The 267,663-nt window shown below is 43.1% G+C and overlaps 10 protein-coding genes and 22 non-coding genes across 36 annotated transcripts; 13 read left to right on the top strand and 19 right to left on the bottom strand.

Annotated features, from left to right (window-relative positions):
- Positions 1 to 18,564: 18,564 nt before the first annotated feature.
- LOC139328591 (inter-alpha-trypsin inhibitor heavy chain H3-like) lies at positions 18,565 to 30,199 on the bottom strand. Its single transcript, XM_070958407.1, has 23 exons — positions 30,055 to 30,199; positions 27,316 to 27,351; positions 27,197 to 27,226; positions 26,409 to 26,563; positions 26,218 to 26,322; positions 25,966 to 26,128; positions 25,616 to 25,726; positions 25,374 to 25,502; positions 25,034 to 25,150; positions 24,770 to 24,938; positions 24,139 to 24,264; positions 23,838 to 24,019; positions 23,523 to 23,708; positions 22,241 to 22,380; positions 21,879 to 22,039; positions 21,658 to 21,687; positions 21,280 to 21,309; positions 21,135 to 21,176; positions 19,760 to 19,873; positions 19,465 to 19,666; positions 19,127 to 19,302; positions 18,909 to 19,020; positions 18,565 to 18,807 (listed from the first exon to the last, which is right to left on the bottom strand). Exons 1-23 carry the CDS (start codon positions 30,193 to 30,195, stop codon positions 18,666 to 18,668), a joined length of 2,799 nt encoding a protein of 932 aa, XP_070814508.1. The 5' UTR covers positions 30,196 to 30,199; the 3' UTR covers positions 18,565 to 18,665.
- Positions 30,200 to 30,733: 534 nt separating this feature from the next.
- LOC139328590 (inter-alpha-trypsin inhibitor heavy chain H3-like) lies at positions 30,734 to 40,047 on the bottom strand. The gene is made up of 22 exons (XM_070958406.1): positions 39,918 to 40,047; positions 39,585 to 39,614; positions 38,798 to 38,821; positions 37,764 to 37,918; positions 37,495 to 37,599; positions 37,219 to 37,381; positions 36,954 to 37,064; positions 36,662 to 36,790; positions 36,372 to 36,488; positions 36,121 to 36,289; positions 35,887 to 36,012; positions 35,599 to 35,780; positions 35,312 to 35,497; positions 35,063 to 35,202; positions 34,693 to 34,853; positions 34,485 to 34,511; positions 34,319 to 34,378; positions 33,587 to 33,700; positions 33,204 to 33,405; positions 32,912 to 33,084; positions 31,509 to 31,620; positions 30,734 to 31,405 (listed from the first exon to the last, which is right to left on the bottom strand). Exons 1-22 carry the CDS (start codon positions 40,029 to 40,031, stop codon positions 31,267 to 31,269), a joined length of 2,739 nt encoding a protein of 912 aa, XP_070814507.1. The 5' UTR covers positions 40,032 to 40,047; the 3' UTR covers positions 30,734 to 31,266.
- A 2,491-nt stretch (positions 40,048 to 42,538) lies between these two features.
- On the bottom strand, positions 42,539 to 62,367 carry LOC139329547 (store-operated calcium entry regulator STIMATE-like). 2 transcript variants are annotated; one of them, XM_070959929.1, is made up of 10 exons: positions 61,308 to 62,367; positions 59,406 to 59,454; positions 59,208 to 59,303; positions 58,945 to 59,066; positions 58,520 to 58,632; positions 55,570 to 55,647; positions 55,223 to 55,366; positions 49,055 to 49,162; positions 44,984 to 45,107; positions 42,539 to 42,723 (listed from the first exon to the last, which is right to left on the bottom strand). In XM_070959929.1, exons 1-10 carry the CDS (start codon positions 61,531 to 61,533, stop codon positions 42,608 to 42,610), a joined length of 1,176 nt encoding a protein of 391 aa, XP_070816030.1. In that variant the 5' UTR covers positions 61,534 to 62,367; the 3' UTR covers positions 42,539 to 42,607. The 2 variants fall into 2 exon arrangements, with proteins under 2 accessions (XP_070816030.1, XP_070816029.1); XM_070959928.1 differs by lacking the exons at positions 49,055 to 49,162; positions 55,223 to 55,366; positions 55,570 to 55,647; ... (3 more) ...; positions 59,406 to 59,454; positions 61,308 to 62,367 and adding an exon at positions 45,266 to 45,356.
- Positions 44,138 to 44,209, top strand: trnae-cuc (transfer RNA glutamic acid (anticodon CUC)). The gene has a single exon. It is a non-coding gene; the product is annotated as a tRNA-Glu (tRNA).
- Positions 47,026 to 47,097, top strand: trnae-cuc (transfer RNA glutamic acid (anticodon CUC)). Its single transcript has one exon. It is a non-coding gene; the product is annotated as a tRNA-Glu (tRNA).
- trnar-acg (transfer RNA arginine (anticodon ACG)) lies at positions 50,499 to 50,571 on the bottom strand. Its single transcript has one exon. It is a non-coding gene; the product is annotated as a tRNA-Arg (tRNA).
- On the bottom strand, positions 51,086 to 51,158 carry trnar-acg (transfer RNA arginine (anticodon ACG)). The gene has a single exon. It is a non-coding gene; the product is annotated as a tRNA-Arg (tRNA).
- Positions 51,822 to 51,894, bottom strand: trnar-acg (transfer RNA arginine (anticodon ACG)). Its single transcript has one exon. It is a non-coding gene; the product is annotated as a tRNA-Arg (tRNA).
- On the top strand, positions 53,368 to 53,439 carry trnae-cuc (transfer RNA glutamic acid (anticodon CUC)). Its single transcript has one exon. It is a non-coding gene; the product is annotated as a tRNA-Glu (tRNA).
- Positions 56,141 to 56,212, top strand: trnae-cuc (transfer RNA glutamic acid (anticodon CUC)). The gene has a single exon. It is a non-coding gene; the product is annotated as a tRNA-Glu (tRNA).
- trnae-cuc (transfer RNA glutamic acid (anticodon CUC)) lies at positions 57,025 to 57,096 on the top strand. Its single transcript has one exon. It is a non-coding gene; the product is annotated as a tRNA-Glu (tRNA).
- Positions 62,368 to 62,420: 53 nt separating the features above from the next.
- Positions 62,421 to 80,621, bottom strand: sfmbt1 (Scm like with four mbt domains 1). Its single transcript, XM_070959959.1, has 21 exons — positions 80,530 to 80,621; positions 76,640 to 76,697; positions 76,452 to 76,546; positions 75,637 to 75,880; positions 74,665 to 74,753; positions 73,708 to 73,960; positions 72,375 to 72,472; positions 72,108 to 72,209; positions 71,654 to 71,813; positions 71,403 to 71,485; positions 70,360 to 70,486; positions 69,278 to 69,391; positions 69,054 to 69,096; positions 68,906 to 68,973; positions 68,652 to 68,791; positions 67,649 to 67,758; positions 67,077 to 67,252; positions 66,206 to 66,384; positions 65,862 to 66,086; positions 65,087 to 65,215; positions 62,421 to 64,359 (listed from the first exon to the last, which is right to left on the bottom strand). Exons 2-21 carry the CDS (start codon positions 76,662 to 76,664, stop codon positions 64,219 to 64,221), a joined length of 2,601 nt encoding a protein of 866 aa, XP_070816060.1. The 5' UTR covers positions 76,665 to 76,697; positions 80,530 to 80,621; the 3' UTR covers positions 62,421 to 64,218.
- A 1,989-nt stretch (positions 80,622 to 82,610) lies between these two features.
- LOC139329569 (protein kinase C delta type-like) lies at positions 82,611 to 104,595 on the bottom strand. The gene is made up of 17 exons (XM_070959960.1): positions 104,407 to 104,595; positions 92,585 to 92,715; positions 92,073 to 92,345; positions 89,636 to 89,804; positions 88,506 to 88,537; positions 88,322 to 88,407; positions 87,797 to 87,926; positions 87,572 to 87,672; positions 87,341 to 87,425; positions 86,966 to 87,093; positions 85,838 to 86,011; positions 85,556 to 85,647; positions 85,389 to 85,451; positions 85,062 to 85,200; positions 84,551 to 84,739; positions 84,234 to 84,362; positions 82,611 to 84,088 (listed from the first exon to the last, which is right to left on the bottom strand). The coding sequence occupies exons 2-17, from the start codon at positions 92,691 to 92,693 to the stop codon at positions 83,930 to 83,932; spliced, it is 2,058 nt and encodes a 685-aa protein (XP_070816061.1). The 5' UTR covers positions 92,694 to 92,715; positions 104,407 to 104,595; the 3' UTR covers positions 82,611 to 83,929.
- Positions 91,660 to 91,731, top strand: trnae-cuc (transfer RNA glutamic acid (anticodon CUC)). Its single transcript has one exon. It is a non-coding gene; the product is annotated as a tRNA-Glu (tRNA).
- A 6,659-nt stretch (positions 104,596 to 111,254) lies between the features above and the next one.
- On the bottom strand, positions 111,255 to 142,517 carry fgd5a (FYVE, RhoGEF and PH domain containing 5a). Of its 2 annotated transcripts, none has more exons than XM_070959957.1 (21): positions 142,242 to 142,517; positions 137,641 to 140,359; positions 131,114 to 131,231; positions 130,051 to 130,109; positions 129,638 to 129,668; positions 126,647 to 126,792; positions 125,605 to 125,761; positions 121,440 to 121,530; positions 120,893 to 120,943; positions 120,625 to 120,683; positions 119,849 to 119,920; positions 119,579 to 119,647; positions 117,013 to 117,096; positions 116,794 to 116,873; positions 116,577 to 116,673; positions 116,346 to 116,483; positions 115,876 to 115,978; positions 115,611 to 115,747; positions 115,006 to 115,134; positions 114,494 to 114,648; positions 111,255 to 112,936 (listed from the first exon to the last, which is right to left on the bottom strand). In XM_070959957.1, the coding sequence occupies exons 1-21, from the start codon at positions 142,249 to 142,251 to the stop codon at positions 112,900 to 112,902; spliced, it is 4,542 nt and encodes a 1,513-aa protein (XP_070816058.1). In that variant the 5' UTR covers positions 142,252 to 142,517; the 3' UTR covers positions 111,255 to 112,899. The 2 variants fall into 2 exon arrangements, with proteins under 2 accessions (XP_070816058.1, XP_070816059.1); XM_070959958.1 differs by having other exon boundaries at positions 111,259 to 112,936; positions 115,033 to 115,134.
- On the top strand, positions 114,374 to 114,445 carry trnae-cuc (transfer RNA glutamic acid (anticodon CUC)). Its single transcript has one exon. It is a non-coding gene; the product is annotated as a tRNA-Glu (tRNA).
- Positions 142,518 to 162,986: 20,469 nt separating the features above from the next.
- uba3 (ubiquitin-like modifier activating enzyme 3) lies at positions 162,987 to 167,998 on the top strand. Of its 3 annotated transcripts, none has more exons than XM_070959716.1 (17): positions 162,987 to 163,026; positions 163,857 to 163,977; positions 164,077 to 164,157; positions 164,261 to 164,343; positions 164,454 to 164,534; positions 164,657 to 164,700; positions 165,103 to 165,167; positions 165,359 to 165,514; positions 165,627 to 165,729; positions 165,850 to 165,963; positions 166,300 to 166,353; positions 166,526 to 166,562; positions 166,656 to 166,737; positions 166,847 to 166,947; positions 167,085 to 167,148; positions 167,274 to 167,328; positions 167,446 to 167,998. In XM_070959716.1, exons 1-17 carry the CDS (start codon positions 163,007 to 163,009, stop codon positions 167,532 to 167,534), a joined length of 1,350 nt encoding a protein of 449 aa, XP_070815817.1. In that variant the 5' UTR covers positions 162,987 to 163,006; the 3' UTR covers positions 167,535 to 167,998. The 3 variants fall into 3 exon arrangements, with proteins under 3 accessions (XP_070815817.1, XP_070815816.1, XP_070815818.1); XM_070959715.1 differs by having other exon boundaries at positions 163,006 to 163,183; XM_070959717.1 differs by lacking the exon at positions 162,987 to 163,026 and adding an exon at positions 163,693 to 163,711.
- Positions 167,999 to 168,334: 336 nt separating this feature from the next.
- tmf1 (TATA element modulatory factor 1) lies at positions 168,335 to 178,228 on the top strand. The gene is made up of 17 exons (XM_070959060.1): positions 168,335 to 168,967; positions 169,065 to 170,446; positions 171,111 to 171,214; positions 171,585 to 171,711; positions 171,861 to 171,966; positions 172,256 to 172,398; positions 173,290 to 173,456; positions 173,792 to 173,948; positions 174,530 to 174,622; positions 174,747 to 174,903; positions 175,021 to 175,213; positions 176,173 to 176,242; positions 176,318 to 176,410; positions 176,545 to 176,667; positions 176,774 to 176,932; positions 177,266 to 177,391; positions 177,514 to 178,228. Exons 1-17 carry the CDS (start codon positions 168,832 to 168,834, stop codon positions 177,652 to 177,654), a joined length of 3,477 nt encoding a protein of 1,158 aa, XP_070815161.1. The 5' UTR covers positions 168,335 to 168,831; the 3' UTR covers positions 177,655 to 178,228.
- Positions 175,787 to 175,859, top strand: trnar-acg (transfer RNA arginine (anticodon ACG)). The gene has a single exon. It is a non-coding gene; the product is annotated as a tRNA-Arg (tRNA).
- A 390-nt stretch (positions 178,229 to 178,618) lies between the features above and the next one.
- eogt (EGF domain-specific O-linked N-acetylglucosamine (GlcNAc) transferase) lies at positions 178,619 to 197,128 on the top strand. Its single transcript, XM_070958982.1, has 16 exons — positions 178,619 to 178,700; positions 179,931 to 180,183; positions 180,984 to 181,084; positions 181,351 to 181,459; positions 181,695 to 181,789; positions 181,883 to 181,987; positions 185,860 to 185,966; positions 186,167 to 186,270; positions 187,233 to 187,325; positions 187,640 to 187,711; positions 188,459 to 188,545; positions 194,240 to 194,308; positions 194,639 to 194,700; positions 194,841 to 194,960; positions 195,364 to 195,466; positions 195,715 to 197,128. The coding sequence occupies exons 2-16, from the start codon at positions 179,980 to 179,982 to the stop codon at positions 195,859 to 195,861; spliced, it is 1,578 nt and encodes a 525-aa protein (XP_070815083.1). The 5' UTR covers positions 178,619 to 178,700; positions 179,931 to 179,979; the 3' UTR covers positions 195,862 to 197,128.
- Positions 182,114 to 182,185, bottom strand: trnae-cuc (transfer RNA glutamic acid (anticodon CUC)). The gene has a single exon. It is a non-coding gene; the product is annotated as a tRNA-Glu (tRNA).
- trnae-cuc (transfer RNA glutamic acid (anticodon CUC)) lies at positions 182,726 to 182,797 on the bottom strand. Its single transcript has one exon. It is a non-coding gene; the product is annotated as a tRNA-Glu (tRNA).
- Positions 183,787 to 183,858, bottom strand: trnae-cuc (transfer RNA glutamic acid (anticodon CUC)). The gene has a single exon. It is a non-coding gene; the product is annotated as a tRNA-Glu (tRNA).
- trnae-cuc (transfer RNA glutamic acid (anticodon CUC)) lies at positions 184,367 to 184,438 on the bottom strand. The gene has a single exon. It is a non-coding gene; the product is annotated as a tRNA-Glu (tRNA).
- On the top strand, positions 185,135 to 185,207 carry trnar-acg (transfer RNA arginine (anticodon ACG)). Its single transcript has one exon. It is a non-coding gene; the product is annotated as a tRNA-Arg (tRNA).
- On the bottom strand, positions 188,791 to 188,862 carry trnae-cuc (transfer RNA glutamic acid (anticodon CUC)). Its single transcript has one exon. It is a non-coding gene; the product is annotated as a tRNA-Glu (tRNA).
- trnae-cuc (transfer RNA glutamic acid (anticodon CUC)) lies at positions 189,082 to 189,153 on the bottom strand. Its single transcript has one exon. It is a non-coding gene; the product is annotated as a tRNA-Glu (tRNA).
- Positions 189,449 to 189,520, bottom strand: trnae-cuc (transfer RNA glutamic acid (anticodon CUC)). Its single transcript has one exon. It is a non-coding gene; the product is annotated as a tRNA-Glu (tRNA).
- On the bottom strand, positions 191,199 to 191,270 carry trnae-cuc (transfer RNA glutamic acid (anticodon CUC)). The gene has a single exon. It is a non-coding gene; the product is annotated as a tRNA-Glu (tRNA).
- Positions 191,569 to 191,640, bottom strand: trnae-cuc (transfer RNA glutamic acid (anticodon CUC)). The gene has a single exon. It is a non-coding gene; the product is annotated as a tRNA-Glu (tRNA).
- Positions 192,127 to 192,198, bottom strand: trnae-cuc (transfer RNA glutamic acid (anticodon CUC)). Its single transcript has one exon. It is a non-coding gene; the product is annotated as a tRNA-Glu (tRNA).
- Positions 197,129 to 200,886: 3,758 nt separating the features above from the next.
- Positions 200,887 to 239,543, top strand: tafa4b (TAFA chemokine like family member 4b). The gene is made up of 6 exons (XM_070959961.1): positions 200,887 to 201,389; positions 216,535 to 216,695; positions 217,481 to 217,596; positions 225,976 to 226,131; positions 236,173 to 236,297; positions 238,486 to 239,543. The coding sequence occupies exons 3-6, from the start codon at positions 217,482 to 217,484 to the stop codon at positions 238,495 to 238,497; spliced, it is 408 nt and encodes a 135-aa protein (XP_070816062.1). The 5' UTR covers positions 200,887 to 201,389; positions 216,535 to 216,695; position 217,481; the 3' UTR covers positions 238,498 to 239,543.
- Positions 239,544 to 267,663: the final 28,120 nt, after the last annotated feature.

Below are 267,663 nucleotides of genomic sequence, written 5' to 3' on the forward strand. Positions count from 1 at the left end.
ATGGTATTAAAGAACACAGTCCGACAGAATTTGCCTTTGCCATGAGACGGGGAGCAATGAAAGAGAGGTAAAAGAAAGAGCACAGAGCGCTATCTCATCCCCAGATGAAAAGGAGAGTCTACAAACACTCTGTGCACGTGCGCGCTGCTTATTCTGTCCCACAGCTAAAGGGAAATTTACATGTGTTTGACTTAGGGTGACTGGATCAAACATAAAACAGCAATAGGCCTAAATCAGCTGTCTTTATTTAAGCCAAGAAAGGCAAAACAATAACGGTATTTTGCCAAATGATTTAGGGTATCAGAAAATGAAATAGCACAAAAGTAAAATGTCGCTGTAAAATCCAATCTCATTTCCATCAATGGATTTAGCAGCTATTGAAAAAAAAATCTTGACAGCATAATTCAGTGACATGAATTTAATGCTTAGCGGCATGGTTATATGATGTTCAGAGCTGTGCTGCCAAGCCCGAACAATGACATTTAGCGGCTCCAAAAAACAGCTTTGTTCATGAGCCAGACGTAATTAATGTGTTGATCCTCTTCTATGTGAAATTAGCAAACCACTCAAATCCGGTATTTCTGGAAAAAAAAAAGGCAGATTTTCTTCTTCACCATCCCTCCTTTCTCATATCAACAGTGTGTCGGCAAACATACGTAATCACACCAGCATGCCGGAGATGTGTGTGGGGAGAGAATGGGCACAAAAGGCTAAATAAACGGGACATATGATTCCCATACTGCTAAGATTTCTCCGTGGAGGAGATTATGGTTCCATTCTAACAAACACGACAAATCTCCATTTTCCCAACCTTTTACAGCAGATAAAGGGCCTTGGATCCCTTTTCCACACTAAATCCCAGATCAACTTCTCCTTAGCTATTCAAACCACCCAGCAGGTTGTTTCTAAAAGGCTTGAAAGTGAGCCTAGAGATAGCCAGCGCTGGCATCTCAAATGAGCTCTCTGCGCCGCCGTGATGTACGCTCCACTCGCTAATTCTCCCCCTTTCTTACTTCTTCAGAAACTTTTAACATCATGACCCCGAGAAACATTTGCAAACTATAACAATAAAATTAACTTGTAATGAGCAAAATAATTGCACATCAAACGCTGCTCGATGGTGGAGTGCAAGCTTGGAAGAAAGGGCCCAATTTACAGATTACATGGCTCATGACTAGCGAAGTTCAAAACACAGAGAAATTGGTTGTGAAGTGAGAAAAAAGGGCCCTTCCAAAACGACTCCGAAGCATTCTTTAAACTTGTGTAATGGATACGCTGCGGGCAACTGGGCAAATTTACCATGCAAAGAATCTCCATTCTGCACGCAGCACTTCAAAGGCGCAAGGAACTGAGTTTCAGGGAGCCAGTGGGCACGGGGAGAGGGGGGAATGAACTCGAGATGCACATTTGTCTCCCGGAGTGACAGAAATTGGCGGGGGGTGTTCAAAATGAGAGATTTAGCTGATCTAGGGCAAAGTAGTAGCTCAGTCAACACCGCAGTGCTTCCTCAATCTTCAAAAACACAGGAAAATCAGAATACAGGGAGAAGAAATGCTGAGAAAGTTAAAATGAAGGCAAGACGCACATCAGAACTCAGAGGACGGGAGACATTCTTCTCTCCAACAGAAAGAAAGGGAGATAGAAGATAGAGAGATAGAGGGCTCGAGCGACCGGGCCAAGTTGTGCTGTTATATTTTGCTCTATCGGGCAGCGGTCTTTTATGTGGCGTTGGTAGAGGAAGGAGCGCGGAGCAGATTACATTAGCAATGATAAAGTGACCAATGCCATGCCGTGTCTTACAATCAGATACACGCACACACACACACACAACACAGCGGATTACACCGAAAAACACCAAAAACCCAGATACACTCTGGACTGCGGTGGACAGCTGATATCACCTCCACGAGTCCGCACTGAAAGGTTGGTGGTCTGATTTTAACAAAATAAAAACCTAGTGTGAAGAGCTAAAGCTACATGGTTTTTTTTTCTCCGCAGAGCGACCACATTGTGTTAATTAATTCTTTGAAAACTTTGGATTTTGGAAAGTAGTTGCTGAAGTAGATATCAGTTGTTGCCAAAATGCAGAAACAAGGACACAGAAATTGTCAACGGTCAAATAAAAAGCCAAAAAAGTTCCTCCTTCCTATTTATTTAGCTGCCTGAAATTGTTCAAAAGAGACGTTTTGTCGCGACGATGTTTGGAGCTCATTTCTCTCGCTGCCTCCGCTTTCACCCCTCACTCATTCTGCGTCTCCTCCAGCCTGCTCTCCCTCACAATGCAGTCTCCTTCTCCTGTTCTGGAGCCTTATCTGATGGGAGCCCCGCCACTGTTTGCATAAAACACTGTTTATAAGGGGTTGCATATGTTAAAACATTAAAACACACATTAGAGTGCGTGCACACACACACCAATGCTGCACACAAATGTGCAAACACTGACAAGTTGAGCTGTTCTGACCTTGGTAAAAAGCTGTGCAACTGACGTGCAGTAGGTTTGTTTAAATAAGGATTTTCCTTTCATGATATCGAGAAAAAGGAAAAAAAGAGCGCACCACACACGCACGCACGCACGCACGCACGCACGCACGCACGCACGCACGCACGCACGCACGCACGCACGCACACACACACACACACACTTGAACATTTTAACATTTAAGTTGTTTAGCTACAGCTTAATAACACGACACAGACATTTATAACATGATTTATTAAGCTTTCATCCGAACAATTTAATGGTTTCAAACTAGCCGGTTTGCTCATTTATTCTACAAAGAATAACAATTTCACTACCGTTATAATGTAGGTATGACATAAAGTCCTCTCAATGACAAAATAAAAGAGCAAATTAAGTGTTATTAGCTGAATAATAATGAGGATTTATGTGTTACTTCTGTGTTTAACAGTCTAGTGAGGATTGCAAAACAAAAAAGATCCAAACATACTGTTTTGTGCAAAGACAAAAAACATGTTTGTAAGTCCCACAGTGATGTTTTCACGTTTCCTTTGTGTTGATAAAGTTAGCCTGACCTACAGTATGTGATGAATTGGTTTTGAGAACAGCTCTGGACTAATCTCGTCTTGTTTGACTGACTGATGAATCATCTCGGTGAAATCATGATTACATACATTCCAAAAAACGTATGCCATTTAACTCCTCCATGGCAAAGAACAGAGACAGTCTGTAGGTGAAGACAGCCCGTCGTTACTCATTCTGCATTTTATTTACTATATCACTCTATTTTTAGACACTTAACCGAGATGACACAACATCCCTGCACTCTTCCTTATGATCTCAGGGCCATTTGACGGAGTTCGCTGTGCCCTCTTGGACAAAGCAGAGGGCAGTGATAATTGCTGTGCCAGCAGCCTACACAAACCATTAGTCTTTACATCAGTCTCGCTTCATTTCCCTCACTCCGCCTGGTGAGTTGACCGCTCAGTGCTCAGTTAAAATTCCGCCATTTGTTTTCTCAGAAAATTAGGTTACTTCTGCAAATTTACACTAATTTACTTAACTTACGCAAACCTCGGGCTCCAGCCATTCAAAAGGCCGAGTTGTTTGTTTAACATGCAACTTGAACTCTGTGACTTTTACGTCAACCCTCCCTCCACCCCGTCTCCATCCCTCTCTATTCTTAGACCCTCAGACATTGATCAGTGGTCCACGTGGTTCAAGACAGGGACACCTTTCCCTGTCTGGGATTAAAGCTGTAAACCACGAGGGGTTTGACCACTGAGATACATCAAGATGTGGTTTCGATTAGAGCGCCACAGCACTTCCTGGGGGAAGTTTTCCTCTCAGCTCACGCCCCTAGAAAATGCCTCCTTGATATTCTAACTGCCAACAATGGCTCCCTATGCTTTGGTCAGTCACGTCAACATGTCTTTTCCTGTGTGGACAGAGCCCTTTACACCGAGCAGCCGGGGAGTTTGGTTCCCAGGAGGTTGAGGAGTGAGAGTTGTGTATAGATTGGAAAGGGTGCTGTCAACAGAGACGAGCCTTCTGCCCTGACACATGACCTCACTACTTCCGGGTCATGTCGTGATAGCCTTCCTGAAGGTTATTCAGAGTGCCAGCAGGGTTTCACATGACCTCCAACAGATCACATTCCTCAGCCCTAATATCACGAAGCTCTTTTCCTTTCTCTCTCTCCGTCTCCCCGCACACACTTGCCGACTCAGGGCCGCTGATGTCACATGCAATCGTGTCAGTCTGACCACATAGACGGAGAGCGTCCATCGTGGCCCTCTGATGTGCGAACGTTACACTGGGGTGGGGTCAGTGTCAATAGCTGAGTCATGGGGGTTAATGGAGACGGTGGCGAGTGCAGGGGTCTTAAACGCAACGTGCCCTTTTTGTGGCCACGCGTGACTGAAGATCATCATCATTAGAGCTGTGGGTATGCAGTGATGAGCTCATCCCAAAGAGATGATGGTGCTCATCTGTCATGTCTATGAGGGGGAATAACTCATCAACTCCAGAGAAGAGTCCGAAAGGTTGTGAAATACACAACCTTTCAGACACATTCATAGGCAGCACTGTTTTCTTTGGCTTCTTAAGATGATCAGTTTCTTGTGTACGCTAAGAAATCTGGTAGTTTACTGTCAAAAGATGAAGGGATGGACAATACAGATTAAATCTTCTACTTTGGTACATTACATTTTGTATTCCACAGAGTGTGATATACAGCTGTAACTTGTGATTGATCAATTAGTCAACCTACAGAAGATGAATTAGCAACTATTCTGATAATCGATCAATTCTTCAGTCATTGTTCAGACAAACATGCTCTGCCTGCAGCTTCTGCAACGGAGGATTTGTTCTGTTTCACATTATTATAAACTGATTATCTTTGGACAGTTGTTCAGACAAAACAAGACATTTCAATAAGTCGTGTGGCTCCTGGAAATTATAATGGACATTTTTATTTGTGGCAGTGCACCTATTAAGTTATTTGGAAACAAGTTGCCAAAGTGCTTAACAGAAAAACATAGATCAGGGCAGAAAAAATACATAGCAGGGATAAAATGAAATTAATAAGTCAAGCTAAAGTAATTTAAGAATAAGTGACCTGACCTAGAGAACAATTTAACAGAAGACAGTTCTGATCTTTCTTACCGCAAATGTATTTAATACATTTTTCTACTGCACTGCTAGAAATGACACTATTCAGTTACATTACATTACATCATTGTTATATTGTATTTTACCACTTAAACGCACAGTATACATCTAAAGTATACGACTAAACCTGGAAGCCGGTGACTGCATACATCAAAGTGCCATATTTCTTCCAGATTCGTTCATTTTGAGCCGCGGTCTGTTTCCAGACTCACACAGAGCCTTTAAACCTCCGCGTGAACCCCAGCTCAGTGCTCAACTCACAGCCGTTACACAGGGAGCATGTGTCTCGGCGCAGTAGGGCAGCCTGGGAGTATTCAAAGGGTGCACTGAGACCACGTGATGGGTTCCCACAGCTCAGAAACTCTGCTTCCCTTAAGCTACGACAGGAAGCAAGTTTAGGGACAGACTAATGGACAATCATTATGCTTTCTGGCTCCGTTCACTCTCATTTGTTCTAGTAGTGTGAGAACATAGAGCCTCGAGCCCCCCGGGCGCAGAAAGACAGTGATATCTGCACTTTGTTCATTATGCTGCACAAGTGATAGCCCATTTTCCCATTTCTTGGCTTTTATTCATTTTAATTCATCCTCTAGTTGAGCCATTTCCCCAGCCGTCCTGCTCTGTTCAGTCTCCAGGTCTCTATCTCTTAATTCCCCTCTGATTGGTGGAACTGAATGAAACACTGAAGAAATAAATACTGCATCTGCAAAGTTTCCTCTGCACCCAAGCGTCACTAAATTTCACTGTCCAAACTCCTAATTCATCCTGCGTTGTTACTTCTCTTCCCTGTGTTTAACATGTGAACATGTGGAGAAGTGGCAGCTCATCAGAGCACATTCATCCTCAAACACAAGACAACCTCGACTTCCACTGTTCTCTTCCAAAGTTAGATAACCCAATACGGTTTGTTACAATTGCTGACAGCGTTCTGTCTTCCTGTCTCAGCACCTGTCCAGTGTGACTCAAATGGGCCAGAATGGACAGAAGAAAGGATGGGGCGCAGGCAGTATGGCTGCAATTGTTAAAGTGTGCTTGAGAGACAGCCAAAAGAGACAGACCCACCAAACTGGGCCAAAAGAGAGCTCACTGAATGGTGTGTGCATGATGTGTGTGTATTTAGGGGGCAGTGAGGATGGGAGATGTCAACATTTCTTCTTCAGAGTGCCCATCTCCATTTGCATAATTTCCATTTCCCCATGAACAACAAAGAAAGGAAGGAGATGCTCATACAAAAACCAAATTGACGGAGGAACAATGGTGGCCTGAAGGGTCATTTTCAGGGGGCTACAATTTCCTAAATCATACTTTAAAACTTTGTCAGGCTAGTTTGGGAAAATGCTATTTTGCCAAAGCTCAGTCAGACCCCCGCTTTGTGCGATTTGACGAGCAAAATACATCAAACCTGAATAGTTCTCACATAATCTGAGGAGAAATGAAAAGAAAACAATGGCTTTCATTTCACTTGTCAGTATTCTTTGACTTTGCTGCGAGCCAAAAATGAGCAGCAACAGATAAGGGCACAGAGGATGGTGGACACATCAGTGATTAATGCTCATCCTTTCAAAGTTGAGCTTGAGATGCATAATTCACCAAAGACCACAACCCCCCCCCCCCCCCGGGCTCATGAAGAGTGGACAAACAGCGGACGCTCTCAGGAGCTACAGCTCGGGTGGACAGTTGCGCCAGAAGCAATTACGCTCACCAGAGGTTCAAGTTAACAGGAAATGTTTACAAACTAGGTCGATTTCTAAAGAGTTTTCTAATGAAAACCAGAAGTCGTGGCTGCTGTATTGAAAGTTTTGTGAGAGCCGTCATGGGTACAGGCGCACACACAGCTGGCAGAGCGGCAGGTGTAGGGAGTGAGAGGCCTGAAGTGAGGGCAAATGAGCGGGCGAGCAGGCGAAGATGGATGATGGATGGTGTTGATACAGGAGGCAGCAGCCCTGCTTTATCTAAGCAGCACAAGCCAGACCTGCCGGGGTGATGGGTTGGCTGTCAGCCCTTTGTTTATGGACCACCACCCATCTCCCATCTCCTATATTCCCCAAAAGCCTAGATCATTCAAAAACAGCCACTTCCTCACCGCTCTTTGTCTCTCCATCTCTGACTCTCTTCCTTTTTCATTTTCTTCGCTAACAAACGGCATTTTGTCTCCCCGAGTTTGTTTCAGATGTACAGTGGAAAGAGGAAGAACCTCATGAAAGCAGCCATTTAATTTCTCTCCACTGGTTGCCAAAAATAAATATTATGTTAACTGTAGTAATTTGAACTGTTGATAATGAATTGCGTCTTGCAGACGTTTAAGTCCATGGAGGAGGACGGAGAAGAAAGACAGCAGGGGAGGAAGAGACGGAGAGCAAAGGGAAGAAGTGAACCTAATCCAACTGTATCCCCACGAGTTGCACGCTTCCAATTAACGACTGGTTGGTTTATCAGTCTCCGAGGGTGATTGCTGTTTTTAATCATTTTCTTTCTCTACACGATTTCTTCCTCTCTATCAGTTCTTCCCACTCTTATCATCTAACCCCCTCCTTGCGCTGTCTCGCTTCCCACCCCATCTCTGTTCAGCGCTCCCCCGTTTCATCCTGTTTCTCATGGAGTCGCATTCTCATGCTGTGTCCAGCGTCAGAGCCTGGCCTGTACGTTAAATACACACTTTGATGTGCGAGGCTTCGTTCTGCCAATGGCCCTTCTTTGACCACTGACGCAGCACCTTCCGCAGCTGCGAGCGCCAATCTGAATTAAAACTCCAAACCAACCGTGCCATCGAGCAACAACACTAGTCGGAATAACAGAGGATAAATAAATCAAGTCAAATAACGGGAAAGAGATCGACGCACTGACCCACAGTACTGAAAGTCAGATGAAGTTTGAGTGTTTGGGGTACGTTTCGGCCTTTTCTCCTGACTCATCCAGAAACAGCAGTCCTCAAAAAAAAAAAAAAAAAAAAAAATCAACAACCACCTCCTTTTTCACCTGCCTTTGTTAGTGTGATTGATTTGGAAGCCTGAAATGTGCCTGTCACATTGATCGATCTGTCCACTTGACGGGGGGGGGGGTTTATCCCTCCCGCCGTTGGCATGGTAATAAATGGGGGATGACGGGCAGTTGACGGAGCAGCAGTTATGGCTTCTTTAATTTACCTGACGCCTCACACTGACAGAGACTCATAACAAGGTGACACGGTGCTGTAATGGTTACGCTCAGTCACCTCTTTGTTGGGCGGGGGGGGGTGGAGGCGAGGCGTATGATGTGTGTGGATTTTTAGGTTTGTGTGGCACCGGGCTCGAGTGCGTGCAGAGGCTGAATGATTCGATGCTGCCTCTCCTCCCTCTGGTCAAGGTGTTATTGAGAGCGGGGCTGTTATCTCTGTCCACGAGGTCGCCCGCTGCCTCACTAACAGCAGCGCACCATCCCTACCAATCCCAGCCAGCTGAGCAGCGTGTCCGGGTGGGTCGTTGCTAGCCACGTCCTCCTGGGTGGGCTATAACTCATCTCCAGACGGGGATAGGGCCTTATCTCGGTCCCCCTCCACAGGCCTGCCCGTCGCCTGCTCTGTCTTAGTGAAAAGATTTTCTGGTGCCCCGGTGTGTGAGTTATAGTCGGGGTTAAGGTGACTGAATAGGCCTGTCTGTTTGGCTTGTCTTGGTGAATTTATGCCTGTGTGGGCAGAGGAATCTGAAGGTGCATGCATGTGCACTCATACACTATTATTTACCATGTAAACAAGCTGTGTGTCTGCTCATCTTAATGTATCCTATCCCATAATTTCAAACACTATTGTCACAAGTTATTTAATCATGTGAAGGGCATTGTTACAGTTGCATCCGAGGCTCGCCCCCGCCCCGTCTCTTCCGTACGCACATGCACGCTCCCCTCCACCCACCTACCCCAACCACGCCGCCTCTCTCTGTCATCTCGGTCTATCAATCAAAAATGTATTAAGTCCAGAGTCGGGGCCGATCAAAGGCAGAATTCCTGGGAGGAGAGCAGATAAGGCCTATCTCATTAATAAGTGCTTTACCATCGTAGGGGCCCGCGCGCCTCGCCACACCCTGCCTGCCTCCCTTTGATATCTAATTATCCATCCATTTCATTCTGTCAGAGAGGGAGGAGAGGGACGACTCGTGGTGTCATCACGACCAAATACTGTTGCGAGTGTGTGTATCAGGATCTGGGCAAGGGGCTGCACCGAAACATCATGACATGCGGCAAATCCAGACGTGCGGTGAGTGGCACATGTAAACAAATGCAAATAAGATGTTCTTGCAAAGGCAACCGGGCTCATGTTTGTATGGCACCCCTCCCAAAAAGCTGTCATGCATGTAGTGTGAGCCTGAGATGGAGAGAGGGATCTGGGAGAGCAACGCTAACAGCCAACTGCTGCTGAGACTCCGCGGCGGCTTCCAAATCTACCTTTTAGCAATCTGTAGGAGCAATGAGCTCTAAGAGTGCCCCAAAGACGGATAAGATAGAAGCGGGCGAGGATAGAAACAAGATATTAAAACATCAAGGTAAGATATTGAGGGAAGGGGACAAAGGAAGGAGTGCAAGGGTTAAGAGGATTTTTAAGAAACGGCGGGTAAAGACTGATGGACAAAGAAGAAGAAGAAATGAAGAAGGAAGGGAGAGGCAGACAGGAGAAATGAGAGAATGGGAAATGGGAGGGAGAGAAAGAGCAGGGCATTCTTTTCCCTTCTCTCCTTGGTTTTCTGTAAGAGTAGCTCAGGAAGATAAGGCTAAAAGGTCCGTCAGTCTGTTGTGGAACAATCCATTCTGTGTCTCTCCCCTTTTTCTCTCTCTCCCTCACTCTCAAGATACTGCCTTTCTCTCTGTCTAATGGCACAACTCAGATTTCTAGCGATGCCTCTCGTGATATGGCTCATCTCTGGTGGCATGGTTTACTGACATCACTTGTCCAATACAATACACTCTCATCCCATAAAGAGCAAACCAGCCCCAACTCTAATGCAACAGTAACATTCTGCAAACACTTTGGGCTATTTCTCTTTCAAGAATAAACCTTCAATATAGCTATTATTCTAGCCAGTGTCATTTATTGATATAAAGAGAGACTATTCAAAGCTACAATAAAGGGCTGAAATTATGTCTTCATTTAACCGAGCTGTTCAAACTCGCTGCCTAATCGCTCAAAGCAGAGCTCGGAGACAAACAAACCGAAGAGGATTTAGAAGAACAAAACCCGACACAAAACACAGGCCCACGTGCCTAACAAAGACTCCAAAGTCTGCCTCCCCATCCCATGTCCCTCTTTTAAAAAGAGACCTTCATCTCTCGGCGCTCCTGTTATGAAGAGACTTTCTTCAAGAGGAGAAAGGAGGTGTGTCAAAGACATGGGTCACAGTGTTTACGAAGACTACTTTTAATCCAATCACAGCATCCCCCTGCTTTTATTTCCTGTTTTATGGGATTAAAATTAAATGAAACATAATATAAAAAAACAAAACAAAATTAATTTATGGCTGAATAACAGTTTTCTGTTTTAAAACGATGGGTTTAAAGACTGAGAGGGAATCTACAAAGGCAATAATTAAAGTCAAAGAAGCCAATTAGTTTCTGAGACTTTAAATTTTATTTTGTATTTATGTATTTCTAAAGGAAATTTTGATGTAAATCCGGCAAACAATGCCCAACATTCATTGAATATTATTTTAAAAAGACTTCACAAACTCTTCTATTCTATTCAAAAGAAAAAGTCCCGTTAATCAGTGAATTATCAGCTGAGAATCCATTTCTCTCTCTCTCTCTCTCTCTCTCTCTCTCTCTCTCTCTCTCTCTCTCTCTCTCTCTCTCTCTGACCTGTTGTGAAGCTGCCTGAGGGTTTGAATAACTGTCTGGTGCCAGGCTGCCTCACCCCAAGGCCTTGTGGGAGATGAAGAAGAGGTCAGCAGAGGTGGGGGGAGGTGCGTGCGCCTGTGTGTCTGTGTGTGTACATGTGAAGGTGTGTGCCCTTGCCTTGCCATCGAGCCTGGACAGACAGATGCACGGAAAGGCAGAGAAATGGGAAAAGTGTGTCAACGGAAAGACACGGGAATAGGTGGAAAGAGAGACGAGCGTATTGCAGTCATGAGACCCAGAAGACTACAGCGCAGCACGAACAGTCGCACAAGAATCATGTGGAAAGGGCACCACATCGGCGACAGGATAAATTTATATTCAAGCCAGTGACAGATTCCCATTCACAGAATCAAACTTGGACTCCATCCAAAGTGCCCCCCCCCCCCCCCCCCCCAAATATAAAGCTAAGTAAATTTAATGTCATGTTTTTAACACACACAAAGACTGCAGCAGCAGCAGCAGCAGCAGCCACCCTCTTTGCTGAGCTAATACGTTGCCCTTGCGGCAGTGCTACATGTGACAGAACACCTCAGAGCAGATGAAAGAGAGGTCAACCCGCTGCGGTGAACTTCTTCTAAAGCTGACCAGGTCTGCCTGGGTGGCACTGCCTACACCCCCAGATGAACAGGTCTGGTTGTGATTTGGTTCTGTGGCCGTAAAGACACAGCAGAGTCTTCCTTGGTTTTCTTTTTTGTTCCCAGGATGCCTTGGCTAACGGGGGTTAGGAAGGGGTGACAGAGAGGTCAGCGGGGCTCCAGTAGACTGTGCCCTGAGGGTGAATCCTGGGGAGGGATAGCAGAGTGGTGGCTGAGAGAGAGAACGGGGGTGGGAGGGTATCCCTCAGGAGTCTTGCCCCTCCCAAACAAACAGAGTGGTCCTCTGATCTAATCTGGCTGGACTAAAGCCCTCTAAACAGACTGCCTGGAGCTGCTACTGCACTGCACTGCCACTCGTCCGCTCCCTTACAGCAATTTAGAAGTACTGTAACTGCAATAACTTCGTTTTATAGGATCTCTCCATCGTGAGCGAACAGGAAAACATGGAACGAAACTCGTTTACATTGATGCACTGAACGCTTGGAGGGTTAGCCGCAATATTCTCTGCTTTGAAACGGACACAAGAGCTGACGTCTAAAGACCGGAGACACAGAGCATGTTCAGCGCATTTACAGATGTTACAGCTATTACTGTAAGCACTGTGCGGCACACATGAGTTTATATTCACTGACATCCAGTTGTGCTTGTGCGCACACTTTGAGGGAACAGCGTTTCATTGGCTGCGGCCTGGGAAAGCCAACATGTTTGGCTCGTTCGGCTCTCACCCTAAACATTCCTTCTGTTTCTGTGTTTTGAAGCTTTGCTATGGTTTAGACAGTAGACTAAACTTCTCACTGGCTAACTGTTACCCCAACACAATGCTAAACAAATTCCTCTTCCTCGGTGGCGCGCCCGCCAATTGCAGAGCAGCGTTCTGTCAGCTGACCAGCGAGAGAAGATGAGGGCGAGATTAGCCCAATCAGGGGTCAGGCCGAGGTTATCACAACCACGCGAAAACTAAAACAGATGGAGAACAGAGTGCGGCACGACTCAACATCTACTGTCGGACTCATATCTTTGGGCCGTGTATTCTCCTGCTCCGCTGGACTGGAAGAATGTCAGACTTAGTTTTGAATTCTGGGTCATGTTGCTTTAACCAAATACAGTGTGGATCAGCAAGTCAGAGGCATATGATACAACACATGATAAGACACATAAATTTTACGCAGCGAGCTCTCTGTCCCTCACAGGGACGAATGCGGCACAAAAACAAGAGAAGAGTCTAAATAAAGGCCACACACAGACAGCGCTCAAACGCCTCTCTCTGTGCATTCATGATAATTGTACTGAAGAGAATAAGAATATTATCACAAACAAGCTGACTCACCCCCTCGGCCTAAAAGCATAAAACGATACACACAACACCAAGTTTTATCAGGAGAAAAAACATTTTCTAAGTAATCATTGTGGTTATGAGGGCTTGTGATTACTGGAGATAATCCTTTTATGTATCAGTCGAATACAAAGCTTTACTCTTATACTCTCTTGCTCTGTGGCGACAGACAGACCTGTCCTGAATCAGCTGCTTGGGAGTGCAAATAAAAACTTGTCCAGTTTGTCCCAAACATCATTCCTGTCGTCTGTCAGTCTGCTCTCGCTTTTTTCCCCACTTTGTCTATTTTTGCGTAATTGTTTGCTTGTTTTCTTCATTATCTCTCCATCTGGAATTCAACTCCCTGCAGTGATAAACATACGGCCCCTCTCAGTCTCTTTCTCCTTCTCTCTCTCTCTCTCTCCAACTCCTTGCACCTAGATGAGATGTAATTGTGATTAACAGCGCCGTGACAAGAGGACACAAGACTTTAGTCATGATGGAAAAACAAACAAACAAAACGGACGAGATAAAATGATGGAAACATGTACGACATCTTATCACAGATGCTAATTGTTTCCGTGTGGGAGGGGAGCGTGGCCGTGGAGGGGAGCGGTGCACGTGAGGGGAGGGAAAGAGGAACTTGAGAATATCCTCCCTGTGCGTTTGGCCTGTGCCTGACTTCGGAGCTAAGCCCTCTCTCAAGAGAAGGTCAACACCAGGTTCAACTTTTCACCTCGGCAGCCTGAGAGAACACACTAAATACCAAGGATTACACCACAGTGTGCCGCAATATCGCCTGGCCTTCGCTGCATTTCAGCGCAGATCTACACAGCACGTTCCCAAACCACAATTCAATAATGCATTTTTAATATAAAATAAATGCCACAACAAAATGTCTGTTGCAGGATAAGACACGCTGGAAGAGCAATAATATGAATCTGCAGCAGATATGCAACAGATGTAGTTCAATTCGAGTTAAATCAATCAGGTTACATTCTTTTGATCAGGCAAACATTTTGATTTGATTTTGGTGACATCCTTTCACTCAGAAAGTCAGCAGAACATCAAAGGCGACACTGAAGCTCCAGGTTAACCTCCTGTACTGAAGGGACGAGCAGGCAGACGACAGCAGCTGAGAGCTGATGACCCTTAGTTTGACTTTTGGGCACCATGTGTAGTAGAGCCATGTATATGAGAGTGTGTGTGTGCATGTTTCTCTGTGTGTGTGTGTGTGTGTGTGTGTGTGTGTGTGTGTGGGTATGGCGATGTCAGCGGCAGTCAGGTGTAACTGAACAGACAGACAGACAGACAGGCAGGCGGCCGGCTGGCGTCAGCGGCCACACGCCTGTCACGACACACCACACGCCGGGCAGCCACATACCGCAGCACCCACACTGCGTACACACAATGAGCGCTCAGTCCCCCGCATCACGCACCAGCGGCAGCAGCAATGTGAAATATTCACATAGGGACAAAAGGTAGAGAGACTGGCGGGGGAGGGCGGGAGACCTGGGAGGTGAGGACGGAGGAAAGGGTTCAAGGAGGGGAGTTGAAATGGCAGAAGTGATATGAAATAATAACTTGTGACAAACTTGAGCGATCAGGCAAATCTGTCATTGAGAGAGCGGCCATTTTTACACTTTGAAGTCCTGCATACAACAAAAAAGAAGTTGTGAGACAGCTGTTTCAAAGTGCAACATTACTTTTGAGACTTTCTACAAAGAAATCTGTCAAAATATTCTGTAGTGAGGATGATGACACTGATTTTAAAACTGCTTTTCTTTCATCTGTTGTACTGCAAAAATCATAACTAGAGTTTAAACAATTAATCTGCTTTGCAATCACACAATCAACAGATATATTTCAGAAATCGAGTGATCACTTAAGTCATATATAAAGGAAAATTTCTAGCTTCTCAGACATGAAGATTTGCTGCTCTTCTCTCTTTTGCATGATTGTACATTAATTGTCTTTGGTTGTTGACCAAATAAAAATCAGTTCCACAATGTCACTTAGGGCTCTGAGAACTCATGAAGGATGTTTTAAACTATTTTCTGACACTTTGTGCATTAAATAATATATAGAGTATTTCAAAAAATTAAGAGATTAATCAACACTGGAAATAACCTGTAGCTGCAGCACTAATCACAACTTTGATTCAGTCACTGCCTTAAAATACTGCAGTTGTTTCTGTGTAGAACTTTCCAAGTAAACTATTCATCTTTAAAATGAACACAGTAACAACACAAAAACACAATGTTCCTGCGCTTTATATGAGCTGAAAAAGGGCTGCGATCCTTGGAAAAAAGGATTAAGCCAAAGCAGTCAAAGCTGACTATAGGACCTGAGTTTAGAGTTTAGGGACACTACAGATGTTTCACAGCTCTCTCCCGCCCTCTGGTGGAGCAACAGGAGACCTACACCGACTCGCTGCCTTTGCTTCACCTCCTTATTAAAACTTCCTTCAGCTCAGTCTGACCTGTTGTTTCTAACCTTGTGGGGATCTGGGGGATGAACAGCAAAGATATTAATGTCAGCCATGTGTGAAGAAGTCGTTTGAGCATTTTGTGCAACCAGGGCTAAATGGAGTACAGTGGGGCCCTCTCAAGCTATTGCCGACACCCTGAGCCCTGCACATCTGGTGTTAATCAGCACAGCTTACACAAACACACATATACACACACATACAAAGAGACAGGCACACATAGGCAAACACTTCTGCAAAGACCCCTTAAGAAAATCCCTCTCAACTCCTGAACTTCCGACATGACTGGGGTCAACACACTTGCCCTGGATCTATTAGTGCACACACCACAGCCATGTAATAAGAGCTGGTGAGTTGTTACAGTACAAGAAGTTCTCACTCTCCCCTCTCTCTCTCTCTCTCTCTCTCTCACACACACACACACACACACACACACACACACACACACACACACACACACACACACACACACACACACTTTTGACTCACTGCATGGGGGCAAGTATAGCACACAACTAACCATGCATGCAAAAACACACACATTCAAATGAGGAGTGTTAACGGGAGGCAGAGACAGAGAAAATGTGTGTTCTGAGACGTTGATATAAAGTTGAAGACACACCAGTCTCTTCTCCACCATCAGTGTGAATATAGTACAGAATGAACATGATGACTCAGGAGGAGAGGAGAGTTCCTAAATTTCCTGAAATTTTGTCCCATACTGAAAATGAATCCACGAAATGATGAAGTTTTGCACTATGAAAAAAACTACATAAACTAATGGCATTCATGGATTTCAAACGAAATAAAGACAAACACAGTGAAAGCTATCATAAAATTTCAACAATTACAGTAAAGCTGCATCGTTTGATGGAGTTAATGATTGCATTATCAATTAATTTAGTCTGGCTGATTAGAAGTATGCAGAGAATTACAGATAGATAGATAGATAGATAGATAGATAGATAGATAGATAGATAGATAGATAGATAGATAGATAGATAGATATTACACGGTATTACAGTAAACTGTGCTGTACAGGTTAATGAGCTCCTGGTGAACACTGGACCACTTTCGCTCGTAGAAAGTGGTCATTGAATGGTTTGTGTGTCAGTTTCATGTCACCTGTTTCTGGTCTTATCTTCATGTGAGGAGCAGCTGCCGGTCAGTCAACGATAACCTGCCAAGTAATCAGTTCACAGACCATTAAGAGGCGGATGTAGGACTGCACACACACCGAGTATGAGGTCCCAATTATAGTGAGTCAAACAAACTCAATTTATGGTTATCTTATTTTAAATTTCGGGAGCGCCTTGTTGTATAAGTTAAAACGTTAGCCATCTTAACGTTAGCTTGTACGGATACCTTTCAGTCATGTTCGCGGCTTTGCGCTGTTCTTCATCGCAGGTGACGAGGTTTACCTGGCGGACATGTGCCAGACTCATCGGTTAGTATCCTTGTAGTGTCCTCGTTTGTTAAAAAAAATATAATTAAACTGTTTGAAAATATGTCTAATAAGCCACAAATCTCAACTTTGTGTCGCTTCTTTTATTCTGTTTGGGAGTACATCTTCTTTGCGTACAGTTGGCGAAGCATACGCTATAATGCGCTCACTGCTGCCCCCCTGTGGCCACAAACCATGAAAACGTTCCTCTACACCTGTCTTCCCAATAATTAATCAAATGGTAAAAGTAAACATACCCAGCAAAATAAATATATTTTGATTACAGGTAAAGCACTGCATTTAAAATATTTCAAAGTAAATGTACATACACTAAACATAAGCTCCATTCCTTGCCCTCAAAGTACAGGCACTCACTGTGCTCTTGTTAATGGTGATGATGATGTTGAGGAAATGAAGTGCCACCTGTATTTGTATCATTCCAACATCCCCGCAGTGACAATGACGTCCCCACTGGCTGTTTTCCACAGTGGAGCAGCTCCAAACCCAGCCTCGCCATCGCTCAGTGCCTCTGCTACTCCTCAGCTCCAAGAAGAGACATGTGGCAACTTCCATGATGTCTGAGAGAGACTGGTATCCATCAAGAGAAGCAAGACTGTGTGTTTGGGCTCTGTGCCTCCCGCTCTCAAGACTGCTTCAGTGGGTCACGAGCCACTGAGCCTCAAGCAAGCCAACACACTATGCTTAATGAAGCACCACTCTGACTTCAACCACAGTCACACAGTCCATATACGCCAGCTAGTTATTGTCCACCAGTATTTTTATGAATCAAGGTGCAGATCACAAAGCACAGTTCACAGTGTGAGGCAAAACACATGTTATTGTTCTTTCCTGGGTAATGTTCACACCCATGTTACCTTGAAGTGAACCAGTGCAGAGCCTTAAGACTGATTACAATATTCTTTCAAATTTGTTACATTATTAGAGAGCCGTTGAATCAGGACACGCATGCAGAACAGGCCAAAGACATTAAACACACTTTGTATTGAGACATTACTAGTTACATCTAGGCCTTTCCTGCTAAGACAAGTTAAAACATCTGCAAAAATACAATCACATGCACAGAGAAGAAGACCAAGGACAATCATATACATCCTGTGTGAAGTTGCTTTTATATGATTAAAGGATATCTTATGAAGTGCAAAACATGAATATGAGACGGTTGATGTTTGTCATATTAATCGGACAAAAAAAACCCCCACAGTTCTTGACACAATTAATGAGCAAATCTACAGATAATTTGTTTCTCTGTTAAGTTAGTGACTGCAAAAGCAGTTAGGATTTTCTATTGCCAATATATGTTGTGCTGTGAAGCACATTAAGCATAGGTCCAACTGAACATTCACAGCAAGCACAGCTCTGATTTCCAGCACAGTGGCATGCTGCGCCATGACACACCACCAGGTTTAGCGCTTAAAGTTCATCCAGTGTCATTCCTGCACTAACAGGAAGCAAATAAGTATGTAGATTTAAGTAATGCTGTGACAGCCCAGTACCGGAAAGCTTTACTCACCACATTATTTAAGTCGTCTATAAACACACACACTTTACCTCGTATTCTACTTCTGACTTTCACAAGAAGCGCGCAGTTAGCTAAAAATAACACGTGGCAGCCAGTTGGAATCAAAAACCTCTGCTTTGTATTGCCATTATATTAAAATGTTACTACCCTGGTTCTTATGATGTTTGTTCCTGTGTGTGGTTAATTTTTGAATGAAGACACACTATGACTTATTATAATCTGCCATCTCTCGCCACATAACGCTCTCACGTAATGATGTAGCCCCAGTGCAATTGAGATTTTAAATTTTCACGGTTCAAAAAGTGGTCTTAAAAAGCCCTGACACAATGTAGTCTGAAGCTCTCCCATCGATCAGGCCCGTTCCATCGTTGTTAACAAACCAGCAGGGAATACTTTCCCCATTCTTCACATGGCTGCTGAAGTCCTTCTGCCAGTGTCTGTGGAAAAGTTCAAGAAGAATCGATAATGATGTGTGTATGCATAAAGACTTGCTCTTTGCACCTTGCATACATTATGTGTGTTTAAACTTTATGAGCACCTGGTCACGTTGAGCATTTGTCCCTTCACATACATGGTTGCGTGCAAGCTCTCCTGGACCTCTCCTGCATGCAGGTCTGCCACCTCAAACTGAACCCCACGGTAGAACTGACCTGGAGGAAAACAGCTTACTTCATATCTTTTGATTTATTCTGTATTACTAATTGGCAAACACAAAATAGCTTCAGAATCAATGCATGATGACATGGAGCTCTCTACCTAGCAGACCGTGAACTGAAGCAGACATGTGGTGACTGTCCAGGGTGTAGAAACCCAGGTAGTCTTGATGGTCCCGGCGTCTCTTCCAAACCTTTGTGTGCCTAATGACTGTAAATTTAACAGAGTGCCTCAGTGTCACTGTCAGGCTGCAGTTCTTAGTCAGGCTGAGGTCCATACTGGAGGAGAGGCAAAAATAAGTTGTGACCAATGGCTGACAGCAAGTGAAGATTTTTAGTCTAACTAAAAAATGTCTTTACATTCATTTTTAAAAGCATCTTTAACCTGATCAAAATACCTATTTCAATTTTAGATAAAATGTTCTAAGCAGCATTACTCACTTGGTTTCCTTGATAGAAGCTGCATCAGACCACAGCAGCTTCACCTGTTTCCCATCATGGATGACTGAGATGTCCTCAGTGCTCACCTCCAGCTTCACCCCCAGCTTCTGATGGATGATACCAAGACGGCCAAAGTAAGTGTTGGGGTGACCATCCGGAACAACTTTCTTCTTGCCAATAATCTGGCCATTCACCACAAAACCTAAAAATAATGACATGTTTCAGTTTGCTGTCCCTTCTCATATATCAGACGAAGAAAGAGACACGTGTTCTCTGAGTATGACTGAGGCCTGACCTGATTTTGGGTCTCTGACCAGGTTGAGAATGGTTCCCGGTTTGTCATTGATGTTGAAGCACAGAGCATCGTCTCTCTCCGGCAGCTCTATCATGAAATGAGGATCTCCATCCGCTGCACAAGGATCATTACATATAAAAAAATCAAACTCCAGCAAAACAGGCACATTGTTACAGTATGTTGTTTAATCCCAATCTGCAGTGACAGCAGCACAGTTTGGCCACATACAGCAGTGCAGAGACTACCCTGATCTCTTCAGTGTTAAATGCAAGATACAGGAGGTGTCGCAGCACAGACACTGGGGGAGGGTGGCATGCACGCAGCCACATTTGGGCGCCTCGCAACAACCCTCCGTGCTACACTGCGACAAAGGAAGGAGGGGGGTGGGAGCCACGAAGGTGTTGAGTTGGAGGGGGTGTGCGTGTTATATGTGTCTTCGTGTGTGTCTTCGTGTGTGTGTGTGTGTGTGTGTGTGTGTGTGTGTGTGTGTGTGTGTGTGTGTGTGTATGTGTATGTGTTAGCCCGTGTACTTCATCTCCACCCAGTCCCAACCCATTGTCTCTTCCTTCTGATGACTGATGACAAAGACACAGCTGTAGCGACGACCTCGGAGAGTTCTGATCCAGACACATAGTTCACAGGAGTAGGGGGTGTTGGGGGGGGGTAGGGCCGGAGCATCTTGTCTGCATAACATCCAGGAGAGTGGACAGATACCGACCTTGCAAAGGCCGGTTATCTCGGGGAGCCAATGAAGATAACAATTGTTTGCGTTAGGCCAACACTGCAATTTTCGTCTACCTTTGAGTCTCTCTGAGTCTCCCGGTGGCTGTGCTTTAAATATATCCAAATTCGGTGGCCAGTTTCAACCGAGCCGAGCTGACAACTTCTCCAAGTTGGTATCCACCCTGCGAAGGAGTTCAGGAATCGCATCCAGCCTGAGATTTTGATCAAGAATCGCATCCTGCTTGCGACCGAGCTCACGTGTCGCTAGAGTCTGAGTGTTGACAGCCCTGCACATTCCCTCAGTCATGACGGACAGCTTCTCGATTGCCAAAAGTGCTGCCAACATCTTCTGAACTTTGCGATAAATCAGGAAGCTGCTAACTCCAAACAGCAGAATGCCTGTTATCATAATTCCAATTATGCAGATGTATTCAACATCCTCAATGGAAAGGACCGACAAGCACACGATCCTCCACAGGAGTCCATCGTGTATCCAGCTGCAAACGTTCCATCAGGGCAGACGGGCTCTCCTTGACCCAGTTTCTTTAATAATTTCACTTTAACATTTAAGTAAAAGTTACAGGAACAGTGAAAGCATAAATATGATCAAATTTATGCAGTGGTTGAGCTAATGCTGGATGGCAAAGCTTACCATTTGATTGGCTGCGGGAAGCGGGCACTCTGATCCAGGAACCTGATATCAGAAATAATAAAAGCATACATTGGTAAAGCTGTTCAAGCTCAAAACGAGATGAATAAAATATGTCATATAATGAAGTAAAAAGAGACTGTCGTACCTTTGTGTCCGTGTGCTTTGTGTCGCTGCTCTGTGAAACAGAACAACAGTTATTCAGACGTCTTTGACACGTTATGGTGGTTACCAGTCAGTTTAAAGGATCACTTTTTTGTATTGTTCTAAATAATACAAAAGAAATAAGCTGCTAACTAATTAAACATGACCGGATGCATGTTTATAAAATGATATCATAGTTAAACGAATGCTGGATGAAAAAGCTCACGAGTTGGTTGGCGATGGGATCCAGAAGCACCGCTCCGGGAACCTGTTATCAAAGACAATAAAAGCGTGCATCTGTAAAGGGGTTCAGCTCAAGATGTTCAGCCTAAGCCTAATTATAAAGTACATCATATAATTAATTAAAGCGAGGTTGTCCTACCACCATGTCTCTCGGCTTCCTGTCGCTGGTCTGTAAAACAGAGCATCATTTTGTTGCATGTCATTAGCATGTTCTACTCACACATACTGATTCAGCAGCTTTCTAATAATGTAACAATGACACACAATGTTGAAAAGAACAAATATTGTTGTTTTTCTTGTCAGTTAAGCAGATCGTTAACTGTAATCCTATTCAAACATGGCCGGTTGCATTTCCCTCACCCTCAGTCAGTTTATCTGCGATGAGAGAGCCGCCTGGTCTGTCCTCAGTTTCAGGCTTGGTGACCACCATGGAGGTGACAGGAGTGACAAAACTGTATCTCAAGGACATTTCCAGGGCCTTGGCTGTCTTACTGTCTTTCTCCTGCTGAGTACCAACATCACTGGCAGATGGAAAAAGAAAGAGGAGTCAGTTGGCTGCTTCTCTGATAATGATATATGACGCATGATGTGCAATGAAATAAAAAGGCATCATCAATAATTTGAGTTTCTTTGAGTAAACTGTCCCAGTTCACGAAGAAAGCTGCTGGAAATCCTGCTGCAGTTTGAGATAGAGCTGACAGACACAGTTCAGATGATTGAACCTGTTCTCCAGTAGCTGCTGGATGGTGAGGTAGGCCCACAGGCGCTCTGAGAAATCCCCAAAGATGTACTCCTGTTCTGTGTAGATCACATCTAAGTCTACCACACGGGCCTTTCCCTGCACCAAGAAGTCCTGTTCAGGCTAGAGAAAGAGATGAAATGATAGGACATTACTAACAGAGGAAATTAAAATTATAATTTTTATAATAGAGTCTACAGCCAGGCCAGCACCTCTGGGAGGCTGGTGCTTTGAGCTAAATGCTAGTAGGTGTACACCTCCAACAGCTACCTCAGGACTGGCAGTTGTGTACCTGTTAGCAGTCCCAAGCCTAATTCCAGATGACCAACAGTGTGGATAAACACACAGTTTTGCCAGTTTGTGGTACCTAAACAGACCCTGGCTGAAGCACACTGCATACTGTTTCCCTTGTAGACAGTTCATCCATCCATCCATTTTCTATGCCGCCTATCCCTTTCGGGGTCGCGGGGGGGCCCTATCTCGGCTGTCGACGGGCGGGAGGCGTGGTACACCCTGGACCGGTTGCCAGCCGATCGCAGGGCGCAAACACACAACCATTCACACTCACACTCACACCTAGGGGCAATTTAGAGTCACCAATCAACCTAATGAGCATGTTTTTGGTCTGTGGGAGGAATCTGGAGTACCCAGGGAGAACCCACACATGCACAGGAAGAACATGCAAACTTCACACAGAAAGGCCCGACCCGGGAATTGAACCGGGCTGTGAGGCATGCGCACTACCTGCTGCACCACCGTGCAGCCCTGTAGACAGTTCAGGTGGTTAAAATATGTCTTTTTCAGTGTATGACTGCCAATACTAAGTAGTAGATATGTGAGAGAGTGCAACATCCTCTCAGCTGCACACTTGCAGTCTTACTAATCTGATCTGTTGTGCAGCCCATGGTGCTGGTGCCACTGTCACGATGTCGCTGTTTTAGTGACCTTATTTTGCACTAATAACTGACTTATGTACAAAATTTCATGCCAAGCCAATCAAATAGCTGTTTAGATTTTTATTTCTGGTCCAAAGTGGTGGACCAACCATCCTCAAAGAAAAATGAAGAGTAAAATAGGAGCATCATGATGTTAGTGATTTGATAACGAGGCAGAGAATACAGAGTTCAATTCAGTCATTATATCACTCTTAGAATTAAATATTCAATCACAAGAAATGTTTCATATGAGAGCAAGCATAGAATTGTCTTTTCTCCAGCATAGTGTCTTATTCGTGTTTTAATTGACATATCACTGTCTATTCTCACCCCCTTGGCGAAGACTTCCACCAAGAAGTTATCAGGGTCATTGTTGGTCAGCTGTCCGGACACCACGATCTCTGAGCCGTTAAACAACTGGCTGTAGCTGTTTTTTGTCAGGAAGGCCACTGCGTTGACAGGGTAACGCAGATCCACTTCTAAGAGCAGAGGACTGGACACCTCCTCATAGAAACCCTGCAACAAAGACACTTCAAATTATGCAGTATCTGTTTCCCAAATGTCCTTGGAGGTGCAAACAAATATCAAATGCCAAACCTCCATGGACTGTATCTCTGCTTGAATATATTTTTTTTTTTACTCCACCTGAAGCTGAAGCGTTGCATCTGAACCCTGAAAGATTCTGCGGGCCAGTCCTTTGTTTTGTCTGCACATCACATCCAGGAAGGAGTAATCCACATCATTCCCAAATCCAAGACAGAACATAGACATCTTCCCGCCGATGGCAGACTGCACATTCTTCTGGATGTTGGAGAGGTTAGACTCTCCTTCAAACGCACATACACACACATGTATTTTAAAAAACAAATCAAGTGTAGGAATTGCTGTACATGGTCTAGAGAGTAACCTCTGACCTATTACATTCTTCCAAATGAAGGCAGCTCACCATGGTTTGGCATCCCATCAGTCAGTAAAATAATCATATCTGCACTCCTCTCTGGAAGGTTATGAGATTCTCTCTCATTCACCAGCATGCTCACCGCCCTCAGCACAGCATCGTTAATATTGGTGGCTGAAAGGCAACGACACAAAGAGCAGATAAACACGAGCATTTCTTGAGACAGCATTATCACAGAGAAAATCAAGTAACAATTCTTCAATATGTTCTTTAGAGCAACGGGTCAGCGATTTGGGGAAAACACTTTCTTTGTGAGGAGACTCCTACCACTCTCATTTCAGTCCACTAAAGAAGATACAGCCAGTGGGCGGTTACCTGCTTTCAAAGACTGAAAGCAGGGGGGAAATTCTTGACTCTGTCCAAAAGTAAAAAATCCACTTTTTTTCTTGTGGGGTTATGAGTGTGGTCATCTCCGGACTTCCTGGAGTCACTGTGTGCTTCCTAACAAGCTCACACTGATGACAAGACATCTTTAAGCTAAACTAAGTCGTCTGATTCTCTCGACTCTAGTTGGACAAATTCTAAAATGCATATATATAAACTGGATTTCTCAGCGTCTGAATAAGAAAGGGTACAAAACTTTTGCCACTAAAGTTGGGATAACTTGTTTTCCTCTCACCTCCTCTGTCTGTTAGTTTCCTGATATAGACAATGGCGTCAGACACATTCTCCTCTGTAGCTTTGGTAAGAGAGTCCTTCCAGGTGGCGATGTCACTATCAAACAGGATGAGAGCAAAGTGGTCCTCCTTGTGGAGGTCTCTCAGAATGGCTTCCAATGCATCCCGAGTCTGCAAAAGTTCCCAAATTCAAAAATGTAAATGCACATACAGTGGTGCACACAGTATGCGGCTTACCTGCGCACAAAGTTAGCTGTTCTGTTTACCTGTTCAATCTTTCTTCCACTCATTGATCCGCTCCTGTCAATCACAAACACCACATTCTTCGGGACCCTGGGCAGGTCAGGTGGAGCAAAGAAGTGCACAAAGTATCCGTTCACGATCTGAAGGGAAACACAGCACTTGATTAAGGGCACAGCTATGCAGACCCTCAAACAGCTAAGATCAGAAGTATTCAACAGGACTGTATTTCAAAGATCCTGTTTAAGTTTATTCCATTAAAGCAGGAGTTCATGTGAAAAGAGTAGTGCAGTGCTCATAATACTGTGCTTCAGTTAATCGAACTGAGCCTTATGTACTAGTACAAAGTCTTTACTGCCCACTGACCTGAACGTCCCCCAGGCTGTCTTCTCGCTTCACATCATACTTGATGATGAAATCTCCGTCAATTATGGTGCCTTCACAACTCTGACATTTCCTCTGCTGCTCCAGTGTTGGTGAGAAAGAGATGTGTGCCTGAGACAAACACATTCATATCAAGTCACATTAGTGGACACAGCATTTATGCTGGAAAAAAATCATCGTAATGTTCTAATGGGTCTTTGAACAGAATGATAGAAATCTTTTACCTTTGTGTTTGAGACGGTTTTCTCCACCAGGGAGAGCAGGTCATTGGTCAGGAATGTTGCACTGGCATCAACAAAAGAAATGCCTTGGGGCTCGTAGATGTTTGCCACAATCTGTCTCCACACGCACGCACGCACGCACGCACGCACGCACGCACACACACACACACACACACACACAGACATAATCACTGAGGCAGATCAACAGTGGAAACATTGCAACATAAAGTCTCATTAATGTTGACACAAATTCCTCACAATTTGTACTCCTCACACTGGAGAATCGAGCTGTATTTCTGCTCCTGACCAGTATGTCATTATTAAGAAAAATAAAAGAGGAGAGTGTGCTCAACCTTAAACTCCTGCACCGGCTGCTTGGGTTTCACTCGGATCAGAATCTCATACTGGCCCAGTTTCCTCTGAAGCAGCTCCTCGTAGGTCAGAATGAAAGTCACGCTGCTTTTGGCTGCGATGTTGACAGACACTGAAAACTTCTCCATCTTTCTCCCAGAAGCCCTGACATGATGGACATGTATTACTTTAATCTGATGTGCACACCACCACCACACATTCAAACCAACACTGCATCCCTCAGTCCAACGTACTTGACCAGTCCAGCAGTCTGTCCGGAGGAAACAGCCTTCTCATACTCTTTCTTGGCTTTCTCTTTCTCCTTCACCTTCCCAGCATACACCTGACCATCAATTTCCCTGTGAGGCACAAGGACATTCGTCAAGCGTGGAGTAAGAGAAGGTCTATGCACTCACACTGTCACAAGTACTCAGTTTTGACTGACATGCTGAAGTTGCTGATGAAGGCGGTCTTGGGCAGCTCCATTTCAAAGAAGATTTCCTGGGAGGTGTTTGCTTTGTTCAGAGCCTTGGAGGTCATGACGGTGTGGGCGAAGCGAGACGTCACAGTGCAATCCACTGTCACGCTGTACACCTCCACCTGAGACACAAAGGATGGACAGGGACGAATTTGTTGAGCTTGTGGAGTAAAAGGCTTTCTTTAGGGCTTCAACATCAATAAATCATGCACGCAAATTCTAAAACACTGTGTCATATTACAGCAAACAAGCAAGACCGGTGGCAGGGGGGACCCGCTGCCTGTGGCTGAAATCTGGATCAGATGTCATGAAGAATGTCCCTAAATGATTCATGTCACAAAACACAGAGGTCACTGTTCTGTAAACACAATGTAAGATTAGACTTTTTGCGGCTGTCATTCTGGCAAACGCAGAAAGGAATGAAACATAGATGGACAAATCACTTCCTGTCTCCACTTCCTGTTTACTGTACAGCAAAGAGAAAATAAATACATGCCTGTGGACACCAGGAAGGGAAGAGTGAAGTGAGTGCCATCTGGAAGCAATGAGGTTTTAAAGAAAATGTGGACTTCATTGTGCAACAAAAACAATGCCACTACTGTGAGCTAGACGCAACCAGTCCTCTTGACCAATGGTGTCAGTGTATTGAGTTATCACATCCAGGTTTCACTGTTAGTTTGCCAATGACACATTGATGCAAAAAGACTTCGTTGCTGGGAAAGGTCATGAGATCAGAATTTTATATCAAGATCAACACTTACGCTCCCAGAGTTTGTGCTTCTTTTCTGCAAAAGAAAAAGACAAAAATATGCATTTATTTTTGTAGAGGGTGAAGCCAAAAATTATTATTTTAAAAGTATTTTGAACCAAGTACCTTTATTGACCTGGTGCCCATAGCTTCTTTGGTCTCCTGCAAGACACCATAGTAAGATTGCACTGTTATTACGGTAGGAAAGAGACTTGCCATCACTAAACTTGAGGTTTCCCTCAGTTGTTACAGCCTTGCATGAAAACCCCAGATTTTCAAACAATTTTGTACCATTTTTTGTACATATTTCGCTTCTTTCATTTTCGATTCTGTTGATACTCATTTTGATTTCAATTTGTTTTCCAAAATGTCTTTCAGAGCAAGTCTTTCAAGAACATCAAGGAGGCATTGCAGCGACACGTCCTGAAAGCGAGGTGTGACCCAGAACCAGACAGAGGACTTCAGACAGGCATGGGAAACGAGGCTCGGATGTAACGGTCACAGAACAAACAAGGTGGCAGGAACAAAAAGCAGCAGGAGGCAGACAGGATAGGCAAGATAGACAATCCGGCAACAAAATGGAGATGGGGGCAACAGGAGGGGTGAGTCATACCAAGGTCTGAAATGACAGACCACAGGTAAACAAACTGATGAGTGGGTGGAACAGAGACTGCAAGAGGACAGGAGGAACAGGCAGAGGCAAGCGGGTGTCTCTGACTTACGACTTTCTGTTTCTGAGACACACAGAGCTGGAGACTTGAGACTTGGACTTGTGTCAGGCCTAAAGGCCTGAAGCCATTCTGGCCTATCCAAGACAAAATTCCAGTCTTAAGTCGTCAACCAAGAATGGTGGTATGAGATCTCATCGTGAAACGCCTCCAGCAACAAATGATTTTGAGCTTTGTCGACCTAAAACAGTCCTGTGACAGCGCCACCAGTTAAAAAAAAAAAAAATGAAAAAAATTTTAATGACACAATAAAAATGGCACAAATGGATGAATGGAGATAATGATGTGCTTCTTTTGATGCATTTTTTTTTTTTTGCGCTACTTTGAGGAATTCATTGCACACAAAGATCAATGGCTTACAGTCTGACAGAGGTTAAGATTTCATGAGACTTTTCTTGTACAATGTGAGAAATGAGGTTTAAGAGTTGACTGAGACTTACACGCTGGGAGGCACCTATCTTACTGGGCACTGAAAGTCTTTTTATTGTTTCTTATAAAAACTAGTCAACAAAAGTCCATCCATCCACCCATTTTCTATACAGCCTATCCCTTTCGGGGTTGCAGGGGGGGGCTGGAGCCTATCATAGTTGTCAAACAACCATTCACGCTCACACTCACACCTAAGGGCAATTTTAACCTAATGTTTTAACCTAAGTCACCATTTAACCTAATGAGCATGTTTTTGGTCTGTGGGAGGAAGCCAGAGTGCCCGGAGAGAACCCACGCATGCACGGGAAGAACATGCAAACCCCACCCAGGGATCAAACCGGTGACCTTCTTGCTTTGAGGCATGCACACCACCTGCTGCGCCACTGTGCCGCCCTCAACAAGTCAATAAATTTAAAAAGGTTCAGTGAAGAAATGGGAGGCAGCTGCACACCTTGAATTATCAGGACTTGCTCTGAGCCATGTTAAGATCACTGACACTCCTCTGAAAGTAAAAGGTTTGAAGGCCTTTTTAATGGTCAGCATGCTGAGACATAAAAGACTTGAATTTTGACTGGAGACTTGCCTGGACTTTGGAGGCCTGCATCAACAGACTTGCGGTTTCACGTGCAACAACTGACTTAAAACAGCTCTCATCCTAACATACACCTGATGCTTTAATCTGCAGAGAATCTTTCTCTATGAAACCCAATGCGCCTAAAAGTATCTTTTTAACCAGTTATTTCTAATAAAAATCACACTAGACTCCCAAACAACAAGATTGGATGAAAAATGCAAGCCATGGAACTATTTAGCTGTTTTTTAAACAGTTTTAAAAGATATTCCCTCTCAGCTTTGGTGTTCCTGGACCAGGTCACCACCGCTTTGCCATTTCATTTTCTATGGAGCTTTTCTGTTTTTCTGCACAGCTTTGGCATTTACCCCTCAAAACAGATCTTCTTTTATTCCCTTTTCAGGGAAAAATACTGTTGCTGCTTACAGACATGCAAACCACATCACATCCTGCGTGCCTGGAGATTTTTTTCATGGGAAAGTTCACCTCTTAAAACTTACGCCAATCTTTATAAACTGTTGACTTTGATAGAAAATAACAAAACAGACATTTGTTTACATGCAAATGCTGCACATCTAGCATATTTGATGGGCCTGATTGCAAATAATAATGAAAAGGTCTACATAGAGGAACAACAACAACCGATTGTTTCACCTCAGATGCTTAAGGAAATTGCAGGTACCCCTAAATTAGTGAGGAATTTTTACACCTGCGCCATCGAGAGCGTCCTGACAAGGAAGACTGGAGGACTCAAGGCCTTGCAAAAAGTGATTCATATGGTAGGCAGTGCTCTACCCTGCCCGAAGGATATTTACACCAGATGCTGCAAGAATAAGGCTAGGAATCATTAAGGATCCCAACCACCGGGATAATAGCCTCTTCTCCCTGCTGTGATCTGGAAGAGTCTACCAGATACTCAAGCCAGCACTGAGGGGCTCAGGAGGAGCGTCTTCCCTCAGGTCAGCTGGATTCTAAATGAGGTCACTCATTTACATTTATTTATCACTTTTCCTACTCTATTTAAATTCTTTATAATGCACAAATTGAAGCAACTGGTCAGATGACATTTCACTGTGATTGCACCTTGAGTGATTACATATGACAAATAAACTTAATTGATTGATTGGTTCTAAATACCTGTGTCAGAACATCTCTGCGGGAAACCACCAGAGCTCCCCGGGCCTGAGCTGGAAGCCAGATGCAGACACACACCCACAGCAGCATGATTCTCCTCACCGCTGGCATGCCTGGGAAACAGAAGAGTTTCTCCTCTAGCATGGCTGAAAACAAGTGTGGAGGGAATTTGAGGCATGTGGGGATCAAGTCTTCCCATCAGAGTTACACTCCGCCCACACTGTGTGCTGCAGGAGGAGGGAACCTCTGTAATTCTTGTGCGATGTTTTTGTGCGAGTCAGTATGCGTGGTTTCCCGTAAAGTGGTATGTGTGTGCAGAGGGGCGGGGGATTAAGAGTGTATAGAAGATTTGATCAAGTTATATTCATCTAGTCCTGACTTGCCTATCTAGGGCTTGATTTCAGGGTGTAGTTGGACGTGTGTTTACTGGATGCAGTTGTGAGTGCAGGTATTAAGGATATATAGATCGTGGGATTTTCCCTTCCATGAATGCATTTATTTCCTCTCCACATGCAGAGATGTGAACGGGGTTGATTATATCCTCACAAACTGTAAACCACCAATTAAAGCAACATTAATTACTGTTAAGTGTTGATATTTCCTGTGGTAAAACAATAATCAAAGATCTCAGGGGACTTTTCCTTTGGGACTATTTGACCATGAAAAAGAGTTTCACCAAGTGTCACCGCCCTTTAACATTTATTTGTTGTCATGCGGTTCAGGAGTCCCACAGTAGGTTCCACATGAACTGTAACAGACCTTTTCATCAGAGTAGCTCCTAGTGACAATAGAAAACACTTTGACTAGCATGGCGTATCAGTGTCATCATGCAAAGGTTAGCGAGCTAGTCGACATTCTCAACATCAACTTTAGAGAAAAAGGAGGAGCAGTCAAAGCAAAGACCTGGAAATCATTAAGCAAACTAAATCAGTAAATCCAGCTCGAGTCAATCTTTCCGAATTGTACCCCATTTATTTCCAAACAACTGATTGCTGGGGCTGTCTTCCAGCACTTCTTACTATTCTGGGATGTTTCATTCCTATAATTCCAGCAATACACTGAGAAAAACTGTAAAATTGTCCATACAATGCTGTGAATGAAGCCTGTTTGGTACAAGGTGTTAGAATATTCATGGTGTAAGTACAGGCAGAATTGATTTTTTATTGAATGACTTTGATTTGATTTCTGTAGTAGACAGTGATGCATAATGTGTTTTTAAGCAGTTTTAAAAAGGCCCGACACAACATAGTCTGCTGCATCTCCATCGAGGAGGCCTGTTCCATTGTTGTGAATAAACCAGCAGGGAACATTTTCTCCGTTCTTCACATCCCTCCTGAAGTCTCTCTGCCAGCCTCTGTGGACAGAGACAGACATTACCAAATCATATTTCAAGTGCTGATATTCATTTACAGTCACATTACATGCACACTCTTATCCGAGCCGTGTCGTGCAGCTACCTGGTCACATTGAGCTCCTGTCCTTTCACAAACATGGTGGCGTCCGGTTTCTCCGGCACCTCACCCGGACGCAGGTCTGTCACCTCGTATTCAATCCCGTGGTAGAACTGACCTGGAGGGTGATCCAAGTTTGAAGTTAACGTTATTTAAAATATAATCATTCTGCACTCATGACGATTGCGAAATGCAATAAATTCAATTGAGTTTTATTAAATCTATTTTACGGTCGCGTTACGTCTGTTTTGTTTTGATTTACTTGCTGCTTGTGTCTGTTTCCCGCCTTTGTGACTGTGGATTACTTTCACCTGTCCCTCATTAATCTTCCCTCTCTTGTGTATTTAGTCAGTGTGTTTTTCCTGTTTCAGCTGTCAAGTTGTCTGTGTTTGTCCTCTTGTTCGACCGGATTGCTATTCGTTTGGTAATTTATGTTTCTTCTTTGTGTTATGGGATTTCTCCACTGTGGGACTAATAAAGGTATATCTTATCTTATCTTATCTTATCTTATCTTATCTTATCTTATCTTATCTTATCTTATCTTATATTACTATGGACCTTAAGCTGAGGGCCACAACCTCTATGGAAAGAACTGTCAACCCTGGTCCTGGGTTTTCAGAGTTGAAAGCATGGCAGAACAGTTAAATGGGACTGATAATGTGAAGAAGACTTCAGACTTCAGTAGCTCCCATGCTGGCCTTAGCACAGAGGCTGTTCGGCACCTGTCTGCCCCAATTTCTCATCCAGCCAAGCCATCCTGTTTCCATCCTGTCCTGAGCACCAGCCTCCCTGGCCATCAGCTCTCCTACACGTATCCACATCGGCTCTTTAGCTGCTAAATACTCCGTGTTCATTACTAGCTAGTCGTTAACTCTGTCTGCCTGCACTGAAAACAGCTGCCTGCTACATCTGAAAACTGTACTATGAAAACGGTGAGTGAACCATAACAGTACAGTTGTGGGCCAGACAGCTAAACTAAGTCCTTAAACTCAGTATAAAAACTCTATAAAGCTCATAATTTTTCAGTAGGTTCAACACGATGAGCGACCCTTTTTATGTTGTCATGTAATTCATTATTATAAAAAATATTGATTATAGCTGCTTTGAGGTCTTTCACTGATTTCATCTGGCAATACTTTTTCCTGAGTGTTTGCAGGATGAAATGATATTCTGGCTGGCAATATGCAACCTTTAACTTTTAATGATTATCATTTGCCTTGTGTATGATATCAAATTGGACCAGTTCTCCTTTAGGCAAATATTGATCTGTGGACTGATTAACTTGTTAGGAATTTTTTATTTTATCATTTTCTTCTCCAAAGAAGATTCTGAAATGAAGATCCTTTCTTTTGACCTGCTATTACACCTCAAACCATGCTATCTACTCTTTGACATGTGTCATGTTGTACCTAGCAAGCCGTGAACAGATGGGGACAGGAGGTGGCTGTCCAGGGTGTAGAAACCCAAGTAGTCCCGGTGGTACGGGTGCTTCTTCCACACTTTGTGTAGCAGGATGACAAACTTGACTGAATCTTTTAGAGTGACTGTTAGACTGCGATCCTTGGTCAGGAGGAGATCCAGACTGGAGGAAAAGATGCTAGTTATTCATCCTGAGCTGGATTTTATGTTTCATAGTACTCGTGTAGAGAAAGAGCCCACTTTCACCGAAGATGATATCAATATTATGGTGCAGCCACTCACTTGGGTCCTTTGAGGGAAGCTGTATCAGACCACAGCAGCTTGACCCATTTGCCGTCCTGGAACACTGAGATGACCTCAGTGCTCACCTCCAACCTCACCCCCAGAGTCTGGTGGACGATGCCAAAACGGCAGAAGTAGGTGTTAATCTTACCATCAGGGGGAATCTCCTTGTCACCAATGACCTGGCCGTTGACCAAAATACCTGAGGAACCAATTTGGGATTCAATCACTCACTTGCAGGGTATGATTTACAAGCAGTGTCAAAATTCTTGGTCTACAAGGAATATACACGTGAAGTAAAAAAAAAAAAAAAAGTTAAAAGGGCGCTGCATTTTATACAAAGGTTAAGAAAATCATGCTGATAATCAGGACTCTGGGCTGACCTGGTACTGGATCTCTGACCAGGTTGAAAATGGTTCCTGGTTTGTCATTGATGTTGAAGCACAGAGCGTCGTCTCTGTCTGGAAGCTCGATCATGAAATGAGGATCTCCGTCCACTGCAGGTGACCCAAAAGTATGATGACAGTAATAAATAAAATGGATGATACTAGCTCAACATGCTGATGGCAACATTCAAACAACACTGAGAGTCTACAGCCATGAGAGCGGCTCTGTGAGGCACAGGCGTGCTTTGAGCTAAACACTAATGTCAGCATGCTAACATGCTCACCATGACAATGTTAATCTACTAATGTTTAGCAGGTGAAATGTGTATCCCATTCAATGATTTATTTTAGCATGTTAGCATGCACAGTCAATGCTAAAGACCAAGTGCGCTATAGCTGACATTTATGGGAATTTGCCTCGATGATGGCGTTAGATGAAAAGTTAAGGATTACAATTCATCCTGAGGAGGACATCAATGTGTTGTAGGAACATTTCACTCAAAAACAAGATGCCATTATGAAAAGATGCCATATTGTTACAATAGATCTTGAAATATTCCACTGCATAGGTAAAGATCTTGAGCTACTGGCGGCCATCCCCTGAGGATCATGACTGTCTGTACAAAAATTCTGAGCAATTTATACAATAGCTGTGTTGACTGACTGAAAAACAAACTGACAGACAGAGTGACATTGCCATGCAGCTAGCATTGCTAAAAATGTACTTACCAAAATATGTGGGTGATTGCGCATAGGAATGCGTGTGTACTGGAGGTGCATATCGATATGCTACATACGGGATCAATAAAATTCATGTTAAAATCAATGGAGTGAATTGACTTAATCCCAAAAGTTTATATGTTTTTATTTAAAAAAAAAAAAAAAACACTCTTACCCATTCTTTCTGCTTGTTGTCTTTGCTCTGTCAAAAACAGATGGACAAAACAATTTCAGAAATTCCATAGTTCAGACTGAAGCTCCAGTCTGCTGCTTGTAAATGTATTACTGTAAGCTTTTATTTTGCAGGAAACAAGCTTGACTGCAGCCACATTCAGAAAACGCTACCCAGTGTCACCTTTTAAATCCTTTCTTTGCTCCCTTACCCTCGGTTAGCTTGTCAGCAATGAGCGGGCTGTCTGGACCATCCTCAGTTTCAGGCTTGGTGACCACCATGGAGGTGAGGGGGGTGACAAAACTGTACTGCAGGGACATGTCCAGTGCCTTAGCTGTGGCGTTTGCTTTCTCGTCTGTGCCACCACTCTTGCTGCAAGAAAGAAAATGTACTGACCATATATGACACTGCGATTCAGAAAACCGCCATGGAACCAATAAATTAATATTCCAAGATTCATCATGGGCTCTCAGACCATGAACAAAAAGTTTCATTAACAAAGACTTTTGTGAGACCAGTCTCCGAGATTTCCAAGGTAAAACCATTCAGGTCTCAGCTCGAGTGAAATTCCTTAAACTGACCTCTTCTCCAGGAGCTGCTGGATAGTGAGATAGGCCCACAGACGTTCTGTGAAATCCCCAAAGATGTATTCCTCATCTGGATAAATCACATCCCACTCTATAGCGGTGGCCTGGCCCTGCACATTGAAGTCGTCCTCAAACTAGGGGGGAGGAAAAATTCGAGGAAATTATGTCTAAAAACCAGTAAGAAACATGTCTTCTCTCCACCTCAGCACTGTTTCTACATTTCTGCCATTTCCTTCTCCTCACCCCCTGCCCGAACACTTCCACCATGAAGTTATCCAGGTCATTGTCCATCAGCCGACCGGCCACTACGATCTCTGAGCCGTTAAACAACTGGTCGAAGTGGTTGGTGGTCAGGAAGTCCACTGCATTGTCAGGGTAACGCAGGTCCACCTCTGAAAGCAGAGGACTGGACACCTCCTCATAGAAACCCTGGAATAAATGCATACACACATTGTGTTACGCGTATTTGTACAAAATACTAATGACATCGCTTTGAACAAAAATCAAAATGCAAAGCTTAGAGCCTCCACCTGAAGCTGAAGTGATGCATCTGAACCCTCAAAGATTCTGCGGGCCAGTCCTTTGTTTTGTCTGCTCATCACGTCCAGGAAGGAGTAATCCACATCATTCCCAAATCCAAGACAGAACAAAGACATGTTTCCTCCAATAGCAGACTGCACATTTCTCTGGATGTTCGGGAGGCGAGACTCTCCTTCAAACGCACACATAGAATATGCAGAAATTAAATGCTCAATATAAAGCACACGATCAAATGTGTACAGTACGGCCCACAGTCTGTGCACACAATGCATGCTCACCAGAATTTGGCATTCCATCGGTCAGTAAAATGATCATATCGATGCTCCTCTCTGGGAGCCTCTTCTCCTGCCTGTCTCTGACCAGCATCTCCACGCCTTTCAACACTGCATCATTTATATTGGTTCCTGGAAGGAAAACACACAACAAATTGTAAAGTTGATGAGTATGAGAGTGTATTTCTATCATCTAAGAAGTGAAGATGACATTTAGGATTAAAGCTAATGTCTGTTAACCTCCATCATCTCTTATATTTTTGACGTAAGCCATGGCCTGGGCCACATTTTCCTGGGTTGCTTTGGTGAGTGAGTCCTTCCAGGAAAGGATTGTGTTATCGAACTGAATGACGGCAAAGTGGTCGTCCTCATGGAGGTCTTTGAGGATGGCCAGCATTGCCTCTCGTGTCTACAAAGAGTTACAAGGTCAGAGGTGAAAACGTGGCCATCATTATATCAGAACCAGATGGACGATCTGAACAGCCTCTCACCTGTTGCATCTTTCTTCCACTCATTGATCCGCTCCTGTCGATCACAAACACCACATTCTTTGGCACTCTGGGCAGGTCAGGTGGAGCAAAGAAGTGCACAAAATATCCGTTCACAATCTGAAGGGCAGAGAATCATAAAGAACAGTAAAAATGACAAAGGAAAATGACAGAATTTTCTCTGAAATATGGCTGATCATTTTCATCTATAGAGCTCAGCATTAAAGTAAATCTTGCACGTGACTTAAATGAACATTGAGCAGATACTGAGTGAGGATTTGTTCAGAGTTGACCTGAATGTCTCCGAGGCTCTTTGCTCGGTTCACATCATAGTTGATGATAAAATCTCCGTCAATGAGACTTCCATCACAACCTGGACATTTCCTCTGCTGCTCCATAGTTGGTGAGAAAGAGATGTGTGCCTGACAGTGGGATACAATAAAATCAGTTTTGGTTTCTCTTAATTCTTTGGTCAGTAATTTTATTGAATGTGCAACAAAAGGTCATATTGAACGGCGAAAAAGAGTTGAGATTCAGGAACTGTATGAGTGGTAAACTGGTGAGCAGGCTTGTTGCATCGTGTACCTTTTTGTCTGTGACAGTTTTCTCCACCAGAGGGAGCAGTTCATTGGAGAGGAAGGTTGCATGGGCATCAGCAAAAGAAATGCCTTGAGGCTCATAGATGTTTGCCACAATCTGTCTCCACACACACACACACACACACACACACACACACACACACACACACACACACACACACACAGATAATTTGTGAGGTAAACAACTCATTCAGAATATGTGAAATCTCCCAGGAACATAAACCTGAACCTGAACATAAACCTGGGTTCACCTTAAACTCCTGCACCGGCTGTTTGGGTTTAACTCGGGTCAGAATCTCATACTGGCCCAGTTTCCTCTGAAGCAGCTCCTCGTAGGTCAGAATGAAAGTCACGTTACTTTTGGCTGCGATGTTGACAGACACTGAAAACTTCTCCATCTTTCTCCCAGAAGCCCTGACATAAAACAAAGATGTAACTGACAGCCTCTAATGGGAGCATATGGAAATACAGATGCTGTATGTTTCTTTGAATGTGTGTTTATGAACTTCTTATCTTGACTGACTCACTTGACCAGTCCAGCAGTCTGTCCAGAGGAAACAGCCTTCTCATACTGCTTCTTGGCTTTCTCTTTCTCCTTCACCTCCCCAACATAGACCTGACCCTCAATTTCCCTGTGAGGTACAAAGATGGAGAATGACATAGTGCAGCTTAAGGAAACTGGATTATTATTTAGAAAAATCAGTTTTAGAGCATGGATAAATGCTGCTACACACAAATGGTCATAATGCATGTAGGAACGTGGACAAAGTGGAAATCAGAGTGTGGACAGACTGACATGCTGAAGTTGCTGATGAAGGCGGTCTTGGGCAGCTCCATTTCAAAGAAGATTTCCTTGGAGGTGTTTGCTTTGTTCAGAGCCTTGGAGGTCATGACGGTGTGGGCGAAGCGAGACGTCACAGTGCAATCCACTGTCACACTGTACACCTCCACCTGAGACACAAAGGTGGAAGATTTCCACAGTAATGGATATGGTCATAAGTACATACAGTGAATGACCGTAAGATCTGCTATTTTTCTGCCTTTTCATGCAGAATCGTTTTTTTGTGGCTGGGTCAGGTCCAGCATGCTGCCCCGGCCGGTGCCAAAGAAAATTGTAACAGCTTGAGAAAATGTTTAAAAGACATAATGTCACTGATTCCACTTTGGGCGTGCTGTGATGAGACAGACTGGGTGAGTCAACCCGGGTGCTGCACGCTCTGAGCGGGGACAGTGTGTGACTGTTGAAAACTAAACTCTTGCTGAGTCAGTTCAGTTTTTCTCAATCAATTCTTTGAATCAATCTTTTGTTGGAAGTCTGTTGATGTTGTCGTGTTTTTGTTGGTCGGTGAAAGACAGCCTGAACATTGTTGTTGAAATCTGCTCAAAGATCACTGAAGTCAAACAGTGGCATTAGAGTTCTGCTTGTGAGCAGCAGCAAATCATCAGGAAATCAATGCGCATATTGAAGCTAACATCCGTTCATTCCCTCTGCTGTCTGTCTTCTCCATGCTCTACATATACTTTTGAGCAGCCTTCATAGTTTCTAAGTTATTTTCTCAGAGATTTGCATGTATTTACCCAAGCGTTAATTACCATTTCCAAACTTAACTGCTTTAACTGTTAAAGCTTCAAGCTTTCTTATTTATTTGGTTATTAATAATGTTTTTTTGTGTGTGTCTTCTTCTGTCCATGGTGTGTATGTGTTGATCTGGGTGGTGTGCTCATGTATATGGATGCCCTTGCAGGAAAAATAAAGCTTGTATTGAGTTGAACTGAATATATATCTTCATCATTGTCATCAATAGAGGAAGAAAATGATTATTTTCTTACCATGGCGTCATTTGTACTTCTTTTCTGAAACAAGAACATAGAAAAGGGAGAAGATATTGTTTGAACATGTGGAAATGAAAGATTGAGCAAAGCTGGCAATTTCACTGCCACTTAATGGTGTGAATTAAACAACCCTGACTGCAAAGAATTTGGGACGCTGTGTAAAATGTGAATAAAAGCAGAATGCAGTCATTGACAAACACAAAGTTTTGTTTTACGAAGTGTTCCTGAGCCCATGTAGCGTTCTCCTTCATCCAATCATGTGCTCACAAAGTGTCGAACCTCTCTCCATCCTCGCTTGTGAACGACTGATCAATCATGACACTTTGACCTGTTACCAATGAGCCTGTTTACCTGTGGAATGTTCCAAACAGCTGTTTTTGGAGCGTTCCATAAATTTCCCAGCCTTTTGTTGCTCCTGTCCCAACTTGCTTAAAATATGTTCAGAGTAAACTAAACTATATTTACAAAAATCAATCATGCTGATGAAGGGAAACATCAAATACATTGTGTTTGTACTGTTTTCAGTTGCATGAAAGGGTGAGCTAATTATCACATTCTGTCTGATTTATGTTTCACACAACCTCAAAACTTTTTGGGAATCAGGGCTGCATTTATCTCTTTTAAAATACCCAGATTTATTTCATTTTAAGGATTAAGTTTTGTAATCATTATTCATGAGGTCATTTATCAACAAGTACTTGGTGAATAATGTACAAGCAGGAAGATACAACTTATTCTAAACAATATTTCACCAGAATATGACTGATTAGTTTCTGCCAAATACCTGCAGTGATCTGGCAGCTCCACTTGTCTCCTGAAATTCAAATACAGCAGGGTGAGCCAACATGGTGCCAAGATATTAGAAGAAAAAAAACAAAACAAAAAACACTGGCATAACGTGAACCAGGCCGAAAGAAAAACTTGACTTTCTGTGTCACACCTATGCATACAGAGAGGAGAAGGAGGATTAAAGCAGCACTGAAGGAACAGAGATTATTCATAAGAAGACAGAATAATGGCTAAATCAGGAACCGCCACATAAAATGACCGCTGTCGAAATGAAACTTCACCTACCGTATAAAACGATGAGTACAAAAAGGTCAGTGTGTGAAGTTACCTGGAGAGCTTCATAGGCCCCGGAGATGACCAGAGCCCCCCGGGCCTGGCCAGGCAGCCAGAGGCAGGCGCTGCCCCACAGCAGCAGCAGGCGAACACCCTGCAGTCCAGACATGACCAAACTTCCACTGAACAGTGACTGATTTCACTGCTGAGAAACAAGCTCTCTGCCCAGGAGGAGGGGCAAAAAGAGTGTGTGTGTGTGTGTGTGTGTGTGTGTGTGTGTGTGTGTGTGTGTGTGTGTGTGTTGTCCTGGAGTATTGACCAACAGACCTGAGCTCAATGTGCAGGAGGCCCTGAGGTACAAAATGTTGGTGCTTGTAAAGCTCAAAGAAAATATCTGTGCTCAGGCTGGATGTGTGTGTATGTTGGTAGGACTGAGACTGAAGTTACACTTAACCAGATGTTTGGCAACATGACAAGCTTTACACCCAGAATGTCGGTCCAGTGCAAAATATCTCAAAAGCACCAATTAGTGATGGCAAAAATGCTATTTAGTGCAGGAGAAATTTGCCCATACAAACATGGTACATTATGTCACAGCCGTTGGTTCATAATGCAGCTGGATGTGTGTGCTGCTCCTCATCATCTGCACTAAAATAAACCTGTCAGTTAATGAAGTGCATGCACGTATCAGAACGCCTTTTGCTGTCTGAATAATCACCAGATATGAAAATAAAACTGCTAACTTGTTTATTTATTTGTTTGCTTCACTTAGTGCTTTTCTCCTCTTTTGCTGGACTTCCCCACTCAGCAGCCTGCACTGCTTTACCTGATGTGTGTTTATGTCATTTCCCACTGGCTGACAAGCAAACAGTAGAGCACTGTAAGAAAATTAGAAAGACTCTTTTTGACTGTTTTTTTTTTAAGTTAAATTATTAAAAAAAAAAAAAAACTGATTAGTGGCCTGCAGGCATAGTGTATGTACATGAATCAGACCTTTCTGATGTGATACTGAGGCAAATAAACTTTTGGCAGCAGATTGCAGTTCTGCCACTCTGAACCTTGTGAACAAACAATATTATTTTCCTACTTGGAAAAGACTGTAATCTGCTTCCATCTTCATCATGTGGCGCTGTGTTTGGCACACCAGGTCGAACGGGTAATGAGACAAGTGCTGGACAACGATGACCCACACATTCTGTACCTAAGTTTTTAACTTGGATGGATGTCAGGACATAGTCTTAGTGATAGATTCAGGGACTATATTCAGCAGAGGTTATTTGGGGATTTGTTTTTAAACAGGTTGCTTTCATAGAAAAAGCAAAGCAAATTTTCACCTTGCATCTTTTGCATGAATATGGCCGCTGGACCATTTATGTTCACTCACCCCAAACAAGCAGCGATGCAACACCCACATCTGAAGAACGGTGCTTGTGTGTTTGTGATCATCTTAGCCTCTGAGTGAACTCACAACTCAGTTAGTAAGTTATTTCCCTCCAGTCTTTCCTTTTCCCTCTCATCTCCTTGTGTTTATGATTTACGATTCATTAAAAAAAGCAGCAATCTCCAGGGCCAAAAAACAAAGCCAATGCCTGAAATTGCCAAAAAACTGCAGTTCCTCCAATGGCCACTTGAGGCTGGCTCCAAAATCAATTCGATTCCCATAGACCCATATATTGAAATGTTCAATTAATTATGTGCATGGCATCCTTGAGTGGCAGCTAGCCTTTAGGTTCCAGTGAGAAGGCTTCATTCAGCTGCACCCACGCTCCACCTCTTTGCCCATTTATGGACGAGCTGGCACTTCATCTAAATACTACGTTAGGTTCATTCTGCTTGTTGTCAGCTTTTTCTGTCAGCTGTTTGGTGCTCAGAGTCCAGTGATCATTTTCTGTGGGTTTGTCACTATCAGTAACCCTTTTCACATAAACATAGTCATGTGATCCATTGCTGGTATAAAAGTATTGATTATAGCAGCTTTAAAGCAGCTTTTTTTCCCCAACACTTCCTCCTTGGCAAAGCATCCAAAACCTCACCAAAATGTAAATAATTTAGAGGTGCTGACTTTGTCCATACACAGCAGTTTAAACACTGAAATTAAAATGTAGCTACATTAATAATAAAACGAATCATCACACGGCTGCTATTTATATTCACCTTCACTCAACCCATTCGCATGCATGTGTATATCAGTGCTGACGTATTGGGTTTGCAAGCATTACTTAGCACTTTATGTTAGGTCATTAACATTGTGATGTTGAAGTAGAGGTCTTAAATATTACTTGATGAGATTAAATGGCACAATTACAGTTTCCCTGCTTTTCAAGTCTGAAATATATGACATAGAAATTTACCCTCTTTTGTGATTCACTGCCTACAAATACTAGAAAATGAAGAAATTCAATACAGGGGAAAATAGTTTATTTAGGAAAAAGGTAAGTTAAAAAATGAACAAAACAGTCTTTGTCAGCACTGATAAATAACTTATTTACAGCGTATCAGCCACATGAATCCAAACCTAAGCCAAGTCTGATGCACTCTGCAAACTGCAAAGTGCAATAACTGCTTACATAGCAGTGATGTCAACACACAGCTGGCACACAGTTAGTCCATTTATCTTTCTTCAATTCAGCTTCATTTAAAAATTATTATTTTTTGCACTCCATATTAGGCAGGATCACCATTGACTCAGAAACAGAGAGACATCAGTGTGTTGTCTCTCTGCTATTGCTTTGCCCTGAATGATGTCTACTTGCTGAACACACTGGCTCCAGGAGCCTTGGTGGCAGCAGGCTTGTCCATGGCCGTCTCTGTCCCCGTCCTCACAGCGCTGAACACAGATGGAGCAACTTTGCCCATACGTTCTAAACACAGAGACACACAAGGTCAGGAAAACACAGGTGACTGCTCATCCTCAGCAGGTAACAACAACTCCACTCAGGTGTCTTTGAAGGAAGCATGTGAGAACAGAAACGTCTGCAGCAATCCCCTCTGTTTCATCGCATCTTCCTGCCGGCCTCGTGTTTGGGATGCAGCACTCTTGCCAGCTGGTTCTTGTCTGATTCCCAGTTGAAGAATTGGGATTTTCATGTATTTACAGTAAACACTGCCTCTCCATCCCAGCTCACATGATGCCTTGGAATCATCCAAGTGATATTTCTAAATCATGTGAATTATCTGTAAAATTGGAAAAAGCATACACACGCAAACATGTAAAATAAAGTTCTCTCGAGTGGTATTCGGAGAGCACTTTTGATTTACTGAGCTGCAGATAATGAACGTCATTTTGTTTTGACTCGTCCCACACACACACAAATATAGACTTAAGATAAGTGAGACAACATTAGTGTGGGTGGGAGAAGCTGAAAGGGTACAAAGCAAACCTGAGGCCAGACTGTTTCTGCTGTCAAACAGCGGGTGGGAGTTATGCAAGTGCAGCAGGTGGATGGTGTTGGCAAGAGCACAGTTTTAAAGGCATCTGCAGATTACTCAGCATTTGAGCAGCGAGCAAGAAGTTAATTAAAAAATGATGAAATATTATAATACAGGCAAGAATGAACTTGAAGTCTGCTCCTGAATGGTATTTGGACTGTGTTGGGAATTAGCTGCAAAAATTCTTGCTGTGTTTCCAGCTGAATTTGTCTTAATTCAGCAAAACCCACCGCAGGCATTAGAGCATTAACACAGCAGCATTAAATCCCACCTGGTATAATAATCATAAAATAAGAGGCTGATAGATATCTAATCGGCCTTAAAAGCAGAAAGTGGAATATGTACTGTGAGTACAAATACAAGTAAGCTGTATACAATGCTGTACTGTACATTGTACTTGACTTGGTCATGTAGTAGTAACATTATTATACCTGACAGAATGGTTTTAATTTCATTTCAACTATTTCATGTACCAATATGTAATAAAAGTAATAAGATGGCCCTGATTGTAGCCCATAACTGTACTGAAATAGAGTGTTTACATTAGTAAAAGTAAGCTTTTACCGTCGCAGCTGAACGTGATACCGAACGCGTGACGTCTCAGGTGACTGACGTTAAATTCCACGTGTATAACATTAGCTAGCCAGCAGTGCTGTGAGGCTGTGAGGCTCTGTGCTATGGCAAGCCATCCTGCAGCTCTATACACAGGAAAACGAGGCTACCAGTGCGCGAATCTGAAAAACAATCAGGATATTTCACTTCCACAGACTCCATTAACCCAATTTAATGGCCAAAAGTCGAACTATGTACCTTCTTGAAAAATTATGACTCTTCAATACGCATCAGTCCCTGGTGGTCTAGTGGTTAGGATTCGGCGCTCTCACCGCCGCGGCCCGGGTTCGATTCCCGGTCAGGGAACATTTATTTATAACTGTGGTATAATATAATGCGTACATCTTAAACGAACATGTGTTAGTGCATAAATTAATGGTGAAAACCGCCTTTAAGTAAAAAAGCAGACCAGGTGTGCTTCAGCAGGCGGACAAATTCAAAAATAAATCAACAGATATTGAATAATTAAACATCATTACACATAAAAATATACATTTGATATGATTAAATATCAAAAATGTATAGAAATAAATATCACAATGGATACAATAATGGACTGGGACATAAGTGTAATGAATTTATTTATACATTTAATTTCTGTCTTTCCACAGTTCTGCTTTTGTAAACATTATTGTATCATGTATTTATTTTGGTTTCAATTTATTTATTTCCATTTCATTTGTTAATTCAAATATCTGTTAATTTGTAAGTTAATTTCATCTGTAAAATGTTTTATTCATTTATGTGTGTTCATTTATCTATTGATGAATGTGGAATTTTTGACCCTCTGTGAAAGAGACCAAAGACCACAGCACTGTGTGAAATAGCAAAATATCCATCGTATCACATTGCCCAGCATTACTTAAAGCCTCTTCTATTGAAATTGCTAAGTTGGACAGTTAAGTTACCGTACACCAAACTGCCAGGAGGCATGATATTTAATTCACAGTGGAGAAAGATCCCAGTTGTAAGGATAGAAAGGCAAAATGTCTTTAGAATGAGATCTTTAACATCTGATGTGACCTCATGTCTTGTGTTTCAGTGTAAAAGGAAACAACATTAATAAAAGGCTTTACTCACCGCACTCAACCATGACCTCATAGGTCTTACTCTTCACCTCGCCCTTCAGTCCCAGTTTACTGCGGGCTCCTTTCAGGTCCTCCTCCTTCATCGGGGGACGCTTCTTCTTCTTCACCTCGCCTGACTGGAGTATAGTACAGAGAGAAGGGGAGATTATGAATGTCCAGGGTGAAAAGAAGGAAAGTAAAGGGTGTTAACGCTCTGCTCTCACATCTAAAGAACTACTATACGTCCAATTTCTGGAAATAATCAATACAGCATATTTGACTTGTAATGACTTACTTGTGACATGGTGATTGAAGTCGGTGTAGAGTCCACAAACACCTCGTTCCAGTGTGATCAATTTGCTTGTTGTTTTTCTTGTGTGTGTCTCTGTCCCCCGGCAAGCCTGACAATATATATAGTCCTGGTCCAGACCCAGTGAGTCAGTCAGACCCCCTTCCTTCTGTCCCACTCTGCCTGTTGTCAGTGTGTATAATTAGGTGTGACGTGAGGGATGGTACAGCTGGAATGGGTCCCCCATCTTTTACGATAAGCTTACAGGCCAACAGCTGATAATTCTGGACACAACACAAGAGGCTGCCTGCCCCCTCCTCCCCTGCAGACCCTGGCAGGGTACCCTCTTTTTCAAATGCTGGTGTGGGACTTGGGACTAAAAAAGGTATAAAGTGTTCACTACCCAGCAACATCTCACTGCTGCTCCACTTTGGCCTGGCCATTGCTACAACTTGATTTAAGCCCGAGGGAATGTCTTCTTGGGTCTTGTATAAATGCATTTCCAGACTGTTACCACATGAGGCAACAAAATGAGGGCTGAACTTTTAAATTACAGTGAAGCCATTGATGCTTTTCTGATGTGAGTCACAGGCATCAAGCATTCAAGAGGGGCCAAATGTGGTCCCACACATTATCAACCCCAACAGATCCTCTGTCATTGGTACAATGATTAGTTGCTGGACACAAATAATATGCTACTTATGCTCTGAAATCCATCCTAAATTTCAGAACTGGCAACTTATCTAGTGTGTTTAATTTAATTTTGATTACTGTATAATATCATATCATTTTCTACACATATAATGCACATGAGACCCCATTTCAGATCTTCTTTTGCTCACTTTTGTTTCATTTATTGGATTCTCTTGATGATGAAGACATAGTTTAGGCTGTAAGAAGTCAGCAACCAGTCAAGGCAATAGTAGTCACAGGACTTGGCATCATAATTTGAAATAGAGGACGTGATGATGGACAAAGTGACTCACTGTTTTAAAATGACAAACTCAGTGATGCAGAGAGAATCTGAAGGTTGGTTTCACTCATTCAGTCACAACACAGTGGCATGATAATCTTACAGTGTGAGACAGCATCTGTTCTGATTTTAAGAGTTATAAACTGAGAGGTGTGGAAAAGCCAAGGACACAGTCTCACTGCTCATGTGTAGGCTGTGCAATGTTGAATCCTGTCAAAACTTCTACATTAGGCATCTACTTAAGATAATAAACATGTTTGTGCTGGTGCTTATTAGGTCTTTCCAAGAACAACACTGAAAGTAATGAGCATCTCTGTGCATGTGTATGTGGTGTTCTGACCAGTTAAATATCTCTGTCAACCTCCTCTAACAACTCAGACCAGGCCTATGGTATTACAACCTGTACTTGGAGCTCCACAACTGGCCTTTAAAATCATGATACATGGTGTTACTGTGGCTGGAGGAGAAAAACAACAAGCATAAGAAATTATATTCCAGTAAAGAAGAAATTATATGTTAGTTTCAGGGAGGGGTGAAATCACGGCATGCAGTCAAAGCAATACGCGGGAAATTGACGTTTGTGTTAACTGAGGCTGATGAGCTGTATATTACTTTTCTTAAGCGCTTGTGAAGGATGGTCACGACCCGTGACGCTAAACGAGGGTCGTTGCTTAAGTATTTGTGGTGCCGTATCTATTTTTGTACACACAATCACGAACGGCAACCGCGCCTCTCCCCAGAGCTGCGGTGTTCATTATGTTCATGTTTTAAACTTCCGCACTTACTATCACCTTCCCTGGTGGTCTAGTGGTTAGGATTCGGCGCTCTCACCGCCGCGGCCCGGGTTCGATTCCCGGTCAGGGAACGTTGATTTTTCTTTCTTCCATACATCTTACCGAAATTATAATACAAATTCAGCACAAAAAGAACCAGCAATCGAAAAAGTGTATCACATCCTTTATTGGAAAAGCATTTCTAACGATAAATTACCTCCATCAGTGCCTTTGTAATCATCTAGTAGTTTCACTTTGCAAAATACTCAAAGCCCTCTTTATCCTGTTCAGCTGAGAGTTACCGTAGCTGCTGCGAGATGCTGTACTTTCCTCCTTTAAAATGTTCAGTAATTTATTCCTTGCCACCATGCCAAAAACATCATAATGAAATCATCACCATTACCGTAATCACCAGTCACAGTTTACAGTGTCACTCTCCATTTACTTTAGAGGACCAGCAGTCATGCACACTCGAACACACACACACACACACACACACACACACACACACACACACACACACACACACACACACACACACACACACACACACACACACACACACACACACACACACACACACACACACACACACACATTTTCTCTTGACTCGACTGTCTGGTCCACAGTCACTTAACAGTTTAGAGGTCTTAGCATGTCACATTCTTAACATCAGAGCCTGCTGAATGCTGCTTCATGCCTGAAGATCTGGAGCTCTGGATAAAACAGTCCAAAAAAATTAAATCAATCAAACAAAAAACAAACAAAACACCTGCTGGTAATTTCACTCAGGCACATTATTGTTAAAAAAAAAAAAAAAAAAATCAAATCACACAAACAGAAAAGGTATTAAAGTAGTGATAAATGGGAAATTGTGCAAGAAATGGTTCCCATATCTAGTCTCCACACTGGAGTGAAGGAATAAAGAACACTTTTGGAACAAGCATAGTCACCTTTTTGGCCCGAATATAACACACAAAACTTACATTAAAAAACCCACAACGTAAAGTTAGACAAAAGACATTCAAAGACAAACCAAACGCAGTCAGACCACAGCAGCTAACCATCACAAACAGTCTTGTGTCCACAGACAGACAACACTGACTGAGCTGAGGGATGTTGCAGTGTGGTGCTTGTAGTCCTGCAGGTGTAACAGTTGAAAGGACTCTGTCAGAAGATTAAAATGGAAGGTTGCTGCAAGCATTTATGTGCTCCTTTTGACACGAGTAACATTACACAGAAGATATGCAGTAGTAAAGTGTGTCACTGTGCTGGAAAGTGTTAGAAGTTGCATCAATACAGTGATTCAAACACTCTGATGCAATCCTCCTCTAGGTTTGAGGTGTGTCCAACTGTACACACCCTCCCCCTCACACACACACACCCACACCCACACACACATCACACCACAGGCCATGGTGGTACGGCTACATGAGAAGACAAAAGACAAAGTTTACATGGAATCTACATCAGTAATACAATCACTTAAGAGGACTTCTTGTTAGACTATTAAATTAAACCAACTCATTGAACAGTTCTGTTTGCATGACGTTTGGTTCTGTTGTGGCTGTTTAGATTCGCCCAACCAGTGATCCTGGATAACTGCACCCACACACACTGTCGCTGACGTCCAAGCATTATTACACCACTGTTAATGTCTTCCTGTTAGACGTGCATAAAGGATTTAACATCACGTTTGTTTATGGTGAGATTATTTTTTCCTAAACAGTGTCTTAAAACACAAGGCTCACCCCAGGAGTGCCATGTCGAAATGTAACAGTGTTTGGAAGTACCTGGTACATGCTGAAATATCTCCCAGTGTGTTACATCAAATCCCAGGTTAGACACAATTTATGCAGAAGTCCTCCAGGAGTCAAGAGTACAAGGAAGTCTATTACAGTATATTCTTCTGTCATTGAAGGGCGTCCTATGTTTGAAAGGATTGTGTCAGCTCCTAAAGCTGATACAGATTCTGAGGAGGTATTGGCCTGTGAGGCGAACGGCTTCCAGAAGAAATCGGAGCAGTTTAGCTAGGCACGCAGGTCACACAGGGATCCCCATGCGAAGCTTCTTCTTCTTCACCGTCTTCAGGCCGGTGAGGCGACGAATGTCATCCTCGTCCGACTCATCCATTTCATCGTCTGCTGAGAAAAGGATCTAAACAACAGGAATGAGAGAGAGAGTCGGCAGTGATGAAAAGGGCGAATCTGAAGAGTCACTACAGTTTGAAACATGTGAAACTGGATGAGCTGCGAGGACAGATGCACTTGAATAAAATGAATGCTCTCTGTTCCAGTGTTATGCAGACAAGTTTTACTGTGAGCGGGATAATAGCAAAGAAGCTGAAACCTCATTCAGAAGGAGAATTTGTGAAGGAGTGCCTTGTTAGCACTGAAAAAGTAAAACAGTTTCAAAGTGTCTGTTTGTCAGAAATAATTCAAAAATGAAAGAAAGCCTGATGTGGAAACTCAGAGTCAGCATGTGTCTGTGTGATTTGGCCTTCGTGGTGGACATTAACCAAGAACCTCTCAGAGCTCCAGCTCAAGCTCCAAATGCTGTGCTTTTTCCTACTCTGCCAGAACAAAAGCCTGCTATGACATCTGAACATGCTGCTGAGTGTAAAAACGCCTTCAGGCGTTAGCTGAGAGGTTTAATTTGTTACAACGTTTAATGATGAATCAGCTGATGACCTGACAACCCACAACATGAAATCACTGAGCAGCAGAGAAACAGGTTGAGTTGCAGTTGCTCCAACAGTAATAAAAATAGGAAATAAGAGTGTCTAAGAGAACGTAAAAAATAAAGAAGAAAAATACACTATACAACAATATAAATCACACTTAAATGGTAAACAATATGTAACTATGTGCAATATGCACCAATAAATATCAGCGGCTATGTAGAAATATAACTGTTATGCAACAGTCTGCATCAAGTACCAAGATTAAGAATAAAAGAATAACAGAATACTACTACTGCTACTGCTGCTGCTGAGTATCTTCCTCCCCTGCAAATGCATACAAAGCCTCTCAGGTGACGATCACTTCTGGTAGCACCGCCGACTACAGCCCTCAAAGAATGCAATAAAGGTCCAAACGGCACGTGAAAGGAAAAATGTTCCCCACCCCTGAACTATAGGAACCACAGGATCCACAACAAAACTGTGACATTTCTCAAAAATCTAAGTTTACCTGTAAAGCTAATCTTTACAAGTAAATTAAAGTGCAGTGGAGAACAATCCTTGCATGTACAAACCTTTGATAACCATGTATTAATCTAACCAGTGAGGATGAACTAGTGACATACAAATTCCTTTGGCACTTTAGCTTCAGATACTCAATAATAATTCAGTAATATTCTATTACAAATGCTAAATGCAAAATCAAATGCTGTTTCCTCTCAGAAAAACCTGACATGTTATTTTATTTTGATATCTGCTGATGTTGCACCTGAGCCTAAAGCCTACAAACAGTACACCACGAAAAAATAAACACGAGCCAGCCAGGAGTCGAACCTAGAATCTTCTGATCCGTAGTCAGACGCGTTATCCATTGCGCCACTGGCCCGCTGAGTACTTTATTGCAACCCGAGTGAATACATGTGCCTCAGCACGGCTCACCCCTCCCCCACAGCTCAGCACTGTGCTGAAAGCATGCTCTGTGATGCCAGCTGCAGCACACAATCACGACGTGAAACAAACCAAGACGCTGGCTTTTGTCCTCACTGCTTGGCCCATTCAAAGGTTAAAATGACTTGAAAAGTAGTATGATGTTTCTTTTGGTGATCTAAAACCTTCCAAACATGTGGCCCAATGACAGAATGAAGCAGTCATGTTTCTTGTTGTCTACTAGCAAGGGTGTAACTTTGGGGAAAACTTTTGGGGCTGTTGAGATTTCATCCCATCAAAGAAAGTCCAGGGGTGGAGTTAAAAAAGGCATTTAAATTTCTATTTTACACGAGGCGGAGAGACACACCTAAACAACATATGTATCCTAAGTAGTGGAGAGGAGGAGGAGAGGAGTCCTTCAACATTAGCTACTGCTAAGCCAGTAAAAAATGGTAAGCCAAGAAAAAAGCAGACGAGCCAGCCAGGAGTCGAACCTAGAATCTTCTGATCCGTAGTCAGACGCGTTATCCATTGCGCCACTGGCCCACTGAATATTTTCTATGCAGCGGGCCAACACATGTGGCTCAGCACAGCTCACCCCTCCCCCACAGCTCAGCACTGTGCTGAAAGCGTGCTCTGTGACGCCAGCTGCAGCACACGAGCACGACGTGAAACAAACCAAGACGCTGGCTTTTGTCCTCACTGCGCACACAATACACAATATTTCTGCATTAAGAGAAATGCAAACAAAACATTTCCTTTTGTGCAGCTTGATATGAAAAGCATTTCACTGGCAAAACACAAGTTGACTTGTATTTTGAAGTAGGCACAGGAAATGCAATGTCTTATTAGTGAGCTTTGCACTTACTGCTATTGTTTATCAAAAATTAGTCTACAAACAAGACAACTGCTATTTTTGAGAGCATATCAGTTTGAAACATTGCAGGGTGTAATGAAAGAAGAAGAACCAGAAAAAAAAAAGTACAGCGTGAGAATACAGTCTACATTAAATTTGTAAATATGTATGTTAATGTCCACAGTATCTCTTGTTCTGTGTCTTTGCATATGATGTCCCTTTAGTAATTAAGATAACACAACAAGCTACCTTCCTTAGACTGTTAGACTGTTTCCTCTTACCAAAACCTGACAGAGCACGAGCTGATGCTGCATTTGAGCCTACAGAAAACAGTTCACCAAGAAAAAGAGAGCCGAGCCAGCCAGGAGTCGAACCTAGAATCTTCTGATCCGTAGTCAGACGCGTTATCCATTGCGCCACTGGCCCGCTGAGTACTGCTACTGCAACCCAAGTGAATAAATGTGCCTCAGCACGGCTCACCCCTCCCCCACAGCTCAGCACTGTGCTGAAAGCGTGCTCTGTGACGCCAGCTGCAGCACACGAGCACCACGTGAAACAAACCGAGGCGCTGGCTTTTGTCCTCACTGCTTGGCCCATTCAAAGGTTAAAATGACTTGAAAAGTAGTATGATGTTTCTTTTGGTGATCTAAAACCTTCCAAACATGTGGCCCAATGACAGAATGAAGCAGTTATGCTTTTTGTTGTCTCTGAGCAAAATGAAACTTGGGTTTCCACTAGAGGTTGACTGAAGCTGGATTGTTAAAGACTGATATGATAAGGACAGTTTGGAGCAGGAAAAAGCCATTGTGCATGACATGATGCACCATGTCGGTAATGTAATCAAACCAAGGAGCTTCTAATTCATGGTTATCCATTGTGCCACTGGCCCACTGTGTTGTACCATCCTCACAGAACAGAGATCAGCAACTAAGACCCAAACCTGCATACCTGATTACTTCCTCTTGACTTCTGCTTGACCTATACTTCTCATCTCTGCCTCATTATTTGACCACAGGAAGAACAATATCACATGTTGAACAGCTTGTTCAACAGCAGTTAAAAGGGAAGTGAAGCATGCTTCAGTTATAAATCAACATCACATTTAACAAATGAGGAGACAATTCATTATCAGCTGCTACCAGATGTAACCAGTAGGTGATGTCTGTCTCTTTATGTATCCATATTTTTTTTAACCTTTTTATTAACTAAGCAAGTGAATAAGTTAGGATATCACATTTTGGGGATTTTCCCCCTTGGTTTGATCTTCAATAAGAGGGACTTTTAAGCCATTCAAATTTAATTTTTGTAGTCATTTATCTTATCTCCTCTTCTCCTGAATGCATACAGTTTTCACTTCAATCACTCAATAAAAGCATGAGAATACAGTATACATGAAGTTAAATGAGCCCTCCTGAGAGTTGAGAGTTGGCAGCCTGAGCTTTGATTTCATTAAAGCTGCCAGCTCTTCTTACAGACATAAATAAGCTAAAACTGATATGAGAAAAGGCCTGGCTGAAGCTAATTGTCTGATTAGGAATCCAGGAATCAATTTTCACAGATTTGGTGAAGCAGTGTAACAGTAAAACTACTCAGTGTGTTGCTTAGACACATTAGACTGCTCAACTGTTATTAATTAATTATAAGTGTGCTTGAAATTTAAGTCAGTGTTTCACATATAGCCTTGAATCTCACCTTCTCAAATTAAAATTAAATAAGGGCACATTATCCATTTCATCTGGTTGAGTTTCTAAGTTGTATATTTGCTTAGTTGCTGGCTGTAACGACTGAATTTCCCCAGTGTTCATCAAGAAGTCTTATCTTTTACACCAATCTGAATCAGCTGGGGCACATGCTATAACAACTGCCTCCACGTACTTAGAGAAAATGTCATCACACATGTCCCTGGTGGTCTAGTGGTTAGGATTCGGCGCTCTCACCACCGCGGCCCGGGTTCGATTCCCGGTCAGGGAAAATATACTTTATATTTGTGCTTAGTATTTAATATGACATTACATTTTCTCACTTCACTTGTACTACAATACAAATGAAACTGTTACTGTGTGAAATCAATGGCTTCCTTCATTGCAATGATAAGAAAGCATACTAAACATTTATAGTGAGTTTCTTGTGTAAAACACAATTATTTCCTTGAATAATGCATGAGGAAAAAATGAATTAACTGCAGGAACTCAATATGGTCAGAACTAAAACTATTCAACTAACAAGCACTAGAGCACAGTGCTACAAACCTAGGAGGCTACATAACATTTGACTTGGAGCCTCTGACTCAACATCACCAATTTGACTGACTTGTCTGCCTTCATGACATGAAACAGCTGTTCCTTGGGTGAAAAAATGCTTGATACAATGAGCACTGCTAGGGGGGGTCAAACATTTAGCCAATCAGACCCTCGGATGGGACTAACTTCATTGCGGAGCATTGTCAAGCTGTACGCCAGAACAAAGGAGGAGTAACAACACCAATGTGGAAGATGTAAGATAAGATAGACGTTGCCATGGGGGTTTGATCTAAATCGATTAAAAGCACCAATTACTTGATGTCCAAACAGCACTCTGCTTTGAGGGCAATGATTGCCTGATATCAGACAGAACTGTCAACTCAGTGGAGTGAGCAGATTCAAAGATCTGGACCCAGGCAAGGTGGATTTGTTGGTCTCTAGTGATTAGTTAGGGTTAGTTGTGAACTGGGAACCTAGTGTCACAGACATGTCTGATGGTCACCTGTTTAAGATTTGTGACCTAGGTTCAATTCCCGGTCAGGGAGCAGGGTCTGAAAAGGTGAAATTTACATCAGTGTGATGGTGTCCTACCACCTTTGCCTCTGGTCGTTGAATCAAACAGAAAGCATTTCTACAGTAGAAGTGCCTTGTAGGTGCTGCACTCCTCCTGCTGTCAAGTTCTTAATGACAACTGTGATATCACAGTTTCAGAGAACACTGAAAGTGCTTCTGTGCACCACCACCACCACCTCTAGAGACCGTATATTGAAGCTCAACCACTGTTAAGGATTTAGAGTCCCGACTACATGCCTTGACAGCACAGGCTGAAGTCCCTGGTGGTCTAGTAGTTAGGATTTTGTGCTCTCACTGCTGTGCCCAGGGTTTGGATCCCAGTGAGGAAATACTTTTTTTATGTGTCAAGAATACTGAATTAGAAACAGTGTGGTAGCTTTTCACACTGCATTTATACATGTAAACAAGAGACCAGATTATTGAGAGAAATCAAGGGCCTGACCCTTGATGTGAGTTTGCTCTTGAAAATGTGCTTATTCCAGACTGTTGCTATGACTTCATGCATTATGGGTGTGGGTGAACACTGTATGGAGCAGAGCTCTGCGTTGGGCTCATCTACTTTACAAGCTTATAAAACAACTGGGAACCATGATCCAGACAACCATAACAGGTCTCGGGCACGTTCCTCTTCACACTGAGGGTGTGCTGAATTAGTACCAAGTACTTTTGTCCACACCAGGTTGGCAGTCAGTGCTGGAGACCAGGAAAAGCTGACAGGCAAAAGAGTATGTCATGCTGAGACAGGGGTTCAGAAGCTCAGAAGAGGGCTTTTGGAGGAAAGCAGGAGAGGTGTGCAGCTTCAGTGCCAATGGGCATTCACTCAGTCTCCCTCAAAGACTTGTAAGTCTTAACTCAACCTCAACTACATATATGTTGTATTCGCTCGTGAGATGTCTTTTCTGTGGTGTGCGCTACAGCTGTACTGCTGCAGTGAGACTCACCTCTGACTCCGAGTCATCATGGGACAGAGCTCGTCTGTAGCGCACCTTGCTGTTCCCCCGTGAGTCCTCCTCTCTCTCTTCTAACTTTGCTTTTGTCCTGTGTTTCTTCATTAGGAAATTATCTACCACCCAAAACATGAGGGCCTAAAGGAACACAAAAAAATAAGTGATTTTTTTGTTATTCAACAAAATCGAGAAGAGTTTTTTTTACATTCATACACACACAAGACAATGGCCCTGGTATGAAAAAACAGGCATGATTCAGGTAACCAATGACAGAATCTCACTGCACAGTTGTAGGACTGGTGTTGTATACAAAGAAAAACATGGGGTAACATTAGACTTACGTTGATGAAGAACGGAACGATGAGCATGACGATGGCCAGTTCCAGGTCAGGATTCTCTATGGGATTGAGGAGAGCCAGCTGCGACATGTGCACAATCATATACGACGCACACGCAAGCACAGACATAAGCGCACACACAGCAACACAGACAGTAGACCTTGTGTTAGACATCAGAAGTAGAAGCAGTAAGATCAGTTGGGGCAATGATGGTCTGGATCTATTTAAATGGAAGAGGGAACACACACAACTGTTTTAGCACATGTGATAACATGCTGAAAAGACAGTGTAAACAATTCTTTTGACTCTGATGAACATAAACAAGCTATTAAATCATTAGAGAAAAGCTGCGTGACAAAAGGTGAAAATGTCTCTGTGGGAGAATGTCTTACCTCTACATAACATTGGACTTGGAGCCCTTTGCCTTTCCTTGTTATTCATGTTAAGTGGCAGGACTTACTATCAAGGTCAGCATAACTACTGTGATATCACATTTATAATATAATGTTCCTCCTAGTGGTCTACAGACCACTATCACATGCACTCTGTGAACAGAGAACCTGCATCAGAGACATCCCTGGTGGTCTAGTGGTTAGGATTCGGCGCTCTCACCGCCGCGGCCCGGGTTCGATTCCCGGTCAGGGAACGAGTTCTTATGCTATACAGTACAATATACTCTATACACATTCCTGGCAATGATTTCACACTGGTTTACCAGTTAAGGCAACTCACTAATGCAGTGAAGAAGACTGCCAGCAAGTCATGGATGTAACAATACAGGACTCAAATGCACAAAATGTTGCATGATGACAGAAATGCATTCAACACTTTGTTAGAACTCAAGATCATGCGTTTCTGTGGGTAACACTGAATGTAAATATAACTATAACTTAAAAGATTCAGAGGGCACCTTTACAGAGACACATTTGTACTTGTGCACAGTGATTTCTGATGACTATCAGCAATCAAGGGCATGTGTTATGAAGGTGGATAAGTGGATTTGCTGGGTAGTTTTGTCCTTAATCCTGGCTTTCAGGTCCCACAAAGAAAGATGTTTTTGTAACTAGAGATCCACCACACTGGGTTTTTTTTAAATTATTATTCAGGTTGTGGATTAAAGCATAATAAAGAACCACCTCATCTTTTGTACGTGAGCAAAAATTCAGTTTACTATTCCTGCAGGATCCCAGTATTGACAAAACTTGGTGAGGTGGAAGTAACAGCAAAGTACAGCAAAGCCTCCAGAGAGCATGCCTCCCTGACACTAACAGACATCACCGGTGGTCTAACGGTTAGGATTTGGCACTCTCATTGCTGCGGCCCTGACTCAATCCCCTGTCACTTGATGTGCATGTTTAGTATATGATGTGGAAGATTAGACTTGACGTCTTCACTGCTACATGCACACGTGAACAGCTGCAGGCTGCCTGTGAACAGGGAACCTGTCTGTCACAGATGTCCCTGGTGGTCTAGTGGTTAGGATTCGGCGCTCTCACCGCCGCGGCCCGGGTTCGATTCCCGGTCAGGGAACATTCTTTTATAACTCTTAGGTATTATGTCATGTAGACTGACATACATATCTTTGACTTCAAGGAGCATGTCTAAATGCATCCATGAACCCAGCTTACTGTGTAAAGCAGGGGTGGGCAAATTCATTCCACAAAGGCCGTGTGGCTGCAGGTTTTTGTTCCAACCAACCAAGAGCACACAGTTTGACCAATGAGCTGTCTGAAGACTGAGATCAGTTGATTAAATGAGTCAAGTCTGGTGTGCCGCTGCAGGTTAGCCACACGGCCCTTTGTGGAGTGAATTTGCCCACCCCTGGTGTAAAGCTTTAAAACATTTTGATGTGATCATCAAGTGTTTGAGTAAGCAGTCATTGTACAGTGTGTTATTCGTGTACAGATATACAATCAGAATTTTCAGAAATTGATCACTTGTGTACACTTAAATGTATGTCCTTTTCGATCAAAAAATCCCTCCCTCCTACTTCAACCACATTTGGTTCAGCCCTTTGTTACCCCTCTTGAAGTCAGCTTGAACTCCTCCACTTTCAGTTTCAGGTATGCGTCTCTGAGGCCAGAATGGAAGAATGGAAGTGGAGAGATGGACTTGTGTGTCACAGTTGCGTTAAATGTAATCTACCATTTTAGCAATGTTCAAACGTAAGATTAATCTGCGGGGTGGCAGATACACACAGGCCTCCCGATATAGCTGAGGATGGTAAAACTCTCAAACTCAAATAAAAGATTAATCTACAGTACATGCTGGCAAAATGTATGTAATGTTACATATAGATCTGGATACTGCAAGTTGAGTGTGTGTTTTTACATTAGTGCACAGACCGGCCATGTAACTTAACCACCACCAGGATGATGCTGCTCTGATAACGTAAACACACTCTCTACATGCAGAGCTACCAGTTTGCTCTGTGCTCTGGTGAAGGGTTGTCAGGTTATCGTAGGCCACCAGTGGGGCCTGCTTTGGTTGTTCGATAAATCCATGAAAGCATGCTTTAGCAGAGCACATTGGGAACTCATCAAGCTCCATGTGTCCAAGAACCATTAAACTGGCTAAATTATGTGATATCAGACTTTTCTTTTAAATTTGTCATGGATAATGAGAACCTTGTGAAGCAGCAAAAAATGTTGCAGCGTCACGTGTTTTAGTTAATCTGTCTTACTTGACATGGTGCCTCCTGCACTGTGAATATCGCACATGTGCACATCATAATTTCAAGTTGAAACGTTATATTGTGCAGCCCTAGGCCCTGTATTTATGAGATCACTCCCACCATTTCTCCTCATCATCTCAATGAGCATGCATAAGATGAAGGTTGTGTTATTATTTCATCAAAAAATGTTAATAATGGCCCTGAAGAGTGCCGCTACACTATCTTGGATTAAAAAGATGATTATGGCATTAATGGGAACTGATAATGATCTTTACTGACCTTTTTCCACTGGGGGATGAGGAGGACCAGCATGATGAGGACTTTCTCAAACATCATGATGAGGATGTAGAGGATACACTGGCCCAACCACGCTGTGCACTGCACTGGCTCACCTACACACACGCACGCACGCACGCACGCACGCAGCACGCACGCACGCACACACACACACAGGGAAGGAGAGACAGATCACTGTGAAAAAAATCTGCTTAGGTATTCAGATATGTAGCACAGATCATTATTAGATTTCACCGCTTCAGAGTCACACAAACTGTTCTGGGAACAAAAGAAGACACTGGGAAATGTAAGAAATGACATTGCAGTACTGCAGCACGGAGGGTAGCTACTGCCCTCCATTGGGCATTACAGGCATTTAAGGAATGTGCTGGAGCTCCCACTATACCACTCACACACAGGGTCCTCACCGTATTCTCCAAAACGCAGAGAATCCCACTGCCTCCACTCTACAATGGCACTGACGACTCTCACCCCAGCATAGATGAGCAACATGCCCAGAGAGGCATCCAACAGGAAGTTAATGAGGTATCTGGCAGAGATAGAGGAGTGAATGTAACTTAAAACTGCAGTTGGAGCTTTATTCATTTTAACGCAGTTTCTTGAAAATCTATCAGTAACATGCAGAATCAGGGAGCTCAGAGGAGGACAGCCAAACACAGAACTGACTCACAGTGAGCAGGGATCCTCTTCTGTGAGGTCTGACAAGTACACATTGGCAAAGTGGATAAACAGCATCCCAATAGCCTGTTTTGAGGTGTCCAGGAACCTGCAGGGAGACAGGACAGTTGATATGTTTCCCAGGCACTCCAGAGGGTTGCATTTGATGCCTTTGCAGAGAAATTAATTTAAGCTGGCTCAGCTGCCTTACCAGATTTTCCAGGGTCTCCTCTCATGTTTTGGCTCCCTGAAGCGCTTCACTGTGAAAGAAAGTGTGCCACAAAGATAGCGGGACTTTACTGCATTTCACTCATGGAAACACAGAAAAAAAAAACGCAGTTTCAATCAAACAGAATCTTTTTTCTTTTCATTTAGCCGCGTTACAATCCTCCTGCGAGCAGTCAAAGTTCCAACGAGCATTTTAATGGTTTTATAGGTTGTGTGTTTAACTGAAAAGCTTGCATTGACACATTTATCGTTTGGAAGTGAGAGCTGACTTTCCATTTTTGCTCTGGGGTGTCTAAGTAATGGGCTTTTTTAGAAGTCCTCGCTGTAAATATTCTCCCTGTGGAAAAGAGTCATTGGGTTTTTATGAAAGACGGCTCATTGCTGAAAGCAGTGACATGTTCAACACACATAAAGCTCTTGCTGTTCTTCACAATAGTGACTTGTTTTCCATGACACTCCCATTACACTCTTCTTTAAAGTCCTATGAGCTGCAGGAGGGGGCAGCCTTAGCACATTATGATATCGCTTATTTACTTTCATACCATCAGACACAGACCCTAGATGCTTTGCACAAAGCTGTGATACCTCAGCTGAACTATTAACTTGTACACAAGCCCATTGGCCTCACAGAGAACACATTAACCAATCTCACTTGTCAAAGCTTGCACTAAATATTGTAATATCACCCAAACATCGAACTCAAGGCTTTTAGTATTTTCGTGCGGGGAAGTTACAGTGCGAGCTGCGACCTCAGTTTCTGCTCCAAGCAAATGGTGACTTCAGACTAAACACACCCTGTGTGCAGCTGGGTGTGATGTGAACACAGGCGGAGGCCTACTCCTTCTGCCTCGAGCAAAGAAAAGCAGTAAAATGCTGATCATTCCTCAGTGCTTTGACGCTGCTGGGACACACAGAAGTGAGACTTCTCTTATTAGGTCATGCAGCTGTCAGCGCTGTGCCAGACGCTGACCGAATGGAACCATTACTTAACCCTCAGTGAGATTTTTCAATGCCAATGTTTCCCTGTCTATCTAAATAGAAAGTTCTACTGTCCAATAAAAAGCCACCTTAGCTAGAGGTGGAGCAAACTGTGCTGATGAGTCACAGAGAATTTTTAAAAGAATAGCAGCTGTGAAAAATCAGTCTGTGCTATTAAGTATGATTTTGAAATGTACAAGTTTCTACAAAACACTCTCAGTGAAGAGAAATGATTATGACCATTACTATGAAGCAGCTGTAGAGTACACAGAGTTCTTTAAGGTGATGAACCTTATTGAGGACAACTTTTTCTACATACATTGGGACCATTTTTGTCTGCAAATCAGCGACACAAAAGAACTGGAGCTGCAGGCGCTCACTGCAGTTTGAGGGAACCTTCAACACACATAATCAAGGCATGTAACAGCTTATTCCCCTGTCACTGCTGCCTTAACTTCATGTTTTATCATTATTATTTTACAAGGTCTGAATGCCATCTGCAAAATAATAACCTTTTCTGAAAACCACACCGGTTTCCAATTTGGAGTTTTCATGACTAAGTCTTAACCTGAGAGGGGGAAGCCGATATTTTGTGGCAGGGAGGATCAAACATGTGACAGGAAGTCTAAAGAGTTCGCAGTCTTTACTACGACGACAGCGACAACTTCAACAAAACAAGAAGTCACCAGCTGTGGTATTATTGAACTGAAATGCCTGCATTTATCTTCACAAGAGCCAGAAAGCCATGCTATCTTACTATTGTTGTTTCCCTGTTGTAGTCTAAGGCATTCCAGCTGAAATCAATATCGCATTTGATTAACCGAGTGATGCTATTGGATAATTGTCCAGTTCCATCAGCAGCTGGAGTCACATATCAGACACACAGCCGAGCTCTGGTCATACTCACACATCAGCGTGCTGAAAGCCACCACGGCGAGAAGTCCTTGCAGAAAAATCCCAAACGAGTCCATCAAAGCGCCATTCTCACAACCCCGGTTATCAGTAGCCGGCGTCGGGCTGGAGGACACCGACGTATTGGTAAAGGACACAGCGGGCAGCCCTGCTCCACCTGGACCTGCCAGTGCCACGTCTCCGAGCTGGGACAGCATGTTGACACCACTAACAGCATCCATGGGACAGAGGCGCTGCACGAGAATAATTAAAGTCGAGAGCAGTGGCTTTTCACACACACTGCTTGCTTCCCGGTCCTCTCCAGCAGTTGTTGGTCAGCTAATCGATATGTTCTGCTGGACAGGCTTCGGCGAAAGATGCTGGCATCCTCTACCCTCCAGGCGCACACTCATTCTCCCTCAGGCATCCATAGAGCCATAGCTGCTTTTTGTCATATGAGAAGTAAAGCCGTCGATCAGAAAGGTCACTACAAGTTGCAGTTAGGTACAACGTAGCTGGGGCTGACTCGTCCACACACTTTAAAAACAGAGGTGCAGCATTAAATATCAATAGCTGGTTTAGAAGGTCTGTGCAGCAGTGCAAACCTCTCCTGCCTCGACCTGGAATCTTCGCCCGAATATGCGAGCTAACATTAATAACAGACACCACCAGCAGGTATTTAATGAAACGGACAATGCCGCTGTTAATAACGTATTGTAAATGTGCTGTAAAGCGCAGGTCAACCACTGGCAAGTATAATTTTGCCGACAGTCAAACGTCCAGAGTAAAAAGGAGATGCAGCAGCCAAGATGCTACCATTACCTACCTTGCTAGCCCTCAAGCTAACTACTCCGCTCCATTAAGCTAACGCTATGCTAGCAAACTTAAATTTTCTCTCAGGCGCTGAAAACGGCGCGTGCACCGGTTCCTCGTGACTTTCACGCCCGTAAAAACAGCAGGTATGTATGGAAAAAAAATTAAGAATTATTGCAGGTCACGGCTTGCGTTCATCCAGCTGCTTCCCTGCCCAGCAGTGCCCACTCATGTTGACAGACGTTGTATCACGTGACCTGCATGGCAGGGAATGCATGCTGGGAAATGTATGAGAAACGTCAGTAACCGTCGAAAATTCGTTGTTTACCGTTTTAATTGTCGTCGTCTCATTAAATAGCAGTTAACAATCTTCAAACATGAAATAAAAAGCTGTTCCATTGCTTCGAGTACAGTGAAAAGTACAAGAAAATGAGTAAACAAAGAACACACAGAGGTTTTACTCACAAAATGAAGCACGTTACAGGAAATCACACTACAGGAGCTGGTAAAAAGAGGAAAAACTGATTTACAAAAGCCTTTTTGAGAATATCTTCTTGCTTTAAAACTGCCCATTTTATCATTGAGTTAGTTGTTAAAAATAACGACTATTCAGGGATATGAAATGGCTCAAACTATCACCTGTAGCTGAATTTGTTTTGACCATATATCCCATATGAGAAAGTTTAGGCCTATTTTGTGCAAATATACTGTATATTTAGGGCTTTACACATTGCTTATGCAGAAAGTTAGTGGATCAATAGATTTTTTTTCACCCTGTTGCACTAGAAGATATCTGATTATATACACTATATACAAACATGCACTGTCATATTTGCATACCACTGCACAGTACATGGTTTTGCTTGTGCTTCCATAACAGAATCCTTGCACTGTAAACTGCTCTTACATACTGTAGAAGCTCAAAGAAGAAAGTAATTTGATCTTTTGAAAAGAAGGCCCTCTTACATCTGTTGCTGAGCAGATCGGATCTTAATTCAGCTGGATAACATTTGCAAATTGTGTTAGCACAGTGTGCATGTCTGGTGTTCACACTCAAATTTAATTCCTCGTCTTGCGACGGCTCACTATGACTTTCAACTCTACTATTATCAGTATATCTACTTCAACATGACTGCTTGCTTTCAAGTTTTCTCTGTGTGCCAACAACTATGTGTCATTGCTTCATCAGCGGGCCAAATGATCTCCTTGAGAATATTTAGTGTGTCTCCAACAAACAAAGCATAATTCAAAAGCTCCCAATCTGCTGATACACCAGGATACATCTTCAAGCTTTTGCAGTGAGATGATTATGTGAAAAAACAATGTTTTAAGTGCTGCAATGTAAGCGGGCAGTCATATATAATGCATACCCTCATCGGCACTGAAAATACTTGAGTGAAATTAGACTTCAGTGTAAAAAATCACTGGATTAGGAGGTTCTGCCACCTCATGTCTGACTTCAGCAGATGACAAATGCTGACAAAGAGATACCAAATATTGTAGACTTGGTATGACAAGTAAAAGCTGCGATTCAGTCGTGGTCCCTTTTAGAGACAGCAGGGCAAGCTTTGAATCATGAATGGACACAAAGGACCAATGGTATTATAGAACTGGGACTCGGTCACTCTTCCTCTTAAAGGTGAGAGGAAATAAAAGAAGAATCCAAGGCACTCTGAAGACAGACACAAGTTTCGAAGCCTTTATTAAAACATAACTAGAACTCAAACCTGTTTGAACTTGAAAGCAAGTCCTTCATAATGGCTTGCTTTTTTTTTTTTTTTTTTCCCAAAACATGCTGGAATAAAGGCTATTGCACTTATTTATGACATTAAAGTGCCTTGAATTCTTGTCTTTCACTCCTCACCTGTGCCTTCCTAAAGAGCACCTGAACTGTCTTAGACCTTACGTAGCTCTTCTTCTTTGTTCTTTTTATAGTGATTGGAAAGTGTGGCTTTTGTCGATCTCATGTCCGTGTTTGTCTGACACCATGAGGTCTATGCAGGATTCTAAAGGATGTCCAGTGTTAGAAAAGTCAAAATGGGGAAATACAGTGTTTTTCACAGGATTAATACACAGAACAGGATGTAGTCATGTCCATGTTCATTCCCCGTCAGCTACGTGGCAAACTGTTGATAAAATGCCAACTTGACCCTCTCAATGTGGTGGCACAGCTTGATGGCTGGTCCCAGTTTCAGGTCCATACACTCTTGCACTGTTGGGAGGTTCAGCAGCAGCAGCGCCTGTCCGTCAATCTCCTGTAAAAGCATGAATTCATATGAGATGTTTTTCTAAAATTAGTTATGTCTCAACCTTCTAGTAAAGTGTTATTCTGTATTTGTGACTGTGAATACAAAACAAGAGTATAAAGTACTTATTGCTGTTTTAGTATTGCTAAACTGACTTGTTACTTTATAGGTGCTTAAAGGCCCATGGGAGAGGGAACTATCTGTCACAATCACAACAACAAGACATTGTTCTGTATTCTTACTTCTGCTGTGAAGAAGAACACTGTATTGCAGTGGATTCATGAAAAAGTACCAACAGTTAAAGGCTGGCCGAGAGTGCCGTTTGACTTTGTGTAACTATATTTTTGATTTAAAAACAGACCAACGGGCACAACCCTACTGTATTCGTGCCTGTTTTATTATTATTATTATTATTATTATTATTATTATTGTAATTTTCTGGTGCATCAGCTGCAATAGGAGTAAACTGCAATAAGCTAAAAACATGAAACTTGGACCCATAACAGGAAATACTCTGTAAGTGCTTCCTGAGAAATATGAGGCCAGTTGGATGGTGGTGCTGTAATTAAGGCCAAAAACACAATGAGTTTGATTCAAAGTCAATGAAGGGAGGACAAATGACAGAACTTCAAGTGTGCAGTTATTTAAACGGTGTAGACCTTGTTAAAGTGAAACCGAATAAATATCCTGTCAAAAAAAACAAATAAATGAACAAAAAGTTTGAGTATTTTCTTACCTGATCCAGGAAAATCCGTGCAAGAGGTGCACAGTCAGTTGTCCTAATGAAACGAACCACATCGGTAACGCTCCACTCCAGCGGGCTGGTGTCCAAACACAACTTCTGAGGAGTCTCAGTCTTTGAGGTCTATAAACACAGACAGGGTGAGTCAGCATGAGACTCAGAGGGATTTCCCAGCTGAGGTGGAAAGGCTCACAGCTCATTTTAACCCTTATAACTGATGCTGAGAAGAAAGGGTATCAGACCTGAACATTTCACAGAACAAACTCTGGATGTTTCAATCTTGCCGATTTCCCCGTGAGCTGTTCAGAGCAAGTTCAGGTCACGGTGAAAACATCTTTCAAAATGTTTTTGAAATGGGTTAGCTAGGCAGAGGAAAGCAGTTGTGTGGGGCAGAGGAATGGACTGTGCAGAGAGAACTTTTATTTTACACTAAGTGGTACTAAACCTGCCTAAACCTTTTCCCATGCACGGACGAAAGCAAACACCGACTGCGCTGTATCGTTAAAACGCACAGTGGTACTCTCAAGTTCCTTTAATTGACTGACTTCCTGTGTCATGTGTCACTCTGCCTGCTGTGCTCAAATTCTGAAAATCTTTTTTTCCCAGTAGAAACATCTGCTGGACCAACTTTGACCTGCAGGCCCCTCTTTGGGCAGCCCTGCAATACAGTATTCATAAAAGATACACTGTCTTGAAGGTAAACTTGATATGAAAATTCCAGATGATAAATATTTTCAAACTATTTCAAACTCCTTGTGGCTTTCACTACCTTTGGTGAGGGAGGGCGGTTCTCATCGTCAGAGAAGGAGGGTGAACGGGGTTTCCGGCGCCGGCGCGTGGGCCTGGGTGTTGCCGGTGGGGAGGGGGACGGTGTGGTTGGCTGAGACTTCCCAAATGATTGTTCAGAATCATCCTGCAGGTCGTCCTGTAGCTCAGAGCCAGAGTCTTCACTCAGGGAGTCATCTTCATCCAGATCTTCTTCCTCTCCACTGCCCTGTGAGCCAAAGACGTTAGATTCAAGTGTGAGGAGGAACAGAAGTGAACAGTGTTGGTTTGACAGTGAGACAACTGATGCATCCTTTCATATAATGCTTAATGAAGAAAACCTGTTACCTGTGGAGACCCAGCAGGTGTGTTGTCTACCGAGGCTGAGGAGCGTCTCTTCTTATGGACAAAGAGCTGCTTCCTCCTCTTCCTCCTCCTCCCTCTTCTCTTCACGCCTCCCTCCAGGTTGGAGTGGCCCCCGGGTGGACGGCCAACACGTTTACTCTTCTTCTTTCCGTAGTAGTATGCTGATGACGAGACAGCAGGCTGATTGTGTAATGTTGCATTTGACACATCTTAATCTATTTATGGAAATGAACTGATCTAAGAGATTTTAATACATGTATCCTCTACAGGAAAAGCATGTCTGTGGAGGATATGCGCTGTCTGAAGTGAGATGAAAACGTAAGAGACAAATGAGAAAGCAACAGACGAATGATCGCATTATCACCGCAAAGCAGCAGCAAGTAAACATATCAACAAATGTGTGATCTTCGGTTCATTCATGAAAGAGGCCAATTCTGACGCATTTTCAGCAAACTGTACCTGCACATTCATTGCCTCTGGAAGGTTATTGCAGTTTCTAAATCCCAAACTGCATCCCTCTGCTCCACAAAATGTCTGTATTCATTAAGGGAGCATTTATGTAGCCATTGATGATTTCTATTCAAGAGCAACGCAAATGAAAAGAAGTGAGGGTTTCTGGGAAAGGAGGAATGAATGAGCTTTGTGTTAAATGAGAGCACGTTTGAATGGTGTTCAGAATTAAGGTCACAACTGACAAGCAAGCTTGCAAATTTCTGAGCCATTACAAATTTAATCACAGCAATTGGAGGCCATGTTCATCATCTCCTTTGATGAGAAAGAGCCACCCCAGATCACTCGACAAATCATCTGAAGTCTCGACAATCACTGTTCTCTAGTTCTGAAAAACACCTACTGTACTTGGTCTTGGTGAGGACAGAGCAGTTCTCAGAGCAGCGGTCCAGAACCATGCGAGGTCCGAACAGGTTTGGGCAGCACTCAAGCTTGATGCAGGTTTTCCTGCAGAAGTCTGCCACGCGGTCTGCAGTGCGGACGATTTCCACAGTGGCACGGTAACTCTTCCCCTTGTACCTGTAGGGAAAAGCAAGGTTGAACGGTAAATGAATAGTGATAAATCTCTCATATTTCCACACAGTATTAGGTTGAAAAAACAAAGGGCAAAATGCATCTGACTCTTCTCGCTCACTACAGCTCCTGTTATGTTCATGTTTGATCTCACACAGTTGCTACAGCCGCATGTTCTCTCTTAAGAAAGTGACTGAAATGCTGTCGGCTAGATCACTGAAGTATCAGGAGCATGTGCAGGGTTCCGGTGCGCAGATATTTATTTCCACTCGTGCATTCAAGTACATGTTTAATCCAGCACGCGTCCTAAAATAGGCCAGCTGTGAACACTCCTGCTATTCCTGCAGGTTTTCCACAGAGCAGAGGATTTCGAGCTGAGGATTTAATGGTGTTTCTCCTCACTTGGCTTTGAGTGTCTCTCCATGGCCTTGCCAGCGGCTCTCCTGGTCCAGCTGCAGCTCTCTCAGCACACGGCTGGGCTTGTATGCAGAGTTGATCAGCAGAGTCAATACCTGGATACAAGACAAGCAGAGAATTGCAACATCCACAGGTTATCTGCTGGTTGAAGGTTATGTCTTTTATTTTATTTACGGCGCTCTGTGTAGCATTTTAACATCACATAGCGTCGTCATTTTGTGACGTTCATTACTGCGTGACAGTTGGTAGGTGGTAGATTAGCAGCCTATACCAACCACTACGTTGTGTGCCACTGGTTATCAAGTAGTTAGACTGCTATATGGTAGAAATGTCAGTGCTTTACCACACAGAGTAGAAGGAGGGGCCTCCTCTTTCAGTGTGAATGAAACTAAATCTGTGTTTCTTGATATGTCACATGGTAGAATGAGCAAAAGACAGGCAGCGGATCACTTCACTGAGAAGAGGGGAAGGAGCAAGGAGGACGAGGAGCAGGAGGAGCAAGTAGTCTTCCTCTTCCTGCCGATGCAGTGAGGCTTATGGGAAATGTAGTCTCCACACCATGGTGTGAGATAGTGGCTATCAGGCATCTCCAAAATGACTCAAGTATATATAAAAGGAATGAAAAACTAATTGAACAATTACAAGACAAAGAGTCTACAGCCATGTAAGCAGCTGTCTGACTTTGGCACACCAGTGCTTTGAGCTAAATGCTAACTTTAGCATGCTAACATGCTTAGCAGCTCTCGCCCATTGTAGCTGGGATAGGCTCTAGCCCCCCGCAACCCCGAAAGGGATAGGCGGTATAGATAATAGATGGATGTATGGACATGCTTAGCAGCATTAGTTGTGCAGCTATTTGTTCGGAAACTAAAACTGGACAAATGAAACTTTTGACTTTGAACCTTCCTGCCTGTGTTTCGGGACTGAGAGATGACATCTGTCTTTTGGTGGTATTCATACAGTTTACAGCTGGACTAGCCCTTCTCACCTCTTTGAGCACGAGGACACAGTTTCCAGGGCCGATGAACTGAGGCAGCTCTGCAATGCGTCCCTTGTTAAGGTAAGGCCCAGAGAAACAGCGGTGGTTGAAGTAGATCTTGGGACAGCAGTATTTCCCGTTCCCCTGTCCTGCACGTGGACACAAATTGAGATACAAACGATCAAACAGGCACAGAGAGAGTCAGAGGAGAGCACACATCACACTGCGGACTCATTCAGTGAGACCTCAGACATACCGCTCACCTGTCTCTGACTGGTTGGCCATCTGCTGCTTGACAGCATCAGGTGACGCTGACTTAGGTGGAGTTCGGCTGTAAAGTGATGAAGATTTAGTCAGATGTTGAAAGGTGATTGGATTCAGTCAACGCCCTGCCCTTCCTGTTATACTCACTGTTTCTCAGGCTGCACCACAGCAATCTTCCTCTCTTTTTCAACTGGAAAACAAAGCACAGACTATTGCGAGTCCAGTCACACTACGACATTATGCCATTCATTTGGAGATCAGGGTAAGAAAAAACAATAGATTACATTATGTTGTCAAGGCGTCAGTAACAGTCTTGTTAAGGCAGACATGCAAAGAGCATGAGAGTCCACATGATGACTTGTGATGTATACCTGAGGGTTTGATGGGGTAGACGAGTGAATAGCCATTTGTCTCACACCAGCTGACAGGGAAGATGTCGAGGGAGTCCACATGAACTATCACCTCTGGCATGGGCTGTTTCAGTCCTGCGCACACACGCACACACACACACACACACACACACACACACACACACACACACACACACACACACACACACACACACACACACACACACACACACACACACACACACACACACACACACACACACACACACACACACACACACACACACACACACACACACACACACACACATTAGAAAATCACAACAGTGATTGTGGATGTGAAACTCAGTGACACACATCACTCCTTCTACCTTAATATTATGTAATGTTTCAGCTACAATTCTAATCAAACAAATGTCACGCAACAGTAAACCTTTTAGGTTCTTCATCTCTTGTTCACATGAATCCAAGTTTACACACACACACACACACACACACACACACACACACACACACACACACACACACACACACACACACACACACACACACACACACACACACACACACACACACACACACACACACACACACACACGTCAACGATATAATAAATGACAGTGTTGTGTTGGCAGTGTGCAGACATCAAAATGAACAGACATCAACCTTAAAAAGCCCCGAAAGCTTCTGCTCTTAATCATCTTCTTACTGTAGGAGATAGGTGTAGCAGGGAGACACCACCATCAATCAAATCTGATCAGGTGTCGGAGGGCGACTCTTACTACCTCTTTTAAAGAGCTTCAGGTGCTCGAAAACAGCTGAATTTTAAGATGCTGTCTGAACTGTGCAACCCTGCAACAATTTCTGCCTCTCTAGGAGACGGTATAATCTCTAAGGCTGCGATCTTGTGTACAAACTGATGTGACATAAACATTCTGGTGTTCTCCATAGAAAATAAAAAGGCAGCTACTCAACCAGGGAGCCAGGAAACTGAGATCAGCTCCACATGCTTCACATGACATGGCCGTTCATGTGGTGCAGGACTGCGCAGAGATTAGACGTGTTCATTTTGTTGTAAGCTCACTTTAAGTACCCCGTCTCACCTTCCAGGCTGAGCCAAACGTACTGCCCTTTCACCCTGGTCACAGTTGCCACGTGAATGTTCTCAGGTGACAGCGGGTTGACGGCCTCCAGTTTCATGGCCTCTTTGAAGCTGTGGTCGCACTGCTCCTGGCAAGTAAACAGAGAGGGGAAAAAACTCATGTGAGTGCTATTTCACAGCAAAGGATAGTTGTGCCCATCATGAAAACCCATATAGAAATACAAATATTTGCCACACGGTCACAGTGAGTCTGCTGTTAACAGCTCATCACACCGTGGACACATGGCATCATCACATTTGATTAAAATGTCAGTCAAATGGGTTAAATCTCATTTCCTACATTCTGTCACATGACCAGAAGATGTTACGACAGTCAACTATAAAATCTATCAAAAAATAATGGCAACAAGGCTGCAAACAGAGCGGAATTTGCTTACATGCCTGCTGCAGAGATGATAAGAGGTGGCCATGACATACAGAAGGTGTCACACTTTACAGGATGCTACAGTATATTCCTTTCAGAGGAAAACTGTCAGTCTCTCTTTCTTAAAATAAATCTGGACCTAATCCTATTGATGGCGTTAAATCACACACAAACTAAACCTGAATACAGTAAAACGTTCATTTTATTTCAGTAAAAAAGATCTCAGCAGTCTGATCTGCTGCTTGAATAATGCAAGCCAAGTAATAGGAAGGAGGCTTTGGCTCTGACAGCTTGCTAATGGTTGAATAAATTCTTATTCATTCATGCAGGCACACTGCATCACAGCACAGACCTCATGCAGCCTTCTTACGACAGTAATATAATAATATTAATCTAAAACAAATGTCATATTTAATTGTCATTTCGACAATGACCGAGGGACAGCACACGCTGGGAGCTGGTTCATCGCTCATCTCATATTTGGCTCTCTAAGTGACCTTTGTTGAAAGTGTGGGTCTGACCGGCCCTTGGTGGTGGATTTTTCACGTGTCGTGGACGTTAGACAGTCGTTTACACAGCGGCCTGACCGGTGTGAACTGGTAAAATGGAGGTTAACTTACAGCTGAGAAGCAATGCTGTGGAGCTGCCTCGGCCTCACACTGTTTCAGGTAATCTGCCCAGTCAAAGTCTGGACCCTGGTATCCTGCACATGATCAAATAAAGACAGAATGGACAGAAAGAGAGAGGCAAATGAAATCAGGGACAGAGGGAAAGAAAGCATCAGTGATCTAATCACCGCTATTCCTTAAGTCTTGACATCACTAACAGCTGATAAAACAACATGCTAGGGACAACATTTGGCAGAGCTGACCTGGTGGGGGACTGAGAGGGAGTCCATTTTTGAGGCTCCACTGAGCAGGGAAGATGCCTGGACTGTCTCTGTGACACAGAAAGGACCTCCCGGCACCCTCTGACTCCTCAATCCCACAAAGGTCGTCCATCGTCACGAGGAAGTACTGTTCGCTGAACACCTGAGGCGGAGAGGAGGTCATTTTGGGACATTCTTAATTGACAGCTGTAAAGTTTTAACCAACCGCTTTCCCCTCACTGAGTCACACTAAAGTAAAGTAAAGAACTACGTCTGCAACACTGTCATTGAACAGCAACATCTTGGGTTGAAAAAGACATTTCAGATCATTTTTAGCTACAGAATTAACAAAATACACTGTGTGGTGATGAACACAACCAACTAAGTCCAATAAACTGCAAACAGGAGAGAGGCATTGCAGCATAGGAGAGACAGATTTGATAGGAAAGTCTGTTACCTTGGTGACAGAGGCAGGCCTGATGGAAATAGGAGCGGTGGGGTCAACAGCCTCCAGTTTCATTCCTTCCTTGAAACAATGAGCAGCGATGGCAGGCTGATCCTGAGACACACAACACACACACGTGCGCGTTCAGTCATTTCCAAAAGCTCAGCTCTTCACACCCAGTTTGGAGGGAAATTTTGCAACTCTTTGCTTATGGCATAATGATCAGATCTTGACTAGCAGACAAACAGCAAGAACAAATAAGAGCGCGGCTGGCAGTACCTTACTGAACTCTGCAGTCAGAGCTTCATCCTGAGGCAGGTCGCTGATCCTCTGCCTCACCTCCTCCCACTCCTTCTCTGTCCGCAGGGCCAACAGGTCTGAAACAAATCCATGCAAATCAGCTGCTGAAGAGCTAAATGTGACGCCCTGATGACTGCTGTATAGTCTGATTATCAAAGAAATGTTTCATGAAAAGGTAGGATGCACATCTGACTTTAACCAACGTACTCCTTTCTGGGAATAATGACACCTAGATGGCTGAACTGGACTAACACAAAGTGTGTGTATTGTTCTAAACCTCCAATATAACAAGTTGATGAGGTAAAACATCAAATATATTGTGTTTGTACTGTTTTTAATTGAGTAAATGTCAAAAAGGATTAGCAAATTATCACAATCCTGTTTATGTTTTATAGCGTCCCATCTTTTGGAATGGGGCTGTCGGTCACCACAATTAATGAAACAAGCAAACAAAACAACAACACATTAACTTCTGAGGGGTGCCATGTTCCAGGAGGCCTTATAAACAAGATGATGTGCGGAATTAATAAGGCTGAACTTCAGCTGATAGCTTTCATTGCACATAGAAAAGCATTGCTTCTTCCTTTTTCTTTCATGAAACTAAAATACAAGCAATACAAAAGGCTGTAATTATGATCAGTTTAATGCACCACCACCGCTCACTACATTCTGTTATTAACTTGCAAAAACAAGGTGCGCGAGCACACACACACACACACACACACACACACATAAGATTTTAGCAATAAAAGCCTGGCATTAAATATCAATAAGCCTTTAGCAGTGGTGGTACCAGAAGGTAGATCAGCTGTGTCAGGAGAGAGATATCGCCTGCGGTGCTTCATACATCTTGCATATTAACAAACTTTATTCACTTGAAGGGCATTAGCAGATCGTGGCCCTGAAAACAATGATCTATCTAAACCTGCACGGAAAATCAATTTCAAGGTCTGCTGGGACACCATCACATTCTGAATACTGGTTGCTTGCATTCCACCAGCATGCACCAAGTATTGGAAAATGTAAATATAACTCACATAACGTGACAAATGAGGAGTAATGGCCGATCTGATTGAGCGGGTAGGAATAAACATGAGATGTGATTTCTCTAGTAACCAGTAAGAAAACATCAGATACATAATCAGGCATGCATCCGGTCCAAGACTGCCTTGTGAATTCTTCACGTGTTTTTCCATCCGAGAATATCAGTCATGTCTGCTTTGGCTGTAAACCTTGAGATCTAGAAATCATTTTCCCTTTCTTTCTTATGTTTCTAAATATAAAAATCCGACCTGAGGTCAGCAGCACTGACCTGAGGGAGGCCTGAGGGTGCAGCCGTGCTCTTTGGCCCAGCCGGGTGGGTGGAGGCGTGGGTGGAGGTAAAAGAGCCAGAGGGTTGCGGGTGTGTCTGGGAGGCCCTCTGTGCCTACCAGGCGCAGCTTTAGCCTTCCTCCGACGTTCTCCTCTACCTCGGCAGCCCAGGCCAGCCCCAGGTCAACGCTGTCCTGCAGCTCCACGTAGCAGCCTGCACACAGGAGCTCCACTGGGTCTCTTCCACGCTGGGGCTGCAGGGGGGGGGGGGGGGTGTGGATGAGGGATGGTAAATGAGAAGCTGATAGCACACACACGAACACCAACAAACGAACACACGCCTAGGCAAGGAGAGGAATTTGTACTGGGAGAGAATGCGCTGCATGACTAAGTGGCAGAACTGAAGCACAGTCACTGAAAGCTAACTAATGGCTCCAAAGAATTTCACAGGCTGTTCCTACAGCAAATTTGTTTTCAGCAGCACAGCCTCGGTGCCGTAAACACAAGCTCACAGCCTTTTAAGGCATTTTAAGTGCGAACTGCCTTTTTGCCATTTCAAAATGGGCGTAACAAACACAGAGCACTTGGAGATTTAAATCCACTCTAAGACAATAAATACAAGCAGCAAACATGTTTGCGTGCGTGCGTGAGAGCGAACACTGCAGAGTCACTGTTGACAATTCTGATCACCTGAGGGTATAAACTGTCGACTTGCTGTTTTTCTAATGTCAGTTGTATTTAGCCAACTTGCCTCGCCACTTGAACAATAACGGGGCAGGTCCAACTTCATGATGACAACCTCAACAGTTTTTCTAACCGCATTAAATGTTTTAAAGTGGTCAAATGAATCAAATCAGTGCTGATAGAGGAGATTGTTCTTGGCACCAACGGACACGAGCGCCCCGCCCTGGGTGTGAGGAGTTTGTAAGAAGACAGCTGCTCCGTTCTCCTGCCTTACCAATTCCAGCAGGCTGGCAGGCGCGCTGCACTCCTCTGCCAAGGCCTTTTCCAGCAGAGCCTCCCAGTCTTGGTGCTTCTCACGCACACCTGAGTTGGATCATACACACAGTGTTGATTTTAGTAACCAAACCACCAACCGGGCTCAAGATCACACACGCACTCCTCAGCCTGCTCTCCCCTTGTCACCCTGAATCCCTGCATAAGCCACAAAAATAAGAATTACTACTGCAGTTAACTGAAAGATGAATACATCTAATCAGACTTTTTTGTAACGCTGTCAACAACTTCCATCTGTGTCAACTGTATCATGCAGCAACTGCATCCTGAACAGCCCAATCAAGTATTTTTCTTGTATTTTGTTTCCTAATATTTCTTTGTTTTAACAAGCTGACATGTCTAGGTGTCAAGGGCTAATTATATTGCATTAATTAAAAAAAAAAAAGATAAACTGCAAAGTTCTTGGCCATTTTCCAGGCAAAAGTATTTCTCACGAAACTAGAAGAGACCACAGTGGCAGCAGTGTACCGAGAGAACACTGTTCATTATTCCTTGCTATGCTGATGAAAAGTGCAATTACTTAGTTGAGCTCCACCATTAAATAGCATTTTGGGAACAGATACATGGTACAAGAAACCGAGCGCACTCTCCACTGCAGAGCGTGTTCATCCACAGCTCGCCTGTCCCTGAAGCACTCACACAAAAAGAAAAAAAAATCTTAAAGTGGAAGCGCTATATTTGCACTACATTTAAAACACACTACATCTGCAATTCATCGTTAAGATAACTGTGAGTTAACCGTGGATTTCATTTACAAAATAAAATGATTTATGTTTGGCACCGGGCCGACTTTTCATGGCTTGTGTTCGTGACCCTCCGCACGTCAGCCATGTTTTATACGATCAGCGTGCAGGAAAAACAGACGCCTGCAACTTTTCCGGCATCCACCATGCCAACAGCAGCCACGCCTCACCCTCAGGGGCCCTCATGGTCTTTCCGTGCTGGCGGCTCCAGCCCAGCGGGTGGAGGTCTGCCGTCAAGATGTCACACCAGAAGTCGGCACGCCGGTCGTCCTGGTAGCCCTCGTAGCGCAGCAGCAGCAGCTGGCCGCATGTGGTGATGATGTTGGCCACCCAGTACGGACTGTCGGCCTCCGAGCGCACACACACCTCCAGCTTCATGCCTGGGGTCAGTCCGGTCTGCAGGCCCTGGTCCACCTGCAGAATGGAGATGCCTGGAATCACTGACCTGCTCACACACTACATTTTGATTTAAGTTCTGCAGCTTGTTAGACAAAAAAAAACTTACAAAAGTGCACAAAGAAAAGACGACTTATATGTTTTCTACCTCATTTGTTTAATGTTTTCTCTGTTTTCCTGGAAAGCATGTGGAGTTCACCTCTGTGTGAAGTGTGCTATTCAAATACAACTGACCTGACTGTTATTTTATGCCGTTATTGGCTCTTACTCCAGTTACACCAAGCTGCTAGTTTGCAGCTACTCATCATGTGTTGTCTCGTGGTTATCTAAAGAAGCCTTGTCACAGCTGGTGACGTTACAGTGACTTCTGTGTTTCCCCTTTATGACTGGGTGCTTTTCTAGCTGTTCACCTAACTAACGGCTTTACTAGCTGACTCATTCCATACATTTGAGTCATGCTTTCAGACTTAATACATAGTTTGAAACCAACCAGCAGTTACCTGAAACTTAATAAGGACTTTACACAGATGTTTAGTAACAGATTATGAATAGCTGCTGTGTGTTAGCTGTGAAGGCTGTCAGCACCCACATGTTTGAAGGCGTGATGGGGCACAGACACGGCTCCGGTCTCCTCCAGGTAGTCATCCCAGCTGAAGTCACACACATCCTGAGCTGAGTCTCCATCTGGAACACGCAACACATTTCTCTTTCCAAACCTGCTTTCCAAAACATATTATCTCGCTGATTTCACGCAGCTGTTCACAGAGTAGTTCTTACCAGACTCCAGTGACTCCTGACTCATGCTGGTGCCCCCTCAAGGCCAAGACTAGGAGCTCTGAGGAGGAACAGAGGAGGTGGATCATTATCCAACGAGAGTAAATGAATGAGCGCTGGTCCAAAACATAGACAAGCAAGCGCCTAACCGAGCCGCCTTCCTCGTAGTGATCCGCAGCACAATACGGTGTGCCTGCGCTGAATCAAATCACCCTCAGTAGATCTCAACGTTATTCAATAATCTCTGAACTCGATACTGTTTTCAACAAGATTAATGAGACAGGTGATACCGCTGGCTTGTAACAGCCCACTCAGCAGTTCACAGGCCAAACCGAATCACCAGGAAGTTACACAAAGAAGAAATGAAGATCAGGAGTTGCTCCACCAGCTAGGACAGATGACATCTACCAGCCCGCAGCCGCAGAGAATAAAAATATTATCAGTCAACAGTCAAACACATTAACGCACCGGCAACTGTGGCACTAATTAGCCGGCAAAGCAGCCTCCAACTTTAGAGTCAAGCTGCAGACTCAAGAAAGACATAAATTGAACAGCCTTCATTTATAAGCCCTGCTTCAGGGCCAACATTAAATGAATTTGCATTTGTTTGGATTTTCCTCCAGCCACTCTGAAATCAAGGACTCCTCGGCCTTGACAATAGAGTTGTTCAGATACCAAATCCACTGTTACGCTCAATCAGAACGAAACACGAGAAGTGGCGAACAAAACCACAAACTACATGCTGCATATTTGCCATTCATTGGAGGTGGCACAGGCTACCACCTACGTATCACACCAGATGGTACGTGATCGGCGGGCAAAACATTAAACTATGCTAATCTCATCCAGCTCCACCTCTGCTTGTGAAACTCATTCGGGCTCATCTCTCGACAAAGGCGCGATCGTATGCCTTTTCCTGCCCCGGTGTGAACATTTCAAACAGCGCCCTGACGTGAATGTGGACACGCACATCAAGCTCTGACACATCAAACTGACCTGCAGTATTGTGACAAGCAGATGAAATAAGTTAATGCAACAAGAGAGATGGCATGAATGAGAAAGAAGGGAGCGCGGGGCGTGACGGCAGCGGGGAGAGCGGTGTATGGGACACCGAGGATAGCTGCTCCGTCACGGCAGCTCCATTCAGCCGGCCTGTCAGGCCCGTCTTTGTCACGTCTGACGTCTCAATTAAAACCAGGGCCACCACCAGAAACCACCCCCTCCCAGCGACCGGACTGCCACTGCGACCCCCGTGCTCCGCTGGGATCAGCGCCACCTTTCACCCGCGACCTTGCCCCAGACTCCCTCTGCCTCCCCCCCCGACATACACACACACCAGAGGGCCTTATTGTCTCTGGGGTCATGCTCCAAACATAAGAGTGGAAAAAAAAAGAGCAGTGGAGACAGGAGTGGAAACACAGCCCTAAAGTTAAGAAGCTGTATTCTCACACCTGATGCTGAGCTCAGATATTTGATCTTTTATGAATTCGTGGCGGGATTTTAAGTATTTACCTACAAACTCACAATCAATTTCAGGACTTTTTGTTTTTGATGCAATTTCAACAAGACAAAACTGAATCATTCTCAAAAAAATAACGCAGTGCCTATATTCCACCTCTAAGAGGTACATTGATTGCACCACTTCTGAGAAGTATCATCTGAAATTTCTAAAGACAAGCTTTCAACATTTGCTCCCTGCTGGTTTCTACAACGCTTAACTTGGCGGAGCGGCACGGCCTCTGCCTGCACGGGCAGACAGGAAGAAATGCAACTTCCCCTGTCTCATACGCGGTAAGTGGTCTGTGTGGACCACAGCTAGCAGCAATGTGCCTGAATCTCTCTGCACCACCCGAGACTCTGACTGACTGAACCTGAAAGAGAAAGGGAGTGCACACACCCACACAAACACACACATACAAACAGGCACTCGCAGACAACTGAGATCCATACTACATCCTCTTTACAAGCACTTACTGAATCATATTCTCATCAGCACTTAGCATGCAATTGAGTATTTCTATGCACACTTTCCTGAACCTCTGAGGTCCCTGGGCGGGAAATGCAATCTGACAAAATGCACATTCGCACACAGTACGGCTTCTCCTGGAAATAAAATCATACTCCACTTTCAATGAAATTAAATTAGCTTCTGAAACATTTCCCCAAACACTATTTAACGGCATCTGCTGATCACCAGTAGATGACATTACATTATAAGCAGTAATGTAGTGGAAAATAAGGCAATTAGTATGTCCTCCTGTTCGCGTCCACACTGGAGCATAAATAATCCTGATTTGCTGTTTTTCATATTATTTGCAATGGTTTTATCTCACTGTGTGTTACAAATCTGCTTCGTTAAAAAACTGTAGGTCTAGTTCAATCAAGTTTAGTTTAGTTTTGGGTTCATGGTGGCAGGTTTCTGACATATCAGTACTGAAATCCAGCAGCTGTGTGCAAAGTCCACCAAACTCCCATTGACCAACACTCACTGTGGACAGTTTTCATCACAACTACATCTTCAGCAGTGCCAATGAAACCTGACCACAGAGATGTCTGTGGATTCGCTTGCATCGGGGCGGCTGCAAAAATTTCACTGACTGATGCCTGAAGACTTGGCACCGTAAAACCCAAACCATCTGGCTGATGAGTCAATAGCACTGTACAGTAGGTTAGTGAGAAAATATGGGGGGTTTTCTTTCTTTTATTCTGGAATTTAATGACCTCTTTAAAAAGGCTAACAAAGTGGAGGTAGGTTGACATTTCATGGCATTCCTCATAATACTTCTAATAATCTTGACAAACCAATGACTGTGCCGCCCAGTGGAGGGTCCCATCAGGTTCCTGGGATGACTTCCACCTGCCAAGGCGATCTAAATAACTTTAACTCCCCCAAACGTCATTAATATGGACATTACGGTTGCCAACAAAGGGCTGCACTGAAGCCCAGCCATGGGAGTCGGCCTGCTGCTTCAGAGGATCCTCGGGCTCCGTCAAACTAGTTCTGTCAACTGGTCGACCTGCTCTAACTTCAGCCCAAACGGGGAGCTGAAAACGCAAATCCACATTTCCTCCGCACAAATAACGCCGCCGTTTCATCCACCGGCGTTAATGCTGCTCGCTGCCATCGCATAGCAGCGCTGCCAGGCGATCACTCAAGTTGCACAATGGGGAAGTTAAGAGGCAGGAGAAAAATCGGTTGCAATAAGTCAACGCGGAATGTGACAACCTACAGGGCATCATCCCGTCCATCGGGTACAGGCAGACCACAGCGAGCCGCGTCCATAAGCCGATGAGTTGATTTAGCTGTTTGTTCGGAGCTACACAGAAACACACATCGACTGAGGTCGTGCAACCTTCATTATGTAAGTCTTCGACATTAGAAATATACGTAGTTACTCAAGGCCAAATCGCTGGAAATTTCCACACAATGCCCGAACTGAAACTAGCTTAAGGTTGCACTGCTTGTATACGGACGAACCGCAGCATTCAGAGATGGGCCATTAACGCAACGGCTTTGCAGAGAGAGAGAGAGACTACAGCGCCGACGGTCTAACTTTCACTCCGAGGAGAACATGACAAATACCGATCGAGAAGATGAACAAATCGCTGGCTAATAAATACACATGCCGGCCTCAATGCAGAACGACCGTGTGGGACTCGGTAGACACATGGTAAAATCGCCTGTGTCCGAGTCAAGTTACTGAACGTCACAGCTTGAGCAATAAGAGCAGGCTGACGAGCAATAAGGGCGCTTACACTCGACCGAACCCGACTCATCTTTTTGAGAGACGGGAAAAAAGACGAACGCGCCACCACAATGCAAAACACCGTTAGGGATTTGTAACAAACAACACAGAGTATGTGAATATTTAGTCGCAAAATTCGCCCCTTACCGCTAAGTAGTTTTTCCAAGTCGGTTTTTAGATGCCGTTCCTCTCCGCCTGCTCGCTCGCAGCAACGTCAAGCTCACGTGAAGGAGGCGCGGTACCCCGGTCGACCGTTTCAAAATAAAGGGCTCAGCGAGGCGGGAGTCGCAACCGTCGCTCGAGCAACAGCGAGACTTTCCGCGTTGAGGGTTAAATCGCGAGACTTCCGGCGTCGCTCGAGCAGCGTCCCGCTAGCTTGACGCAGTTCTCGTTCACGACCTCATTCCAATATGGCACAAATGGCCACTGCGCATGTTCTGCCGCCTATATGCCTCTGAGCCCGGCTACATCACACTGACTTCCATCTTCACACACACAATAAAATATCACACAACCAGAATCTAGACCAAAATCTATATTACGCACAAAAGAAAAGAAAAAAAGCAGAACGGCTTTCATTAGCATTCATGCTTATACGAACGCGATGGTTCACGTGAACAGTCGTTCAAGGGTTTTATCCCCAGCGGAATCAACACTTAGTTACTGGTTGAGCTGGAATTAATTGCACATGTAATCGACCCACTTTCGATAAGTGCCGTGTTTTTTGCTCCAAAAAATAATACCATTTATAATGAAGTAGCCTATAGATTGTGTTATTGAAGATGACCTCGAGTTGCTTAATTTCCTCTCAATATGATATTTGTTAACTAAACAAAAATGCGCAATTAAAGGCTGAATGAGCAGTTACTTTTTAAAATAAACCACAATAACGCCCTGTCGTGATGGCTGCATAAAACTGTACATGTCACTCCTGGTACGGTACTTCTGCTGCACGAGGATCTCAAGTCGGGTTTTTTTGAGGAGAGGGAGGGAGAAACTGCTGGAAATATGCCTTGACACTGTGAGTGCAATGCTCAAAGTCCATCTATTCCCCACTACAAATGTGCTTTCTTTATTAAATGAGCGTATTAGTCGTTTCGGAAGGCGTTTCTGGGAGCCTTCAAACCTAATCTGTAGCCCGAAACAGGTTTTGCCGCTCATTTGGACCACATATAGGATACTGGCTCAGATCATCCTCCATAATAGACCAACCCATCGGATGTCTATTATAACAAAAGAAAAAAATATCCGCGTTTTGCAGGCGTTGAGGTGGAAACAGTACAATAAATGCGGGCTACAGAGAAGCAGTCGGATCTTGCCTGAACAGTCGAAACAATCGGAGAGCCATGAATAAATCAAAAGGGGGCAGGCATTTACTCCCAAATTCGTTCAGTCATTTTATTAAAGTGCAGAGCTGCTCTCTCTGTAAGCTTTCAAACAGAGCACCAGGCAACTAATATAAGGAAATTGGGGTTATTAAATAAACACATAGAGGCAAAAAATTGATTTCGTTACTTCGCTTTTTGGATTATGCGTTTTAATCTGACAATTGTGAGTGCTCGTTTTATTTTCAAAGGTGTACAACTTTAATGCTGCGTTGGTTTGGCTGTTTACATAAAGGCAAATTTCTCAACTACTTGGAGCAGGTTTACTGCTCACTGCATGTCGCCGCATTTCTTTATTTATTTCTTTATTTTTGCTTCATGTCTGGTGTTTGCTCCATGTCCACATCCTGCAGCAGGCAGCGGATTACTGCTGGGGACAGAGGACGAGGACAGGTCATGAGCCGTGCGCACTGCAGGAATGTCTCATCGTCTCTCGTTCACACGTTACACGAGGAGGTGCAATTATAGCACCTGACCGCTAGATGGCAGTCGACCCCGATAGGTTTTTCTAAAAATCCCTGCGGTACCTGGACATGTTTTGGTGCCCTCCAACAGGATCTCACGTTGTCTGAGGTGGGGTACTGCAGATGTCACACGGACCAATGTAGGCATATAGGCAATATAGGCCTAAAATATAGCAAACAATCACTGGGAGCCAGCAGTGACCAGAGGACCACACCATAGCAGCAGGAATGCAGTGATTAGTGCTGGAATTTCTAAGGTGTGTGAATCTTTACAAAAGGATTTCTGTTTTTGTAAGAGCTTCTGCATATGAAGCCTTGAGACATACAAGTTTACAACACATGTTAATGCATTTAAGAAAGAATCCAAACAACAGTGGCTGGCAGGGATTTAGAGTTAACAATGTATTTATTTATAATCAGATGTAAAAGATGAGGAGTATAAAAAGTACACCCGTTACTCACAGACAGCTCATAATAATATACATATTCATTTTCCATATACAGCACTATTATTTTCACATTCAAATTCCTACATTCAAGTAATATAACACATATAAGACCCTATGCTTACAGTGAAAAGCCCATCCCTCCCACACAAAATGACACATCCTTCAATACATCTAGATGTGCCATTACTGCAACTTTCCAGTAAGTCTGATGACAGCCCAGAAAATTAATATTTTGTATGGAATGATTGTTTGCACTCTGCTCCAGTTTCACGTTCAAGAGGTTGGACACCAATGGCACAAAAAGACTAGAAGCCTCCCATGCAAAAATCCTTTGCTAAACTTAAAAACAACAACAACGACAACAACAAAAAAACAGATTACTTCTTGTGAGGGTATGTGAGCCTCTGGGGTGTGCTTAGAGCACCTCCAGTTTCTCAAGACATACGCAGTCAGTGAGGGAGGGAACTATTCGCTTCTGCAATAACATTATTTCAATTCAGAGGAATTCAACTTCCCCCGACTTTGTAGCACAAGTCTTTTTATGATGCCCATATATCTGCCAGACATCGGCATCACAGAATCAGGGGATCATTCAACAGCAGACAATGTTACCGACTACAGTGCCAGCAACTGTACCTTAAAAAGAAAAACATACCCACACACTTGTGTGCATGTTGTAACACACAATTATACACAGGTGGAGTGTAATAGGTGGCATACAATAGGCAAAGCATACAGGGCGAGTACCACTGAACTCTCTTAACTTGCACATGCAATGCTGGAAGTATATATTTCTAAAAACTCAATAAGGGTGTCAGGCATGTGCCTGTGAATAAAATACTTTCAAATACAGTACATGAGATGATTCGTACAGATTCAAAGTGGGATCACAAGGAAAAATGACAGAAAAGTAAGAAAAGACAGAACACTTCATTGACTATTCCCCCTGCATTGATTACTGTAGCACTGGTTTCTTCAAAATCTCCCTTAATTTCATAGAGCTTTATACTGTTTTATACACCTATACAGTTTGACAGCTGAGACAGGATTATTGCTTTACATGTCAGCAAACATCCTTGTTTCATTTTTATTTCATTTCTCATAAAAGTATAGTTGAGCCCAAATTCTTTGAATTCCTTGTTATTCATCCAGTTGAACTTAGACCATATGAAGATAAAGGGAATAGGACAAGAATCTATTTCGAAGTGCAGGGCCAAGAACGTGCCCACAGGGGAGCCATTTTGGTTTTTCATTTGCTTATCATGTGTTCCAGTCTGGGGTTGACAAAGGAAAAGCCAGCAAATGCTCGCTGGTCCATGGAGTCGATGAGGTTCTTGTCTGCATGGGAGAGCCGTGGCTTCTCGCTCAGGAACTCTCGGTCAAAGTTGCTGCAGTCGCTGGGGGATTTCTGTGGGTGGAAGGTCAGTGATTTCAGTCAGGTTAATGCAACAAAGCATCACGTAATCAGTAACCTGAATGCATTGAGTCATATTTACACAAATGCATTTTAGGAAAGATATAGTTTGTTCAGACACAAAATCATCGGCTCATACCACTTTGGGCTTAAAAGGAGGCTCCACTCCTCTCTTCTCCAGTGCTGGCCAGTTGACGGTCTTGAAGAATGGGTGTAAACGGATGTCTCCTACCACCCCCAACCTGCGACTGGGATCTCTCTCAAACAACTGGAATGATGATGGAGGGAAAGAGAACGGGCATTTTGATTACAGAAACAACACAAAAAAGTCCATGTGCTACCATGTTGATATAATGTATTCACTGAACCCCATTCATGTGTATGGTGTGAACACAGTGCTTGCCTATGTGGAGCAAAGCGTCCCTAATAACACTGTATAGCTGTCCTAATAGTTACCAGCTCAAGCAGGCTCTTGGCCTCCTTGGTGATCCAGCGAGGGTAGTGAGGTGTGTCCGACCTGATGGACTCAAACAGCTCATCCTCATCGTCGCCTTGGAAAGGTGACTGGCCAATCAGCATCTCGTACACCAGCACACCGAAAGACCACCAGTCTACTGAGAAGGTGTACTTCTGTCCCAGTAGTATCTGAGATGAAAGACAGATTCACAAAACATCAGAAGTTAGTCAACAAGGACACACACTGCCTGGATGGAAGCACTCTGCTGTTGTTCACCAGTACTGCAGCAGCAAAGTGAATGTCTCTTGTTTAGGGACATGTGCAGACACTGCCATGCCTCCTAATGACCCATAGGGGGCACACAGACTGTGAATGGACAAGGGGAGGCATGACACTGAGAATGGGTGTTCAATGGGTGTCAAAAAAAAAAAAAAAATCCTAAATTGCAGAATAAGTATGTTTGATAGAAAAGTAGTGGTAGAAAATGTGTCAGCCAGCCCTGAAGCTAACCTCTGGAGCGATATAGTCCGGTGTCCCACAAAATGTGGTGGCTCTGGCCTCTCCAAACACATTCTCCTTGCACATGCCGAAGTCTGCTATCTTTATGTGTCCGTCCCTGTCCAGCATCACATTGTCCAGCTTCAGATCTCTGAGGAAAGACACAGAAATAGATATAAAACAAAGTACAACCAGTTATGCTACAATATATTCTGTTTGAAGTGCTGCAGTCAGAAATCCAGAAAGAGATTCAGTTCCAGCCTACTCCTGTAGGAGTAGCAGTAACAGGCTGAATGTAAAGACTGTAGATACCAGTGTGTAGTAGCTGTAGGGTCTTACCTGTAGATAATTCCTTTTGAGTGGAGGAACTGCAGTCCCACAATAATCTCAGCACCATAGAACCTGAAGGTTGAAATGTGCAAAACAACCATTAAACATGGTTTTGTGAGAGCTCAAGTTATGTTAGCTCTTAACAGTTGCTGTATACAGTATCCCAGTGTACTTACGTGGCTCTGTTGAGATCGAAGCGACCTTTGTCTTGGATGTGGAACATCAAGTCGCCTCCATTCAGGTACTCCATTACAAAGAAGAGGTGCTCCTGTGCAAACAACACATTACTGTCAGCTCACTGTCGCAGACAAATGAGACATGAAGAGTCCGTGAGAGAGAAGGGATTCAGATAAGAGGGGCTAGAGTACAGGTCTTTATCGCTCTTACCGCCCTGGTTGATTACCTATCAGGGAACATGCTTTTTCACTAGTTGAGATGTTCAGTGTGTGTGTGCTTACTTTAGACTGGAATGTGGAGTAGAGATGTGTGAGGAAGGGGTTCTCCCAGGCGAGGGCCAGGACTCTCTTCTCAACCATGGTACACTCAACATCATCATCCATGAGGACAACGTCCTTCTTCAGAACCTTCACAGCAAAGTACTGCCCCTGCCCCTTCAGCTCCGCCAGCAGCACCTGAGGTGTCACAGCCACTTAGAGTAAGTACTACATCAGTGTGATCACACCAGTTTCATAAAGTACAATCACAGCAAATGACAATTACACGAGGAGGTTATTTATACATCCTCCTCTTTTTGGTGTACTTGCATGCTCAATCTCAATGTACCTGAATGAGGACACTGGATGTTTGATGCACTGCCACTGCACTACACTGGGCCTGGATATAAGTGAACCTTCTTCCCTCTGCTTCTCTGTTTTCCTCAAATAGGTCAACCTTCAGAGGCTGGATGTTTCTGTCAAACGTCACCTGGCATCTATAGTGATGGATGGTAACTAAGCTCTTTTGTTATCGAAACACAGTCTCCCACTCCAACCTCAGTGTCATTTAACAGCCAGTGGGGAGCTTTATTGCTCTAGAAAACCTAGTCAAACAAAAATTAGGTCAACTACATCTAAGGTGGTAATTAGTTAATAAATTAATTATTCATAAATTATAAATTAAATAAAAAAATAAAAGAAGCCTTGAGGAAGGACAGTGAAAAGAGACAGAATACACAAAGACACAGTAACATGATAAGAGTCTGTCTCTTGTAGATGTGTGCCCTTCAGTTTGTATTAGAATTCACCTTTGTTTCATCATTTCAAACATCTTCACATATTTCTTTTTCTCAACAATGCCACTTTTGCTGACTCCAAACTACATGAAACATAAAGATATGGACTATTTCTCTTCTCTCTTTTACTGCCATTTTCATGGTAACATTTGTTTTGGTAGTTTTCATCTACAAAGCAACAAACTTTTCATGTGGAACATTCACATACTTTCTGGATGAATGGGTTTTATTTTACCATACAGCATGTGTAACACCATGGGCATAACAAGTTAACAGTGTCTTCCAATCTTGTGTCACACAATGATTTCATGTTAAATTCAGGAAAGGATTTACAGATGGGGACTGTGGGGCCTACCTTGCCAAAGCTGCCTTTTCCCAGCACCTTGTGGAATGTCAGGTGGTTCATGGTGAGGCGTACCCGGGGAACGGTAGGTGTGGCGGGAGCTGGGCTCAAGCCCTCATGGGCCTTGCCATTGCCATCTGCTGTAAATACACATTTGCAAGCACAGAGTAAATACGTATGCAAACCTGAATGCAAAAATGCATGCAGACTTATTAACAAGGTTTTGAGAATGTAAATTAAGTTAAACAGACTATCACCGACTACTACGACTACTTGTCACTGTCAGTGACAATATCACACTAAAATAGGTCTAATATTGTCACTGATAGTCTTTAAAGATTTAAATCAAGCAACTTTGTGCTGTGCACTACAATGAACATATCTTACCACTAGGGTCTGCTGTTGCATTACGGATGTCTTGGTAGACCCCAATGTCTGCTGCATTGGAGTCGTCAGACTTCTTCATAGATTTCTAGGGATGAGAAATGTTTGCTGAAACATTTTTGACATTGTGCACTGACATCAATCCTTTGTTCTTATTTTTGTTTAACACTGGCCGGCATAAAATAAACACATAGGCCACACAAACTGAAATAAACAGTCTGTTACTGTGCAAACCTGAGAGACTTGAGACAGAGCCTCTGCCAGTAGTTTCTGGTTGATTCCACACAGATTGGCGACTTTCTTCTGACAGTAACTATGTACGTTCATGCCACAGTCTGGTCAGCCAATAAGAGAAAGGAAATACAATAAAAGAGAAACATGTCAAAATTAGAAGGCAAACATAACATCTGAGACAAAGTAAAAGAAAAACAAAAGAAAAAATGAGCACATTAGACTCACCTTCACATTTAAGGCCCTGCCTGTAGAGACCCCACAGCAGACTGCCACAGTGGTCGCAGAATGTGGGGCTCTTGTAGTTATAGTACTTGAAGCGATGCGGCAAATCAATCTTGAAGCGCTCTTTCTGAAACTACGAGCACACAGAAATTCATTGAACCCACTGAAAGCTAATATCTGATCATTAAAGTAGACAAGTGGGACTATATGTGTTGCCAGTTAAGTTGCTTTTGAGTGGCAAGTAAAAGTCAAAGTGAAATTCCACAGCCAATCCTTGAACACGTCTCCAATGATTTACATATTCACTCTAATATAGTTACTGTTTGTAAAATTTGGTTGTACTGAAGAATTTGATCCTTGACTCAGTGATGAATGAACTAAAGTCATACAATAAAGCTGGAGAGAATATAAAGTCAGTATCGAATCAGTAATAAAAGCTAATAGTGCAAAACAACATGCAGTTGATTGTCAGTGTCAGATCTGACGTGAGGCTGTGCATTAATGTCTGAGAACATTAACTTTGCTCACCACCGTGTCACGACTGTTGGCTGCTGTTCCGGTGCACCTGCCGATGATTATTTCGGTGCATTTCTTGTGGATTGCTGCGTTGCATTCTGAGTGAAATAAGTGAAACAAAAATTGCATTAACTGTGAAGAATTCAAAAGGATAAAATATGATAAGAAGGCAGACTGCTGTTCATGCAACACTCACGTCTGCACTTGTAACCTTGCTTGTTGAGCCCCCTGTATGGGAGAAAAGGAATATGATTAAACTCTTGCAGTGGGTGACATGAAGCAAAAAAAAAGAAAAAGATTTTCCTTTGCCCTAATTGAGAAAAAATATGGCAGCTGATACTACAGTAATATAACCAGGATGGTTTTCATTTCTGGGATTGTGGTTATGACAGTGATGTGCTGTAGCTAGCATGCAGATAAGTAGAAGCCTTAATGAACAACTTTAATATCTCCTTTATGCAACAGCTACCAAACTCCATCTGTACTGTCTGCAAACCTTTCTCCAAAATATTATGCAAATACAAAGAAAACATGGGAAAAGCAACTTGCTACTAAAGTTGACACAACAATGACTCATTTGCTACATACCAGAAGATACTGTTTCTTTCACATCATGAGATTGAAACAATGTATAAAAATACAAATATGCTCAGATGATAAGTAGCCACAGTGTCACGCACATAGTAAAGCAAGCATTAGATTTCTTCAAGTCTGTCCCTGAAGGGGATAAATAATACTCTAGTTTAGCAGATATGGGAAGAGCTTGGCTCACAGGTTAATGCTGCTGACATCGTTGGAAAACAACATGACAGCCATGTGGGATTTCCCAAGACAGAGACTCATGCTCACAATAGCAGTCCTGCTGTTGTTCCTTCCACTACTAACCCCCCAGCCCCCAAGGACTGCCCCATTTAAGAAACTAGAAATGCTACTAATTGGTCTTTTGAGAAACACCCTTGGGGGGGCTGGACTTTTCTTATTGGACAACTTATTTTGTCTCATTTGTTACCCAGAAAACATAGTCAGTGACAGCACAAATGGTCTGGAATTATCAAAGTTGTGCCAGTGGTATTTTGACAAAAACACAACACTGATTGTAATAATAATGCAGAGAAAAACAAGAGGCAAAGTTAGCTGCTTCTGCATAAGTCCTGCACAGACAGAGCAGCATAGGAAATAAATACCCTAATAAGTACCTCTCCCTGGAATTCAGATGATACTCAAGACGTAGTGAGGGTCAAAGTCAAAGAAGTATCTGATATGCAGGCTCAAGTACTCAAACATAATAGTGACATAATGTAACAAAGGCAGGACTTGGCATCTCACCACAAGAACTCTCTGCAGACAGAGCAGAAGGTGGGCTGGCCGAAGAAGGTGGCTGTAAACTCGTGGTTCTTGATCATGTGAACCTTGGGCTGCTTGAAAGCTCCTCTCCTCCTGTTGAGGGTTGTGACTCCATCCTCAGGAGCAACATTAATTGATGGCTGACTAGCCACTGTGGAGAGAGATCAATTTACAAATCAAAGTGCTGTATTTATTGTCTATTCAAAACAGATGTCGTTGCTGTATAGTGAGTCATTGTCCAAATACACTTCATTGATTTGCAAAGACAATTAAACATGATATCAAGGATGCAGTGAGTTAACAGTCATGTTAATTATTTATCTAATAACCAATTTTTTTTTAAACATTCAAGCTGATAACATTGATTGATGTTCCCTAAATGACGTCACATTGGACATTATCGTAAATTATTAAATATAACCACCTTGGGGTATTTAGTCAAAAAGCCCTATTAGCTAAAGAAGGAAGCCACAGTCACTGCTGCTAAACAGAGGGTAAACACAGAAAAATGCCATCTTGGATAAGTGGCTCCTGCTGACGCAAGTCAATGGGGTGGGGTCAAAAGCCACCCAGAGAAGACAGTGACAGCAGCGTGAGAGAAGTAAACAAAGAAGGCAGAAACTTGGGAAGAGATGGGGAGGGTGGGTGGGTGGATGGATGGATGGGAGAAAGGGACGCATGATTCAAAAAAGGAGTAGCGCCTAAAGAGACAATTGATAGACAGGGAAAAATGGGAAGAGTGATGAGGTGAGGGAGATAAACTAATTTCCTCTGCCATTCTAGTGACAGATGTTTATGTTTGAACAGCGCTTCAGTGAGCTGAGCCAAGAAAGTGGGAGTGAGAGAAAGGGCAAGAGAAATAAGACAGACAGAGGAGGCAGACAGCATTGAGGGCTGTTCACACATGCCTAAAAATACCCCAGGCTGCTTTTCAGGAAACCTGTGGAGTGTGTAGGAGGGAGCTGATGGAGTATAGAGCTCTTTCATAACAGTAGACACACTCCCCTCCCATGACCCTCTCCAACCCTGAACAGCGAACCCCCGACTGTGCTCCTCCCACACAGAAACTCCCTCTAAATGGAACTGGTTTATAAGTCTCACTCGATTGCAGTGACGACCACAAACTGGGTTCCCTGTCTGGGGTGGTGAGCTGGCAGATAAATACAACACTCTCAGCCGCAACTGCTTTCCTTCACTTCTGCTTCTAACAGCTGAAGTGAAACTAAAATAGGTTTTTGATAGCAGATAATGATCATAATATGATTTTGAACTCAAACTGCCAATGGTGGAACATTTGTGCTGCTATTCAATATGTTTAAGTGGCTGAATTATACCAAAATATCCCAATGATTCAATATTTTCCTTTCATTCTTGACAGGATAGACCATAGTGATATAAAACTCTTGATGAAAAACGTAATACAAATGCTTAAAATTTAAAAAAATCAAAAAAAAAAAAATACCAATGTAGGCCTTATATACTGCAGTGTGTTTGTTAAACCATATCCCTACATTAGTACACTGTATCAAGAAGAATAGGCATTAACACTTCTCATTATGTATGAGAAGCCATACAGTATACATATACACTGTTACTGTGGTCAGTATCTTGGCTATTTATTCAAAGCACAGCCAAGCCTGAGGCCAAATTCCTACATGACCTTGAAGGACTGTTACTGGCTACATGGCCACACCTGTAGTCAGCTGACAAGCTCAGTGAGACATGTCACCTGCATGCAGATTAAACCCTGACAGCTTGAGGTAGACAATTTATGGCGGGGCAGTTGGCCCAGAGCAATGAGGACTCCACACTATAACAACCTAACATGTTAAGCTGTGGTTGTGAGTGGGAAGTGCAGGGAATGAACATTCTTTCTGCCTGTAGAGGGCATTTATGTATCAACACTGACAGAGAAAGATTTTTTGTGGGTCTATTTGAGAGTAGTGGCCAAGTGGACGGGTAAGAGGAAGGGGACAGGGGATTTTCCCCAAATACCATAGCCAACCTCCCTGGTGGTCTAGTGGTTAGGATTCGGCGCTCTCACCGCCGCGGCCCGGGTTCGATTCCCAGTCAGGGAATGATGTTTTAAAGGCAGTGTGAAACATATTTTCTAAATTATCAGGTCCTACAGGAACAACATAATTGCCAAAGTTGGAATACTTTTGGTTATTTGATATGAAAGATTCCTGTCTAAACTGTTCATTTGAACTAAGTTTGGCCGGGTTAGAAAAAGGCAATGTGATGTCACATATTTGAGGCTGCTTGATAGACTACTGGCAGATCTAAAATAATATCTAGGAATGTGTTTTTCTCTTGAACTTTAACTTGTTGATATTTAGTCCTGCACATCAAATGTTACAGAAAAACACTGAAGGTTTGAAACCAGGTTTCCAGGGGCTTTAAGATGTAGTAGTTCTACCTGTATCAGTGTCCTCCAGGAAGAACTGTAGAGCTATCTGGACCTTCCCTGAAGGATGAAGGTCCACCCAGAACTCAACACGGCCGTTGGTCTTGGACTTCTTACAGCGTTCTGCTAACACATTCATGCCCATCGTGGCCTTGGCCAATGGCTCCTCATTGCTCTGCATGAGGACCACTTCTAGGACTCGCCCTTCATAGATATGAGCATCAAAAGTGGACTTCCAGGCTGGATACATGGTGGGCTTCCTCTGGACCAAGGTCTTTCCTCGCTCTGTGAAAGAAGATTGGAATCATCATTGGGAACAAAATGTTTGTCTTACTTTTCCTGTTTGTGACAGCATGATGTCCCTGGAGTGAGTATAGAGTCAGTTTGCTTATGGATTTTTGAGGTCAGCAGACGGTGGCTGTTAAGGCAATTAAGTTCAGGATGTCTGGTCTCTACATTCACTGTGCCACTCCACTGTCTAGATAAAATGACAACTGCATACTTGTGTGTCCATCTGCACATACCTGTGTTGACAGACTCCTTCATCTTGACGGCACAGATGGGAGGTTGAGCTGGAGGAGGCAGTGCGCCCACGTCATAAGCATTGAAGGCAATGCGCAGGAAGGGTGCCATGGTGACTGCTCACCTAAGCCTCCTGGAACAAATATGGTCTCACAGTTAGAACATCTCACATACACACCCACACGCACACACACACACACACACACACACACACACACACACACACACACACACACACACACACACACACACACACACACACACACACACACACGCGCGCACACACACACACACACACACACACACACACACACACACACACACATATATATCTTGTACTTGGATTGCTTAAGTTCTGCACTTAAAACAAGAAGGAACAGAGCTGGTGGTTAACAGTGTCCTCAGATGGGAACTATAGAGGAAGTAGAAGTTTCCAACTCAAGACACAACTTTGGAAACTACCTGTTAGTAATGAGGAAAGAAACAAGAGTAGTAATCCCAAACTGTGCACATGATGTGCACAGATGAGGGAATGAGAGATAGAAACAGAAAATCAATAGGATTACATTTCCAAGACAAATAGAGACACCCAGTGTTTGGGGTGGGGGTGGGGACAAAGTTAAAAGTTAAGCTGTGAAGTCCAAGTCCCCTTTTCTACTTTCCTGTTTTCACATTGATTTTGTGGGATTTTTTTACAGCACATTTTATGGTCTGTAATTCTGGTTCGCTGCATTTGCGGCCATTCTTTTAGGGATTTGTGGAGCACTACATCATAGAGAATTGTTACACTAGCACCGGTCTTGCTGATTTTCTATATAAGTCAATCTAAACTAGCATCAAGCATCTAAAGCAGAGATCTGAAAACTGGAATGTTAGATCTATTATGCAGACAAAGAAAAAAACAAACACTTAAAGTCACTTGTAAAGATAAAGTAGAAAACTGAAACAGAAAATACAACTTCCTTAAGTATTACCTGCTTGCTTCATTCAAGCTGAATTACACCACTGACTGATGTGTTAATCGCTACTTTGCATGTGTTTCGTACACTTCCTCTTAAAATGTTTCTTGTCGAGTTTGAATGCAGTCTTTCAGGAGTCATTCTTTATCTTGGTCCGTTCAATAAATCATTACATAATAACTATAGGCCAAGTTATCAGAAGTTTTATATACTGTGTGTGTGTGTGTGTGTGTGTGTGTGTGTGTGTGTGTGTGTATTTAATGATCCTGCAATATCAGTAAATATCAGTATGACACCACAGAGCTAATCATAAGGTGACACTTGTCCAGTGTTTTCGGTTGTAGGATACAGTGTTCAGGAAATCAGTGTTCTTTAATACTAAACTGTCTCAACTTGAAAACAATAACTGAAACTAGAATTGCTTCCCCTCAAGGGGCCTTGTTTTAATAGAATCCAAAGGGTGAAATTTTCTAAACTTGGGGGCCAGCCAGTCAAGCCTCATGTTGTGTAAGGAAACTGTGCTAACAGATACTTTCATGTTATCAAAGCTGCTATGCTATGTCACACTCTCACAGGACCTGGAGGGTATATTTGCCCACATCCTAATTCCCAAAGCGGCAATAAAGTCCCACCAAATTCCTCCACACAACACTTTCTGTGAGCTTCTAAGTTCCTTAACTTGAACTCATGTAGCTTTAGTCTCTTGCTCCATTAACATAATCTTGGCTTAATAGTCATTTCAGAGACATGAAACACCTGTGATTTGAGGCAAACACCATCTTACTCTAACCACACAAGGATGTATAGCTGCTTATTTAAATAATAATTCTGTACAGTGATTTCTAAACGCACAATTCATAGAGATACATCCTTCAGTGAGTGAGCATGAACAAGGAAATTAAACTCCTGCACAGGAACGCACTGTAGCTCTCCCTATTTCTGCTTAAATAATGAAACATTCATAAGGAGACAAGCTTTGTTTATGTTCATGTTGCTTTTCACGTGGCTTTTGAGCTCTGGAGTTTTAGAGAAAAGAGGTCTTTAGGTTCTTAACAATTCTCTTACTGCAGCTGATTTCGTGGAACGAGGAAACCCTGTCTCTAATTCTCTGCTGCTTTCTCTAATCGCTATGTGGAGCTGCTTAGCAGTACAAGATGTTACTGTGTCTGCACTGAACAGGTCTCAGATGTAAACCTGTGCAATGCTATTAATGCGTGTAGGTGAACATGATTCTTGATACATTGCCTCCCTCAGGATCTGTAGGGTTTAGGAGGCAGCGGGACCTACAGAGGCAGTCTTGTGTTCTGGAGGTTGTTGGTTTGACATTCCAACAGTCTGGATGGGGAAGTGAATGATTAACACTGGCATCTCAGTAGCCATCACGAAGGTGCCCTTTGAATACACTTTTTACGCCCCAAGCCCTCCAAATGTCAAAAGTTAAACAGCACATGGGTGAAGGTCTAATTTAAAATGGCACATGAACAAAGTCTTTGACTGGGAATGACTGACAGTGACTGACAGTGACTGAGTGACTGCTGGCTGTGGCTAAGAAACACAGCATGCATTTTCAAATGTAGGTTAGTAAATCAAAGCCAATTTCAGAGTGAGAAAATCTAATAATAATCACCCTACAAATGCCATAGAGTTAGATGTATTGCATATGTTCTACTAGATGATCCAATTTCTATCGCAACAAGAGCCGCAATGAATATTAATTGTCAACTATTTTGATAATCAATTAATAGTTTCACTCATTTTTCAAGCAAAAATGTTAAACATTTGCTGGTTCCAGCTTCTTAAGTGAAGGGATTTGCTGCCTAAACAATGATGAAAATAATTGTTAGTTGCAGCCCTAATCCTCATTTTTCCTTTGCAGAGTTGCACTCTAGACAGGTCACCAGTGCATCACAAGGCTGACATACAGACAGACAGACAGACAGACAGACAGACAGACAGACAGACAGACAGACAGACAGACAGACAGACAGACAGACAAGCAATTTCCAAATTTAATAAGTTTGGAGGAAACTGAAGCACCTGGAGGAAACCCTCACAGTCCATGCTCTGACATGTCCACACAAAAAGCAGTCAGCCAGTCAAACCATAGCTCTGAAGTCACAAATCCCTGTCCAGGTTTAAATGCGTCAAGATGGAAGGGCACCGAGGAGGACCATGTTACCATTAAGCTGAAGCAAGGACATGTTATCACATGAAAAGAGTCTAAAAAACAAAGCAATACAACAAATAAAATAACAGAAATGTCAGAAGATGACAAATATATGCACAATAAATGTGTATATTGATAATTTATATGTGAAATGATACACAGACATGAATTTACAACATATAGAGTTCAAAATGTTGATGTGTTGCATTGGGAAAAAGCTACAGTAATACACTGTGTTAGCTACATGTTTAAATCTTTAGCAAATTCTATTTAAATTGTGCATTGTGCCGTCCTCCTCAGCTGTATCTCCACTGGGCTGAGAATGACACATCTCTGTTGTTGCTGCTGAAGGCTCTGACTGACCCTGTAAGACTGCTTGGGGATCTAGAAACTCTTAAACAAGCGACTGTTTCTGAGTGAGGTCAGGAGGGTTGAGAAACTGTTAAAGCTCTCATGGTACTGCCCACGCATGCATACATACGGACAGACACACACAGAAAAAGTAATAATCAAAGTTATGGAGTTTGTGAGAAGTAAAATACACACAAAGACATAGTTTTTCAGTTTCAGTTTTGTCTCCACTTTATACACACACACACACACACACACACACACACACACACACACACACACGCACGCACGCACACACGCACGCACACACACACACACACACACACACACACACACACACACACACACACACACACACACACTATGTACATACACAGAGGCATTGGTACATAGAAAAGAAAGCCTTGTTTCCCCAGAGAGAGTGGAAAAAATGAGTGCATGCAATTGGGGAAGGGGTGGGTAGAGGAGAAGAGCAAGAGAGAGGGAAAGAAAAAAGGCTGAGAACAAACTGGAAGGCAGGCCAGTGGACATACATTACAGAGAAATCAGACTCAATGATAGTACCAGATCTGTCTTCACTGGATCCAGCCACAATGAGGTTAACTTAGGAGATGGATATTGTCCATGTGCGTGTGTGTGTGGCCTCAAGTAGCTATTTAGTTACCCTGAAGTAAGTCATTAGCTTTTGTCCTAAACTGAAATGACTGGCAAGTGCCAGTAACTGTAAAACTGCACTACCTGCCCGTGTTAACTCTGTACAACAGAAAAGAATTAATAAATTATACACTTGCTGGAAAGATGGCCCAGTATGCGGAAAACATGACAACAGCAAGATGTAAGTAACTAGAACATGTCATTAAATGAGACTTGACTTGACATGAAAATTGCTGTTGTCCATCTTATCAGCTTGGAGGAAGTTTAAGTGCTCCTTTTCCCATAACTACAGTGCAGTATATGCTTTGAGCACAATTCAGCAACTATATAAAAACAGATTCATGAAGCAGTTAATCCTGCGATGAACAGGACAACAGAACCCGCAAGTAGCTAATATTTAGGTTAGTATACGGCAATGAAAATGTCCTTTAGTTTGAATGATGTGTAACCAATCTCTCCAACAATATAAAGAGATCACAATAATGAGGCCAGAGGTGCGTGTTTGTCTACGATAGGTTATCATCAAAGTCATACTCCACCACAAACAAGTCAGAGGTTTGGTATGTACTGAATTAATGGACCTTTCATTTAGGGGATGGAGTGATCAAACAGGTCTGACAGGCTGGGGAGCTTCTGTCTGTCAACCTTTCATTGGCAGGTCTGAACAAAGACAGGTGCAATTAGACAGACAGCAACAACAACGGAGTTTCCTTCACATATTAAACAAGAATCGTTGTGTAACATGAACTTTTTGTGCCATTAAGGACAGCAACTTGAATTGTGCTACTAGCAGAGTTAAACTATGATCAGAGATGATCAGATTATAGATTATTAATCCCTTTAGGAAAATTCTTCTTATTTGTCAGCCATAGAGCAGCCTGCAGAACATCTCAAAGGGATTCAGTCTTGATCAAAGATATATTGATTCTAAATTGTGAATGTAGAATCAACTTGTCGAGGCAGATGGCCACCCACCCAGAGCCTGGTTCTGCCTGAGGTTTCTGCCTGTTGAAAAGAAGTTTTTCTTTGCCTCTGTTGCCAAGTGCTCGCTCGTGAGGGAACTGTTGGGCCTCTGTAGATAAAACAGCTTGGCCTGTACCAGCTCTATATGGAAAGTGTCCTGAGACAACTTTTGTGGTGATTTGGTGCTATACAAATAAAACTGAACTGAAAATTGAATTGAATTGAATGTTTGACAGCACAGCATTCCTGAACAGTTAAGCCTTACTTGAACAAGGCCACCCTTTTGCTACACAAATGCAAGGAAGGTTTGTTTATTTACAGGAGTATGGGTGTTTACATCCTACAGAGTAGAACTTGAAGACTTTTTGCGCAATACATTACCCCTCAATTTTAGGACAGTTCAGCAGGATAGCAATCTCAAGGCAACCAATTATTTCTTCATGGGCAGACAGTGGAATGTTCTTGTCCTCTGAACAGTGAAGTCAGTTACCTGACCTCAGTCCAGCTAAGTATGTGTTTCACTTGCCAGACTCAAGGCATAAATCCCCTGAAAAAAGCAGGAAGTGAATATGGCTACAGGCCTGTTAGAGCATCACCAGCAAAGACACAAAGTGCTTGCTGGTGTCTATGGGTTGTAGACATCAGACTGTCACATACTGCAAAGGGAGGCAAATATCAAACATGATGACTTTACATTAAGCTTAAGTTGGGAGTCTATGCATTAGAAGGGCTACAGATCCTGCATTGTTCATGTGATGTGAATGTAAACACCCTCAAATTATGGCTGAGGGTGCACTTTGGCCAGACAGTCTTTGTTTGATTTCAAATTCAGCGAGCTGGAGTACAAGGCAAACACAACCAGGATGTGTGTGTCATTCGTTTAAAACGAAAACATGGATAACAGATCTTTTTCGTAGCAGACATTTTGAGTTGTCATAGCGGGAAACTAATAGCAATAAGGATGGCTCAGTTACACGACCTTGAAACTGTCTCACCTAAATGGAATGCAGCAATTATTACTGTTGTTAATTACACCTGTGCTTTTCCTATTGTGATATGTCAACATGTCTGCAGTGGAAAAGGGTCGATTTAAAGTTGATTTAAATGCTCGGGTTGTAATTCTGCTGTTTCTAAACCAACAGGGCTTTCTCATGGACGATATCTGACCATGACAAAACAAGAAAAAAAAGAATGATGGCTGAATTCCATTCAGCTTCCTCAGTTTCAGGGTCCTGGTAAAGTCAAAATGTCTGCTGTGAAAAAGGCATTTCAGTAGAACTGACAAAATCTATGTTGACTCAGCATGTTGATATCTTTTGACCTGACTGATTATCCTCACAGATGTTTTCAATACAAATATGTTAGCTGGTGTTTGTCTATTAAGAGAGGGAGCAATGGGGCCGTCAGAGGGCTTTGAAAAAGCTGGAAATTATGACTGCCTCAGTGACAGAAGAAAACCTTCAGCGATGAAAACCGGCCTTACAGGATGCTAAAAGCAGCTCGAAGATGATAAGTAGGACACAGGTAACAGATCAACCTGTTCTGAAAATTTCCATCGAGCAAAGCTTGTCACAGCAAAATCAAAGTTACCTAACATGACTAAAATAGAGCTGTCAGTTCATATCATACAAACCACTGTGAGCAAGTCAGGTTAGGTGCTTTCTGACTCACTGGATGGTGACCTGTTGGTGCTGTCAACCAAAGCTAGAAATTGTTTAACACATTGGTATACTATATAGTGTGATGTATTTGGTACTCAGAAATATAGAGAGAAATGTGACAGAGGATAATGAAGAAACATGATCAAAACACCTTTCATTAAACGGTTAGACAAACTCTGGAGTCTCTGTTCTCCCACTTTCTGCTCCTTTCCCAGTTACTTCAGGAGACTGTGCTGTCTACACAAAATGACAGAGCAAAAGAGGGAGAGAGCGAGGCGGAGTGAAAGACACAAAGGTCTACAACAGACCCACAACAGCCTGGCTGGATGACGGTGAGCCGGTGGGTGGACTGGCAAATTAGAGCTGAACAAACATGCGCCACATGATTATAATGAACCTGAGCGAGCGTGGTCACACTCAGCCAGGCAACACTCACGCCTCAACCTAATAAGCTGTGTTGTTGTGTGTGTAAACATCTATTGCATTGTGAAACCGCTCTTTATGATAGCACAAGAACAAAAAAAAAAAAAAAAAAAAAAAAAATCCATCCTCACTGGAAGTTAAATAGTGATCACTGAAAGCGGCTGTTTCTAACCGTGACAGCACTGCTGATCGTAGGCATCTGCTGGGATATTGTTTTCCTAGCTTCACATACACAAACTAGAAAGCACTCAAGAGAGTACATACTGTACCTCTGGCAATCCTCTACATTTACCATTTGAATCATTTTCACAGTTATCTGTCTTTATCTGGATCTGCACTCAGATACACATGGTGAAAAGAAATCATCATCAATCGCCAAGATTTTTGGAGAATACCCAAATCCTGTGACTATCAGGGCTTTGCACAGATGGACTGTGTAAAAAATGAGTCACAATAAAGACCACTGAGTTTTGATGACATTTGGACATGTTGCACACAAGCCTTCAAGAATTATGGCAATTCAAACCCCTGATTCCCAAAAAGTTGGGACGCTGTGTAAAACATAAACAGAATGTGATCACTTGCCAATCCTTTTTGACCAATACTCGACTGAAACAGTACAAAAATAATGTATTTAATGTTTGACCTCATCAGCTTAATATATGCTGTAAATATCTGCTTATTCTGAATTTGATACCAACAACACATTGTTGGGACAGGAGCACCTAGAGACCATAAGAAGTTGTGGAATGCTGAAAAAACACCTGTTTGGCAAATTCCACAGGTAAACATGTTAACTGCTAAAAGGCCATAGCACCATTATTGGGTATGAAAGGAGCATCCTGGAAAGGACAGGAGTGTGTGCTGGGAAGCACTTTGTAAAGTGTTGTCAGTAAACATAGTTCATTTGCAAATGATCATTTTCAGTTTTTATTTATGTTTTACACAGCATCCAAACTTTCTGAAATCAGAACTGTATGTTAAATTGTTCATGCCTCCAAGAATTTGGCTTACCAGTTACAGAAAAATGGTATGGAATATTAAAAAAAAACTATTGAAGAACTCTCTCTGAGGTTAAAACTAGCTAAAACTTGTAGGAGAACTGGTTAACCGGAGTTTTGCTGAGTTTCAAATGGCTGAAAATTTGTGATGGTGTGAATGGGAGTGGTTTGTAAATGTAAATGTAAAGTGACACACTGAGTACAACCAAAAACAAAATCTCCTTGGTGGAGGTAATAACATGAATGATAGGTAACTTTTGAGACCAATCAATCATTTGATTTTCTTTTTCATGCCCAGTTTTGACACAAATTCATGCACAAAACCTAGTTCTTACAAAACTTTTCCACAAGTCTTTCACTGAGGCAAGGTGGCATTTATTATTCTTGCATTAACACCGCCTCAAAAGCACATAACTGCACTTGTGCATGCACACTAATAACCTTGAACAAAGCAGCCTTTAATGAATTTCAGCGGAGACTGGCTTGAAGGAATCAAAGCCTTCCTTTCTTTCAGTAACCAAGGTTAATGTCTAACACACCGCTTCATAAGCACCCCCCTCCTCCTCAAACACACACACACACACACACACACACACACACACACACACACACACACACACACACACACACACACACACACACACACACACACACACACACACAGGTTTTGTTAACAGACTATATGTTACAGATGTTTTCTGGGGAGACACCAACACCTGCAGGTACGAAATAAATTTTACTGCCCTTCTGTGATGTTAAATTCTCAGTCTGCCCGTCTTTCTCTGACACACTATCGCATACATGCACGCACACACGCAAACAGCAATCAGCTCAAAGAAGGACAGAAAAGAGAAGTGGGTGAAATTTGAAAACGAATGAGACCTGAGCAGAAGTTGCTGGTTCAAGGTCAGAGCCAGATGAATGGCTGTTGTTGTGATGACATTTATTCCAGTGTTACTGAGTGCTATAATTTCAGGATGTGCCTTGAATGACGCAAGGCCAAATCAATGCAAGTTGTTAATAACTGATGTTCAGACTGACAGTACATTGTCACTCTTGTGGAGTGCTAACCTTTTTCTGATTTTCTCTCCCTCCCCCTGAGTATCACTGAACTGTTTGGCTCGGTGTCAAACCTGCCATACCAGCACGGAATGAATCCTGCCATTGTGTGTGTACGTGTGTGTGTGTGTGTGTGTGTGTGTGTGTGTGTGTGTGTGTGTGTGTGTGTGTGCACGTCTTCTCTCCACATGCATTAAGTGCGGTGTCCATTTCTGCCACGCTCACAGTTCACAAAGCCTTGGTTAACACAGACAAAATAGCATCTGAGCATGAAGTGCCAAGCAGGTGCAGGTGTGTGAGTGTAGGGGAGAGTGAGAGAGAAAGGGACAGACAGACACAGACAGAGACAGAGAGAGAGAGGTAGTGACAAGAAGCCAAGGCGGGTAAAGGGCTTATCATCACCCAGTGCTGATTTAGAAAATCCATGCCAAACGCCTGTTTGTGTGTTCTTCTACCTGTGTGTGTGGAATTATTTATAAGATAGATACTGTACTTTTATAATATCTGCATCTAAAACAAAGCGTGTGTGTGTGTGTGTGTGTGTGTGTGTGTGTGATACTTTTTTGTCAATGCCACAATTAGCTCATTACAAACACACTCAAGTAAACACTTTTTTACTTAATGAAATAAATCAAATTTCTGAACTGCATTGGTGTTTAATATTGTCTCATGACAAACAGCAGTACACCTTTGCCTGATTAAGTACAAAATTAATAAAAATCATTATGTAAATCTGTAAATATCCCTTTAAAATCATAAAGTAGACTAATTACTGATGTGATGGTTTTTGACTTTTCATTTGCTGTACCTACTGAGGCTGACTCGACTCTGCCATCCTGTCTCAAATTAAATGATCAATTATTCATACACACAAATCTTTCTAATATCAGTCCAAACACCGTTTGAAACATACGAGTCAGTAATGTGTTTATTTGTGTGCTGTACTATCAAGAGATCAGAGCTGCATGGGCAACTCCTCACTGAGCAGAGTCAACTGTGTCCTCCAAGCAGCACATGGAGTCACAGGCCAATATTGACACATCCCTAACTGCAGGCAGATAGTATTACCTGCGATCACAATGCTGCATTGCCTCCAGAAGATAGCAACGGGATAGTGTCTGGCCACAAACGCAGAGCTGTGTTGTAGTGTGTGACACAAGACTTTCATAAGCAATGGAGGGAATATTTCATAACAGGATAATGTGTTTGGTGTACCTAGGGAGCTGACAAGCCGTGTCAGAGGGCTGAGTTGTTCACAACCACGAGAAGGCAGAGTAATCTTCACACATGAATTTTGTCATCCTACTGACAGATATAACTTTTTTCTTTGACACAAAAACTGACTGGCTGACCAGAAAAGACTATGATGGGTGGGAGGGAGTTATATGGTGGTAATTCCACTTGCTAAACCTGAGTGCAAAAGAACCTTTGACATCTAAGGCTCATGGACTTTAGTCTCAGCTGAACAATGCAAACCGGCTCCAGTACAAGTTAGACCGCAATGTGCTAAGTGCTGTTGTTCATCATCTGTTTTGTCTTTGTAATGACCATGACACATACCAGAAACCAAAGGATGAAACCTGGGATTTAATGCAAGTAAGGTAAATTAGAACTCCATTTATCTACATTTGTACTTCAAGAAATTCGGCTCATATACACATTTTGCGACTGCATGTACGGTGAATAATCACGATGTGAATTACATGTAAAACTCAGTAGTTACACATTGTTACAGTCTTTGGGAGTCAACAGAGAGATACTATTGTCAGTGCTCCATTTGTGTCCATCTGTAGGATCACTAAGAGGACCCCTTACTTGCATACGTTCAAACACCCTGGATTAAGTTACTGTGAAGGATGAATTTGAGCATCCATGAGCAAAAATGTAGTATGTTTGTCAGCTTGCCCACATGAATTATTAAGGGGTTTGACCACTATATTTGAACCACCCCAGTCAAGGACATTTGACGTTTGACATTAAGGTGTTTGAACGGGTATGCTATCAAAGGAAAGAGTTAGCTCAAGTTAAAGGGTCACATTTCTTTTTTGAGTTCATCGTGGTGGTCGTCAGCATGATGAACACCACCCTTTACCCCACATTAATTTTCCATTAACATTAGCTAGCTAGCTACATCATTGAAACAGACTCCTCTGTTGCCATTGGATACAACACTTAGCTAGAGCACTTTATGAAGCAGAAAAACCGCCTTCCTGGTGATGAAGGTTGTCCCCCAGAGTTTGTTTTGTTCATTAACCGGACCTGCAAGCACTGAAACATGGCTTAAGTTACGTAACGTCAACTGTGACACAACAAGAGAGGGAGACATTCCGCGACAGTAAGTCGTCTCATTCCCAGAGAAGTCTGACCACAACTACTACTGATGTCAGCCGAGGTTTGCTGTCGAGCTTCGCCTCCCTGAGAGACACAACACCAACCGAAACCGACTCAGAGCAAAGACGGGAGACTCTTGACACCCAGTAAGCTACAACAAGCCGGCAAAAAGGCGCTGTAGTCCCAACTGTCTAACAACACCGAGCTCAAGTTTTTCCAACAAGTTTAACCGCTTCACGTCGAGCTGTGACTTACCGCTTCCGCCGAACTGGAAAGTGTGTTGTTGGTCGCGAGTTTATGCCGGGTTTGGTCTCTGAACCAAGGCTTTCTCCAAGGGTCGAGAAAAAAATTCAGCGGTGTTTAAAAGGAAGCGTTGAAGTCGGCTGCTGTTAAGTGGAGCTCGCTCTCTGTGTGCCTGTGCCTGGCGCTGTGCTGCGGCTCTGTGGCAGCGCGCGGTGCAGAGGAGTTAAAGTGTGACGTCAACCAGGTGAATTCCCAAAGTCGCGCGCGCGCGCACACACACCAACACACGCAGAAGTGAGACTCCGTAGTTATTCAGTTCACACACAAGCCATAAAGTCATAATACTGTGGTGGGATGGAACTAGGTAGTCTACATTTACTCGTGTACCTGTGTCTTTTTAATGTCACTTTACACTTCTGCTCCACTACATTTCAGAGGCAAATATTGGGCTTTTTACCTCACTGCAATTATCTGGCAGCCTCAGGTACTTTACAAATGAACATTTTGCTCATATGAATATATGAATATCTACAAATGCAGCTGAAATGAACAGTCAAATAATATTGTCATAAGTCCTTTTTCATGCAAAAACATTTCATGGTTACTGCTTCACAAATGTGAGGATTTTCTTCTTATTTTAATCATTTTAATGTATTTTTGATCATTTTGAGCAAAAAAAATTGTGAATGTGTAATTATGATGGAATTTCTCACCACTTTAAAATAGTTTACAAAGCGTACTGTTGAGAAAATAGTCAGCAGATGAATCTTTAATGAAAATGATCATCAGTTGCAGTCCCATACAACATAGTTCAAGTAAAATCCTGCTTTTACAATCATGTATGAGTAATAATAATCTAATAACATAATATATAGTATTATAAGTCACATCAACTGTTTTTCTTTTCATACTTTTAAACAACTTTTAATTCTTTAAAGTGCATTTTCCTGACTATACTAGCATTTTTTTTTACTGAAGTCACATTTTTAATGCAGGACTTTTACTTGTAACGGAGTATGTTTACAGTGGCATTAGGATCTGAATATTTCCTCCACCGCTGCCTTAGAATAGAGGATTATTGTTTAAGACTCTGCATTGACTTAATTGTTTTTCCTACACTGGCAGGACTGGACTGACAACACTGGAAACCTGATATTTGGAAGCTGGCCTCTCTTAGCCACAGTATCATGAGTAATGCTCAGTAACACTGTCTTCCTTGATCTGTTTTATCTTACTGCATCTTGCTCTGAACCTCACACAGTTTCAGACATAATATGGTTTTGAAAAGCAAACCAAGAATGTGAATGTGAAGCTCTGTGCTTGCACACTGAGCATTAATGTCCCCCAACCATTTTTCCCTCCAGTAAAAAATGTGAATTTGGCAGGGGAACCAGGAAATCAGTGTATTTGTTCTAATACTCAACTTGTCTAGTTACACAAACACAGGTTTACAGTGAATACAGTTTGTGGGCTGATCCAAACAAAGCCATGCATTTCCATGTTGGCCCTGCCCACAGCACCTCCGCATTCCCACTCCTGCACAAAGCACAGAAGTCCACATGGTGCTGAGTCATCAGCCCCCACCCACCAAAACTGCATGACTATAAGACAGAAGGGACCGGTAAATTTAGACTGCCAGTGTCTGTTCCTAAAGGGCTATTTATAGCTCTAAAAAGGGCATAACAATGACATATGGAATAGGTGACCAGGGTTGAATGCTGGTAGAGGTTACTGAGTAAGACTTTGGAGTTACTCATCACCTCATCACCACCACAAACATTTGGAGCATGGGACAGCAATTCAACAGGACAAAAGATTTTAACACAAAAATCTGTCCACCACACAGAAAACTTTGCCAACTGGACACAACTTTGTAGTCAAGCATATATTTCAATGTGATCATTTCAGGATCGCTCAAAACTACAGATTCGTATGTGGTTGGAACAAAGAGTTGTATTACAACCCCACTATTTCCAAAGATTCACCCTGTCAGCCAGGTGTGCAGTATTTAACACACTGACCAACAAGCATAAAAAGCTTACAAAGTCCCATGACAGGAAAGTGTGACTTTTTCCATCACTTTCACTTCCTGGAAAATGTCTTAACCAGTGACCTCATGCTGCACCAGTAGCTGTAAATAAAATTCCACCCAGTAAAGTTATCACAGACTTTTGATTTGTCATCACTGCCTGCCCCTCCCATCACAATAAACCCTCTTCTGGTTTGCCAAGTGATAGCCAGTGGATTTGCACTTGATTGACCCCTTCCTGTGTTTTGTCCCGCCCAAGCATTCTGGCTCAACAGGAACCACATCGAATTGGAGAAGCAAGATTTTCTCCTCAACACAAGCAGAGCAAACAAGATTTTCTCATCATCACCACCCGCTGAGGGAAGAAAAGTAGGACGGAGGGGGGCATAGTTTTCTGATTTCACAAGTTATGCGATGCTAATATGGTTCATTTCTCGTGAAGACCTGTGACTGCAGGAGGAAAAAATGACCCCTTGCAGCTTTAAAGTTTAAATGAGAGGCATCGTTATCTGCTGAAAGAAGTCAGTTCACTTTGAAAGGAATAAAGCTGCCTGTTGTTGAGTCTCTGTAGGTTACTACACATTCATTGTGAGAACACCAGCACTACTGTATGACATGACAGCATATAACGTATGAAACTACTGGTTTCATATTTTTCTGTGTGAATTAGATTTGGATCTGGGCAGGCGACCGAGATGGTCCCTGTTGTGATGGCCATTTCTGCCATCCCGGCAGTGCCAGGGCAAACATCAGAGTGAGTAATGAGAGGAGCAGACAGACGGAGGGAGGGAGCGAGGGATGAAAAAACAATCCCTAAATAAGGAGAGAAACGGTCCTTTCATCAAGAGACACGCCACAGACTAAATCTGCCTTTCTCTATCTGTCCTCGTTTCCGTCTCCCCTCTCTTTAGCTTTTTTCAGTCCTTTGCGTTTCACAATCTCTCGTCCCCTCAGCCTTCCTCTGCGCCTTTTTCATGTCTCAAGGCTGAGAACTGCATGTTTGTAGGCAAAGAGACATTCAACAGGTTCTTTCAAGTGGCCATGAGGTAAACCAGACCAGTTTTTAAGACAGACGTTTAGCCCATACATGGCAACATGTTGCTGGTAAAGCATTGGGCCAGGGTGTGGGTTATCTGTAAAAGCAGCATAACCTCACATTCCTCTTTTAGATACTGTCAACGTGAATTTCCTCTCAAGCGGTGATAAAAATGGCAAACACACATCCAAGTGTTTGTGTTGTCTCTGGTTTGAAATGTTGTGCCAGCCAGCACAGCAGACGACACAAACGACAGGAATGTCAGCAGGAAAATTGTACTCAGCTGCTAATTTTACGCTGTCATTCATACTTATCCTCTATTGTGCTACGTAGTGTATGTTAATGCTCTTGTGAATAGGAGCATTAGACAAGAACAAAAATCAGAAGGAACACTTCCTCTTCAAAAAACCCATGCATACCAGCTGTACTGGTGTTGGAAAAGGATTCTGAGAATGTCAGCATGTAAGCACGCTATGACTGGTGTCTTGTAGGCTCCCCAGTCAGGGAAGACATAAGAATAAAGTCCATGTGAACATTTTAATACCGGAACGATAACAGTCACATACCAGTGTGTTACTCCGCTAGCAAATATAATGCATTCGACTGATGATGATGCTATGTTCTGCAGAGGGTACACCAAATGTCACCATAGAGGCATTTGAACCTATTGCTTTGTTGCAGATATATGAGTGCATTTCAAATGAAGTCCAGAAGTTGTTTAATGAGTTGCATGACCAGGACTTATGACCCACCGTTGCTGGCGACTGGTGACACCAAGGACAGCCGGCATCAGAGGCTGAGAACATTTTTGACGGCAAAGCTCGAGTAAAGTACAGATGATGAGTGAATCTGACCTGATGAGCAACTTTGAGTGAATATGACTAATAACAATATTGGGAAGAGTCACCTTTAGGTCTGGTTGTTGGTCAGTGTTGTGTTAAACTGCATCATAGACTCTTGGAATACGACCTTTAAGCTTTGTGTCAGGCCTAAAGCAGCTCTCTAAAAGGCAGGAAATGTTATCTAATTTTTAATGGCATAGCATTGAGCTGATAAGTATCTAAAAAAATTATACAGAGAAATGTTGTAATTTTTAAGGCATCAAATGCATGAAATAAATGAGCTATTTACAAAGAGGTCTTTATAAAAATGATTCTGAACCACACTTTAAATGCTGGGTCTATTTGGGCCTGGTGGAAACAGGGTTTGATGCAGCACTGAAGCCAGATTCTCATAGTATTCTGAACCCAGGGTTGTTTAAGATAACGCTCTATCAAATGTCTGACTTATTATTGGCCTCCTGGATGTGGATTTGAATCTTTTTGAATGTGTACAGGGTGAAGCTGTCCTTTTTCTATTTTTAGAGTTTCTTTTCTTACCACTTGCTGAGACTGCAGAAATTGAAGGTTATTGATTCGAACATGCAGCTCTGGTTCCATGGCGGCTAAGTAAAAGGGTTTGTGAATGCGTTTGCATTAGAGCCCATGGCACTGAGATCATGCTATAGGCAGAACAAGGTGTCTTTAACTTTCAGATGCTTGAAGGAAAAGAACAACTTTCCCATGCTTCCAATGTCTTTCTCACTCTCTCTCTTGTTACTTCAACTAAGTATTGGGTCATTGACGCTCCTGGGATCATGTATCTAGAGCAACCCCAATCTTCCTATTTTCTGTTCTGCCTACTTTCTGAATGACATGCAATCGCTCCATCTTCACTTGTCTAATTGGAAATGATCTTCTGGTCTTGACCTCTGTATCCAGTAACAGTGTCCTCAGCAAACACTCTCCTCTGTTCCCTTCCTTATTATCTGTATAGATGGGCTTGCAAAATTATTAATGAGCAAGTCAAATGCCAGTTTGAATGATCAAAGCATCTGTACTTGCTGATAAATTAAAGCCACATCCTTTTCCCCTCCTTTAGTAAGCTCTCATATTGGGTCTGATTAACTTAGAATCATTAATATTGCAGATGTTGAAAAATAAATAGGCCAAAATGTTTTGTGCTGTTTCTTTGTCTTTAAATATTCATGCTAGCCACTGCTTTCTTGGTTGCGGTCAACCGCTGTCTGACTTGGTTGTTTTAGCTGTGTGGAACTCTTTGGTATAACTAATTAACTTATGTGAGACGGCTCGCATTACCCAGCAGTCTGCCTGTGGCTGGGAAGTAAAAAGCCTGGAGAGAAGGAGGGCTGATTACGGTCTCTCCTGGCTGTGGATGGAAATGTGTGTTTTTTAATTTGGCCAAATTACATCTGCAAAAACACTTCAGTTAACAGTAATGATGTGTAATCCCCCTGGCTTAATTTGACCTAAAATTAGAGCCCCTCTCTTGGGTCAATCAGTGTAGTGAAAATGGATGGAATGCAGTACAGTTAAATTCTGATCTAGCATCACCCACATACGTTAAATGGTTTGACAAACAGGACAGCAGTGAAGAGTCTTAATTAACAGCTTACACAAAGGGCAAGAGGCTGTTAATGGACATAACACTGACTGTTGCAGGATGTAAATCAGGACTGTCTTATTGTATGTATCTGTCATGTTCTCTTACCTGGCTTTTCCATCATATACCACACCAATACACACACACAATCACAGTCAAGACACTCAGTGCACCTGCAGCTTCATAATCTGCAGTCTTCACTTTACATTTACTCGTTCCTTCTCTCACTCTCCCGTTCTTGTCTCCTGCCTAACACAGTACATGTTATTGATACAAGACCGATACATCAAGTTTCTATTAATAATTGAAAAAGAACTGCTTGAACTTTAAGTGCAAGGCATGCTGCAGTATATTTGCTCTGCAAGGGAAGATTAAATGTCTATAATTGTATATTATTAATCTTTAAACTCTGTCAACTCAAACACCCCCACACTAAGTAGAAACTGCTGGACAAAAAGACCTGTGCAGGAGGAACCCTGAAGTCTTCAGTGATCAGTAGGTCTCAAATGATGTGTAGTTGGAATGATGCACTGCTGCCCCCTGCTGGATGAAACAGATGTTTAACTAAACTGTCTTTGCCAGTGCCACAAACAGTGGAGCCACACACACGACATACCTATCACAGGATCATCACTTACAGGGCAAAAGCACAACATCAACACTGTGCAGACACGTTAAAAGCATAACAAAAACACCTTAATATCCTTAATATACCTTCAGTATTGTTAGGAATGTGTGATAGTTGATTTAACTATTGAATATGACCATTTTCAGTGTGCAGTCTTTTTGAGCTAAATTCTATAATATTCTAATGTATCAAGACCATTCTGTCTCCTCATATGTAGATATAGGCGGGTTTAGTAGAAAGACAAAATATGACATGTTAAATGCATTTATGTACATACCTATATATATATACATACACACACACACACACACACACACACACACACACACACACACACACACACACACACACACACACACACACACATATATCTATACACACACACACACACACACACACACACACACACACACACACACACACACACACACACATATCTATACATTTTTTCTTTCTACTAAACCCCCCTATATCTACATATGAGGAGACAGAATGATCGATGATATATTGATGATATATATATATATATATATATATATATATATATATATATATATATATATATATATATATATATATATATATATATATATATATATATATATATATATATATATATATATATATATATATATATATATATATATATATGATGATCGATGATATATATATATATGTGTGTGTGTGTAAGAACAACACAGCGCTGCATTGTGAAAAGACATTAAGCAAACTTTTTAAAGGAGTTTATTTTTATATGTATCTATATACATAAACATTTACAATGCACTATATGCAAGAGGTACAATCCATAATAACACTATAGTTATGGCACATAGGAAACAGGTAGAAAAGCTGAACAGTACTTGTCTGATGAACAAATGTGTGCTTTAGAATGAATGTAGTTTGACCTGGTGAAAGATAACAAGTAGTACAGCTGCGCTGTGAATGGAGCAGACAATGCATTTAGGCAGGTTTTATTTTAGAAACTATGCATGTGTGATTATGTAAGAAGAGCAAAGGTCCAGTGTCCTCCCTACTGCTGAAGACATGAGCAGCTCAGATGACTCTAACACTGACAGTTTAAAGGTAGTATGACAATGACTTTTGTTCAGCACTTTCCATTAAGTCCAAGCGGGTTAAGTGTGATTTTATCCAGCAGTGTATATACAGCATGAAAAATCCATTAATAAAAGTGGCACAATATTATATTCTTATGTTACTGGATTGTAACTGAAAATACGAGAAGATTAAAGTATATAAGAGTAGATAAAAAGCAAATGTTATCAAGGTCTCTTCTGGAGGCATGACAGTAGTACAGTACTGTGATAACAAAAGACGAACAAAGAGTACAATTTCATTTCAGGCACATTCATCATCACTTACAAATTGCACTGCATTCAACTGGAAGAAATCAATTGGCACTTCAGAACTGTATGACAGATTTGTCAAAAACCTACGGACTCAAATACAAAGTGTCTTTGAAAGTGTTCATCCTTCTAGAAATTCTGTTGAGTGGCTGTCATGCTGAGGGTCATTCCATAGTTTTGTAGACTCAATACAAGTGTAACACTCCACAAGAAATATAATGTACACACAACATGATGGTTAAAATGACCTCTTACTCAGAACATGTAACACCATTTCTATACAAACAAGTCATGTAATTCACTTCACTATCTGCAGTGTATACTTCACATATATAGTCAGAATACCAAATATCTCTCTTAAACGGTTACCAATATTTTCCCTTCTACTAGCGAATACTACTGTGGAGGAAAGTTTGTTTTCGATGTTTTTGCAACGTGATTGCAGAACACAGGCTGTATAAAATGTATAAAAAGGTAAGTGACGTTCTGCAGAACCAAAAGAGTGGTTTAATAATCCAGTGGAACTTCAGAAAAAAAGACACCAAAGTACAGCACAGTTAGAAAAGTTGGCTTGGACATCAGTCTTTTGTAGGATGGTTCTCGTGAAAAGGGGAAACATAGGGAGTAAAATGTTCTGTTAGATGAAACATTTGATGTAGCCAAGCTGCTCCTAAAAACTGAGGACTCCCATGAACCCGGCTGGATCTGCACATTGGGAACCTTCATGCTTTGGAAAATACTCCGACAAGAGTTTTCCACTTCTCTTTCCAACATAGTAGCAACCCTCTGACTGCCCTGCTTTTACCTCCCTACCATTGGGTGGCAGCCTTGTTTCAGATTCCCCCTGCTGATTAAACTGTCACATGATATTCCACAACAGGTCAGACGTGATGAATGCTGACTGATGGAGTGAGCTCAGATGCGGCAGGTAGCTATGTTGTGTTCCACAGAGGAGGTGTAGCAGTCACGGACAGTTGGGCACGTTTATTTAACTGGGCAGGTGCTATAAAACAGTAGCCTCCTCCATGGCATTGACCCATCTGAAAGACAAGAAAGAGGAACATGAGACCTTTGAACACAGTGGTTCATGAAACTCTTAAAGGGGAACTCCTCTGATTTTACATGAAAAAGACACTTTGCTAGTCACGGAAAGGACTCTATGGCCAAAGAAAACAGTTGCATAATGTCCTCTTTGTCCAGCATTGGCGTGAACACTACACACTTTCAGCAAGGGGTGGGAGAAAGAGGTGGGCTTTTACCGTGTCTCACAGACAGATACTATTGGTTTCATTATGGGAAATGAAGGATCCAGTGTTTTTGGGGATTGGCAGTGGTGGAATGTACATTTACTGTACATGGAGTTGTTTTTGCTTTTCTTTTTTTGCACCAACAAATCATTACATTTTTCATGATGTTTCTTTTATTTCCTTTTTTGCTCTTTTATTGCTCCTCTACAGTATTTACAGTAAATTATAGCCCGACTGATACTGGATTCTGAGCCCAGTACTGATATCAATATATGGGAGTTAAAAAAATTAAAATTATATGTCAAGTGATTGTAAGCAGTCTTGATATGGATGAATTAAGACTTTTCTTAAAAAACAAAACAAAACAAAAAACAATTATGACCAAGATACATGCTGTCTGACAGCTGAAAAAAATCTAGTTTTCAGTGCTCTCTGGTGGACAAATTATGTAATGAAGAATGTTTCTGCACTTCATCAAACCCAGTCTTTCTTGTCAAGCTCTCCTGTAAATAACACTCTTTTGCCACTGTGCACATGTTTAAGAACGTGCACTGAAACTCTTTAGTACCCCTTTTACAAAGAAAGTCCTAAGATAATGAACCTCACAGTGAGTAACAAGTTGATCCAAAGAAAATGTCCACAAGCATTATGATAATTGATGCCTTTTATACAGGTCAGATTAAGTTAAACAAAGCTGTATGCATTCTGTGTTCTGTCTGTATTTTTAATTGCTACTGCACAAAATAATTTCCCAAATTGGGATCAATAAAGAAGCAGTTTAAGTCTAAGTCTAATGCCCTTTGATAAACATGTTCTGTCACCTTGCTTAGTTACCAGTAGTGTAAGAATATCCACATATTCATTAAAAGAGTGCAGTGCCTAAACCTCTCACACAAATACCAACTTTAATGCTGTCAGATCATTACCAAAACATTTCGGCATTAAAAGTCACGTACGGATATCCCAGTAAAACATAATACAAAAGCAGATATGAGAATGTTAATTACTAATTTTGAAACATTTCTAAAATTAGAGATAAAAATAGTATTTCAGTCCTGAAAAAAGGCTCACGCTAGACAATAAACTAAAGGTATAAATAACCCATATGGACAGCAGTCCTGCATGAGACATACAGGTCATGCTGGAATGTAGAGGCAGTTTATCCCGCCTGCCTGCTGTCACACATTCCACACATGTCCACACACACACCCACACAAACACACACACAGCTCCCTGGTGGTCTAGTGGTTAGGATTCGGCGCTCTCACCGCCGCGGCCCGGGTTCGATTCCCGGTCAGGGAACATGCTTTTGAAACTTGAGTTCCAATGCAGAAACCTGTCACTTCTGACCTGCGTGCAGTGTGATGGTCATCAGCCCTGAAGGTGTAGTACAGGGTTTTCTTGTGGTACAGATGGAACACGTTGCTGCTCTCCTCTCCCTCTGGCCTCTCTGTCAGCTTGACGGTGAAGCCCTGCAGAGGTAGACTCTCTGAAGCCACTTTATCCTGAAGAAACCAGACGGAAGACATCAAATACAGGCATACAAGTTACGAACTGCAATCTTACTGTCAGCAGCGATATGCGCATTGCAAGAATTTCATGCTTCAAGAAGAACAAAGCGGTGCAACGCTCAGATGCATGCTTGTCAAAAAGGAACAGAGAGAGCACAGAGAATCCCTTCATTAGTCACATCGAGTGTTGTGCTCAGGAGGAAAGGCTGAACAGAGGAAATGTGAGTTATACATTATTAGCCAGACGTGAAGAAGAAAATGTATAGACAAAGGCTGTGGGAAAATGCCTCTATGGTCATGAAAGTGTGTGAGAGTTTTGGGGCTGGTGTGGGAGACTCTGTGCCCCCTCACCTCACGGGCTGTGAAGGTGTAGAGCACCTTGTCTTTGAGGAGGAACCACAGCCGCTTCCACTTCCGCTTGCTTTTCTTCCGGCGCTGCAGGCTGCCGCTTATGGTGGAGCCCTCCACGGCAAGTGCTACCTGGTAGACACATTAGATGAACATAAATCTACATTAACAGATGGAGGGACTGGACAATAAAACTGGAACTGTTCGCAACAATATAACCCAGCACAACCAAAACATATGACCAGCGTTACATTTCTGTTATTCTGTCCAACCCGTGAAGACAGGAAGACCATTCGAAATGTACATAGTGAAACCTACTGGCAGCTGTTTTGCACTACACACAAATAATAGACTTTTGATTTTCAGCCGATTACATACAGTATACAGTAGGCAATTATGTGCTAAAAATGAGCATGTTTTCATTTAAACAAAAGACTAATTTCTATCAAATCAAACGTCTCTAACCTTTATGACCATATTTACAATGACAAGCTGAAATTGAATCAGTGAGATTAGGTGTGATGCATTGTGATGAAAACTGAGCCTGTAGGAGATGTTTGTTTGAGATGAAACAGTGGCACAGATGACAAATGGGAAGCCTAGTCCACCTGGTTGAGAGGGGAGGTGCTCTTCCTGCTCTTCCACAAACTCGGGGGCTGCAGGCTCTGGAAGACCGCAGAGAGGGGACGGCTGGCCCTGTGAGTCCGAGGGCTGGAGTTACCACAGGCCCCCGACACGCTGCCTCCTACAGACACACACGTACACACACATAAGTAATACCATATCAAAGAGGTAGAGGCACAGCAAGATATTTTCCTTTCCACTGCATTCCCTCAGCAGTGAGGCACTAGTACATAGAAAGCTGAGATTCACCTCTTTTCCTGAGCTCAGCATAGCAGTGGTCACACACTTTGGCCACCCTGTCTTTGAGGTACTTCAGTGGGTATCTGTTCCTGGAACAAGCTCGGCACACCACCTGCTCAGAGCCACAGAATGCAAAGAAATGTACGAGCCACAGATAGACAGCATCTGGTTTCAGGGGGCTATCTCTGACTTTCAGACATTTGAGCCAAAAGGAGAAACAACAAATAAATACTCTGAAAAATCAAGCAGGAGCACCACATTAAAGGTCTATTTAAAGCACATTGCTTGTTTGGTGACAGACACTGTAACTCTTTAATTCAATAGATGAAACGATTAACCCACAATAATGAATTTCTTTGATACATGGCACTTCTCTCTTCCATTAGTACTTCATAGGTCAGCAATCAAAAACCTGCATCCTGTACAGTGAAACCAAACTGGAGGCAAGGCTAATCACAAACGAGGTCTGTGTGTCTGACCTTGCCACAGGCGTTGCAGTGGTGTCGTCTCAGCGTGAGGCTGAAGTCGGAGGTACAGTTCATGCACATCATCACATGAGAAACTGGCACCAGCACAGGAGCCGCCTCACCCAGAGCCATCCATAACTTCTCACGGGCCTGTGGACACACACAGCACATCGGACAAGGTGAGATGGATGCTGGCAGAATTAAAGAAGTATTATTATCATCGCTTCTTTTAACCTTTCTTACCTCACTGCAGGGTCCACCAAACGTACAGAGTCCTGCAGCATGGTCTGCTATGGCTCGACTCAGCGTGTGGAACCAGTCCTCCCTCTCTCCAACTGAACTGAAGAAGGAAACAGGCAATCACACCCGACACTCCTCAAAGACTAACAGGTCTAACAGGAGAAAGGGAGTCTTGTGCCTGCACACTGTTCATTTCAAGATGTAGTGGTCAGACGCTCACCTGGCCGACAGAGTAATAGTGATGTCAGACACCTCGATCCTAAGGCAGTTCAGCACGTTGTCGAGGCCAGGTTTGCTCACCTGTGTGTGTGTGTGTGTGTGTGTGTGTGAGAGGAGCAAAAACACATCTGAGTTCAGCCAAGAGATCAAGTTGGATATGAGCTCAAATTTGAAAATTGAATTGAAAATCTAAAAAAGGAGAAGGGAAAAGTTCACGTACCTTCATCCCAGACAGAGACAGTGTGTTCTTTAGCCTGTATTTTCCATCCTGCTGAGGGTAGGTGTACAGCATTATATCGTTCATCTGGTAAACAACAGGAAAAGAGACATTGTGTTGGATTAAATTGTTTTTTTTTTTTAATCATGCTCTTCAAAAGAATGAAAGAGTAGATAAATGAGACTCTTTGTTTTGGGTTGCCAAAGCTTCCATTCCCAGTTTTTCAGAATATAATACCCTCTGATTACCACAAGGTGGCGATGTAACATTGAGGGAAATATTTAAATTGCTGCACACACCTCTCTTTATTCTTTCTTTCTTGAAAGCAACTTTATGGGCTCAGTTACTTAGACTATGTTTCCTCTCACAGCATTCACACATGTCTGTGCAACCGCCCAGCACAAACTTCCCATGTATGCACACAACAAAATAAGGCATTAAAAGTGTTTATTTGCTTGTCAGACCAAAAGTATTGTGATCCCCGAACACGCTGAGAGTCCATTGTGTTATGAGAGGTATTTCATTTTTTCCCAGACAAAAGAGATGACATCATTGGTCACACCTAATGTGTGCTCTAAACATCCGCTGGGGCCGTAAAGGCAGCATCCAGGAATTCTCCACCCTGCTCTGGGCTCCAGGCCTCTCCTCACCCTCCCAGCCTTCTCAGGCTACGCTGAGAACCAGGACTGGGTGGAACCGGCCACCTTCACCACAACAACAACAACACAAACAGTCGCAGTTACGGGTTCACTGGCTGGAGACAAAACAGTGCATGATAGCCAAGCCCGAGCCCTGCCTGCGACCTCTGGGCTGCAGCCACCGCAGTTCGTCTGCTCCACCCTGCGCCGCTCGCTTACCCAAAGATTCCTTCCACAGTAATCCAAGCAAGTTTCAAGTTAATGACTTTCCCAGATGAGACACAGCATGCACCTTCTTGACCCCTTGGCACCTAAGACATTTACTTTCAACAGTGGCATTTCATCTCATCCACTGACCTCCTTCACCTGCCTCTTTCACTCACACTCTCCTCCCTCTGGCAGCTTTCTGCACCTCCATCCTCCCTCTAATTCCTTCCCTCACTCGTTCATTCAGCCTCTCTTTCTTCTTTAGAGCCCAGCTTTGTGACATGGCTGTAGCTTCTCCGTGTTGCTGAGGTGAGTGATGGCTTTCATCTTCACTGTTGTTTGGATTCTCTTTCTTTAAAAGCCCATAAATAACAGCTGACCCACTGAAGCTGTCCACTTCAAGGGAGAGAATGGCTATATATCCCTAATAGCCTACAAGCATCAACCACCGACCCCTTTCAGCTATCGCTCAACTGCAATTCTGTTCGGGCGGACTGGGAGAATGATGGAATAGAGAAAAAAATAAATAAATAAATAAAATCCATATCTTCATGTTATACTACACTACACTATTCAGATCAAACAGTGTAAGCCAAAATCAGAAATGCTGCTCCTGCGGATATGTAGCTCAAGCATAACTCACAACATGAGACAGCACTGATTGCACATGGAACAATAGAGCGGGCTTCACTATTTCACGTTATGTGTTTGTGTAGCACCGCCACCCTCCTCCACCACCACCTCCCCCTCCCTGCATTCTACAGGGTGTCTGGCCTTCACTTTGCTGTCAGTCCCCTCCCAGTACACAGGAAGCCAGCATCCACTGACCCACACCAAACATCCTGTAAGGAAGTGGGGCCCTGGAAAACAAGCACTGAGAGGGGAGGAGAGGAGAAGAGCGGAGAGGGAGGCCCTTTCTTGATGGGTGTGGTGCCAAGTGGAGGTCTCACAGCCTTGGCCTCGTGCCTCCTCCCCCTCCTCTTAACCTCACCTACCTTGCAGACCGACCGCCGCCCAACATTCCCCCATGTTTCCGCAGACCACGCTAGCTTTGTTTTTGCTACCGCTTCAATCATATCGCAGGTGTTTTCTCCTGCTGAAGACAGGGGGTGACAAATCTCTGTGGAGCTCTATCCAAAAGATGGAAATACACCGAATGGCACCTCTGAAGCTACCTCATTAACATGTTATATCTTGTTTGATTAATCCATGCAAAAACAACATCATGCGACATTGCTGGAAAACCACAGAAGTCACTGAGCCCAGCTAAGAAACTGCCTGACACACAGGAACCTCGTAAAACCACAAATTGTCTTTTTTTTTTAACACGTGATATATAAGGTGTTAATTAGTGACCTTTAGAAGTTCTGGTGGGGGATTTATATATATATTTGGCATTTTTGCGTTATTATGATAGTGACAGCTGGAGAAAGGTGGGTACGTGGTACAAACTCTACCAGGAGAGGTTACTGAGAGTCATGCTCTGCATCTTTCTGCACAATATATGGTCACCTGTTGGCTGTCATTAGCAGACAGATATGGGAGTTGTATGGATCATCTCATCTAACTCTCAGCAAGAACGCTAATAAGCATATTACCCGAAACTTTGTATTATTACTCTGAAACTACAGAAGGGAACAAAAAGCAGTGTTTTAAAGGCTCAAATAGTAGCTCCACACGTAGAGTTACATGGAAGCAATGTATAATAAACAATAAAATATTACCAGAAACAGGTGTCGGGGCTGCCTGCTTTTCTTCGAGACTTTCATGAGTGTGCCCTCTTTCACAAACATCTGTCAAAAGAAACAACACACACACAGAAAAAGCATAAGAAAGGCATTTTAGGCTGTCAAATTACTGCTTACATCAACTGTGTTTTAGACCGTGTGAAAGCCTTCAAATACTTTTCTTCAGATGTCATTGCAGAACAATGTGTTGCTGTGTTTTCATAGTGAAATAGTAACACTAGCCAGAAGCAGCTACGTGGTGCTCACCCTTCCGGGTTTCAGGAGGTCCCTCTTGCTCTTCACGCTGTACTCTATGTGGACCAGGCGCAGCAGGTTCTCCTGAGGGAGCAAAGGGAGCGTGGAGATGGAGGGAGATTATCCAGTGATGGACAGAAGAGAAGACTGAGAATGAAACTGTCCCTGTTTGTTCGTGAATGAAAGGGAGGGAGGCGGAAAAGGATGTGATACTGAACACTGAATGGGGGGGGGCAGAGATAGAAGGAGCCTGTGTTTCCACTGTCTGTCAGCCTGTGTGTGTGTGTGTCAGTGCATGTGCATAGAAGAGGGAAGAAAGCAAGTGTGATAAACAGAGGAGGCAAGCCAAAGCGAGGCACAGGGGATCTGGACAGAGGCAAGAAGCCAGTGGGGGGAGGGTGAATTATCTCCATACACTGCTCATGTTTGAGGGGGAGTGATGTCCACCCTTACACTGCTCCCTTTGTAATGATACACCTGGGACTTTCTGATGACATCAGCTTTCCTTGCAACTTGCGTTCATCAACGGGCTGCGGAGGCCAGAGCCAAAGAGGGATAGACCTCTCCTTCACTCATTTCATTTAGAAGAGGGATTCATACACAGAAAAACCTCAGCTGTCTAACTTCTTCACGCCTCATCTCCATCCCAAAATTGCTCTTTCACTGCCAGGCGGAATATAAAGATGTGTCTCAATGACAGCATGCTGGGCTATGAATATGTCAAACTCAATAGGAGCTAAACAGTCTGATTGTTATAAACACATGGAGTGCACCCGCAGTAAACTCACCCCCTGTTTCAGATTGTCATTGGCCTGGTCTGCCACCTCGGACACGATCACCAAGGCAGCTGCAACACAAACAGAGAGAGAAAGAGAGAGATTTATGCGCAACGGCATTCAATAAAGACACACTCAGTGACTGTGACTCAACAACTAGGGCCTGATACATGTCCAGCAGCTGCACTGTCTGTGTGTCAGTATGTCTGTGAGTCCTGAAAAGACACCACTGTTATGGTTCTGGTTATGCATATCACAGAGCTCCATTCTGTAGGTTTACCTTGCGTGTCTTCGTATTCTTTAGAATCGGGAGAGAGGTTGTTCAGGTAATCTGCAGAAAACGCAGAAAAGGAACATTTGTGACATTTTTTTAAGTGTGAAGTGCAGCTTGCTCAATGCATGCTAATCCATGACATTATGCTAATACTCAACTAATACTAATACTAATACTGATACTAATGTCTTAAACAGTGTGAATTTAAAAGCAAGAGTAAGTTACTTCTAAAAGGAGACATAACACATTCATACAAGTGATAAAACACATCCTTGCTCACTTATATACACTTGCTATGACATCCTTAGTTGGTAGCCTTCAGTAAGCTGTATGAACACTGGCTAACGGTGGCTACTGCTAATGTTAACAAACCTTAGATATTGCGGTATAATTCATATAACAAGGTCAGTTTGCTGACTCCTCTCTGTTTGCTACTATTACGCTTATTATCAACTCATAATTGCTACTAATGGCCACAATGGCCTCTATTCAGCAAAAAATGCACCAGGCTTGCTTTAAAGATTACTATGCACATGTGTGTTTGTGTGTTTACCTGTGAGTAGCATTCGATATTGAAGTACTCTCACTATAACCTGCAGCAGCTGGTGTTTCAGTGGGACTTCAGCTTCTTCTGGGCTTCTTGTCTGCAAACACAAAGACACACAGACACCAATTAGACAATTAAAGCTATATGCAGATATCACAGCTTTACAGGGGTTACTGACACCAGATCATTTCTGCTGAATATTATTATTATTAATTAATTAATTAATTAATTATTATCTTCATCAATGTGCGTTGCCAACAATGGACCCCTGAGCTTCCTTGAACTGCACCCACAAAACCACAACTCTGTCTTCTAAATGAGGGCAACCTCCATAATACGATGCTGCAAGTCAAGGTCACAGGTGACCAAAGGAACACTGTCGGACTGGCTGACCTTCACACGTCTTTGCAGCGCACAAAAAACCTGAACAAGTGCCATTCTTCTTCTCAGAGTAGTCATTTGTAGGTGAAAGGGGACAGAAATTGGCACAATCAAAGAAAGCTTTAGAAAATCAATCAGGATCTAATTGTCTCTGACAGGTATTTATGCCCTGAGAGGTAGAGGAGCAACGGGGGACTGGGTGCGCGCGCACGCACACACACACACACACACACACACACACACACACACACACACACACACACACACACACACACACACACACACACACACACACACACACTCTTTTCTAATCTAATGAAGTCCTATCCTCCATTAGAGAGGCACAGATAGCACCCTGCGGGAAACGGCATCTTCATCTTATTTACACTGCACACTCTCACACACAAACACACACACACACACACTGCACACACAAACGGGAACCCACGCAGACACACACGGAACTCATATCAGACTCATTCACAAACACATATGATATATTATTAATGCAACCCTCTACACACAAGCAGACACAAACACACACATCGACACTGGGCTGGTGATGAGATAACACTGATTAGGCCTGTAAAGAGGAGGGATGAGATGCATGTTAAACACACCACTCTTTGTCTTCATTATCACAATCTGGAGTGCAGGAGTCAAAAAGTAAAACAGAGCTGATGCCTCCTTTAATGAGCAGGCCTTTACAAGCGCTCACTTTCTCTTTTTGTTTCCATTTCTCTTTCTTCTCCTCAACTTTGGTCCTCCACAACAACCCTCCCCCCACCTCCTCTCTCCTGATCCTGATGCACTGAGTACAATAATAACCAGCCCTCCATTATTCAGCCCGCTCAGCTTCAGAACATCCGCTCTCCTCAAGTGTCGCTTGCAAATTGTCATCCAATTGACACTTGTTCGGAAGAAGTGGCTTTCCAGAGATGGTAATTAGCGTGTGGTTTGTTTGGGTGAGGGAGCCAAATGGAGGAGAGAGGAGGGAGTGTGTGTGATGCCGTGCTGGGAGACAAACACATAGACACACATACACGGACAAACAAACACACCTTTCAGACTCTGTCACGGCCAGCTGATTTGCTGCCTGCACACACACACACACACACACACACACACACACACACACACACACACACACACACACACACACACACACACACTGATCTAATTGGGAGTTGTAAAGGAGGCTGCTTCTCTAATTAGCTTCTGTCTGCCTCATTGCCCAGCTGCCTTTACAAGGAATTCACTCCATCGCTCTCTCCCTCTATCGCTCTCTGTCCACCTGCTGTACAGCCTCCTCCTCTTCTCCTGGGCTTCTGGCACAAGAGAAAACACCCGGGCTTTACACAAACGCAGGCTATGACATGAATATAAATCCAAGCTGGAGCACTTTGGAAAAAGATTTCATAAAAACCAGTTTCGCATGATCCACTCAATTTGTGTACGGACATGCCCCTGCAAAACAATCAGACACAAACACACAGAGGCGCAAAGACTCTCACAAAGATGGGGGGGGGGGGGGGGGGGGCACAAACATGCACACACACACTCACACCCCACTGTGTCAGCCAATGTTTATAGATGGTGTGGTAAACAAGAAAGTGGCTGTGGAGAGGAGGCTTTAATCCTGTAAGGGTCTAGCTCTGATCTGATCAGGGTCTGTGGCTACTTCATCACTGTCATCACCACATCCACAATGAAATTACTACCACTTATACTGCTGGACTTTGGCTTGTAGCCATAAAGATGGAGGAGCAGGAGGGTGGGAAAAAAGAAATGCGTTGAGGGAGGTAAGGGTTTAAGTGTCGACATGGAGAAAGAAAATAAAAAAGCAGCTGTTGAGTCAGCAGCTTTTTCGAAATTGGCAAAAATGGGAGTAAATGAAACATTCAAATCGGCATCTCCGTTCCTTTGAAGTGTAATGACTTGTGAAGTGTCACACAGACAACAGATAAATGACCGCCGTCCCTCTCGGTAGTAGGTATAGTGTATCCCGTGACCCGTACCCTCCTCGCTGCTCTCCCTCGGCCCTGCTTCCCCCTCATTACAGTGGGGTCACACACATCCTGCAATTCCCATGGCAGTGCTCTGATTCAACACAGCATCCATCATATACACACAATGCCCTGCTGTGGGAGGGTGGGAGGACAGCCCCCATATTACAGGCTTACATGTAATATGGGAAACGTAAATACAATATGCTGTGTGTATATGCGGTGCAGGTGTGGTGAGTCTGCCTGTGGATATGCCTCTGGGAGTTCATTTTAGAGGTGTAAGATGAAGCAAAGCTTTCACATGGACACAAGCGAGGAGTAGGAAAAAACCTTTATTCTGACCAACCTTTGTATGGAGAAAAATGTGCTTGTGACCTTTGATCAGATGATATTCTTTCTCACATTTATCCTTCTTTGCCAATCAGTCATTAATGGGCACTCCAGAAAGCTATTAGCAGTTTATGATGTGAGAAAGGGGACTGATATCAACTTCATGGGGCTAAAATGAGGTGGCACATTGTTGACTTTGATCAAGGTTATCAAGGGCTAAATTACTGTGTGGCATAAACCAAGTGTGAAAACACGCTGTAACATAGTAGAGGTCATTGTTCGCGGTCTTCATCTCTCACCTCCACTCCCTTCTATTAACATTAACTCCACTAAAGTCTGGCAGAGCCAAAGTTTTTCTGGGAAGGGGCAGCTGCTGCTGAATATTCATGAGCAGAGACAGTTGGTGCCTTGTCTGTTCGCTTTTCTTATCAAACTGGAAACGCCTGGAACCACTCACAGTGAACCAGAGCACAGCATGGAACTGGTAATGCGTATATTTGGGGAGAGAGGTGCTGAGTTGAGTAGGTATCTATCTAAACTTCAACATAAACAGAAGCCCGGGAAATAGTTTTTTATGGATGTCTGACACAAATTGAAGCACTAAAACTGGACACAAACTCTTTCTAATTACTAAACAACAGCTGAGTGATAAGAAATCCTTTTCATTTCTCTGTCCTCTTATTCAGGGAGCCCTGCGTGCTGAAACACAGTGGTTTTAACTCTGTAAACTGTGAATCAATTTTATGGACCAGGACACGGCTGCATGGAAATGAGTAATCTATTGCTGTATCTCTGTGGGCTGAACTATAGGCTCTCTTAATACCCTGTCTTTTAGTTAAAAACAGTCAGTTGTACTGTTACCAGCTGGGACTAAACCCACTCCTATTCAACATCAGGATAAAGCATTGATTAAGTAGACCAGGCACACAATCTGTGATGGTTTAAGAGTGTTTTGTTTTTTTTTTTCTTTCAGAATTTGATCCCGTCACCCAAATCCCACTTCCCCGCTCTCCAGGGAGGATCAGGGATGAAGAGATCCATGCCAGACAAAAAATGAATATTTGGTGTTGAGTGGATGTAGAATATGCGAGCATGACAGTGGAAAGGTCAGTCCCGTGAAGAGCGGCGGAACAGTGAGAGTTTAGAAAGGCCATTTTCTCCCCGTGGAAGCTGGGTGACAAAATCTAAGTTGAGAGTGGTGAATGGGTGCCAGGGGAAATACCAGGTTTGATCTCTGCTCCTTGGAAAAACCCACAAGGCTTCACTTTCACTTTATAAACATGGAAACTGAACTCGAAATCTGAATACGTGACAGTCAAAACACCTGTTTGCTTTTGCAGAGGATCCTTTGGGATGGGAATGGGAATAGAGAAGAAGACTAACTGTTGGCAGGAGACACAATTAAAAGCCAATTTTATCTGTTCAGGTTCTAGTCTGTCTGCTCAGTGGTTTACCTCAAACTTCTTGACGATGCTGGCGAAGGCCAGGTTGTTCCTGCAGCTCTCCTCCAGTAAGGACATGCTGCGATCATACTCTGAGATGTAGGTGTCAAACACCCCAAAGTCCTGCCGACGTGACAGGATCACATCTACTACCCTTTGGCTCTCCTCCCTGCACAGAAAGGAAGAGAGAGATTAAGCACATTCTCTGTCATCATTTCAGTTACAGCGAAGGTTTATATTTTAGACAAAAATCCAAATTTTATGACGTGGGCATTTCAAGAGTCTTCAAGAGTTTATATGTTATTGTAATTTATTTATTTTTTGTTGCAACCACTTTTCCTCAAGCCTGCTGGTCCTCCAGTTACTGAATTCCTACATTTTCCATAATAATGTTTGACAACCTTATACAAACAATGATGTAAACATTTTGCTTACAATTGTTAGGTTGTGCAAGAAGTTAACCCAAAAAGCATTACCAAGCATGCTTCAGAAGTGCTGGTAGGCAGACTTTTTACCTTTGATCAGAGCCAGGCTTGCAGTTCCTCCTGCTTCCATTTTATGCTAAGCTAAGCTAAGCTAAATTAAGCTACGCTAAGCTATTCAACTGCCTGATATCTAATGTACAGATGCGAGAGTGCTCAAGTTCCAAAACGTCTATCCCTTAAAAAAAAATACAAAAACAAGTAGCACCAAATTAACCCCGAGAAAAGTCCCTCACAAATGCTTTAGGGTGGATTTTTCAAGGACAAAGCTGAATATTAAAGAACATTAAAAAGTGGTGAAAAAGCACTTCAGTTTGGTGGCGCTTGTTGCCATGCAAGGCCTCTTGGTTGAAGAATGACCTCTCAAATTATCATATGAATTTTAAATCAGGGTTAGAATCGAGTACAGTAATTATTGTGACCTCAGCGGAGAATGAATTATGACTATAGTGGAAGTCTCTTTACTCTACATCCACACTGCAGAAGTCTGTTGATGAAAACAGAGATTTAACTGCAGTGTACAACAACAGCCACAGCACAAGCAAACGGAAACATCCACAGTGTTTTTTTACCACTGGTTGATGCGCTGCTCCAGCTCGGTAAGGATGCTGCTGTGGAGGGTGTAGACCTGTGGGAGCACTCCCAGGATCTCTCCTAACCTCTGCTCCTCCAGCACGGGCTCCCCTTCCTCACCCTCTGCCACTGCTGACCTGAAGTCCTGCACGAGAGAGGAGAAAACAGGCTTAGCAAAGATTTTCAATGCGTGGCAGAAAAGGAGCGTAAAAGAGAGAGGAATGAAGGAAATGGTAATTCGGATGAAAGGAGGAAGGGAGGGAGAGCAGGAGAACTGGAAGGTATAGAGGAATGAGGAATGAAGTGGGGGAGAAAAATGGAAGGAAGGAAGGTCAGATCCTCCTAAACATCCTTCCTGCTACCCTCCCTTCAAATCACCTCAGCGCCTTCCCGCCACTTTGGGCTCTGTCCAGGCATTCAGGAAAGGCGGCGCTGCTTGCACAAGAGTTACACACCAGGTGTTGTTGCATAATGACCTTGGCACTCAATGACACAATGCTTTTTTGTATATAGTCCCCACTTTTCATGTCTTGGTCGACAAGAACCTAAAAATTCCCTGATATACAATGAACTGGGGTGCATTGAAGTCCATTCAGCACACATAAAACATAAGCAACAGGCATTAATAGCTGCAGTGTCAGTGACTAAGAGGACTAATATAAGGAGTTATGGCACATGGGAGTGAAAAAGCAGGGGAGAGGTTATTTATCTACTCAGCAAATGAAGACAAAAAATAGATGAAAGTAGGGGAAACATTAGGAGGTGTCAACATGCTTTAAAAAACCTCAGTTTTCTCTGTGGGCAAAGCTGTCTGGCAAACTAACGTCATACAGTACATAAAGCCTCTGCGTGTCTGTAAGGGATAAGTGTCTGGAGCCCATCTATTCCAGTTCTGAGTAAAGCGCAGACATAAAACAAATAGAGTTGTCCCAGTTGGCGTGAGATAATGTGGTGACACCGGGCGCTTCAGAGCACGCCGTTCATCATGCACAATCGATCGCGTATGAGTTAACATTCATCACGTCTGCTGGGGAGAAGAACGGCTACTTTAACGGCTCTGGTTGACTTAGTCTCCCAGGTTACACACACACGCACACACACACACACACACACACACACACACACACACACACACACACACACACACACACACACACACACACACTCAGCTCCGTGAATGAGAGCTTTACTCTCCGTTTTCCCAGTCCACTCTCCACCTTATCCCTATTTTCCTCATGTTAGGCAGGTCAAGAAGCAGCGTTAAGCAGTAGGTTGAGTGACCAGTCATGCTCGGTCATAACTCAACACAGAAAATCTGCTCAGAGGTCACGCAAGAAAAGAATAAGTCTGAGCCTGACATGTCGAAGCTGTTATAGGGAAAGTCCTTCAGAAGAGGAGCACGGCCCCCCTTCCTTTGTGGAGACAGGGTCTGGAAATTCTTTGTATTCTTGTTATTCCTTATCAAACAATGGAACAATAGCTCATGTGTGCCTCTCACTTAACGCTGCTCCTGTTTTTTTCCCCCCCAAACTGTGTGTTTGTGCATGTTGTGCTGCTGGAGTGTTTCCCAGTTGAATCACTCATTTTCGTGCTAATTGCATCAGTCTGCATCAAGCAGTGACTAATATCTCGGCATATTGCAGTTTGAAGTTTGAAGAATAACAAGGCCCTATAACACGACCTATGCATTATGCAACAGCACAATGAAAAAGGCCTCAATGTCACCTCTGAAAGGTGTCAGAACGATTCAATTAAGGGGTTTGCCTAGGGCAACTCCAAGGAGGAGCACAAGCTAGGTTACTCTCTGTCTTTTCAATAGAGAATTTGTAAAGAAATCATTCATAAACAGATTTAATAGTTCATCACTGTCACAGTGCCACTTCTGAGGCATTCATGCCCATATTGAAATGCAGCATATGTTTCTGTCTGTTCCGTGGCATGCAGCTAATCAGTATGACTGAGTGTCATGATGACACTGCAGATGCATCGTTATTAGAGGGTCCATTGTATAATATTTGCATTCGTTGCTGTTTGATGGCATCAAACACATTACACAACTGTGCTGCTTTTGTACTCACAGCAGGCTTTCATAAGTCGTGGTGAGGGGGCATATATAAGAAATTCAGGTTATGACCTTATTCAAGGTTATAAGGTACAGGCTGACTGATGGCCCTCTCTGGGTTCAATGACTCTACCTGTCACATCTGTACTGGCAACCATCACCTTAATAGCAACTCTCCTGCACCATTCTTTAAAAGGTATGACCTCTCCTTCATGACTTTCCTTTCTGATTAAAATGAAATAACTGTTTTAGCTGTCTGAGTGTCATTTATGTGTTATTTTTGGTAAACATTCTTCTTTGCTCCTAACTGCGGGGTTGTGGTCTTGTTTTGACAGACAGTGGATGAGAAATGATGGAAATGGAAGACAACAGTTAGCTGTGATGCATGGCCGACCTCGAGAGGCTTACCACAGCTCACCTTTAAATCCCCTGTCCTGCATTAACGACAACCTTTCGTTCACTGAGAAGAAAATTCTCCATTTCATGGCCAACCTCGTCATAAGGAGCTAACACTGTGCATCCAGTATGACCAGTATAAAATACCAGCAAGAGCCTTTGTGTGACCTTTAGGTGGCAGATTGCCGGCTGAGCTCTTTGAGTATCAGAGTACACATATCAGTTGAGTACGGATACAAGCACAGCATCAGTAAGAGTGCCTGGTGGACGCATGCTGCGTCATCTTACAACTGACCACGCCAGAGGACAACATGTCAACTTTGTCAAGACCAGGAAGTAGATCTTGCTGCAACAACACTGATAAACCTGAGCAGAGCCTTACAGCAAGGGGGAGGAGAAGAGGGAGACAGAGACTGGGGAGCAGACACACAGGATATGATGTTATCAGTAGGTTTTCAAAAAAGACCTTGAAGCAGGAGACATTCAACGCTGATGTGACATGCTAATGGCGTGGCAGCGAAGGTTTTCTTACCTCTTGAAGGTACTTAAGGGTGCTGACATGTCTGAAAAACAAGGAGAGAGAAACATAAGATTGAATTAAACTGTGGAATTTACAACTTTACTCCCAACTATGTTACTTTTTCTACAAGACTTCTTCAATTATATTATTATGCATGATGGGAGAAGTACATTAGTGGAATGTTTAATTGTGTAGCAAGGCAATGGCAAGGCCAGTGTGTTTAATATGTTACACAAGACACTCGTGTAATTGGCTGTCAGTTTCTCTGCATGCAGCTCGATGAATTGGCGAAGGAGCAGGAGTGATGCAGTTGGAAGGAATAGGAGAGGGCCACAAAAACAAGCAATTTGGATGCAGCGTGTTTGTGTGTGATGACATGTGGGATAAGAGTGCAAACGGGGAAATCCACGAGGGCAGATGCTCACTGTCTCTCTGAGTCGACGAGCTCTTTGGCGACGTAGAAGGCTCGGGATCTTCCATCAATCTGGGTGACAGGCAGGGAGAACAGTGGGAGATGAATGAACACAGCTAATGGCCGCTTATTCCACTCAGGCATTAATAAGAACAGGAGCCAGGGAGAGTGGGGAAAAAGCAAATTCACTTTTTTCCCCCCTTTTTGGTTAGATTTCTGCTGTCAAAATAAGACAGATTATTTCATTACAGTGCAGCATAGACATGAAAGCCTTCTCAAATACGGGACTTTTAAATTCGGATGCATTATGTATGAGAGGCTGCGTGTGTGGTGACAACAACGCTGCCCATTGATTTAGAGGCTAATCACAGGGTCTCAAAACATCCCAGCCAAAACATAACATTGAAGCCATTTAGGGGTTTACCGGCATAGCTCCTGTGCTTTATCAGTGTTATTTTTTCCTATGTGGGGCATTTCACAAATACTGCATTAAAGGCATAACTGATCCTCATTTCCTCGAAATAAAACCAAAACACACTCCCATTAGTTGAAGCTGTTCCTGGGGCCAACTCAAGTGTCTCAGGTCCACTTCCTCTCTGTTTTTCCTTCAATTTATTGTATTTCTTTTCTTTGAAGAAGAAAACAAGGAAATGTGTGCAACACGATGGGAGCAGTGGTCTCATATTATTGTGGTAGCAGCAGGAAGGGTGGGATCCATCTCTGATACTACTGTAAAATGGCTGCTTTTTACTGTACAGAAGTCTGGGAAGTTTGAGGTGATACATTTCAACTAGTACAGCGGTGAATCTGTAACATCTATACATTAAGTCCCAGATGGATTACTCTGGTCCCACAGAACATTTGATTCGGCCCTATTATTTCATGGTATGATGTCATTTTTATTCAAATGTGCCAGGTGCATGTCTAAAAAGGCCTATTAATACAATAAACCATTCTGTGGGACCCTTGCAGCATCATCTGCTCATCATGTTGATTTGCTGGACCAGTTGGTAGCTGAGAGGAATGAATGAACCATCTTCCACCACGCCTCCACTCGTCTCTGGATCCCATCTCACCTGCCGGTCATAACTTTGCTCCGCCACCCCCTCTTCCTCCTCTGAGGTACGCCCGTGGTCCTCATCTGCTGACAGCCCACCAGAGACAGGGTTCATTGGGAAAGGCTCTGTGTAGGCGCTGCCAAAGGAAAAACAAGACAGAATGAATACAGCAAAACTGCACTGGGAGTGAAATATGAATAATTAATATAACCAGTATCAATACTACAGCATGAGTTCAATAGAAATAAAGACACTAAATATTTTCAATAGGAAATGCAAGGACACATTAAGGACACATATCCCAGACAGCACATCTACAGTAAAAATCTTTGCAGCAACATATTCTCAAAACACAGAGCAATACTCTAAGTCCCCTGTAAATGTATGTCTTTCCTTTTCCTGTGTGAGTCTCTGAACATTTCCACTCCTCACATTAAGTCCTCCAGTGGCACACTCTAATCCCTTTCATGATTCGCTCTCCTCACAGATGGCACGGCTGTGTCCGCACACTGGTAATCCTTTTGTGTGCTGCTGTGCCTGAGGGGGGCACACTTTAGGTCACTTCACATGTAATCCTTTTAAATGCTACCTGTGGTAATTATTAATGTCCACTGGCCCATTAAGACCCATATAGTGTGTTTGACCAAATTCACATTGCCAGGGTGATAACTGGATAACAAGAATTCTCAAAGCAGCTATATGACGGCTGTAGGACAGCTTGTCCTATAGCCGTCATATAAGAAAGCTCGTTATCCACTGAGACTGTTGGCAGGTTTCAAAAATAATGGGCAGCTTCATGGCATACCTGATATATATAAAGTTCATCCTTGTTTTGATATAAAAGCTGAATCTTTATGCAGAATGTCACATAACATGGGACATAAACAGGACAGACTAACAATGAGATGTGAAGTGTAGAACAGAAATGAACAGGACACTTCCAGTAACCATTAAGTTCTGCTATAGTAAGTATTGAGAGTGTTTCTTTAGTGGAAGCCATTGACTTCCTTTCTATGACAAAGATCTACCCAATCTGTGCAAGGTCATTCATGTTAGAACAATTCTTCCTCTTTGATTCTGAGGGACTGATTGATATATTCCATAAAAACAAAACAAAACAAAGAAAACAAAACAAAACAAAACACACACACAAAAAAAAAACAAAACAAAACAACAACAACAACAACAACAACAACAACAACAACAACAACAACAACAACAACAAAACAACAGGATTATGAAGAAAACAGCAAAACTGCATCAAAAATGCACTAAAAAGTATTTTGTCTTGAAGTGTGATGTTGAACAACGTTACAGATGTTCCTATCCGATTAATTGATTAATTGATTAATTGATTAATTGATCAACATTATAATAATCGGGAACTATCCACAAGCATCTGAAGATGTCACACTGGGCTTTAGGAACTTGTAATTTTTATCTATTTTTCCATCATTTCACAGAAATAATGAATGTTGGCCCTAATGTCTTAAACAGTCCCCTGTGTGTGCAGAGAGTAGATGGCTGTTAGAAGACCAAAGGTTAACAGAGTTACCCGCAGGACTTCATCTCCATTCAGACATACTCATGCTTCATGAGGTTCATATGAAACCACACACACACATGCATTAGCCCTGTTGGGTGGGCTGAAGAAAGCACCCACAGGCCATTACTCATGGTTGACCTCAGAGTAGACGGGTCAGGCTGCTGTGGGCACCTGGGTGATGTTCTGATGGAAAGGGACTGTAGGGATGGATCTTCTTTAAACTCATTCTTGAGCTCTGATTTATTCTGGTGAGAGTGAGGGGAATTCTTCCACATGTCCTTCATAAGAGAAACACACTCTGCATTCTCACCTTCACCTTTTCACCCTCCACCATCAACAGCACATCGTCTGTGCTGTAATGGAATGTTTATAATGACAGAAAAATCCTATAAAATTACTATAATTACTTACACTTGAACAACTTCTTCTTTAAATTGCATCTCATGTTTTTTGGGACAGAAAACATTTGCATGCTCTTTCTTCATGTTCTAATTTTTTCTGTACCAATGTAGCCAATGCTAAATTAGCTCCAATTAGCTTCTTATATGATCCTATATTTAAACCTGCACATTTGTGGTATTATAATATGGTAACACATGAAGATCTGTAACAAGACCATTAAGCCAATGCTATTATGTCAGCTCAACGCAATGTCTTTTATAACACGGCAAGGCAAAATCAGAGGAGGACACAATGAGTCTCTGTGAAAGGACGTGTATTCCACCAATCACCTGTGAATTTGATGATGCTTGTAATATATAATTCAATTGAGCCAAACACAGAGTATTAAAATATATATTAGATGCAATCCGCAAGGGCCTTTTCCATTTGTAATGGCGCTATTATAGGAAATAGCAGCAGCTGAATAGGTTCATTAGCCAGCTAACTATAGAAGATGTTGATACTGATGGGGGAGATTAAGAGGAGGGAGCAGTTTTAGCTCATGTGCTGCTTTTAGTGATGATGATTACATGTTGCCTGTGGCTGTTGTGCTCCTGCTGTTGTGACAGTGTGTGACGAAGTGATGTGTGAAGACTCTGGCACTCTGTCTGCTGCTGTGTCACCTGTGATGAGATGAACGATGGCTTTGGATGATATTAATCCTACATCACGTGACAGGCTGTGATTCAGGGTCACAGATGCAGTGCTGTTATAACCTCTGCTCACTTGTTTTCACTTGATTTATCCACAAAAGCACTTCGGGATGTATGCAGTGGGAGGCTGGAGGCATTCCTGACAAACTGGAGCAACAATAACAGCAGACCTGGCATTCCTGATGGGACCACACCTCATCTTGTTGTTCAAGGGAGAGTCTGGGAACCTCCACCCCACCACGGTGACCCCCTTCTCCTCCCGTCATCCTATCTGTCCTCTCCTGTCTCCATCTCCCCGCCTCCTGCCAGAGAACCGCCCTCGTCCTGCATTTCCTGTAAACAGGCTGGTGGGAAGCTCCTAGGCTGGACACTTCCTCCCCGGGGATGACCTGGCAATGACCTCAGAGCGCCTGGCACCAGACCTGGCGAGCCAAATGACACACCCTGTCCACCACCTCGCCACACAGCACACAGCCACCACCCAGTACAACAATGTAGTTAAGATGGCTCCCTCATCACTACTAACAGTAACATAACAGTGGGTGGAGGAGCTGTTTTAGAGGGCACGGCAGGGCTATGTCATCACTCTGAAGAGCTTCATTTTGAACTGTTTGAAGTGAAAATAATGCCAAAGGGTATGCTAGAGATGTACAGTTTTGCATACATTGGCAGTATCTTACAGAACATACCACTATAGCTCTGTTTACTGTGTGCATAGGGACAGCACATCTGAATTAGTGTCGTGCTGTAAGTCAACCTGGAACTATTTAAAGCTGACATAAAGAAGACTTAATGGGCGTTAAGTTGAGCACAATCACAGATCCTGGGCATTTTTTTTTTTTGCTAAAACGCCTTTTTCAACACTCATTTGTTGCTACACCGCAACTTGGCACGGACATTTCTGCTGACACTGCATTCTCAGCAGGAGCCTCATGTTTGATAAAGCAGCGCTGAGTTGTAACTTAGTGTGCATGCACATATATGTACACACACACAAACACACCTTGGTTAGGTTTGCAATGAATCATTAGTGTGCCTTTTCTTTTTCCATTGTACACTACGGTAGCTTGCTAATGAACACGTCTCTTAGCTTAGCCTGACTGCTTGTGCTGAAGTAGTGTTTGACCAGTGCTATACATTAATCACACAAGTGGAAACAAGCCAAGCCTGAGGCACAGCAGCTTTGTGAGTACTCCTTAAAATGCGTGTCTGCTACTGTAGACACAGTCCTTTTGTATACACTGCTTTGGGGCCATTCTGTCATTTACCTCACCACAAAAATCCACTTTTTCCTCTGTGGGTCCAAAACAACGTCGACTGTTGAATGTGTCTCAATAAATCACTGCCATCATCAGCTAGGCAGCCATGGGACGGCTACAATGTCACGCTTTGAACAGAGTTTAATGTAAGATGTACACACAAAGGAAGGGACAAACACCTACACTGGCTGCACATAGCATAAACTGTGGGCATGCACTTACACACATATATGTACACACACTCAAATAAACATAAACCAGTTCTGTATAGACACACCAAAGAGTGGCCCTGGCAACAGAGCGATCACCAGGGGGAATGCAGCAAAGGCGAGGTGACAGGAGAGATAGGTTATTTGCATCATTGAGAGTGGTGTGAGACCTCCACCACACAATGAGCCACATCGATAACATCATTGGGACAGAAAGAGCCCTCACTGAGGGACCACTGTCTGGGAAATGGACTGGTTTCAAATGTTGAGATACTATGTACAGAGTTTAAAGTGCACTGGAAATATAATGTCTACTGCTGCACAGATTGTCTGGAGGAGAGGTTACTATGAGCTTTATGTCTGTGAAAAGGTATAAATAAGACAAACTGCGTATTGGACCCTTTTCTACATCTGCACAATAGTTACGGAAGACAGTAACTGCACATGAATTATAAAACAAAGGGCGCAGCAAGAAGCATTTTGCCCTGAGATTATCTTAAGCCTTTTAAGAAGCTCTTGGTAATGGCCTGTCTCTTAGACCACACACAGGTCATCAAACACAACTATTTTATTAAGACTGGGGAAAGACTGTGGCCCGCAGTGGCTGAAGCTGTGGCACAGGCCGGTGTAATTTGGTACAGTTTGACCACAGTGATTCCTCACTGTGTCACACGCTGCAGTAAATCCTGTTGCCCCTCAAGGGTCCAATGAAAGAGAAACACTTGGGAGAGAGCTACTTTAATAAAAGCCCTCCTAAACTTAACCATAAGTGTCAGGTACAGGAGAGCAATTACACCAGAACTGCTCTTGCTCCCTTTCTCCTGTTCTCACTTGCCCCTCCCCCTCCTTTATATCACTTTATCTCTACACTCTTTGTTTTCCTGCTCTTCTGCGCCTTCTATTAACACATCCCTCCCCTCGTTCTCTCATCTTTTCCTTCATCCTTCTCAACTTCCTCGTGTGAAAGAAACTCCCCCACACTTTTCCCACTTTTAATTGCAGCCCATGATGACTTTCTCTAATGAGAAGAAGCTGCACTCAGTGAGCTCTACAATTGCCATTACCTGTTCTATAACATCAGACTTGCAGAGGAAGCAGCGGCACCAGATGTGACCTCTAAATCCACCAAATGAAAAAACAGGAGTAAGCTCTCCCACAAGCATTGTCCATCTTTCCAAAGCCAGCGATGCCTGAAAAAGCAGGCTGCTCATCTCTCACTGAACACTTTCCTACAAGAGGGAGATCCGATTCTACTCAGCCAGGTGCCCTCTGCTCATCTGAGATACAGTGTAGGAGTATTTGTCAGCTGTTCAGGGGTCAAGATTGCCCCTCTGTGCAGATCAGTCCAGGCCTAACAATTCAGCTGACCATTTCAAGAGTCCAGAGATAAACACTGACTCCTGTTCCATAGACTACAAAGCGAACATGCAGGATACGCTTAGTTTCTACACTTTAACACTGACATGTTTGAGAGGATGAGCAATAACTTGTCATCATAAATAAATAATCGTTTAGGCTTATTATGTTGAAGACATCTAATCTAATGCTGCAGCTAATGACTGTTTTCATTATTGATTTATCTGCTGATCATTCTACTGATGTTGTTCAGTCTATGGAATGGCAGAAAATGTGTGTGTGGGGGAAAAAAACTGCAAAATTGTTAACCTGATTTCCCAGAGTCCAAAGTGATGTCTTCAAATAGCTGTTTTTTTTCTGCCCAATAGTCCAACGCTATATGTTTCATTTGCCATCACAGATAACTGAGAAAACCAGCAAATATTCACATTTGAGGAATTGGAACCAGTGAAAGTTTGACTGGAAAAATGTAAATGATTAATCAATTAACAAAATAGTTCCAATTGATTTCCTGTCAGTCACCTAATCTATCATTTGACTAACTGTGTAAAATGTAATTATAGTTGTGGATGTTGTTGATGAATAATACATACATTAAAGAGTCAGTACACCCAAATGTTTGGTGTCTAGAAAATGTAAAGAAGTTTGGTTTTATTTGCCTAGATTTTGAGATATCAGCCTTGAAAATTTCTGTTTCACCCCCAATACAATGGAGGTGAATAGAATTTCATTTTGGATGTTCATAGCACTGATAAAATGATCAGCAGCAACACCGTCAACAGTTTTCACTGGGACTATTTCTTTGGTAGAAAATTGTAGAGTGAATATGTTTCAATTCACTGGAACTTCAATTCACCTCCATTGTTTTAGGTATAGGTCTATGAAGGTCTTTTCTCAGAGAGCGATCTCCGACCTGGGAAAGTACAAAAGCACCTGTACGGCTAGATATCAGTAAAGGCAGGGTTAAACAAGTAAAGGTAAAGTAAGGTAACATGTTTTTTGTAAGTTGGGTGAAAAAGCCCTTTCAGGTTGGCTTGAGATGATACAAAACCATTTTCACTTTATTAAGCTTTTACTATACCTTTCAGCGTCTGCTTTTGATGTCTGGAGTGTGCTGTCAATCCCTGGGAAACTGTTCATATCCACATAGCCATCATTCTCATTGCAGAGAACCGTACTGCGGTTTGGGTCCTCAAAAAACTCAGTCACAGTGTGGGATCTGGTGGGTCTGCCTGGGATCTGGATGTTCTCATAGTCTGAGCTCATGGCTGGGATATTTTCATAGTCTGAGGTGTCCGCACTGGGGAATGAGATGGAGCGGGGTTTGGTTAAAGGCAGAGGCATGATGGAGCGCCGAGAACGCTCCTCGAAGGACTCTACTCTGGAGACGCCCCTGCCGTAAGACTTTCTTCTCTGGTGGTGGACAAAGGAGGACGGCAGGTCTAAAGGACGGTGATGGGAGTTCACCAGGTGGGACTGAAGCTGAGGAGAGCTACTGGTACTTCTGCGATCAAGCTCTATGACTCTTACTGGGCCGTGGTGGCTAGACTCGGAGGAAGAACGTGAAGAGCGGACGCTACCATCACTGAAACCCTTTGAATCTGTTTTCTTCTTGAACTTAAGAGCCAGAAAGCGCTTGAAGGAGGATTTCTTCTTCTTAGGTATGTCACTGGGTTCATGCTGAATCAGGACGGATGGGGAACTCTTGGTGACTGGTCTTTTAGTGATGTATGCCAGTTCAAATGGTGGTGGGATGTCAACTAGAGAGGTTGGTGTGGAAACACCACTGGATGATTGATGGCTACGCTGAGAGAAGCTTCCAGAAGAGGTTATGACACAGGGGAGTGAAAGAGTATCATCTTTCCTCTTCATTCTGATCTCATCCTTCAGAGACTGACTGATTTCTGTGGGAGTAGTCAAGGACAATTCTGGACCTTCTGCAGACCGGGAATATAACAGGAAGCGGCGAGACTTCATAGACGGGATCAAACAGTTGGTCCCGGGCTGCTGTGAATGGCCAAGTGGTTCAGTGGTCTTATCTATGGCCACTGTACAGTAGTCATGAGTCTGGTACTCTGTCCCTGTCTCCTCTGGTACAGTTTCTGGGACATAACCTGGAACTTTCCCAGAATAAGAGCGTGATCGTGTGACAATAGTCTTCCTATCAAGTGTCACAAAGTTCTCTCCTTCTGAGTCAAACCCTGCCTCTTCGTATATATGTTCTTCACTGTCCGAGTCTGTGTCCTCATAGTAAGGCACAATATGGCAGTCCAGCTCTTCAATGTCTTCTTCAAAGGCCTCAGTGGTGTGGGCAAACACCACCCTGTTGGTGAGCTCTGGGGTGCGGCCCAGGTCGAGGTCAGCTGGTACTGTGATGTTGCACAACCTGAGGCGAGGCTGGCAGCTTGCTCGCTGGCTGAGGAAAGCCTGCTCTCGTTTTGCAGTTCTCTCTTTCGCACTTTTCCCTTTGATATGTTTCTTTTCCGTTTCTTCCTCTTCGTCATCATCGCCTATCTCGACATAATCCTCCGATGAGACACACTGTTCAAAGTCATCTGCTTTAGTGCAGAGTGAGTCGTCAATGTCTGCGTACTCATCTGCCGACTCATTGCCCTGTACTTTTTCTTTGTGCTGATTTGACTCCTCAGTGCCCTCCTCAATCTCACCCAGTCCTGAGGGGGACTGCTTATCCTCCAGCTTGTCCACATCATCTGATGACACATAGTAAGGTTCCTGGTTAGGAGCACCTGCGGTTTGTGTTTCATTTGAAGGTTTGTCATCAGTGTCATCCTGACTCCACTCTGGGTCAGCAGTGTCAGCGATATCTGACGGAACGGCTTCGATGACTGAATAAGGCCCAAACACATCCTCAGTGCTGGACGTGAATCGAAAACAGCCAGAGAGGTCTTTGGTGGCCCGTTCCGGTTGCCATACCTCTGTTTCAGCTGGGTCACATGACTCACATGTATCACTAGCATCATCTGTGGGGCCAATCACATCGTAGGGATACTCCTCAGTTACTGTTGGAAGCACGCTGAATCCAAATGCAAATCCTCCATCTTCCAGCTCGGTCTCCTCTGGACAGTGAACGCAGTCCTCACTATGTCCACTGTCCAATTCATTAAGTTCAGTCTGACTGAGTGATTGCGTTTGATCACAGTTTTCTTCCTCTGCATGTCCTGTAGAGGCAAGTATTTCAGTCTTTTCACTGCAACTCTGTTCCTCCTTTTCTGCCTCCTCTCCTGTCTCATCCTTCATGTCAGCAGGAAGAAGTGAGAGTGCTGATGTATTCTCATCATCAGTGTGATCGCCACCCTCAGGCTGGTTCAAGTCATTGTCAGTGTTTTCGTCTTCAGTAGTGTCAGCAGTCTCACCATCATCTGCTTTGACTGTGTCCTCAGAGCCAATGCTGTCACTGTCATTATCCAATACGTCTACTTCTTTTTCTATTTCCTTCTTAATTTCTAGTACTGTGTCCTCTTTGTTATGGTGTCCTATGCCATTGTCATTGAACTTGTCCTCTGCCTCACTTTTCTCCTCTTTGTCCTGAGTCTCCTCAGCCATTTCATGGAGATCTTCCGTCTCTCCATCAGAGTGAGCCAGGTCCCCGTTACTCAGGCTCTGTGGTGGGCAGGTCCCACCGTGTGTGTGAGGACCATACAGGGGTCTGGGCTTGGGGGCGACAGGAGGTTTTGGACCATGGACAGGGGGACACGGCCTGGACATCAGTTTGGACTGCACTTTGATGGTCAGATGACTGCGGACCTTTGGTTGAGGGACTTGCATTGGATTTTGAAAATCTGTGCAAAGAGAGCAAAAGTTAATTCAAAAAAGGTTACATAAGGGTATGTATGTGGGTCTTGTTTTGGTATAGAATGCTAAAAGGAAGTCAAGTCCTATACAATAGTCAGTGACATGCAGAATACTGCAGGGGACATTATCAGCAGGAAAAACAACAGAGCCACAGGGTACTTAGAGAAGGAACAATAACATCTCCCTGTCTGGGAAGTGACACATTGCGGGTTGGACGCTTGTAGCAGATTTTTCATATCAACTTTAACAAATAATTGGTTTTCAGATGATTTTATTACTCCAAAACATCTGTATCTGTATGACAATGGCAGCATGGAGGATGATTAGGCAGCTTTAATCTGTAATCAGCATTCTAATTATGACTTGCTTTGTCTTGCATTCAAATTCAGATGCTACCAAGTAAAGCAGTTAAGTGTGAAAAATTGTAAAGTCATTCACGAGCACTGCTTATGAAATTTAGAACTGTCATGAAACACACCCGTATTCAACAAAGTGTGTACACCCCTAGTCTCTTCCTGTTATTTTGTACCTGCCCTGACGCACATCCTATTAAACCTTGTGTGCACCCTGGCTCTGAGTGTATCTCTGAGTGTTTTCTCTTTCTCTCTCTCTGTCATTGTGTCTGATTTATATTTTTTCTCTGTCCTTCATTGCCATGCATCGCCTTCTGCTCACATTTATACATATTTTTTCTCTATAAATGTCATCACGCTCTGTCTTTTAAGACTCCAGGTTCATTAGGTTTTAGGTGCAGAGCACCCTTGAAGGGCTCCACACAGGATGTCCACAGGGGGAAGGACATTAACAGCATGGCCCCCATCTCTCCACCATGAACCTCTCTAGGAGCACAGATTTTCACAACACAAATGGATTTCCTTCTCATCATTCTTCCTGGATTTTCACAATAGTTACTCACACTGCCTCACAGAAACACACGCACACACCACCACACACATATAGGCACACACTTTCTTTTTTTGCTGAAAAGGTCCTTTGAGTGCGTCAAAGAACAATAAAGATGGAAGAGAAAACAAGGGACCCAGTCTGACAAAGCACCCAACTGCAAACAACAGGATATGAATTATGCAACAAGAATTCAATTACAACAAATGTTTGAAAAACAAAGGAAGAGATAGACACTGGGACCTTGGCTGTGCCAAACTCACAGGATATGATTTCAGACTGTGTCCTCATCACGAAATGTCACCCACCAAGTCTCAACAACCTGCCTAAACTCCAATGTGACAAGGCTACAGAACAGAATGGGATATTATTACTTAAGATTTCCTTTGAAAGTTATACAGAAATCACATGCAAGATAACAATTTGGAACTTTTTTTTATTCAATAAATTCACAGGGCACTGCACTTGCAAAACAGGTGATCTTCTGTATAGAACAAAGGCTTTGCCTCCTTTCACAATCATGGATTGTAATCCCATAATCTAATCCTAGAACAGAACATTTCTACGGTGGAGAGTTCCCCCCAAAACAACTTCATCCAGCGCTACGGATCTAAACTGAATGTAGAATTCATCCCATCCGGATTTTTTGGAGTTGTATGATTAAGCTATAGCCCTGATATTTTTAATATTCATTATTATTCCTTTAATTTGACCAATGCCTACCTCACTTTATGCACTACAACAGGCTGCATCGAGTTGTAGTGTGTATCAATTTGTTTGCACTATAAAAGGAGAGGTGAAATATGTTTTCCTACAGAATGAACCAAGTGCACTGATTAACACAACATCCTTCACACACAAACACACAAGTAAACGCACAGTCACGCCGCCGCACATCACTTCTCTTGCTGTAAGACATTTAAAGTTTGGTTCCTGGACTCTCGACCGAAAGCACGAGCGACCCACCTGCGTTCATTGTGGGACACCATCATCCTCGGGAACCGACAGTTATCCCCATGTCTCCCCACAGCGACCGTGCCCCTCGAAACCACTTGGAAACTTAATCCAAACGCAAACACATCGCGGGGAACTCAAGAGGCAGGGGGAGAGCTGCAGAACACGTTGTCTTGGTTTTCTGCAGGTGAAATCGAGGAAGATGTCTGTTTTGGCAGAGTCGCAGCTGAGCTTTCAACCGGCGTGCATCTCCACTGCTGATGCTACAGTACACTGGTGCGCTCTTGTGTGGAAACGGGAGGTGCTGCCTGGCGCTTCCTGAGGCTGGACTCCACAGCACAGCGCGGACACGCAGCGCGAACCAAACCCACTCTTACATGTTTCATTTCTGCAATGCACGTCAGTATGTCTCACTTACTTTAGTTTACTTTTTGCACATTGAGCATCAGTGGGCAATTATATTGACATCTGGTCATGTTTTGTTTCTGCTCCACAGATGTGTGAAGCGGTGCCATAGCCCAGAGGCAGCAGGGCAGACTAGACTTAGGTAAGACCAAATCCAATCAGTATGAGAGATTCAGACCACAAATGTTCATCTCCAATGTTTCATTGTGCCGACGAAGAGCTTTAAATTACATCTGCCCATGTTTTGGTGCAATGTGCATGCCCCTTGACTGATATACAGACTACAGTTGGAAAGTTAACACCCTCGTGGTTACATGAGCTGCTCACATATGACATACTTTTCATGCTTGGAATGACTAGAACATCATCTATAGAGAGGAGTACACAATATACTATATAATCAGACAGTCAGCCATCAAGCGTAGATTCCTCTCAGCATTTTCTCCAGCATGTTTTGCTCATGGATTATTTCCTGAACCATAGAAGTGCACAGAAAGGTTCCTAAAAGCAGTTTCCAAATACAGTTTCTCTCAGACACCAAAGCTTTTGCTATTGGCCAGGCTTCCTGGCCCGGCATCTGTTGCATGATTGAATGAATGCAACCCTTTAAAACCCTCTCTTCATAACAGGAAACTGCTCTCCCTGTTTCCTGCACAACAGGCAACACTTCCTTAGCAACAGATGGGAAAGGTTGGCGATGTTAACCCCTTATGTAACCTCTAACAGAGCTGATTGAGTGGTGCTGTGCGGAGCCCAATGGTTTGAGGAGCAGACAAACTTTGACCAGCTTCAGTGTGGGGACCCGTGGTGGGCTTTCAAGGACAGAGGCACCTTGTGCAACACAGGGGGAGACTGGGATCATCGACTCTTGGGGTCTTTGATTTGACAGCTCCCATTGCTGGTTTAACACCCACACATTGAAGGTCAAACAATGGAGTATACTTCTGGGATTTTTACTGCAGAGTTGAAGTGGAAAGTGATAGAATAGAGAAGAACAATAAAAGAATTAGCAATGCTGTATCGCTGCAGGGCTCCGGTCCTCACTGCTGCAGCGGCATACAGACCCATATATTATACACACAGCAAAATTCCCATTCCAGATGGTTTGGTGCAGGAAGGATTAAGCTCTGCTGCAGGTGCACAGCTCTGTCAAACTCAAAGAGGTGCTTAGAGAGTGTTCTTGTCATAATCACCTTATGTTATCTTTGCTCGGTCATCTCACACAGTAAATATTTTCATGTGTGTAATGAGACAGTTTCTAAATTATTAAGCAAGTCACTAAAGAGGATACTGAATATGTAATTTATGTAGCAGTAATTTCCAATGAAGATGAGACCATTGTGTTTGCTGCAGTAACTAAGACGTTTATTCCTGTCTGTAGGATGCTGAGTAATCTATTTTGCAATATGCTACAACATCACCAAAACAATTGAATCAGTGTGACTCAGTTGTTTTGCATCCCCTTGTTACAATGTGATACTGTAATAGCCATTATGGAGTGTTCAAGCCAAGACACTTTTTAATGTGTCAGTAGTAGCACATTTATAGCTGCCATAAAGTAACCTTTTGTTTTTGAGTTGGAAGACTAAAGATAGCTCCACTCTGGTCTTTTGGCAGTGCCAAATTACCTCTCTCAAGAGTATTCTGCTCACAATTGCCACATATGACCTTTTTTTTTGGTTCATTTGCGCAAAATATGTTTTGCTTTTGCAGGGTGTGCAAATAGAATCTGTCAAGAGTATTGTGTCATGTGGCTGCACAAAAGAATGGCTTTAGGAGTAAATATCCCCCCAGATGTGGCACAGACGGTCAAAACATGTTTTTGGACGGAGGACACAAATTTCCTGGACCGCCTGTAGCTGCGTGCTGTGCTCTGTCACCCCACCTGGAACATGACTTGACTGGAAGAGAGAAGGGGAATGGAGATATTAAAAACATTCCGTAGTAGCAGAGAACAAACTGACGCTATCTCCCCTCACCTCGGCTGCACACACTACGCCAAACAGGAAAGGGATCAGGGAAAGGGGTCAGCAACTTGTTCCCAGGGCTGAGACAATCCATAACACCTGCTTTGCCAGTGACTGGACGCTTGATTGAATGGTGTTTTTATTCCCCTCTGAGAGTACAGCATCATGCTTTAATGCAGCTGATTGCTGGAGAGTGCATGTTTTAGTTTTTGGCCACAGTGCGTTCTTTAATGTATGTCAGCGGCAGCTTTGCCTGAGACTTCATTTCTAAGAAAAGAAGGCACTTCTGCAAACGTTATGCAAACTACCTGTGGTATATGAAGTTCACGTATTGATTTATGTGGTAATCAAGTACAATCATGCTCAGGTCTTTCACCCTTTAAAGTGACCCAAACACCTTTGTAATTGGATGGCAAAGCTTTTGACTGCTGTAATGGATCGAATCATTATTGACTTATTTTATTGATTCCCAGCTGTGCACAACCAGTAAGGACCACCGCTCTCTTCTCAGACTTGTGTATTTGCCCTGAGCTTTAGCTTCTGATTAAGGGACTTCACAGCAGAGGATATGTATATATAACAGGACAACAGACTTCATTAAAATGTCATTGAACTGCAGAGATGCAGAGATTATCTTGGGATCACTGAGTTCTGTTGTTATTGACAAAGGACCATATTAGATAATGCATTATTAAATAGAACCACATAAAGAAACTCAGATGTCTTTATGGATGAAATAGTTTTGTATAACCTGTGGGAGATAAGAAAACCCTAATGTCAGCAGTGTGTACTCTAATCTCTATCTCTCTCTCTCCCTCTCTCTCTCTCACACACACACATGCACACATGCACACACACACAGCAGAGCTTTCCAGTAAACAGGTGGACCATGGAAGTCAGCACTTCATCAAAAATCTGCAAATACAGGTTTAATTCCCCACAGGGCCTTCAGAACTCCACAGCAAATCAATAAAACCGGCCTGTATCATTGTTGTCATTTGAATAACAGACACATGATATTAAATAATGCTCAAGGTGTGTTACTGTCATAGTGCTGCAGTCATTGCATTGGGTATTTTCCCCACATGTAAGCACTTTTTAAAAGATGACACATAACTTACCCTAATAATGATTGAGCAGTGTGTCGGTGGCTCATTTGCCCTCATTAACTTCTAATTTCAAAAGTGCTGTTTGTGTTAAGTCTAGCCTACTGTGAGATAAAATGTCAGCACCGCTCCATTCCCAAAAAAGAAAGTATTATTGCTCTGTAGGCCAGGCTCTGAAGGCCGTGGCTACGGCACAATAGCTGTCACATTGCCGTTAATTAGCCTGAAGCCCAGAGAGTAGGTCAGACCCTGATAACAGATGAATTTGTTATTCTTTTTCTCTATTGCTGCAGAGACAATTCTCCAAGCTACACTGTAAAAACAATGATTTACTGGCCGAAAATAAAAATCTCTCTCTCTCTCAAAAAAGAAGCATTTATATCCTCTCCAAATAAAGCACAATAGCACAGTCAAAATATTACAGCAGCTGTTGGCGTCACAGATTAACGAGCACTGTCGAGGCCTTCGATAGTAGGAGAGTCTTGAGTTTGTGTGGTTTGTGTCTCTGTGGGTCTCTACTGTGTTCCATGTTTTCTCTGCAGTATGTTTTGTTTTTAACAACCGTAAGCACTCCAGGTCCCATGTGGAAATACACCATGAATTCCCTGCATGGGATGCGCTCTGAGTGTGTAAGGTGTGTGTTTATGTAGGTGTGTCCTGTGCAAAGTCAACATAAAGAAAGTGTTGGTGCTATTTTCTATATTTTGATTATGTACGGCACTAAAGGATGGAAAACAATGGGATCATTTCTGTGTGTTTTCCCATTTCTCAGCCAAAGGAGACTGGGAGGATGCAGATGCTCCTGCTCCTGAAACACACGTCTTTGGCAGAGCTTTTACACACACTCATGCAAGCCTTGCTGTAGATGTAAGCACCTTGTATGATTTATGTAACAACATGAAACAGAAGAAACCTTGTAATTTAAACTCACATACAATGGTTACATATGTCTGTCTTTTGCTAGAGTGCCTTACAGCTAAACCGTGTATTTCTTTGTAAAATGTTAGAGTTGCAAAGTGAAATGTCATCCTCGACGGTTTGTCACGTGAATGAAAAATCACACAACATTTTGCACAAAACACAAGTCAAACCATAAGTCAAACCTCTGATAAATCAGTAGTAGTCATTCTGAGAAATAGTGTGCACATAAACTGTGTGCATTACAAAAACAGTGATACTCAAACATACACATCACAAGAAGGAAAACACATCCGGGGGCTTTCCAGCTTTTTCTGACAATGCATGCAGAGTGAGCGATGTGATGCATGTGTGTGTTCACTCAGCCAGGCTCTCCGTTGTCTAGATAGCTGCACCAGAGTGTGTGGAAAACACAGATGGTTGTTGCTTTTGCTTCTTCCGCCAGACCTATGTGACCTTTTATACAAAGATAACAGGGCGGTCTCTTATCCCCAGGACCCCCCCAGCCAGGCCTGGCAGCTCAGACAGAGGACTTCCTCCCTTCGAGCTGTCTGATAGAACAACATCAACAGCCAGCACCACGGCCTCCCTTCAGTGTCCCCACCAGCCCTTTCTTTTGGAATAATTAAACCCTTTCTAATCAAGACAGGTCTCTGACAGACAGGAAATGAGCGATTGCATTAAAAGAAGATGAGGTTCTTGGTAGTGTTTGTGACAATATGAGACCTCTTGTAACTCACAGGTCATGTACATTTTGCTCTCAGATGAGACACACTGTTCATGCCATAGTGACAGTGAAATCATAGGTTTGAGCTCATTTTGAAGATGAAATTGGAAACTGAAAAAAATTTTGATTTGTATTCATGAGTAGTGTAAAAATATAATTAAGGTTTCCACAATAAAACAAACTCTACTGGGCTTTCATCTTGGATCATTGTGCTGTTTGTGTGTACTGTACATCAACTTTCCAACCACTGTAGATAATGTAGATTACTTGAGACCATGTTTGACCATGAGGCACGGTAGTGCAGCAGGTAGTGCGCAAGGTCGCTGGTTCGATCCCCGGGTCGGGCAGAGCCTTTCTGTGTGAAGTTTGCATGTTCTTCCCGTGCATGCGTGGGTTCTCTCCGGGTACTCCGGCTTCCTCCCACAGACCAAAAACATGCTCATTAGGTTAATTGGTGACTCTAAATTGCCCCTAGGTGTGAGTGTGAGTGTTAATGGTTGTCTGTCTGTATATGTTGCCCTGCGATCGACTGGCAACCGGTTCAGGGTGTACCCCGCCTTTCGCCCAATGACAGCTGGGATAGGCTCCAGCCCCCCTGCAACCCCGAAAGGGATAGTCAGGTATAGACAATGGATGGATGGATGTTTGACCATTTGTACGCAATCCATGCACTTTCAAACTGAAGAGTTTGAGGAGGAGTTTGAAAGTGGCACTATTTTCAGCTGCTGATTAATACACACTTTGTTTTCTAATAAACAGTTCAGCATCAGGGCAGTGCAGTTGTACAGTGGAGCTCTATTGCTCAAGGAATCAAGCTACACAGACAACACTTGTTAGGATCATTCATTGTTGGTATTGTTCTTTTTATGAGATTTCTTGACAAAAAAAAGGAATGTCCCCTGACTTTATCAGTTATAATTATATAATCTATTATAATCTCATTTCATATAACTTCACTCCATGCGACTAATTCTGTTCTCTATATATCCACATTATTTTTGTGTCCTTTCTGAAAGTACGCCGTGTCAGTTGATGCTCAGCTTCACTTCACAGGTCACTGTGAATTTTCCTTTTCCAGGTCAATTTTTCCCTGGACATTGATGTCCCGTCTGTGAAGACAAGGTGACCCTATAGGAGGCTGCTTTACAGGATGTAGAAGCTTATTTGAATAAGCTATATATCTATTTTTCTCCTTCACTTCTCCCTTTCATTATCTGTACCACCCTCCTTCATGTTGTGGTTTTCCTTTCTTTTATTTCTCTCTCTCTCTCTCTCTCTCTCTCTCTCTCTCTCTCTCTCTCTCTCTCTCTCTCTCTCTCTCTCTCTCTCTCTCTCTCACATACACACACACACAGTGAAACAGACTCAAGGGACATGAGTGGTCTAGCTGTCCTGTCTCCGGTCAGATTTTTTGCTGAGGTGGTTTCAGCTGGGCTCTTGTGTATTCTCACGCATAGCGAGCCTCGGGGGATAAAGGGCGTGGCGGGTGGGGTGGATGCTTCACATATAAACTGGAGGGTTTTCTACCAACATCAGCACTAACAGCACAGTCAATTTTCACTTATGGAAGCTGCAAAACCACCAAAGTGTAGAATATGCTTCAGTGTGTATATTTGATCATGCAATTTGTCAGGACAACAATGCATAGGTCACAACATTGCTACAGTCTGGCGGTGTGGTTAAACTGGTGATAATGAAAAAGACGTTGACCTGTGGAGACCTTCAGCGTGCAAGCACCTCATCCGTCTCTCAGTGGGAATCAGCAGAAGGAGAGGACACTTATAATTACATTATCTATAAGTAATATCTGCCCCAAGTGATGGGTGTCATTCTCGACACTGTGTCAGATGTCAATAGGCAGCTATTGCTCCTTTAGAGGTGTGTGTGTGTGTTTCCATGGCAACCTAGAGGTCAAAAGGGTCAGCTTTGATACAATGAGCCACAACCAATCGTTACTGTTGTCGCAACACATTGGCAGGTTGATATTGCCCGGGTTGTCAATTATTTGGTGCAGTGAAAATCCCTCCTGCTCCGTCTCCTGGGACTCACTTTCACTCCTCACCCCTCATTGACCTGCTGGCCATTGTCTGTAATGCCCACACTTGTTTTTGTGAGCAGGCTCTTGGCTCTGCTGTGTCATATTGGTTTATGAATTCAGCACTGTGGCGCCAGTGCAATAACTGAGATTTAAATGTCAGGTGATGGAGCCACTTTAAGCTTAAGTGGGCAATAAGGATATACTGCACAGAGAGAGTGGCTTTTTAAGTATCGAGTGCGTAAAGGTTAAAATATTTGTTTATATTTTATGTGTGTGTGTCTGTGCATGGGTAGACAAATACATATTTAGTTTTTTTTTGTTTTTTTTTCATTTTGCTCTAATGAGGTTAAGCGGCACCTGGAGCTGAAGCACAGCTGAGGTCATAGCCGGACCGGCAGACAAAATAATGTGGAGCATTCATTTTTGTCATGTTTTATTCAATTGAGTTTGGTTCCACTGTAGTGAAGCCAAATCCAACCCATAGCACTGAGCTGTGGCAAGAAATATCTGACTGTTATTGAGAAATACATGTTACAATAGAAGCAGCAATTCAGACTAAGCTAATGAAATGTGGCTGATTGGACAAAGTAGATGTATTCAAATGCTATTGCTGTCAATGAACTGAGTTAGGCAGCAGACTGTCATGAAACACAACTGTCATTATCATCATTACTGTCTCTCCGGCTCTCTCTGTGTCTGTAGACTGCACCCCTCACTAAACCCATTTAACCTTGGGATAAATTGTGTAGCCAATGTTGCACGGCAGAATAGTTTGAATGCTTTTATTGTATCATTGCAAAATGTAGAGCGATGAAAGGCTCACCATCAGAAATAATTCTATTTTGTCAAGTGTCTTCCAGAATATATGAATATGAAAGAGATACAGCACAAGCACCCGTGCTCTTTCCACTGTAGCAGCAATAGGTCCCCACTGTGACAAAATCTGTACCTTCCAGCAGTATGCACATTTTATGAGCTCCATTACAAAGTTTGTGCTAACACAGACATAAACAGGCAATAAAGCAGGAGATATCATCCTTGGGGCAAACCTCACTATTGGATTCCTGTTCACCTCAGGATGGACACATGCTTATTGTGCTAAACAAATCCCTGCTCCCTTTAGCAACAACACCTTTCAGCATTTTCCTCACCTGCCTTTGGGAAGTGTGAGAGAGTGTGTGTGTGTGTGTGTGTGTGTGTGTGTGTGTGTGTGTGTGTGTGTGTGTGTGTGTGTGTGTGTGCAGGGAGGTGGTCTACATGAATCCACAGCTGCACTTTTCATTACTCTCATAAGGTAAGGTCAAGGGGTGAGGTGTGCTTGGGTCTTACAGCGTAGCTGCACAACTAGTGTCAGTGAAATGAGATGTAATATGTGGCGGAGTGGCTCTTATCAAACCATGCGTCCTTGTGGCAGACAGTGAGCGGGACGGACAGTGACAGGCAGGGAAATGAAGCTTTAGGTGGCCGCTGAGATGGAACAGAAGATGTCTCAGTCAGATAGACAGCAGCAAGCTAACAGCAGTGCCACTGAGCTCCCCGCAGAGACTGTCAGCAGACCACAGCGGAAATTATGAGACAGACACATTTGCACTTTTGGCTAAACACTAAAGCAACTTCAGGCTAAAGGGTGTACATAAGCCGAAATGTTCATCAGCAAGGTGCATGTTTTCAACTTTAAAGTATCAAATTCTAAAACTAATTTTGCTTTGTGCTGCTGTGACCAGTATCCTCACCTGCAGAGGACAAGGCTGTCACAATCTCATCTCTGATGTGCATCCATTACTGTGTGGAATGATAATGGGACAGAGCCACTACAAGGGCAAAGCCAAACACTAACATGATTATGGTAATGACTGCCAACAGCTACTCCTCTAAGCGGCAGGGAGACGAGCACCGAAAAGGCAATTCCTACCAATTAATCAAAACACATAAATAGACATAATGTCATTGACTTTCACTTCTGGCAGACAAGCGATTGGTGAAAGTTGTTGATACCTCGAAAGCTATTCAATCACTGTGATGCATGGGGTTAGAGGTGGAGGGATTTGGCAGGCTACAATACATCATGCCGACATTTAGTTTACACTTTGTCAGCAAATGCAACCAGCCAGAATCCCAATTTTACATGTGAGAGACCTGTGGCAGATATTTTTAGCTGTCATCTCCATAATTGGGCTATGAAAACTGTAAAGTGGTTGGTTGTATTTCATATTAAACAGTCCCCAGGGGTTCCCATTGTGATGACAACCTGCATGGAGTAGAACTATGATTTTCCTCTGGCATCACGTGGACAATATATTGAAAATAGAGCTTTTAATTATATAAGGTGGTGAGAAGTCGGAGCATGAGGAATGGTAATTAAACACGACTATGCTAGCGGCTCTGTGAGTCTGCACAGGGTGCTTTGAGCTAAACCAATGTCTACATGCTGACACGCTCACAACGGCAGTGTTAACATGCATAAAGCTAAGCGGTTATGATGTTTACAATGTCTGCCATCTTAGTTTAATGTTAGCATGCTCATAGTGGCTAATTAGTGTTTAACACCTAGTACAGGGTACACCTAGTTCCCAGCTGATGGGAATGTGATTCATGGTGCTAGATGAAAAGTTGAGGCATCACCAAAGTTAGCACAGTTCATCCAATTTATTTCCAATCGTTGTTGAGATTATTCAATCTGGACTGAGCAGTGGACAGGCTGACAACAAAAGATATAAAAATAATGAAAATGCTCTCTTAGTGTTGTCCAATCACATTACTATCATACAACTAAATGCACTGATCACAGGATGAGCAGCATCTTCAAGATAATAGATAGATTGGAATTATATGTGAGAGAAAACCACGCTCATTTCAGGGGCTAATCAGAGTCTGTGAGGTTTTAAAGTGTATTATAACAATGCTCTATCTGCTCGACACCCCACTGAGTGGATCTTCCACTGCTGAGGGGAGCAGCAGTCACCCACACAGGGTGTAAATCCCAACACCTCCTGTGAGCCACCAGCGTTTCACAGTATCTCACCTCAGCACATTCGCTTAGTGATCTCATGTATGTGTAATCAGTTGAGCATGTGCTTAAATGCAGGAGTTAAACACCACTTTGTCCACAGAGACAGATGGTTGCCCCCCCTCATGTTCCGCCTCCCCTTGCCTCCTTTTCAAAAATGCATAGGTTTGATTTATGTTTTACTCCTGTTAACAACGTTCTCTTTTGCTCCTCTTTCCTTCTTTTAATTGCACCAGTTTTTTCTGTCTCTCACCTTTTCCTCCCTGCACACCAAGGCTTTTTGCTGAGGAAGTGATAAGACAAGGTGCTGTTTCTCTGTGGGGTTGGAGTAGAGCTGCCGGCTTTGAATCAAGAGACAAAGCCTGTCTTGTGCTGATCCACCTGAGGCTGGACCTATGGGCAGGACCCCCTGAGAAGACTTTACTGTTTCATATACAAACGCGGGAAATGTTGAGGGATATCTCTTTCTTTATGTTTCTGCTTTCAGGCAATATGGAAATTTCAAAAACACAATAAACAATGATCTCTTCCTTTTTACCCCATTCATGTTGTTATTGCTTCCCTGTAACACATGGTGGGATTTTTCAACCTCAGTATCACCATGGGACGAATATAACCGAGACAAATATATGACTCTTATCAAACAGTAGCTTAAGGGTCACCGTATAACAGCAAGGGCCTGCACTCGCAGATATACACTTTGTATTATCACGTTATGAAAAATATAGGATGGGAACTCCAGATCTTATTTGATTTCTCACAATTCATATCAAGGCACATACAGTATGTGGTTCTTGTGGTGGCAGAAGATGCATCAGTTCAGCATTCACTGAATTCAAGGCAGTAATGTGGAGCTGATAACAGCTGTAGGCAAGGCATCCAATGCTGGTGATATTTTGGGGCAGATTGAGAAAATCAGAAAAAAAACAACAACACAAGATGGGCAAGTGTGATGTGTGATCACATCCCGAGTGTGCAGAACAGAAGCAGCCCTCTCTGTTTATATCTTCAGCCCCTGGAGTGTGTTGGATTTGGTCTGCCTGTGAACATCATAAAGCGGTGAATGGTTTGTGTTTATTAGCAGTGAGGCGATGGCTTAGCCATGATGGAGTTGTATTGATCCTCCATCAACTCCCCACATGCTAAATCCTCATCTTGACAGCTCTGATTGAACCCTTCACAGATATTTGCTTGAGGGTCGTGTAATAATTGTCAGCGACGGGTCTGGTTTCAAAGTAAAAATGCAACTGTTCTCCAAAAATCCCTCTTGCATAAACAAATGCTGTCATATGTTTGCAGAATGCAAGTTCAGAATTATAATATGTTTCTATTAAGTCCAACTACAGCAGCGTGGTTACTGCAACACAGATGTGGTACAGTTAAAATGAAAGAGCAGCCCACCAGTTTGTTGCCAAAGCAATTAACTGAATTTTGCAGATGGGATATTTTGGACTAGGAGCTTCATACTTTCGACTGCTGCCTTAAATTTTACTGTTGTCATGTGTTTAAAAAGGGTAAAGTCCCAATAGTTTAACGATGTGTAATCCCTAAACTGAATTCCCATCTTGAGGTAAATTCAAAATATAGCTTTACGCTAATGACTGCCATTTGTCCCCTGCTGTGCCGATAGATGACTCTGCTCTGATATCAGCCAGGTTGATCAACTGTAGGGAGACAATGTGTTAAATGCAAATACACACCAACAAACCTGCTGAGGGCCTGCCGAAGGCTGTTTACTAAGTGTCTGCAGGGATCATTAAAGCAGTTGTGTGTGTAAAAAGTGCCAGTTTTGTTCTACAGTGTGCACACACACAGTTTGTTGTTAAAGTGGGGTACACACCTGTCACGAGACTTTCACATGCTTTGACACAGTGAGCTGAAAATGTATTTTATGGAGTGGCACTAGTGGAAATGTCACATGACAGGACATAAAGGAAACAAAAAAAATCAAAGCCACTCGCTTAACTGTGATTATAAGAAATTCTAGATTATAGATCTTCTTGTCTTATCTTAAGGGTAGAACTGAGTTATCAGATTCTTCAACTTTTTTTTCCCACCGTTTATGACTTTCCCTTTTAGAGACAAGCAACTGCTGGCATCCCATAAACTGACTTTGCACTCCAATAAAAAAGAAGTCATCCAGCTCCCCCTGGAAAAAGATTTCAAGGCCTTCATTTATAATCAAGCATTCTGGTGACTGTGGCACAGTTAGGATCACTAGCAGAATCATCATCTGCTCCTACAGAGAGTTATAAACTTAATGAGTCAGCATAATCTCCTTTTCTACTTCATTATTAATCTGCTCCTCTGCAGCTGATATCAGGAGGGAGAATCTGTTCAAAATGAACGATTTTATCATGTGTGTTGCAGTAACTGTGCAGCTGTTTGCACGTCCTCACTAGCTAATAATCGACCAGGGGTGGTATGATGACTATGAAAATTATATTACTGTTAGGAAATATGAAACAAAAAATCTATGCTTTTTATACTTTGTACTGTATTGTGTATCTTTTAGTCAAAGATATCAAATCCTACAACAAAGAATCATTTTTCTTTAACTCTTTGATTGAACTTTGATTTTAATTCAGATGTGCTTTATTGATGTGAATAGCTGATATGGACAGTTTCCATTCATGTGCACAGAACACACATACAAATAAAGCCAACGTGCCATCTGAGTATAGTGTTGTAACAGGGCTACCACCAAATGCTCAACAATTTACAATAAACGTTTGAAAGTATTTCCTTAAATTATGACTATGAATATTTGTGCTCACAAGGCACACGACCTCCACACAGCGCAGGCTAAGACTACAGCTGTCGGCAAGCTGTTTTTGGAAAAGCAGTAAATCCCCACTAGATGAGGTGTAATGAGGAAGTGCTGGGCTGTGATCCTGTCTGCCCTAGGCTTAATATGGTAATACCTGCCCCCACAGCACCCCAGCCGTCGGCAGAGAACACAACCAGGATTTACTCTCTTTATTACCTCGGTGGAGCATTTAATTTCCCGGGCATTTGGGTGGGTTAGTGGTACAAGCAGGTGGGTGTCAGGACTGGCAATCACTCAGGGTGATGCTGGGAGACAGTGACATACGATGGAGTCATCACTTCAGGCAAGAAAAACAGAGTAATCCTTTCTTGAGAAAGGGTGTGTGTGCATCATACACAGTGTTAGTTATGAACATGTGGGTGTCTCCTTGTTTCTATTACACATTCAGTAGATTGAGTCATGTGATGGCCATTACCTCACTGAGTGGCCCATAGGAGCTGATAAACGCCACTTGGCTACCACTTTAATAAATAAATAAGCACCCAAATTGTTTTTAATCAAGATCTCAGTTTAGTCGTGCTCTAATGAATTCATTACAGTGGGCTGGGGAGAGCACTGAGCTCAACACTGGCTACAAAGTTGCTTACATCTGCACATGTTGATCCACTGTTATCAAGCAGAGCTTCATCTCAGACTATCACGAATCAATGGTGAAACATTTTTTAGGTTCCGCTTTCTATAGTTTTGGCCATGTTTTCTATCACCAAAATAACTGCTAAGAAGTCAGGCGAGGCATAAAACATGAGTAGTTAGATGCCCAGACAGACAGGTTTATATGAAAGTAAGCACAGCTGTTATGCAGGCAATAAGTTCCAGTTACTTATCTACACACACAGTAGACAAGGAGCAACATAAGCTTTCATTTGGAGTTGACGTTGTGTCCACCTGATGTGAAGTCCAATATTCACTGTCCTCGTAGCTCTGTTTTGGTCTCCACCAACCCCTGAGAAAGAATATGTTGCTCTTTTGCAGATAAACGCTCCATTATGGCCCCTATCTTCTGCCATGTGGTGCTGGGCAGGTGGTGCACATTTATATTTATCACAGTGTTTTTCTGAAAACAGCTGTGGTTTTGATGAGAGCGTTGACAGCGAACCAACACAGCAAAGAACCAAAAGTAAAATGTGGTGAAAGATGCTCCATAGAGCTCAGAGTCAGGTGACGCTCAGAGCAACACCTTTCACAAAAAAGCCATTTGATGCTTAGTTTTTGGCTCTGTCAGAATGTATTTGTACTGACTTCACCATGTCACTGCTTGGATACCATGTTATTATTAATAATGATCACCAAAACTACAAAAATAAGATCAAAGTTGTAATAAACTCTCCTTTGAGCTGCAATATTCTTGTCATGCTGCTCATTTGAGTGAGAAACTGAAACAGACTCAACTGCCTCCACTGCTCAGAGACGTTAACAAGCAAACTGTCACATCAGACCGTCATTAAGGTTCTTTAATCTGGTGATAAATTCCAAAGTGCATTCATGCATTAAATTATGAGTCTTTATGCAGACTGTATGCAGATGTATAGTCACCATAAAGATTAAAAGTCAAGAGGAAAACACAAATGAATCATTTTATGTTTCATTAACGTGTGTTATGTCAACATGAGTAATATTGTACATATTGTTCCTTCAGCTAACAGTTGGTGCAGTTATCATTATGGTCTGGCACCTTGCATAAGTCAAAGTGAAAAAGCAGTGTAAATAACACTCTTTTCATTATGTGATATCGTCGATCTGAGATGCCATGAGTGCATATAAAAATGACTTACTGTTTCAGTGGACGGGACAGCTAAATCTTGCCAGAGAGAACTAGAGTACAACAAGGCTAAAACACATTTTAAAGCACGCTGTTGGAATCAAGCTGCTCTGACAGAAGAGCGTGTTTTCTTGTAGCTGTCACTTTTACAATACAAATCTCACAGGCAACTGAACTCCAAGGGCTGCCAAGCTGTCAGGTGCACTGCTGTTTATACTTTAGTGGAGAAGTGAAAGATTTTAAGATGCTATATCTCCCGTGTCATAAGCATATCTCCCATTATGCTTATGACACGTAAACATCTGAGTCCACTGACAGAGGAAATAAGTTGCTAGCGGTATCTGTAGTCCTATCACTGGTTCAGAGCCCCAGCCATCCAAGCCTCCAGCCTCTCTCCCCAGTCACGTTCTCAGTGGAGAGGAAGGATATACCCCACTTCCTAAAGCTCCACCCTGCCCCATGCTCTGCAGAGGAAAGAGGAGAACATAAAATGCAGGCCTGAGGAACCCCCTGGGGCTTAAACCTTAGGGTGGGAACAGCACAGACAGCTTTTCTATCAGAAATCCTGGCTGTTGATATGGCATGGCAAGGTGTGGGACTGACCTAATTAAGATTGAGCACAAACTACCACAAATAAAAAGGTCAAAGGTAATTTTTGAAACAATGTGTCTACGTTGAACAAATGAGATCAGCAGTGAGTTGGCAGGGATGCGCCGATCTGACTATTTATGTCCTGACACTGATACTAATGCCTGGACTCTAACAGCCTGTGCCCAATACTGAAACCAGTGTTTAATTAATAAGCTGTACGCCTCACTGTGTGGAAGAGACTGGAATCTTCTTCTCATGTAAGGCAAAATCATACTTCTTTAATTTTGTAAAACAAAAATGTAGCAAATAAATACATAGAAACATAGATAGTGAATTGTTATTTATTAGAATAGTGGCATCCAATACCAGATCGGCCCATGGTCACTGATACCCCATCCAGCTGTTTGAGTCCGTATCGGACTGATAGCCGATATCAGTATTGGTATTGGTACATCTCTAATCAATGGGAGGTTTTGATGACTGTTACAGGGGCAGGAATGAAAAATAGACACGGGGTGATGGTTTTTCGCCCTGAGCTGACATCAGAGCGACAGTATTTGGGCTGACAAAGAGCTCCTGGATAAAACACACCACACAATAAAACTTCAGAAAAAGGGAGCTCCCCTTTGATTGGTACCTTCTCTGCCACAGTTGCATCGTACTTGGATGGAAAATCCAAATCTTTTTTAATCTGTTGTTTGCCACTTCAATTCTAGGTGTGTTTCACTCCTGTGAGGAAATTCTTGGGTGACTGCTAACAGGCTGGATGTTGTCTCTGCAGTGCACAATACCTCTTTTTAGCAAGAAGGGGACAATAGTGACGAAGGAAAAGTAGGAATGGCAGTGCAGGAAGCGTGCTGAGGAGGACAGGAAATAGGAAGCACAAGCAGGAATAAACGCTGTTGAAATAGCCGGAGAGAAATTTCCGTTCCACTGTCTTAAGGTTCTCCTGCAAGTAATTCCTCTGCTGTCCTTGAAAGACACAGACAGCAAGCCTGTCCCAAAGATGAGATCTGATCGACGGAATATATCAGGCCTTATATTAACACCATACTGATACAAATCAGCGTAATGTGGACATGGGTCCCTTCTATTGTTTGTTTTCTGACATGTGACCGGCCTGAGCAGTTTATGTAGCCAGTCCTTGTTGTGATGTTCTTGGTGGCTACAAGAACAAATCCATTGGTGCAGGAACTCAAGGTGTCAACACACATAATGAAAGTGAAAGGAATAGCTTGATATTCTACTCTTTGTTGGCCAGAGTTAGAGCAGAAGGTTTATACCATTGTCATGTCTGCATGCCAAATATGTTAACTTAGCTTAGCACAAAGACTGGAAACAGGTCTGGCTCTGTTCAAAAGTTAAAACATCCACCACCACAACCTAAAAAGTCACTAATTCACACACTGTATCATATCTGACAGCTGTTTCCCCTGCTTCCCGTCTTTATGCTAAGCTATGCTAATTACCTGCTGGATGTAGCTTCATATTTACCAAACAGACACGAGAGTGGTATCAATTTTTCTCAACTAACTTCTGGCAAGAGAGCGAATGGGAAATACGCCCCAAAAGAATGAACTATTACTTTAATCTTGACAGCAGATGATGTAAATTAAAACCAGATGTGTATTTTCATCATCGTCTTTGTTGGCACTGTGATTTGGCATCTTACTGTAGTTTGTTTTTTCTTACTCAGCTTTTTGCCCTGCATGTGTCCATATCTATCTCTCTATCTCTCTGTCTTAAAGTCAAATGAGACTAAATGCAGGATTGACACTAACTATTGCAGTGGCTCCTTTCAATAGCCTTTGAGCTACATATCATGTAGTGTAGTGGGGCCAGTTGCTTCAAAGTCACCACGTAATCAACACTTTTTGGTCCAAGTCTTCAGCTTTTTTCCTCCATCTTAGAAATGATTGTTAGGGAACAAACAGCAGGAAAAAAAAGCTATGTGCAGCAAGATCACGGCAAGTCCTCCACCCCTGCAGGCAGGAAGCGCCGAGCACAAATCGTCTGTGGGGCTCTGCCCATCAGAAACAGGAAGAACAAAGTGCAAACCAGCACACCCCTCATGCTTGGAAGATGAATTGTGTTGTTGAACACCTTGGTGATGTTGCAACGACCCCATGTACTGTAAGATCTGGTCCAGCCTCTTCACTTAGGGACATGTCACAATGGTGACATCGGCAGTGGAACCTAGAACTTGTACTACAAGTAGCAATGTGGAAAAAAATACTTTAAGGGATGTTAATGATCAATGAGGAAATAAACAAAACCTGATTTTTGCCCATTATCAGTGATTGTTTTTGACTTGAAATAAACACATTGTACATTGACTCGCTAGTCCTCCTGCTATCTGCTGTCTTTCCTCTGCTTCAGCCAAACTAAAGAGACCAAGACAAACCAAAAGCCACAGCCCCGAACCATCAAACACAGCATGGGTGCATTTTCACTGCAAAGATCTATTTATAGAGCTTATTGGCAATAGCGAATATCCACTCCAGGCAATTTCAGATTAAGGCAAACACATCCATCACATATAAAATAATTTAATAAATGCCTCACGTGCAACACATTTCCTGCTTTAATACACAAAAGGTGATCAGAGGGGTGTGTTTCTTTTCCTAGGAATCTATTCAAACAGGCTTGGGAAGCATTTAGATGCACACATCAGAATACAGTGTAATAAAATATTAAGATAACAGAAGAGTGTGTGCACTCATGCACACACATTCGCACATATTGGTATCATACTGCAAGACAACACTGTTTTGTTGAGTGTATATATAGAGTCTAATTACATTGTGAGCCGTGGCGATAAATCACTGGAGTCTTAATCAAAGCACTACAACAGAGAGAGTCATCAATCACTTACTACAGCACAACACAACATCAGCCTGTAGCTTCTCCTTGTCCTCTGGCTGGCAGCCCCGCTCGTGCCTAACGTGGGACACATCGCTGTGACACATCATTAGCACAATCAACACCACTTTGGACGTCCTGACGGAAAGCCATCAAATGGCAAATGGATATGAAGATATATGGGGCCATAAAGCTGACAAACCCTGATTCCCATGTCAGTGTGTGTAAAGGAAATCTGCATTGGAAAGACAGGAATTTCTTCTCTGTTTTGTGAAAAACTGGAGAGCCAGATGGGGAAAGACAGCACCTCTGAGGGTTTTTTTCCAAGGAAAGTGTCAGAGTAGTGATGGACAGTTATGATCAGGTATTTCATTCAATTCTGAACTCTTCAGTCTCTGCATGGACGTGTTAACTGTAGTTGGCTGTGATGGATAGCAGAGAGCTGGGTCACCTCAAAGGCACAGTAGTGACATTCAGAATGTCACTGCTTAAGGTGGAGAAATGACGGATGGCATTTCAATGGAATCTATAAAAATGTGCCACCACTGGAAGATGTTTTGACTTCTGGTCTCTGCTGCCCTACTTTAGATCCAGTGTGATTTAAACAGTGCTTTAAAGACCTTCAAAAAAAAGAAGAAGAAAATGCTGGAGGCAAAACCAAAAGAGGAGACATTGCTTCAACCTGAAGATCTGTGCATAATCAGCTGCCCAAGAGCAAGAATCCCACAGCGATGGTCCTCATTCATAATATAATTCTGTCTTCCATGTTTTTCCATGAAATTTCATCACATTTCCCTGTTTCACATGAGAGCATAGCTGAGGTTAAATGAAAGAGGACAAGACAGTCAGACAGAACAAACAGAGAAAGAGAGAGAGAGAGGAGGCCTGAGATGGCAGGCAGTCAGCTATGAAGGACATGGCCGCAGCAGTTATTTTTAGTTATCAGTTTTCGGAGGCTGTCATTCGGAACATCTCATTAAAAATCAGAAAAAAATCTTGATGCTCCATCAAACCATTCAAATCACTGAAACTAAGAGGAAAAAAGCTCTATGTCCTGCTGTGCATGCTCTCCCTCTTGGTGACACACATACACACACCCGTGCCTGCTTGCACACACACAGAGAGTCATGTTTGCATGATTTTTGGGGACATTATATAGACCAATCTAATTCTAACCTCACCTACCTGTGATTTATATTATGGGGACTTTCATTTTGTACCCACAAGTAAGGTCCCACAATGTGAGTAATACATAGGCACACACACTATCCAATGTCAGTGTCAAATAATTTGAGAGCAGCAGGCTATCAGTACAGAGATTAGGCAGATCTTTGGTGACCTCTGCAAAAGGTATCTACACCACATTTCCTTTAGGGTTTGCAGACAGATGCATGAATTATGTTCATGCGCCCACAGGCATCCATCCAACCATCCATTTTCTATGCCGCTTATCCCTTAAGGGGTCGCGGGGGGGCCGGAGCCTATCTCGGCTGTCAATGGGCGGGAGGCGGGGTACACCCTGGACCGGTCGCCAGCCGATCGCAGGCGCCCACAGGCATGTCTCTTAAAATGCACAGAAGTCCATCCAAGGCACGTTAATCATTCCATAATGAGAGATTGAACACCAAGATTCATTAGTACAATGTGGACACACTAAATCAGATACGTGAGGGAGATGTCCTCATTTTAATGTCATTAAACTTAATAGTAGGATCTCAGTTTTATGTCTTATTCATGCTAAGTGCCTCATGCAGCAATTCCCAAATGAAAGCAACTCAAATCAATAAATCTGCAACACACTTTTGGCAGTTTAGCACAGTTGTTTGGTTCTGATTTCCTCTTATATAATAAAAAGCTGGATTGTCTTTCCAGTAACAGTTTGCATGCAGGCTGACAATTTGACCAATTTCTGTTCTTGAAACAGATTAATTTAACTCAAATGGGCCATTTCTCTCCTCCTGTCTCTCCGTGACTGTTAACTGATTTTTATAGATAATTGCTAAAGTTATAGGGCTGAACCACACAGAGCAGAGTGATTACCAAGTAATTACCAGCAGAGTCAATTATTTAACTCTGCTTGCTATTGTTAAAGCTACTGTTCCTGCATTGTATTCGACAAGTCAAAGTCATATTTCATGAAAGAGTGCCAACACTTGGACATCTGTGCTAAATATACTGTTTGATCATTAAAATTTATAAAAGAAGTACGGTTTGGTATAATCCGCAGTAGGTATTCCCAGTGGTGGGTACGCAGTATATCTGGGCCATAGAAAATAATGGGCAAATGCTGCCACCTGCTGGATCTGTGGTGTACTTGACGCTTACAGTGCTGCATTCCAAACTATCGGAAATATTGCAATCCGGCTAAAACTATATAGGTAATGCCAAGTTAGCTCACATGCATTTTATCTTCTTCGTGCAGCTGGAACGAAACAGCACCCATATTGTTCCCAGATTAAAACCACGTCTAAATGTTTGTTCAAAGGGCCATTTTGTTTTAATATTGCCCGAGGGATGGTATTTACGACTGCTGACTTTGGCATTTGAAGGCAGATAAGTAGCCAAACATGGCGGGCATGGATGAGCCGTAAGTAGCTGCTGAAGAAATAAGAAACACAGTCATTAACTGCCCGAAAGATGCTTTCAAATCTCTATAATCTACGAGAGCACAGCATGAATGAACCTTATTTTATCCCTCTTTTTAGGGAGAAGAAAAGAAGGAGAGTAGTGGAGCTGACTGAGAAGTTAGTGATGAATTGGTAGAACTGTCGGAAGGTTTTGAGGTTACGAGCCAGGAGGAAGGTTAACATTAGCTAGCTGAAGGAGCTAACCTGGTATTGATTGGACAGCTAGGCAGACGCTACGGAGAGAAACACTGACGAGTTGGTCGTGAGAAACTGCAACGTCTTTGCATAAAAGTGAAGTATCATTCACGTCTATGCAAAGTCAGAGATCTTGACTGTAGCTTGTCACTGCTTACATGCTACTTTAGCTGTTTACGCAGCCTAGCACCGCGAGCTGTTCAGGCAGGAGGGGAGCGCGAGATGACCCATAAAATGTCAGAGGGTCAGAAACGCCCACCTGTCAGAAGTTTGTAGGTTTACTACATTTTCACGTTGTTAAATAACAACACGTCACACGATGACAGGGCAGACGTAAAAACAAGTGAATGTTACAGTCCTTAGTTTCTTGAACCTCTTAAACTATCGCATGATCTGCTGTGGCTTGCAAGTAGAGCCCTTACTATGTGAGAGTTCATCACAGTATTGAGTGTAGGTCTTGATTGATATTTTTTTATTTGCTTTTTTGCATAATCTAATGTCAAACCATCCAGTATCATGTTTGCCATCCATCATGAAATACTTAGAGACTAGCAGAGTGGCTACTGATCCTAAATGTACTCATTGTTGTCTTCAGGATGGTGGTTGATGGAGGCAGTGGACTCACCTGTGAGTGGGAGGGGCGATGGAGCCATGTGAAAAAGTTTCTGGAAAGATCGGGGCCCTTCACGCATCCTGACTTTGAACCCAGCACGGAGGTAACTATTACTAGGTGTGGAATGATGTAGGCTTTTGGTCTGTCCTGTGTCAGCATGTATTGCTGCAATGAACAGCGTGTTTGTCACTTCTCATCACAGTCATTGAAGTTCATGTTAGAAACCTGCAAAATCCTGGTCATTGGTGCTGGTGGACTGGGATGTGAGCTGCTGAAAGACCTGGTATGGGCAGTATTATTATGAATATTTAGATGGTGCAATTTGTGCTTTAATGAATGGCCAACACTTTGTTGTTTTATTTATTTATTTTCACGCTGTGGCTCAGGCTCTATCAGGCTTTTGCCACATTCATGTTGTTGACATGGACACCATTGATGTCTCGAACCTGAATCGTCAGTTCCTCTTCAGGTCAGTAGAATTGTAGTGAATTTTATGCCTAATTTCTGTCCCACATAGTCAGTTAATGTCATACTTGGAGCAAGCCGATACGTACTTTTAATGTGTGTAATGTTGACCAGGCACAAAGATGTAGGTCGGCCCAAAGCGGATGTTGCAGCTGACTTTATTAACACCCGCATACCTGGATGCTGTGTAGTCCCGTATCCTTTGGTGTGAATGACTAGATTTCAGATGCTTGAGTTAAATGTTTAAAATTCCCACAGTCTACTCGATTAAAGTGTGAAAAATGTTGCTGGCAGCTTTTCCTAAATGCTTTGTGCAGACATTTTAAGAAAATTCAAGACTTGGATGAAACATTCTACAGACGTAAGTTTTTTCATTCCCAATTTTCCTAATGCCAGGCTGGAAGGAGTGTAGCTTGTCAGTTTGATACACTCACAATACTTTTCACTAGAAATAAACGACTTGAGACCAAAACACACAGACTGAAAAGCCCCTCCAGCAGTGAACACAAGCCAAAAAATCATTTGGAACTTGCCTGTTATTTTGACAAACACTGGTTCCATGACTAAAATGCCACTTCACCGCACTCCATTCCCACTTAGCACCGATCACTTAGCCACTGATAACATTTACACCATATTACATTCCATTTTTCTGCTCTGTAATGCACACGTTAGGTTTTTCATCATGGCTGTGTGTTACGCGCCCACTGCTTGGACTGTGTCATTATCAGAGATATAAATCCATCTTTCTGTTTTCATCTAGAGTTCCATATAATTGTTTGTGGACTAGACTCTATAATTGCGAGGAGGTGGATGAATGGTATGCTGGTAGGTTATTAATTCATTATTTATTAAAATTCGTCTTCACTGCACTCTTTGTCATCGTCCGTCTTTCTCAGTATTGCAGCCAACTGGTTTTGTTTGAGAAATACTTGCATTTAAAAACAGCAAAGCTGTAAGATGTTGTGCTGAAAGGAACATTTTACATAATCACACGCAACTCCTGTCTTTCTGTGCAGCTGTCTTTGCTGGTGTATGAGGATGGTGTCTTGGACCCAAGTTCCATCATTCCTTTAATTGACGGTGGGACTGAAGGCTTTAAAGGCAACGTCAGAGTCATTCTCCCCGGCATGACCGCCTGCATCGACTGCACCCTTGAGCTTTACCCTCCTCAGGTGAGGTAGCTTTTTAAAAAAAATAAAATAATGTTTACAACCACAACTTACTGGCCTTACAGAAACAGTTCCTGGTCAGCGTGTGGTTCTTAAAATCCATCTGTCTTTATAGGTCAACTTCCCCATGTGCACAATAGCCTCCATGCCTCGTTTGCCTGAACATTGCATTGAGTACGTCCGGATGCTGCTGTGGCCCAAAGAGTCACCCTTCGGAGGTATGAAATCACACTGCAGTTACTATTATTTCTGTTGAGGGGTTATTTGTAATGACTTGCAAACCTTTCCAAACAAATAAACTTAAATTATTGTTAATCTCTTGTTTGTGTGTGGATTAGATGGTGTGGACCTCGATGGGGACGACCCAGAGCACATCCAGTGGGTGTACCAGAGATCTCTGGAGAGGGCAGCAGAGTTCAACATAACAGGAGTCACATACAGACTAACCCAGGGTGAGCACACAAAGCACATCCATCTGTCACCACCAGAGCACAGCTAAATTTCTTGCAGCTCTGCTGGGAGACGAGCCAAAGTACATAAAACATAGCGAGCTGTTGCTGCCCTACTGAGGACGGAAGTTTGGTATCTTAGTGTGTGTCTCTACAGTACTGTTTCTCTTTGTGCAAGACAAATGGTAAAATAACAACAAGCCAAGGTGTTTGCTTGTTGTTATTTTACATTTTTTAACATATTTTCTTTTGGATTGGCAGATTTGTATTGCTTTTTTTCTTTGTCCATTTTTAGAAGTAAACAAAATATATTTTCTATATCCTATGTAAATGTTGCAGGTGTTGTAAAGAGGATAATTCCAGCTGTAGCGTCAACAAATGCCGTCATAGCTGGTGAGTAGCTAAATGTGAAGGTGCGCAGACCTGGACTGACGCCTTTATGAAATACTGTATGCCCTGCCATATGAGAGCTGATTATCTCCAAGCAGTACTGAGCATATTGACTTCTGTGTTAACAGCCTTGTCTACCTGGACATAACAGTTTTTTCTGTTTCATTTGACGCAGCTGCTTGTGCAACCGAGGTTTTCAAAATAGCATCAAGGTGAGTTTGCAGGTTCTGCTTTGCAGCCATACACACAAAGTGAACATCTGTGCACTTCACCGTTTCTCATGATATGACCATTTGCATCTGCAGTGCCTCTCTACCTCTCAGTAACTACATGGTCTTCAATGATGTTGACGGCCTGTACACTTACACTTTTGAAGCAGAACGGAAGGTTTGTCCCTGAATTTCATTGACCAGGTCATTGCTTACCGTCAGTTTAGTTTTCCACAGTGATGAAATGCCCTTTTTGTAAAACATCCTTACGTTCACTTCCGATGCAGGAAAACTGTTCAGCCTGCAGCCAAGTACCTCTGGACTTGCACTTTTCTTCATCTTCTAAACTCCAGGAGGTGTTGGACTACCTGACTGAGAGTGCCTCCCTGTAGGTTGAGCTGCCTGATCTTGATTCATCAGTAGTTACGCCACTATAATTAAGTTCTGCATATGGTGTTATTTGTTTGCTGTTGGATTTTTAATAGCGCATTGTCTTTAATAACCAAACATAATGTGTTTTTTCAGACAAATGAAATCACCTGCTATAACAGCAACGGTGGAAGGAAAGAACAAAACATTATATTTACAGGTAATTAACCTCTGGTTGCGCACTGTTGTGTTTTCTCTCTCACGGTGACGCCTGTGTCCTGATGAAACAGGCACTTGTGCAATTTTTGGCTTGGGCTGACATTCAGTTGGTATTTTGTTTTCCAGTCTGTCGTTTCAATTGAACAGAGGACACGGCCAAATCTGTCCAGAACGCTGAAGGGTGGGGTGCTTTATTTACAGAACATTTTCACTAGAAATGACACTGCCTACACTCTGAATTTGTCAGATGAATACACTGTGAATATGCTGACTCACTAATGAACATGTTTTTTTCCAGAGCTGGGGCTGGCTGACGGGCAGGAGCTCGCTGTAGCTGATGTCACCACACCCCAGACCATGTTGTTCAGACTCTGCTTTACCTCATAGGATGAACTCAGGAACTCCCCCAACCAGTTGTTACTCTGGTTTCTTGGTCAACCATTCTGCACTTAATGCAGATACATAATATTTAAAATGGCCTAAAAACTGGAACAGTTTACAGTCTATTCAGTCACAGTGTAAATGAGTGTGGCTAATTTAATCGTTTTAGTGTACTTATTGACTAAAGTTAATGTTTTCAACTGAAGAGCCAAATCGTACTTCAAAAGCTGTCATCATGTTTTGGTGATACATTGTCTAAAAGATTTCTGCATTATGTTATCTGCACTACAACCTAAAATGTGCTCTGTGCAAAGAGACAAACATTTGTTATGGAAAAGATTATTATGTACTTGTTGTTTTGCATATTTATTTATTCCAACACAGTTTTTTTGAGTTGCAGTAACCACTGAAGTGGTAATCAGCAGACACTGATAATGATGTGTGAACTGGAATAAAATGTTTTTCATATAAAGTTTCTGTTTTCTTTACATGTACATTTGTGAAGGTGAAATAATAATTTTATTTTGTAGGATTGAGAGACCTTAGTGTATTTGATCCACTTTGCTTTAGAAGCCATTTGTTGACATGTATCAATAGACAGCAGTTCATTTTCACGCATCATTTAAAACAACAAAGGCTCCCAAACGAAAATACATAGATGCAATAATACGAGCGTACTGGAGCTGTGTTGACACCGACAGTCCTATGACTGTGAGGTTAAGATTAAAAACGCAGGCTTGTGTGTGTCGGAGGATCTTCTGCTGACGACGTTACCGACTCTCAGCCCGGTCAGACCGGATCATGACGTCATGGTGCTACGTGGAAAGGAAGTCGCGAGGAGGCTAACGCTAGCTGAGCTACAAGTTGAGAGCGACCAAAACAAACGATGACGGCCGAGCAAAGGAGCCGAAAAAAGCATGGAATAACCATGGAGATGCTTTCGCTTTGCTTGCTGTAGGGTTCTAGATACTGGTTTAGAGATACCTGCATTTCTACATGACTGATTTTGAGTGTCAGTTAGCCAGTTTGAGCTGTAGGTAAACTCGATCTGGGATTGATGCTTTTCCTGTACACTAACGTTATGCGTTGGCTAACTCATAGCTTTGCTAACTAGCTAAGTGTTAGCTAGCTGTCCACAAACCTTTCCTGGACAGAACAATACTTGAAATTGCGAAAACTGCTCGCAGCACGTTGTCATTAATAACGACAAATGCAGCGTCAGTTAAAGTGACTGTGCGTCATGCGGAACATCCGTGTCAACAATTTCTGAACTTGATGTTAGCTAGTTAGCCTAATAGTCAAAATGAGTTGGTTCAACGCATCTCATCTGTCCAGCTTCGCTAAACAAGCTTTAACATCAGCTCAGAAGTCAATCGATCGAGTTCTCGACATCAAAGAAGAGGGCCAATGGGGTGACACAGCTGTTATGCCCTATGATGGTAAGTCATGTACCACAGGATGGCTAACAGCTTGCTAATGTTGTCACATGCAAATGTCGGATAAGTGTTATAACTTGTACAATTTCCTTTCTGCCAGATGTTACATTACCTGGAAAGCTGTCATTAAGTGGAGGGTGGGGAATGACGCAGTGGGAAGCACCCCCTGAAGAAAAGACGACCACCCCTCCTCCATCGTCTGAGGCCATCACTACACCTGTCACCCGCACAGTTGTGGATGAATCTGAAAACTTTTTCAGTGCCTTTTTGTCCTCTGGCGACATGCAAGGTGTCACCAAAAGCCAGGTAGTGTCTGTACCCCCGACTAAGTCTAAAAGGCGGCCTCAGGAGAAGGAAAAGAAAAACAAAGAAGCAGTGGTCCAAAAAGACGTGGAGACTCAAAATGACACGAGTCATGAGAGTCAGACAGTTGCTGAGAGCCAGTCCCTGGAGCCCGAGTCCTCCCCGGCAGCCCCTTGTGCAGACACTGTCCTCCTGGAGCCGGTTTCTCCTGCTGTGGCTTCTTCCGATGATCTTCCTTGTAGCCCTGACAGCGAAACGAGCACTGTGAAAACAGATGTTGGCTCAACACTTTCTGTAGACTCAAAACCGGAGCAGTCACACACTCCATCAGAGCACCAAGTTGAACAGGATACCACAGATTCTGCTGAACCTTCTGCTGCCACTTCTGAACCCAAGAGCTCTACCCCTTCTGATCCTTCACCCTCCCCTGCCTCTAAGGAAGTGCTCATAGAGCATAAAGACTCAAAGGTGGAGGACCGTCAAAATGATACCCCCTCTCCTCCAGTCAGCGCTTTTTCCTCAGGAACCTCTACCACCAGTGACATTGAAGTGCTGGACCATGAGTCTGTATTGAGTGAGAGCTCAGCCAGCTCCAGACAAGAAACCGGGGAGGGCAAGGCTGGCCTTCACCTGATGCAGGGCTCCTTCCAGCTTCTCACTGCCTCCACTTGTGGAGATTTCCCCCGTCTGGATGACTATTCCAAACTCACAGAGAGCTGCGGTTCCTCCTCAGATGCGTTTGAGCGCATAGATTCGTTCAGTGTGCAGTCACTGGATAGCCGGAGCGTCAGCGAGGTTAACTCAGATGATGAGATCCCTGGCAGTCGGACTCTAGCGTCTGTCACTGCGGGCCCTGCTCCTTTAACAGTGTCATCAGCTGTGTGCCAGAAGCAGGAAGATGGAGTGGTTGAGAAGGTCGAAGAAGAGGAGGAGGAGGAGGAGGAAGAGGGCTTTACTGAAACAATGCGGGAGCAGTCGCTGGATGAGATGGAGGAGAGTGGACGGAGTGCGACGCCTGTTAATAGTGAGCAGCCTGAAGAGTTGATGGAACAGGAGCAGGGTTTTGAGGCTAATGTCACTCTGTGCGATCTCACCTCCAAAGCTGAAGAACAGATCATTCCACCAATCACAGAAGAGATGAAAAGTTTCTCAACAGTTCAGATTTTGGAGCTTCAGAAGGTAGCAATTGGTTTTGTATATCTTGTGTAGCTGATAGCATCAACTGTAAAGATTTGTTTCATGTACACATGTGTATGTGTGTTTAAAATGTCAAAATCAACTGCGTGGATCATGTGAATACAAAAGAGTTTATTGTTCAGCTTCAGAACACCCTAACCCAGTATAATAAGGATACTAGTTCTAAATGATTTGTGTATATCGTACCATACAGAAATCTCAAACTGCTCTGACAAGTAAAGCTGTTAATCTGAGCGCTCAAAACAACATTTCAGCAAATTGTTTAAACCAGCTCTGTGTTTTATGCAAAACAGAAGTAAATGGCTTAGCTAGGCTGTCATGTCATATTTCCATATTGTCTTGCAAGACCTTCCACACGCGTTGTCCAGAGCAGCACTGTGTTTTTCCTGTCTAACAGCTTTAATGCCAACTTTTCCATGTGGTTGAGGACCTTTGAACACTAGTGTATTTTAAAATATCTGCCAATGCATAGAAACGTTTGGTCACCAATCAGTATTTCCCCTGTAATTGACAGAATTTGTTACACTTGAGGAAAAATGCAACGCTATATGTAAACACTACCATACTGCTTTCCTTAAGAGTAAGTTTCATGTTTTTAGGCTTTCCTGTACAACTGCTGTGGTAAAGTGCTGTGGACTTCTTGTAGGTTATTGATGAGCTGTCAGGCCGCCTTGAGAAGAGAGAGTCTCAGCTGCTGACAGTCAGCAAAGACAAGGCCAGACTGGAGGAGGAGTGTGACAATCTCAAAGAGTGAGTATATGGCGCACACACACACCTTGGTCACGATGGCACTGTAAATAATGTTGATAAAAGCTGTTTTGTCCTTGCTGATATCGAGGTCAGAGAAGGCAACATGGTGTCACTGTATTATGTTGCTTCTATGAAACTACCGAATGCCACAAATTAGTTGGACTCTAAGGCTGCTAAAGTGTTTTAAATAGTCTGTCTTTGTATATCTGTATGCTATTATTCTAACTACACCATTAAGATACAGATACAGTTAGTCACTCAGGTGGTGAATTTGGTGAATACGTAAAATAATCTTCTTGTGCCATCTTGGCTTTGAGGCTGTATAGATTTAAACAGCGAGCTCTTACACTAATGACTGTTCATCCTCCAGTGAAGTGGTGAGCCTGAAGGAGGAGAGCTCCACTGTTCAGTCCCTGAAGGACGAGTTCACCCAGCGCATCGCCGATGCAGAGAGGAAGGCTCAGCTGGCCTGTAAAGAAAGAGACATCGCCAAGAAGGTAACTCACATATTAGCGATCTGAGCCTCTACTTCTACTGTTAAGTATATATTTACTCTACTGCGTTACCCATATTTATCTGCTCCGATGGTGAAATCCAAAATCTGACATGTCCAAAGTGTCAAAGATGACATTTTTCTGTGCCACAGGAAATAAAGGGCTTGCGAGAAGAGCTTTCTACACGCCTTAACTCCAGTGATACGATGGAGATCATCAGAGAGAAGGAGGAGCAGATCCGAGGCCTGCTGGAAGAAGGTAATATTAATTGTAGCAGACTATTCTTCTTCCCCTTGGGAGAGGCTTTTCAGGTGAGAAACAGTTTAAAATGAAGGTGCTTTTCCTCTGCCCAGCTTCTTAAGAAGTAGCACATCAGGAGATGATTGAAGAGTCAGCATGATTTAGGAGTTCTAGCAAATGATTCATTCGGGCTCAACAAATCATGCATACTTCCATCTTTATGGAGTCGAGCGTGGATGCTGCTGTAGACGTGCTTTTTAACTGTACCTACGTCGGCTGAGCGGGTGTCCATTTCTGTCACTTTTAGGTGAAAAGCTGTCCAAGCAGCAGCTGCAGCACAGCAACATCATCAAGAAACTGCGTGTGAAGGAGAAGGAGAGCGACGCCAAGATCGCCAAGCAGCAGAAGAAGATCAAGGAGCAGGAGGAGGAGCTCAGGCAACTGCAGCAGGTCACACTGTATTACATAATATCAATTTTGCGACAAAGGGACTTCGCAAAATTTTAGCTCAGTTGCCTTTTTTGGATTTTGATTATTTTAGTGTTGTTTGACCTGAAATTTCAAGCTTGATTTTAAATTCACTTTGTGTATCCTCTTACTATGATAAACAATGTTTTGATGGAGACATTGTTAGAAGTGGTTGTAGTGTTCAGTTTCAGGGTATTCTTTTTACAGCCAGGCTAACTCCAGTCACTCACTGAAACTGAGACTTAGATTTGCTTGTTTCTGTGAGCAGCATTGGATTAGGACTGCATTAGGAAGTGAGGCTCACCAGTCAGGGTTTGGTGTTATGTTTGACTTTTTTTTTTTTTTGCTTTTCTTTTGAAAGGGCAGGATTTAATCTCACCAGGTTGATAAAAACAATGGTTTGCAAACTGACGTGTTAATGCACAGCTCAGAGCTATATTATTGCTGCTAATGCTAGTTTTCTTAAGGATTTTGGTAGACTCGCAGGTTTAACATGATGATGGGTGAAATCGATTGGGTCATGTCCAAGTCTGTAGTCTATGGTGTGGAACGCCCTGTGTCACAAATAAAATATGAACAATGTCTGAATAACATATCTTTAGAAATAGGACAAAAACATAGCTAAATGCTTGGTTCTCTTACAGTGTGGCATATTGTTCAGGGAAGCTGAATGATATGGGGCCTTATTAAATGTTGTTTATCCGTGCCCTTGTTATTGATTTACCACATTTCACAACTGTTATCTCTTCCATCTTCCATCATAAACCTTTGCAAAACATGATTTCATTCCCCCCCCCTTACTTTTCATGATTGTAATGTAATAACTATCTTTCATATAATGACAACAATCCTGTCCATGTTTTATGTGTTTAGGTTCTAGATGGGAAGGAGGAGGTGGAGAAACAGCACAGGGACAACATCAAGAAGCTGAACGGTGTGGTGGAGCGGCAGGAGAAGGAACTGAGCAGGCTGCAGACGGACGACGAGGAGCTGCAGGAGAAGAACCGGAGCCTGCAGGCTGCTCTGGACAGCTCTTATAAGTAAACACTGACACACCCTGCTACTGAGCTGTATAAATCCAACCCTACGAGCCAGCTGTTGTACTGTAGCACACATTTCATTTTGTTTGACAGAGTATAGAGTGCAGGCTAAGTGTTTGGAAAGTGACATATTTATTGTGTGGTACTCCAGTTTGTTGGATTTGAAATGATGCATTAAAAGCGAACGTGTTGACCTCTATCTTTAATTTGAGGGTGTTTTCATCTACACTGGCATAGGAACTGTAAGCATTTGTATATGTAGTCCATCAGTTTTTAGGGGACAGCTGTCATAGGCTCATGGTGATGATGGTCTAATTCTACATCTCTGTTGTCAGGGAGCTGGCAGAACTTCACAAGGCGAACGCCAGCAGAGCCAGCGAGGCCGAAGAGGCGGCTCTTAACCGGGACACGCAGGCCAAGGAGCAGCTGAGCCTGGCTCTTGAAAAGGCCCAGGAGGAGGCCAGGATTCAACAGGAGGCCCTGGCTGATCAGGTAACATGGCCTCACGCTGTAAACAAGCACCATGGAACAATTTGTTTGCTATGCATGTCAGCAAAGCGTAGGAGGCTCATCAGTCAGAAGCACACCTCTCATATTTAAATGTTAAGTGTACACTGTGGGTGGCTTTAGTGCAGCCTCAATAAACCTCAATCTTTAAATGGGAGTCAGTGGTGCAGCTAATATTTTCACCATATTTTTATTTCTGCAGTGCAGGGGGTGCTTACTCAGGCATGCAGTGACGTTGTGTGATTCTTTCACTGTAATCAGACTTTATTCAGCAGCACCTGCTTTCAAGCATCACCAGGGCAGGACGATGTAGTGAATCTTTACAGCATATTCTTGCTAATTTAGTTGGAGATACTACATAAAAGATGCTACAAGAAATAGCCAGGTAACAATGTCAATTTAACAGTGACGTGAATGTTTTCTGTGTACACATTCATTTAATTTAAACATACATGAAAGTAAGCCAGTTTGTAATGTATCATTCCACCATTTTCAGCACTCGATGTTCGTTGAATCACTGCCAGGTTTCACAGGACGTCCTTTGTTAACTCTAATGTTGTGTACAGGTGGCTGACCTGAGACTGGCTCTGCAGAGGGCTGAGCAACAGCAAGCAAGGAAAGAAGATTATTTGAGGGAGGAGATCAGTGAGCTGCAGCAGGTAACATAATGTTCTGGCTCGAAGGTGTCCTACAAAGTTGGTTCCCCTTGACAAGAGGCAAAAATAACCATCATTTCAACAGGGACGGGATTTATTGAAGGCATTTTCTTGTCATCTTCCACAGAGGCTTCAGGAGGCAGAGACTCGGAACCAGGAACTCAGTCAGAGTGTCACTTCTGCAACACGGCCCCTACTGCGCCAGATCGAGAATTTACAGGCCTCGCTCGGTGGCCAGACAGCATCCTGGGAAAAACTGGAGAAGAACATCTCTGATAGGCTCGGTAAGAGGCAGGAGTTTAACTGCACGTGTAAAACGTTCATCAAAACACAGCGTTGTGCAAAGTCAACAAAAGCTTTACATCTGCTCTCCCTTTTAATCCTCGTTTTCTTTCCATCAGCGGATGCCCAGGCACAACTGGCTGTTGCTGTGGAGAAGGAGCGATCAGCAACGGAAGAACTGCTGTCCATCAAGTCCCAGCTGGCCTCTCTGGAGTCCCAGAATTCGCTGGTCCGCCAGGAGAAGGCGCGACTCCTGGCACAGCTGGATGCCGAGAAGAACAAGAGAGAGAAGCTGGAGGATGAGAGCAGCAGGTAAGAGATTACAACTTAAGCCTGCAGGGTTGAGTGATGCGGTGCACCCAGCTGTCTTTGCTCTTTATTCTCAATGTATTTTTCATGACTAAAATGTATGGGGTTGGATAGATGAATTGATGAGTGAGTTGGTTTAATTTGAACGATGGTATGGCTTTCAAATTGCTACCACTAGAGCATCAAGAAGCTGTGCTGCATGACAAAATGAAGGAGAATCAATAAGCAGTCAATGGCAGACTGAAAGTGTTTTTGTCTTGTCTGCAGTTTGTTTTATTGTTGTCAATCTTTCCATAAACCTTACTTTAAATCCCTGGTGGACAACATAGTAAATGTTCTAAATGCTACCTCCAGAAAGTTGTTGGCATCGTTTTTCTTTGTAGGATAAAACCTACCATTGTTGTCACCACATCTCCTCTTGTAATGCTAATGCTTCCCGGGGAGTGTTTTTGTTTCACAACAAACCCATTTGTGAGTCAGAGTGTGAAGCGGAGGGTGGGGGACACCCCCTCCTGATGGGAGCATTCATGCATGTGTGCACAGTGATGTTTTGTTAGAAGGGCTGACAGTGTAGCTGGGCCAGTGGCGCAATGGATAACGCGTCTGACTACGGATCAGAAGATTCTAGGTTCGACTCCTGGCTGGCTCGGGAAAAGTTTTTGCCTCATGCTAAAAGGTGTAACTGTGTGTATGAGACACTGTGCAGGCATTTTGTGACAAACAAGAAAATATATTGTCTTACTACAATAAAATGTCTCTACAGTCTCTTAACTACATGTGGCTGTAAATAAATGCCATAAATGTGATTATCTAAACTGATGTTGTATTCAGCTCTTGCCTACATAAGGAAACGTGTCTCCTTCATTATATTTCACACCATTATATTGATTTCATTTAATTCTAAGCATACCAGGGGGGTATTTGACTGGCTTTGAGTCATATTTCTTGCTCTCTCAATGCAGGGAGCATGTTGAGCTGGAAAATCTGCGAGGGGAACACATTCGGTTGCTCGAAGATGCTAAGAAAGAAAAGGTACCGTAATTCTTTTTCTCGCTCTTGTTTTGTGAAACAGCTTCCTCACGTGCATCTTTTTGCTTCTTCCACCAGCTGCTGCTGACCAATCAGTTAGAGATGGAGAAGATGAAGGTGGAGCAAGAGAAGAAGAAATGCTACTTAGCACAAGAGGCACTGAAGGAAAAGGTTTAGAAGAATTTTAGAGATTATTAACACCTGATTTTATCCTTAGTCTCTTTGTTTAAGACAAATATCTCAATTTAAGTTGTTCAAATGTTTTCACTTTGCTTTCTAACAGTTGTGAATCCTTTCTCTATCAGGAGCGAAAGGCCATGACCCACTCCGTGGGAGAGCCCCCAGCCTCGTCCACACCCTCCCTGTCCCGCTCCAGCTCCATCAGTGGGGCAGACAATGCTGGTCTGCACACCTCTATTCTTTCCCAGGTACACAGCGGTGAAACATGTCACAACCAAGAATTGAACATAGGTTTGTACATGCTGGGGTTTGTGCAGCTTGACTGGTCCTATGCCTTGTTTGACTCGTCCACAGGATGATTCTTTAGACCATTCACTGAGTACTATGACCATGTCCATGTCTATGAGTGGGACCAACCTGTACGAGGCCGCCAGACTGTCGGGAGGCTCCAGCATCATAGAGAACCTCCAGTCTCAGCTCAAACTCAGAGAAGGAGAGATAGCACAGCTGCAGGTAGCAATTCAGAACAAGCCACTGTCAGGTTGATGATGCTGCTACAGGTCAGCGCCATTTGGCCAAATCTAAAAATAGAGCTGTACCGAATGTTACGAAGCTTCATTCATAACATTGATAATCAAATTCTAAATCAACATTTGATGCTTTACAGCCTTTTTTTGCATGTCTGTTTGTTCTGTTTTAACTCTGTATTCCTGCACAGTTGTGAAAAAAATGTATCAAGAGCAAAATTAACATTTTTATAGTGCAGGAAATTGCTCTTTTTTTCCTAAGAGGCAGCTGAATACCAGTGGTTTATGCTACTCTCATTCGTTCCTCCTGCTGTTGCAGCTTGAGATCTCCAGTCTAGAGAGGAGTCGTTCTGTGATGGCAGAAGAGCTTGTCCGACTCACCAATCAAAATGATGAGATGGAGGAGAAGGTGAAGGAGATCCCCAAGTTGAAAGTCCAACTCAAGGTAAAGCCTGCGTGAGGAAATGGAGGATTCATCGTGACTGTAATTGTTCATAGTCCTCAGTTCCTGTCGAGAGGTACTGTACTTGCAGAGGCTCTTTTAATTTGCGTGGCTGTGCTTTTCAGGACCTGGAGCAGCGTCACAACACCATCCTGCAGATGTATGGAGAGAAGGCTGAGGAGGCAGAGGAGCTGAGACTGGACCTTGAGGACGTGAAGAACATGTACAAAACCCAGATAGATGAACTGCTGCAGAACCAGAAATAAACAGTTTCTATTGCCCTGTGTTACCTCTTGGACACTCACAAACAATTCAGTTGAACTTCATAGCCACACGTGCATTCACAGAGAAAGATCGGGCAGAGTTTAATCGCTAAAGAAAATTCATTTATCTTATTTAAATTCATTCTTACATGTTCTATTTAAGTGGGGTATTGGGATCATGCATAACATACAATGCATTATTACAGAACCAGTATGAAGGATAGCCACAGTTTGTGATTCGGGTGTCTATTTGAAATCTTTTGGACTTCCAGTAGTGCAAGAATAATTTCTCATGATCGAACCTGTCTCTTAGCATTGTATAGACAGTTTATAACTGTAGGAGATGGTGAAGGTTGTTTTGCACTTTACAAATTCCTCCTTATTTCTTAATGCATTACAGAATTGATGGACTATATAAAAAAATATTGTACAGAGAAATTTATGTATTGTTCTTATCTCCTTACAAATCACAGAATGTAGCGTAGACCTGAGAGTAGTTTGTGACTGAAATCCTGAAGATTGGATGTTAAATCGTATAAATATGTAAATGAATAAACATTTATTTGGGTGGTGGAAAGTACAGTGATTCTTAATTTGATTTGTGTAGTTTCATTGCATTCACACAAAATATTATGTCGTCTTAATAATGCACTAAACCCTTTCAATAAGTCTCTATACATGTTCTGAATGATTTCATGCATTTTTATTCTTATGCAATTTTATTAAATCTGACAAACATATGTGAGACATGCTCCGTAATCTATACACGAACAGATGTTGTCATCATTGTCAAGACATTTAATCACATTCTATAAAAATGTTGGATGGTTGTAAAATTGTCTGATTATTGATGTTCTGATGTCAACATTTAGTGTAAAATTATCCTTAAAAAGATTTGGAGAACGCCTGAGTTATTTGGGAGGAGATGTGGTACACAGCGCCCCCCTGTGGCTGACGCCTCTTTTACACGCCGGTCAGGTTTCCGGTGTTATGGCGACCACCGGCAACATCGTCGCTTCAGTCCGGAGGACAGCAGGCTGTGCGTGCAGGTAAACTACTGCCTCTAACTCAAACTCACACCAGCCTTTCGTAGACGACTGTTGATGGTGAGTTTCTTGCCCGTCGCAAGTTTCAGAAATGTGAGATATTTGTTATATTTCCAGTTCTTTTGTTGTCACATCGGTAACGTTAACGTTACATCTTCAATTAACGTTAAGTGGTCTTGGCTTTGTCGGGAAGTAACGCCACACGTTAGCCAAGTATTCCCACATTTTACCGCCTGTTGGAGAAAAGAGTAAGTAACAGTTAATTACCTCCGCATATCCTCGGTCTTCACTGAGTGTCACCGGCGGTTTCAAACGTCATCGTTATCTTAAAGCTCAACTCGTTAGTTCAGTAATCGTCGCTAGCTAAAAGTTTATGAGTAACACTACAGTTCATTTGCGGGCTTTAATCAAGTTTGCTTCTTCTCTGAGGGCACACATGCGACAAGAACGGGAGTCTGTGCCGTAATTAAACAAATTAAAACTAAGGCTCGTTTAAAAGAAAACCTTTGTCCTAAGAAAACAATTAAAATAAACCTCACGATGACAATTAGCTCCTGCTAGTGCCATCATAGACACCGTAACGTGTTTTGACATATAGCTTCACTCTTGAAGTGATTCATTGGTGAAGCCGTTGTTTTAACGCAACACGGTGGTTTCAGGCTGTTTTTCACCGTTTTTAACCCCCATGAAGTAGCTCCTGGAGAATGCGTGTATTAAACGTCTTACCGTTAAAATGTCACCAGTCCTTCTCAGCTCGCTCACATGTACAGAGATGTAGGAGCCATTGTTAGGCAGCACAGTATAACGGCGGTCTCACTAATGTGCTTTGACCATTAATTTGGGGAGTGAAGAATGTCAGTGACTGTGGGCTGTGTGAGCGCATGCACTCTGAGGTTCAACAAAATTGCATGAATTATAGAAATGTGACTGGCTGTGTTGTGTGTTCACACTGGCTTGGCCACCTGGAACTGCATAGGTCACATTATTAGCAGCCAGCAGTTTACATTTGCCCATTCAGCCTCGGTTTTGATTGCTCAGACAACAGTCGGAAAAAGGGTCAGTGATACTTCCTGCAGCAGGACCTTTTCCTTATGTGGTGCTTAGATCCGCCTGTTCCCACACACTTGCTTGTGCCCACATGCTTGTACGTGGTGTTAGGCTTTCAACCAAGATTACAGAGTGCAAGTCTGAGTCTGTGTCTCTGTCTCTCCTCCCCCTCTGCTTTTTCCTCAGGTTGCTGTGAAGAGAGGCGGCTATCTCACATGTCCCTGTGATTCTGACTATGCTGCTCTTGGTAGCGCTGGCCATCATTTTTTCTTTCACTGTGGTCACCGCTGAGAGGGCCGACAACACCAACCACAAACCACCAGCACCGCTGCTCAACTACAGCAGGATCTCCCTGCCGCCAGAGCACGTCCCCTACTACCTCTACAACAACAAGAAGGTCGCCAAGCTGTGCCGTCTGGACCCACTCTGCCCTTTTAAAGTAAGATATGCACTCTGTCCACTTTCCACTGCTCAAATTTGTTTTTTGTGGAGTGTCGACGTTCGGTTGTTCCTTTAATTTTTGCTGTACTGTGAGGAAAAGCTCCTACAAAGCCCTTTGTTAATTGACTGTCAAGTGTGTTAAGGTTTAGATCATGACTAATAACAGCATGAAACAGCATGGTGGCATTATGATTTGTCAGAAAAGGCAGCACATCATTTAATGGAGATTGCTCTCCGCTGCTGTTTTGAGTTGATTTCTGCACATTGATAGATGGACGCTACTTTCCCGTAGCTTATAAGAAGACATGAAAGACTGTGCTGTCCCTTCGTCTGTGGCGTCACACTGATGCTCCATACAGGATGGTTTAGAAAAGTTCGGAAAGATGGCTATGGTGCTTCACACAGACACAACATCAGAATTATTTTTGGACCATAGCTGTTAGCACTCATGTAACTTGCTTAAAAAGCACTTTGTTCTACCCTAACTGGAGTGGGGTTTAATCTGGAGTGCAATTACGACTGAAGTAAGAGGAGAATTAGAGAAAACCATGTTATAGATACTTACAGTCTTATTGTGTAAAGTTATTTTTGTAACCTATGTTCATGTTCTCCAGTCAGTTTTGTTAGCTCATTAATTGGATCAGCAAATATTCTCGATCTAGTTTTGGTCTGACTTGGCTTTCTTAGCACATGAAAATGATTGTGTGTCCACAGTGTCTGCATTGTGTCCATAGTAAGACAGGGAACCCCCACCCTTCACCACGCACACATATATATTCACACTTGTTTTTACAACAGGAAGCACTGCAGGATCTGTCTGCCTGTTGGGGTTACGAGAAGACCTGTGAACCAGGGAAGCGCTTTAGCTATCCAGTCTGTACCGAAGCTGACTCTGCATGGTACTGTTCCTCACATCACATTCTAACACATGATGTTCTCACTTGATCCTTCTCAGAAGTAAACTGCAGGTTACACAATGTGTCAGGTGCTCTGTAATCTGAAGTATAACAAATGATAGTAATCTTTTATTCATATGTATTGAATTTACTGAAACACAGTTGAGGCTGTTTTTCATCAGCGAAAGTGTACTCATTCATAGCATGCATCATTGATGAACCATTATGGTTTTGGCTTTGCTGATCTGCCTAAATCTTTAATCTGTCAGGGCCCGTTCTCTGGAGGCTGCCCAGGAGCTTTTCTGGAAGCAGGCTGATTTTGGCTATGTCAAGGAGCGCCTCTCTGAGCTCAAAACACTCTGCAAGGCCAGCAAGCCAGTAAGTCTGCTCATTTCCTTCGTTCCCACGGGCCTCCTGAGTCAACAGGAAGAAACAACAGGTAGAAACAGACACAGTGTTAAACAAAAGAGTCCACAGACAATAGGCCTGGACTTAATTTTCAGTTCCACAGTAGTAGTATAGGGAGAGTATTGTAAAGAGACCACTCTGACAATCCCTGAAGGTCCAGAGGCTATTCATAACACCTAAATACTAAATATTTCTGTTTTTCCAGGGAGACTCATCATTAAAATGTAGTAGCCACACTCGCTTCTGTAAGGCAACCAACCTTTACCTGGACTTGCGGAAGCCGCGCAGAAGTCATGAAAGGTCAGTTTACTTGAAAGTGACATGGACATGAAAAAAAGCATTACACTGACACAGATGACAGTGTCTTGAAACTCATCCATGTTTATGCTGTAGATACAATGAGGACTTCATTCAGAAGGGTGAGATTGGCGGTTTTTGCAGACTGAACAAGCGAGCACTTGCTGCAGCAGGAGAGCACAAGAGCCCCTTACAATCTTGGTGAGGCCCTACACACACACACACGCACACACTCACTTACTGAACTTTAGCCAGTGACTTTGGCATGAGGTCTTGTGAACTGGTAAAAACAGGAGTTTATGGCTACTTAAAGAGGCCAAAAGTATGTTCCCTGACTGGGAATCGAACCCGGGCCGCGGCGGTGAGAGCGCCGAATCCTAACCACTAGACCACCAGGGAGCTGCTGATATGCTTTTGAGCACAGTTTTTCGAATCAATGACATTCATCAATAGGTTACATGTGCGTGGTTTATGCATCCTGATGAGGTTCATTTGTACATCTCTTACACTGAGACACTAATGACTCTGAATGATCTGAATGTCCACCCCCGTGTGTCCCCTGATATGTGATTAGAATTGAGAGTGCTAAGTGCTTAAACGTGTGTGCAAATAGATATATAAAATGACTTTTGAGGGCAGCCCCCCATCTAGTTTTGATATTACTTTAGTTGCAGTTGGGGAAGTAGAGTGGTCATCTGATAGTCAGAGGGTTGGTGGTTCGCTGTCCCCTGCATGTTGAAGTATCCTTGAACAAGGTACTGAACTCCAAATTGCTGTGCCATCGGTGTGTGTGCACGTGTGAAAAGGTGTCGCTATTGATGACCAGGTGGCACCGTTTGTGGTAGCCTCTGCCAGTGTGTGAATGTGAGAACACTGCCCTAAAGGACTTTGAGTTGTTGACACTGGAGAAGCACTTTGTAAATGTAGTAAATAGTTAAGTTCCCTGACCGGGAATCGAACCCGGGCCGCGGCGGTGAGAGCGCCGAATCCTAACCACTAGACCACCAGGGAGTTAGTGATGTTCTTTTGAGCACAGTTTTTGGAATCTATGACATTCATCAATAGGTTACATGTGCATGGTTTATGCATCCTGATGAGGTTCATTTGTACATCTCTTACATTGAGACACTAATGACTCTGAATGATCTGAATGTCCACCCCCGTGTGTCCTCTGATATGTGATTAGAAATGAGAGTGCTAAGTGAGACTCCATGAGGATGGCATGAGGGCCTGATGTCCTTTAGTTGGACCTGTGCTCACAGCCCAGCAGCTCGATTGGCATTCACCAGAGAATACCAGAATTGGCAGGTCTGCCACTGGCGCCCCGTTCTCTTCACAGGTGAAAGCATGTTCACACTGAGCACATGTGACAGGCGTTAAAGAGTCTGGAGATGCTGTGGTGAACGTTATACTGCCTGTAACATCATTCAGCATGACCGGTTTGGCGGTGGGTCAGTGATGGTCTGGGGAGGCATATCCTTGGAGGGTCGTACAGACCTCCATGTCATAGCCAATGGTACCCTGACTGCTGTTAGGCACCGGGATGAAATCCCCAGAGCGATTGTCAGACCTTATGCTGGTGCAGTGGGCCCTGGGTTCCTCCGGGTGCAGGACAATGCCCAGCCTCATGTGGCCAAAGTGTGTAGGCAGTTCCTGGATGACGATGGTATTGATACCATTGACTGGCCTTCATGTTTCCCTGTGTGTGAATGCGAGAATGCTGAAAGGGCTTTGAGTGATTGCTAAGACTAGAGAAGCATCATGTAGATAGACCACCAGGGAATTACCAATGTACTTTTGAGAACAGTTTTCTGTCTATGACGTGAGTCAGAAGGTAACATGAATGGTTTATGCATCCTAATGAGGTTCATTTAAACATTGGTTACACACTACTGACTCTGAATGTCCACCTCTGCGTGCAAATAGATATATAAAATGACATCATTTTAGTGTGACTAGAGCACAATGACTTCCATTTACCAAATAGCCCCAAAAGTAAGTTCCCTGACCGGGAATCGAACCCGGGCCGCGGCGGTGAGAGCGCCGAATCCTAACCACTAGACCACCAGGGAGCTACTGATGAGCACAGTTTTTGTACATGTGCTCATGTGCATGGTTTATGCATCCTGATGAGGTTCATTTGGACATCTCTTACACTGAGACACTAATGACTCTGAATGATCTGAATGTCCACCCCCGTGTGTCCCCTGATATGTAATTAGAAATGAGAGTGCTAAGTGCTTAAACATGTGTCCAAATAGATATATAAAATTATATGACTGTAGAGGGCAGTTTTGATATTATTTTATTTGCGGTTAGAGAGTTAAAGTGGTCATCCACTAATCAGAGGGTTGGTGGTTCAATGGCCCCTGCACTTTGCATGTCGAAGTGGACAAGATACTGAACTCCCAATAGCTGTGCCATCTGTGTGTGAATAGTTGTCGCTATTGATGACCAGGTGGCACCTTTTGTGGTAGCCTCTGCCACCAGCGTGTGAATGCGAGTGAATGTGAGAATACTGCCCTTTAGGGTCATTGGTAAGACTAGAGGAGCACCATGTAAATGCAGTAAAAAGCTGAGTTCCCTGACCGGGAATCGAACCCGGGCCGCGGCGGTGAGAGCGCCGAATCCTAACCACTAGACCACCAGGGAGTTATTGCTGTGAGCCAACTGACCTTTCCTACTGGAGAACCGTCTTTGATCGTCAGGCATCCGTGACAGCTGGCTGGCCCAGGCTTTTTGTCTGTGATAACACAGATTGTCACTAGATGGTGCTTTTCTCCCACACAAGTACTCATTTTTGCTGACCATGTGCCAGTAGGTATTAATGTCCTGCATGGCTTCGGGGCGGCTAATGTCTTGCCTGGAGAATTAACAGAATTGTCATGTCTTCCTTGAGTCAAACCAGCTACATCTCCATTAGTGTAGGTGAAGTCTGAAAGATTTTGCAAAGCCGTGCAGACAACTGCTACTTGTTGGTTGAATGCAATAAATAGACTGGCACCCATTGTCATCTCAAAAGATCAAACAGACATCTGGAGCGGTGACCTTGATTTGAAATGTTAGACAGACCTAATGAATTCACTTGCCACCTTACTGCTATAAATAAAATGTAAATCCTAGACCCTACCATATATATAGCATATATCTTTGATCTTTCAAATCATTCACTTAAGTTGTCCACTTACATAGTATCTCAAGTAATCATGTTAGTAAAGGTAGTGGAAAACACGCTGCTCCTACTCAAAGCAGTGCTGAGAGAGGTGGCAGGGCCTGCCAGGAATGTGACGTGAGGGTGGAGTCTGCGCTCCATGCTTGCCTTTTGTTGAAGGCATTCTGTGAAGCAGTGGGCCAGTGGCGCAATGGATAACGCGTCTGACTACGGATCAGAAGATTCTAGGTTCGACTCCTGGCTGGCTCGGTTCTTTTTTCCTCATTGGTGGAGAGTTGTGCTATGACAGCGTGACCAAATTTGCATATGTAAAATATTGTTCATAATTTGTACCACATTTTTCCGCAATAATGAGTGAAAGGAAAACATATTAAAATTCCACCAAAGAAAAATAACCAAAATACTACTGGCCAACGAGCTACTGCAGGTATATTTTCTGCCTCTAAATCTTCCTCTGATGCCCCCTCCCTGCCTCAGCCTCTGCTCAGCCTTTCTCTGCCTCTACGTCTACTGCTGCAGATGAGCTGCCACATTCTGCACCCTTTTCCAAAAAGAGTGAACCTCTCAAGATGTGACTCACAGATTCAAATGGCTGCGCTTCTCTGACGACAATTTCATGTTCATGTACTGTGACATTTGTACTAAATGCAACAAAACCAGCACATCTATGCACAAATCAAACATGTACCAGCTATCAGCCCTCACTCACCATGTTTTAAGCAAAGAACATCAGTCCTCCCTCAGTATTCCTGCTCTGCGAAGAGACAGCAAAGTCAGGTGCAGGAGAGCAGCCAGCTTTTGTTTTTGTTATTTCCATGGTGTGCCACCTGTTCCATGTTAATGCAGATTTTTACAGTTCTTGTTACGATATCACATTGATGTGCTGTGCTGTTTTTTGTAGGTACGCTGAGCTGCAGTCATACACAGAGTTGGACTCTCATCCCATAGAGAATGAACATTGTGACGTAATCATTGAAAAACCCACTGTTTTCATGAAACTGGATGCCGGTAAGTGACAAATATTTACACAACAAAACGTTCATTCTTGTTACACGTTCAGCACACATGCTTGATTCCACGCTTGCACATTCAGCTTGTTTTAGGCTAGACACTGAATGAAGGTGTTTTCATAGTCAATTCATGTTCCCAGTATTCAATAGCAAGTACTGTGGCATGATGACAAAAATAATAACTGTGTTTTCTAATAGGGGTGAACATGTACCACCACTTCTGTGACTTTGTCAACCTCTACATCTCCCAGCACATAAACAACTCCTTCAGTTCAGATATCAACATCATCATGTGGGACACGGTGGGTATCTGATGCCTCCCACTACAGCAGTGTTTCTCAACTCCGGTCCTCGGGCCCCACTGCCCTGCATGTTTTAGGTGTTTCCTGCTCCAACACACCTGATTCAAATGAGTGGCTCGTTATCAGGCCACTGCAGAGCTTGATGACGAGCTGGCAGTGGAGCCCGAGGACCGGAGTTGAGAAACACTGCACTACAGGTCCAACGAAGACGACGGGGGTGATATTTCCGAATATGTTGTTTCTATTTAAGGTTTACTATCATGTACTGTGCAGTTAGGGCAACATAGCTGCTATCACTGCTGGAAATTCCAACAATTCATGAGTGGCTAACTTGCCATAGGAGTTTCCTCCCTCATGTAGAAAGAATCACTAATCTCTTAATCTCTGACATTGCTATCCAGACTAACATGGAAACACACAGGTATACAAATATTTAAAGACAAATGAAAAAAGTGCCTGAGAACTGAGATTGAATGTGGCTTGTGCAACCAAGTTAGATAGCCAAGCAGTAGTTCGTCTGCAATGTACTACAGCCAAAGTTTTTGTTTAGCAAGTCAGTGGCACATGTGCCTGATGAAGACATCAAGGGGAAACACCAGAACGCTTTTACAGAAAGCCTTATCCGGCCCATTGTTCCCTCCACTGTGCACAGAGGGAAGGAGGATAAGGGAGAGAGAGAAAGAGAAATGGGAGGGAGAGAAAACTGTCAGGGAGAAGGAAAGCAGTGACCTTTCAGCACAAACTGCACACTGCAATCCAAACTGCGGCAGGCCGACAGATAACAGTGTAAGAGCATAAAACCAGAGCTTCAGAAAAATACAACCAGCAGAGTTTGAGAACAGATAAATGATTCAGGCGCTGCTAAAGGCTGGAGTTGATTTTAATTTCGCAGCTTTGTTTTTCATTTCAGATGTAACATTAATTGAGTTAACATTTGTTCCTTCTTTTTATGTCTGAGCTAGAGTTTTTATGGTTATGGGGATCTGTTCAGTGAAACATGGGAGGCCTTCTCAGAGCATGGCATCATCCACCTGAAGACCTATGACTCGAAAAGAGTAGGTACATTATAATGTCCCATCATTGTAGGCTCCTTCGTTGCAAAGGTTTTGAATTCATTCGTTGCTCATACATGTTAGATCTTGAGTTTTAAAAACACCACAATGAGCATAAGATAATACAGATAAGATAATACTTAATTAATTCCAATAATAAACAATAGAATGACTAAAACAAGGCAATGGTTGATTTCTATTTATATTATATGCGGCCTCATTTTTCATGTATGAATTCATGTGTGTACATATACACAAACTGATTTCTGTGCCCTGCTGTTTGCTTGCTTCATTGATTTATTCACACTTGTCCATAGGTGTGTTTCAAAGATGCCTTCTTCTCCCTCCTCCCAAGAATGAGATATGGCCTCTTTTACAACACGCCTCTCGTAAGTTACCACTCATGTATACCTGCGTGTTGTTTGTGTGTGCAGCCAGTAGCCTGATGTACTTTACATATGTGTCTCATACTTTCAGTGATTCCTTGTTTGCATCTTCTATTGCATGTTTTAATCTCACGTTTTGTGATAGGTATTTTTCGGCATATCCTGCCCATGTGCACAATATTACCCAGTTTAATCATAAAGATGCAGTTCAGGTCAAATATTTATGTGATCTATTCAAAGGCTCAGCAAGTGCTTATGTTATTTAAATGATAATTCCAAGGAGATTACTATAAATATGATACCATGTAAATATGTGTTGTCCTGTGGTTCCAGCCTTGAGGTGTGAAATATTGATAGGTCAGCCTCAAGCTGATGCTTTTGATTGCCTCTGCACCGCATGTCATGTTTATATTCATGTGCTCACATTTACAGCAGCAGTGCAGCAGTGTATGTGTGAGATTCTTAGATTTGAGAAATGCATAGGCTCAAATGATATTCATTCCGGGGAGATTAGGATATATTTTTACAATTGTTTGTTACAGATTCCCAGTGTGTTACGTATTTTTCATCACAACCTACTGCAGTGCACTAGTGGCCAGATTTCATTTGCCTTCAATTTATTTCAAATCAGAGAGTAGGTTTTCTAAAAATGCAAATACTCAAAATCTTTTTGCATGACTGTGTACAGCCTGTTACAAAATAATCATTTTAATACAATGTTTACAACTTTATGTGTTGTGTTGATGGCAGATCTCAGACTGTTACAGTGAAGGAATGTTCAGGGCGTTCTCTCAGCATGTCCTCCATCGACTGAACATCCTGCAAGACGGACCAAAGGTAGGAAGAGTGAATAATTAACAACTATTTTATTCATATTAGAATCTTGTTTATATCCATGGAGTGGACACAGTTTCATGAACACATTTATAATCCAGTACAATTTGATAGACTTTTAAGGGTAGTAACAATCTCAGTGAAGCTTACAATGAAACTCTCAGATGAAACTGTCAGAGATAATGATTTATCTCAGTGCTAACCTTTGAGCAGAGCTCAGAATCATGTAAATGTAGTAAAAAGTTAAGTTCCCTGACCGGGAATCGAACCCGGGCCGCGGCGGTGAGAGCGCCGAATCCTAACCACTAGACCACCAGGGAGTTAGTGATGTGCTTTTGAGCACAGTTTTTGCAATCTATGAGACACTAATGACTCTGAAGGATCTGTATGTCCACCCCCGTGTGTCTCCCTTGATTTGTGATTAGGCTTAGGAATGGTAAAATGCTTTAACATGTCTGCAAATAGATATATAAAAAGACATCATTTTAGTGCGACTAGAGCACAGTGACTTCCATTTACCAAATAGCCCTAAAAGCAAGTTCCCTGACCGGGAATCGAACCCGGGCCACGGCGGTGAGAGCGCCGAATCCTAACCACTAGACCACCAGGGAGCTGCTGATGTGCTTTTGAGCACGATTTTTGGAATCTATGACATGCCCAGCTAGATTTGATATTACTTTAGTTGCAGTTGGGGAAGTAGAGTGGTCATCTGCTAGTCAGAGTGTTGGTGGTTCGCTGTCCCCTGCATGTGCCATCAGTGTGTGTGTGAATAGGTATCACTGTTGATGACCAGGTGGCACCGTTTGTGGTAGCCTCTGCCAGTGTGTGAATGCGAGAACACTGGCCTAAAGGACTTTGAGTTGTTGACACTGGAGAAGCACTTTGTAAATGTAGTAAATAGTGAAGTTCCCTGACCGGGAATCGAACCCGGGCCGCGGCGGTGAGAGCGCCGAATCCTAACCACTAGACCACCAGGGAGCTGTATTGGCTTTTTGGATTGAAAATAATTCACCAGCATGTGTGTAACTATTACACAAACACACATCTCTGCTAATCATTGCCTTTTACCCTGGTTTAGTGTATTCTTTATCAGTTTAGACATTGGGACGTTAGTAACCATCATGAAGGGTAACAGCAGTGTAAGAAAATGAAAAAGTTGTAAGAAGACCCACAATTCATTCAAACCTCTCCAAGATGCCTCCCTGACCTCTGCCTTGTAAATGCTGGTCCGAGCAGCAGGCTGAACAGGAGTAAGCCCATATGGGTAATGCATGAACTGAATATTGGAGATCTAATGATGACTATGATAGTCAGTCTCTGTCTACAGTAAGATATGGCAACAGTAACATGTCAGATTTCCGTGGTTATACAGTTACCAGAGAATGATTCATAGTTAACACTGTTGATCCCTGAACCATTCACCTAGTTGTACCTTCAAGTCAGACTTTACATCAAGGAACACTTTGGTCCCAGAAAAGATCAAAACAAAATAAATGGCCAAATTGGGTTTCATGCTGTCAATACCACATTTACCAGTGGATCAGTCTTATTTGACAGAGACCATAGCCACTCGCCTAGTTTCACTCTTAGAATACTATTGTAGGTTCATCTTGCAAAGCTCCTCACTGACAATTGAAAAGAAAAGCCTGGCAGTTCTGACCTCTTAATGTCTCTGATCTTGCCTGCCTTTGTCTGAAAATGTGTCTTACAGGCACAGCTCTGTGATACTGCATCAGTACACTCTTGATGGAAAATGACTTAATACATACACATCACCGTACCTGCCATTTTCTCAGCCCTCAACAAAACACAAACCAATACGAGTAGAACAGAAAGGACGATTATGATTTCACTGTTGTGAACTAACCGCCCTCTTGGTTTACATTGTATGTCATTATGTAGATAACAGATCTACCTGGAAAGGTCTTGTAGATTAAGCGTTAACATACATACATGCTGGTCCTGACATTCTCCATCAGAATCAGAATCAGAAAAACCTTTTTTGCCAAGTGCGATTTCACACATACGTATAGAACAGATATTATTTAATGACTGTGACAGCATGTGAGACTAGCTGGTGCTATGAATACATTGACAGCTCCCTGGTGGCAGTGATAAAATTCTTAGAATTATGATGTTTTCTAAGAATTTCCCCCTGAAGTTAAGATGAGATGCTGGTAAAGGGAAAAGTTATTCACAAAGCATCTTAGCCTTTCAGAGAGGTGAAAAACTGTGAGAAGTAGGGAGGAGGACGTTTACCTTTATAATCAAGTACAATTCAGTAGAGAAGTTTACAACAGAAAATTCCAACATAGATGATGCTTCCTGTCAGGGGAAATTTTCCAGGCTGCAGTTTGCTGTTGTGTTCATGACATTCTTGAAACAGAGTGCACAGAAATCATGACAACTACTCAAGCAGTTAATCAGTAGTCTCTGTCACAGATTTGGGTTCATTCTTTTTGCAGGACACACATAAGTATTTCCACAGAAGAATGATTACTCCCAGGCCACAGCAGTGAGAGTACCATAGCCTGTGTGAGTGAAACTGACACTTTATGTGTTGTGTTGATGGCAGATCTCAGCATCAGTCTATTATAAATTCTCATGCAGTTAATCTGGAAGATTCACCTTTTGCAGAACACACATAAAGTGAGCATTCCCTGACCGGGAATCGAACCCGGGCCGCGGCGGTGAGAGCGCCGAATCCTAACCACTAGACCACCAGGGAGTTACTGGTGTGCTTTTGAGCACAGTTTTTGGAATCTATGACATTCATCAATAGGTTACATGTGCATGGTTTATGCATTCTGATGAGGTTCATTTGTACATCTCTTACATTGAGACACTAATGACTCTGAATGTCCACCCCCATGTGTCCCCTGATATGTGATAAGTGCCTAACATCTCTGCAAAGGCTTAGGAATGGTAAAATGCTTTAACATGTCTGCAAATAGATATATATTGACATGATTTTAGTGTGACTAGAGCACAGTGACTTCCATTTACCAAATAGCCCCAAAAGCATGTTCCCTGACCGGGAATCGAACCCGGGCCGCGGCGGTGAGAGCGCCGAATCCTAACCACTAGACCACCAGGGAGTTAGTGATGAGCACAGTTTTTGGAATCTATGACATTCATCAATAGGTTACATGTGCGTGGTTTATGCATCCTGATGAGGTTCATTTGGACATCTCTTACACTGAGACACTAATGACTCTGAATGATCTGGATGTCCACCCCCGTGTGTCCCCTGATATGTGATTGGAATTGAGAGTGCTAAATGCTTAAACGTGTCCAAATAGATATATAAAATGACTGTCGAGGGCAGCCCCCCCCATCTAGTTTTGATATTACTTTAGTTGCAGTTGGGGAAGTAGTGTGATTGTCCCTGCACTTTGCATGTCAAAGTGTCCTTGGACAAGACACGGAACTCCAAATTGCTCCCAACAGCTGTGCGAATAGTTGTCCCTGTTCATGACCTTTTGTGGTGGCCTCTGCCACCAGTGTGTGAATGTGAGAATGTTGCCCTTTAGGGTGGTTGGTAAGTTTAGAGGAGCACCATGTAAATGTAGTAAATAGTTAAGTTCCCTGACCGGGAATCGAACCCGGGCCGCGGCGGTGAGAGCGCCGAATCCTAACCACTAGACCACCAGGGAGCTGCGTGCTGTTTGGATAATGCATAAAGCAGACACCTATATATTAAATGGAAGCCTAAAGGCAAATGGCTTAATACGTTCACAAAAATCCTACCTGCCATTTCCTCAGCCCTCAGCAAAACACAACCGAACATGAGCAGAACAAAAAGGAACATTACGGCGTCACTGTAAACTCATTTCTCTCTCAGTTCACATTGTATGTCCACACATAGAGATCATAGATTTACCTGGACAGGTCCTGTAGATCACTTGTGAACATCTACAGAAGCAGAGTTCAGATTTCTAGTCAGTAATACAGCTAGTATGTGTAGCATGAAGGATGAAAAAGATTGAACTGTAGATGCATTTGATCATGTTTATACACATGGGATGGACACAGTTTCATGAACACCGTTGCGATCCTTCAGAATTGATCATCGGTCAATCACATTTGAATAATGAAATGAAAGCATTAGGCAATTACAATGAAATTGCTCAGTCAGGGTTAGACACACTCTGGTCTATCTGGCCCTGGGGAAGCCATTTTGATGCACAATCAATTATTCCCCCCTCAACCGCCAGTTAAGTTTTAGACCTGCGATCCCAGTCCCATCAGGAAAGGCTTTCAGACTGATTGCTTTGTATCGCCATCTGATCCACTTGGAATCTGGCACGGGCTGGAAGACAGAAGGAGTTCAAAGTGCAGACTCCAAACCACCAGGCCAACAGGATGATACATGGCTGCTCTGGAAGCAGTACTCCAATAATGCCATACCCAGCTGAATCGTGTCTGCTATATATTTTTGTCATGCCTAAAGCTGTGGCCTCCATGCTTTACCTGAATTTAAAGGTTGCTATAGTTTTCTAAGACTCTATTTTGCATGTGCAGTTTTGAGTTTGGAAACTTGTTCACTTCTTTTACTGAGCAGACTGGCCATGCATTTTTTTTTTTTTTTTTAGCAAAAATCAAGTGGTTATAGTAAATTGTTTGCTGGACAGCAGAATAAGCAGCCATGTCAGTGCACTTACCACGGCCAGACTTCACTGGTGATCTCATTACTGTGATAAACTCAGGGAAAGAGCTCCTCAGTGGCATGAGCAGCCTTCTCGTTGTTGAAAGAGTACATGCGTGAATACTGTGTGTGCACTCACACTTAAGCACTGTCACAGCCACGCACTCACCTCCTTATTCATCTCTTACATCTATAACTCAGCAGCGCACCTTACAGGTATTTTATAATCTCAGGTTTGAAGTGCTCGACTGTATCTTTATGACCAGCGAACGCCGATGACTTCTTCCTTCCCGTGGAGCAGCTCATTGCGTATTCATGGCCTTCACTGGAAATATGCTAAGAGGCTTTTCAGCGAGACATGGGGCTGCTAGCGATAGCAGGCCGGCGACTGAATGAGAGGTCTTTTTGGTCCTGACCCTCTCCCCAGCTCCTCCTTTCATCCCTAGATTAATGGCACAGCCAGAGACTCACACTGCTGCTCTCCTCTATTGTGTCCTATTCATCTGCCTCTACCTCCCCTCTCCTCCTATCTCCCGCTCGTCATAATTTGCTTCGGTCTGAGCTTTCTCAATACTTTTTCAGACACTTTTTAAGTGGAAGAGAAGAAATTAGGTCTGTGAATGCATTCATGTCCAGTGCTTAAAGTAAGGTGTTTAGCCCCAGTTTGGCAGGTTTATTATGTGCAGCAGATTGCACTAAGTTGCTCTTGCTTTGATTTCAGGATTGTGAAGTTATGATCCTCATTGTTGCAGAAGTCTAAATTCTCTTTCTGAACACAAGGTGGCAGTAGAAGACTATAGAAAAAGAAGACTCTCATTAACTAATAAGATCACAGCAGAGAGGGAAACCTTTGATGCCAGTTAAAAAAATACTTTAAGTGGCAATCACTGTAATGTGATTTTAGCTAATTTTTCCTATCATGGTCTGCGCTGTATGGAGACATTAGAAGAAGAGGCTTTTTAGTTAGTTTGAATGAGAATCATGTTTTCCCAGCCGCCTATCTTTTCTGTCCTTGGCTGATTGATTATTGGGTGCATTGCTGTTTTCAGGAGGGGCGTGTTCGTGTCACCCTGCTGGCTCGCAGCACGGAATACAGAAGGATATTAAACCAAGTGGAGGTGAGTCCAGCACCTCCCTCCCTCCTTCCTTCTCTCTGTCTCTTACTTTCTTGCACTTGCTTTCTTTTCCCTCCATCCTGTTCTGCTCCCTGTCCTCCTTTGTCTTCCTCCTTCTCACCCTTTGTCTTCTAACTCTATACAGTGCTCCCGCTCCCTCGGCTCCTCTTTTCCACCATTGATTTACTGCCCACAGCTGCTAAGTGCCTATTTAAAATCTTATTTGCTATAAACAGTACAAGTGAAAAAGGCTTGTGATTTATACGGTCACTGCCGATTTATTTGTTTGCTCTCTCCCTGATCAGAGAACACGTGCCTCTGTTGTTCTTACAGCTGGTGAATGCCCTCAAGACTGTGCCTTTACTGGAGGTCAACGTGGTGGACTACAAATACAAGTGAGTTACAGAGTGCTGGCCCCATTATTACAGGAGCTATTCAGTGCTGCTTGGTCAAGGATGTAAAGTGAAATTGTGTAATAGTGACAGCGTTCACACACTGAGGACGAATGATGTATTACTCCCTGTCTGTCTTTCAGGGATGTTCCCTTCCTTATGCAGTTGAGGATCACCCACAACTCTGACATCTTTATAGGCATGCACGGGGCGGGTCTCACACACCTCCTCTTCCTCCCTGACTGGGCTGTCATCTTTGAGCTGTGAGTGACACTTTGTGTCTGCCTGTGTGTGTGCGTGTGTGTGTGTGAGTGACAGACAGACAGAAGGAGACAGAGAGGGAAGCAGGGAGAGCGATGGGTTTGGCAGGGTGCTGTGCCTAAAGTGCCCCTCAGACACTTAGTGTATGACTGTGAAATACTGTCTAATTAACCAGGCATTCATCACACCTGGCTACCCTGGGTAGAGGAGCTGATTGGAAAGTGTGTGTGCATGTCTCAGTGAGCATGTGTGGAAGTGTTTTGTGTGCGTTTTGGTGGATGACACACAGGGAGAACCACAGTGTGTATACAGTGACAGAGAGAGAGAGAGATAGAGCCAGAAAGAGTGAAAGTGAGGCAAACCGAGAAGAGCGAGAGATAAAGTGTCTGCATCTGTCTCTCCCAGATATAATTGTCAGGATGAGAGCTGCTATCGAGATTTGGCTCGGCTGCGGGGCATTCGATACGTGACTTGGCAGAAAATGGACAAAGTGCTCCCACAGGACAAGGTAGGGGAAACTCCCGTACCAGCCATTAGCCTGTCACCTCAGCGTGAGCTTTCTCAGTTCACCTCACCTATCTCACATAGGCCCTCGCTTCCACTCGCATGCACACATTTGATAATGAGCAATTACAGGCACAGCAGAACAAATGCTCAGACTTCATTTCTCAAGTGTCATCTCATGGAAACGCCCACGTGCCTCTGCTGTTATGTTGTGTTTCCCAGTGCTTTTTACGTATGTATCACTTCTCACAGGGTCACCATCCAACCCTCGGGGACCATCCGAAGTTTACCAACTACTCCTTTGATGTGGGGGAGTTCATGCGCCTCGTGCTGGAGGCAGCTGATTACGTCACACACCATCCCAAATGGCAGGGTGGGACCCTTCGCGATGAACTCTAGAGTCTCTGTGAGTGTGGGACACAGACGTGTGGCTGCTGAAGAACTAACATGAACCTCTTCATGTCGGCAGTCATTTTTAAAGAGTTCTTTTATAAGTTACCTCGTCCACCGGTGGATATCAGGGGTCCGGTAGAGTATTTGTCACCTGTCACCATTTGTCCGCTGCTTTGGTATGTCGGGATGGGTGAAAGCACTATGGCGGACAACCAACCACCAGCTCCATTAGTATCAGATCACTTAAAGGACGAGGTGCGTGAAGTTGAAGCATCTGGAGAGCGATAAGACGCGTCCTATGTTTCTTCATTACCTCTGCTGCGTCTGCTCCATTCCACGCCGACAAAGTGAGCTAATGAGCAGCTGTTGCGGCGTCCCGTCACATGCAACATCTTGTCACATTTGATCAGAGTCACCTTGACGTGAGCCTCTTCAGAGCGGCTGACAATCACCCTGAGTTTCTGAGCTCATCTGCGGCGCTCTAATATGATGTGCCGCATTCAACATGCTGGATTCACGCATGTACTTTGGCTTTTTTTGCAGGTGGATTCATGTGGTTTTACGTTATGTTCATCCCAAACACTGAAACACACAGAAGGTAAAACACTCCTACTGCCAACAGGGATTTTCTTTTATGTCAGTATTAGCGTTTGTATGTGTGCAAGTACAGCTGTGAAACACACATTCAAGTATTTGTCAATAAGATTCAGCACTCCACTTTCATGCAACATAATGAAAATGATGTAAAATTAAAAACATCTGGCAGGCTTTTTAAATCTACCTTTTGGTGGCTGCATTTACACTTAACACACACTTTTCTTTTATGGTTTACGGCTTATTGGTTAACATTAAATATTTAAACATGTCTTGTTGATTTGATGGAATACACCATCAATACTGATGTCTGTTTTTGTTACGAATCCCTTTGCATTTTATCAAAGGAGTCGTGCTGTCGTGTGGTCAAAAGATGAGGGTGCTGCTGTTGTCTGTTAGCTTTCCTAAAGCCTTTTGAATGCTGTTAGTTTAAGACTTTATTGTAAATTTGTCTAAAATGGAATGAGCACAATTTACATGCAGTCTGATGCGATGCACAAGAGCATTTTGAACATTCAGTGGCTCATTTTCGTGTTTCTTGGCCTCTCCGTGAGCTTGATGTTTTATTTATCGGTGAAATCATTTTGAACTCGGCCGGGCCTTTTTGGTCAGGGCTTTGCTCGACTTGTTGGCGTTTCATATTCAAAAGCTGTGTAATATTTTGAAATAAATAACTCTAAAAAAATGCTGAAGCATGTCTTTCTGTCTGCGCTGGCCATATTAGACATCAGAGGTTTAATTCATCTTAATTTAATCAATCATCTTTTGAAGTCTGACCTTGGAGCGGAGAAAACTGAAGGCAGTTCTTGCTGAAACCAGACAGCTCTTTGCTGTGGCTTTCATAATTTTAGTGCGTTCAGGTCTAAGGAGGGAAAGGGCTCTTCGCAAAAGGGCACTAGTTCAGTTTTTACTGTCACCGTAATAAATCTGGATGACCTCAAAAACTACCTCAGGTAACAGTGACGCGTCACAGCCACGCGGGGGCAGTATAACACCACACAAGAGACCCGATCGTAATCCTGCGCTTCGTGATCGTTCCTGACAGACTTGTTTAAAACGGTGAAGACAGCAACAACAATTTATTCACAAATATATCCAATGTGTCATTTGAAGATAATATTTGTTTTACATGCATTTGCTCCGATATCACACGTTTGATGTCAGCAGTTGTACCCCTGGCCGCTCTTTGCGGATGTTGTGTCTGAACTTTCTGAGTATTGACAGACACCGGGTCTGTCTGGGGTGGACACTATTTATGGCCCTGCTCGGGTTACTGCCGGTGACCTCGTAAAGAAATGAAGAATCTCCATGCAGGGTGGGGCATCAAAAGCAGAGGAACCAAGCTGTCTGTTCTCATTAACCTTCATGGCGGCCCCAAATCGATGACCAAGTCCTGTTTTTTTTAGCGAAAAGCCTGCGTGCTGGATGTATCCAAAATGGAGCATCTGAGCGGAAGAGAAGACGCCGGGACGTGAGAAACGCACAGAGCCAGCCTTTCGATTTAAAGAGGGAGTCATGAGGAAAAACAGAACAAAGTCTCAGGCAGAAACCCCTCTCCTCTCTCTGTGTGTGTGGTGGTCGTGCGCACGGTATAACCTCACACTTGCCTCATTGGCCGCCAGGGCGCAGCATATGCGCACTTGTGTAATTAGTAGCGTTGCAGGCTTACTTTCTCTCACCTATCATTACTGAACAGGCTCCACATTTTACTGCCTCCGGCCGCTGGAACTTTACCACCCACGGTTTCGCAGCAGCCGTGCTTGGGTGGCCTTATTTTGACGCGCCTGAAGTGTGTTTTCCTGCAGAAATGTTAAATGACTTATCTCTGTCGCCCGGCCTTGCGGAGTGCAGAAATAAGCTTTCAGAGGCATCGGGACAGGGGAGCTGATTGCAAGCAAAGGCTGAGGTTTAATCACCGGGGCGGAGGCTGTGAGTGAAGTCATTAGATCACGTCTGAGCCGCGATTCACACTTCAGAGTTTGGAGATGCCCCACCGGCCGCTCTGTTTGACTGCCAGTGTCTTGTTTTAGTTAGTCTGACATTTGCACAGGAGCAGCCATATCAGCAGATGTATTCTGAACTCTGCTCCGTTGTTTACACGACTGTGCGTCCCATGCAGAGCAGCTGATATTGGCTTTATTTCTTTAATTATTGTCTAAAGCTAATCGCGCTGCTATTTGTCTTTGTGTTTTACAAAGCGATCTTTAGCTTCATCTAATTTATCTCAAAAGGCAAACATTTCTGGCCACAGAACTCAGACAAATCAATCCCAATCTGCTCATTTTACTACACCAGGAAAACTGTGTCTTTCGGAGGGATTGATGCAGGAATATCGATTTAGGAGGAAGAAATATTCCTCAAGTTATGAGCAGATATTTCCTTAATGTTTTCTCTCTCTCCTGGGCTGATTATTGGGGGGAAAATCCCAGAGGAGATCTTATAACCGCGCTCCTCTGATACCTGACACGCCAAGAGGGCTTCAGCTTATATACTCTTTCCTTTTCCACAACTATGTATAAGGATGAATCTGAAATGTTGGACTTGCCAGGCCTGCTTCAGACTGAAAGGGATGCGCACAGTGAAACAAGTTAAGAAAGCTGTTGGCCCTGTAACAACAACTGGAGATGTAATGGGAAAAGGAAGTAAATTAAATTTCACACCGTTCAACCTCACACTCTGAAGTCCGCGTTACGTCACACGATGTCTTTGCTCTGATACTATCTGCCCCTCTGAGGAGGGATAGATGAGATAAGTGCTATGGGCTGTTGCATCCATTAGCTGCCTCTCTTTAAGATAAAAGGCCTCCTATCCCCATCGCGACACACAGGTTCAGTACTGTAGACACATCCACTCGCTGCTGCAGACAGGATATATTATGTTTGATCAACTTTCTGGTGTTCGCTTACACTTTACGCAGTTAAACTACTTTTTGTCTATTTTGTCTGCAACCTGTATTAGCGACTTGACAGTAAAGTAAGTAAACGCTAAGCAAAGCGCAGTGACAGGACGGTGAGGAGCCGTCCAACCCCGTGGATTCATATGCAGCGCGTACGGCTCTGTCCATGGTGCTGAAAGCTGGGAGTTCAACTTCATTTTTTTTTTTTTTATCTGAATCCTGCAATTTAATTGTTGCAGGTACCTCAGTTCTGGCAAACCCACATAAATGACTGATCTGTTTTCGGCTCAAAGTCAGACAGATCGATTTGTAATAGATTGGAGCCTAAATGAATCGGTGGAGATCAACATGCAGCGCTTTCTCACTCATGCACAGGTGACAAAACGCTCACAAGGGGTTGAGGACAGCGCAGATAAGGAGGCTGCAAAGATAAATGCCTGTGCTCCATGTCGTAGGCCTGAAACTCATTACGTTTCATTCTGCATGACTCTTCCCCCCCAACGGATAAGTTAAAAGGCGCGTATCTTTAAACTACTCCCAACTAAAACGCCTCCAGTGACACAGGTCTCACCGCGCGGCCCAGCGAGGCTGGCAGCAAGAAAACAAGGAAGACATCGGAATGTATCGGATACTCCTCAACTTGGGTCGTTAGCATCGACATCGACCTCCTCCAAGTCTGAACGACTGCAAATACAGCGCAAGGCAATCAATCGCCATCAACACACTACAATATTCTAGGGATGGGATAATTGATAGGCTGTCTCCTGGTGCGTAACGGAGAGGCGGCGGTGATTAAATTCTGTTTAACATCGCGCTGTGGGGGTGGGCGAGCGCACAACCAAGTATTGATATCCAGACACCATCTGTAACATGATCGAAGTGTGGGGGCGAGGTGGACTATTATGTGATGAGGAGGGCTCATCGACTCGTGCACCTGTCAGTCAGGGACCGTGACTGTCATCAGACCCCCTCCTCACTTCAGCACACACGCACGTTCAAGCTATACACAAGTGGTGGGCACTGAGGGGTAAGATATGACCTCCAGCTTGTGATCGTCATTGAGCAAAGTCCTTCCGAATTTGACCAAAAATCCTCCCAGAGACCTTGTACTCATATGTCTTACTCTGGGGAGAGTATATCGCGTGGAAGCTTTACGGCAACCTTAGGATGTGCATGCAGGTGTGCGCCCAAAATCGCTTGATTCCCGTTATTCATCTGTCCCTGTTGCAACTTGTGACATGTAAATGCAATTTCGCTTAATTAAACCATAAAAAGTAGAAATGTCAAGTATTTCACAATGACGCAAAACGACACCGAATTACTCTTTGCAGCCCAAGGATGGCTCGCATGTACCCCATCTCTCCTTGAACATACAGGCGGAGAATTGTCGCCCCCCGTCCACCTCAACAGTCCAGGCTACTTGTAAACTACATGACATCAGTGAGGAAGAGGGGGTGTACTTGGGAGCTGGTGAACTGGGCGGGCGCTGTTGCACGTGTTCTGAATGGGGAAGACGGGCTCGCATCGCATTTCTCATGTCCAATCGATCCCTGCTCGGGAGGAGCGACGGGAGCGCAACTATCACTCCTGCATCACTATACCATCACTCTCATCAGCATCTCTCCGGCGAGTATAACGCCTTTGTGTGACAGTCGCGCGCAGGGGGATGAACTTGTGTGGAGTGTTGGCCAAAAACATGAGCCCGATGTCTCTTTGGGGGGATTACGTACTTTTCATGAGTTTCTCCTCAGTGTGGTTTTGAGATGGGACGCGGCGAGATCATGGCAGGTTGGATCTCATCGCGCTGCTTTCTTACCCGGCTCCGGAGGGCTGGTACTCTGGCGTGGCAATAGCCCTCCTCACCTCTGCTTCAGTGCGTGTGTGCGCGGGCTCCGGGAGCTGGACAGGAGGCTCAAAAGGATTGCCCCGTTCAGTGGAAAAACAAAATCAGTGGAGTTGAAGCAGAAAGTGGCAAGGCGCTCTACTACCTCTCCTGGATCCTTTACAATTCCCTGTGATCATGCCATCGAGTTTATAGATTTGGGTAAGGTGCTGTTTTTTAAAAATTCAGATTCAATTAGTATAGATTCACATTTTAATTCCCTGTGTCTTTTCGTGGCGCGCGGTCAATAGGCTAATGAAACGAGGATGGGGTCAGAGGGGGACTTTGGCTGTAGAGATGTGGAACATTTTTTTTTCCATGAGCAGCAGGGAGAGAAGGGGTGGTGACTGGCTGACTGACTCACTAAATGACTGGCGAGCTGAAAGCAACTTTGATGTTCTTGGCTCAGAGCGCAGCGAACACATTTTTTTTTTTTTTTTTTCTGAGGAACGATTTGTTAAAACAGCAGGATTTCCGTCGAAAACCTCCTCCTCTCCCTCTCGGTGCGTGATGGCCATGCGTAAAAATGGAACAGATGATGAACCGATTCAAACGGCTGCCAGCTCCGCTGGCCGCGTGTAGCGCATGCTGCCGGTGAGAGCAGGGGATGCTGAGGTGAGGTTGATGCAGTGTTTCGTCGCGCTGAGGTTAAATAAGCGATCGGACGGAGCTCGGCGCTGCTTAGTACCTATTGAGTGATCTTCGGGGCTGATCCGCTGACCGGGCTCTTTTCATGTGCCTTTCTAATCGCTTTGCATGGATCGTGATCGAATGAGAATACAGAGGGAGCGCGCGGAGCTCAGACATATGGGAAAGAAATGAGGAGCCGCTGGGTTCTCCGGGCAGATTGCGCACGGAGGCAGGGAGCTGTGTTGCAGAACCTACTCTACTGGGCGCGCACGCACACACTCAGCACGCACTCTCTCTCTTGCTCTCTTGCGCACACACAAACTGAGAGGGGAAAATTACTTGGTGCATGTTAATGGGCGCAGTAATGAGACCCAGCCCCTATCGTGTTGTAATTGTTAGTCATCCTTGTCTCCACCCCTCCCTCTCCCGCTCCCTCCTTCCCAACCCTCTCCCTTTGCTTATATCTCTCGCTGTCCCGCTGCTCAGGTCTGCAATTTGTACTGTATTGAAAGAGTGTAATTATTTCCCCATTGTTTTTAGCGCGCGGCACTGGCATTCCACAGAAAGTGGTGTCATTAGTGTGACAGGGCGGACAGGAGAGGAGAGGGGGGGCTGGTGGAGAGGATCGGTCCAGGGACTTAATTCTCATTGACAGTCACATTAACACAGGAGCAGCACTCTTAATCCTGGGGAGATTACTCTCTCCAACCTGACCCCCTGTCACCCAGCAGTCCTCCACACACACACACACACACACACACACACACACACACACACACACACACACACACACACACACACACACACACACACACACACACACACACACCTGTATGAGGGTGGCACTCTGACGTCTAGCTGTGCTGCTTTCTCTGCCTGCAGTGAATGACTTCTCTGTCTTTGTCACCCTTTTCCATCTCCTCACACCCTCCCTCCCTTCCTCTGCACTTTTGGCTGATACACACACACACACACACACACACACACACACACACACACACACACACACACACACACACACACACACACACACACACACACACACACACACACACTTAGCAATTACTTCCCTCTCCAGGCACACTCTCATCTGGACCTGCCTCTTTGCCCCCCCTACCCTCCTCCCATAGTGGCTCCCAGCAGTGGGACAGCTGGCATCCTCAGAGGGCCGTTCGGCTCTGCATGTCTCAACATCAGCCTCCTATCTACTTACCCCACAGAGGGCTGTTCAGGATGACTGGCTGGGAATGAGGGGGAATGAATTGTGTGCATTTGTGATTGTGCATGAGGACACAGCCAAGCAGAGGCGACGGACGGCATCGAGGAGAAGGGAGAGCAAGGGAGGCGAGAGAAATGAGCTGGAGAAACAGAAAGAAATATTTGTGAGAGATGAGGCAAGGGAAGGAGATAGTGTGTGTGTGTGTGTGTGTGTGTGTGTGTGTGTGTGTGTGTGTGTGTGTGTGTGTGTGTGTGTGTGTGTGTGAAATGGAGAGACAGCCTATATGTGAAATGACCTGCGTATGTCTGTGTGTAAGTAACCGGAGGAACTCTGCACAATGAAATCTTGTGAATCTGTGTGTGCTTGTTCATGTGTGACGGAGAGAAAGCACTGTAAGATGATGATGATGATGGTGTGTGTGTGTGTGTGTGTGTGTGTGTGTGTGTGTGTGTGTGTGTGTGTGTGTGTGTATGTGTGTGTGTGTTAAAGGCGTTCTGGGTGATGTGCTAGATGAATAAGCAGGGATCAAGCATGTAGGACTGTTGAGGTGACAGCAGCAGGACAGATTGGAGATCACCTCCACACTCACACACACACACACACACACACACACACACACACACACACACACACACACACACACACACACACACACACACACACTGGCATTAACAGATTGACTGTGATGAATGGATACTTCCTGACTGAGAAGAGGAGGAGAAGAGAAAAGAGAAGAGAGGAGAGGCGTTCTTTCATGTCGTGGGCAGAAAGATGGAGAGAGGCCCCTCATTTGTAAATGACAGCGTCCTGGACAGCTTTTCGTCTTGGGCAGTTTCTGGGTGTATTGAGTCAGAGAACATGAATAGATGTCACGCAGAAGCAGTGGACAATAACGCCTTCACTCATCCTCATGAAATCAAGTTCCGGGAAAATACACCCGGGGACTGATGTCACTCCTCAAACAGGAGATCCATGACCCTAATGGAGGACAGAAAGATATTAAATCAATGAGCATGTGTGTGGCATGTATTCCTTTCTTGTCTAACCACAAAACCACAGCTGGACAGAGGTTGTGACCTGTGGTTAAAAAAAGGCACAAAGTTCAGATGTTGCAGACAGATCGGAGTGATAACATGATACCTCATTAACAGTGTGCCTTGGCTCAGACTAGGTCTGCAGAGTTTAGGCCTTCATGGATAAAATTGGTGCTCACTTACCACAAGGAATGATTATTAAAAAAATCCCATTGGATCAAAGTGAAGCTCTGTCCTCCTCTCTCTGCAGCTAACACACTCACACACATCCTCTCTCCTGCTGTGTGTATTGCAGTCTTTAACTGAGTTTGCTAACACAGGATGAGGTAGTTTCATCTATATTGTGCAAGAAAAAGAAACTAAATGTTTGATTTTAATGACTTCTGGTGAAGTACTCCAGCTAACTGAACATCTATTTATTTAGTCCATTTTGATCTCAATTGACTTAATTTTCCTAGTCTTAACAGCTCTAATTGAGGACCATTTTAAAGAGCGAAAGGAGTTCACACTATTGTATTACATTTAGAGCTAGACCAACATATCAGTCCGATATATCAGTCACTATCATGTTATTGCAGCTGTGCATGCACACTAATGTTCCATTATTATTCTGAATATGACAACACTCTTATTACACAAATTTGATATGTGTCATGTGAACAACATGTTCTGGTTGAATTCTCTGATTAGGCCTCACTCTGAATGGAGCATTTTTGTGTAAGACATGTGGAGTATGCTGATAATACTCAGTCTTTAGGAGCATCTGGAATATGCGTCTCAGCTGGGATTAGCCAACAGTTTGCAAGGCTGGAATACAGATGCAGGCACAAATAGAATATAAGAAATATATAAAAACCCACATATCTGGCTAGAAGGAATAACACACCTACTTTTAAACATTATAAAAGACTTGACACACACAGCGGGTTTTTGGATGTGCACAAATATTGCTGCCCTGACCTTTTCCAGAAGGTGGCAGAACGAATGAAAGAAGGAGGCTGTGTTCGTTAACCGGAGTATGCATGGCTGCATGTAAATGGGAATATTTCTGGAAGAGTCATTTTTATTAGCCATGTAAGCAGCTCAGTAGGAATATTGTCTTTTTTGGAATCAGGGTAAAAAAATGTTATATTTTGTACACATAAACGTCATCACTGTCTTTAAAACTGTAAAATGTTTTGCTTAATATATATATTCTTCACAATTCTTGAAAACAATATACAAATATAGATATAAAGGATCAAGATTGATTGTTTCCATTAAAAGAATATTCCTATTGTCCACATATCATTATCAGATATCGCCTTGGATCGATCTATCTGAAGACATTTGACATATAATCATCGTCATCTGATCATAGTTTACACACGTCGCTGGACATGCCAATACAAATGACTAAAAGCACAGTTGATCCATTCCTTGAAGCGTCCTGTTAGCAAAGGTGTGGGAGATTCTAATGTTGGGCTTCACTCTCACACAGCGATCATTTTGCAAAAGCACGTACCAACTGCTCCGAACAGTGGAGGTCCCATGTTGGAGCTCCACAGCTGTGTGTTCCTTGTCTTCCATTCTCCCCCCTGTCAGTCAATCAGTGACAGCAAGGCCTCGGTCTCCTGTGTGGTGCCATCACACCTCCAGATTCTTTCCAATTCCATCTAACAGGCCCTGCTTTGACTGACAGCTCACACTACCAACATGGCCTCCCCCCTATCCGACCCAGAGAAGACAGTCAAAGGCACAGCAGTCACATCTAACCTTACTGGGCTTATTGCTTGAAGACTGTTGACATATTGTGGGCTAGTGGATTATTGTGCTTCATGTGCCAAGTGCTTTTAAAGAGTCAGTCATGTCCCGTTGAGGGATTATTTTGTAAACATCTGCCTGGAATTTTGGAGTAATTAATTTATGGTTAATTTCAGTCATTTGCAATTGGGGAAGAGTTTTGAGGACGCGGTAACCGTTTTGCAAAACTGAAAATAACATCACTTCACAGGTCTCAAGGTGATTTCTCCACAGCTCCAACTCACTTTGACCATGACAAATCTCCCGAAGTGATAGTAATGATTGTAATTGAACAGGCACAGTTCCTTCCCACAGCGCTCTATCTATCACCTTGGATGCAATCTGCTACTTCCACTCTTGTGTGGGTGTGTGTCCGTCTGTGTGTGTCCCTGCGTGAGGCAGTGCGTCCCCGTTCGCTCCCCTCTGGCAGCTGGCAGATGTGCTGGTAACCGTGAGCGACACTGCGAGTGTGTGGGAGCGTTAGTGTGTTTGTGGGATTATGAAAAGCTCCCAGCGTGCTCGGCAGTGTGGGTCTACTGTGAAGCCGCAGTGAGGAAACAGTTTCGGTGGTGGCGGAGCCTCGGGCGGTCATCGCAGCAGCCCTCAAACAACAACGTGTGTGTGTGTGTGTGTGTGTGTGTGTGGGGGGGGGGGGGGGGGGGGTAACCCTGTGGAGTGCAGAGCATGACGATGGAGGTGGCGGAAGGATGGGGAAGAGATAGAACACAATAGAGAGAGAAGAGGGAAGCCAGGGCCCGATGTGGGTTTTCGCTGAAAGCAGATTTGGATGTGTGAGGGAAAGGCTTCAACAGAGAGCAGCATGAGTAGTCAGGACTGGGGGGAAATCTGTCAGAGGTGAGTGTGTAAGTGTGTATGCCTGTGTCCATGTGCACAGTTTATGCGTGTGTGTGTGCTGGAGGTGATGGCTTTGTAATGAAAACAGCAGGCAGCCAGTGGTTGAGGGTCCCTCTTGGTGGCTGACTGATGTCAGTAGCTAGTGGACAATAACCTCCCTGAGGGATGGTTGCTCAGATGAGGGTGAATCATTATTTTCTGGGGGTTTCTGTGTTTGTGTGTGTGTGTGTGTGTGTGTGTGTGTGTGTGTGTGTGTGTGTGTGTGTGCGTGCGCGCATGTCTGTAGAGCCAACTCACCTTTGCTGTTACAGCTGTAAATCATGCAGGAAGTGGATTTAGGACTGAAAGCATAGTCTATCCACAATCAAATAGCTGAGAATTGATGGTTTGCCATCAAGCAACATCTTTCAGTTGGATTTCATGTAGCTGAAGGTGGATTACAACATGCACATGTTTTCTTGTCTTAATGTGCAGATAAGAATCTGTTCACATAGTCACATTATGAGAGACTCAGCTCCACTTTGGGAACAAAAAGCTGACCCACATGAGGAAACTTTGGGTAAATTTTGGGTTAAAGGTGGAGTAAGCAAGTCTTTATATATTTAAGATATTTAAACTCAACAGCCAAACAAATGCAGCCCTCCCTTCACTACTCCTTCACAATGTCTGACCACCACATTCATGGATGTGCATTCCCAATGCAGTGACACTAAGAACTGGGCTGGCTTACCGACAGAGAAATATGGTGGAATCAAGAGTGTCTGCTGCATGAGGGTATGTCAGCCTCCATAAGTAACGCCACACAGGCAAAGATGTGCAATTTCAAGGGAAAGAATGTGAGGTCTGCTGCAGCAAGTAAACTATTTCTATACCAAATTGGTGAGGTAATAGCTCCACCATCATGGTGTAGCTCTGTTTGTCATGGCTGAGGACCTGAAAGAGGGAGAGTTGCAGGCAGAGGCAGAGGTCAGAGTTCCCATGTTATTGATTGGCTGGAATAAGGTTTTGTGGCTCAGCCCAAGCCACTTTGCTTGTTTCTCTTTTACAGAGCTGGGGCTGTGCATGAACACCAGATACACAGAACAGACAGCTAACAGACCGTGAGGTGATTTGCTGAATTTGGCTAAAAGTGTACTGGATTAGAATGGCTGACAGCACCTTTAAGGCTCGCTTTTTTGGGTAACTTTAGGGTTAGACATGCAGTGGTTATGGTTAAGCTTTGGGTAAGTCTCCAGGGAATGAAATAAAAGTCACTGCAACATCCTCCCAAATAAATAAAGAACAAACCAGAATTGTGTGCGTGCTGAGAATATGCATCTAAGAATGAGAGCGTTGGCATGAAAATGTTTTTGTGTCACTTTCTGATATCCGTGTATGATCCTTGTATGAAATTGCTTTGTAAGCTTGTACAAGAATGTGTGCCTGTGTGTGTGTGTGTGTGTGTGTGTGTGTGTGTGTGTGTGTGTGTGTGTGTGTGTGTGTGTGTTAGAGAGAGAGGGTTAGAGGCCCTACTTGTCTCAGGGGAGCAGAGTGATATGGTGTCATGCTCCAGAGACCCACAGACAAATTAATTCACTTATTGACACTGCTGACACGTCTCAGTGACTTTGTAAAATGAACAATTGATCAGGCTTCCTCTCTCTCCCTGCTCTCTGCCGTTGTCTCTCTCTCTCTCTCTCTCTCTCTCTCTTTCTCACACACACACTCTATGTTCCTGACCCCACTCTCTCCTTCCCTGCCTTCCTCTCTATCATTTCCCACTCCGATCACTCTCCAACTCCTTCATCTGTAGGTTTGTTCCTTTGCTTCATCTCACTCTTTTCCCTTTTTTCTACTTGTATCAAGCTCTCGCTTTCCTATGGCTTGCCAGTTGACAGGCGTTGCACGTACGGTAATTAATATAATTACACACAAGCTGGTCATTACCAGCAGAGGGGACTGATATAATCAAGACGTCGGTTTGTCTGCGTATATGAGTTTCTGTGCGTGTATGGATGTGCAGAGATAGCAAAAGAGAGAGTGTGTGTGTGTCTGTGGGTGTGTGTGTGAGAGAAGGAGAGGTGAGAGCAGCTTCTTCATCTGTGAGCCCATTGATTTAAAGCTGTTGTGTGAAAGTGCCATGAGGCCGAGAGTTGAGCTTTGCTGAGCTTTTGGCCGCCGCTTCTCCCTTGGCCAGAGGAGTAGCTACAACTAGAGCCGAGACCGAGACCAGAAAATCAAAGCAGGCTCCACATCAAGGTTGTTTATTTTCCATTAATCATAATTTGGGCACAAAGCACAATGAATGGCCTCTGCTCTCCGGAGACTCACTGTCAGGCCTCGGCCTGCTTTTGTTTGGCTCCAGGCCGCCATTCGATACCGGCATCCACAGAGGAAGGGTCCGTCCACGCACACACACACACACACACACACACACACACACACACACACACACACACACACACACACACACACACACACACACACACACACACACACACACAAACTTTGTTCTTGTCTGTTTCTTTTCTTTGTGCAGAAAGAAGCAAGGATCAGTGATTGTGTGAGTGGAAATTGCAAGAGCAGGTTGTGCTGTGTCCCTCCTGCCCTGCTGTGGTTCACTTTCTCCACTATACCTTTTGATCTCTGTGCAGGCTGGGAAGGAAAACCTGGGGACAGTATGAGAACGGGTGGGAAGAATAGAAGCTTGCAATGAAAGTAAGCTAAGTAAAATAAAGACAGAAAGGAAAAAATTAGACCCCATTACAGCAAGAGCATCCTTCTGGAAAATGCTCAATTTTGCATTATTGTCCTCATAAATAATCACACTCCCCGTCCTAAGAAAGTCTGGTATTACTATTTAGGAAATGGTAACAAACGGTGCAGATAGGATGTGAGAAGCAATTTTACATTTGCATTTGTGCAGTACAATGTGAGTAAAATGTGTTAAATGTGTGTGCGCGCAAGTGCTTGCATGCACATATAAAATCACTGTAGCGGGGAAACTTAGCAGTGGACCTCGCAGGGAGGAAGGCAGATCAGGAGCAGAGACAGAGAGCTTACTGAGCGAGCAGAACAGTACATAAAGATAGCGCTTCACCATTCTAGATCACAGTGTTTACTTTGTTTCATCACAAAAGCGAGCTGCAGCCAGCAAGGATAAAAGAGGAGTAACAACGGGAGAAAGGCATCAATATTGCAGATACCTAGTTTGTCTCGAATGGAGAGGGGAGGCAAACCTGCCAAAATGTGTGTGGGTGTGCGCAGCCATCTGAAAGTGTCTCCTTTGCTTTCTACCTTTCCATCCATCTTCCAGTGCTGAGGGACACTGACTTTTAATGGCCTTTTATTGCTTTATTAGAGTGCGGCGGATTTACGGCCTGGCCCCTGCCTCTGTCTGTCAGCGGCTCTGAGGAGGGTTGCTCTGATCTATGTTGGCCCGTGCTGGCTGTCTGGGTTTTAAACGACAGACTTGTAAAGAGGGAACCAGGGACTGGGCCGTGCCTGCAGACTTGTTGTGTTAGCGAGCTAATGTTTATTAGCCTGTTAGTGTCTGCGCTTTTTTCCTTCTCCATAAAACCAGTAACAGCCTACACATGCCTCTGTTCTGCCTCTGCTTTAGTGGGAGAGGTTGTTAAAAGACTTTAATAAGACTTGCTAGCAATGTGTGAATGTGACAGGTACATCCAGCAAAGGCCGACTGAAACAAACGCTCCTGTTCATTCTGTCTAAACTGCGTGAGAGGAGTGATCTGTATAGGTGTGCCTGGAAATGTGTGTATCAGTGTGTTTGGCACTCCATAGCTTGGATATATAAGTGAAGTGTGAGTGTGTGTGTAAGTGGAGCATGACTGTTTTTTTATGTGTGTACCTGCTGGAGAGGTGGGTCCAGAGTCCCTGCTTCGACACATGACACACACACGGTGGGATCATTTCTGACTTTTATCCATGAAAGTGGGGGAGGGGAAAGAGAAAGAGTGAGAGATGAAGTAAGGAGAACACAAACACATACACAAACACACATATATTTCATGGTCACCGGATCCTGAGACGATAGCTTGTGCAACAAGGTGGGATTTGGACTTAAGTGCAGGCCGATCAATTGAGCTGTAATGGTACCTTAGTGCCCTGGCCATTCTCTGAACTCTGCAGTCAATACCAGAGCCAGGTAATGGTCCTGAATTCAGGCTTTCACTCACAACTTTCTCCCCACCTGACCGTTTCACCAAACAGAGGATCCTCCACTTTATTGCTTGTTGGTTTATTGGAGGAAACAATAGAGTGGAGGAGGTGTGGTGGTACGGATGGATGGCAGTAAACAGGTGCAACGGTATTATGTGTCCCTCAGATGACGTCTGACCTTTTCCTTCAGAAAAAACCTACAAGAATCACATTATACAATGAAATAAATGTACAACTGCTGTGAACCTTAAAGAGGAACACAGCAGATTTTTTCACACAGTAAGGGGACCTACATGCAGATTCCTCATAAGACAATACCTAAATATTTGTTCATGTGTATATTTATGGCATGTACTGTATAACGCGACCAAACTACCATGAGCAAATTATTGTAGAGTGTTAGAAGTATTAGTAGTGTGTGAGTAATAAGAGGTATTAGTATTATGACATATGACGGCAGCAGGAGCATGGCCACAAACAAGGGCCTAAGTCAAAGTCAGAGTCATTTATGAGCGCATATACAGTGTGTATATATATACAGAGTGCATACTATACATTTCACAACTCCCATATCATTTCTTTAAACAGTCTGATTCCACATGCATGTAGAAGTGTGAAAGTTGGGTTTGTGTGTGAATCTGTCGTATGTCTGACTCACATGCAACAGGATTTCTTCTTCACCTCCACTGCTCTAATGCTATAGTAAAACTTATCTGAACCTATTCCACAGTCACACACACACGGTGTCACACACAAACATGCCCGCTGATCTGTTCATTTATAAGAAAATGTAAAAAAGAAAAAAAATGGTGGGATACGATTAGGACTTGCATTTGGGGGGCACTGATTTTGTGTGTAGTTGGCAGGAAACAGTGGGAGAGGACAAAGCAGAGATGCTCATCTGCACACTGATAAAGTGAGGAGCTGGGAGAAAAGGGGAGACGTGCACACGTGTATGGAGGCACGGATACTGCAGAGAGCAATAGGGAGAGACATGAGGAGGAACAAACAAGAACCAGGAACATAGCGGGCTATGGCGGCTGACCGTAAGGGAATAGAAAAATGTAAGGGCCTCTGACTTCTGAATACACAGACTTACTGGTGTGTAAATTCAAGTTTGTGCTTGTCTCCGTGTGTGAGACTGTGCTCTTTTGTGTTGGCACACACCCGGCCTGTCTGCCCAGTGACCCAGAGGAAATGGCGAGGAGCAGGATGCTGTAATGGTTTAGAGTAGGAGGCAGACAAATATATAGAAGCAGAACATTACACACCCTAACTGAATGTTAATACTCTGCATATCGGCAGAAATCTGAAACGCTTCACATAAGATTCCATCGGGCTTTGTGCTTTCGCCCGTTTCATTTTCAATATCTCTCCGCCTTAGGGAGATGCACTTTGTTTTACACTGATATGCTTTTTGTCTGCTGTCTGCGTCTGGGCACAGAAAATCAGCATACTGAGATACCGGTGTGATGCCTGTGTGGTCTTCAGTCTTGCCGCCTTTCTATTTTTCACACTGGAGTTTAAGCAAAGCCCACACTGAGAGTTTTGCTTTATTTCATTTTTGTTACTTATTTTATTTATTTCAGTTAACATAAATGATTTAAAATTCCAAATAAACCTGTCAGTATTCAGGGAAGCTATTCTATTCTGTCCTCAAAGCAACATTTAAAGCACCATGGGATATCAAAAGTCAAAACAGACTGAAATATAGTAGCTGCTGTTCATGATCCACTGTTTCTGTCTTATGGTGCAGAGGAAATTTCAAGACACAACTCTGGCTTTGAAGAATTCATTGTAAAGCATTTCTGCTGAAAGTGGATAAAGTCAGTATACAGGGGAAATGAAATTGCAGGTTGACGTGCTGTTTCTTTCTAACTGTGCTCAGGTAGAAGCCTCAGCACATGACCCAGCTGCCAGTGTTACGTTTGTGATATTCAGTTAAAGCTCCCTATTGGTCCATTGAATCTGCCAGCCCATATGTCACAACCACGAAATGAGAGCGTGTGAGAGACACAAAATAAGTAACCAGGACCAAAGGACTGCGGTGTCAATTACGTCCCACAGAAGTGTTGGACGAACAGGACAAGGTGTTTTTGTCCACTCTAAGAGACGCACCAGTAATGGAAGCAGAAAGGCCTCAAAGGAGGCTCACGATGAAGGACAGCAGATTTGAAAGAGTTGATCTTGATGTGAGTATGAATGTGTTCAGTTCATGCTCATGTTCATTTCATCCTGATCATTTTCAGTTTATTTCTTGTTCACAGAAATGAAATGTAGTAAACTTAGAGTTATTATAGCTTTGTACTTTTAATTTGTTTTTATTTCTATTTTGTTTTTAATTCTTGATTTCAATTCATTTTAGTTTCATTTAGTTTCCAGACTGCGTTTGCTTATTTCAGGTGTTTTTTATTGCATAAAGTGTTACATTTTTGTTTAGTTTTCACTTAGATTTAAGAAGTTCAGAATTAGTATTGCAGTGCAAACACAACACTTTGTGAGGGCAGCTGACGCACAGTCACGTAGACGTGCCAGTCTCAGTAAACAAATGCACCAAGGCCTCCTCATGCAAACTGACAATGACTAAAATGAAAGACATTTCCTGTGTGTTTCATTTTATTTTAGTCAGTTAGCAACTACACAGTATCATTTCAGTTACTTTTCTTTCTTTCTTTTTTTTCCCAAAAGTCTGGTTTTTATTTTTATTTCATTTCACTAAAAGGTTTTTTTCACACCTAGTTTTGCCTTTATGTAAAATGTATATTTAGTTAACTAAAGATAAGCTAAGTTTTTGACCTATGCATGTACTAGATCAAAGGTCAAAGGTCATGGGTCTTAAGAAATAGAGCAATTTTCCCCGTAGCTGATGAGAAATCTTGCTGTGGACCAAAGTGATGAATGGATCAACCCACGGTAATGACCAACATCATCATCCTCAGGTGGCCAGTGAGGCAAAATCAGTTCTCATCTGATGATGATCATGTCAAAAAGTCTGAAGCAGACTTTTACAAACACAGAACTCATTCCTGTGTTAGTCATCAAGTCTGATAGGAAGCACTTCAGGAAGTGCAATTAGTCCAGTGAGAAATAACATATCCCTTTAAGAAAGATAAACCAGAGATGTTCACTCAGAGATAATAAGATGAACACTAACCAGGTGACGGTACAAGAACTTCCTGTACACTCTCTGTATAATATCAGTGGCAAACAAACAGCAGAGTGTCAGCCACATCCCCATCATGCAGAGCGTGTCTCACTATTTTATTTTTGATGGGTGACGCACGTTTCCCGATGTGTCAGATAAGGTCACAGATTTTATGTGCGTGTATCATTCGGCGGATTCATGTGCATACGTTTGCGATTGTGCATGCATGCTGGCTGGCGGATGATGCTGTTTGGATGCAGGGCACACGGATGTATTTGTGGCCGGGGTGGGATTGTCTCAGTGCATGTCAATGAGCCCCTGTGTCACTCCTGTGTGATTACTGCGAGAAATGACACAAATCAGCCCTTCAGCCCACAGGGACAGACAGAGAGAGAGCGAGAGAGGAGGTGGAGACGGTGGTACAGGAGGAGGGGTCTTTTCAGAGACGTGATGTTCTCAGATAATCATGTCCGTGCTCTGTTTGTTCACGTGTCTCCTCACAACCGTGATGACCAGCTGAGCCCGCACCGCCCCCAAACACTTCAACATTATGTCCTCACGGAGACTGGACACTTTTTGGTAACATGAATGTGAAAAATTTGCATGTATGAGACTGTGTGTGATTGTGTGTGTGAGATTTTTTTTAACCTATTCATTAGTCATTATAAGGCCATAATCTGTGTCTGACCCAGTAGAGGGGACAACATCGCTTTGACTGATGGGACGTTTTGTCCCTGATGTCCTGACGCGACTGAGCTGCACCTGGAGACCACACATACACACACACAGACACACAGAGACACACACACGGGCACTACTGTGCTCTTTTAATGAGTGTATCAGAGAACAAAGCTGATAAAAATGCATGCCATAACTCTGCCTTTGAAAAGGGAATAAGAAATAGGCTACTGTGCTGCCATGAAGCATGCCTAATCACACTGCACACACAGCACATGCACCTTGTATACTTTCACATACTGTACTGGAATGAGACACACACACACAAATACATGCCACAGTTCGACAAGCTACACACAAACAGAGACAAATGCTAATTTAAACTAAACGCAGTGCATGTCAACGCTTCACTCCACTGTACAGGAAGGCGTTAACACTTGCATTTGCATTCCACTTCCTCTGCAGGAGTGCATACTCAAGAAACACTCAGTATCCACAATCGAACACATCCCCATTTTTTGCAGTGTGTGCATGCATGTAACATTCTACTAACATATTATCCAGTATATGTTTAAACTCTTGTTTTTTTTAAATTTTCCATAGTATTTCCTTTCACCGCCTCTTCATTTTCTGCCCTCCCTATGATCCTTATTCTTTTCCCTCGCCATGATCTTACCTCTTTCCCTCTGACCCACTTCTTGATGTTGTCTTGAATGGTTAATCATCACTGATAAAAGTCACAAACAGCAGCCACTAACTTTGTCTCACTTTCACTGCCCCTGCGAGTTTCTCTCTTATGTAGATATATGCGCTTGCTCTGTTTCTCCTCGATCATGACTCATGCGTGACCGCTGCTATTGGCTTGTTGCCCACCAGGGGGCAGTGGCGCTACGCTGATGGCTCAGCGGAGCTATCAGGCTTGGTTGGAGCTGACACGTTCCCGGGAAGTTCCTGAGCGTAGCAGCAAACTGAGCTGCATATCAATGAGTCGTGATGAATAATGAGGGTTCGAGGAGGGGAGAACATTTTGTTATTAATGTGAATCTGTTGTCTTTCATTTAGATTGTGGAGTTAGTCCCTTTGTCAAAGAGAGGTGTGTTGACACACTTATGGCAGGATGGTAATTTACTGCGTACGCATGTGTGTCTGTGAGTGTGTATAAGTGCACACGCATCAGAAGCTGTCACTCAGCTGTAATTAGGGAGTCTCTCCTGCTGTCCTCCGACACTGTTTGAATTTACCTTGCAAACACTGTGCAAGTGCAAATGTGTCGTGTGTGCACGCTCGTGTGTGTGTGTGCGTGTGTGTAGAACGTCAACTTGTGTTTATGGCTTGTTTGATCATCTGATTTCCTGCCAGTGAATGCTTTAGCTACGAGGCTATTCTGCAGCTTTTTCTTATGTATACCCATTTTGGAATCAATTTAAGCTTTGCTGTTATGCACACTGTTTTATTGTGTCCATCTTTGTGAGTGTGTACATGATGCATGAGGCAGGGGTTGTGTTTTTTTTTGTGTGTGTGCCTGTGCCTGTGTGTGTGTGTGTGTGTGTCAGAGAGAGAGGGAGAGCTGTGTGTGATGTCTAGAGTGGGGATCACATTCAGCCTGGGGGTAGGTGAACCTATTGTAAACAATGGATCTGACGGAATCTAGGCCTTCACATCTCTACCCCTGTGTGTGTGTGTGTGTGTGTGTGTGTGCGCGCGCTTATGTGTAGACCTTCACACAAGGCTATCAGAGGCCACTGAGGAACCCCAGGGCAGGCTGACCTCTCTGACTGAGTGTCTTTGTACCTCCTCTCTTCAGGGGCTTCTTCTGTTTGAGGTGAGGAAGAGGAGAAGCAGGAGGAAGAGGAAGAAGAGGAGGCAGGCTGAGGGGTGAGTGAATGCAGCCATGGCCTGTACACCCCGTCCATAGAGGAGCGACTGAGTGGAAGAGAGATCAAAGAGGACAGAGACGACCAACAGGTGAGACGGCATCCTGAGATAAAACATCAAGTTGTAGATTATTAAGTGATGATTATTTTTGAATCTCTTTTCCAACTAAATGATTCATTGATTTGTCTGTAGAATGCTCACCATAAGATCCCAGAAGAAGAATTTTTGCAGCTCCTCTTTGTCATATATAATCGTTCATGGAATTTCTTATTGTTTCGGACTGTTGGTCGGACAAAATGAGCAATTTAAGACATCACCTTGGGCTCTGGGAAGGTGATGTGATGGATGACTTTCACTTTTTTTGACATTTTATAGACAAAAATGATTAAACGAGTAATCAAGAGTATCATCAACGGGATGATCAGTGATTAGTTGGGTTCCCAATCAAAATATTATTATTTCTGGACTCAGCCTAATGTTTCTTTGTAAGCTGTCATGACTCATACTCATCATAGTCAAAGTCAACGTTTTCTTAATTGACTGCTGCCAGAGGAAAATCAGAGGAGTTATAAACAGATGCTGGTAGTGCACTGGTACTGCGGGTGAGTTAACTGTACCCACAGCATGTGTGTCTGTCCTGGAAGAACATTTTCCTCAGGTCTATTCTGTGCTCCAGCTTGTCATTTTTTCCTTTGACCTTTGCAGACTCACCTCACACATTGTTTCTGCTTGTTCAAAAAGCAATATTTTTTGTTTGTTGTGCTGTTCTGCCTCCGATCTCTTTTGGGGGTGAAGTTCCATCCTCTTCTCATGCCCTCTTCCTCCTCCTCTCTCCCCTTTGCTTCCTCTTTGCTCCTCTTTCCTCCCTCTCTCAGGATGAAACTGTGGGGGAGGTCAGCTTGGCCTTTGCAGGCGGCCTTCCTCGTTGCTTTGGTGATGCTCTGCGTTGACCCGGTGTCCTCTGGCAGCCGCAACCATCGGGGACCGACAGGTACACCAGGTCTTGCTCCGAACCCCCCTTCCAACACCATGAGAGGTTAATTACACTGTCACTGCAAAGGTAGAACACATGTTCCCTGAGCCTGTCGCTGACTGAGTCATCCCAATCCAGCAGGAGGAGGGGGCTGAGCGGGGACAGTTTGCTCTGTCCCTCAGTATGACATAATGTAATCTAGACAAGACCTCGTTTTGGGCTTGGATGCAAACACACCCCTGTTTGAGTGATTGAGCACATACAGATACAAATGGCACTTAAGCTGTCATGAGCTGTCAACACAAATAGATCAGTGTGGGTGTGATCTGATCTATTCAGAGCGGTTGCAGACATCCAGCAGTTCAGGGCTGATGCTGTTGTTCCCAAGCGGTTTGGTTCTGAGTGGTTCAGCGTTGCTGTAAAATATGTTGTATGCCTCATGCAGAAGAGGGCATGTAGGCTCATGACTTCTAATCCTCAGGCTCATAATTGCCAATGCCTACATTAATATGCATAGCTCTGCAGTACCCCCTTCAACCAAAGCACCACTTCACTTATTCCCTGAGCAATCCATGAAAAAAAGATAGAAACCATAGCCAGCGCTGATTTAATTGAGGCCCACAAGCTAAATCTATTCTCTATCTTAAATTTCCATAAGTCATGGAGACAGCCCCCCCCATCCAAAAAAATGACCAACACAGTCTTATTAATATTTCATCAGGGCTGGCAGCAGGGACAGTCGTGTGCTGAATCACAGCATCTTGCGCCTCGACTTGTTGGCGTCAACCTCCCAAGTCACCTCTTCCTCACACTTAATTATGACAATTTCCTTAATTATCTCTATTCTGTGCTCTCAGTGCTCGTGTTTTGCAAGGTGACCTTTATGTGCCACACAAATGCTACCAGCATCCAGTCTGTGCGGGAGTGATTGCATTAGTTTGCTTTTTGAGGAAGAGGAGGCAGCCTGCTTACGGCAGGGACACTACTAATTGCAGGCCTTGTGCATTGTGAAGGTCAACATGGATGCCGCCCCCTTCTCATTTTACTCTGGCTGTGAAACAAGATGACTCGCTCCTAGACTGACTGGTGTGTTTTATTAGAGGGTTTACTCTAATTGGTGGAAGTTTAGGACTTGTTGGCTGTGAATATCAACGTGACACACACACACCACACACACACACTGGTTTGAGGCTGAAAAATAATTGGCTGTACGTTATGACTGCTAGATAAGTTTTCTGTGTTTTCTGCTTAAGTGTTTTTACTGCTGTTTTGTTGGCAGGTCAGTGAGGCATTTGTTTGATCCGTGTTGCTGGTGATGTACCATTTGCTGCCACATGGTGGCTCTAGAGGTCAAAAAATACTCCGCTGGAAGTATTTCTTTTTTTTTTTTCAATCTTAGTCTCATTTGCTCAGTATTATTCTCAGGCAATCAATCATTTTACAGAAACGCACCTCAAAAACAAATCTATAACGGAATGAGTGTCAACAAACCATGCAGACCTGAGATGACTGACAGTTGTCACGTTAAATAAATGTAGGAAAAAAACCTCCATCTGCTTTCTTTTTATTTTCTGACAGCACTCTCATGGGAATAAAAGATATAGAATGAGCCACCAAATATGTTCCTGCTGACAGCCATGGTGTCTCTGTATCTTCAGCACATGACCACCTGACAGGTGTTGCATAAAGTATTTGGAAAAAAAAACTATTTTTGTTGTGTTTCTTCTGACCTGCAGATAGCAAGAACCAGATACATGTTAAAAATGTAGAAATAAAAAAACACATCCTGAGAAATCTCACAGGAAAAAGCCTTTGCCTCTGCAGGTCCTCATTTTAACAGCGAAACATTCAGCGCACAGACACGATCAGCTCATCTATTCATTACTCGTACTGCCATTTTCACAGTTGGCCCTCTCACAAATAGATCATTATGAAAGACCAACACTGCAGCAACAAATACTTCAGCACACCCGTAAGATCTTTAATGCTGTTCATTGATTCTTTTACTATATTTCACAACAATCAAACCGAGCATTTCATGAGCGGGTTGCACACTAAACTGCATTCAAGGAGCTGTCAAGGTAATCCAACACAAATAATGATGCACTCCTAGCTGATCTGTTGTTTCTTATTTTCAGACTTTGTTTGCTGGTAAAATGATCGATTGTGCTCTGGCAGTTCTGAGCAACACTCTGCTGTATTTTGACAATGAAATTTCAGGCATGGAGATTCTCATACTGTTTTTCTTTTCTTGTTTGAACGCTTGAAATTTGGTTATCTGAGACCAGCCGTTCAGTTGCTTGCAGAGGTGATATACTTCCATGTGCAAAACTAATAACTTGTTAAAGCATGACTCACAAACTAAACAATGTCTTTTGGCTTCTAGGACCAATTGCTAACCCCTGGCACAATGTTAATGTCAAATCATATCTCAAATAAAAGATACATTTCTTCATGAATTGACTGAGTGTTAGCAGGAACCTGGTGTACCCTCTTTGGCTCAGCAACATACAAGGCTCATTCTGCATGAAAGGGCTCCTGTCAAGGCTACTGTGCATGTGCACTTTGAAAATAAGCAAGCTTGTTGTGGACACAACAGTGTGCGTCCATGCATGTTCATGTTCGAGCATTCTGCACAGCAGTCGGCGTGCCCTCATCTGAGGCTGCTTATAAGATGTCCCCTTAAAAAACAGCATCGGCAAGGTCTTGGAGAGCAGGTTTTATTGGGGATAAATTTGTTGCGCAGGAGTACTCAGCCATACCAGCGACCTGTTATGATAATTAGCATAAAGCCCGTGGGCCTGTTAAACACTGATAATGTCAGAGGGATTGATGGGCTGTGTGGGATCAGGGTGAGGAGGAGATGGAGCAAGTGTGGAAAGTGGAGGAGGGGCAGGAAGGGCAAGGAGTGATCTAAGAGGGCAAATGAAGAAAGAAAGGAAGGATTGGAAATTGGAAAAAAAAAAAAATCATCATCAGGATTCAGCAACTAGGTGTAACATGTAAATATGTTGATTTTTAGCAGAGGATATAAGTAGAAGTTTGATATGGTTGCCCGCCTAGTTCCACACAACTGATCGCTGTCATCTTGCTCTCTTGAAACTTGTGTTCCGACAGAGACGTACAGTATGTCCCCTCCACATTGATTTGCTAGATATCTGGCCTTTCATAGCGGTGGACATGCTTGTCAGGTATTGACAGGGGGAAGATACAGCTTTTTGATAAATTGCACAATGCTCCTGCTTGCCTGTGTCTGTCAGACTACATCAATCGCCTGACTAACCCATCAGTTCAAGGTAGCTTGGTTTGTTGGCTGCCCAGCTACTGTTGCCACCCCCACCACCCTACCTCCCACCCACCTCCCTTTGCCTGCTGCGGGAATAGAAGCATTTAGCCATGCTTGAGAAGTCTTTTCATCTCAGCGTGTGCTGGGCTCTATTACATTGAGATGGCCATAACAGAATGGTTTAAAGGCAACATTGAGACATTAGATACACTGTTTTTATGTGTGTATAGCTGCAAGCTGACTGCTCAACACATGAATCATAAGCAGATGAAGGCTGAGAGGCAGCAGCGCTCTGAACCTGGGCTGGTGGAGGCAAGACAAAACTGAAAAGGCCGAAAATCAAACTACTTGAGTCTGCAGTCCGGACCACTTTTCTGATGTCTGGGACTTGTCCTGGTTTTGCTCTATTTCGGCTCAAACTTCTTGGTTTTTGGCCACTGCTACAACTAGATATTGATCCAACTTTATGGTGTTCACTCTGCACATCTTCTGAACATCTTCTGAAAAGTCACTTTCACTGCAAAAATCATACATTCTTAATATGGCAGCTGTTAGCTGTAGGTCAGTATAGCTACACTGATCATGACACATAATGAACAGTTTGTTCTTAATGAAACAAATTACATTTGTGCTGCTATTTGACAACTTGTTGTTTTCAGCCATGTGAAGGACTAGCTAGGTCTGTCTGTCTGTCTGCCTGCCTGCCTGTCTGTCTGTCTGCCTGCCTGTCTGTCTGTCTGTCTGTCTGTCTGTCTGTCTGTCTGTCTGTCTGTCTGTCTGTCTGTCTGTCTGTCTGTCTGTCTGTCTGTCTGTTGAACATCAGCAGCAGGTCACCATGCAGTGTTAGTATGCTGATGTTAGTATTCATCCCAAAGCACCACTGTGCCCACATGCAGGCCATGCTGTCCACGACATGCCTGCTAGCGTGGCTGTAGGCTCCTGGAATTGTTAAACTGAATATGAAATGCTGCAGCCACATCAGTTCACCACAAACATAACACAGAGACATCATTATTTCACGCTAAAATAATTACCATGACATTATGAGAGTCTTTGATGACTGTCTGCTTTAAAGACAAGAAATTGCTTCACACTTCTTGTTTCTGGGCAACAACCGTGAGTGGTTTTTGAAGTAATGTCTCCCACATTAAAGAGACTTTGGCTGTAAACTCTGCTCTGACCTCTATTGATTGATCACATACCTTGGATGCTCAGAGGTACGTTTCATAGCAGTGCTGCTCCTCGAATGATGTACAACTCATAAACGGGCCCACACACAAACCCACAAACATCATTTAAAATACAGTAAATTCATTCACACATTGATGCATCCAGCTGCTTTTATTATATATTTCAGAAATTAGCTGAGTTGTTTGAGCTCCAGCACATTTTCATTGGTGCAGCATGGTGAAACTTTTTTATAATGACTAACACTAAGGGCTGCACGGTGGCGCAGCAGGTAGTGCGCGTGCCTCACAGCAAGAAGGTTGCCGGTTCGATCCCCGGGTCAGGCGGGGCCTTTCTGTGTGAAGTTTGCATGTTCTTCCCGTGCATGCGTGGGTTCTCTCCGGGCACTCCGGCTTCCTCCCACAGACCAAAACATGCTCATTAGGTTAATTGATGACTCTAAATTGTCCGTAGGTGTGAGTGTGAGTGTGAATGGTTGTTTGTCCTTACATCTTGCCCTGCAATCGGCTGGCGACCGGTTCAGGGTGTACCCCGCCTCTCGCCCATTGTAGCTGGGATAGGCTCCAGCCCCCCGCAACCCCGAAAGGGATAGGCGGTATAGATAATGGATGGATGGATGGACTAACACTAATGAAACAAAGGTATGGTTTTATTCTTTCCTCACGTTTCGGTGACACTGTGTAGAAATACCGTCACCTCATCACTGGACTGAAGGCAGTTTTTCGCTATCAAATAGTTTGACTTTGCTCTTAATTCAGATGCTAAACCACCAGCTAAGGAGACTTTCATTTACTTGAGTTGTAACATGTATGATTTTTTGTAAACACTGAATTACAGAATTCAGTATTTTGAGATATGCTGTGACATATAAGTTGAATGTAGTTTATTTTTGCAGATCTGAGGAAATGAAAATTTGTTGGGGCTTTAACATGCATACTCAGTTAGTGATTATGTCTGCGCTCACACTTGGAAAGAAAACTGACCTCACACATAGGAAGTGGAAAATAAAACGACTGGCTGCATTTACTTTAAATTTTCCGGCTGATAAGTGAAGTCACTAAAATGTTGAATATGAAAATGATGTGATGATGTTTCAGATATATTTTGCCATCTGCAAAAACGGCCTCATGTTTATCATCATTTCTGATTCCAGCTATAGCTTCCAGTGTCAGCTTACAAGGCAACAAATCATCATCACTGTAAAAAGTCTGTTTCTGCATGCAGTTTGTTGTGCTGCTCCCGTCTCAGAACACACTAAGGTTGTTTTGAGTGTCCTGCTTAAGGACGCTTTAAAAAAATTCTCCTTTCCTTTCTTTGTTAAGCTGCAGCTGTAAACCACAAGAAAACCCAATGCAGGCCCTCCAGTATGTCTTTAAATAACAGAAATCACTTTGAGATAAGCACGCAGGTTTTCCTCATCCGCCAGCCTGAATTTACCCCATATTAACATCCTTCATTAAGATTTAAAATAAGCCTACAAAGCTGGACAGACACATAAAAGGAGCACAAATGAAATTCGGCTGGGTTTATCTTCCACTGCTCACACACACCCTCCAAGCTTCACAGTTTTAAAACACAAACAGCCCTGGTCCAAGTCTGACGTAGGCAATAAAGAGAGCAGACCTGTGAACCCTCTGACCTCATTATGCTGACCGGAGGCGAGCTGCTCTTTGTTCTCTCTGCTGCCGGTGACACCACACCTCCTCCTCCTGCATGACTCCCTCACCCTCTTTCTTTCTCACTAACAAGCTGCCTCTTTTTGAGATCAGGGCGGCCCATTGACCAATCTTACCCAATCACCGCCGTGCGCTAACAGTGGAATGAATTCTCAGTACAGAGCGACAATAATGAGGCCACGCGTCTGATTAAAACAAAGGCAATTTGTATTTGAATGAGACTGAGAATGAGTCAGTTTTTTTAAACATTGTTACCCTGTGATTTCATTGTGATTATTACAGTTATAATTACAGCTGCACTGATAGCTCTTGTCCCATTTAGTTCTGCTCTATTTTATTATATTCTAGGTTTTTATCAGTAGATATAGGCTATATGTGTTTGTGTGCGTGTGTGTGTGTGGGGGTAATCCGGCAGCCGCTCTAGCCTCAGGAGAGCCCGAGACAGAGGAGTGAGGGAAATGAAAGTGGAGGGATGATAGCGGAGGGGCGCCCTCAGAGAGCCTGGGATCATTGATGGGGCTCTCTGGAGAAGAGAACAAACAAACTTTAAATCAGAAAGGATGAGAGGGGCCATGGCCTGCAGAAATGGAACCCTCTACAGAGTGTGTGTGCGCTTGTGTTGGTGTGTTTACAGCTGGGTGTGTGTGTGTGCACTCTTGTGTCTGCCTGCAAAGCTCATTGAGCTGAGCATGAAAAGTTTTGGAGTCTGGGTAAAGTCACGTACATAAATGAAATCTGGGCTTATGGTACAGTATAACCAAGGTTTTTCCAGGGCTGTAAAGAGGCTTATAGGTAGTAATGTCGCCAGGAGGGTTTGCTGTGCCCGGGAAACGGTGCCAGAGACTCTCAGGAGTGCACAACAAGCTTTGAGAGCAAAGATAAGACGGCTGGAATCTGTTCAGAAGCCATAAGCAAAGATTAGATATACTAAACACTTCACCCAACATTTGTGTTTGGCGCGTTTACCTTTAGGTGGCAACAAAACCCTCCTCCCAAGAGACGCATGCGTTTAATGTGCTGAATATAATGTAACATTAACATAGATATGTACAGTACACACTTCTAAACATGAACATACAACCTAAGCCTTTTCACACATTGTTCTCACAGCATCCTCGTGCCGTTTGATACACCAACACTTGTCTGAGACTGTCCCTGCAAGTTCTTTTTATTGGTGTGAAGCCACATTTATCTTTTAGCACAAGGAGTCTAGTCTGTATAACAAAACATATTTCCCTCAGGAGGAGCGAAGATGATAAAGGGAGAGATTGTTTGAGCTGTGATTGAACAGAAATAATTCTCATTAAAAGCATATTGTTTCACTAACATCACACGTACACATAAAAGCACATTTTGCCACCAGGCAGAGAGCTTTGTGTTAAAATTTACTTTAAGTTAAGTGTGCCCTTCTGTTCCATTACTGTCAAGACAATGTTATAATTAACCAGACCAAGGTCCCCGGGGAAATGTGAGGATAATCAAGGGAGATTAGACGCTGTTTGTGTGTTGGAGGTGTCAGGTGGAAAGCAATTATCCTCATATGAATTATGACTTTCAGGATCACACGCACAGACACACAGAGAAGCCAATGCATGCCCATAGAGATAAAAAATGTGGAGTGTGTGAGTACAGGTGCACAGGTGCAGCTGTCCATGCACACACACATGCAGATATACTGTATGCACATACACACTTACACATAAACATACACTGAACAGAGATGAGTTCAGGCCAGAAGCCATAAGGATTTACAGTAAGTGTATCCTATTCGTGTGTTGACACCCTCATAAAATGTGCAAGTCTGTTCTTTGCTAAGATCAAGTGGTTTATTATGTCTGAAAGGAGCCCAGAGAAACTATTATTTTTTCAACATTTCATGCACTCGCTGTGTTTTTCCCCCTGCACACAATGACAACAACAGAGCCGCCTCTGTGTCTAAATTAATGAGGGCACTGGGCTGAGAATAAAAGCAAAGTATCACTAAAGAGTGTTTACTTATGAATCAAAGAGTATGAGACTGGAATAAATTGAGGAGTTTATACAAAAGTAAATAATTCAGCAGATTTGTTTAATCCTCAGAGAAGCTGTTGTGGTGTATATTTGATTGTTATTTGCAGCACCCATTTATTTGAATTTAAACTCAATTTTTTGGAGCATGAAACCATCTCAACACCAATAAACCATCATAAAAGATGAATTTCAAATAATCCCCCCTTCCCCTCCTTTTTCTATCTCCCTCTCTCTCAGTCTCATACCAGGTGAAGCAGGGGACGTGTGAGGTGGTGGCCATCCATCGCTGCTGTAATAAGAATAGGATTGAGGAGCGCTCTCAAACCGTCAAGTGTTCCTGTTTCCCTGGGCAGGTCGCTGGCACCACCAGAGCCAGACCCTCCTGTGTGGAAGGTAACTCCACCCGACCCTGGATGTCTGTGTGTGAGAAAGAAGGCGTAGGCTATATATATAATTCAAGTGAAGTGCTGTATTTGCAGCCCTACAATCCACATCATTCCTCAAGGATGGACCATTTGTGAAAAGGACAGGGTGCTGACATGCCTCCTCCTTTTTTTTTAAAAATATCAGTTTGTACAAATATGTATGAGGAAAAAATGCTCCATCTGACAAAGTTGTCATCATGTTTTGAAACTATATGTTGAAAGCAGCAGCACACTGTTTTGGAGAAGAACTTCTCCCATGAACAAATTGCCTACATTTGACATTTATTCTGCGTGAGCTGCTTATTGACCTGCTGTAGGTCTGGTTATAGTGGTCAGCTGCAAAGAGTCTGTGTAGCAGTTGCACCGCCTACTTCAACTGCAGCTGTGGTAACCTCTCAAAACCTTCAGTTTTCTGTAAGTCTACCCTTAAGTGCACACTATATGAAAATATACTGTATGTTCTGTATGAGCCTCCTCCAGCACCCACACGGTGAAGCTATATGACACCTACAGAAAAACATTCAAACCTGATATGCGGCACTGCCAAACAGAAATATTCCAGACGTCTTGTGCATCATTTTATACACGTTTCCCCACAATTCTGCAGCAAGGCCTCAGCATTTCTGCTGGGAACATGACTAGAATTGAAAATAATGTTTTGCAGGTTTGGACAGTGCTTGGCTGCGCAACATGTTTTCGTAATGATTGACACGCTGCTGAATCTGACAGGGTCAAAGAGGCTAAAAATGTTTTTGATCCTCTTGCATCATTGAAGTTGCTACATGAAAGATCTCACCTAAAACAAATCATTCCCAGATTCATTTTGAGATATTACTCCACTGCAGGAAAGATTAATAGATTACGTTTTGAATTGCTGCCAGGCTGAATTCTGTGCAAAAATTGATTTTTTTTTTTTTTTTTTAATAGCACACAAAAAAAGGGAAGACGCTGCTACTGGTCTAGCATAAAGCTAACCTTTCAAAGGTGGTCGAAAACATGGAGAGCTGATGGAAAGTCACCCCCAGAATCCCTGTCCTTCTTCAACAAAGCCACACAATAAAGAAACAGAGACAGGGTGAGGCAGGCAGAGGATGGAGAAATGTCAAAACAATAAAATGCTGTCTTAACACTTGGAGCTAAGAATATCCTTGATCTGAAATTGTGTCCATGAGTAAATGTCCAACTTGGTCTCTTCTGTTTATGGTAATAACACCAAAAAGTCACAGTTAATTTGAGTTATTTAAAAATGAATACACAAAGTGAAACTGCATATCTCGGCCCTGCTAGTGGAACAAGTTGTGGTTCATCATGTCTTAAAGAGATCATGCAACATGAAAGGTTAAAGCCACTAATGCAGGTAATGGAAACCCCAATCACCAGTGTCGCCTTGCCCCCTTATTCCCCCGGTGCTGTGTGAAAGGAGAAGCAGATATATGACAGCTGTCAGCCATGACTGCCTCAGCCGCAAGACTGGAAATTTAAACTGCAGCGTAAAAGGCCCGCTGTTATTGGGGACAGCGTTCCATTTCATATCCAGTCGGGCCACTTGAGTATACAGCAGATGGTGATGAAGAAAGGATTTTCAGACAAAGAATGGTGAAGAATAAAGAACAAGCATTGGCAAGGGGGAGGTTTTAGGGGAAAAAATGATGGGTAGAATCATGATATCAAATTGTTATATTCTTCATAGGGCTGCACGGTGGCGCAGCAGGTAGTGCGCGTGCCTCACAGCAAGAAGGTTGCCGGTTCGATCCCCGGGTCAGGCGGGGCCTTTCTGTGTGAAGTTTGCATGTTCTTCCCGTGCATGCGTGGGTTCTCTCCGGGTACTCCGGCTTCCTCCCACAGACCAAAAACATGCTCATTAGGTTAATTGGTGACTCTAAATTGTCCGTAGGTGTGAATGTGAGTGTGAATGTTTGTTTGTCCTTGAATGTGGTCCTGCAATCGGCTGGCGACCGGTTCAGGGTGTACCCCGCCTCTCGCCCATTGTAGCTGGGATAGGCTCCAGCCCCCCGCAACCCCGAAAGGGATAGGCGGTATAGATAATGGATATTCTTCATAATATAGAGAAAATTAATTTCAGAGGAATTCTTTCCTCTCTCTCACACAGACTCTATGAGTGTGTTCGTGCCTGTTAATGCATGCTGTGTATGTGGGAGTGTAGTGATGACAGACACATGAAAGCTACGGTCGTTTTCACGGACCTTTGTTCCACTCCTTTGTCCCATCTGCAAGCTCCTGCCCAGCAAGAAACAAGCAGTGTCACTGACCCCTATCATCCACAGACTCTCCGCTGAGATCACAAACACACACTCAGTGTCAGCCAACCCGCTCCAATCACGCTATATTAGCCCCCTACCAGAGGAAAATACATGGGTGTCTCATATATGAGTAGAAGCGGTGAATCTCTGAAGCGCACAGGTTATTCAAACTGTTAAGGTCAGCCAGGAGGGGAGGAAACTGAATCCACGCTCCCACAGACCAGCAGCCCAGCCACACAAAGACGACACTGATGAGATGTTTGGCAAGGATGAAGAGATGAGTTTTCTTAGACTTTGAACTTTGATTTGGAGTGTTGGGTTTGTTTCTTCCCCATGAAAACAGAGTATCAGCACATTCTCACTCCAGTGCAGTAAATGATATGCAAACTAGGAAAAGTTATGAAGTAACAAGCTGATAATACAACATTACATATGTTTTTTTGGCTGTTAATGAGGGACCAGTGTGTTCAGGACCCCAAAACACCACAATTGGGTTATTTAGTATTATTATCAATGACTCTTATGTATTCTTTTTTCACTTGCGCCCTAATCTACATCCTTCAGCTTGCCTCTGAGATTTTTCAGAGACTAATTTTACTTCTTTGAAATCAAACAAGCAAACGCGTTTGACTTCCTGTGCTACCTGCACGTGCTCCACGTGTCCAAACGCCTTCCATATTTAGTCATCTCGACTCCCCACGGAGCACCCGGCCCTCCACCTCCTTGTGTTGCTATTCCCGCATGTGGCCAGTAGACGGTGCTTTTCCCATTCAAATGACTCTGTCACAAACACACCTGCTAGTTCACATCAGCACTGATTTCACTCAATAAGAAAAGTAGATTTGTTGTTTAACCTCTTTGATGAGTTCCTAGATGGGAACAATTGCTTGATAATGATAAATCAGGCAACCATAGCAACGATGATTGGCTTTGTAATGAAAGTTGGGATAAATAAAGAATGGCGTGAAAGTTTGCTAACCTTTCAGAATAGGCACTGCCCCGATGCTTTGCTTTTGTTTGTTCGCTTCTCCTGAAAGACTTGGTATAGTTTGCTAAGAGTAAGGAATGGCACTGATGAGAAGCTAATAGACTGACAGTTATTACTGCGTTACTGAAAGTCATTCAATGATAAATCCTTTTTCATGGTGTTAATTACTTCTTCTTCCTTTCTTCTTCATTTCTCCCTCACAAAATCACACATACACACACGCATGCACGAACGCACACACGCACACACAGCTTAGTTCCTCCATCACACGAGTCATGAGGTTAATTTCCTATTCAGATCTCACCTCCGTCTCTCACCACCTCTCATTTCCAAATGCAGTGCTCAGCAGCACTTAGCTCATGAGTCACGCTTGACCTCTGAGTTCACAGATACAAAAGATCTCCCCTCATCCAACACTGGCTCCCAGACGCACACAGACACACATCCATGCATGCTGCTCTCACCTTTTAGGCTTGGCTCTGATGGAAAGAGACAAACCCCTCTCAGTAGCCAGTCCTTGTAGAAAAGCCATAGTGTAAATGGAGTTGCATTATTGATGCTGGCTGAAAGAGGAGTAAATGGCTGCTGGTCCCATTACTGCCTACTGCACGGTGGGGCCCATTACTGACAGACTAACTTTTTCAAGTGAACCCCATTCATCAAAATATTCTTTTTCTTGATTTTCCATTAATCATGAAACACACTTCTTTTATTTGTTTGTTTCTTTTTTCTAGTAGACTAGGTGGTGGTAGCGTGTGTATGAATGAAGAATTAGTGAAATAGTAAGGCGATTTAGAAAAGAGTGAAGAAGTTCTGCAGGTGGAATTGGTAATGTGTGATAAAAAGAGGTCGTTCGTATTTTAAGAATACTGTACTATACAGGGTCCACTTGTGTGTCTGTGTGTTATTGATTTCACATTCGCACAAACTAGCTTGTCTAAGTGTAGACAAAATGTCTGTCTGCTGTTTGGTTTTACTGCAGTAGCATTCGGGATAAATAAAATGTTTTTTTGTCTCAATTTGGGTTCTGCCAAGTTTAGTTAAGCTCACAGGGTTAGGTAGGAATGTGCTGGTTACGGCTCGGGCTTGTGTGCACCTCTAGAGAATGAATGTAAGTCAGTGCAAAGTCCAGAGAGAAAGCTGTCCTCACATGGAGTATGCACGTTATTACTCATTGCTTAGCTGTGTGCTATACACATGTGCAGTAGAGCTGACAACAGACTGATATGGCCTGAATTCAAAAGTGTACATAAATAAAAGTGTGTAAGTGTTAGCATCAAAATGTATTGGTGTCAAATGTAAAGGTAAGGGAGGAATTATTGCTTTCAGTGTCAAATGATCTAATTCATTAATGTGCAGGGAGCAGTTTAAAGTTAAATGGAACCACTTTATCGCGCTGGGTCGTTGAGCCTTTAACAGTGTGTCACATGAAAAGAGCCTCTATGCTTTCATCTGCAGAGTAATGAGTAACTGTAACCATGAAATAGATGTAGTCTAGAGCAAAAGGTACAAGACCTTCCTCTGAATATAAATACTCAAATTAATTATAACTTCTCGTCTAATTATACTGAAGTTACAGTGCAGACTAAGAGTCATATGCCAACTCTGCATCTGTGTGTGTGTGTGTGTGTGTGTGTGTGTGTGTGTGTGTGTGTGTGTGTGTGTGTGTGTGTGTATTTGTACTTGCTACACAGAAGACTGAAACAAGGTTTTAACCACAGTGTGAGGACAGTGCAAAGTGGGGACATTTTGGCCAGTCAGTAAGACTTGGTTTTAAGGGTTAGGTTGCAATGAGGTTTATGTTAGGGTCTGGGTCAGAGCAGGGGTCAGGCATTAAGTTGTAGTAGTTAAGGTTAGGGAAAGGAGCTTGGGAATGATTTGTGTGCGCGTGTGTGTGTGTGTCTGGCACTTTTCTGAGTACTGTAGGAAGGACTTAAAGCCTTCCCTCAGACACTGTCATTAAAGTGTGTTTGGTGGTGGAGAAAGACAGACAGCACAGAGACCTGATAAACACAGTGGATGAATGGATTTACTTTGGTGTGTGATTTGCTGAACTCAGCGACACACAAACTGTTTTTCATCACTGGGCAAAGAAATCCAGTTTAGTGTTTCAACACACATCAACCTGCTGTTATTTACTGTAATATCTGCTCAATAATGTCACGCTTTTGTCGTTTTGTCGGTCTGCTCCTGTGTAGGCGCGTAACTGTTCAACATGTATAATCTTTTTTGGACTGCTTTTCCACCGCGCGTTCCACTTGTGTTGTGTTTTCTCATCATGCATACCTGGGTGTGCTGGCATGGCTGTGTGAGTCATGGCAACAGAGATACAGTGTGTTAGTAAATCATTGTAGAAAGAGATGGATGCCTCTCTCCAACTGCTTCTGCACTGCAGGATCACTGAGTGGAACAGTTACAATGCCTCAGGGTATCCATACCTCTGGGTCCATCCCCAACTTCTTGTGTGTGTGTGTGTGTGTGTGTGTGTGTGTGTGTGTGTGTGTGTGTGAAGGTACATCATATTGCCTTTAAATATTAATGACCTGGGAGCAAGGGCACGGGACGCCTTGTGATTGTGCTTTTACGCCTGACACTTACTGCACAGTCGGGGCTGCATACATGTACACACAAAACACACAAAGGCATCTATATGTGCACAAAAGGTGCACACAAACACACACACACACGGAGACACAAAGTGAAAGTAAACGCCCTATTGCAGTTTGTGTTGCTCCACTGAGTGAGTTCAGGCGGTGCCTTTGTAAAGTATTAATGTGCAAACACTCTAACAAACACATGCTTGAGTGCACATATTGTATCAGTATTCCCTGCCTTTCATCAAACAGGATACATTTGAACGATACAATGGGATATGTAGTGAATTAGGTTTTTTTAATATATATCAAAGGCTTATCTATTATTCTTTACCATGTGACTTGAATAACTTCAGATGAAAGGGTAAGAGGTGAGGAAGTCCCTTTGAAGTTGCATAATTGGTGACGTATTCAATTTCATCACATGACATACTTTCTGTCTTGGATGGTAGAGTAAATTGGCTTCGCCACATTTCCTGCTTTAGTGTGTAATTAAGAGAATGTTTTTATATTCACAGATGTGATATTATCAATACTATCGTGAGATACACCTGATTGATTCACACTTTCTTTTGTCTTCTTAGAAGGTCAAGGTGTGAACTTGTTTGTTGTGTTTACTTTTGATGAAAATGAGAATTTTCTTCCACCTATAGAAACACTACGCATCAAGTTTGAAGCTCTTGCATGGGGGTCCTTGTGTTCAGCATTAACACTTGTTAAATACTTGTGAAGGTAGAGCACAGTACGCATTCTGAAAGTGTTAGCAGTCTGTTACCAAGGTGTTGCTCACACACGGCACACAGGCTTATATTTGGTCACAGGGGTCTGAACAAAACATCAATTATACGCTCATGCAAAGTCACACACAGCATTAATATGTGGATGAGGGGATCTGCAGTTTCAACTTTGTCCACTTGATGTCACAAACATTTCAATGACAATCCAGACGCCGCTGCAGGAAGAAATGAATGTGAAGTACAGTATGGCATGGATGCTCATACAGCTGACATATGTGCTCACGCACACACACACAAATGAAAAGCTGCAACCACAGCAGGCCTCAGGATGAGTGGCATTCATCAGGAGTGTGTGAGATTGACGTGTTGTGATCAGTAGGAGGAGAGACAGAGCTGTAGGCAGCCTCGTAGCATGATACCTCTGTAGACCTTATTTAGAGAACCCCAGAGACAAGGCAAGAACCTGGGGAATAACACAGCCTCAGTCCCTTGTGTTGCCTAATCACCTGCACCTTAAGCAAAGCACTGTCTAGACGTTTGCCCTCAGCTGAGACTGCGCTGAAAGTTTGAGAGAGAACTTAAAGAGGAGCTATTTGGGACGCAGTTCTCATTGTAATTAGCTGATAGTAACTGCAGTGAAATGTATGCCTGAGCTGTAAACCTGCTTTAATTAGCATATGCACCTTTTGTGAATATAAATGTAGACTCATAATGAGACTGATGCAATTAAAGCAGGCTGCCTTAGAGATACTGCATGTGTTATACACATTTTCTCCTGGAGTATACGCATCCTCCTTCTATTTCAAGTACTTTACAGCGATTCATCTTCACACTTGAATATTCAGGTGAAAAAATTACAGGGAGGTAAGTGCAGAGAAAATAAAGCAGTCAACGTCAAATTAGCTCAATCATTTTGAAAGCAATTGAGCTGATACTGCCTCTCAAGTATTTTCTGCTCTTTGAGAGCCGGCCAGTGTGACTGTGAATAGCGAACAACTTGTGTGAGTCATGATGACAGTGTTGATGAGATGAAGCAGTTAATGGATAAATGAAGAGCTCAACATTTTGTGGAAATATGCTTATTTGTTTCCTGTCTGACAGATAATAAGTTTGATACCGCTCTCATGAGTGAATAAATTGTGGAAATCAAATATTTTACTTTCAGAGAGTCATGCAAAAAGTGACTTTTGTGAGCCATCTGCACAGCTGACTGACTGTGAATCCAACTAGAACCCACCAGCAGCCTCTACACATCTGCTATTAGCAGGGTTCAGAAAAATGGTCCCAGTGATGATCTCAGAATGAACTACAGCACAGACACTAAGTACCACTGTAATGTTTTTATCATTGACCTGCTGAGACCTGTCCATGAGCGCTGTCCAACATCCAAACTGTTCATGACATCACAGACCTTGCACTGGTTCCTGTTAATTTTCAGACTTGACAGGCAGGTGCTTATGTATTGTGCCTGGCCTGCCATCCCAGTATAGCATGAGATAAGCTGCAGGGAACGCTAAGTCCATAATAGCACTCAGAGGCCATGCCCATTAGCTCTAAATAACACTCTTGCAGTGCAAAGCACCGTCGTCGACACCATAATGACCACATTAACGAGCATTACACAGCCATTGGTTTTTAGAACCGCTTACTGCCACTGAGCTCATGCATCATATCAGTGTGTTCAACATTACGCCCTGTGATAGCTGTGAGTTTTTTGTGGTGACTTAACTTGGTGTTGGCTCTCCTCTTCTGCCTATGTGTCTTCCTGTGTCTGTCCTTGCATTCGTGCTGCCTGTTTTCCATTCTGGTCCTGTTTGTTTCTCACCTTCTCTCTGTTGCCTTTGTTTAATCTGCTCTTCTCTCCATTGGACTCAGTGATAGTCATCCACAAACAGCCTCTTTCCCTCATTCCTATATCTCCCTCCCTTCCCCTCCCAGTTCCCCTTGCTGCTTATTTCCTCGGTACAAAGATGTTTTCTTGGTGAACACCTATTATTTAGTCTTGTCTTCCTCCCTCTCCCCTTTTCTCTCAGTCACTGTGTTTCGTCTCACATGATGCTTGAGAGGATTTGTCTCTTGCTCTTTTGCATTGTGCAGTTGAAAGCCCATTTTCCTGCCAATACCACCTCATCTCCTTCCTTTTTCCTGGAAACAATAGTCACTAGAGATCAAAATTCCCCTCTAAAAAACATCAATCCCCAAGTTTAATGAAGTTGGAGAAATGGGTGCACTCCTTTATCCCTCTCTGCCTCCACACTTGAGACAGAAGGATGGATGGATGATGAGTTAGGAGAGAGGGAATTGAGTTATTCTCAGCTGTCGGGCTGTCTCCTGTCTAGACAGTGGGTCAGATGATCTGGAAGATTTGAGTGTCAGCTGCTAAAACATGAGAAAACTTTGGATTTTGACACCAGATTAACTGTAGATCAGGCCAAGTTCTCAAGCTGTGTTTTATCAGTTCTTCATTTTCTTGCACATTTTACTTTTTAAAAATTAGATGCAATTAACTAACTTTAATTTCAATCAGTTATCTCTGGAAGGCCCTTTACAGGTTTTATTTTTCACAGCATTGCATGGAATGCAACAGAGATGATAGAGAGGGTTTTTATACCTACAGGAATAGATTAACATTAGTGTTAAATGCATGAGAACAGACTGTTTTAATTGATAGCACTGCTTTGTCATAATCCTGCTTTTACTATATGTATTATGCAGTAGGAATAATACTCATTGGTGCATTGTCTAAATGTGCCTTGTGTTTTGCTGATTATGCCAGAAACATAGGGAAGTTAGGTGAGTCATCTAAATTATAGGATGTGACTCATACATCTGTACAAATGTAAATATACCTATAAATTCACAGGGTAGCCACATCTTAGTGTTATATCCAGTAAGGAACTGTGTGGCACAGAAATCTCATATTTCCCCTATTCTGTCTCCTTAAATTTTATTTTATCCCGCGGATGCCAGCTTCACCCATTCCATGCAGGCTTTGAGATCCCATGTTGAGGGATTACATTAATCTGATTAAAATAAAAAAAAGGTATCTGCTATACATTTTAGCTCCTGTGAAAATCACAGTAATCATATTACAGATGAAAAAACACATGCCTGCTCAGATATACTGGAGGTTTAAACAGAGCTGTGGTGCTGTTCGTGGTGCTGATTATACTGCAGTCCCAGCAGTGGGATCAGCACCATGGACAGCGCTTCTAACATTTACATTGCAAAAAACTGCTGCAGGCGCTGCTTTTATTTTTCCAACCTGAAATGATAGTTCATGGTGGCTGTGAAGTAGTTACTATGTAGGCAATGTTGTGCCATATTCCTGCTTTTTGTGATTAATTCTGTGCTCTTCACCATATCATAATGTCCATGTAAGAAACCTGCTGTTCTTCTTTTCCCATGAACCTCCGCCTGCTGCTCCAGCCTCCATTGTAGCCCAGAAGTGGTGGTGCCACATGCAGCCGTGTATGGACGGAGAAGAGTGTAAGGTGCTGCCTGACCTGACCGGTTGGTCCTGCAGCACTGGCAACAAAGTCAAAACCACCAAGGTGAGAAGCATGCCTTTCTGTGTTCGTGTGTTTTTATATGTGTGTGAGTGCAGGGCCTATTTGCATGCCCACCTCTTTTCCTCTCAACATCTGTCTCTGAGTGTAATTACTGACTGATTAATTGTGTGTATGTTTTATGCATATGTCAGCTCACTCATTCTGTTCTTTTCCTTTCATTTGCTTCTTGTTCTGTTTCTGTGCTTGCACAGTGTCGTCTTTGAACATGTATATCTAACCAACTCCAATTATTGCAGTGTCTTTGATAACTTCTAATTTGCAAGCAACAAAGCATTTAACCATATCAGTGTTCACATCAAAAGGTCCCCGGAGAAACACATGATGTCCAGAAAGAATGAATAGATGTGTTACTGAGCATCTTCCAGCTTCACTAACATCAGTGTAGCTAGACTTGGCCATGATCTTCACTTGAATAGATTTCTTTTTCCATGAATCATCTCACCTCAATAAGTGTGTGGTGTTTATGAAAAGAAAGAACTCAGAAGTGCTTACCACGCAAATTAGAAAGTAATCTTGGAAACAAAGCCTGCTTGGATTTTTAAGATGGCCACAAATGAGTGTAGTCAAAGCACCAATTTAAAACATCAATTAAAAAAAATGCAAAGAAAATACAGAGCTAATCAACAAACAAGCCTCCCAGTGAGGCCTCTTTGTTAATCTGCTGTAACTGTATCTCCTCAGGCAAGGGTGACAAAACATGTGATGGAGAAAACACAAGACCTCTGTACACCGTGTACTCCACACAACCACTCTGATGCCATGCAAACCTGCGCTATTCAGATGAGATAAATTGATTTAAATGAGGGCCCTTCATGGCCCTTTGTAAGCTGTTGAAGTGTGAAAGTTAATTTGCGGGACTGACAACTGGGGTGTGTGTATATACGTGCCAGAGTGCGTGTCGTGGGATGGAGCAGGTGCAGTTTATTTACAGGTGAAATATAAAAAAAGAAACAGTTGTGAGGGAAGCAGCGCAGGCGCCATAAGAGTAATTGCTCGAGAGATGGCATAACAGCACAACATCTGTCGCATTCATTAGAATGCATTATGGCTGGGGCCTTCCACAGAGGCTTTACAATTAAGAGTCATAATTAAATTGGTGAGTGGGATAGACTGAAGAACAGAGGCACTGCTGGGCTCGCTCACAGGCAGTGGAATTAATGACCCTGGGCCTAACACCAACTCTGGGACTGATAGGTGCAATTATCCTCATTCTGTTGCACGTTGCCATCTCCCTTCTTCTTCTCCTCTTTCTTTTTTGTCTCCCCCACCCTGTCTGAGTAGCCGATCAGCTGAAGAGCCAGTAGCTGACTACATCAGTGGACATTAATTGTGCATTTGCAAGGTGCTTTGGGACCGGTGAGCAGTTACTTGGAGACATGGTGGCAGATGTCACTGAGGATAGCTGCAACGAGACATCGATTCCCTGGCAACAGCTCTCGTGGCCCTGCACTCTCACTCCCTCTGTGTGTCTCTTCTTTATCCTGCGTCTCTCTTTCTACCCATGACCTCCTTTCTCCACCTCAGCGTCTCATTCACCGTGATGATCTGTATCTGTCCATCTGTTCCACTCCCACGCGGCGTAGGTGTGTTGTGGAGAGATGCATAGATTGCTTGACCGAGCCACCGGAACACACTTTAACAAGGAATAGCAAAGACGCCGCGCCATAAGATGCACTTTTTCACATGTCCCATTTCATATGTCGGCTTTTATGGAAAAACATTTGCAGCATTTTCGGGACGAAAATAGGATTTTTTAGAGACATGAGCATGTCTGTTCGTTACAAATGCACATGAGATGAGGTTTGTTGGTGGAAAACAAGCTCTATACATGTCCAATTATACGCCTTCAACTTACTGCCCAAGTGTAAACAAGCCATTACAGCTCCGAGACATGTGAAATACAGCTTTAGCAGCTGAGACGTGGTTAGTCCCTGCAATCAGTCAGGGAGCTAGACTGAAAGCAAACATTTTCAATCTGCTGAAATAGACATAGTCATAAAAAGAGAGCAAATGGTTTGGTTTGGAATATTCTCCTCTGACCTCCGATTGGCTCTTTCAAATAGAAACATTCATTCAGCGAGTGTGAGGTGGGACAGAGTCACTCCGTGTAATTACATGTCTCAGTGACGCTGATTGTCTTCTCTTATGTGTGGTATTGTTTCTTCTTTAGGTCACACGATAGCAAGAGAGCTGCTGAGCCACGAGGAAACTTGAAACTCCCCATGTGGAAAGGATGGATGACACACACACACATTTACTGTACGGTGGGGAAATGATCAAGGAAAGGACCGTTGTCAGGCTATCCATCACAAAACAATGGGATAAAATGTACTCATCACAAACTATGTACACTTGTCTACATGGAGCCACACATAAAGCATACTGTATACAGTATGCTGGTTGTTGAGACCAATGGCCTACAATCATGGACACCCAGGGTACATCTGGACACAAATGGACTCTTATTTTCCAATAACGGACAAAGTGTGGATTGATCAAAAAATGGTCAACTTCATTCACTGATTAAGCATTTCAAAGTATATATTTCAACAATGCATTTGTGGATGAGTGTGAGATGTGAACTAAAAGCTGTGCTGCTGGACAGAGTCCAGGCCTGCTGTCAATATTTGGGGCTTATACTGGAGACAGCTGGAGATGATTTGGGAGAAATGAAAGAGATAGCAGCTCGTAATTAGCAAATAGCAAATTAGCATCAAATTGCTCTTGTGGGTCAAGTCACTACCATGAAGATTGTTTTGCGGGAGTCATTTTGCAGTTCTAATTAGGAATTGCAGTGTAGGATCATAACAACATATTAAAAATTCATGTAAGATATTTGCACTAGTTGAAACCATTTGGGAATGTTTTGTTTTTCTAGATATCTTCCATCTTTTGCTGTGGATGTCACATGAAATTGAAGGTGAGCATTTTGTAAAATGTCTGACACTTGAAGTAGATAAATATAAATATATATATATATAATATATATCACGCCCCATTATTCCTGAGTAGTTCTTGGTTAAAAATGGCTCAGACTATTGAGCCTCGCTTACATACAGCTTGGTACAATATGAACTAGCAAAGTGTGATTCATCTGTCTCATTTTTGCCCAGAAACATTTCCAAGCTCAGCCTTCAAAGTTATATATCTTTGATCTATATTATATTCAGTATGTGACATCTCTTATGTTAACTGTTGAAAGGAGGCCCATAAAATGTTCAAACAAGGAAGACAAGTTGTCTTTATGTTCTTATTTCGCTTCAGTCGCAATTTTTTCTTCTTTCTCCCTCTCTCTAAATGTTCAGATCCATAATCTTTAAAAGCACTGTAAATACAAGACAATTTCGTGAATTGGGGTCTTTTTAACCACCCTTAGTAGCAGAATACAGTATGTTTTTGTGTGCACATTGCACATTGATTGCTTCCACAATCCCACTCAACATCAATGCTTCACTGAGGTATACTGAAATAATTGCCACTAATAATGGCATTTCAACTCTTTGCAATCATGTTTTTTTTTTCCCCTTCAGGGCTCGATCATCTCTGCGCTGAGTACAATAGCTTAGTGCCCTGAACAACCACCTTACATCTGTCAATTATCTCTGTCCCTTCTCCCTCTCACACTCCTCCTTTACTTTGAATCTTTCAGTCCTCTCTGTCTGCTACTGCACTGCATATCATACAATAGATGGCATAGTTGAAATAGTTCCCATACTGTCCTGCACAATATATCTTCATTCCTCAGCTCTTTGTACTAGTGTGCTGCTTTTTGCCCTCATGCTTTCCAAATCCATTTTTTCTCTCGCAGACGTGCATCCAAGTGCAAGTCTTTCCCAAACTGTATCTGTCTGCCTCTCTGATATGTGAATGTGTTGGGTCAGTGTGCCCAGGGGTTAGCCCGCCAGGGGCTGCTCCTCTGCGAATGAGAGCCTCTGCTTTCAGACATGCTGCTTTGTGAGCTATGATAAATCTGTGGGAGCTGAGCCGCTGCCTCTCCAGCTCCAGTGCTGAGCTCTGAGCCAGAGGGAGCTGGGGGACAGCAGGGCTACCAGTGGCAGGCAGCTCCACTCTCTCATTACTGAGAGGCCTGGATAGCACTGGGCTTCTCTCGGGACCACTGACATGGAATATTTTTAGGCCTATGGTGCAGCACTGCAGTTAGGCCAGTCACACCACAATGCCCTGCTTCCTTGAGCAGTGTCTCAGCAACAATGGTCCATTCTGTGTGGAGATACGATGACATTCGGCAGCTGCATTCGCATGCAAGCAAATACACCTACGTTCACATAAATGCACATTTTTAAACTTTCAGCAGCCTACCATTCACCCACTCACACCCACATGCACACACTGATGTGGGAGAGCTGGAATCAGCAGAGACAGTGAAAAGCCTTAATTACAGCCAGCATAAGGCAAAATGTCTCCAGAGCTGTGCAACATCAAACCATATGAGGGCTCTGTATCCTTTCCTCGTCCTCCCTCCTTCGTTCCCTCCCTTCCCACCCCCCACCCCCCACCCCAGAGGTTTGGTGTTCTGCAGATGAGCCTGGCGCCTTACTCCCTCCGTCCTATATCGCTCTCTGCAGCAGAATCAATATTTGAGGACAATTTGCACTGTGCTGCTCCCTGGTGGCTGGGGTTTGATGCTCAGCTCCACCTTCAGTTCCAACCACAATTAGACCTGCCAGGGACAGATTCACAGCTCGTCTCAGGTCACCACTATTTAACAAGAAAATCTGCAAAGTGCACTGTGTATATATTTACAACTAGTGTCCAGGCTGGCCAGCCCTGCAGCAGACCAGACTCACACTCCTCCACTGTTGCCAATTTAAGAGGGAAAGACGACTGAACTCGCTAAGAGGCCTCAAGGTATCTTGGAGGGATTTTGTATTACCATATTCACCTTTAATGAGATGTTACACGGCATGCAAATTTAACAGGCATCAGTGCCTATCCATGGGTTAATACATTGTCTATTCGCTGTGCAAAAAAACCCTCAAACCTACTTCCAACATCGCTGTTACCAGCTGCCTTCAAAACTAATAAAAGAAATCTACTCTCTGTATGAATTGTGCTTACGGAAACATTTTTTAGTGAGAAAAAAATCATCTTTCTAAATGGAAGAAGATGTGTCTGTGGTGTGTCAACAGGAGTCTAACATCCCAAACTTCCCATGGAGACTGGTTGCTTTGATCTCCATGGGTTAGCAACTGGTGGGACCCAGAGGGCAGGACACACTGAGGCAAACAAACAGCATGGAGGACATGACTGCAAAATAACATGTTAATGAGAGAGGATAGGCAGCTTGAGTGAGCATGGAAAACAGAAGAACGACGAGCTACCTCAAAGAAAAAACAGAGATAAAGAGGTATAGCTATAGTGTTTGAGAGAGGGGGAGTGTGTGAAGAGTATTTTAAGTATGTCTTTGTTTATGCGCTAAGCCTGGGTGGCTCCCGAGAGGCCACTTGCATCGTCAAACCAAACGCCTCCAATAGTCCATCATCACACTCTTCGGCAATTCACACAATCGGCACCTAGAAAGGGAGAAATAAAGGGATGAAACACCATTGCCTTGGCATATGCATCATCTTTTGTCAAGTCCAATTTGTATTAGCCTCCAGTCATATCCAGGAAAATATGGGTTCAGGATTCATGTTCAGTGAGAATGGTAATCTTCAGATGAAGTGAGTATGTCAGAGGCAGAGAGATGTGTGACAACTTGAGTCAGCTCTTGGAAAAGAGAGCTTTGCCATTGTAGAGGAAACGTGCTCCGAGTCCTTCTGTCTGAAACTGACATTGATTTAATATAAGTCTGAGGGAGATTAGCTGATGAAGAAGATCTGATCAGCGTTATCGGTGCCGGATGGCAGTCACTGGTCTTGTCACTGTCACTGTCACTTCAGAAATAACAAATCAACTTGAGCCAAAATGTTTCCTTTAAGAGATCATATCTTTAGCCTAACAACCATGACATATAATTACTCAAATGGGTTTATATGTGTGCACAAACGTTCTCAAAAATACATCATTCAAACTCTGTCTAATTGTATTCAGGCCTTTTGTCATCACTCAGCTCACTGGAGACCACAATGCAGTCAGTCCCCTTCATTCAGTATTCTGCTGCAGCACGTTTGGTGAAACACGGTCACGTGAGTTTATTGGCTACCACAGCTGGTTAGCCATCAGGTGATGGTGTGTGGATTAATTGCATTAGCTCCACTCTCTTACCCAGCATAGAATATGTGACAAAAACACCACAACACAGCCCATTAAAATTCAATGAAACCAAGCAAAAAAAGAGGGCAAACAATCAAAATTGTCTTTAATATTCATTTTGCGAAAGGGCTGCGACGGGCCGATATTGACGGTGGAGTGAACGGGGGATTCATTAACATCTTCTCCCTCACTGCTTCCTTTCGCTGAGCCGTTCCTTGCTGCGTCGTCAAACTCACTTATCTCTCTGAAGCAATTAGCCACTAGAGGCTCCATTGACCTGAGCCTTTGTTAGACTAACGGGCTACATTAGCATGGCCGTAGCCTGGCAGTCTTGGCAATGCACGTGTCTGTGCCAATGTGAGCAGCACTGATAAGAGGAGAGAGGAGCCCTGTGGTGTGTGTATGTGCATGTGTGCGTGTGTGTGTGTGTGTGTTTGGGAGGGTACAGCAACTACATACATGCATATTAGCTGACCTCTACCATTGAGCCATTTCTATTCAGCACCTATATTCTCTTTGTGTTTCTGTGCACAATGCTGTGTGTGTGTGCATGTGTGCTGTACTCCTGTTTGCACAAGCAGGGTGTGTACAACTAAACAGTCAATGTAAGCAATTTGTATCTGTGTGTACATTTAATTTTGTCTGCCTTTATGCTGCGACATGCAAGAAAGTCAAGAGCTGAATGGACGGTAACACCGATAATGTAAACAGCAGCTATCAGACACCAGCAATATACATTTCGATACACAATATCTCCTTTTTATTATGTGGTATGTGATGCACATGCAGTGGCAGATTTAATGTTGTTTACCGACACTACAAGATTACGCACAGATACACATGACAATGTGATGGGTTTCAGTGCTTGCAGGGGAAAAGTGTTGCTTGTTGTCAGTGCTGAGCATATAACTATAGAGACCATAGTGTGGTGCATGGCCTGTGGCTCTCTGCAGAAAAGTATTGTATAGGAACAGTGCTATTTAAAGCCTGCTCCTAATTTGAAAAAATTGCATTTACTTTACTGTCACAGTGTATTACCGCCAACCATGTAGCAAGCTTCCTGACGTGTTAGAACACGATAACAGAGGGAAACATTAAGATGACATAAATATGAATTTAACTGTCATACAAACAGCCCCCATTTATGCTAAGTAGAGAAATAGCCTACTAGTATGTGTTTCAGTGTTTACGCCAATGACAACAACTGCTAAGTTTGCATGCATTATTCATAATTAATTATCCAAATGTGCTACTCCTTCCTTATTTACCAAATTAATGGTTTGTTTGCATGAGAAACGTCGCTTGTCTGGTACGTTGGGTGGAGAAACAGCGTCCTCATAAATTTCCCTGGCAGGTGAGGTATGGAAAGAGTGATGAGACAGAACAAGGGAGGATCAAACACACAGACACCATTAGTTCCGCTGCTTCTGTGGCCCACTGCTACAACTTTAAAATCATTACAGACACAGACCTCACAAGTTCTACAATGCTGTGGTACTTGAAGCATAATCGAGAGTCAAACTCCTGCCTTCCCTGCTAGCTAGCCTCTGTTCCTGCTAACATTTCCAACTCAGTAAGTTTCTCTTTCACTCATCTTTTTGCAAAGCTGAACCATTGTTCTATGGCTTTCTGTCCACATTTTATGTTAAATGGGCATATGCTGCTGCACTGAATAGTCACTTCTCATCAGTGCTTTTTTTCATCTTATTGTTAGCTTTCAATAGCTACAGCTCCAACAGAGAGCCAAAGTAAAATGTATTCTATTTAAGTCTGACTCTCTTTTGATATGTGTTTTACTTAAACCTGAGCCTAATCTTTACCAGACACCTCAATTAGTTGTCTTCTGTTATTCATAACCTGACCCCAACCTCTTATATCAGCAACGCCTAACCACACACCGTGAGCTAACCTAAGCCTGTTTGAGGGGAAAACACCCCTTGAAATAAGAGTTTGGGGTTTTAGTCCAGAAGAAAGAAAACCTAATCCAGACTAACATGTGTTATAATGCAAATGTAAAAAAAAACAAAACAAAAAAAGAAAACAAAACACAGCACTGGAACACAACATGCTTGATAATACAACACTGCCAGGCATTTCACTTCATTGTTTCGAAGTGAAGGGTGACTAACTTTTGAAAAAAAAACAATGTTTAATAAATCAACTGAGGCAAGTTGAGTGATGTGATAATGGAAGGGACAAGGCCGGATCAAAGCAAGTGGGCAACTGCCCCAAAAGAGCCAGGTTCACTGTGTGTGAGGTGGTTCTCAGTAATTTAATTAACCGCAATTTGTTTCAGGATTTGCCTCACTAGTAAAAAAAAATAAATGAACACATTTGAGGTCCTGTATTATTAGCTGATGTTGTGGCCTTGCCTTCTTGAGAATCCTGTTTATATTGTGCCCACATAATGCATTTTCCTAAAATAACACTGGATTTCATTAAAAACTGCAAACTAACTAGAAATCCTGGGGCTAAGTAGTATATCAGTATAGGAGCCTTGGTGGTTTTCTGGGTCTCTGCGCAAAACGTAATAAAGCTGCCATCTATTGTTTAATTTGGCCTTGGACAGGGCCGATGGCAGTTTTTTAGACAGCAGCAATTACTGTGAAGAAGCTGGAAATATGACACCAGCGTGTTTGTAGATTTGGTAGAAAAAAATCCTCACAACCATGCTGGAAATTTTTCATTGGCGCTGCAATTTTCAATATGCTATCAAATTAATTATTGTTTTTGTTAAAATTACAAAAGGGTTCTAATTCTAACAGCAAGCGCTGCTCAGTAGATGCTAATTTATCAGAAAATGACTATTAGGAACACGTCTCTTGCAGATAAATCAGTGACAGCAACCCTCAATAGGAGACTGCATTACACAGCCATCACACAGGCAAGAGGAACAGCTCGCCTGGATGTGACAGCAGGACTTCAGCTCTCTTTGAGGGTTTTCTGTTATGCCACTGCAGGTATGTGATATATTGCAATCAAAAGAATAGGTGAGCTTTGAAAATAATGGATGCTCAAAGTTTGCTATCCTGTACAGTAGTAGATACCCATTTAGCCGAATATGGAGAGAGAACAGAAAACCTGAGTCACATGTCTGAGCTTTTCAAAAAGACTGATGAGAACATTCCTCTCTGAGAAAATTCACTCAGGTACAGGAGCCATACGGACGCCTCTTCTTTGCCTCTTCATATATCCAAAGCTTGTCTTGAGAAATGGCCCTCACATTTTCTGTCCACCAGCTATACTGCCGGTGCTGCAGAGCAGGAATTCAGACACATATTTTCAGAGCCTCCTGAGAGTAGCTGCACATCTGCCGGCACTGGCAGCCAGATGCCGTGCCCTCAGCCAGACCTCAGCCCAGACGACAAGCTCCACAGGCAGTGACTGGCGTCTCTCATGCTGCTCTACCCTGTTCGCCCTCAGAGCTCAAGGCTATCCGCCTCTACGGCTGCCTCTGTGCCAGCCTGACAGATGCCCCGTCAGTGCAGATGTGAGTGGTGTGGGGGTGGTGGGGGATGGCAGAATAGAGCTAAATCACTGTGTAATCAGCGTGTGTGGTTGGGAGGTGATGGGGGCTCAGCGGGCATGCAAACATTTACAATTGGCCAGGCAGTCCTTGTAAACAGGAGTGGTTGTACAAAAGAGGCAGGTTGAATAATTGATAGGATGTAAGAGGATATGGCTTTGGGGGATTTTGGAGCATTGATTCTGGCTGAGAGGGAGTGAACACTGGGGGAGAGAGAAAGGCTTTCCTGGTGCTAACCTTTATTAATGCTTTTCTCTTTAGCCCTCACCTCAACCGGCCCTGGTGATTCCGTGCTCGCCAGGTATAGTTTTTTCTGTCTGCTTCCATTCCTTTTCAGCCTCTCTTTATGTTCTCCTTTTGTAACGCCTCTCTGTGAGAGATGGTGGGTAAGCCATCATGCCAGTGCATGACAACAACATAGCGAGAGAGAAACAAAAGAGCAGATGGCTGCAAAGAGCAAGAGAGAGAATACAAGAAAGAAATGATAAAATAGGGAAGATGCAGGACAAACTACACAAGCAAAAGAAGAGGGAAACAAAATAGGCAAACAGGAAGAGGATAGAGAGATAGCGAGGAGAAAAAAATGTTTTGTGTCAGTAAAAGGGTAAGGAGAGAGGATCAATGTCATAGCAAAACATTTTATTCTGTTTGCCGCTGGCACAAAATGTCAGAAAACAACTAATATAAGTGTGTTAGATTTCCGCACTTTACCTAGATGAAAGTCATTAATAATCTGCTCTCACACACACTGAAACATACATTCGTGCACACACACAGACGCAGACACACACACCACCAATGCTGTGGTAACCCTTTCATCTCGCCAGCTGCAGGGCTCATAAAACGCGCTGATATAAATAAATTCACCAGCCTGGTTTCAAGCCTTAGTCTGCCAACACACACACACACACACACACACACACACACACACACACACACACACACACACACACACACACACACACACACACACACACACACACACACACTATGCAAACTTGCAGATACACACATGCGCACAAACACAGGCACAAGCACACACTGTTTCACAGCCTCTTTTGACTTTGCACACTTCACATTCACATCATGTCCGCAGACTGAGAAACAAGCTTATCTGTGGTTGTTTCACTTGAGCTGTACTTTGCAGAAGTAGGAGAAAATGTCTTGAAGTCTCATTCTCGTCTTATCTAACAGAAAAGGTATCAAGATGTGACATTTCTCTAAACTGGTCACTGGTAAAAGTGCTGCTGCCCTGTTATTGTTGTGGAAGTGATGGGCACTCGCTCTATTCAAATGCAAATACCTCTTTGAACGAAGCTGTACAGCTGCACCATTAGGTGCTTTGACTGTATATTGCCTGTTTTTATCAGAATACATCACAAACATTGCACTGGTATTTTGTACAGCACGACACTGGAATAATTTCCACTTCAAAGTCATATACATATTCCCATTTTTCCTCATACCCAGCTAACTGCAGTTGCCGCAGTAATTTACAGTCCTGGTCTTGCCTTACCGTAACACTTTGCAATTAGCTATGATGGCTATGCTAATGCTTTCCCTCCTCTTGGCATCTCTCTTTGGTTTCTTACAGAGCTCATGCATCTGGGGAAAGTGAATAAAGATGAGGCCTTTTTTTGGACTTTGTCTTGCTCCGGGATTTGCTTTATCTTTACTTCAAATGAGTCCCATTTTGTGCATGAAGTAACTGAGAGCAGGGGGTGGCTTCTCCCAGACAAGAGACATGTGTTTGTTTGGCATTGGGTGGGTGGGTTGCATCATCTAGCTGTCCGCCTCATGGCCATGCGCTCCTCTGTGGCAACACAAAGACAACGCGCTAAGACCATCATCAGAGGAAATTAGCTCAGCAGCGTTGAAAGCGCTCGCTTTTCACAATAGCCAGTGGCCATGCTAAATCATTAGCCTGTCACTTCGTCGGGGTTGAGTCCAATTATTCTCTCAATCCGCCTCCAAACCAAATTGCATTATTGCAATTATATCCATTGCATGACATATTGTCGCGGCGAGGGTGTATGAGATGGGGAAAGGACGACAGGGGCGGAAAAAAAGAAGGAGATGGAGGGGGAAAATAATTTTGGTGGCATTCTCAAGCGCTGTTTGCTAGCTGGGTCTGTAAAAGGCCATATTGATTATGTTTTGTTCTGTAATGGACATTTGTATTTGTCACATAAACATCTCTCCCAATCACCCTTTCTCTCACTTTTTTTCATTCATCAAGATGTTTCCGTGTCAGACTTTGTTGAAGGACCTATTCTTGTCAGTTGTTGCAGACTCTTTCCACTTCCCCCTCTCTCTGTCTCATCACTCTCTCTGCGTCTTCCTAACTCTTTCCCCCTTCTCTCACCACGGCTTTTGCTGTCACAGCACTCTTTGTCATCAGGCTGTCAGTGCTAATCATGGTGCCGCTGATCATTGTGCATCAGATCATTATCCAGACCTTCCACTCTGATGAAATCTGAGGGGTAATACAGCGTGGTCCTGTCAAACCTGCCGTCAGTTCTGTTGGCATCACCTGCTTGAACTGTAGATCACAGTTCCTGCCAAGAGAGTCAGCGCTGCCACTGGGATGAGAGCATCATGCTGAGGTGTTACACTGACTGACTAAATCCGGCACTCCAGTCTCTTTCTTGATACACATATTGGCTCCCAGTTGCAACAGTGGACTTTAAATGATGTCAGAAAATAATAATTCTCCTTGCTTACTATAAGATTAGGATCAGCACTCCAAGTGTGACAGGAATTCATATTTGCAGCAGCAACTTGACTGCACAGCTTCCGACCTACCTGCCGCCAGTTTAAAAGTTGATGCTGTTCAACTGTTGTTTCGGTGTAGTCACGGCCGTTCTTCTGCCTCTTCTCACCCTGCTTCTTGCACTGGACAACTGTGTGTATGTGTTTGTAAGAGTGCCCTTGCAAAAGTGCCTGTGCCCTTCTGCAGTGAGACCTTGGACCCAAATGTAATTAGACTTGGTAATGATGTGGCCTGTTTACAGCTCTGCTAATGATAAATGCACTTGACATATGTAGTCCAGACTACACTTCAAAAAGAGAGTGTGGGACAAGTTCCATGTCAGTTAGTCAGCCAGTGGTAATGTATCATTCATTTACATCCTGGACCTCCTGCACAGAGACCCACGTCCTCAGAGATGTTTTGGACTGCCCACTGTTTTGACAGCTGACTAATCACTCTGGAATCAAGCAAACTGCAGAAAACCTTAAACTTATTAAGGAATTTGTTTTAAATGATACATACTCCTAATACTTGTTGTAACAGATGTGTTACAGCAAGTAAAAAAAGCACAATTGTTGCTTCTTCTTTGCTATGTTCATTAAAAGGTGGTGTGTTGTACAGTGATGAAGCTCTTTAAGTTGTTAGTTTAAACTGTAATAAACAAAATTGTCTTGATCACAGAGAAATGTCCTGGCCACAAGTGTAGTAATGGACTATGCATTTAGCACGGGCAGCAAGCCAGGGGCTTGACAAGATGAGAGAGAGAGAGAGAGAGAGAGAGAGAGAGAGAGAGAGAGAGAGAGAGAGAGAGAGAGAGAGACCAGAGCCCTGACCACCTGCTCTCCCTCCCTTGCTTGCCGTCCTGCCTGGGGGTCACTGTGGACACACTCAGCAGACCTCCACTTAAACTCCTTGCAATCTGACTGAAATGCACGTTCCCCTCATTAATCCACTCAGCTTGTGTGTGGGGCACTGTGTGCATTTACATGTGATACTGCGTAGCCAGCAGTGCATGTATGGTCCTGCGGTGTCCTTGCATGTGAGGAAGCTGGTCAGGCCACCTGGGGGGTGAGATGGTGGGATGGTCGGGGCTAGGTGCGTAGTGATGTGACAGCGCCGGGGCAAGCAGGGCCATTCAGTGGAGCTCCATCTGTGGCCCTTCTGTTCCTTCACTACTTGACCTTTGACTGTCTTTAGGTGTTACATGACAAGGATATTGAGGCACGGCCCCACGGCTGCTAGTGCTGCGGACTCAGGATACACAGAGGTTAGCCTGGTAATAGGAATGTGCATGAAGTGGCTCACACCCCCCTGCCAAAGGTCAAATGACTGTTGGACACAGCAGTCCGTGTGTGTGTGTGTGTGTGTGTGTGCGTGTGTGTGTGTGTGTGTGCATGTGTGTGTGTGTGTGTGTGTGTGTGTGTGTGTTTGTGTACGTGTGTGTGAGTACGAATGGGTGTTTCTGGATAAAACTGAGAGGGGGTTTTGGAGAGGCTTTGATTCACACTTGACACTGTGCTAATGAGGGAAAAAAACTGTCACTTCACAGTGCTAATTTGGGTGTAATATCCCAAAGTCAGCCAATCCGCTGAGGAGAGGAGAAAGAGAAAATTAAGCATCTGCTTCATTTCCCTAACTGGCCATAGCCAGACTCATTAACACGAACTGTGCTCATACAGAGATGCTCTGTCGAAGCTATGGGTCCTCACAGTAACATGCGCACAGCCAGTTAAAGAAGTAAAGCACGTAGCAGACTATAAAGTCTGCATCACACCTCACCCCCATTTACACAGTCAAAGAATGAGGATCTCGGAAAATCACACTGTGGCAGCAGATTAGTGGTGATGACATTAACATCAGGGATGGCTTCATAATATCGAAGGGACTGATGTTTGAGACATCGCTGCTGACGTGTTTCCAATGAGTATCACCATCCTTCACTAACCTCTGTGGTGATGATGGTGAGCTGCAAGGTCGGCCTAAACAAAGCTGCCTATCAGGCTGTCGAGCTGCCTGGAAACATTTCTGGGTCAATGAAAGTGAGAGCTGAGCATAACAAAATGGAGGCTGCTGGAGCCACAGGAACAGATGGCGTTCAGAGAATGTTTACAGCCACAGCAATGGCAGCGTTTTCAGTTAAAGAGGTTAGTGAGAGTCAGAGGAATCAATTAGATTTGAATGGGGTTAACTTCTTAAAATTCATTAGTGACAGCTTAATTACAGAGGAACAATGGGCTGATAATTACATCTGCAATAATTAATACACTTATTGTAACAAAAGGAGCGTTGAGAACACAATCATCAGCTAATAGCTTATTACTGAGTTGATAGAATCAGCAATTCTGTAATGAGAGACGACAGAGCAAGAAAACTTGGCCCTGTGTGGGGAAGGATAGGGCCTAGTGTTACAGATTTATAACATCACTCCCAAGAGTCTGAATGTTGGCAAAGAAATGTAGAGTCGTCAATGATCAATATTGATAGGTTGATAAGCTTGATGCATGTAGAGATTACTAGCATACTTAACATTAGCTAGTGGTACCAAAGTTAACACATCATTGTAGACAAGCAATACAGTGAACATCAGTGATCCTAGGCAGAATTGTTGGTGAGGTCCCTCCCAAACTGTGGGATGCAGCCTGTGGCAGATACACGGCATACTAGAGTGTTTTCTGATCCTTCCATACTGAATAGGCCTATATGTAAAGACCTGATTTTATATGCAAAGAGCTAGAGTGTGTTCTGAAAAGTATAATCACCAGAGTCCCCCAGTTCAGCTTAATTGACTAGTTGAGGAACAGCCAATCAGATGAGGAGACCAATTACCTGCACAGTGAGAGCACAGTTTTTTGCTCTGCTTGGAGATTGAAACAAAGATTTTCTTTCACGAGTTTTGGGTTTTTGAGATTAACAGACTTGGTTCTTGTGTGTATCGCGCATGCAGCTACGGGTCCAGCTTTGCCACAGCTTAAGGCAGACCTGTCCACCCTCCTGTTTCTCCTGAGATTCTCCCTTATTTTACACTTCTTTCTCGCTGTCCTCCCTTTAAATATTCTCCTATAAATCTCCAGTATTTCTAACATTTAAAAAAAATAACAAAAAACAAACACCTCTTTGATCCCCTCTGCTACAGCAGATGGCAGTCAGAGTGATGAAGTGATGAAGAGCAACATTGGTCGAAGTCATGCTTTTTGTAAAATATGCCACATGGAGTTGAGTGTACCATGTGGAGAGAAAAACGACAAATCAGCCAAACATAAGTGCACCCAAGAAACATGCTCCACTAATGACTGAATTATACTATCTCTGCCATCCATCTTCTCAATCACCCTCTGCTACCAACTGTTTCACTGACAAGTAGCTGCTCTCAAAATCCCAACTGAATCATAATGTTTAAGTGATGTGCACATATCCCTCAAGTAATGCATAAATAAACTAAGTACTATATGTCCTTTTGTGTTTCCACTGATATAATGCAGGGATGTTCACAGCATTTCGCTTTCAACCAGGTGTCTGATTCTGACTCCTTAACTGTCGTCACTTAGTGTAGGAACTAGTTAACCCAATCCTCGTTGCTCTGATCTTTTAAAGTCAGTGGTAGCCTAGTGGTGCTTTCAGGAGTCACTGTGTGTCCCCTTGTCTAAATGTAAGGGGTATGTGGACATATGTGACTGGGCACCTGAAAACTTCCCTTATTCTAAAATCCCAACATTATAATAACAATAATGATAAACTTTATTTGTATAGCACCTTTCATACAGCAGCTCAAAGTGTTTTCCAAGAAAGAAATCACATGTACCCAAGTGGATGCTTTACATAAAAAAAGACAGAATGGACATAAAAACAGATAAAAATGGATATAAAATAAATTTAAATAGGGATGGAAATAAAAAGAAAGACATTGCATAAAACCGAACAAAGGCAAAAATACGGAGGAATAAAACATTTTAAGAGAAATGCAGCAGTGTGTAAGCGTGAGGCAAAGCACAATAGTTTCATGTTGACAAGTATGATTTAAAGTTAATTGTTGATTTTATCAATTAAGGAGATTTTGGGCCTAATCGAATGTGTTGCTGTATTGCTGAGATTTTCATTTAATTTAATAACTGTATTATTATGGTGATGTGCTCTGTGTTTATCTCCATATACACCTGTGAAGCCTTATTTAAATCTAAAAATAATATCATTTCTTTTTTCTGCTTTAGACTTACATTCCTTTACACACACACACACACACACACACACACACACACACACACACACACACACACACACACACACACACACACACACACACACATGCACAGAAAGTCTTTGGCATACAGATTCATCAGTGAAGTTGAAAGTCTATGTGTGTTCTTCCAGATGCCCCACAGCGATCTTTATTATCTGGTTAACATGCTCTCAGACAAGATTTTGAAGCCCACATAACAGCATGACAGGACGCCATCTTGATGTCCCTATATGAAGCGAGAAAATGAATCCTCTAATGGCTACCGCTAATCGTCTCCCAGTCTGCAGTATTCATCTTGCTGGTAATTTAAACCCATGAGAGGAAGGTCCTTTTTAATTGATTGTTGTGTGCTTGGCAGGTAGCGCACAGGAAACCCTGGGCCATGATCAAGGGAACTATAACTGCTCATTATAGTGTAATAGCGTAAGATGTCCACAGGGAAAGTCATAAACCATCTCCTCATTATTACTCCTGCACACCTTTGCTTGTGTTAAATGGTGTAGTCCACAGCAGTGTAAATGTAGGAAAACCCACGAGATCAAACTGTTTGCCCTGTTCTCAGCTGCCTTGACAGATGCCAACATGTGAACAGCTGTCCTCGGGTAAACCTCCAGTGGGGTGGGAGATACATGGTTATATACTGTATGATGTAAGCTGTAAGAAATCCAATTGAAAAACTTTAGTTGATAAACTTGTCATGTTTGCTTGTGATCACCATTGCTGATGTAGTGTTAAACATTCAAGAGGGAAACGCATCAATGTCTGTTTCAGAAATCTATGTGTTTGTCAGCCAGCACTTTGCAAACCAGCACTTTTAAAAGAAACGAAAATACCAAAAAGTAGGTTACAACCACCTTATAATTCCCAACACTAAGAGTTGGAGTTATAATGGGGGAGTGAATATTATCATATGACATTTACTGACTGTACTGTAACTAATTTGCACTCCAGCCCGAGGACACCGAGACCTGAACTGTTTGTTTACATTGCAGAGGCTAAGCACATACTTTCTCTACAGTATATGTACTATATGTAAGCAGTGAAACGATCTATGAAACCACTGCTCTTAGACACAGATTGCAAACTAAGTTGGCAAGCCATTCCTTTAAAGAATCGTTCAACACATTGCAGCAGCAACAAGCAGCAGCAGAAAGGAATAAAAACGATGCAAAATGCAACATTGTGTGTGTATGGTGGTTTTGACTGAGAGGGTTACAAGATGCTTAGAGGCTTCATTCAAAACCTGAAAGTCAGAAAAAACAGCACTGTATTAAAATATATATCCAAATGTTAAAAATTAACAAATGAGCTTAAATTATTGAACATGGATTTACTGAAACAATTGTAGAATGCAGGTCCTGTGAAGTCTTGACACATGTCCAATAAACATTTTCTGGCTGAAGTAAAGTAGACTGGATGTTGCCACAAGGGCTTTTTCCCAGTGGCCTTTTGCACTCCTTTGGTCTGGGTTGTGCACATTGTTGGATTCAATATTTCAATCAAGGACACTCCAGTTGTCAGGTTTATTTCCATCACAGTAACTGTCTCAAAGGGTTTCACAGGCTGGCATTGAACATGGAAACAAAATCACAACCCCTTCACTAGGGCAAGAAAAACATCCGAAATAACCTGAGGGCACCTCGGGCATAACAGTGAAATAAGGGAAACCATTGGACATTAAAAAAGATAATGATATATATGAATGAGGAGTATAACAAAATGGCAAAAAAAAAGATATAACAACAGTGAAGCAGCTCAGAAAATGAACAGTAACCGAAAAAGAGCACAGTCTGACAAGGTCACAGCACAATATTTTCCTGAGCGATGTGGTCAGCACAATGATACACAGTCTGGCAGGAGAAAGAAGTTTTGTACACGTCGGTGAGGGCAGCACCTGCAACCGCTGCCAGGAAGAGCACTGTGCCGGTGAGGTGCTTCAGCTGGCGGCGGTGACCAAAGAGTCAATGGCAGCATCTGCATCCACTGCCAAGCACCAGCCCTGGTGCCCGACATCTGGGAGAGAGGAAGGCAGGCACAGGCAGACACATTCGGCCCTGTGCGCGCTCACGGGCAGTCAGAGGTGAAACAGCTGTAGCCCGATGTTTAGTTTATTTTCACTTCCTTACAGCCTAATTTGAAGAACCAGTGCTCCTCACTGCACCGAAATGAGTAGAATTCATTGCTTATATCGACCTTTAAGAGTCTGCCGGCACACCTTGTGCATCACTGCAGGAAGCTGTTGGAGGCAGCGGACTGACTCATGGCTAGATCGGACTGTGTATCTGCCAGTCCGTCTGTCTAGCAGACAGGTATATTGACTTTCATTCACAGGACATATCTGGCCGTTTGCTCAGGGTAAATGTTAGAGCTATATGACTATGCTTGACTGATGCTGTAGATCTCCCTCAAACTAAAGTAAATATTCCCCTCATGAGCAACCCTGGCCAGGTAGCTACTGGCTGTCAGCGGGACATTCACATCTCTATTACAACCGGCAGGGCACGACACAACTCAGCCGGATAGCCTGACTGCTATTTACACCTACTCACATCCCAGGTGCTGTATTTCTGACAGCTGGGCCTGTTCCTCCTCCATCTTCATCCATTTCTTGGGGAAAATACTTTATGTGGACAGACTTACAATATGTATCATCATGTCTAGTCAATACAGTTAATTATGTCCAGCATGTGTGTTTTTTCTGAAATGACCATTATTTTTCCAGTTCCTGCCATCATTTCTAGCCTGTCAAAGCCAGCCCACATGTTTTGCAACTGAGGTCTGCCAGGGCCATGGGTCAGTTAGCTCAAGACAGATATCATTTCAAATGAAGTTGTACAGGTGAACAACGCAAACCACCTCTTTGGGTGAAATAGGCTTTCATCAGTCATTGGGTCTGGTCCTCATGCTGGAAAGACTTAATTTGGTGATAATTACTTATCTTACATGTCCACCAAACTGAGTTCATGAATTACTGGAGACAGCAAATGAGCTATGTGAAAGTACAATCGTGTTTTAATTTTCTTCAGCTATGCCACTGTGTAAACGTTCCCAACAGCTTGTTGAATGCTCTAGCAGATATGTGACGTGGCTATCCTTAGTGCATGTGCTCTACTCTTGAATCTGCAGGAAACTGAACTCACAAGATGTGGTCTGGCTTTGTGAGGCTACAACATTTTCTTTGGCAGCTTAACTGCTAAAATTGGTCCCCGGGCGCGGGCACTGGCATCGGCTAGCAGCTGGCAGCCCACCGCTCCTGGTCTGCCGCGGAGGAACGATGGACCGAGGATGGGTCAAACGCGGAGAAAATAATTTCATGAAGCATGGCGTGTGTGCAGTCTCCTCCCTGTAGCATGTGTGTGCAGTGATCAATAAAAGTAAATCTTAATCTTAATCTTAATCTTAATCTTAATCTTAATCTTAATTTAATCTTAAAATATGCAATTGTAGACACAGCTTTACAAGTTGGTGAACAAGGCACCATAAATTGCCAATACTGTGTGTATCTGTCTGGGTGCTTGCACTGTGTATGTATTGCATGTACATGTATGTCTAACCATGGTGCTGGAAATCTACTGGATACAATATAAATTGATTAGATGGAATGTTCTAGACTTTTAATAAGGACGAATTGATTTTTTCCTTTTCAGCAAAGATCTATGAAGAGCCTCCGTGTTTCATAGCTAGCCTAAGTGCCTGTTTTTTTACAGTGAGGTCATGATATGAATCTGTGCCCTTGTGTAGGTTTTCAGGCATAATGGAGTAAAATGCCAAATGTATCTCCAAGCAGCCAGTGTGACATCATCCTCTCATTTTCATTTCAATTATTTTTCAGGTTTTTCAGCTAATTTGTGAGGGAATTCTATTTCTAGAACACCATGAACACACTTCTTCCTCTGGATCACAGAAGGCTTTGATTCAACGATGAATATGATGAATATCCCTTCTATAAATACCCATGAATGTGTCATTACAACACACTGTAGGCATGTGTCAGCACATATATGACTTTGTATGTAAGAAATGGATAAAGAGCTGGTGTTGCTGTGCATAATACTCTCTTCTTATGACAGCTTAATTAGCAGCATCTGCACTGGATCACAGCAGTAAGTGTGTATGACAAACCCAAGTCACCAGAGTCTTCAGGGACTCAATTCTAATGGCTGTTGACTATTTCTCATTCTGCTGCTGGTCTCACTGCGGTCCTCGGAGGGTTGACTCCCCATGTGCGCTCTCCCAGGTCAGGCTACGACTCCACGACTCCTCCTCAACCTGGGAGATTAAACAAAGGGGGGACATGTGGTTTGATAACAAAGGGGGTAGTCTGGAGGCTCCTAGGAGGGAGTGTGTTCCTGTGCTTGGTGTTTATATGTACGTGTTCACTGTTGTCACTGCAGTTGTATCCATGCCCTGTGTTTCTGTGTGCCTGTAATGACTTTCTTAAAGCAATCAAAAATGACTATTACCAGTCTCCTTTGTGAAAATCCCGTGGCTACCTCCCTACACTGACCTTCTCTCTTGTTATACTACATCCGTTGTTAAAAAGTCATGCTGAGTGTCACAAAGATGGAACATTTGTGTCAATGTACACAAATCCTATGAATTAATTATCATGACTACTTCACAAGTTGCTGTCAAACTGTGTTGAAAAGACTCAATAACACAGACATCTGTCCAGTAAGACCACCACATGCTGTCCTATGGCCTCAAATATTGCCTTAAACCTCAACATCTCTATCTGTGAAAGACACTGACTCAACATCTGTCAGTCAACATCTGTGGGGCAGAGGGACTGAAGTCTGAAAACAAATATGTGCTTTTCAAAGACAGAATTTAATACAAAGCTGTAGGATTGTGTGATAGTATAGGTGTTACTGTTACACACCCAGGCGGCACGGAGGCACAGCAGGTAGTGCGCTGCCTCACAGCAAGAAGGTCGCCGGTTTCGATCCCCGGGTCGGGCGGGGCCTTTCTGTGTGAAGTTTGCATGTTCTTCCCGTGCATGTGTGGGTTCTCTCTGGGCACTCCGGCTTCCTCCCACAGACCAAAAACATGCTCATTAGGTTGGCGACCAGTTCAGGGTGTACCCCGCCTCTCGCCCGCTGACAGCTGGGATAGGTTCCAGCCCCCCCGCAACCCCAAAAAGGGATAGTCGGGTATAGAAAATGTATGGATGGATACGCACCTCCCCTGTCCCCTCCCACCTACCTGCCCAAATATAGGACAAATCAGTTTGAAGTGAACTGTCATATTACAACAGCAGCGTAGCAGTACACAGGGCCAACCTGTCCCACACAGACCTTAATCTCCATGCTTGTGAATGTCCAAGCATTTGTGACCTTTTGAGCCCCAGGCCAGGCTCTTTGTGTTGCTCCACCCATCCACCAATCTGATGGTGCAGAGATTAAATACCCTGTCTCCATCTCTTACTCTCTCACTGCCTGTAGCTGTCACATACTGTTCTGAGCTTCTTAAAAGTTCACTTTATGTCTGGAATCTAGTTTGGTTTTACCTCATCTTCACCTCCATAAGAGAATATTCTGGTCAACACGTGCTGATTTATAAAGCTGTTGAGTCCATTTATTCAGCGATGGCAATAATGTAACATCAGAGGCATTGATTAAATTCCAGTCACTCCCCTGTCAGTGACTTTGTGACAAGGCTATCTATCCACAGACTTCTTTAATCTGATCGCTTCATGTAGATCGCAAGTGGATTTTCGTTCCTCTCTGAGCCTCCACTATTCATGTTTTATTAATGTCATATGCTGTCGAACTGGGCTCTCCTAACTGACTTACCAAGTCATCCCTTTCCTTGTCACAAATCAAATTAGCCCAGGCTGTGATTAATCATCAGGCGGAGCACCCAGTGAAAGGGGGTTGGCACCTTATTAATTTCCTTAATTACATCTTGTATTAGGTTTCAGAATCATCCCGTCTAATTATGCCGCCTTTGACTCCCAACTCTTTCAACCTAGCTACACAAATTATTTGTGCAACCAGGGGTATTTAAATGGATTTCATTTAATATAGGTGAGTGTGATTAATGTAATAAAGATAGGGGGAGGTTCAGGTGGAAGGTTTTCAGTTCTTTCATTTGCTACACAACAGAGAGTCACGGATAGGCTTGAAAGTTACACGCCATGCTGCACACCATGGCTGAAACAGGCATTACATCACCCTCTGAAGTTTGAATTAGAATTATCAGGAGTCACTGATTAATGTAGTCTGTCTTTTTTGCTACATTAAAGAGAATTAATCATGGTAGAAATATTATAAGGTGTCTTAGAGCCAGATTTTCATAATAGGTTACCTGTCTGAATATGAAAAAGGGCAAATATGATCTGCTTTAGATTTTACGTTAGGTTTTCTTGAAAGTACACTGTAAACATCTGCTGGATTATCATGAAAAAACACGACAGTTGCACATATTATACATATTTATTCCAGTACAATATGCTAATTTCAAGTTTGCTAAACTAACATGTCAACTTAAAGGTCTTTTATCATTTGTAGTACATTCAGTGACTATGTGTTAAAATAGCATGACTATGTATTGTGTAAGCTGGATTTTCATGTTAAGTCATCCTAATGTGCTCAAGAAGGTCTCACTCCAGTGAATCGTGCAGCTCTGACGTGTTATTTATCAATTCTATGATATAGATAGAATCTGATTTGTAATTAAAGTATTTTGTGCATCATGATGCCTGCTCTTGCCAAATCTTTTCTGTACAAGATTCATTCCCACATTACATTTTTGAATTCAAAAAGGCCAATAAGCAACACAAGGAAGAAATACATTTCGTGCAAAAAAATAATTTGTATATATACATACATAGATCAAAATAACCTAAAACACACTGTAGTACTGAAAACATATGCCTTATGATAAATTAATGGTTTCCAATCCATCCATCCATTATCTATACCGCCTATCCCTTTCGGGGTTGCGGGGGACTGGAGCCTATCCCAGCTACAATGGGCGAGAGGCGGGGTACACCCTGAACCGGTCGCCAGCCGATTGCAGGGCCACATGTTATGACAAACAAACATTCACACTCACACTCACACCTACGGACAATTTAGAGTCATCAATTAACCTAATGAGCATGTTTTTGGTCTGTGGGAGGAAGCCGGAGTACCCGGAGAGAGCCCACGCATGCACGGGAAGAACATGCAAACTTCACACAGAAAGGCCCTGCCTGACCCGGGGATCGAACCGGCAACCTTCTTGCTGTGAGGCACGCGCACTACCTGCTGCGCCACCGTGCAGGTTTATTACTTACTTCACATCATTTTATCATATCACAGGACTGAATCAACTGTCTTTGTAAGAGCTCTTAATAAATACACTACGGTTTTATTAGAGGCAAGTGGGAAAATATCAGGAGACTAAAACGCTAAAGAAACACTGCACATCGAACAGGCACAGCAATGACAAAGAAAACATAGTCCAACTCCATGTGAGATGAACTACAGCGCATGTTTAAAGCTTTGTGAATCAATAACACATCGAGTCCATGATCAGTGCAGTGGAAGGAGCAATAATGTCCATAATCCACGGATACTGATCCTGAAGAGTGATCCTTCAGTTCCAGGATAACCTTCTGGAGTGGTGGTGGTGTACTTGAAATCAGGAGGTAATTTAGGTTCAAATAAAATGGCAGCTGCAGTTATTCAGAACTTGCCCTTGAGGACATTCCTGATGTCTGCTGGTTTATACGCTGGCATCATGGTCTTTGATAACATGCATTCCACTGTCAGCAGCTCAATAGATGCCTGGATGGTGGCTGCATGATCTGTGACCTTTGGAATGCACAAAATAAAATGCAATGAGATCAAATAAAATACACTTTCTACATATTAGAAATGACTGCATTCAACAATAATCAGATATAATCAGGAATGTGCGCTGAGGGAACAGGGTCTGAAGGGAGTCACAGGAAGAAAAATTATTTTCCAAGACTTGACATGAAAGAGTTGTTGGTGCGTGTAAGTACCATGCAGTCTGTGAAGCGATCCCTTAATAACACCATCACACTGTAAGACAGGAGGCCAAAATCCTCAGTCCACATCTGCGATCTGACACATTCACATTAACATTAAGACCTCGCATTCAAATGAGGTTTATTCAAGTTTTTCTTGTAAATAAAGATTTGGTCGCTCACATCAGGATCTCGAGTCATATAAAGACACGAATGGTTTTAAAAGAAAAGTTTCACTTAAGACTGAAACTAAAGACTGTTGGCAAAACTGAAAACTAAAATGATTTAATATGAATAATATGCAGCACTAAGTCTTGATTGTGAAAAAAAAAAAAAAAAATCAAACGTTAACATTGTTGTAGAATTTGAACTACTGCTTCTCATCTGCTGTCACCTGACATGAAACACTCATTTGCCAATTGACTGTGACTGACTGAACTGTTTGCCCCTGCGTTTTTCTAGTTTCTAAAAGCTTGACACATGAGAAAAACAAAGCCTAACTCACGTCCCTGCGGAGATTAATATAAGGCTCAAAAACAGCAAAAGCACATCTTTTTCGCACATTTTGTGAAACATTAAAGCTGACAGATAAGGTTTTAAAAGCTAGTTTCTCCCTAACATGACTACAATGTAAGAGATAGGAGACAAAATCCAACAATGCATGTTAACAGATCGGCTCTAACGTTGCTTGAAGTTTGAATTACCTTCACTGTGGAGAAAGTTCTGAAGGTCTATGACAAATCTTGAGAGAAAAAATGTGCCATTTAATGATCCTGGGCTGCTGCTGAGTCTGTTCTCAGGAGGCGGGGCTTTACATTTTAAACATAACATAACTTCTGTCATGCATCTCAACATGACTGAGACGGGAAGACTTTACATCCCTCAAGATTAAAACACCTGAACCCTCCACAGGCCCGTCCCTGGACTGTAAGAGTGATAAGTACCGTGTATGCACACAAGCGCTACATTTAAATTTCTACGCATGCCGTACAATGTTGAAAAGCTCAGATTCTCGTGATTCATTTGGTGCAAACCATTTCAATTTGATTTCAATTGAGGCAACTGACAGCTGAAGTCTCATAGTAATCCAACAAAAACGGTCTTGGTAAATTGGCAAGGATGCAGGTCATCCAATCCAGTAAAATATTTAGTCCAAAGCACTAAGAATCAATGGAAAGCTGTTTCATCACTTCAAATTAGCTGGCAGACATGCTAATCCTCTCTGGTTTCTCTGTTATGAATCTAGTAAGCATGTTGCATAGGCAATATGCACTCTGACCTTTCAATTGACACCTCATTTGACCAATTAGTATCTTCCATTTCATTCAAACAGCCAGCAACAGCCAGTAAGAGTGTGGACGTCGTTCTCTTCCTTAGTACAAAAATCAAGCCAGTTGCAAACAACTGTGCAGATGACTAGTCCTTAGCATAACTGAAGAACAAAAAAAAAAAAGAAAGAAACAGTGTTTCATAACTTATGAAACACTGAAAATCTTCTTGGACTAAGGTCAGGTCTAATGCTGTGGAGCCATTGTGTCCAGTTAATAGGTCCCAGCTACAGTCCTCTGCAGACATCTACTTGCACAGAAACATGCAGGTGAAAATAAAAACCTTCCACTTCAGTGTGTTCGAACTTGTATTACTCAAATGTCAGTAGCACTTAAAGCAATCTGACTGTCAGGGATAAAACTTCAGAGTGTTCCCTTTCAAAAGAGACCAAAACCACGTACTGCAAATGGTTCAAAAACAGATGGCAGTTTACGTTGGGGAGGCCTTGGACAGACGTTGGGAAAGGGTTCATGAATTCAAAGACTGACATACTGTATGTTTGGAATAGAAATATGAATGGATTGTGTACAATAAACGCATATTTGTAAATTGGACAATCCACTATCTCTCCCTTTTAAGTGTACCACAGAATCTTTAAAGGGTGTAATTTAATTGTCTCTAATATGTAGCCTCGGAAATATCAATATAATACTATTTAGCATGCAGTAAAACAAATATCTGACTGCTGCAGCACAGAACTGTGCTTCCGGGTAGCGGAAAATTATGAATCAGCCAAATGATCAACACATTTCATATGAGCTCACGGTTAGGCTCGCAGAGCTTTGCTGCCACTGTCATTATTTGTGTTTAGAAGGCAATTCTGGAGGTGCTGAAATGAAAAAGAGAGATTATGTGGCTGAGTGCACACACCCTGCCTATGAATCATAGGAGAAAGACTGTGCTGTTTAATCGATGACACGGACCAGGCATTCATTTACTAAGTTGTTCATTTGGGGAGCGAGTTTAAATAGTTTTGCTCCGAGCAGTTCAGGAAAATGCAGTGCTAGTGTTATATGAAATGAGAGCAGTGGCAGGGGGCATCCCCATACCGGCCCGCAAGGTACTTTATCAGGGGATCACAGTTTCACTGCAGCTGAATCATTCACATGAAACTTTTGCTGAAAATTGCTCCATGTAAAACACACAGATCTGCTTTCACGTGTACTAGATAGCTTCAGTGAAGCATAGTTATTGCTGCTGTAATTGCATTTTATATTATCAGGATGCAAATCACCAGGGAGCAGCTCAGTATAGTTGAAAGGTGACCATCTCTGGGCTGCAATGACATGGAACATTATGATGCTTTTAGTGGCACATGTAAAAACATCAAGGCAAGCTATGGATGTGTATGTCAGCGTCTTTGACTCAGGCACACATCATGGGTACGTGAAGCTCTGGTGACAAGACAAATAAAATTAACTTTACAGCCTTACAAAACAACACCTGGAGCATCATGTCGAACACATCTGAACACAAAGAGAAAGTGTTTCTGGTTTTGATGCATTGTTTTCTTTGATATAGCATTCTTAAAGGATATTGATATTGGCCATAGAAAAATGAAATCATTAAGTGCAATATATATATATTTCTTATCTCACACTCTGCACAGTAGCCACTATAATAATGAGTATGACTGCCTTTTTATGAACATATGCTGTGGAAAAAAGTAACTCACCTTTACATTCAATGTCAGTTTTACATGGCGACAGCTTCATGTCACTGACAGGTGTAATGTACACAAAGGCCTGTTTGTGGTCTGTCTGCCAGGGAACATAGGATACAAATAGAAGTTAACATTGTGACAGATAATAGAAATGCTAATACAGAAAAATATCATGCCACATAAGTCACTTGGTTTCCAGTCACCACTTGTCAACCACAAACTGACTGTGATTGCGGTACAAGTTTACATGGAACATGAAACTACATGAGAAAATATTGTGATGTCCTTGTGGACGGCATCCATCCAGAAGGCTGTCAACGATTTCTCACTAATAGAACCATCAGGGAGAGAGAGCAAACAGGGCCCTCTTTGTTAAGCATTGTGGGTGTTTCATATTGATTTGCTATGCATCCACATGGTTATACAGCATATACTATTTATCAAGGCATCAGTCATATTTTCTTTGATGGTCATGTATTGCATCAAAACTTTTCAGCATATTGTGGTGCAATCCTCCAAACTGTTGTTCTGTTGGACATCAACAGAATACCATGCTTATATGATGTTAATGCCTATTACATAATCATCCATGTACAACTCGACTAATTCTAATTGCTTCTCTTTATGTGAACATACATCACAGTAAGGAGGAACAGGTTATGTATGGACCTGCTGCAACACAATTTAATGACATGGGCAGTTTGTAGTCCTTAAAAAGGCGTTGTGATGCGTACTGCAGCAGCAGCATTTAACACAGTCATGTGATGCAGTGGGACTTTTTGTATGGTCTATCTGTCTATTTGCACTCATCAGTGTGGCCTGACGAATACAGTGCATTGCACTGATGGCTCAGGCAGTAGTATCTCACTTCCAGTGTGGATCAATGGCCATCGCCATGAGACACAGACACCATTCTATTTGGGATGATAGCTTGGGGAAAAACAAGATGGGGAAGGTAATACAAAACAGAAATACGCTTGACAGTCATACCCGGGCACTGTCATGGGAATAACATCTAAATTGATTTCTGCACCATGCTCATGTTAACATTCCATTCTAGCAGCAGGGTTTGCTATACTTGCTACTTAGATAAAGGGAGGTGGTCTGCTCTTCTGCGTGCTTGTGTGTCTGTATGCTTGTTGCTAGGTTATGGTAATTTGTTAAACAGCGTAGGCTGCTGTGAGTTATATGCATTTAGGGCCTGAATAGCACATTATGGTAATTCACATTAAATTCTGGTGTGATAGCCTTAACAAGACTTGGAAGATGACTTCAGGTCATACACAACTGTCTCTATGCAAGGAATGCTTGCTTGTGTTCTTGGCACTGTAGAGAGTGCAAGCATGACACTTAGATTTCACCTGCCTAAGTGAAATGATAGTGTTGAATCTAAATGAGGCATGCTTGGTCCTCCAGGGTGGCTCTGTCTCCTCCTGGTCCAAAGAGTGTGTCCTTCACAATCCCTGCTGCCCTTGCGCTTCTCATTTGCATACCAGAGAACGAAGCAGCTCATTGGCTGAGGGTGGAATTGGGAAAAGTGGCTCCATCCTGCACCCATTAGACGATCACCTTTACCATTAACACAGAAAAACGACTCTGCAGAAAGCTCTTTTTAACTCTACTGCAACAGTGAGTTAACAGGCCATTGATGAATTTATACATAGATTAGTAGTGTGGTGTAACGCAACACCACAATTTGAAGCGACTTCAAGGATGATTCATTTGTACTGGTTTTGGCTGCCCCTGTGGACAAACGCAGTCGTGATTCCACCAAATCCTGATCTGGCTTGTTTTTCTACTGTTTGCTTCTAAACACAGCTAGTTATGTAAAATTAATAACTGTAATGTGACAATGGTAAAAGAAGGTAAACTTTGTCTTAGTACCATTTATACACCTACAGCCAAAGTTCTGAACAAGAGGCCCGATTCAGGGTCGGTTTTGCCTCCATTCAGATCCTGCAGTGCTCTCCATCTGTTCAATGACCGATCAGGATTGTCACTGTCATTTTCAACGTTTTTTTTTGTTGTTGTTCTTCTCTTTTTCTTTTTGCCAGCCATAACCCACATAATCCACAGATTCCATGTACCAGTTGATCTTTAGTAAATCTGGAACCAGTGTCTTTTGCAAAGCAAATGAAAGAAGTGCTGCAACACCAGTTTTAACAGCTAATTATTCTTTCATTATAAATGATCGATGTTGACGTGTGAACCCTCTCAAGAGGTGTCTGACATGAGATGGAAGATAATATTTTTTTCAAATCCATTTGGCAGATTTCACATTATTTGGATTTAAAACTGCATCATCTTATAGCATTCTCCATTTTTCTGTTCTATGTTTTTGTAATGTAATAAAAGTTAATATTTTTCTGTGGGATTGCAGTGTTTTTAATGATGTAAATGTAAACGTAACCTTTTCATGAATTTCCGTGATTATGGTTTCATGCTTACTGTTGTATGATATGTTTTTCGTGACAGAGGACAGTGATTCAGTTTCAAAAGCGACAGAATGGCAAAGACTTTTAGTGAGAAGTCCTTGAGGAGCGAGGGGTGTAATGCAGATAAGACAGAGCCAGGTAATGAATGACTACAAATACGGTTAAGATGAATGTCTCAGCTTAACAGTGTTTGAGTGAAAAATGTGAGAGTTGAAATTCATTAAATTTTCCCGTTGTAGAATTATATGAGCTCCAGTGTGCTTTGGACATTTTTTCCCCTTTTCTTTTTAAGTAGAAATGCAGTAAAACCTGTTATAAAGATTTATACTTAGATTTATATTGAAAGTTTTATTAGACAGGACTGTTGGTTAAAAACTCACATTTTAGAATAATTCTGACGATTAACAAGCGCAGGTAACTTAAGTGTGAGAGAAAGGGAGATATTGAATGAACCCAATGACATGGCAAAACTTTTCACAGTGTGTGGGCAAGACAAATGCTGTAGTTTTCCCTTCCATCGTCCAAACTTAATGTTCACAGCAGCAAACTGTGTGTGTGGGCAGGTTTGGACTGACTGCACGGTGCTTTGTCTCTGGCAGGCAGGCCAAGCTGCTGTTGTGAACTCTCCATACAAACTTGGACAGACAACATAAAATTTCATCTGACCTCCACCAAAAAAAAAAAAAAGAAAGAAAAAAGGCACAATCCGTTCCCGGTTACAGAAACCTCGGAGAAAATGTGTTTTCCAGTTCCAATTACTGATGCAGGAAGGTGATAGATAGATAGATAGATAGATAGATAGATAGATAGATAGATAGATAGATAGATAGATAGATAGATAGATAGATAGATAGATAGATCCACTGACCAGACAAGTAAAAACACTTGATGATGCAATGCAATGTTACACTCGAGGTGTTTTTATTACATTGGAGTGCATTGGGGGTTTTATTTTATGGTCAGCCTGTATATGTGGAAACAAACACACACCCGCCCACCTTAGTCTTCAAACGTGAAATCGAAAATCTCACATGTAAGTGCTTTTTAAGCCTGCAAGGTGTCCTGTGTGTCCTCATTCAGCAGCAGACTGTTTACACTGTCTGTGGTGAGCAGACAGCCCTCTGCACCCCCTGTGTTCCACCATGAAAAGGTCATGAAAATGAATGACTGAGAGTGTGTTGCTGTACATTTCTGTACATCTGTAATGTGTGA

Source organism: Chaetodon trifascialis, chromosome 3 (assembly GCF_039877785.1).
Source record: "Chaetodon trifascialis isolate fChaTrf1 chromosome 3, fChaTrf1.hap1, whole genome shotgun sequence".
NCBI classification, from domain to species: domain Eukaryota; kingdom Metazoa; phylum Chordata; class Actinopteri; order Chaetodontiformes; family Chaetodontidae; genus Chaetodon; species Chaetodon trifascialis.

What these genes read in the sequence shown, in the direction of transcription:
- tmf1 (XM_070959060.1), top strand. Translation starts at nt 168,832, where the DNA reads ATGAGTTGGTTCAACGCATCTCATCTGTCCAGCTTCGCTAAACAAGCT. An exon ending in AAAGAGACATCGCCAAGAAG is followed by an intron (nt 171,712 to 171,860) that starts GTAACTCACATA and finishes TCTGTGCCACAG; the next exon opens with GAAATAAAGGGCTTGCGAGA. An exon ending in GAACATCTCTGATAGGCTCG is followed by an intron (nt 174,904 to 175,020) that starts GTAAGAGGCAGG and finishes TCTTTCCATCAG; the next exon opens with CGGATGCCCAGGCACAACTG.
- fgd5a (XM_070959957.1), bottom strand. An exon ending in TCAAAAGCAGACGCTGAAAG is followed by an intron (nt 131,232 to 137,640) that starts GTATAGTAAAAG and finishes TTCCTTTGGCAG; the next exon opens with CGCCTACACAGAGCCTTTCC. An exon ending in GCACCTCCCCTCTCAACCAG is followed by an intron (nt 115,135 to 115,610) that starts GTGGACTAGGCT and finishes TGTGTCTACCAG; the next exon opens with GTAGCACTTGCCGTGGAGGG.
- LOC139328591 (XM_070958407.1), bottom strand. Translation starts at nt 30,195, where the DNA reads ATGCTAGAGGAGAAACTCTTCTGTTTCCCAGGCATGCCAGCGGTGAGG. An exon ending in TGGAAGTCTTCGCCAAGGGG is followed by an intron (nt 22,381 to 23,522) that starts GTGAGAATAGAC and finishes CTCTTTCTCTAG; the next exon opens with CCTGAACAGGACTTCTTGGT. An exon ending in CAAATGCTCAACGTGACCAG is followed by an intron (nt 18,808 to 18,908) that starts GTGCTCATAAAG and finishes ACTTTTCCACAG; the next exon opens with ACACTGGCAGAAGGACTTCA.
- uba3 (XM_070959715.1), top strand. Translation starts at nt 163,077, where the DNA reads ATGCTTTCAAATCTCTATAATCTACGAGAGCACAGCATGAATGAACCT. An exon ending in ACTTTGAACCCAGCACGGAG is followed by an intron (nt 163,978 to 164,076) that starts GTAACTATTACT and finishes TTCTCATCACAG; the next exon opens with TCATTGAAGTTCATGTTAGA. An exon ending in CAAAGAGTCACCCTTCGGAG is followed by an intron (nt 165,730 to 165,849) that starts GTATGAAATCAC and finishes TGTGTGGATTAG; the next exon opens with ATGGTGTGGACCTCGATGGG.
- LOC139329569 (XM_070959960.1), bottom strand. Translation starts at nt 92,693, where the DNA reads ATGGCACCCTTCCTGCGCATTGCCTTCAATGCTTATGACGTGGGCGCA. An exon ending in GCAAGGTTACAAGTGCAGAC is followed by an intron (nt 88,408 to 88,505) that starts GTGAGTGTTGCA and finishes TATTTCACTCAG; the next exon opens with AATGCAACGCAGCAATCCAC. An exon ending in TCAAAAGGAATTATCTACAG is followed by an intron (nt 85,201 to 85,388) that starts GTAAGACCCTAC and finishes GTCTTTCCTCAG; the next exon opens with AGATCTGAAGCTGGACAATG.
- sfmbt1 (XM_070959959.1), bottom strand. Translation starts at nt 76,664, where the DNA reads ATGAGTCAGGAGTCACTGGAGTCTG. An exon ending in GGCCTGCCTCTGTCACCAAG is followed by an intron (nt 71,814 to 72,107) that starts GTAACAGACTTT and finishes TCTCCGCCTCAG; the next exon opens with GTGTTCAGCGAACAGTACTT. An exon ending in ACCGCCCTCCCTCACCAAAG is followed by an intron (nt 65,216 to 65,861) that starts GTAGTGAAAGCC and finishes CTGTGTTTATAG; the next exon opens with ACCTCAAAGACTGAGACTCC.
- LOC139328590 (XM_070958406.1), bottom strand. Translation starts at nt 40,031, where the DNA reads ATGTCTGGACTGCAGGGTGTTCGCCTGCTGCTGCTGTGGGGCAGCGCC. An exon ending in GAGCTGCCAGATCACTGCAG is followed by an intron (nt 38,822 to 39,584) that starts GTATTTGGCAGA and finishes TTCTTGTTTCAG; the next exon opens with AAAAGAAGTACAAATGACGC. An exon ending in ATCTGTTCACGGCTTGCTAG is followed by an intron (nt 31,621 to 32,911) that starts GTACAACATGAC and finishes ATCACCCTCCAG; the next exon opens with GTCAGTTCTACCACGGGATT.
- LOC139329547 (XM_070959929.1), bottom strand. Translation starts at nt 61,533, where the DNA reads ATGGATGCTGTTAGTGGTGTCAACATGCTGTCCCAGCTCGGAGACGTG. An exon ending in GGCTTTCAGCACGCTGATGT is followed by an intron (nt 59,455 to 61,307) that starts GTGAGTATGACC and finishes TTTCTTTCACAG; the next exon opens with TGAAGCGCTTCAGGGAGCCA. An exon ending in TCTGCGTTTTGGAGAATACG is followed by an intron (nt 58,633 to 58,944) that starts GTGAGGACCCTG and finishes GCGTGTGTGTAG; the next exon opens with GTGAGCCAGTGCAGTGCACA.
- eogt (XM_070958982.1), top strand. Translation starts at nt 179,980, where the DNA reads ATGCTGCTCTTGGTAGCGCTGGCCATCATTTTTTCTTTCACTGTGGTC. An exon ending in GGATATTAAACCAAGTGGAG is followed by an intron (nt 194,309 to 194,638) that starts GTGAGTCCAGCA and finishes TTGTTCTTACAG; the next exon opens with CTGGTGAATGCCCTCAAGAC. An exon ending in GTGGTGGACTACAAATACAA is followed by an intron (nt 194,701 to 194,840) that starts GTGAGTTACAGA and finishes TCTGTCTTTCAG; the next exon opens with GGATGTTCCCTTCCTTATGC.
- tafa4b (XM_070959961.1), top strand. Translation starts at nt 217,482, where the DNA reads ATGAAACTGTGGGGGAGGTCAGCTTGGCCTTTGCAGGCGGCCTTCCTC. An exon ending in CAACCATCGGGGACCGACAG is followed by an intron (nt 217,597 to 225,975) that starts GTACACCAGGTC and finishes CCTCTCTCTCAG; the next exon opens with TCTCATACCAGGTGAAGCAG. An exon ending in CAGACCCTCCTGTGTGGAAG is followed by an intron (nt 226,132 to 236,172) that starts GTAACTCCACCC and finishes CTGCTGCTCCAG; the next exon opens with CCTCCATTGTAGCCCAGAAG.